Source organism: Mesocricetus auratus, unplaced genomic scaffold (assembly GCF_017639785.1).
Source record: "Mesocricetus auratus isolate SY011 unplaced genomic scaffold, BCM_Maur_2.0 Super-Scaffold_100019, whole genome shotgun sequence".
NCBI classification, from domain to species: Eukaryota; Metazoa; Chordata; class Mammalia; order Rodentia; family Cricetidae; genus Mesocricetus; species Mesocricetus auratus.
Window position 1 is genome coordinate 30,910,899 of NW_024429200.1, and position 247,733 is coordinate 31,158,631.

Here is a 247,733-nt window from a genome sequence, read left to right on the forward strand (position 1 = left end):
GGCAGTCAAATCCAGCCTCACACTGATTCAGAGAAACAAGGACTCTATGATGGATGGAGCTAGAAGTCATTTATGAGATGTTCCAGCAAAGAACCTGGCAGCACTCTGACTTTATTCTGAGAACTTGGGTGAGACTGAATACAGGAGCAACGGGATAATTTGTTTAGGAGAGAAAAATCTCAAGAGAGAGCAGCACTGAGGCTGTGGCTTGGTCATTGCTTAGCAAAGTCTAACAAGTGGGACAGAAAAACGTGTGTGTGGGGTGTGTGTGTGTGTGTGTGTGTGTGTGTGTGTGTGTGTGTGTGTGTGTGTGTGTGTCCCAGGAAAGAGCTCTGGCAACAGTTGCAGCCAAGGAGACTTACTCTGCACTGGGACAATACGAAAGGTGCATTGATGACAAGACCCCACCCACCAAAGCCTCCAGTTTGTGAAATTATAAATTCACTTGAAAGAAGAGAACTTAATCTGAATTTACCTATGAAGACACTGCAAATTTTTGAAAACAATCAATGAGGGAAGTGTTTCCTGGAGTCAATATACAAAGGTTTGAAGATGGCAGGAGGACTTAGCCGTGTTGTTCATGTAGTATTAATTTTGCAGACTTAAACAATAAAAGACTGAAGGGATGGAGTTTTGCATCTTGGTTCCAGAGAGCTGATGAGGCCAGAAAATGTGTATCAAGTTCTTAATCCCTATACAAAGACCATGAAATGCCAATAAGTGAAGTTATACAGGTGAGATCTAAAGGCAGAGACCTGGGTATGTTAGGGAATGTCTGCAGAGGAAAGCTGTCTGCATTAAGTGGAACCTAGGCAAGGCTTGCTACAGGCAGGAGAACTGCCTAAGCCCTTGGGAGTCCAGAAGATTCCATCAGGAGCCCCAAATGCTACACACAGAGTTACAGTATGTGGTGTTTGCCCTGCTGTTTCGGTCTTGCTTTGGTCGAATCATTTGTTATGGTCTCGTTCTTCTCTTTTGGAATGGTAATGTTTATTGTGTATCATTGCATACTAGAAGTACATAATGTTATTGATTTATAGGTACTCTTTGGAGTCTCAGCTAAAACTTGTTCTTCAGGCTTTTAAATAGTGTTGCAGTTATTTACTATGGGGATTTTTGATGTTAGACATAGTTTGAATTATGAGTTAGCTGTGACCCTATGTGAATAGGGGCTAAACAGGTATGGTTTAAAAGCAAAGTGTTTCAGTGTCAAGTTGACAAGGGGTAAAGTGGTGAATGCAATGTGACCAGTTGCTTCAAACTCCCATCTCCATGCCTTCCTTGACTAATTGATTAATCTTTAAACTATGAAACAAAATAAACCATCCTTCCTTACACTGCTATTATTACATAGTTTGTTGCAGCAGCAAAACAAGTAATTAATACAATAACCAATTGAAGACCGGAATTACTAGAAAGGAATTCAAAATAATTTTGAGGTTTACAGACTTGCCAAAATAACAAAGCTACCTAAGTCTAAGGGTAGATAAGCCATTGATGAACAATAAAATGACCACACAGTGATGTCTTCAATTCTGGCAATATGTTTTAAAACTCCAGCTTTATTTGACACTATACACATACACATATATGCATTAAGTAACAATGAAAAAAGAGGCATGATTTGGGTCCCTCAGAAATGAATGAGGTGAGCACGAGGTGGGGGAGTGGTTACTTAACTTACTACCTGAAGAAAGTTTCCAAGCCATGATCAGAGAAAGGCCCAGGCAGAGGCAGCATCTTCCTAAGTAGATGTGGAGCTGGGACTGTGGGCTTACCAAAGGGCAAGGTACTAATGAAGAGTAGCAGAGAATTGATGATGTCTGTAGCATTCCTTCAAAGGCACTCAGGCAGCAATCAGCTCATCCAAGTGAAGACCCACGAGTGTAAAGTCTGCGCCGCATTTGTATTTAAATAGTAGCGTGGCTTAAACATCAGACCTGTGTGTTAGCACTGTGTAACTGTGACAAAAATATCTAGGATTAAGAGTTTATAAGGATGAAAGATTTCTTGTTTCATCATTTCAGCCCAGGTTTATTTGTCTCTGTTACTTTGGGTCCTTTGGAGAAGCAGATCATCATGGGGGAAAGTAAGTGGTGGAGCAAATTCCTTCAGTTTATGGTGACTGAGAAACAAAGACAAGAAAAACAGTCAGCATCCTTCTCAAGGACACCTCCATTGACCCAGCTTCCTTTCACTAGGTCCAACCCTCAAAAGGTTCCATCACTTCCCAACACAAGGCCTTCAAGGAACAATTAAGAGCGCAACCATAACCGTCTTCTCCATAAAGTAGTCCAGGCAAGAGGTCCAAAGCAGTACCAGATTCCTTCTTGTCCAGTCTTGTTCTCACTTGTATGCCCAAAGTTGATGCAGCCAGTAGGAATGGGAAAAAAGATTCATGAGTTTCTTGCAATGGCATGATCCAAGAGTGTGGTCTCTCTCTCTCTCTCTCTCTCTCTCTCTCTCTCTCTCTCTCTCTCTCTCTCTCTCTCTCTCTCTCTCTCTCTGTGTGTGTGTGTGTGTGTGTGATCATAGTCTACTAGCTAAGTGAGGTAACATGGACATACCTTGTTGAAGAGAATCTAAAAATGGTTTTTAACTAGGAAATTGTGTGTTTGCCAAAACATACTAATGTAGATAAAGGAGTGGATAAATATTGGGGAAATAATTAACAGTCTCTCCCAAAGCAAGTTTGTAACTGAGTTAAAAGTAGATGAGAAGGCTTATTAGATTAGGAATTAGGAAATAGGGACACCAGTTCCAAGGCAGCTTCAAGTTCCTGATTAAATCAAATATTCAAACCATACTGTAGCTGGGCGACATGAGTTGTTCCTGTAAACACAAGCATAAAGTGAACGAGATCCCCAAGACCCAAAGAGGCCCATCCTATTCTTTCTGTCAAGGGCTGCTTGGTTTTTATTTTTGTTTTGTTTTTAGTAAAGTGTGGTCCCTAGAGGGGTTGTCAGCCTTCTGCCTACCAAGCTAAGATACAACTGTGAACACTGGACTCACTCAGCTCAGCTTGAAGCAGAACTGTGCCCCATCACACATGACAAATGAAAGTCTCCACCTGCAGTGAAGATTAAGTCCTATTCTGATGACACCTCCATTACTTATTTTCTTTGCAGAAATTCTAACAAGTGGTAAGTAGGGTGGAAAGGTAGAGCCACATTACTTGTGCAGAAACCTAAGTGGGCGCAGCAATGAAAATAATTACCTTTCTCTCCTCGTAAATAAGCCTCTTCTCCTCATTGTAGTCTCGATTTTGAAGTGAAAGCAAGTTAATTTTAATTAATGAAAGTTAATGCTAATTAAACATGTGCTCTATTTTGATATGCACACAGAAATTTGCTTAAAGCTCTCAGCAGCTCTTCAGGGAGCATAACAGAAGCATTGTTCTGCTACATGCACAGCTCAAGTTACCACAGAAATTAAACCAAAATTGACCAAGATGTGAGTAATCACATTATTGAGTATACAGTGTTTTCAAAAGTAAAATATAGTTGGGAAGGGGGCTGAGTGATTTTTCTAATAAACCTTAGCTTAACCTTTATTTCAATTTGGTATGCCAGTAAGAATCAGCAAAAGGTTTTAGTAATATTTTTAAAATACCATTTCCAAGCTTCATCCTTATAGCTTGCTTAATTTTAATCAACCAATTGATTTATTAGTAATTTGGGTCTTGGACACATGGAACTACAAATATTTGGGGGGGCATATCCTGTTCATTTTCCACAAGAAAATACATTTTTCAAAATGGCTTGAGGGTGAGGAAATTTTAAAATATTAAAAATATATAACAATAATTCCTTGAAACAGATAATATAAATTAGTAATACAGATACTATGTATGTTGATATATATGAGAGATCACTCTTAAGGTCCCACTATGTTGAAGTTGACACATGGATGTGAGATGGGACTTGTTGGGAGGTGGTGTGAATGAGAGGGAAATAAGAACGGTGAGGGAGATAGTAATTAGGATGTGCTATCGATATGTGAAACTGTAAAAAAAAAAAGACTAAAAGAAAAAAAGATATCATTAAACTTCCCTCCTGAAAACCTGACTTTTCTGTAGAAATGAGTTATATACAGAGGAGGGAAGGGCATGCACACATGTATATCCATACATGTAGAGGCCAGTGGTCAATTTCAGGTGTCATTGATCATGTGGTGCCTTGTTTTTTGAGACAGGGTGTCACTAATTAGGGTAGGTCCACACGTCCTGGACACCCACCTGCCCGCCACTTCCCTAGCATTGGGTTACCTCACAAGCCTCTACACCTGGCTTTTTCACTTGAACTCTGGGGAGCAAATTTCAGTCCTCAGGCATACATGGTAACTACTTTACCAACTGGCATATCTCCCCAACCTGTATATATATATATATATATATATATATATATATATATATATATATATACTATTCTTATAAACAAACCACTTATTCAAAATGCCTCATATGCCAGTGTCTCTAAGAGAATTAAGTAAAAATTGGAATCTTGGTGCCGGAATCCTTTGTTTGTTTCTCTTTGTAAGGATCAGAGAGGGAACATGGCTACTTGTTTTACCTCCGCACACAAAAGCATCTTGTAGTAGTCCCTGTTGCTACTGAGCCTGATACCATAAATGTGTCATTACATGAGCATGTTCATTATTCAAAAGGACTTGTCTCGGTTGCTGGTTTATTGCTGTGAAGAGACTCCATGATCAAGGTTACTCTTATAAAGGGAAGCATTTAATTGGGGTCTTGCCTACAGTTTCAGGTGTAAACCCCAAAGCCCACCCCTAGTGACACACCACCTCCAACAAGGCCACACCTCCTAATCCTCCCCAGTTCATCAGACTATAATCGAAAACATATGAGTCTATGAAGAGGCAATGCCATCGAACGTCTTAGGACTGTTTGTTCATTTCTTCAATAACTAGGGCTAATTATGCAGTGAGATTGTATGGTTGTTGTTAGTCTAAAACTCTTTCTGAGATATTGGTTGTCCTGTGTGTGTGTGTGTGAGAGAGAGAGAGAGAGAGAGAGAGAGAGAGAGAGAGAGAGAATAAAACTACAAACACAATCTTGTTACATTTTATACACCTTTAATGAAATATAATTCACAAATACCAATTTTCAGTATATTCACAAATTTACAGATATGTGAAATAATTGTCACTTAATGTGAGGAAATTTATCATTCAGAAAAAAAGAAAAGCCCATATGCTTTGGCTTCCCTTCCTATCCACCCTAAATGATCACTAATAAACTTTAGTCTCTGTAGAAGTGTCCCTATCCTAAACTCTAAATGGACTTATAGCATAACCTGTGGCATATTATAACTGACTTCTTTTTTGTCTTTCCTTACTATCTTTTTATAATGTACTTATAGCATAATCTGTGGCATATTATAACTGACTTTTTTGTCTTTCCTTAATATCTTTTTATATTTAAAATTCTTTTCATTTTACATACCAACCTGTTCCCCTCCCTCCTCTTCTCCTGCCCACCCCTGGTTCCCACCATTCCCACCTCCCCATCCACTCTTCAGAGGAGGTTAGGCTTCCCATGGGGAGTCAACAAAGTCTGGTATACAAGGTGGAGGCAGGACCAACCCCCCTCTATCAAAGCTGAGCAAGGTATCCCATCATGGGGAGTGGGAGCCAAAATGGCCAGTTCATGCCCCTGGCATAGGTCATGGTGCCACTTCCAGTCCCCTACCCCGAATAGATCAAGTCATATAACTGTCACCAACATTCAGAGGGTATGATCAACTTTTTATTTTAACACAGAACACTTTCAGATTTCTTCTAAGTTGTAATGTGTATCAATACAATGGTACTTTGTGGCCAAATAGATTTTTATTGTGTGTATATACTACACTTTGCATGTTCTTTTGTTCATTGACAGACAGGCAGTTGGACTGTTTTGGTCTATTATTTTGAAATTACACTCATGTATAAACTTTCATATTTCTATAGGACAGATTTAGGTGTGGAACTGCTGGGTCATGCGACAGATCTATGTTTAATGGTTTGAGAACTGTCAGATTATTTTATCAAATGACTGAAGCATTTTCCTTCCCACTAGCAGCAGGGTTTTGTTGGGGTCTCTGAGTTGTTTGTCAGCTGATAACTACAGGTGCATCCTGCTTTCTAGTCCTGGCTACTGCCCCCACACTGACCCACTGACATCAACATCTAGCACGAGGAAAACACGCTCTCTTCCACCTGGGGTTTTTCTACTGTGTTGTAAGACTATATATAAGACTGCTCCCTCCTACAAGAGAGAGACCTCTTAGCACTTGCAAAATAAAGACACTTCTTAGTACAAACAGCTGGACATTTGGTCTTTCTTTTCCTGATACCTCGGAGTTGCTCGTACGGCAGGCAGAGCAGGTTTGATGGGCAGGCAGAGCAGGTTTGACTTCACATCTCCGGATGGATTTACCTTTACATAGTATCATTTTTGCTAAGGATGCCAAGCTAGTGGAGGGTAACACTGTTGCCACAGTGATATCACATCAGGGCTACATTCTTGTTAGGATTAGTCTTCATTGTCAATTTAACTGCATTCAAAATCTCCAAGAGATGTGCCTCTGGGTGTACTGTGAGGGTGTCTCCAAAGATATTTTACTGAGGAAGGAAGACCCAAGCTAAATGCCGGTGATTCTATCAATCCCATTGACTACAGTCCCAGAATGAAAGAGGAAGGAAGGAAGGGAGGGAGGGAGGGAGGGAGAGAGGAAGGAAGGAAGGAGCTAAGCACCAGCTTTCATCTCTTTGTGAGAGAATTTAAGGACACAGAAGGTAGTCATTTTTTTTCCAAATTATAGTATGAGTGACCTGTGTTTTGGTTTCCAATAGAGTGCTGTTCCATTTTGAAAGCTGACTATGGACCCAATATGATCAGCCAATTCATATTGCTGCCACTATGTGCCATCCTGTAATAAGAAAGTGAACTAACACAGAAAATCGGTGCCAAGGAGGTAAGGTCATTGCTGTCACTGATCTGACCTCAGTGTTTATAAGCTTCAGATCCAGCTTGCAGATGGACGTCAAACAGTTTGGAGTTACAGGCTAGAGACACCCTAGATCTATAAACAGAGGCTAATGGGCCATTCTGGCAGGAGTTTAGAGGACTAGAATGCTTCGGGAAAGGTGGACAGTGGCAGCCCAGTACAAGCGCTTTCAAAATGGAACCGGATTCTATCAGGAACTGAGATAGAGGCTACTCATACTATAATGTGGCAAAGATTATGTCTACTCTCTGTTCTGAAATTCAGTGAGGCTGAAATCAAAAGTACTAGACTAAGTTGTTTGGCAGAGGAAATTTCAAGACAACATAATATCCAAACTGTGGTGTGGTTAGTGTTCACTATGGCTATTTGACCAGGAATGAAGCATAACAGAGTTTAAAGATGTAGACAATGTAGATGCAGATAGATTAAAGAGATTATTGTCATTGAAGAGAAACAGGCCTCTTTACTGGGGTAATAGGACCCAACCCACGGAAAACTCCAATTGCTAAACTGCAATTCCTTTGAAAGCAGAGAGATGAATTGAGAGTATGAGAGTACCAATGAAGAGGTTCCCTATTCAAAAACCTAGAGAAGTGGCCCCAGGTTCAGCCACCAGGGTACACAGAGCCCTCTAACATCTGTGGTAAAGGGGTAAGAGTCAGCTGTATCCTGAGCTGACAGTAGACCTTAGAAACATCATCTGCATGGTGCCGCTTTTGCAAGCGTGAATAATACAAGAGTTAATGAGATCATGGAAGCTTAGACCAAGGTTCCAGGAAGTCATTGAGAACCAGAAATACGGTGCATCACTGGACTCCTTGCAAAGGGCCTTCGAGAGGCCATTGTGTGACTCTGTGAAAGAAAATCTAAGTTGTAGTGGTGACAGCAGACTGGCTGAGGTGACAGAACTTGGGGGAGGGGAGCATCCACAGAGGAAAGAGAAAAGAAGAGTTGACCTGGGTCAAGGGAGAGGCTACATATGCTACAGGTAGCAGACCACAAGAGGCAGAGCTTCCCAAGCATGCTGAATCCCAGATGATGCCACCACAAGCCCCAGATGCTAGACATGGAACCGCTGAGTGTGTCAGTCTTGCTTTGGTACAATGTTTCCTTACTATGTCCCCATTGTTTCCTTTTAGAATGGAAATGCTTATTCTATAACTTGGTGTACTGGAGGTAGGTGACATACTTTGTTTTTAATCTTTCAGGAGCTCAGAGTTAAAAGATTTCCCCAAGTCTCACAACGTTAGGACCGTTAAGACTTTGGGCGGTGGTGGCGCACGCCTTTAATCGTAGCACTTGGGAGGCAGAGGCAGGCGGATCTCTGTGAGTTCGAGGCTGGGCTGGACGAGAGCCTCCAAAACAATACAGAGAAACCCTGTCTCGTAAAAACCAAAAAAAAAAAAAAAAAAAAGAAAGACTTTGGAAACTCTTGATGAAGACGAAATACATTTTTCCATTATGAGATAAACATGAACCTTAGAGGGCCAGGAGCAGAATGTTAGCAAAATGAATGTGTTTGGGCATCAAGTTGACAGAAGTAGACTTACAATGTGTTAGTCACCAAGGAGACATACTCTGGTTGTGTCTGTGAGCGTCAACTGAATGAAGAGGGAAGACTGAGCCTAGGGACTGGGGTCCAAGCCTGAAGAAGAGAAAAGAAAACCCCAAAAGCATGGCGTGGTGATCATCTCTTTCTGCTTCCTGACTGTGATTCCATGTGACAGATGCCCCACACAATCGATGCCATGCCTCCCCCCCTGCTATTATATACTTTACCCCATTAAACCATGAGCGTAGACTAAACCTTCCTTCTTTAACATGCTTTTGTCACCTGTTCTGCCGTAGCAACAAGAAAAGCAATGGTCACTAACATTTTAAGGGAAGAAAACAGATTTTCATCACCAACCCTGTTAGCACTAGCCTAACAAAATCTCTAACCCTATCAGCCTGTCTTGACTCTAGAAAGAGCTTTTTCCTATGAAGAAGTCCGTTGTTCTGTTGAACTCTGCATTGTATTTTAATTCCTTTACTAATTTCAAATCTCATCAGCCAATAACTGTTCTCACTGGTACTTTGTAAATGCTCTGCAAGATGAAACAATGGAATACCTAGAAACCAATGAAAGTATTCTAGAAGAGATTTTTTTTACATTTATTTATGTTGTATGGATGTTTTGCTTGCATGTACATCTGTGTACTATGTCTGTCTGGTGCCACTGGAGGTCAGAAGAGGGTGCTGAACACCCTGGAAGTGGAGTTATGAATGGTTAAACGCTACCATGCTGGTGCTGGGAATTGAACCCAGGTCCTGTGGAAGAACAGGCAGTGTTAGTAACCTCTCTCCAGCCATCTCTCCAGCCAGAAGGAGAAAGTTTAAGTGGAAAGGGAAAGCACACACTGTGATGAAGCAGAACGAGCAGAAATCGTTTCCTTCCTCAAATATTATCCTATATTTTAGAACAAGATTGAAAATGAAGATGGTCACTTGAAGCTACACATGGTAGGACATCCTATAATCCAACCACCCAGCATCCAAGGCACAAGGATCTCTGGTGCCAGTCTATCTTGGGTTACAGAACGAGAGCACACCTCAAAAAATAAATAAGTGAATAAATAGTGAGTCATTAAATTCTCTGGGAGGTAAGGGAATTTTGTGTCACATTAGCCAGTCAGTTCTTTCATCGTGTGTTTTATCATGGTCAGGTACTGTCCTTAAAGACCAAACTTTATCCTCTATGGATGATAGTCAATGCTATAGGAAAACAATATATTTATTTACCAGAGAGAGAGAGAGAGTCGCACAAACCAGGAGTTAGAAGCGTGGCTGGCTTCCAGGAGAAAAGGGAGGTTCCTTTTCCTTTCACTTCCTTTTATATCTACCTGTGTCAGTTTACATGTCCCCGCCCTCATGGGCAGATAGCTTTGTGGGGTTTACTCCTACAATCCTCCACAAGAGGCTCTCAGATTCACACATACTAAAGTTCAACAAACTTAAAACAGTTCTGTAAATCTGCTTCCTTGCTCTCCCCAGTGGCTAAGTTCCAATGAATTATGCTTCCAGGAACACTTTCAACACTCTAGGCAGTCTACTGGCTCTCTTGTAACGTTAGGTGCTTGCCTTCAAAACTTTGTTTTTAAGATTTATTTATGTGTATGAGTACTCTGTCTGCCTGTATGCCTTCACGTCAGAAGGAGGCATCAGATTTCATTACTGATGGTTGTGAGCCTCCATGTGGTTACTGGGAATTGAACTCAGGTCCTCTGGAAGAGCAGCCAGTGCTCTTAACCGCTGAGCCATCTCTCCAGTCCCAAAGCAGCTTTTGATAAATGGGATTTTTTTTCTGTTTTCATATAACAAATTGTTACTGGTATGAAGATAGAGTCAAGGGGACTGTGGGATGCTGTACTCTTTACTGGTGCCTCAGTACTCATTTACCGTGTTAGAACACACCTTTTCATTCTATTGGAAGAACGATAATCTTACATTCTTATCTGCTTTCCTAGGGATCAAACCCAGGGCTTTGTGCATGCTAGGTAAGTGCTCTACCAGTGAGCTTTATACCCGGCCCTAAGCATGCCTTTTAGATCCCACTCTTTCCTGAGGTTAGGTGAGGTCTCTTGGTTCAGGCCACGCCAGAGTCAACCCCTGACTCTTTACCACTGAGCCATGCTCTCAGTTCCACCAGTCTTCCTTAGGGTACTAGAGCAGTATCTTCATCTTCCAAACAGGGATAATATTTTTACCTACAACACTGGGCCAGAGAAAGCTTGGGTGTTAAAGGCTACAGCATTGGTTTGGAAACCAGGAAGCATCCCTTTAGGTTAGCTGTGGATTTCTTTTTTTTTTTTAAGATTTATTTATTTATTACATATACACCAGATTGAATTGTAGATGGTTGTCAGCCACCATGTGGTTGCTGGGAATTGAACTCAAGACCTCTGGAAGAGCAGTCAGTGCTCTTAACCTCTGAGCCATCTCTCCAGCCCCTAGCTGTGGATTTCTGACTCGTTTGCATCATTTTTCGGTAATTTTCCTTTCCACCCAGGGAACTGCTTCCACAGTGACCATCCAACAAACTTACCTATAGACATAAAAGAAGTGAATCCTGAATCACAGTTTCACACTCCTTTCCTGTGATATGCAAGGTACTCCAGAAATGTGACAAAGATCTTGTGGCCAAGGGTAAGGGCTGAAATGCTGTGTCAAAAACAAGTAAAAGACACAGGTGTGGCATACGGATACGAAAAACAGGCGTGTGTACACATACCCAACTGTTTTTCCTTAACACGGCCTTTAAGCACAAATTTGGGTTCCGGAGGCAAACTTCGGATGGGTCTGGCATTGACCTCGTTTATTCTCCTGTCAGTTCAAGCCACCAAACTCTAAAGGAAGTAGCCCGCAATCCTTACACAACACAAGGAGGGGAACTATGGGGCGTTCTCTGCCTTGGCCACCTGTAGACTGGTCATTGTGACGCGAACGCTATGGACACGTGGAACACCTGCCAGAGAGCAGGGGCGGGGTTACCTCCGGCAGCAGGTCCAAACGCGGGATACCCTAGAGATGGGGGTCTCTGGAAGACCCCAGGGAGTAGAGAGAGGGAAGCTCGCTCCTCTCATCCCTGACCCATCCCAAACAAGGTGAGACCACAGACCTCTCCCTACCCGGTTCCCGGGGGTCATGGCGAGAGCGGTCGCCCGTCGCTGTCCCCGTGGGAAGGGAGGCGGCGGGTGCTGGCGCGCGCGGCGGGGGGGTGGGGGTGCCCGCTCGGGCCGCGGTGCTGCGCTGCAGCGCGCACGGGCTCGGCGCTGCTATTCCGGCTGGCGGCAGCCGCTGCAGGAAGGACCGCTTCCTGCGCTCCCCGCCCCTTCCCTCGCCAGAGCTGACGCTGACGTCGGCGCAGGGAGCTGGAGGGAAGCTCCGATCTCCGCCGGGAGGCTCCGAGGGGCCGGGGCTCCGAGGTACCTGCCCTCCGGGGCTGGGGCGTGGGCGAGCCGGGCGGGCTGCATGCTGCAGCGGGAGACACCCGGCAGCCAGGGCGATTGGGGACGCCAAGCCAAGGCTGCCTCCGCTGCCCTTTGGGGGCGGCGGGTAACAGGCGGGGTCACCTCGTCCGCCACGGATTCGGGTGCGGGAGGAGCATCATCCCCCTTCCCTCCTGCGGATCCTCCCTCGGGCCTGGATGTGTGGAGGATGCGCGCGCCGTGGGAGCGTGCGTCAGTCCCCGGGAAGCGGGAGGGAAGCCCCGAGAGCACCTGCTCCCACACCCAAGCCGCATCCCCACAAGTTCCCGGCCTTCCTTTCTCAGCGGGAGGCCCTACCCGCCCCGTCTGGGCCCCTCTGGACAGGGACTTGTGTCTATGGCTGACTTGTTGCCTAGTTCACCTGCAGCGGTATCTGACGTTTGCTTTTGCTGTTCCTCCATTGCTGGTCTTTGGCAGGGGTGGCCAAGAGCCGATGGGTACCTATATTTTTTTTTTATAATGACTGGTGCCAGGAGGCCTGTGCTTGGCCCCTGCGGGTTAGGAAGAGTCACTGAGCTTGCCACGTTCTTGCAAACCCTGGCGCGCGGGTTTCTTCGGGTGCTGCGCTGCTGACTCCGCCTTTCCTGCCCCGAGGTTAACGCAGCTCCTGTTTCCTCTGAAAGTATATCCTGTTATGCCAGTCTTTCTCCCAAGCCACTCCATTAGCCTCCCCAATCTCTTTTGACTTGGAGAGTCCCAGAGCCCTTCAATTTCTCTTTAGGGCCTTTAACTCCCCATGCCCATATGTATGCTGGCAAATGGTATTAGCCGCCTGTTTGGAGGGGTGAGGTGGGATTAAGGTTTAGAAAGAAGAAAATATTCTCCCCCTTTTTAGGTAACTTTGAAAATAGAGAAGAAAAAAATGGTTTGTCCATCAACCTGGGGGGCAGCCTTTGGTGCCTAAGATCTGGTAACTAAAAATTACGTGGACCTGGAAAACACATCGCCACCTGGTTTGAAGGAAGACATAGGATATTTGTTGACTGTTATGGTCCTATAAACGATAACTTAATGGAAGCATGGTTATTTATTTCAGTACTGCCTGGTTTAAATCTGACATCTCAACTACTCTGAAGTTAGGGAGTAAAGTAGGATATGATTATTAGATCAACACTCCAAAATGTTCCTTACCCTGTGTTCAATGTGCGCGCGCGCATACACACACACACACACACACACTTTTATTGTTGTTCTGTGTATATGTCTGTGGATGATATGTGAGCATGCTTAGCATGCCATGCCCCACATGTGAAGGTCAGAGAGTAACTGTGGATTTGGTTGTCTCCTTCCACAATGCATAGGTTCCTAGAGGTTGCCAGATTTGTACCACAGGTACTATTACCTGCCCGGCCATCTCACTGCCTACCTACAATTGCTTCTGTTTTCTTTTTAGGTTTCAACTTTTATTTTTAAAACGTTTTTGTAGAGAATACTGCAGGATCAAAATAAGTTTATGATCTTTGGTGTCTCAAAAACATATTTGGTCATGCCGGGCGGTGGTGGCACATGCCTTTAATCCCAGCACTCGGGAGGCAGAGGCAGGCGGATCTCTGTGAGTTCGAGGCCAGGCTGGACGACAACCTCCAAAACAATACAGAGAAACCCTGTCTCGTAAAAACCAAAACCAAAAAACAAAAAACAAAAAAACAGGAGATGCTATTTTATAATAGCATTTCTTATTACTTAGGAGAATGGTTGCAATGTTATTAAACAATAATCTTGAGAAAATATAGCAGTTAAACTACAGAGTTCTGCTACTTGCAATAAGTAGAGAAACCTGAAATTAGCTAACTGACCCTTAATCTCCAATGAAAGCTGAAGACACGAGCTGGTAATTGCTTGTGATTTTATATCTTTTCCTCTATCTGGTAGAACTGAGTGTCTTTCTAACTGCTGTGTCTTAGCATCTTTATGTCTGTATCAAAGCTGTGAAAAGTACATTAAATCTTGTACACCAGTAGAAAATCTTCAACATGAATATTTTCAATGCATCTAATGATACAAGTATTATTTTTCCAAGTAGAAGTACCTTTATCAGTGGAAGGAAAGTGTCTTGGGGTTTCATATATATACATATATATATACACATATATATAATTTTTAAATTTAAATTAGAAACAAGGTTGCTGGTTGCTTCGCATGTCAATTCCAGGTCCCTCTCCCTTTCCCTCCCCTCCTCCCGTGTCCTCCCACAAACCCCCCCCGTATCCCCTCATTTCCTCAGGGAGGGTGAGGCCTTCCATGGGGGTGTCCATAGTCTGTCATTTCATCCAGGGCAGGGCCTAGACCCTTTCCCAAGAATTCAGGGTGAGAGTGCATCTCTCATTGTTGGATGGGAGCCCAAAGTCCATTTGTATACCCAGGATAAATACTGATCTACTACCCAAGGCCCAATAGATTACCTAGGCTGTGTCTTGGGGTTTCTATTGCAGCGAAGAAACACCATGACCATAACAGCTCTTATCTGTATAACATTTAATTGAGGGTCTCTCTTACAATTTCAGAGGTTCAGTCCATCCTCATCATGGTGGCGAGCATGGCAGCATGCAGGCAGACATGGTGCTGGAAGAGGAGCTGAGAGTCTGGCAGGCAACAGGAAGGAGACTGTGACACTGGGTGGTGTCCTGAGCATAGGAAACCTCAAAGCCCACCCCCATAGTGACTACACTTCCTACAACAAGCCCATGCCCATCCAACAAAGCCACACCTCCTAATAGTTCCACTCTCTAGGAAATTATGGGGGTCAGTTGCATCCAAACTACTACAGGGAGTGGGACAAGACCTAGTAGAGTAAACTAGTGTTGCACATGAGCTCGAAAAGTTACAGGAAACTACAGGAAAAGGTGGAGAACCCAAGAAGAAAAGAGAAAGTAGGTCACCCAGATCAGGAAACATGTGTCTTCTTTACCAGGTGATCCTGACAGCTGGAAACCTAAAGATAGATGGTAATAATAGGGCTGGCCAATGTAGTGTCTCACTGTCGTGAGTTATAAGAGATGTGTAGTCAAAGGAGTAAAGTAGATTACAGTTTATGAGCTTATTACACCCCACACCCATCGAGGCCTCATACATCCTCGCACTCCACGACTGACAGAAGTGAAAGCCTTTTATTTTTCATGGTTTCCAATGGTTTTTCATTCTACAGTCATATCTAGTACCGAGAGAGCATCCAGGCGTTGAGTCTCAGCTTGAGCAGGATTGGAGCCTGTGCAAGGATCTCTCCCCAAGGTTCATGTGCTCTGAAGGCTTAGTCACCAGTGTAGTGCTGAAAGCATGGCCATCAATTTAGTGTTCAAAGATGGGTTTTGGGGGACTGATGGGATCCTGAGAGCTCTAACCATGGGTTAGTTAACTAATGGCTTTATAGTAACAGCTTCATATAATGGCAGTGTGGAAGGTGGTGGATCTCATTGGAAGAAGTGATCCATGGGGGGGCGTACCTCTCAAGACTGTGTCACATATCAGGTCCTGCCTCTTTTCTGTTCCCTCACTCTGTCTGTTTCATGGATATCATGAGGTGGGAAACCCTGCTCTGCCGTGCCCTTTAACCTCCAAGTTGACTTTCTTTAGTATAAAATTTGTGTTCTTTGAGAAATTCATATAATGCATTTTGATCATATTCACCACTTGACTCCTACCCCAACTCCTCCCAGATCCACCTCCCACACTGTTGCACCCTCTGATTTTATTTTTAATTATTAATGTTATATTGGATGGATGGATGGATGGATGGATGGATGGATGGATGGATAGATAGATAGATAGATGTAAGTACTGAATCTGTTTAGTGTTACTTGTGTGTATATGTTTTTATGGCCGGCCACTTGGTATTGGATAACCAATCAAGGGAGTGGGGAAGACTTAAGGTTTCCTCTCTCAGCAGTCATTAGTTGCCTGTAATTTTCCATCCAGAGGTGGGGCCTTGTGAGATTATCCCTGTCCACAATGACTTCTCAACTGATATTGTCATTGTTTGGGGCTTATTTAGACTTCCACCATATTGTTGAGATTTCATAGGTATGGCCTCCCTGCAGTAAAGATATATATCAAGACATAATCTTGCAGCAGATACTTTGGTCCTCTGGCTCTTAAAATCATTCCGTGTTGGGCTGGAGAGATGGCTCAGTGGTTAAGAGTACTGGATGAGAACCAGAATTCAACTCCCAGCACCTACATGGCAGCTCAAGACTGTAACTCCAGTTCCAGGGGTTCTGACACCTTTACACAGATATACATGCAGGCAAAACACCAATGCACAACAAAATAAAAATAAATAACTTTAAAACGTCTTTCTACCTCATCATCCATGTTGTTTTCTGAGCCTTAAGTAGGAGGTTGTGTTATAGATGTGTCATTTGGGGCTGGCATTCCATAGTAAGTTCTCAGTTTTGCCTTTCTGTAAAGCTCTCCATCTGCTGCAAGAAGAAGCTTTCTTGATAAGGTGAAGAGCTGAACTTATCTGGAGGTATAAGGCTAAGTATTTAGGATGCAATTAGGAATTACACTGGTTTAGAATAGTAGCAGCAGTAGGTTCACCTCGAGGTACCAAGACCATGGAGTGGAAGAGAATCTTTTCCAGCTATATATTCGATAGAGAATTAATATCTAAGATATATAAAGAACTCAAAATAAAAAGTCAAGAAAGTAATCCAACAGACATACAGTTCTCAAAAGAAGAAAATTTAAAAAGTTTAAGAAATACCTCAAAAAATGCAACATTCTTGGAGACACGTAAATTAAAACTACTTAGAGATTCCATCTTGCCCCCATCAGAATGGCTAAGATTGAGCTAACAGTTGACAGTACATGCCAGCTGGGGGGGGGGGGGAGACCCTCATTCACTGGTGGTGGATTGCAAACTGGTGCAGGCACTCTGGAAATCAGAGTAAAGAATTGTTAAGAATCTAAAAATAGATTAACTATGGCCCATGCCTAAAGAACTACACATCCAACTCCATAGACACTTGCTCAGCCACGTTCATTGCTGCTCTGTTCACAATAACTAGGAAATGGAAACAATCTAAATATCCTTCAAGTAATGATGGCTAATGAAAATGTGTACATATATACAGTTGGATTTTAATGAGCTATAAAAGAAAATGTAATCATTAAATTTCAGGGAAGTGGATGGAACTAGAAAATATTATACTGAATGCAGTAACTCAGACCCAAAAAGACAAATGCATGTTCTCCCTTATTTGTGGTCCTTGCTCCAGATCATTGCTTGAGAGTATACAACCTGGAGTAGCCACAGAAACTAAGTAGGATAACCTATGAGTTGGGAATACTAAATATGCTAAGCACTGTAAATCCAGAATTAATCTCAGTTATGTGCTGGGTAATTGCAAAGGCATTGGAGGTATCAGTACAAAATAGAAGCTTGATATTTAAAAGGCATTTGTATTTGAGAACCTTGGAATTGTCAATTTTAGGACATAATTAGCCCAAAATACATGAAATTAAAAAGAGTGAAAAAAAACTAAAGGCAATGGAGTACTATGGAGTGAAAAACAAAGTAAGCACATTTTGTGATGGGCCATGGACTATACAAATACCTATTTTTCTGAGTCTCAATTGAAGAGCAGGAAGAATTTTTTTACTTAGAATTTTTTATTTAAATTAGAAACATGAATGCTTCACATGTCAATCCCAGCTCCCCCTCCCACCCCTCCTCTCTTGTCCCTCCACCAGCTGTCTCCCCAGCCCCCCACCCAATCCCCACATCATTCCCCAGGGAGGGTGAGGCCCTCCTTGGGGGGGATCTCCAAAGTCTGTCATTTCATCCAGGGCAGGACCTAGGCCCTTCCCCATGTGTCCAGGCTGAGAGAGCATCCCTCTATTTGGAATGGGCTCCCAAAGATCATTAATAAACCATGATAAACACCGATCTACTACCCCAGGCCCCATTGATTTCTGTGGCCTCCTCACTTACCCTACATTCATGGAGTCTGGATCAGTCCCCTGTTGGCCTCTCAGGCATCAGTCTGGGATTCAACAGCTCCCCCTTATCCGGTCAGCTGTCTTTGTGCGTTTCGCTATCATGGTCTTGACCCCTTTGCTCATCACTCCTCCATCTCTGTCACTAGGTTCCAGGAGTGCAGTTCAGTGTTTAGCTGTGGGTATCTGTCTCTGCTTCCATCAGTCCCTGGATGAAGGTTCTAGGATGGCATATAAGGTAGTCACCAATCTTACCATCAAGGAAGGGCAATTAATGTAGTCTCTCCACTATTGCTTAGTTTGCCAGTTGGTGTTATCCTTGTAGATCTCTGGAGATCTCACTAGTGTCAGCTCTCTCCTCAAGCCTATAATGACTCGATCTATTATGGTATCTCTTATCCTGCTCTCCTCTATTCTTACCTCGACTCAACCTGAGCAGGAAGGATTTCTAGTTCTAGTGGTGAGAGTATTGGAGGAGTCCCTCTAAAGCAGACTAGTCACACACACGTTAAAAATGCATGCTTGCTGTCTTCACTGTTGCTCCCTTCTACTTATCTGTTCCCAGAATAGGGCACACTTAACAGTGCTTGAAACTTGGTAGTGTCTGGACCCTATGTTACTTAGAGAGAAATCCAGGCTTCTATGTGATGTGTCCTGGGTGAGCCTCCTTATCCAGACAGCAAACTGCCAGTTTTGATAAGTAGTGCCTCCTTTGCTTATTGATAGAAGTGAGCCCACCATCCTTCTAAAGTGGTGTTTGCACTGTAGTGGCCACAGACCAACAGAACCTGAGCCAGTGATTATCTGAGAATATTTTTTAGCCTCATTAGCCAGTCTCATTTCAAGCTAGACTGGTGTAGAGTGGTTAAAAACAGGAGGTTAGAAGTTTGAATTTTCCAGTTATTGAACAAAGGGGAAATTATTTTTTCTAAGTTTTTTTTAATTTGTTTTATTTCTTTGCTTGCAAAATGGCAATGGAATGGCCTCCCCTTGATCATGTCCTGCATATGAAGTCACTTTATTGGTGCTTGTCACATGTAAAATGTTCAGTTAGTGACAGCCTACAATCCTAACTTTTGTCCAGCTGTGCTTGGTGCTCATAAGACAAAGATGAAGTTGGGGGCTCCTGCTCTCAAGAGGCCAGGGGGAGATACAAATGGAACTATCTTGTGTAGGAGAATAATGAACAGTGACATTCCCAGCCTGAGACAGCTAATCCCTAAGTGGGAGGACAGGAATGTGGAAATCCCTGGAGAAATTCAGTGGAAGGCATGTGTTGGGTTATGGAGGCTTCCCTGGGGCGGTAACATTTGAGGAGATTCTTTTCAGCAGGCAGAGTATGTGTTCCAGGAAGTTCAGGCCGTCTGAAATGGCCAGGAACACAGTTCTTTGTGACACACACTACACCCTATGGGAAAGGAGTCCTGTGTTTTTGCCAAGAAGTTCGGAGTTCCTCTAATGGCAAGAAATAGTGGTGAAAGCATTTGGAGCTCCATAACAAGCAACCTGATTGAATCTGCATCTTACAGTAATTGTGCAGACAATGGTGTGACAGAATGGAGTGGGCAGGCAAAGGATTAGTGCTGCCCCAGATGGCCTAGGCCGGGTCCTGTCTGTGTAGAAAGAGAAGGGAAAGATGTTCTGAAGGAGAAATGATGGAAAGAACATGGAGGCTAAAACGAGAGAGACGGCAACTTTTGAAATTAGGCCTTTTGGTGGAGTTAGCGCTGGTGCCTAGCATAGAGACTATGTAGAAATGGAAAGAGGGAAGAGGTACTGAATTCCAGGAGCCAATGGAACATCTGTGCGTTGTCTCAGAGAGGAAGGGCGTCGCCCAGTAGTAAAGAGCTCAATGGGGGTGGGGCTGAGGGGCAGGAAGTGGGGGAGATGGCAATGATGGAAGATGTCCATCTCCTACTCTTGGAGAGCTGTTTAATTTCGGAAGTCACTGGAATATAGGTGTTGATTGAAATGTGGAAACCCATGAAGTCACCTAGATTGAGCTAAGTGTGTCCAAAGGCAGCTAAGGCGGAGCTTTGTGCATAGATAGAGACATTGAGATGTGGGCACAGAGGAGGAGGAGCTGCCAGGAAGGTTTATCAAGGAGACGGTTTTCTTGAGGAATCTTCAGAGAAGGAAGAGGACGGTACCTTATGGTGGGAAGAAGTTGAGTGCGAACAGGAAGCAGAGGAAGTGAACTAACATGAAATAGGAGGGACAATAGGCAGCCGAAGGCCACAGCAGGCTGGGGAGCTGAGAGAGAACCACAGTGGTTATGGCCGTGGTGCTGCATAGTTCTAGAGAGGAGAGCAGACACTATGGCAGGTGTCCAGTGCAAGTCCAAGGCCCCGGTTTCCAGATCCCAGGAGCAGAGATCCTGGCCCTCATCCCCCCGGGGAGCTTTCTCCCACTTGCTGTTCCCCTAGGTCAGGAATCTTCTCATCCTGTGCTCTAGGGTCGTCCTGCCCTGAGCAGTATCACAGTGAAGCACGTGTGTTGGCACCAGGCTGTCCTTGCCTTCTGTGTCCGGCTTCTCCTCTGTCCCGCTGACCTGGAGGGTTCATGCAATTTCCTTGTTATTACAACTGGGCCAGCCCTATCAGGTGGATACACGCTGACCTGTCCTTCCAGATTCCCACCAAAACAAGTAGTCTGCCATGTGAGCTCTGGGCTTCGGTTCTACTTAATCTCATAAGCATATTCACTGAGAAAGTAGAAGGAAACTGGCATAGATATCGGGTAGTGGTTCTCAAATGACATTAACTAGATGGCCCAGTTAATACCCAGAAGCACCGTTTTCTCTTGTTTGTCACTGACTCTTAAGCTCTTCATTCCTCGCTCACAAGCCACTCTAAACTCAAAGCAAGACTTAGTTGCCACAGTTGAACCAAGGAAAGTCCTGGAATGTGTGCCATTTCCAGAGAAAGGAGCTGTGGTGTCTTGTTTACCGGGCCTCTGCACAGCATTGACATTTTATAGACCGCATCCTGGTGCGTGTTTACGTCAGCTGTCTTCCTCTAATGAAACAGGCTTACTCTGCCTTGGGAAATTTCCTTCAGCCACGAGCCTCGATTCATTTCTCTGTGAAAACAGAAGGCTGGACTAGATGATTCTGTGCATCCTCTGGAGTTCTTAGCTACAAGAGTCTACAGCCATAGGCACATCCTAATCTCTTTAGGAGGCCTTAAGTGATAAATTGAATTTTAAAGTGAAATGTAGCATCTATGTCACCATCCCCGATGGCTGGCATTAAGCCAGTGTGCAACTTCAAATCAATGTGGACCCTGTGGTCACAGCCTTGTTCTTTCCGCTATGCTAATTAATCTGTTTGTATATGGACTATATCCATGTGTATTTCATCTGCAAGTATCTCTATTTTATATCTAAGTGTATAAAGAGAGAGGTAGACAAATACAGAAAGGGATTCTTCTCGGATATTTTAAAACACAGTACCAGAGATTGAACTTAGAGCCTCTCATATGCAAGGTAAGTACTTAACTGCTACTCTGCATCTCCCAGCCCATTTTGTAACTTTCTTTTTTTTGGAGGTAGAGTCTCACTCTGTAGCCCAGACAACACTTGAACTTGACATCTTCCTGCCTTGGCCTCCCAAATAGCTGTGTTTCCAGGCATACCTTTTCACTTTCGATTGTCTTTTAGTTCTCTGTGTGCCCCATCACTCTTAACAAGTCTTGTGTGAATCAATAAGTGTCATACATAGACTGGGCCTAACTGAAAAACCTTAGGAAAATGTGGTAGATGATGATTTTGTAGGTTAAGTCACTTTAAATTAACATATATGAGTATATGGGGTTTTTTTTTTTTTGGTTTTTTGTTTGTTTGTTTTTGTTTTTACGAGACAGGGTTTCTCGTTTGGAGGCTGTCAGTCCAGCCCGGCCTTGAACTCACAGAGATCCGCCTGCCTCTGCCTCCCAAGTGCTGGGATTAAAGGCGTGCACCACCACGCCCGGGCCAAGTATATGTTTTTTAATGATGTTCTTGACCGGCTTAAAATCACCAGTTCTAGGAAGGAAATGGATTAAAGGTATCATGGATTCAACATAGAATAGTGGTTACCTAAGCTCTTTGCTGATTTGCCTAATGCCTTAGGCCAAGGCTATCCAACAAAAATAGAGTGGTAGCCATACAGATAGGATTTGAAGCAGTCTAGTTGCTCTAAAGTGTTCTTAGTTTAAAACACTAAAAGAAGCAGATGAAATTAACTTTTATGTTGCTCAACACATAAAAATATTTCAGTATGAAATATAAAGCTATATAACATACATAGAATATAATAAAATATAAAGTGTTTGTTTTATTTAAATGTTGTATATTCCATTTAACATTTATTATATAAAGGTAATATAATGTAAAATTTCATACAATTTAAATATATATGGATATGTAAGTGAAATAAAAATTATTTGTATAAACATAAAATATAGATTTATTAATGAGATATTTTGCTGGTTTTGGTTCCTTTTTTGTTTTTATTTTGTTTCTTAAGTCTTTGAAACCACCAGTGGGTTTCACACAGACAGTATATATGAATTCCAATTAGCTATGTTTCCAGTGTTTAGTTGCAACATGTGGCTAGTGGCTGCTACATTGGATAGTCTTACATGATAAGATTAATTTATCATAGATTGTTCATTCATAAAAAGTTTTAGACTTGTTTTCATTCTTTAAAATAAGATTTGTAATAGTCTTCCAAGTGTTATTCTTGCGTCCCAATCAAAATGCAACTTAAGAATAACATTTAGCTCTGTCATTTAATGAGGCGCTGTGCTGATAATTAAAGGGGAGAGGGTTATTTCTTTATCGGTGTTTATCCAGACATTTGTCTGTCTTGTTCTTCATTTGTCACCGTCACACTTCACCTTTTCAGGTTAATGTCTTAGAGAAAACACCACCATAAAGACAGATTAAAATCTGTATGCTGCACTTGAGTTAGCATTTGAAAGTCATGTAAACAGATAAAATCAAAGGTAGTATAACTTATACAGCAAATTCTCTCCTCTTTCTCTCTCATTCTATCTTGCCAGTTACTCTTTTCATAAGCAAAGGCCAACTATTTGCTCTTTTACTGTTGCTAGTGTCAAAATTGACTAATGCACACTTTTATATGATCCATGCTTACATATATCCTTTGCATTTATTATCTGCAAATGCCAGCCTCCTGGTATGACTGATATGTTATTCTGTAATAGAAAAATTTACCTAGGACTGTCCTTTGAAAGCAGGTTTGTAACTAGAGAAAAGGAGAGAGACCTAGATAGACCACAACCCTTTTAAGCAGTTTGAATTTTCTGGTTTATTCTTGCCCCCTTTCCAGTGTTCCTCCTTGTGAATCTGACCTTGGACCTCAACAGACAAGTTATCTCCCAATTTTGGAGCTCACATCTCAATTACCACATCTCAAAACAGACAATGTTGTGTTTGTTATCTCTTGGCTTCTCTTAGTTATCAATATCTCTGAAATTAAAATTGACTGTATAGTTTTTGTGAAAGAGTACATTCTTGTGTCAGCTAGCCTAGTCATTTTTATTGATATGTGAAGCCACATCGGTGAAGAGACACAGATGCACAAGTTTTTGGTGTGGTCATAGATGTGTCAGATCTTACTGATATTCAGGAACACTTTAGCAATCATTAAAATATATTTCTTTGTAGAAGCTTATTTTAATGCTTTTGTGGAATCAATGTTAATTATGTCCTGTGCACTGGCTGGTTTTGTGTGTCAACTTGACACAGGCTAGAGTCATCAGAGAGGAAGGAGCCTCAGCTGAGAGAATGCCACTATGAGCCATGAGATCCAGCTGTAAGCCATTTTTTCAATTATTGATGAATGGGGGAGGGCTCAGCCCCGGTGGGTGGTGCCATTCCTGGGCATGTGGTCCTGGGTTCTATAAGAAAGCAGACTGAGCAAGCCAGGGGAAGCAAGCCAGTTATCAGCACCCATTCATGGCCTCTGCATCAGCTCCTGCCTCCAGGTTCCAGCCCACTTGAGTTCCTGCTCTGACTTCCTCCAATGATGGACTGCAATCTCTGTGTGTAAACCAAATAAACCTTTTCCTCCCCAACTTTCTTTTTGGTCATGGCATTTCATCACAGCAATAGAAGCCCTAACTAAGACAAGTTGGTACCAGGAGTAGGGTATTGCTGTGACAGACTTGAACTTGTTTGGGGATTGTGGAAGGACTTGGAACTTTGGGATAGAAGAACTGGTGAGTGCTAAGAGCTCAGTGGGATGTTCTAGAATAGCCTGGAAGATAAGCATGTTAAGAGCTGTGCAGAAGGTGGAGGCCTGGCTTGTGACGTTTCAGAGGGAAGTTTAAAAATTCTTACTGGGGACATTTGTTATTTTGAGTTAAGATTAGGTGTTTCTGATTAGCTGGGACTGAAGAATCAGTTGTTTATTAACAAGATACCAGAACTGCTAAAGTGAGGCTTTGTTTTGCTGGAATACTTGATGGTGGTCACCTGGAGCTAAGAATTAGTGAGGAGATGGAGAGACCAGCATCACTGAGGTGTGAGGTCTTCTGGGAAGTGTTTCCTGAGAGCACAGAGAAGCTGTGTTCCAGAGGCAGCCAAGGTTGTACCTCTTGCTGACAGGTGGACTTTGGAATGTATAAGAATTACCCAGGTGGTACTGGTTTTGGAGATACAAATGGGGTCATGGTGAGGAGCTGATACTTGGCACTGGGAGAGGCCCAAAAGGCCATTGGTAAAAGTACATCCTTATGGCAGTTGAAGGCCCAGGACTGAGTGGGTCATGCAAATAAGCTGAGGCTTGTCTCCGTGAAGAGAGCTTAGGAGAGGCAGTTGGTGAAAGTGCAGCTCAGTTGCAGCAGAGGACCCCAGTGTTTTGGAGACGTCAGTGGGATGACCACCACGACCAGCAGCAGCGGTGCAGTAGAGCCAGCCAGAGCCTGGGAGGCAGCTGCGTGTGCTGCGGAGGGCAGAGCTGGAGCTGGGACCCAAACCCGATGGAGGAGTCCAGAAGATCGCAAGTGGGTCCCAGCCATTGGGTGGTTGAAATTTGGTTTTGCTTTGATTGTAACTGTGCCCTGATTTGCCCTCTCGATGAGACTATTTTTTTCTGGAGAATTCGATGTTAAAAGAGATTGGCTATTTTAAAGGGACTGAAATTTTAATGTATTTGGATGTGTAAAGACTGTGGGATTTTTAAATTTGTGTTTTTAATGTGAGATATTGGGGCCTAATAATGATGTGTTTGTGTGTCAAGTTGACAAGGGTCAGTTTTACTAGCTGGTTTTGTGTGTCAACTTGACACAAGCTAGAGTCATCAGAGGAAGGAGCCTCAGCTGAGGAAATGCTGTAAGGCATTTTTTTTCACTTAGTGATCAGTGGGGGAGGACCCAGCCCATGGTAGATGGTGCCATCCCTGGGCTCCTGGTCCTGGGTTCTATAAGAAAGCAGGTTGAGCAAACCAAAGGAAGCAAGCCAGGAAGCAGTACCACTTCCATGGCCTCAGCATCAGCTCCTGCATCCAGGTACCAGTCCTGCTTGAGTTCCTGTTCTGACTTCCTCAATGATGGGCTACAGTCTAAAAGTGTAAACCAAGTAAACCCTTTCCTCCTCAACTTGCTTATTAGTCACGGTGTTTCATCGCAGCAATAGAAACCCTAACTAAGACACCCTGTATATTAATGTCTGAGTTGTTTTAACGTGTGAATAAAATGATTTAAAAATATCCTAAAGTAATTAACATAAAATGCAACTGTAGCAGTGACTTGCATCTGTAAAGTTTAATAAAAACTTAGCCATCTTTTAGCTGCTTTGAATAAAGTCAGAATTCTGTTTTCTTCATGTAATATTTTTCTGACTCACAAAATTAAGGCATGATCCTGCATCACATTTACTTGTGAATTTATGAAATGTCAAAAAAATTCAAGAGACCTTAACCTATAAATAAAATCTGTTGAAATGTTCAAGTAATCACAGCCTTATGGAAATCTAGAGAGAAGCCCTGTGATACATCTAAATCCCACTAAATGTAGTCAAAACCATTGTCCTTTGTTTACCCTGTGCAGAGATGGAAGGTTAATTGAGTTTCCTATGCTCCATGGCACTCTCCCCTTCTTGACAACATGAAGACACCATCTGATGAGCCAAGATTTTAAAATAATAAATGCAAATAACTATGCCTGGAGAAATTGTTCCTTTTTTCACTGTTCTTAATGAAACTAGTTTAATATTTATACTCAAAACATACTCTTAGTTATAAGAAATTATAAAGTTCATTATTGACATATAAGAAAGTGACCAGAGATAAACATCTAGAATAAAAGAACTCCAAATACTCAGTTAAGTGTTACCTTAATACCTAGACTGTCTGATACCTTTCTAATGCTTGTCATGAGGCAAGCCCAGGAGCCAGCATTGTTCACCCAAGCTAGTTATGTTTCTCTGGCCCACACATCTCCATGAAAAAAAAAGGGCTTCGTTCCATAATGGCTGTTATGACTGGCATTAAATCTGAAATTACATACCAGAGAAGTAGAAAGACTTAATTCAGATTGTTTGGAAGCAACCGGTGAGTCAACTAACTGAAGACAAGTTAGGTACAGTTGAGCTTTATAAAATGATTGCCTAATGTGTAGGTTTTGGCATATGAAAGAAACTAATTTTAAAAATTGGTCTTTTTTTCAGATGAGATTAAGCTACTAAATAATAGAAAATGGTGCAAGGAAATTACATTAATTATGAACTAGTCAGTGGGAAGCTGAAGCCAAGAGACACACCACAAGCTTAGCCTTTGTGATGGATGCTCAATGACTAACTCACCAGCAGGGGCAGCCTTTAAAAGATACTCACTAAATGTGAAAGAAATACCGGGTGTCAACCCTGTAGTGTCCGCTGACTAAATTTAAGTGATGAGAGGGCCCGGGTGTGTTCTGTGACTAGTACCTGCATCTCTCACGTGTGTTTATGTGATGATAATGCGTAGCAGTTTGTGGCTGATTACACACACCACTGTATAATTCTATGGGGAAAAATGTATTCATTTCTTTCCCTCCATATTCACTCACACCACTAATTCTTGGAGACTTGACCTAGAAGCCATGTAGTAAACCAGCTCTGTTCCTTCTCTTCAAAGTCCCTTTAGCACTGGACACTTGCTCTTGTCCTGCATGCATTTTCTATCACAGACCATGCTGGCAATTCCCTAATACAGGTCTCCTTTGCAGTTATATGCACATGGCCGCAAACATCTGTTGTATATACTGATGTGCAGTTTTTACCATGGCTTAATTGTAAAGAATGATTCTGTATTTCATCAGACGCAAGAAGTCATTACCATGAGGCCTACTATTTATGTTTTCTTGAAAGAAAAGTGACTGCCAAATTTTTGGCAAGATAGTGATGATTGTAACACATATACAGTTTCAGAGATTTTGAAATGTGAACAGATTTGCAACTCAGATTTGATGCTATGTAGTTTGGAGATGCTGATGTTAGGGAGGACTGGCCCTTCCAAAGAGTACTTCCAATATGCTACCTTGTTCCTACATGGCTAAAGTGTATACATATAGGGAGAAAGATGGCCCACTTTCCAAAGAGACCTAAATAGTGATGTATATACGATGGAACTGAACAGTTATAAGATAGTGACATTTTTATCTAGAATAGAGACATTTTGAATAAATTATAGAGGAAAACTTTAAAAATATTCAAGGCAATCTACCATAAGCTCAGTATACACCCAATGAAACAGCATCTGTGTTCGTGTCCTTCATGTAGCAGAAAAACTTTCCATTAACTGGAAGAGAAAATTCTTCCATTGAAACTGGGAGGGTAATTATAAACATGAAAGTTCCTGCAGGAAACATGACACACTTAGAAAATAATCACGAGGAAACTAGCTGCCTATTAAAATATTTTCATGGGTTGACAGTGCCAATGTGGCAGAATAATGATCATTCTTACCTTTTTCATGAGTGTTGGCTCAAGAGCTTTGATTATTTTCATAATTTATATGTAATCAAAGGTGGCACCAGCTAATTTCACTGCTGTGAAGACTCACGGGAAAGTGTTGTAGGCCAGAACAAGTGTTCATTGCAGCTGAAGCCAGCCTGCTTGGAATGAAGATGCCTTCTCATATCATGTTGTCAAGAAGAATCCAGTGTTATGGTTCGAGGCAGCAAGGCTAGACTAACTACTTCACTGTGGAGCAACAAGTTAGACTCTATTTCAGCATTTTTGTGAACCTTAGATTATTGTGAGGAGGAAACCAAGACTTTTGTTTATGTCTATACTGTTTCAAAGTGATGTTTAAAAGACATGTGTATGGATACTTAATATGTTTTATTTATTCATATCAGGGAATCAAATTGAGAGGGCAGTACAGGAAGTGTATCTAAACAAGGAAAATGGGCATAATGATTGCACAGAACCTCAATACAAAATACAAAGAGTGTTCCTTTCCCTGATCCTAGGTTCTCCCCACAGGACAAGATGATCTCCCAGCCTCTAGGGTGGTTAGGATAAACCAGGGTTTTAATGCCTGATCCTGGGCTATGAGACATATTGTAATCCTGTTAAGGTGCAGCTTGGAAAACCCAAGAGGGCTGTTTAGACCTCTTAGAATCATCTAAGTGACAGGATCTAACTTCTGAGCAGAAAGCCATTCCTTCCTTTTACTTGTGTCTTGGACAAAGAACCCACTGCCCAGGAAATCACTGCCATCTTGCTAGGATTGTTTTATAGAAATAAGAACTTACTGTTCATGATTAACTCTTGGAGCCCAATATCTTTGAACAGATTCGTCATCGTCACCATTATCATCTTCATCATCTCATAGTTCTCATTGGTGGACTACTTTGCCTTCCTTGAGAAAAAACCCAGACATCCTTGTGGGCAAGGTGTCCAAACTGATTGAGATATTGGTACCCTTGTCTTCATGGCACTTGAAGTCCATGAACAATTTCATACTATTGAAAACTTCATTCTCTTACAATGGAATGTTTTTACAAGTGAATTTACAAATGTGCCATTATTTGGTTCTACAAATTTCAAATGTCTTCTGAGTCTCCAAAGAATGTTTATATATCTGTCTCTACTACTAATTGTACACTCTCTAATACTGTATACTAATCCCAGGAGACTATGGAATATTTAATGTGGTCAGTATAAATTGAAACTTAATGTGTGGGTAAATATTAAAAAAAACATTTTGGACTTAGTTCAAATGTGAATGAGAAATATAGACTAGAATTTTTTTCTCTTCCTTTTTTTTTTAAATTTAAGTTAGAAACAAGCTTGTTTCCCTGCCTTCCCCACCAGGTCCTCCAGTCCCCCACCCAATCTCCACTCCGATCCCCAGGGAGGGTGAGGTCCTCCATAGTGGATCTCCAGAGTCTGTCATTTCATCCAAGGCAGGGCCTAGGCCCTCCCACAAGAGTCCAGGCTGAGAGAGCATCCCTCATTGTTGGATGGGCACTCAAAGTCTATTTGTATGCCAGGGATAAATACTACCCAAGGCACCATAGATTACCTAGGTAGGCCTCCTCACTGACACCCACATTCAGGGAGTCTAGGTCAGTTCCATGCTTTCCACACAGCCATCAATCTAGGGTGCCCCTTGTTCAGATCAACTGTTTCTGTGGGTTAATTCAGTCCAGTCTTAATTCCTTTGCTCATCAGTTCTCCCTTTCTGTGACTGGATTCCAGGAGTTCAGTTCAGTGTTTAGCGGTAGGTGTCTGCAGATGCTTCCATCAGTCGCTGGATGAAGGTTCTGTTTCCCAGACTCTCTGACAGTGGGATTGTATGCTGGCACTCCCCTGATTCATTTCTAAAATCCATAAACGCGTGAGTACATACCATATTTGTCCTTTTGTGACTGGGTTATATCACTCAGGATGGTTTCTTCTAGTGCCATCCATTTGCCTGCAAATTTCAAGATTCCATTTTTCCCAATGAATAGTACTCCACTGTGTAAATGTACCACATTTTCTCTATCCACCCCAGTTGAGGGTCATCTAGGTTGGTTCCAGGTTCTGGCTATTACTAATATTGCTGCTATGAACATAGTGGAACAGATGTCCTTGTTATATGAATGTGCATTTTTTTGGGTATATGCCTAAGAATCGAATTGCTGGGCCTTGTGGTAGACTGATTCCCATTTTCCTGAGGAATCACCATACTGATTTCCAAAGTGGCTGTATGAGTTGGCACTCCCATCAGCAATGAAGGAGTGTTCCCCTTTCTCCACATCCTCTCCCGCATAAACTGTCATTGGTGTTTTTGATTTTATCCATTCTGACAGGAGTAAGATTGTATATCAGAGTTGTTTTGATTTGCATTTCCTAGATGGCTACGGATGTTGAGCACTTTCTTAAGTGTCTGTCAGCCATTTTAGGCTCCTCTACTGAGAATTCTGTATTTAGTTCCATACCCCACTTTTTGATTGAATCCTTTGATTTTTGGAGACTTGCTTCTTGAGTTCTTTGTAAATTTTTGAGATCAGCCCTCTGTCAGATGTGGGGTTAGTGAATATCTTTTCCCAATCTGTGGGTTGCCTTTTTGTCTTGCTGACTGTGTCCTTCAACAAATGGTTCTGGCATAACTGGATATTGGCATGTAGAAGACTGCAGGTAGATCCTTGTCTATTGCCATGCATAAAACCTAAATCCAAATGGATCCAAGACTTCAACATAAATCCAGCCACACTGAACCTGTTAGAAGAGAAAGTTGGAGGTACCCTTGAATGAATTGGTACAGGAGACTGCTTCCTGAACATAACTCCAGTAGCACAGACACTAAGATCAACAATAAATGGGACCTCCTGAAACTGAGTAGCCTAGAAATTTAATATTGATTACTTTTTCAAATTCTATTTTTAGATGTGTTAGATTAAATAACAAACATTAACTTTCATTATTTTGGTTTTACTATGGCCATCAGATCATTTTAGCTATGCTATAACTATTAGTGTTTTTTTTTATTGGACAGAATTAATTTAGATGACAAGTTGCTTCCTGTCAGAGACAATGCCTATTTTGTATTTAGTGTCCAGTGAAGGTTTGATTAATTAAAATGTCAAACTGAAATGAAAGGGTGAAGATTTGTAATTTTATCTATTATTATTATTATTATTGGTGTGGTAGTATGAGAAAGAGAGGGGGTTGTAAATGTGGAAGTCAGTTGATTTTTTTCCACCTTTGTGTCAGTTCTGGGGTTCACCCTCATGTTGTCAGACTAGTAGGGCACACGTTTCTACCTACTGTGACCTGTCAAGAGCCCCATCATGGTTTTTAACTCATGGCTGTGGTATTGTCAGTTTAGGAAATGATAGAGCAAGTTGGGAATAGGTGGAGTCTAGGAATTCTAAGATATGTGTTAGTTGTCTTTGATGTGTGGTGTTTGAACATGTTTAAAAGGAGATGGAGGCTCTGACTGTAGCTGATTTATCACGAGATACTTAGATATGCCTGCATGGTTTATCTATTTGGTTACCCATGACTTTGTTGCATTTTGCCGTGTTTCTTCAAGAAGGATCCATTTTTCCATGAAGGCTTTCTTTGCATTTAGCCACAGTTCTTAGACTTTAATATTTCTAGAAATTATATTAACATGTAAGTTTTGTTGTAACTGTGAGTTTGAAGACCCTTTCCCCGAAATTCTAGTTCAGTGGGGAAGGAGCCAGGACTCCGGAATTTAACACCCAGAGCAGCATGGAGCAGTGGCTTGGCAACCACACTGGGGGACACTGCCAGGTGGTGTGTAATCTGGTAACATCCGGAGAGTCTGTATAGGAGAGACAGTTTGCTCAGCAATATTTGTTCTTGGTATTAAAAAAAACCAAAGTGGATATAGATTTTAATGATCAAAATTAATCAAAACTGTTACAGCAAAGCAAACAATCAACAGAAGCAAAATCAAAGGCTGTCTATGGAATGGAAAAAAATTGCAAACCATGTAGATGTAATGTCCAAAGAACTCAATAACAAAAATAGTTCAGTTTTAAAATGAGTAAAGGATGGAAGGACCTTTCTCTAATAAAAACAAATTGTCAACAAAACTACAGAAAGATGCTCACATCACTGACTGATAGTCAGGGGAATGCAAACTAAAACCAAATGAGCTGATGCTTAATAGCATGCCTTCTGGAGAAAAGCGACTCTTAATGGCAATGGTGTGGAAGGCTTGGAACTGTGTGTACTGCTACAGGAATGTTCAGTGTAGAAACTAGCCCTGTAGAAGATCAGAAACAAGCAAAAAATAAAAGCTACCATGGCTATCCCACTTCTGATCCTGCACCCTCCCTACATCATTTCTAACAAAATCTTTATATCCAAGAAGCATAGTACTCCACTAGAATATACAAATTTTATGTATCAGTTAAAATAAGTGTAATTTAAAATTATATAAAAGAGGGCGACCAGTGAGATGGCTCAGCAGATTGTGGCTTTTGTCACCAACCTAACCTGAGTTAGATCCACAGAACCCAGATGGTACGAGTAGAAATTTACCCTCAGTATCCTCTGATCTCTATGTAAACAGCATGACATGTGTATTCACACACATAAATGATAAGCAAGTGTATTTTAAAATTGTGATCTAAACATTTTAACGTGCACAGGTGGTGCAAGTCTATATTCTCCACTCTGACTGTACCACAGTTGGATCCATTGTTGCCGTTTCTTTTCAGACAACTGTATGCTTTATAAAAGATGAGCACTAAAGACGTGGAAGAGTGCTTTTCAAAGTAAATTATATGATACTGTATATCTCAGCGGCATGCAGCATTAGTTCATGTATCTTAAGCTTTATATAAATGACAGCATCTGTGATATAGTCTTACAAAAGCTGGGGTTTCTTAAATCATTATTCTACCTGTTCATTTCCTAAAAGCTTCATTTGGGATATTTGCTCCAGTGTTACTCAGGTAATCATTTTTGACACCAATACCTGGCATTATTGTAGAACAGTGTTTGACCCTTATCATGCTAGACTGAAAAATATTATGCATTGAATTAATGTATAGTTATAATGTAGTGAATAACTGTTAAATATATTTGTTTTATTCCAGGTTTAATATAACATATCATATCATGCTTTTTCTCTGCCCCTTCTCAAATCATCAACAGTAGAAAAAGAAGAAGACATGTCAGGACACAAATGGTAAGGAATCTGTTGCCAGTTTTTCCATTGGAGGATGACAAATGGAAGTTGTATAGTTTATGCTTAATGAATGAGGATGAAATGGAACCTATCAAGAGGCTTCAGCAGTAACTAACCACCTATCCACTTTCTGATGCTAGAGAAGCCTGGTTTAGTATCTTTCATCAATGTGGGATAAAAACCAAGCAACAAAAGTGTTGTCAATACTTCCATCACTCTTAGGAGTCTAAGGATAATTTTTCTTACCTCCATTTCATATAATCTGATAACTTGATGCATTATTGCTACTATCTTCTTTATAACTTCCACTATTAGAGGGAAAATGCAAATGTTATGTGGGCTGCCTAAAGAGCAATTATACAGTTAATCAAACATTATTCAGTTTTATTAAAATGGTGAACATTCAGAAGCCAATCATAACTAGACATGGTTCTCATGGTAGCTCTATCATGTATGTGTCTATAACATATCTAAGCAGCATGTAAGCCTCTTAGAAGTTCTTTAATTGGTAATTTCTTAGCATGGTGAAGCTGCCACATACCAAACAACTAGAAGGTTGTCAAGTTATACCCCCTTTAACTTGTGTAATGAAAAAATATACAATAGTTTTATTTTCATACACCAAAATATATGAAATACACATTTTAATCCTTCCCTTCTTACCAAGAAATGTATTAGGCCCAAAGTCCTCTATAATATCAATCTTTAAACTTCAAAAGAATTTCTGCATGTCTTAAAATATAAGTTTCTTTTTAAAAATAAATAAATGACTAAGGTTATCCTTGGGCATTCTCATTGAACATTCATCCAACAGTTTTCAGACTTATTGTAGTTGGTTCCTCTTGCCTCCTTGTGTCCCTGAACTGGCTCCATCTCAGTGCCCTCATGGTGACTGGCATGTCCTGGGATTCTCAGCACTTACTCATAGGAACTGGAACACACCCCCACCCCCCACCCCCACCTCAGGTATAGGTAGACCCGAGCAGAGCTCAACTTTGTGGCTTGCTGGAGATACACTGCAAGGTCTCTCCTTTCATTCTGTGTGACTTCGAGTGACACCCTTAACATTTTGGAACTTCAGGTTCTCGTTTGTTAAATTATGGGCAACTGGTGAGTGCTTACAAGATTTCTAAAGCACTCCCGGTTTGTTTTTTTTCCTCCAAAAGGAACTTTTTTCTGTTGATCAAGAAAAAAAAATCCAATGCAAAATTCATCCAATACTTCAGTTTTTAGAATCCCATTTCCCTGGAATAATCTATTTGGGCTAGACCCTTTCAGTCTTTTAATGTGTACATTATAGAGACATACCTTTTTCGTATATGGTATGCCTATTTTATCTTATTTTCTCTAGTATGAAACCTAAATAAATCTCTTAACTAATAAAGATATAAATAGCACTCCCACATGTCCTACACCAAAGATAAGTATCATCAAGGACATCATCAGACAGATTTTCTGACATTTTAAGACTGAACATGTGAGGTGACCTTGTAAGTAGGCATAATGGACTTAACAAATGAAGACCATGAATCATCATGCCTGAGATACAGCATTTTGCTACAGTATTATAAGGCAGCTCCCACTTTAGAACATCAACTTGGCACATCTAGAGTGGCGATGGACGAGGGTGGGAGGAAGGAGGATTGGTTTGAGGACCCAGATTGGGCTTTTGTAGTGGGAACTGAACCAAGTAGGATGTAGACCGACTAGGAGGAGGGATGGAGCACTAAGAGCAAACCTCTAACGGTATTTGGGATCCTCTGATCACTTTTATGGAATGCAGTGTCATTCTCAGTTGTCTTTCTAATTCTTCTCTACAAATTTTTATTTGCTTCTCAGTACAGTAACTTCCTATATATGTTTAAGCATTTTTGTTGAAGAATTTAGTTTTTAACACCCAGAAATCTAACAGTTTGTAGAATTTATTTTTTTTACTTTATTACTATAAAGACAATTAATGCTGACTCTACACTCTTAATAAATTTAAAGTGCACAATTAGTATTGCTAACTGGTAGGTCCAGTGGTAGGAGGTCTCCGGAACGTACCTTATGGCTTGATTAGCCATTCTCCACGTTTCCCTTCCCCCAGAGCTAGCCACCATTCTTCTCCCTGACCCGGAGTCTGACAGTTTCAGATGCCTCTGTAGCAGATTTTAGACGTGCTATTTTTCAGCCCCTTATCTGCTTTCCTGCTGTCACCCCACTGTGGCATAATGGAGGTGTGGAGAGATGTGCTGCTGTCTGTCCTTATCTCTGACACATGGGGCTGTCCTGAGCTAGTTACTGGCTTCCTTGGCCTCGCTCTTTCCACCCCCAAAAGGAGTAAGTCCAACCTAAGATACACATATACATTCTTTTTGATGTTCAATTTCTTGATTTTCTTTAAAAGATTCAGAACTTTCTCACTTGAAGTTTTAAAATTGTGGAGTAAGTTAGAAAGAATTGATTTTCATGGTATAATAACCCCATAAAAAAGCTTTTGTGTATTTATCAATAATGTAAATGTACATTAGAAAGTCATATCTAGGTAAAATACTTCAGTGTAGTATCTTAATCCTTTTGAAAGCCATGACTAAAATAGTTCTCTACTGTTTTTAGCAGTTATTCCTGGGAGCTGCAGGACCGGTTTGCTCAAGATAAGTCAGTTGTCAATAAGATGCAGCAGAAGTATTGGGAAACGAAGCAGGCCTTTATCAAGGCCACAGGGAAGAAGGAAGATGAGCATGTTGTTGCCTCTGATGCAGACCTAGATGCCAAGCTAGAGGTAAGCTCTTCAGGGCTCTCCGGTCCAGCAAAGCTACCTTGCAAGAGTCAAGACTTTAGAGCAGTCTTACTAGACAGTCTTAGTTTGCTCACATTAGACAGTGAGGAACACCTAGGATCAGATCAATTCTACAATATATTTCAGTCTACAAATTCTGACCCCAACATACCTCTCTTAATGTGTTTTCAAGCAATAGAGTTGGAATGCATGGTGTGTGGTAAATTCAAGGAAGTGTTTGTTGAAATATTAAACACAATAAAAAAGGTCTGCTCATTCTATCTGAGAAGCTAGAACATTAAAACCAGGCATGTGTTTAGTCAGCAACAAACATGACCTGTAAAGTAGAGTCTAGCAAGGTTGTTTACTATACCATGGAAAATTCTAGAATGAATTAACTAAGCCCATATTTAGTGAAAGTATGTAGTGAAAATATCCAGTTATGTTGTGGAATGTTTGTTTACACTGTGAAGATGTGTCTTTGCCAAGGCACCTTCTAATTAATTTAATAAGGAGCTGAATGGCCAGTAGTTTGATGGGACAACGTTGGATGGGACCTCCAGGAACAGAGAGGACTCTGGGAAGGATAAAGGCAGAGACACCAGCCAAACACAGAACATTTGCAACACACAGTATGGGACAGAGGTAAAAGCCACATGGTAGAATGTAGATTAATAAAAAAATAATGCCTTAATTTAGGTTATAAGAGCTAGTGGGACATGCCTAAGCTAAGGCTGAGTTTTGGTAATTAATAATAAGTCTCCATTATCTTTATTTAGGAAAGACTCATTAATCTAATGCATTTATACGAGTAGAAGGCCTGCTACGTCATTGTCTTGCTGAACAATTTTGCCTGTAGCTTTCCTTACATTTTGAAAGCAAACATCAGTTCTGTGAGTGGCAGGTCACTGAGAAATAGCGTGTCCCATGGATGATAGTCAGTGGGATCTCTGAGTTTAATATGGCAGCTAATGAGCTGAACAGTCACGAGACTGCAATAAAAAGCTGAAGATTTCAAAGCCTTTTCTGGAAGGGGCTAAGGAGACACCATGGTAGTTGTCAATTACAGAGGAATGTCTTCTGTGCAGAAGAGGAGTACACTCGTTCTATGAATCTGAGGGAGGAAGCCGACACAGGCCGGACTTGCTAAGGTTTAGGCTAATGAGAGATGGGCTGGCTTTGAGACAGTAGACGCCATGCACAGTGGGATGTGAGCTCTGTTGTCCTAAAAACGAGAATGCTTGCTTGTTCCAGCTGTTATGAGGGCTAAATTGGGAGTAATTCAAGTGATGATATTATTTATTGAGGGCTTATCATCCTGGCAACCGCTTCCTGAATACTCCTGCCATACCTGGCCTCTGCCTCCCTCCCGTGTTTGTTTGGTTTTTCCTCTACCTCTCTACACTATTAACCCTATGTTTCAACCATTATGGCTTTTCTCAGGTCTCTGGGTACAATCAGCTAGTTCAGACTTGTCAAAGCAGTTTCTGTGGTCTGCCTGGACACTTTCCCCCTACATCTTTCCTTGACTGACTCATTCTCGTAGTTCTCACAGCCTAAAAGTCACTTTGAAAAGCTTTACCTCACCGTGCTGTTTAAAATCCCTGGCTATCTACCCACAGAACAGCTGTTCACTAACACATGGCTTAGCTTCAATTTGCTTGGAGTACTCATTTCTGCCACAGAAATCCCTCTGGTGGGCACAACAGTAAGTCTAGGGCTAAAACCTTTGGGTGCACCATCCACAGAAAACCTCAGGTGTAAGTTTGTTTGCCTGTCTTTTCTCTAATAGGAGGTCAAATTCCATGTTAGCATTAATCACCACTGTGTCCGCAGCCTGTCCCAGGCACAGTTTCCAACTGAATGACTGTGTAAATAGTCACTATATATTAGTACAAACAGTATCAGTTCTTAGCCCTTTCTCTCCTGGCATTGGAAATTGTGAAACTGAAGCTGATTGGATGCTGCTTCAGGAGAGATTGTACCATGGAACAGAGTAAAGAGAGGAAGTGCCTTTTGGGATATTTGTATTGTAAACACAGTGTAAGCCATTCTAAGTTGTATATGCTTTTCATATCTCAGAGGTCTTTTTTTAACAAGCTAATAATAGCACTGGCATAGTTGTAGCCCTGTAATCCCAGCACAACAGAGGTCGAAGCAGGAGACTTGCCAGTTTGGGCTCCACAGCCAAACCCTGTTTCAAAGATACAGTGATTTAATATTTAATTTAATTCACTACTGTCTTAAACATTCTGTTTATGTGAAGGTTTTTTGCAGCAGCATTTTTATTGAAGCAACTGTGTTTTCATCTAATAGCCAGTATCGTAGACCAAACCCCCAAAGTGTTTGACCTATGACTTAGTGTTTGTCCACCAGGTGGATTTATTTCTGTTACACAAATGCTAATATAGGAATGTGTGTTTATAGAGACAATGGGTCCCCCAGTAGAACATGAGAATGATACCCAGCTATTATGGAGTGCTCTCACCCTGAATTACCTGCAGAAGGCTAGTTTACTCTGCTGGCCTAAGGAGGTACCCACACAGGCTTTCTTAAGAGACTAAGAGCAGGGGAAATGTTTGCTGTGTAAGCACAAGGACCTGAGTTTGGATCTCCAGCCATGTAGAAGCAGGACATGGTAGTAAGGGGCCAGGAAGAGACAGTTAGATCCTGGGATGTTGCTGTAGGTTCTTAGCCGCCAGCTTGGTCCCGCAGCCACTTCAGACCCAAATAAACACACAAATACTATATTTATTATAAATCTGTTGGTCGGTGACTAGGGCTTCTTATTGGCTAGCTCTTTTTAATTATTAAACCATTTCTATTAATCTATGTATTGCCCTGGCACATTGTTACTTCTCCAGCAGCATGGGGACTCTGGTTGGGCTCCCTTTGCCTACCTTTCCCAGAATTCTCCTTGTCTCCTAGTTCCTGCCTCATTGGCCAAACAGTGTCTAATTTATCAGCCAACAAGAGAAACATATATACAGAGAGACATTCCCATCACTGGGGGCTTGCTAGGCAGCTACTCGGTGAGTGATAAACCTTGCCTCAGACAATAAGGTTGTGAGTCATTGTGATCATAAGTAAGGGGTACTTGATATACAAGCCTGACAACTGAAGTTTGATCCTCATAACCCACTCCAGAAGGGGAGAACTGACTCCTGAAAGTTGTCTTCTGACCTCTGCCTGCACAGTGTGATGTGTACACACACACACACACACACACACACACACACACACACACACACACACTCACTAATATTGACAAACTAAACAAAATTTAAAAATAAGGTGGCTTGCCACAAAGGAAGGTACACAACATTGACCTCTAGCCTTCTACACACATGTGGATATCAAATAAATATAGTCAGGCAGTGGTGGTGCACACCTTTAATGCCAGCACTTGGGAGGCAGAGGTAGGTGGATCTCTGTGAGTTTGAGGCCAGCCTGGTCTACAGAGTAAGTTCTAGGACAGGCCCCAAAGCTACACAGAGAAACCCTGTCTCAAAAACCAAATAAATAAATAGTAAATATAAAAATAAACACATGTAATTTGAGAAGTTAATATATAAATATGTTCAGGTTTGGTCTTTTAATAGCTGCCGGGGCAGAATGGACTATTTTGATGATGGAAATGCTTGTTTTAAGTGTGGTTCACAAGTGAATACAACTGTCAAACTCACAGAACTAAACACTCCACAGCTGGGGATTTTGTTGCACCTAACAGATATCTTGGTTTTAAAAAGTCAACAGCAACAATGGATCATATGGTTACTCCTGTGGAATCTGAATGTGTTTGCTCTTACTCTGGTGGTCTGTGGCCCAGAACACTGCTGTCAGGAGTCTGAAAAGGAAGAAATTCTGATGATTTTCTGATTTTTTTAAATGGGGAAAGACATTTCCCCTCTAAACAAGTTGAGGATGTAATTTAATAAATAAGTAAATTTGTTTCTTCATTAATAGAATAAAACAAGCTTTGTTCTATTAAACATTCTATTAAACATTTTAATCTTTTTAAAACTCATTCACTACTTTCATTAGACAATTTGGTCATATGTATTATGAAGAGATCCTCTGTTTTCACTCAAACATGAAAGTGCTTTCTGAGTCCAAGACGTAGTTTTAAGTTGGTGTGACTGATAGAGTTTTATGGGAGAGGAAAAGCCCTGTCCGGCCTTATTGAGTGGCTCCATAGAGTTAAGACATTTATCGACTTTTGTAATTGATACTTACCATGCATGGTCCCTGAGTCCATGGACAGGGATTTGAGAATTATGAAGTCTGTCATATTAGTCAGCTTTTTGTGACTGCAGCAGCTATTATAGAGTTAAAAGGAGAACCAGTTATTTTGGGCTCAAGGTTACTCAGCCCCATTGCTTTTTTGTGATGGGATAAGACAGTTATAATGACAGAGTGCTTGGCCAAGGAAACGTGTTTACCTTCTAACAGTCTGGAAACAGAGAAGGGTGTGGTCCTAAAACTCCTTCCAGGAGATGTCCTCTGTAACCTCACTTCCTCCCACTAGGGTCTACTTCCTCCAGGCAGATGACCTTTAGCATAGGGCTTTGGGGACACATTTACTCTCCAAAGCACAACATCTCTTACTGAGTGATCTCAGTTTCTGAAGGAAAGACTAAGGCTACCCTATGAGTTGGGGCTCTCTAAAGGAACAAAACTAATAGACTATATATTAAAAGGGGGACTCATTAGAGTAGCTTTCTGTGGTCTAGCTAGTCCAACAAAGGAAAGATCACGAATCCAGTGGTTGTCCAGCCCACAAGGCTGGATGTGTCAGCTCGTCTTCAGTCTACAGTAGGATCTGAAAGTAGGTTCTCCACCAACAAAGGGGTGCCTCAATAGGAGTATAGATGAACTTGCCAATGAGGGTGAGGGCAAGCAGGTAAAAAGCAAAAATTCTCTTCTTCCATGTCCTTTTATGGAGGTTGCCACCAGAAGGTGTGGCCCAGGTGTAGGGTGGTCTTTCCACCTCAAATGAGCCTACCAAGAAAATCCCTCACATGTGTTGCCAGCCATTTGGGTTTTAATTGATTCCAGATGTAGTCAAGTTGACAACCAACATCAGTGGTCACAACTACCATGAATTCAAACCTAGTTATTCTGTTCAATACAGTTCTCCTGCTCCCTAGGTTTCTTCATCATGGCCCTAGTATGGCATGAAGTTATCTCACTGTGTATTTGGTGATATTACTAGGAAATAGGTGTCAATATTTGTTCTTAGATCGACACCATTTTAACAGATGTCTTCTAAATAGACAACATTCTGCCAATTGATTTTTGTTTGCTTACACATGTTGTAAAATACATTAGGATCATAAAATATGATACTTTAGCCTGTAGAACCTCTATTTTTACAAAAGACAGTAAATGTTAAAGATAACAGAGTAGGTTTGGCTAAATACTGTGTTTCTGGTGTACCAAGCTATAATTGGGCCCTACCCTTTTGTTTTTCATCTGTTATTTCAAGAGTCTGGAGAAATAACTGTTCTGTAGAACTTAAATAGTAAAGATGATCAGTGAGGAAAGATTTTTGGGCATTGGTCATTCTCTCTATGTTTCATTATCCAGGACATCAAATAGAATTTTGGGGGTCTTGTTTTTAGCAGAAAAATGGAATATTGTGATTTTCTTTAACATATATTTTACTTGCACTGTTCTCTGTTTCATTGCAGTTATTCCATTCAATTCAAAGAACCTGTTTGGACTTGTCTAAAGCAATTGTACTGTATCAAAAGAGAATATGTTGTAAGTATGACTTAAGTATGATATTGAGCAAATAGTGAGAAAGAGGAGGATATTTTGCCTTAGTGTATCATATAACAAGCTCAGGAACTACTTAAGGGGTATGTCTTTGTTCTTTCAAATATGAGGAAGGTTTCTACTAGTTTTACCTTTGATTTACTTAGGCTCTTCTCAAAGCAAGTATCAGACTAGGAAATTTTTTTGCTGGTTCATCCATGAATGCATATATACTGTTTACTTTCCCAATTATCAATATTCTTTCAGTTTAATATCTTAGACATATTGATTAGTTATTTTCATTTGATTTCCTTGTTAATATATGTCCCTTTTTTAATGACTAGGTAGGCAGAGGAGGCACAGTTAGCTAATTCATTGAATATATTGTGTTGACAGAACTTCCTCACGAACATTTCTTAGGTTATAATGTTCAGGGTTAAAATTATCTCTTAACAGTGGGACTGGAGAGAGGATGCAACAGTGAGAAACACATGTTGTTCTACCATGTGAACCTGAGTTTGGTTCCTAACACGCACATTGAGCATACCATAAACACATGTAACTCCAGTTATAAGAGATACAGTATCCTCTTCTGTCCTCTGTGACCACCTGCAGCCTTATGTTATTCACACATGCTCTCTTGAGCACGTGCACACGTGCATGCGTGCACGCTTGTGCACACACACACACACACACACACACACCACACACACACACACTCCCCATATCCCAACCATGAAGTGGTCTTCTGATTGTGTCAGCAGGGGTTGACTGTTGGTTTATGGGTAAGCCATGTCATCACAGCTTGGAAGGAAAGAAGAGCTCTGCTCTGCTTAGACTGATTAGGATCCCAACTTTGATGGAGGACTGAAAATAGAATCATTAATCTGAGGGTGTTGCTATGTAGCTGCCATAGAAAAAGAAATATAGCAAATCTCTGTGATCTGTCATGGGTTTGTTTTTAAGGTGGCATTTTAAGAAAAATAAAACAAACACAGATACTTATAGCATGCTGCCAGTTTTGCAAGAAAAGGGGGATTAATAAAATATAAATGTGTAAAAAGAAGAACACATACAAATGTACAAAGAGTATGCACAATGCACCAAAGAAATTCAGAGAAGATAACCCTCAAGTGAAAGGAACTAGACCTCATTTGAGCAGGGATGGAGTTCATGAGAAAGAGAGAAGAGAGAGGGATAGAGGCAGGATGCTAGAGGTGGGGGCATAGTTTTACCTCAGCAAGATGAACAGTAATTCGGACTCTTAAAACCACAGTGATATTTTACACGCTTCACAAAATGCCTCCGCCAGGATATGAGGGGGAATATAAAGTGAAGTATAGTCACTGATGGACTGAATTGCACTGCAGATAACATCACTGGACCAGTGGATGAGAAAGAAGAGAATTAACTTCAATAACTCAAAAGACCGTGTTTTTAAGAGGGGGAATAAGGATCAGCACAAAAAGAAATACATACGAAAACTGGAGCAGATAATTAGTTTATTGATCCTAAGTAAATGGACCAGCAATTCTAAAACTATTGTATGTACGTGAGATTAAACAACTTAATGTAGTGTAGTTGAGAGCCTGTGTAAAATGAAGCTACAGGTCAGGGAATAAGGTGCTGTACTGCAAACACAGGAAATGGATGAAGTCACTGCTGTTAACCTGCGCAGGTAAATATGGACAGAAAGAAACCCAGATGAGCATGTGTGCCTGGTTGGTGCATTTGTGTCTTTCCTGCCTCGAAGCATCTGGAAGCACCGAGAGCCCACAGCACTGAGTACTTACTAACATTCAGATCCTGTTTTCTAAACACCCTTTTCCACACCTCTAGGGAAGTGACTGATTTCGGACCCAGTACAGAGAAGTGAAGATGGGCCTGGAATGACCTGTAGTGCTAGATCCTAATTTCCTTGAGAAAGGATAGGAACTTAAAGAATACAGAAGCAAGTCTGTAGTCAAAGCTGGTCCAATTTGAGTAACAGGATAAGTAACGACAGTATTAAAGTATAAATCCTAAGAACTGTAATTACTGATTATGTCTATATGGGGACAGGTGAACAGTTAGATAGATGATTAGTCCCTGTCTTAGTGGAAACTGAAAGATAAAATAAACCCTCTCCCCTCTGGTTTGGTTCCCGTTGCTGTGATAAATGGGGTGACCAAAAGCAACTTGGGGAAGAAAGGGTTTATTTCATCTTACAGCTGACGGCCCATCATGAAGGGGAGCCAGGGTAAAAGACTTGGAGACAGGAACTGAAGCAGAGACCATAGGGAAATTCTTCCTACTGCCTTGCTCTCGTCTGCTTTTACTCACCCAACTTTCTTATTTGACCTAGGAGCACCTACCCAGGGGTGCCGCCATTTCCACACTAACGTAGGCTTGACCCTCCCACACTCACCATTGATCATAGAAATGTCCCCTTAGCCCAACCTGATGGAGGCAACTATTCAGTTGTGGTTCCCTCTTGTAATGCTGGGCTACTCTTTGAAGGTGCCAAAGTCTTAAAATGCAAGAGGATCTGAGGAACTGTCAGGCTACCCAATACCTCATTGCTATGTGGGATCCAGGGCTAAAATCTGGAACAGAAAAAGAAAAATAATGGAAAATCTGGTAAACATCCAAATAAGGATAATAGTTTAGTTGACGGGATTGCATCTATGTTAATTTCCTAGCTTTGAACCTTGTGTCATAATAATATAAGAAAAAATGAGAGGAGAAGCTGGGGAAGGATATATCCCAATTCTGAATACTGTTGTGTTTTTTAAGTCTGCCATTATTTTCAAAGAGTTAACCAATCCCAGGCTAGATCATATTGCCACTTGCTCTAGAATATTGCATATAAACATATCACAGTTTACAAATTAGAAACAGTCTAGTCCCAGCCTATCCCCTGGACTCCATTTCCTTTGCCTCCCAGGCTATAGAGGTCTTTTGCTCTCAATGTGTTGGTCTGCTCAGAGTGTGTGCCCTGATAATACCAAGAATGCCTCCTGTGTCACCCAGAATCCAATTGGGGCTAGATCCTTCCTTCCCTCACTGCCCAGTCTAAAGCAGTCACTGTCTTACACAGTCTCTCTAGCATTTTTCCTTGTGTGTCTTGTGTCTGTGCTTCATTTTTTGTCACCTGTCACTTGAACTCTGGAGGGGTGGTGACATCCTATGTCTCCTTCATCGCTACTGGATTAGCCATAAATCCCGACAGTTGATTAACACTGTTAAGGAAAATGTTTTCATATTTCTTGGGTTGCTTTTTATCTTTAAAGAGGGCATCTGAAAAGTAGAATCAGCAAGTAAGTGTGAGTGGCTTGTATTCGAAATTTTATGACCTAGTCCGTTGAAATTTTTGAACATGTGCAGACTTTGAATTATCTAATATACACATTGCACAAGAATGACCATATCGTCTGGGGACAATCCTGCCTTGACTCTGACAGAGCTCAAGGGTTCTCCGAAGCTCTACCAGTTAATCAGGTCAGCACAGAAAATCAAGCCTGTTTGCCCCCAAGTTTCATCTGATGTTATTCCTGAACTCTTCAGCATATGTAGATTATTTAGAAGAGAATAGTGTCAACAAGTGTGCATTCAGGGATGCTGAATTGGCTTCTTGGGGACTAAAGTTAGATGTGTTCATTTGTACATGACTTGAGTCTCTAAGGTAAAAAAGGTGACAATAGCCTGCTGCTTTTTGAAGCAATTGGGAAATTGTTCTCCATAGGAAGGAAAAGGTTCTTAGTAGAAATGAATGAATCCTCTATTAGTCAATGAAGACAAAATACATAAGGCATTGAAAAAAATCATGTAGACTTTTTTTAAAAAGCTACATAAAACTATGGCATGAATTCAAACAAGAAAATGAAATACAGTGTGTGCAGTGACAAGGCAAAAATAACAGCTCATTCAGTCTCACAAACATTTAATTAGTGCCATGACTATAAAACTCTTCTTAGCCTAGAAATACAAAGTCTAGATATCGTCTGTGTGAAGGCAGAGTCTCAGGATGAAGTCCGATGCAGGTCATCTGTGCCCACACTCTCTGACACTGAGCCAACAGTGGCCAGTGCTGACACAGGAGCCCAAAGGACACTGCTGTCCAGAAGAGTAGGGTCGGCCACTTGTCAGAAGAAGCCTTTAACTGGGTTTGGATCTGTGACATTTATTTATTTACTTTTTTTTTCTCTTTTTGGGACCAGGTCTCCCCTTCTCAGAAGCCCTGACTAACCTCAGTCTCTCTGCCCTCCTGCCTCTACCTCCTGAATGCTGGGATTATAGGCATGCATCACCGCAGCTGGATGTTTGGGTTTTGAGAGTGAAGTGTGAGGAGGGGTATTATTCATCTCATGAAAAATGGGGGGTGTCTAAAAGCCTCCCCTCCTGCCTCAGGACTTCCTTCTGCAGTTCAGAGGACTGCTGGTCAAGAACTGTAGTTACGAGTAGGCGAACAGGAGTGAGTCCTTTGGATATGTGGTTCCCATTCAGCCTTCTGTAGTTGTTACTGGAGAGGTTGGTACTAATAACAGGGTACAATTTGAAGTGTGGGGAGATTGATGCGTTGGTGAAATGAACCAGCCTTCAGACTGCAATAGAAAACCATTTTATTGAGTACACTGTGTATGCATAGTGCTAAGACCTGGCTTCAGGAGACAAGGGTTGTCCTGTAAGAGCTTCATTCTTCTATTAGGGTAGCTGTCATGTAATTTCCACCGCGTCAGTGGAGGCAGTCCTTATGGGTTGATGTGTGTTTTGGTTTTTTGTTTTGGGGTTTTTTTTTTTGTTTGTTTTTTTCCAGACAGGGTTCCTCTGTGGCTTTGGAGCCTGTCCTGGAACTAGCTCTTATAGACCAGACCGGTCTTGAACTCATAGAGATCTGCCTGCCTCTGTCTCTAGAGTGCTGGGAATAAAGGCATGTGCCACCACCGCCCAGCTGCTCTGGCATTATTAAATCAGTCGCTAGAATAGGGAGAGTGCTAGTATTACGAATAATGATGTTGATCATTTTGGAGACCACTTTGTGACCTCCTGAGACTATACCCTGTACTCTTGTGTCATGGCACAAGAACAATATCAAAAGAATCATACAATTCTGTGACTTTTTATGTTTTCTACCAATCAATCTGTAGACAGCATGTGCCAAATCACTGTCTTACTAAATTGCCCCATCTGTACTTGTCTCTAAAAATAAAGCCAAATTTAAGCATAGCCAATTCAGACTTGGTTCTAGCTCTGTATTTTTAAAATTTACCAAATGGTCAACCTGCTGGCCTACCCACCTTCAGCCCCTGCTTCCAACTCCACCCTGCTTCATCATGGATGAGGGGCTTGAGCTGATTTACAAAGGGCGATGTAACTCAGACTGCAGAGATGAAAAAGTCAGCAGGAGAGGATAACAGGAGGCCGCCACAAAAGGTCGCCACTGTCAGCCTTGACAAACCCAACTCCTTCCTTTCACCTCTAAGCTGCACATTATGGGCTCGCTTTCCAGTACAGAGGTCATTTTCTGGTTCTGATTACAGGGCACCAAACTCACTGACAGATGTATTCAGGGGAATCTGATCTCTCCTATTGTAAATGGAGGACCAGCATGGAAGTGAAATGGCTGGGTAGCGGGGCTTACCTTGCAGCCTGCCACTTGGATTTAATTTCCTCTAATCTTCGCCTCTGAAGGGAGAGGGGGGCCTTGGGATTTGTCTCTCTCACTTTCTTTGTCGTAAAAATGCTTCTCAGCTGCTTTCCCTGTTCTCTCCATCAGTCTTGTCTCAAGAAGAAAACGAACTGGGAAAATTTCTCCGATCCCAAGGCTTCCAAGATAAAACCCGAGCAGGAAAAATGATGCAAGCCACAGGCAAGGCCCTCTGCTTTTCCTCCCAGCAAAGGTGTGTGACCTTCTTTGTGGCTGTATTTGGGGGGTCCAAAGAGAATGTAGGGCCCATGTCTTCAATAAAGGGAAATCGCACAGTCTAGAATGCTTTAGCCCAAGCCTGAGGGGTCCTGCTCTGTACTTAGCCCAAGCCTGAGGGGTCCTGCTCTGTACTTAGCCCAAGCCTGAGGGGTCCTGCTCTGTATTTGCTTCTTTCCCCTTCCCTTTTATCTAGCTAGCATGGAGGATTTGTTTTCTTCCTTGCTGTTTAATCTTTGTTTTTTGCCCTGTGGGTGGCAGTATAGATACCAGTCATTGAGAGCCATTGTTTTTGACCTTCGAGTTTATTCATAACAGTCAATCTGACCCACTTTCTGCATTTGATTAAAGCAAGAGCCTAATGAGACCAACTTGAAAGGTTCCCTCTCTGCTCTCTGTGGGCTAATTAATGGCAGAGAGGTGGTGATCGGTTACCTGCACCCCACTCCTCAGACTCATGGCCAGCAGCAGCACCTGAGAGCCTCTTAGAAGCTAACTCTAACTACATTTCAACCAGATCTACAGTTGGTTCTGGTGTATGTGAAAGTTTGATAGTCTCCAGTACAGAGGAAATTCTGACAGAACGGTTGGATTTCAAAACACAACGCCAACCAATGTTTATGGACTATGTTAAACAACCCTGGACTTCTACACCACACAACTGTTCTTTGTGCCAGAGAAAAAGAGACTGGCTCTCTCCTTCCTTACTAACGAACAAGCCCCAGAAAATGTCTCCACTAATACCATGCAGAATTACACCTAAAGAAAGGTTGGCAGGTAGCTTCCAAGATTATTGAAGCTCCAGAAATCCACCTAACGCAAGTTGCCCGCCTCCCTCCTACTTACCCTAACTGCTTTCTCTCCCTGTGATCTAAGAACCGGGTCATTGATTGGCAAGTCACATGACTGTTCCTATGGAAAGATGGAGCTGAAAAAGGGACCAACAATATCTATAGGCTTTTCAGTGACCCCGTTCTTGAACATTTTGGTTCTTGCTAATGACATTTGGACCCTGACTTACAGGCAGTGGCTACAGTCAGAAATGAACATAGCCATTTTCAACAGTTCTCTACTGATTTCATTTTTTAAAAGAGCTTCTTCTTATATCACCTTTAACACTTAAAACAGACAAACCAAAACAAGAAAAATTCTGAAACAGGTAAACTATAACCCTAATAGGTAATTCTTTTGTGTGTATGGCCTTGTCCAGTCTTACAAGGATAATCGATTCCTGGAAAAATAGAGGGTAAATGCTCCTATTTAAGCATGAAGGCCACTGACTTCAGGGAGTAAAAAGTGTGCCCATACACCAAAATTAATACCTACTTCTGAAAGGAAGTGTTCAAACCCAAGCCACCTTGAGAATTACTATTATTAATCACATTGTTAATTATCCTATTCTATGCTATTTGGTTGCAGTCTGAGTAATTATGGACCAAAATGATCCCACAAAGTAAAAATACAGCATCTTAAGTTACTTAACTCCCTATTTCTTGTATACATACATACCCCCCCACACACACACACACATACACACACATAAAAGCAATCAACAAAACCACACAAATGATATTGAAAGTATCTACCGTAGACTAGCAAACGGCAGTCTCCGCTAATTTAATGAGGTGCTACCAGCTGCAGTTTGGAAGGTGGCCTCTTACAGCTTTCCCAGATGCTCACCAGCAACATGATGTCCCACCTGGTTCTCCTAAATGTAAAGGAAGCAGGAAAACTATATGAAATTCTTCTGCACTTGAATTCTTAGTTGAGTGAACATGATTTAGATTATTCCAGAATATGTTTTATTGAGATTTACTTTAACTGAATGTGCATATGAGTGCAGATGACCATAGAGGCCAGCAGAGGGTCTAGATCCTCTGGAGCTAGAGTTACAGGCAGTTGTGAGCCATGTGACAAGGGTCCTGAGAATCAAACTTGAGTCCTCGGCAAGAGCTGTCCATGCTCCTAACAGTTAAACCAACCTTCCAGCCCACAGAATATGTTTCTAGCACAAACAGTACAATAGCAGATAGTTTTTGTACATTATGCTGCATCATGCTAACTTTATATTTCAACATATTCATGTTTTAAAAGAAAAACAAAAAAAGCAAAATTAAACAAAAAGTAGCTCCAGAAAATTCTATTACCTGGGCATGGTCTGATAGACTTGTGCCCTCTGTTGCATTCTTTTCTTTTTAAGGAGGTTTGTTTTGTTTGTTAGTACGTGTGTGTGTGTGTGTGTGTACATGTACATTGTGTGTGTGTGTGTGTGTGTGTGTGTGTGTGTGTGTGTGTACATGTACTTTGTGTGTGGGTGCCCACAGAAGTCTGAAGAGGGCATCCATACCCTGAGAGTTGGAGTTACAGGAAATTCTAAGCTATTCACCCTGGGTGCTAAAAACTGAACTTAGGTCTTCTGCAGGAGTAGTGCTCACTTTTAACCACTTTTATCCAGACCCTCTGTTTTTGTTTTTTACCCTTCCCTGTTAAAGGACAAATATCCTAGAGTAGCCCTTTAGTTATTTTATTATTTCCACTGGGTAGATTTTCATAGATGAAAAGGTGGGCCAGTCTTACACTGGAAGATTTTCAATTAGTAAGAATGATTTTTGTTTTCTTGGTCTAGACTCATTTAGTTATAATCCAGTGAATGGATTTTCATCATCCTGATTTACATGGATCAGCTTATAGCAGTGGTTCTCAGCCTTCACTACAACTCCTCATGTGGTGGTGACCCACAAACATAAAATTATTTTCACTGCTACTTCATAACTGAAATTTTGCTACTGTTACAAATCATAATGTAAATATCCTGTTTGCCAGGTATCTGATAAGTGACCTCCAAAGGGGTCGAGACTCACAGGTTGAGAACCACTGGCTTAAGACATGATGGCAGGGATGAGGGTAGATGAGGTTGTTTTTGTATGCCTTGTTATTTTCTAACATCACGTTATTGTAACTTTAAAAATAACTGTAATTTCTAAGGGATTGAGAGTAGTTTATTCACGATATTCATTTTCAGCAAATGTAGGAAAGTATACGGAATCTATATATGAGAAATGGAGTCAGAAAGTGAGCAGCATCCTTGGGGAGCCATCTGAGGACTGTTTGTGTCTTTAAACAGGAGCCCTCCCTATTATAAACCTACACACTGTGACTTATTTGTTAGGCATTGCTTCTGCTACACATTCTGTTGGATGAAAGGCAAGTAGCAAATTTAAACCACCAGTATAAAATGCAAACTTACTTCATGACACAGTGACGTGACCTTTTGAGAAGACTTATTTTTTTAGATTTATCTATTTATTATGTATACAAGATTCTGCCTGTATGTATGCCTGCATGCCAGAAGAGGGCACCAGATCTCATTATAGGTGGTTGTGAGCCACCATGTGGTTGCTGGGAATTGAACGCAGGACCTCTGGAAGAGCAACCAGTGCTCTTAACCTCTGAGCCATCTCTCCAGACATCTAGTTAGGACAGTGTGGACAAGCTTCTGTCATAGATGGGTTCAACACTTAAAGCAATACATTACAGACAAAAGGAAACATGGAGAAATAGCAAAAGAGATAGGTTTTTTTTCCGTAAGGTTTATTGTGGCATTTATAATTTTAGAGTGCCCCACATGTGTGAGGCATGGTGGACACTGATGGAATGCCAGGAGCTCACTTCAGCTCACCAACACCATCATGCCCTTTGGCTGAGTAACTTGGTATGCAAATAGGAACTTAAATGTTCATCTTCTGTTTAATTTTTTTGCACATTTGCCCTGAAACTTCATAAAGAATATTTTGTGCTGCTGGCAAGAGGGCTTAGTGGCTGAGTATGTGTTGCTCCTGCAGAAGCCCCAAGGTCAATTCCTGGCACTATACCAGGTGGCCTGCAACCACCTACAACTCCAACTTCAGAGTCTGACGTCTCTCACTTCCAAGGGCACCTGCACTCACACATACAGACATACATGTGAATAATTTAAAATAAAAATAAGTCTCTGACAAAAGACAGGATATGCTTTCAAAGTGTGATTCATCTGGCACTGACTGGTTTCAAATATGGAAGAAGCAGTATTTTATACCCCAAATAGCTATTTAACTAAAGTTAGGATATGCCTTCCTTTTTTAATGAATAGCTAACAGTGTGTTATGGTTGTCGGTTACTGTTACAATAATCTTACACTTGTACATTGTACATTCATTTCTGGTGTGATGCTTGTTTGCTCACTGGTAATGTTTGAGATGCAGCCCAGGCCTTTGCCAGTGCTAAGCAAGTGTGTACCACTATGCTGAAGCTCTGTCCCCTCCCTCCCTTCCTTCCTCCTTCCCTCCCCCTCCTTCTCTCCCTTCTCCATCTATCTCCCTTTCCCCATTCTTTCCTTCCTTTCTCTGTCCTCCTTTCTTTCTCTCTCTTTTAAGCCAGGATCTCAGGTAGGCCAGGTCTGCCAACTTGAACTTCTGACCCTCTGGTCTTCTGGATTTAACCCTGTGTACCACCACACCTAGTTTCATATTTATAAGAATTGAATTACATAGCTTACCTGATAATACTGACATACAGGTGACCCTTAGTAACTGTGTTCCTCTCTCCCAAATCATTTAAAAGTGCTTCGGTTCTGTTTCCATTAGAGCAAACTGCAGGTGTTCTGGCCTTTATGCAGTGATCAAAATGGCCTGTCCCATACCTCCACACAGGGCCAGAAGTTCAGGAACAGAAGAGACAGGGAGTAACCAGGATTAGAAGCAGGAATGGTCGTGCCTCAACTGCCCTTCATTGACCTAGGATTGGTTTCAACTTCAAACAAACATTGTACAGGCCTGGGGCCACCCAGGAATGCAGAGTTCTCTTGCCAACAGTCCAGTTCATTAAAAACTAAAGGATCAGAATGTGGGCAATCGCTGGATGGTTCCCAGGTTCACACACATTTTAATTAATGTCTGGCATGTCTCGAGGCATCTGTGTTCTAGACAGTGTTCTTAGTTCATGGGTCTGGATCAGAACTGCTGCTTTCCTTTGTTTCCTGACGGTAGCCATGCCCTCTTGTACACAGGTTGGCTTTGCGAAACCCTTTGTGTCGATTTCACCAAGAAGTGGAGACTTTTAGACATCGGGCCATCTCTGATACCTGGCTGACCGTGAACCGCATGGAGCAGTGCCGGACAGAATACAGAGGGGCGTTATTATGGATGAAGGACGTGTCTCAGGAACTTGATCCAGACCTTTACAAGCAAATGGAGAAGTTCAGGAAGGTAGGGCATTTTCTGGGCGTTGTCGGAAGGGCCACCTGCTTGAAGTGACTTGAGTCCCTGGTAAGGAAGATATAACTCAAGTGCACCCAGGACGCAATTAGTCATTGCTGACATTTTTTTAATGTGACAGAATACCAATTAATGTGATATATAATTCTCTAAGGAGAAGAGTCGAGACGGCTGGAAATTGCTGGGATTTAGTAGCTGGTTTTAATTGAAGTCAGATCTTCATATAATGTGCACTTTTTATAAGGTTGTCACTTGCAAATGCCTCTTCATGCGTAGCTAAAAATCCAGGGTAGCTCACACAAATCTCGTAGGTGAGAACAGACTGTTTGGCAAGTCTTCTTAATTGCTAATTAATGTTATAATTAGTAAAATAACAATAGTCCTTTTGTGACATACCAGAGACACTGGGATCTAGTTTATGGTTGGCTAGAATGGGGTTGACCATTCCTGTTATCGACTGCCTCAGAAATTTCTCTGAGGAAAATGGGAGCTGAAGAGATGAATATTCTCTTAAAATTTCCCTGGATGAACTGATGAGCAACGGAGGGATAATCTTCAATTCCTTTTTAAAAAAACAAAAACAAAACATTTGCAGTCTTTTGTCCCACAGGAATACATCCTGCCACTGGGTGGCAGCAATACACTGAGCATTTAATGAACATGTGGAATGATTTTGTTGTGTACAGTGCTGGTTGTTCTTTGTTTGGGCAACTGGGTGTGCTTTAGGGTGTGAAAGAAAAAAAATCATCTAGATTTTACGCTTGACATGATATAGTATCAACTTTCTTAGTCATTTCAACCGATCCATTTGTAGTTAGAAATATTGCTTTAAAGGCTTAGATTCCTTTTTAGGGACATCACTTTGGAACTATGAGCCTAGAACCTTGGCTGGTATGCGGAGGTTAAGAAGTATGAGAATAGAAGGATGGAAGGAGCTTCTCCTGCTCAAGACAGTGGTCACCGTTTCTTGACCTAGGCATTAGAGCAGCACAAATTCCTCTGCACGTTGTTCTCTCGGTTTGTTATTCAGGCTCCCTCTCTGTAGTAGGAACCAGCATCTCGTTTTCTCTCTGGTCTTTTGCATGTCAGCATCTGCCTTCCAGTAAGGCCGGCTACTGTGCCCAAGCAAAGGTGGGACTGAAAAGCTTTTCATTGATGATGTAGATATCCTAGAACTCATTCATTTTCTGAAAGAGGAAAATCAGGCTTCATGGAAGTAGACAGATGAAATGTTTATGGTTTGGCAACTAGATGCTGGTGAGCCCGGGCTGTTTTGCAAGTTTTCTGACTTTGTAATTATGCCAGTCATCATTTCTTTTGCTCTTACTTTTTATTTGGGGATTGAGGAGCAGGGAATGGAATGGGCGTTTGAGGAAAGAAAGAACGAGAGGAAAACAAAGCTGCCTCCAGGGCACAGTGCTGACACTGTTTTATTTAGTGTCTCCTTAGTGTTCTCCATAGTCAACACACACGTTTTCTTTTGTGGAGGGGAAGGATGTCCATGGTAGGTAACTAACCTAATGTTCAGACAAGGAAGCAGACGCCTGAACCCCTGAAGATGTGTCCAGTCAACCAACTAAGAGACAAAGATAAGAAAGTTCAAGAACATACCTGAGAGTGGCAGTGACACTCAGTTACTGGGTGGCGCCAATGTGCCAGATAATACAAGTAAACAGTTACTTTGGAAGGCAGAAAACGCTTATGTGAATTTGTGTTTATTTGGTTTGTTTGGTAGGGGGTGGTTGCTAGCTGTGGAAGGGTGAACCAGAAACCAAGTCCTTCGTCATTTGGTTTGAACATTGAAGCAATTCCCATCGTTTAATGTCATCAATCTCTTGATTCTGGAAAATATGGGTGGTTTGGGTTTTTTTTTTTTTAATCCTTTGCCGTGCGGTAGTTGCTGAAGCTGTGCCTGGCTCCCTAATCCTCGGTGTGCTGGATTCAATTTAATAGTTGGATGTGGTAGACTTGGACTTGGGGAAACGAATATTTTTTTCAGAAAGACTAGCTTCAAGACTGTATTTAGTTAGCCTGGACCCTCCACAAGGACAGGGGACTACGTTGGTTCTCTACAGAGCCTAACCCCAGGGTCATTTCCTGGCCCTGGCTAACATTTACATGTCAAGTGGCAGTATTCCAGGCAGAGTTCATGGTGCCAGAGCCATGCTGAGTTCAGGTCACTCAGCATTCCCACTGCATGTAGGTGACCTCCTGGTATTTTGGAAATTGATAGATGTGGTTGTACAGGTGAGAAGTCACAGGACCGATGTCTGTGTGACTTGGTGACATCTTTAGGGACACTCTAAAGTGTGAAGTTCCTTTCTGCATGGTATATTTGCAAATTCACTCTACTTAAGCTTCAGAGTCTTGTCCCAGTGGCATTCCACCTTAAACAGTGTCTCTATCTCTGGAGTGTGTTACTTAAGGCCTTTGGGACAGTGATGCAGCTGTGCTCAGGGTGTGTCCTCAAGGAGCTGTCTCCTCAGTGCCATCTCCTCTTCCACACTTCAGCTGACAAAGCCTGGGCTTTATGTTTGGTTGAATTCACATATGCTGAGGGAGAAAAATGTTATATTTTTCCTCATGGGTAAGGCCCCCGTTATGATAAATCTCAAGGGGAACCTTGGCGGATTCCATTTTGGGGAGGTTGACCAAGGCAGATGGACAAACATGCCAGGCAGACAGAGCTTAGTGAGAAGTCTTATTAGAAAGGGGAGGAGGGGGAGGGAAAAGAAAAGAGGTAAAGAGACACAGAGACAGAGAGAGGACAGAAGACAACAGTGGGAAAGAGAAGAGAGGAGGAAGAAAGAGAAGAGAGCAGAGAGAGAGAGAGTGTAAGTGGGCAGAGGTCTTTCTTTTAAAGGGGTCCTTTTCACCTGGGCTGACCAGGGAACTGCCTGAGTGCATTCTGCCAGGTAGCTGGGGCAGACCAGCATAATGAATCCTTACACCCCCCTATTTGGAATTGTTTAGAATGCATTCATTCATCTGTTTGTCCATTCAGCAAATGATATTGAAGCACAGAGGAGCATAGCATAGCACTAGGTCCTGTCCTGCGCAATCAGTTGGGCAGAAAACAAGTAAATACAATGCAGTATTGAATGATTAGCTGAAGTGGAATGGTACCACCAAAAATGTAGACTGACAATCTCAGATGAAGTAGCATCCCCCCCCACAAAAAAAAAAAAAGAAAGAATGAATAGTATGAGAGCTTGTCATCTAGAATCACCTGGGGGCTGGGTCTCTGCACATACCTGTGAGGGATTATCTTAATTACATTAATTGATGTGGGAAGACCCATCTTAATTGTAGACAAAACCATTTCATGGGTCGAGTCCTGGGGTAAATGAAAGAGAGTTGAGTGCGTTCACGAATCCATTGTTCTCTTTTGACTGTGAAGAGGATACGGCCAGCTACTTCATGCTTCCTGTCTTGACCTGCTGCCGTGATAGACTATATCCTGAACAATAAGCTAAAACAAACCCATCCCCTTTGGATTGTTCTTGTCAGAGTATATTATCACGGCAGCAGTAAAACATACAAATAGGAAGGACCTAGGTGGAGGGAGTAGGAAACAACAGAGCAGAGTTTCTAGCTGAGGAGTCAACTTGGCCCGAGGCGGAGCAGCATAGCATCGGGAACCAGGGCCCAAGTGAGGTGAGTGTAGAGATGGAGGTGCCTACGCAGTGGGGGAGGAGAGGGAAGCAGGGCTAGAAGAAGGGACATCTGTAAAGAGGGAATGGAAGACTGTGGAGAAGGGGAGATGTAGAGCACAATGTGTGTTCCCAACAGCTCAGTCGGATTCCATGATAGAACAGAGAGTCCAAAAGTACAAACCAGATGAAACATGGCATGACTGGGTCATGGAGGGTTGCAGACCAGAGAGAAACATACTGTTCTGACCTCTGGCAGACTCAGTGGAGCGTCACTTTAATTACAAAGCTGTTTATTATTTTTAGAAATAAGCAGAATAAACAAATAAATGTCAAATTGGAAGTGAATTTTCACCTCCAACCAAGACTTTTTTTTTCCTAGCATTTCCCAAATGTCAGGAAACTTTTTAAGCAGCGCAGCCGTAGTGAACAAGGCAGACACACATGATGAATGAAAATTTAAAATTAAACAAAACAAATGATCTGGCGCCCTTTGAAGCACAGAGACTGTGGACAGCTCTGCACATCAACCTTGGGAGTCTTTAGAAAGTGTTTGTGTGGGGAGCTAAAGAGGAAATCTTGATCCTAGTCTTCTGGAAGAACCCTGCTAGTCATCTGCTCCTTGTCAAAGTGATTGGGAGGAAGGAGATACCTGGAGAGTGAAACCCCATAGAGCCTCCCTCTCTCCAGGCTGAAGTGTAAGAGCTGACGGGTGAATTCGCATGGGTGGGGCTGGTTGTCTGTGTGCAGTTGGAGGCATCCTGACAACATGATTCACCCTGGTACCACGAGGTATTTTATGAGCAAAGTTAATGTGTGATATATGTGCCCTTTGAAGGCAGAATAAAAGGGTATAATTTAAAAATAGAAGTCAGCTTCTCGCAGCAGATTACATCAGCTGAAGTTGTGAGCCCCAGCAGAGCCTCTGAAGCCTGTGCCCTTGAGAGCTCCTGTGGTCAATTAAGTGTCTTGTTTTTCTTGAAAGGCAGAAATGGGATGGAGGGTAATTATTCTAAATGGAATAAAAGCTGTGTTGGGTGTAAGAAAATAGTTCTGAAGCCTCTAAAGAGATAGCATGGAAATGTATACATGGCATTTGTAGGGCTCGGGCTTTATGGACAAGGGTATGGGAACCAGTGTTTTAACCAGAGCCATTTGCTAAATAGTTTAATGAAATCCTGCAGCGGTTGTCCAGTGCTTCATCATAGTGACTCAAAGGGATATCTAAAAGGCATTTTAGGAACTATAAGTGATATATATGCTGGGATCCATAGGTGTGTCTGTCTCCGTTAGAAATACCATTCGGTTGTAAAGCCCAGTTAATCCATTAGTCACATTATCAAAGGACATGTTACAGTAAGGCTTGTTAACAAACACTGGCAGTTTAAGTAGGTAGGACCTTGCTAGAGCCATCAGTCAGTGGTGACCTTGTGTCCTAGTGGGGAAGGTTTGAATCTAAGAGTTTGGTCATCGACTAATAAATAGCAGTATTGACGATAGACTTTTCCACCCTGTGAACAAAGAGTTGGGTTAATTAATTTGACATTTTTATTAATTACTGCTGAAATCATTGGTTCTTGTCAGAGGTCAGGCTCTCTTAGCAATTGAGGGCAGGTCCCAGAGGAGTTGAAGTCTCTTAGTATCACATACAGGACAGTCACCACTCCCCCTTCTCCCTGCCCTGTGATACAGACCTGCAGTTTCTGCCTTGCATTTCTGCTCTCTGGATTAAACTGGTTCCTGATTTGATTCAATGCCTGACTAGGTCTGGGAGCCACTACCAAGCTGGGCTGAGTGAATTAGGTAATATTTTGTTAGTACAATAGGCCAATGTTAAGTATCTAAGCTGGGTTTTAACCCTCCTGAGCTTTTCTTAGTTCCCATATAAAAAGAGGAAGGGGGCTGGCTCCAAGGTCTCTTCTGGCTCTGCTCATTCTAGAATTCTGTAGATGGGTTGAGCCCTTTTATGAGGTGAGGTGAAAATTCCTTTTATAATGTTAATACTCTTTTAAATGTATCTGTTTCATAGTTCTTCCCATCCATTGGTTAGTTTTCAGTATGTGCCTGGGTTTGTTTTGCTTTGGATGTTTAACTGGAGCACTTGTTATTTGTGGTTCCCGAGCATTTTTGAGTCTTGCTGCCAAAATGCCATAGGAAAAGTCTGCCATTTTCACATGGCACAGCTTGGAAGGGAACTAATAATTATAGCCTTGCCTCCAACTCTGACTTTCATGAGATGAGGCCTTTGGGCCTTTGTGTGTCTTTATTGATTTTTCTCCCACTAAACTTGGTAAATACCAAAAATCTACTTGAGGGCTACCCTGAGACTGTTTAGACTAACACCCTAGGAAGGGAGAACTCTGGCAGAGCTGGTGGCTGCGCCACTGCTGCTGCCCCCACTAAGCATGGGGAGGAGGATGGGGCCTCTGTCCGGAGTCAGGCTCTACTCTGTTCCCAGCTCTGTCTGCTCCATCTGTGGACACTTGGGTCTAAGTCTGAGTCTGCATCTACTAGATGAAATCCCCAGCCTTCCTCCCTCCGTAACATGATTTTTCTCTAGCTCATTAGGCTCTAAGATCTGTGAGCTCATCTGTGAAGAAGTACAGCCCCTGGGAGGGGCGGGCACTTACTCTGTAGCACGTCTGCCTTGCACCTCAAGGACACTCTCAGCTGGCTGAGTCCACTACCTCTGTTGTTGTGGCTTTTCATCTTGGATGCTGGAAAAATCAGAACATCTCACTTCTAATTCTTGGTCACCGGAGTGTGTATAAGCTGATAGATAATACCCATCACATACAGATAATGATATTTTTGCAAGGGTCGGCAAATTGGGAGCACAGCAATGTTACCACCTGTTGTTGAGGTAACATTGGGAGGGGGTGTTGTTGATGCATCCCTTTGCTCCATGGAGTCCTCATGGTGTACAGCTAATTTCCAATACCATGGCAGAGTGGAGTAACCACAACATATGCTGAAGACCTGCAAGCCAGTCACACTCACTTTCTGTTCCTTTCCAGCTGCTGGCAGATGCTTTGCAGTCATGGGAAAGCCATGCCGAGATTAAGACTTGAATGGTAACTTTTAGTTGTGGTAAAAACACATACATTTTAGCGTTTTTACCAGGTCTCTTTGAGCATTATTCCTTTGGGCGGATACCCAGGGATTGCTGGCTCATATGGTAGTACTAATTTCAGTTTTCTTGGAGGGCCTCCTGGGCTGTTCATGGTAAAAAGTTTTGCATTAGTAAGTTGGCATGTTCTGTTTTCTCTTGTGCAATATTCAGATGTCCTTAAAACAATAGTTATTACAAATGCAAAGGTGCATCTGGTTCTTAAATGTGATGCTTTATAACAGTGAAGACTTCACCCCTGAAGTTTCTGATTCCATAAATGGCCCTTCTGTGTTGGAAAGAAATTATTAGAGCATGAGAATAGGTAGGACCAGGGAAATGCTGCTGAATAGCATAAAACTCCCTTAGTTCAGACTCTACTCCATTTTTCTCAGTTTTGAATAGTTCTTTAACTGTCATATATTCATTGTATATGGTACTGAGTTTTATAAGGGCATTTTAATATATAATGTGCTTTGAGCATATCCTCCCCATACCCCCTCCGTTCTCTCTGTCCTCTCCCCTCCCATTGGTGCCCTTGGTAACCCTGTCCAATTCACTTCTACTTTTGTGTCATATCATATAGATTCACAATTTTTTATCTATAGAAAATGTAGGATCTAAAAATGAGAGAAAACATGTTTGCCTGTCTGATGCTGTCTGGTTCATATATACATATACATATACATATACATATATACTCCATGCATAACCAGCATCGATGACACAGGTCCATTTCTGTGTCTGGGACCTTAGGGACACTGAAGCATGCAGAGAAAGCTGAGACTGTGGGAAATAAAAACAGCTCATCTTAGTCCCTCACTCAAGAACAAGAGAAGGAAAATCACAAAAATATGCAATTAAAGTTTTAATTGAACATGCCCACATTTATTAGATGCTTATCTCCTCTAGCCTGACGCTTAGAAATTGTGTCTCAATCACTGTAATTACTAAGGTTTTCTCCAAGTGCAGATGCAGCAACACCATATACGCGTCTTCTAAAACATTCCAGAAACAAAACGTTGCCCTAGATGGTAGAAGTGGGAGTGCAACTCCAGACCTCAGTCTTTCATTTCACCTAATCTTCATGAGATTGCCTGTTATGTAACATGATTTCATGGGAGGGAAAAGTGGATAGTGCTGGGGCAAGCATGGCTGGAAGAAAACAGAGTGAATGTCTTGTTGGATAAGTCTGCGTAGAGGTGTAGACTCTATGTGTGGAGGTGTAGACTCTGTGTAGAGGTGGAGACTCTATGTGTGGAGGTGGAGGTCTGCGTAGAGGTGTAGACTCTGTGTGTGGAGGTGTAGACTCTATATGTGGAGGTGGAGGTCTGCATAGAGGTGTAGACTCTATGTGTGAAGGTGTAGACTCTGTGTGTGGAGGTGTAGACTCTGTGTAGAGGTGTAGACTCTGTGTGTGGAGGTGTAGACTCTATGTGTGGAGGTGGAGGTCTGCATAGAGGTGTAGACTCTGTGTGTGGAGGTGTAGACTCTGTGTGTGGAGGTGTAGACTCTATGTGTGGAGGTGTAGACTCTATGTGTGAAGGTGTAGACTCTATGTGTGGAGGTGTAGACTCTATGTGTGAAGGTGTAGACTCTATATGTGGAGGTGGAGGTCTGCATAGAGGTGTGGGAATGTAAACTGGGAAATGGTCATTCACATTACTTAGTTCTTTGGCTGAAAAATGCTGGTCTTTGTATCATATGACAGAGACAATACTGCACTTGGCTTTTTATTTGGCAAACATGCAGTGCAGTCTTTGTATCTGGTACTATTTCAAGCTACTTGCTCATATAAACTTACTTAAACCTGCTAATAAACAAACCAAGCGGATATAGTTATTATCAATATTTTGTAAGAGGAGACAGGCACACAGAGGAAGGAACCTAGTTAAAGCTATCCAGCTTGCTTCAGAACTCAGGCACACTGTGTGCACTCTGCCTGGCTTGCACAGACTCCATCCCATGATGCCCCACATTTCCATGGGTGTTCCCTTCACTTTGGAAGGAATCCAGATGTCGCCCCAATTCATAGACATAGAAAAGCCCAGGCTTGTGGGGTTAAGAACCTGACTATGGTCCCAAACAGTGTTTAGTCTCTTAATTTACAGAACACAATAACAAATAGAAATCCAGGGGTACCGTGGGTCCTTAGCCACAAGCCAGAAGGGGCCAAGTACTGAGCTCCCTAGCCATGCTAAGCCCCCACACACAGGCTAGTAACCTGTGGCTCCCCACAAAGGGTGAGGGAGTTCCAGAGGATGACTTACAGGAGACGCTTAGCATACTGCACTTCAAGTGTTTTGTGCACAGTAACTATTTTGATAGTCACTGTGTTTATTACTGCCTCTCTAAGAGAAAATAGTGACACCCAGGGAAACACACTAAGTAAACATCCTGTGTAAGGAGGAGTCTGGCTGGAAGGGGCCATGGCCTTGGGTTGTCCCCTTAGCATGATCCAGAAGAACACTGCTCCTTGTTGTAGGCTGTCTCATGAGCTTGTCAGAGAAGAGTTTCTAAGTATGACATGTCACCCCTGTGCTTCCTTCCATGACCCAGTTTCTTCCGTCATAAGGTACAACGGATTCTCAAAGTGCCTACTCCAAGGTTTCTTCCTGCCTGTCCCCTCACTGCTGGTGTTCTTTGTCCACTTCATGTAAAAATTGTCCTTTGCTGGAGTGTGAACATCTTTGTGTTCCTGGGACTGTTTATTCCTTGCTGTAATGAAGTCTTTGGGGGAAAAGTCACAGTTGGGTATAATTCTGCGTTTACAAATGGGTAGGCTGAGAAATTAAACAGTAGTGTCTGCCTTTCTTCCTCCATATACCTTCCCAACCTTCATATTGTCTCTGCTTTTAGTTAGGCTTCTTGGCATGAAGACTTTAAATTTAAGCAAACAAATGTTCACAGTGTGTTTGCATCTTTAAAAAGTTCTAGGATATTTCTGTACAAGTCGAGTAAACATATTTACTCACATCCCCCAAAATAACAAGGCCATTTAAGTACATCTCTGTCACATCCTGTTCTGTGGCCCAGGCTGGAGGTTCTTTTTCAGCGGCTGGCAGCAATTAGCCACTTGCCACACGCAGGAGGTCTTCGGTCTCTAAATATTCTACATCCAAAGTATTCATTGACTCGTTCTGTCCTCTCATCCTCACTGCTGTTGCTTGGGCAGTCTTCCTCAGCGTGGAGATCTGTAATGGACTCCCATCCTCCACAGCAATGATGGTCCTGATTCTGTAGCATAAAGCTGACTGTGGTGGGTTGCAAGTCCAGACTCTACAGCATGCACTAACTTATCCCCTTTCACCTCTTTTGAGCAATGCTCCTGCCAACTGCCTCTGTTACCTGCCTGTGATAGGCATGCATGAAATAGGAAGCCTTGCTAGAAGGCTTCCCCATATTCTTGAATACCCTGCCTGATATAGCCCTTTCTCCCCCTCTCCTTACCCCCAGAGGGTCCCCCTTATTCTTCTGTGACATGTCAGTTAAGCCACAATACCCTAAGGAGCCTTTGTTTATTTTGCAGTGTTCCCATTGTACTCCTCATGACCTGTCATATCCAATGGGTATTTATCAAATGGGTGAGTCAGTAAATACATAGATTTAAGTGTCCTTGAAGGCAGAAGCAGGAACTGCACATCTTGGAATCCCAATTGTATAATAAACAAATATAGCGTATGTCTGATATTTACTGAATGAAGATTATCCTTGCTATTGAATAAAAAAAAAAGGAATGTTAGTGTACAACCAAGGAGTCATTTTATTGGAACAACCTGGAAAGTATGTACACATAGAAACTCACAAAATTCCATTATCTAAGTTCTATAAAAACATTTTGGTATGGGTGGAAAAATAAGAGTATTTTATAAAACTGAGAGAGCTAATATAATAGATACTTAAATGGATTTTTAAAGGTAGAGCAAAGGCCAACTTCCTTACAGAGAAGTATCGAATCTATGTGTAGAATGTTTGTCTGAAAAGCTTACTTCAGTCTCAAGTTTCAGAGTGGACTCTCAACAAAAGTGAATTAAGTATGTAATTATCTGTGAAGATAGTTTTCATTTCACCAAATCATCTGACTTTTCTTCCTAAGACTTCTGTGTATTAGGTAACATCTGCAAACCTAGAGTTCCATAGATGACACTATACAAACCTACAGACTGTACCCATTTGGAACCATCAGATTCTAGGTAAAAATGCTGTCTTTTATTGAGCCCATTTCATCAAAAGGTCATCTCTGGGCCCCTCAGCAGCTGGAAGGTTTTGGAGGAATTCATTATTTCTGTGTTTCCGTCACATTTATGCTTTTGGCCACAGGATCAGGGATGTCTGCTGCCCCTGACAACTACCCCCAACCACAGTCTGTTCCATTGGCCCTTGTCTCTTTTGGAAGCTCCTGAAGGAGGTGTCATCTCAGATTACAGATCATTGGAAAATCACTGTGTTCCCATAGTATGATTTTCTCCTTACTGTCTTTGGCCTGCCTAGTTTGTCTCCAAGTCTGTCACAGCTATACATCCCAGCACACCACCCTCTTCTTGGTTACTAGCTCAGATGTCAGGCGTCCCTTTCATTTTTCATCATGAATTATTTGCAGTTTTTACCATCTTCTAGAATTCAGTGTAAATGAAGACATTTACGTCTTGATAAGTTGCCCTAGCATTTTTATTTTAAACCTGTTATGTTTTAGGGATCTATCACCTACTATTTACTTTTATTATTTTAATGATGATTTATTTTGATACATGAAATAGAATGTGGGTTTTATTTGATTTCAAACAGAAACAGTAAATCTACTATGCCCTTAATACCAATAGCTCTACAGAGCTGTAAGCTCCTTTTATTCAAGCCAAAAAGAATTTTCTCTGGATCCATTCTTCATAGAACTTGCAGTGACAGTAGAAATAACCGTTTCGTGTATATACATTGTCACAGAGTCCAGCTGGGTTTATAAATGACTACTGAGAGTCACTACTCCAGAAAGATCTACAGTATGATTGGTGTGTAAAAAGAAAAACCAAAAACACTATTTTCTCCATTAGTTTGTCATAGAGGAATCATGTGCAGTTTTAAATGGCACTTCTTTTAAATGACTGAATTATTATTTGCTAACTCTCAGCAAAGCGTTCCCACTGAGATTTGTGCAAGAAGCACCAGCCCTGAAATGGAGTTATGAAAGTTTTGCAGTTTTCTTCATCTGCCAGTAACATTTGGAATCCTTGCGTGTCTCACATCCTAAGTCTATCCGAACACTCTCATTTAATCTGTCAAAGAATGGCTGAATAGGAAACTGGGATTTTTCTTCCCACAGACTGGGATTTCTTTTAGAAGGTGCTGTATGATTACTTGGTTCTTAAAGAATTAATATCATCTACATCTTACAGGGAAATGAGAGGGTGGGGGCCCAGACTACCTATTTAGATCCCGACCAGTGCCTTTGAGCATAAAACTTTTAGAGGTTCCCAGTATAATAAAATCATCACAACTGTAGCATTCTGCTTTGCCTTACTCAGTTAGCCGAGACCTGATCATAAAAACAAGATGAGTGAAAGTCGTTGATAGGAAGTCTCCAAATCCAAATGTGCCAATGCCATGTGGTCCTGAGCAACCCTAAACTCGGCAAGCTCTCAGAGCCCTTCATTACAACTTTGAAATAAAATTACCATGTTCATTAATAGAGCTATGTTGTTACCATCCTGTGAAATGTGACTTCGGGGATTGGTAACACTTCACAGTTGATTGGTTCTGTCCATTCAGCCACCATTCTCTCTTTCCATCCATCTTTTAAAGTCCTCACCCCAGCTGTGACTGGGAGACAATCACTGTCATTTAGACACTGGCTCCTGACTGTGTGCTGGTGTCTGCTGACATTGAAATAAGGCATATTTCTCAAGAGATAAATTACACAAGCAGACTTAAGGATAAGGGCTTCTTTGGCTTTGTTCTTTTTATTGAAAATATAATATTCTAATACAGTAGATGGTCTCCCCTCCCTCAAATTCTCCCAAATACCCCTCATCTCTCACTTACCTAAATCTACAGCCCATCTTTCTCTCTCTTAGTAGGATGCAAACAGGCATCTAAGTAATAATAATAATTAGATACAACAGAAACAAACCAGAATAGGACAAAACAAACAGAAGAAAAAGAACAAAATAAAAAGCCCAAGAGACACACACAGAAATCCTAGAAAAACACAAAACCAGAAACCATAATAAATACACAGAAGACTTAAAATGGGGAAAAGGTCCTGACAGAGCGTTATGAGACAGAGAACCTCCAAAAACATTGTTGAGTTTCTTATGTGTGGCCATCCAGTGCTGGCCATAGGGCCTGGCCTCAGAATGGTTTGTATACCCAGGTTGACTTTGTAGTAAGAAAAAACAATTATTCATTTGTGAGCTCCTATCAGTTGGATATAGCTCTGGGTTAGGGATGTGAGCCCATGTCCAATTCCCCTCTCAGTGCAGGGATACCATTAGGCCCAGACCTGTGAAGGCGCTGTACAAGTTACCACAGAATACATGAGTTCTTGGGCCCATTGATTCTGCTGATTTTAGAAGGCCTAGTTTCTTTGGTATCCTCCATCCCCCCAACTCTTAAAATCTTACTGCCTCCTCTTCCACAGGGTTCCTTGAGCCTTGAGGGGAGGGAATTGATGAAGACATCCTATGTAGGACTGAGTTTTCCAATGGTCTCCATTCCCTGAAGACTGTCCAGTTGTAAGTCTCTGTATTAGTTCCCATCTGTTGCAGGAGAAAGCTTCTCTGATGGTGGCTGAGTGACACACTAGTGTATGAATATCGCAGAATAACATTAGGAGTCATTTTATTGCTGTGTTCCTTTAGCAGAATAGTAGTATTTTGGTTTTGGTTTTTCCCCTAGGTCTACCTAGTCTCATGTTCTTGGCTGCCTGAGCAGGAATGGGCTCTATTTCCGATAGTAGGCCTTAAATCCAATCAGATACTGATTGGTTAGGCCCGCTTTGTGCCCACCAGCACATCTTGCGTGCAGGTCACCATTGTAGCTGGGTTGGTAGCATGCAGAGCACCTTCTAGTACTATGAACATTATTCAACACGGTAAAGGCTCCAGGCAGGCACCAGCTTGAATTTTCCGGGTTCATTGAGTTGTACCGCTGTTATTTTCAGTAATAGGGACTTACAATCAGTTTGTGGAGAACAATCAATAGCTTTGACAATAGCCTGGGTAATTTGAAGGTTCCCATGAGGCCCCTTTGGCCAACAACTTGATTAGATGTAACCCCTTCCCAGAATTGGAGGCTTCATTTGGATGGATTACCCTAGAAAAAGGGAAACAAAATAGTTATGGATGGATTGGGGGGAGGGGAGGACTGGAATGGGAGGATCAAGGGAAAGGGGGAATGAAGAGAGGGGGAAGGAAAGGAGTATGGGGAAGGACAGCTAAATCAAAGGGTCACCTTGGGATATGATCATATATATGTACCATATCTACCTATGCAGTAGAAGCTTCCTAAAATATATACATAAATGAATGTGGAATTGCCAAGCAGCAGGAGATAGAACCCACACTGGATGTCTATAGCCACCAAACGCTTTGTCCTTTATAATATTTTTTTTCTTGGACTCTTAGAGTGAAACACCATCGTACTTAAAAGCAAGAATAGTTCATGAATGATTCTTCATTGAGAGAGATCCAGACCAAGAGTCTTGGAAAAAAATCATTGGTGGTATGCTTATAGATTAATAAGGGTGAAATGATGAAGATAATTCTCAACTATAGGTAAACTGAAGAGAGGCTAGCAGAGGAAAATATATTTTATTCAAGTATTTAAGTAGTGGATATTTTCCTTCAAAGCCCTGTCCCGTTTGATTTCTCCAGAGGAACAGATGCAGGAGTGGCTCCCAGCCCTGATGCTCCCAGGGATGGAATCAGGTTGAGGGATGATATAAGAGGAGCAGACACCAACACAAGGCTGACTTGAGGCTCACAACATGCCTTTTAGCTTTTGTGCCGTGTGTTACCCATTAAAGCAATTTATATGAAAAATGACGAGATTTAATAAGATTAGAGTGAAGAACAGATAAGATTTAGTCAAGGAGAGAATAACAGAAACTCACTTAAGTTGGCAAAAATTGGAAATTGTTTCTTTTGTTTGGTTATTAATAACAATAAGGCTGCGGGGGCAGACAGAGAACCTGAGTTGTACAGTGACGTCATGTGGACAGCTGGTTGAAGGAGTGGGGGATGAGGTCATCTGTGAAAGCTATCAGCAGGGAGAGCCATGTGAGGAGGTTAAGTCACAGGGGAAGGAAAGGATCAAAAAAGCACTGCCTGCGGGGAACTCTTGACACTGGCAAGGATGCTGGGAACAGGGCTTCTGAAAGCCTGGTCTGTTTTAGGGGGACCTCAATAAGCTGACTTATGCTTGTTCTGAAAAGGGGAAGGATGAGAAAGTAAGAAGAGGATGTTCCCCACATCGCCCCAGATTATCCTAGAATGAGCAATGTTCTGTGTTTTGTACCAGTGAAGACATAGAGTCAGCCTTGTCCAGGAAAGAGCTGAAGGGGAGGAGTGAGGAGACAGCTGTGCGGCGCAGGAATCTCCACCTCCCAGGAGCTTCCCACAGTCTTTCTCACAGGAGCTCACTGTGTGTGTGCGTGTGTGTGTGTGTGTGTGTGTGTGTGTGTGTGTGTGTGTGTGTGTGTGTGTGTCTGTGTGCACATATGAAGGCTCACGGTTAATGTTGGTTTGTCTTCTCGTCACTCTCCACCTTACATATTGAAGCAAAGTCTGTTTCTGGATGCCACCTCACCAATGCGGCTAGTCTCCTCTGTGCCTCCTCCTCTAGCTCCTGTGACGGGATTACCAGTGGGCCACCCAGCTTTTATGTAGGCTCTGGAGCGCTGAGCTCCTGTCTTCATGACTGCACACTGTCTAGGCCATCGCCTCAGCTTCTTCTCTGTTCTCTAACTCTAACAGTTATCTCTTCTCATTGGTACATAGTGTTCCAGGCCTTGTATCCTAAACCCAGAATATTTGCACACCTGTGAGCTCTAGTTTTGTCATTAACTTTTTTTTTTAAGAAGTGGTGTCAACTTCCATGAATCCAGCCATCTCTCTTCACAGTGTTCATTTATTACTCAGTTAAATTTTAAGATCTTCATTCATTTCTCTTCATGCTCAAGTTTAAAAGAAATTGAAATATTTCAAATATTCCAAACAGGCATCTTTGTGCATGCATGTTCTAGGCATGACTCCCTGTGATAGTATGTACGTGTCAGCAGAAGGCCCAAGAGAACGCATGAGGACGTTCCTCATCACCACCTGGGTTTCCCAAGACAGTGAAGTAGACTTAGGTTTCACTAGAATCTTATCATGGCTGCCACAAATCCAGTGTTGGAGAAGAACGCGCTGGTAGCATCTTGATTTGTAGGATTTCCGTATCTTCTTTGTCCAGGCTCCACATGGCCGCATCCCGAACCTCCTCCTTTAGGTCCTGCCAGGAAAAGCCAATGATTTGTAAATTGAAGCTGTGTCAGCTGAAGCTTTTATTGGTGCTCATTATCCAGGGCTCCGTCTGCTTTTAATTCTCTGCAGAAAAAACTAACTTTGCTCTTTTTCTTTTTTAAAAAACAAGTCTTCTCTTCAAAACTAAAAGGGAACAGCTAAGAGTTGTGATGTGAAGCCAGGGAACGGGCAGCCTTCCTAGGCTACACTCCCTCTTCTTTGTGCTTGGTGCATTGTTAGCTTTTGGCTTCAACATCTTGGTTTCTTCATGGGCTTCTCCTTTGACCCACCGTCTTTGCCCCCGGTTCTTTCATTTCCAGTGGGAAATCATGTAAGTAAAACTGTCGAGTGTTTTTTAAAATAAAGTAAGGATTTGATATACCTCTTCACGTCCTTCAATCTAGAAAATAAGAATAGCATATTAAGAGAACGTTAAACATAGGTGGTTCACTTTTTAAATCTAAAGATACATCTTCATAGCACAAAAGCACAGCAGATATTTAAACTCTACAATGAATAATATGATAGGTTTATGTAATGCAATTAGCATATTTGAGTTTTTTCCCAGCCTAGGGTTTTTCTTAGCATTCTGCCTTATAGATAGTTGTAGCGGCCATTTAAATATGTACATAACACGGAATATTTCTAGCTAAATATTTGTAAAATGCTCTTGAATCTAGCACGGTGTTTCATATTCATCACTTCATCAAGGCTGCATAGTTCAGTAAGGATTGGTTTTTTTCAGGCTCATAGGCAAGAGCACTGGGGCACAGGAGTCTGACTTGTCCACAGCCACGCAGACGCACTTGATTTCCAGTCCAGGTGTTCAGCTTCAAAGCCAGTATTCCTCCCACTCCTCCCTCCCCAATTCCTTCATGATTCAAAGACGGGTCTGTCTGTAGGAGTGTTTCACTGTGAGGGCGAGGCTCGTGGCGTAGAAGACACCTGCTTTGTATCAGAGCAGCAGCCCCGCCTTCCAGTGAAGTCCGTGTTCTCTGAACTCAGTGGCACAGCCCCCACGAGCTGATTTTACCAGCACCCTTAAGGAGTCCTTGGATATTTTTATCTCATGAAGGCATTTGTTAGTCTCTCAGTCTTCTGAACATCTAGTTACATGTCTGAATTGAGCATTTGACAGTTCCCTTCCACTGTGTCTAGCGCCTGCACTTTGAAGGCGAAATGGCTTGTTTTAGAGTATAGATTCCTCAGAGTGAAGTGTCTGTGCCAGTGATATGCTCATCACAAGACATGTGAATGATGGATGCGAGGGTAATGACTGTTAACATTTCCTGGATGCTTACTATGGGCTAGATTCTGGGTGAAGAAGCTCTGCATGTTTTTTTTCTTTTCTGTCTTCCTGTGAACTAAATAGTGTTCAAGCCCCTATTTTACATTCTTAACACTATAGTGGGACGTTTTGTGTGTCTCCTTTTAAAACATCAAGTCAAGAAGGAAAGAGAGTTCTGCATCCTCTCTCCTGAATAGCAGAGGGTAGGGTGAGGACACTTGCCAAGAGTGAGGACAGAGGAGACTGGGTCACTGGGGAGGAAATCCTAAGCAGGGCTGGCAGATAGGAAATAATTGTCTCTTACCCTTGCTGCCCAGAAATTGAGCGCTACAGAGTGAGCACTGTTACCACACAGACAGCCATCTTTTTACCTTTGCCCTTGGCATTTAGCTTCGTGGCATGGAGGCTTTCCCTGGGAAGATGGTCCAGACAGGCATGGGCTGTCCAGACACATGCATGCCTACTTCCAGTGGGGTGAGATGCGCCCAAATTGCCCAGGTGGAGGAGAGAGGACTGGTCCTTGGTACTTCACTCTTCAGTGGAGGCGGCTGAACTTCCTTTCCCCTCCTCTCTTTCTCAAGTTGACTAGGCAGAACGTCCTCAAAGGCTTCGTGATGAGTCTTTGTCAGGTCCTCAGATCTTCGTCATCATCTATGAACCACCCAATCAACTTGCAGAAGACACTTACAGTGTTGACCCTTAAATGTCCCTCTTTCCAGATTCTTAAGGTCTCCTCCTCATCTGCATTCCAGGTAACTCCCCTGTAGTCTCAACTCTGAACAGCCTTAGACACCTTTTTGGTTTTCGTTGTTGTTTGCCACCTAAGTGGCTTCATGGATGCCCCTCCCCCCCCACCCCACCCCCGGCCAGCACTTCAAACTCAAAACCTGCACCTGATGCATGCCTCGCCTTCATCTTTATCCAGTCAGTTGTTCTCTCCTGCTGAGCTGTCCTTCAAAGTACCTGGGGCATTGACCTCTTCCTCCTGGTTCTCAGTACACTCCACCAGCCTTGCTTGTAATCATTAGGGATGGAATGGAAGACCCATAGCGGGCATTTTTTTTTCTCTTCTTGACCCTTCCATCTTTTCATACCCATTTCTTATTCTCTCCTTCCTCTTCCTCTTCTCCTCTTCCTTCCCTCCCCAATACCCTTCTCCTTTCTCACACATATTAATCCTCATACATTTAATAGTAATCTTGCTGTACCATGTCTCCTCTGAAGGATCTACATGTCTGTGAGTCCTTTCCTGAAACCCACCACTCTGTAGCCTTGACAACCTTACCGTCATGCTGCCCACACTCTCCCAGTAAAACTGGAACTTCCGGGTCATGTAATCAGGTAGGTTGCAGCACTGTTTAGCCATCACAATCTTGAAGAAATCAACCCTCAGTGTGGAAAGAGTCTAGGGGAACTGGACGAGTTCTGCAATTCTGTCACGTCTGTAGGTATTTAAGTAGATTGAGACAGAAGTTCGTTTGCAAGTTTTACATGTAGGCACCCATGCCTGGTCCTGTGTCCCCTCCCAATGGGAGTTTGTCTCTGTCCACATATTAGTTTCATTTCTACTAAAAGGTCTAGAAGGGCATTAATTAACCCAAAGGTATCCACCTAATCAGAAGCATACTTCAGTAATGAAATGCTCATGGTTTCTTCGAGGTCAGGGTCTAGTACACTCTGAAGAATTTGAACTAAATGGACTGCACCTCATGACTCCACTCTGCTGCTTGTGTTGCTGTTGTTAGTTTTCTGTTTCAGTCAGAAATGTGTTCCCTTTTCATTTACCCTGTCAAGCATTTTTACGTTGCCTATTTGTACAAGAGTTGAGAAATCCTTGTCTTTTCAAGAATGCTTTGCTTTAAAAGCACATTCCCAATTACCATCATCTAGTAAGCCAGGTCAGCAAGGCCTCTGTTCTTTGCACATCTTCTGCCATTCCTACTCAAGGTAGAGTTTTTCCTTGAAATAGTGGCCATAAGTAGGTTCCTTCGTCTCCTAGAAGAGGTTCTCAGAGGATCAGAACGACTCTTTGCTGAGCAGTAACTGAAGAGGTGGTACAGTAGTGTGGGGACCATTGATCTAAGAAAGGACCATGTGTTCACAAGGATGTTTTAAGACTCATCATAGCTGGACCGACAGCCTCCAAAACAATACAGAGAAACCCTGTCTCGTAAAACAAAAAAAAAAAAAAAAGACTCATCATAGCATGAAGAGCATGCTTATCATGCTTATTCCCCTTCTCTATGGCAAACTTTGTGACTTGACCATTTCATTTTGATACTGTAAGCCACCAGATAAACATCAAGGAATAGAAGTAAGTTTTGAGTTGTCAATGACATAGACAGTCAATTTATCAGTAGAAATAAAACTGCTTGCTCCAGTATGTAGTAGGGCCCTCCATAAGGCAGAAAGCTGAAAGCAGGTCTCTTTCTGTGGGGTCACTATTGTAAAGTATGAAGGACAGCTTGGCCACAGCCAGGATAGCAATGTGACAGTCAGTGCCAATAGACACAGAGTAGCTCTTTAGTCTCACTGAAACTACACCCTAAGAAACACCATGGTTCCTTGCTTCTTCATACCTTCTTCATCCCAGAAACCACCAGATTTGCAGATTTCGACCTTCTAAATATTTTCTTGATCAATGTTTTCTGTAAGTGTCTGTGCAGGCCTTTTGAGTTGCCTGGACTACAAGTCTCTACATTGATTCCTTTAAGTCTGCCTTCTATGTAGCCCAATGCGATCAAAATGAAACTGGAGTCCAACCACATCATGTCTCTACAAAGTACTACTGAAGCCACAAGATCAAGTTCAAACTGCCGTGGTTTTTGTCTTGTCCACATCTCAAGACATGTACCTCACACGCCACTTCCAGCCTCATATTTTATTTTGCAGAAATGACAAGCTGCTCTAAACAATGAGTCTTAGACACGGCACTTGTCACCAGTCAATAGCCTGTGTGTGTTAGCAGACATGCCTTTACCTAGGGCCACCTTGAGCCCGCATGAGTGTCGTCATCCTTTTGATATGCAGTTACATTTTCTTTACTGTACTTGTTTTGTGCTCCATACATCTTTCACATACAGGTCAGTAAACACCAAAAAAATCATAGCAGTGTTAAGTTGGAGGCAAACATATTGGTGAATTAATTCAGCATTTGTAGCTCTATTTATGTTAACTATGCAGCGCTTGAAAACCCATAGAAAGTGTGGCAGTGTAGCAATCTGGATTTAGACTGATTAGGACATTGTCTAAGATGGAACCTTGTTGAGTGGAACAGAAACTGTTGTTAGCTTACTGTCTTAAAATGAAACACTGCCAAGTTGTGGCAGGAGCTGTTGTTCTCTTTAAGGACATTTCTATAAAATGTTCCGCAACATGTAGTGAATTAACGGAAGGCAAAAAAATCAACAGAACAAGGCAAAATGATGCTCTCTTACTCATATGAAGAAATTAATTGACCTTCATTTGAGAGACTAAACTGAGTGAGTCAGGAGCCTCAGGAAATGTCTACTCTGCTGAGAGAAGCAAAAAAAGAAAGAAAGAAGGAAAGAAAGAAAGAAAGAAAGAAAGAAAGAAAGAAGAAAGAGAGAGAGAGAGAAAGAAAGAAAGAAAGAAGAGAGAGAGAGAGAGAGAGAAACTGAAGAGGCAGCACACTGCCAAGAGCCAACTTCTCATTTCTGGTCAGGAAAGAGACCAGGCTTACTCAAGAAGTCAAATAGTGGTGAAAATGCCTCGCTGTCTTGAGTCCATTCCTTCGCAACACCTCGTGGGCAGCGTGCTTTAACATATTTCTCTGTTCATCTACTAATACGGTCTACCATTTTGCACAATTGAAAATAGTAAGGGATTTCAGTAGACTATAAATAGTTCATTACAAAGCCTGATAAAATAAAAGACCTGCTTAGAATGTGTTTGATTCAGTCCTCCAAGTGGACGATGACGGTCTTCCAGCTTTTCAATGTTAAATGCCAGTCAGTTAGCTAGAGCACTCAGACTCAGAGCCATCTTTAGTCATATCTACCCATGGCACTATTTTCATCTGTTCATGTTAATATCTGAAGTGACCTGGTTAAGTTATTATTGTGGGGACTCTTCTGGGATGATGGGGGAAAAAAACCTACTCACCCCTGATAGGGCATCAAGGGCAGACCAAAGATGATTTCACCAAAGTCCATCCTGGTGAACTGATGAATTTATTGTGCTTACTTGAGCTGGGTGGGGTTAATAACAGAAGCATGGGTGACTCCGAAGAAGTTGTGTCACTCCAGTCTCACTCCAGTTTCGATGATGACCTCCAGGAAGCAGGACCATGGGTCCTCCTTCTAGTTAGCCTTCTGTCTTCTGTACACCCTAGTGTCTCCCAAAGTCGCTTGCTGTTGAGAGAGAAGGAGTGGGTAATAGCCTGAACCCAAGGTAGTTTTCTGATTCTCCCTTCTTCATCAACTAGGAAGTGTTCAATAGCTCTGTTACCATAGACCCAGCTACCAACATATTTTACTGATTAGTGGCCATGGCTACTCTCCGAGATGGCATCATGTTGTGCCCTGGAGGAAAAAAAATTACCATACAACAGTTATCAAATATGAAGTTGTATCATCTTTCAGACGACTTTAAATTGTGAAGCAGAATTTTAAAATCTAGAAATAAAGAATATATTATTCTTTCAAGGGTTATAATGAAATATTTGAGAGAATCAACTTCAAAAGAAGAAGGGTTTGAGTTGGGGCTATGGCTCAGTGATAGAATACCTTATCTTAGTAGCTTCTATGTTCTGGCAATTATGAGTAAAACTGCCATAAAGCATTGGTTGTAGATTTAAGTTTTCAATTATTTAGGTAAATACCAAGGAACACAGTTGCTAGACTATATGTTAAGAACTTTATTCTTATTTTATTGTGTGTGTGTTTGTATTGTTTTGTTTGTGTCTGTGTACCACATGCATGCAGTGCTCTCAAAGGTCAGAAGAGGGCGGGAGATTCCCCTGGGAATTGGAGTTAGAGACAGAAGAGAACTTCGGTCAGGTGGCTGTGTTCCCTGTGCTGTTAGGCACAACTCCATTGCTCTAGGCCTTAGAATTTAGTTTTCTATGAAACTGTCCTCCAGAGTGGTCATACCATTTTGTTTGCTCACCAATAGTGAGCATTCCTCTGTGTCCACACCAGAATTTGATGTTATTAATATCTTGAGTTTACATTCCAGTGTATAGTGCACTGTATTTTGGTTTGCATCCCCATTGATGTCTAATTGTGGCCTCTTATTGTGTGCTTGGTTTCTGTGATTGTAGGTCACCGTTTGGTGAAGGGTGTGAGTTTGCCTACTTTTAAAATAAATTGTCCATTTTCTTTTTGTTGATTTTTAAGGTGTGTGTGTGTGTGTGTGTGTGTGTGTGTGTGTGTGTGAACAAACAAGATTCCAGAGCAAGGCAAGACCCAGAGAAATATTGTTTCAGGTATGCAATAGCCAGTAGGTGTCCCTTCAAGGCGGCCTCTATGTCACTTGATATTCTCCCATTATTCTTTAAGCCATCAACCCTGATACCACTTTAAGAAGCATTAAGAAAATATTTTCACTTTGAAAATAATTACATGTGCCAGGCGTTGGTGGTGCACGCCTTTAATCCCAGCAGTGGGGAGGCAGAGGCAGGCAGATCTCTGTGAGTTCGAGACCAGGCTGGTCTATAGAGCGAGTTCCAGGACAGGTTCTAAAACAATACAGAGAAACCCTGTCTCGGAAAACAAAAACAAACAAACAAAATAAGTATATGAATGTAACTGTGTAAACAGAGTGGGCAATGGAAGAAGCAGAGTGCATGTAAAGTGAAACCTGTTGAGGCACCATGTTTGTAGCTACAGACAGACAGACAGACAGACACCCCATCATAGACTTGGCTCCTTCCTGTGTCCTTTGTAAAAAACCATGTTCCAAATAAACTTATCTTTCCTTCTCTCCATGTTGAGTTAATCTCTCTTCTTCTTCTTGTTCTTCTTGTTCTTGTTCTTCTTCTTTTTCTTCTTCTTCTTCCTCTTCTTCTTCTTTCTCCTCCTCCTCCCTCCTCCTCCTTCTTCTGTTTAAATATCTAGTTACTCTCAGGTTTCACATGGAAACAAGTAAAGTAGAACTTAATGCCTGAATAAATAAGGAGTGTTTTTAAAGCCAAATGCTTTTCTTCTTCCATCTGCCTCGACTCTAACTTTGGTAGATTCTCACCTTGCACTAAGATCTACTGATAGGGTTCCCACTAAAGCCATGGTCTTATTGGTTTCCCAAGATAACTTTACTGAGGAAATGGATATATCAGCTCCTTAGACTCCGGTACCGTGGCTACTCCCTGGGAACCTTCAACTCTAATAGCCTCTTTCTACAGATCCTGAAAGTACTCTATACATTCTTGAATTGGAGAAGTAAGTTGTTAATGATGAAAGCTAGGTTCTGTACTTTGAGAGAAGGGAAAGACTATAAAAGAGGGAGATATGAGTGTGAGCTCCAGCCATGAGACATGCACATAGATGCTATGCATGATTAAATGCATCTAGATAATGAATACGTACATATTTATATATATTATATGTGTACATGACTGTAACGTGTAGTCTTCCCACCAGCCGCCTGGGTCCCATCGCCACTTTAGCCCCCAAATAACACACAAGACACTATATTAATTATGAATCTATTGGCCATTTGTTTGTTTCTTATTGGCTAGCTCTGGCTTAATTATTAACCCATAATTGCTAATATATACCTTATAAAATATATATTAGCATGTGTCTTCTCCCTGTGATCACATGGCGACGACTCTCTTCACTACATTTCCCAGAATCCTCTGTGACTCCTATTCCCACCTATCTTGCTTCCCTATTGGCCAACAGTGTTTTATTTATCAACATACACACAGAATGACTTCCCCTATCACATATAATGTGTGTATATCATTTGCTTTAGTATGTGTGTACATGGCCACATGGTTGACGTGTATCTGTGAGCGTCTTCCCAGATGTCCTCTAAGATTACCTTGAAACACTTTGCTCTAGTGATAACTAACATACAGGCGTGCCAGGACTTTTTTTTCCATTAAAATAACATGTGATCTTGGAGGAATGGCTGAGCTCAAGGTTGGAACAACAGGGAATGGATAGGATAGGGCTGGAACATTTGTTATGTGAGAAACTAAGAAAGTACCTAAGGAATAATAGGATATATCAAGGTGACACAAAACCAGCCTGAAAGAACTTTTACTGACCAAATCTGAAATAATTTAAACACTAATTATTCAATGAAATTATGATTGTAAATGTAAAGCCATGAATAGCATGAGCAATTGCTCTAAAATGGAGAAGACAGAAATGCTTCTGTAGAAAAAAAAGGAATGCTGGTATAAGGAATATTAAAGGGTGTTTCAGTCCATGTTCAGTCCTTGAAGAGACCCCATGACCACAGAAACTCTCATAAAAGAAAGTACTTAGTTGGTGCTTGCTTACAAATTCAGAGGTTTAGTTCATTATCTGTATGATGGGGAATATGGTGCTGGAGAGGTATCTGACTGCAGGAAGAGAGACAGAGCCCACTGGGCCTGGCTAGGGCTTTTGAAACCTCAAAGCCCACCCTCAGTGACATAGTTCTTCCCACAAGGCCACATCTCCTAAACCTTTCAAACAGTGCTTCTCCCTGGTGACCAAGCATTCAAATATATGAGCCTATGGGGACCATTCTAGTCAAACCACTATGGGGGGAAATCACCTTTCACAAGTCGCCATAAAACTAGTTGATTTAGGCAAAGATCATTCATAAATATTTAATATTAAATACTTTATAGGTGCTTACATGCCTCGTAAGGTGGCACAGTATATAAAGTACCTGCCAACCTGAGTTTGATTCCTGAAATCCCACAGTGGAAGGAAAGAATCAATTCCTGCAGGTTGTACTCTAACCTCTGTATGTGCCAGAGCAGACATGCAGACACACCCATATGGATACACACACACACACACATGCACACACACACACACACATACACACACACACTGTATATGCATACATGGAGTGGGGGAAAGGAAGGAAGGAATGAGAATAGGAGGAGAAGAAGACAATGAAGAAGAGGAAGAATTGTAGTAGTACATGCCTCATATCTGTACAAAGACAGACCCAGCAGCTGTTCTAGATTACAGTCTGAAGTATAACAACTGAATGCAGTGTGTGAGTTCAGATTTTTCTTTTGCTGTGAAAAATGTTATTGAGATAGTTGGTAAGTCACAACAAGTTGCATAGATTAGATGACATTTCAATGTTAATTTCCTGACTCAACAGTTGTACTGTGTGCATATAAAGGAATGTGTTATTTTTAGGAAATACACAAAAAAATATGTAGAGATGAAGGAACACACAAATTTGTCTTTCTGAAATTTTTAAGTGTGTAAAATAATGGAATCCATGATATTTTCATGTTGTATGTTGCTTATACCCACCCCACCCCCATTATCCTCTCTTGTCCTCCTCCTCCTCCCCAAAATAGTCCTTGCTCTGCTTTCATGCTATCTTAGTTACTTTTCTATTGCTGTGATATGACACCATGACCAAGGCAACTTATGAAAGACAACATTTCATTTGGGGACCCATGGTTCCAGAGAGCTAGAGTCCATGAACATCGTGGCAGATAGCATGGCAGACAGGCATGATACTGGAGTAGGAGCTGAGAACTTGCACACTGCGACAACAACCACAAGCCGGAGAGAAAGGGAAGAGAAGAAAGAACAGGAGAGAGCAAGACAAGAGGGGAGGTGAGAAAAGGAATGGGAGAGGAAGAGGGGAGGAGACAGGAGGGGAAAGGGAGGGAAGAGGAGGGAAGAGGGAGAACCTATTGGGAATGGCATGGACTTTTGAATCCTTAAACCATGCCTCCAATGACACATTTTTCCAGTAAGGCCACACCTCCTAATTCTACCCAAACAGTTCCACCAACTGGGACCCGAGCATTCAAACATAGGAGCCTGTAGGGACCATTCTCATTCAGACCACAACACATGCCTTATAGCTATTATTAAGTCTGGATACAACATTTGGGAGGAAGTACACAGTATATCTTTTTTTTTTCCTTCCATAATTCATTCACCCACTTATTGATTGGATGCTTTGAGGAGAATTGGCATTTAATCATCTAAATTCTTTATGAATTTTAGATATCAAGTCCCTGCCAGGTGTAAAGGAAACAAAGATTCTGTAGGCTGTCTCTTCACTGGGTTATTGTTTCCTTTGTTCTATAGAAACTTTTCAGTTCTATGAAATCCCACTTGTCAGTTCTTGCTCTTATTCTCTGAGTTACTGGAGCCTTGCTTCACCTGTATCTTGAAATGTGTTCCCTGTTTGTGGTGGTTTGAAAGAAAATGGCCCCCAAAGGGAATGGCACTATTAGGAGGTGTGGCCTTGATGGAGGAAGTGTGCCACTGTCGGGAGCAGGCTTTGAGATCTCTTTAGCTCAAGCTTCCCTCCCTGGGACAACAGTCAACTTCCTGTTAACTGCAAAATGTAGACTCTCAGCTGCTCCAGTACCACATCTGCCTACATAACTTCATGTTCCCCACCGTGATGATAATGGACTGAACCTATGAAACTGTAAACCTGCCCCCTCAATTAAATGTTTTTCTTATAAGAGTTGCCATGGTCATAGTGTCTCTCCACAGCAATAAAAACCCTAAGATACTGTTTTTCTCTAGCAGTTTCAAAGTTTCAGGTTTTCCTTAAGGTCTTTGATCCAATTTTTTTTGTATAGAGTTAGAGACAAAACCAGGGATCCAGTTTTATTCTTCTATATGTGGATATCCACACTTTCCCAGCGCTGTTTGTTGTTGTTTGGGCATGTTTGTTGAAATTCAGATGGCTGTAACCGGGTGGGTTTATTTGCGGTGTGTTCATTGGCTGTTCTCGTTTGAAGCACAGTCTTTTTTTTTTTTTTTTTTTTTTTTTTTGGTTTTTCGAGACAGGGTTTCTCTGTGGCTTTGGAGGCTGTCCTGGAACTCACTTTGTAGACCTGGCTGGCCTCGAACTCACAGAGATCTGCCTGCCTCTGCCTCCCGAGTGCTAGGATTAAAGGCGTGTGCCACCAATGCCCGGCTTGAAGCACAGTCTTTAATCTGCGTTTCAATCAGTGTTTCTGAACCACCTCCACCAGAGTGGCCCATTGGGCTCTGCTCACAGTCTTCAAAAGCTTACCTAACGTGCATCTCCAAACTTTTCCACACTCTGAGCCAGCTGCAAAGGCCTGTGGACCGTTTTGTCAGTTATCGTGATGACAAAATAATTGACAGAAACAGCTTGAAGAGAGTTTTATTTTTGTTCACAGATCATAGGGCGTATTCTGTAATGGCAGAAAATGCAAAGCAGCTATGGCAAGAGCCTGCAGCTGCCACTTCTCTGTCTTGGCTGATAGGGAAACAGAGAGCCAAGCCTGCAGCAGAAGTGGTTATCACCTTCAAAACCTGCCCCCAGCAACTCACATCTGTTACCTCGGCTGCAGTCTCAGAGGTTGTCAACCACCCAAAGAGCTGGGAACCAAGGGTTCAAATACGTGAGCCTATGGGGGGTATTTACACTCAACCCGTAAAAGCCTATGTGTCTGTTTTGTGCCATTGCCATGCTAACTGTGGTCCTGTGGCTCTGTGGTATAATTTGAAATGAGGTATTACAATAATTCTGGAATTGCTCTTTCTACTCGCCATGACTTTGGCTGTTACAGAGTTTTGTTTCCATAGGAATGTCAGGATAGTATTTTTTATTTTCAATTTGTTCTTCTTAACTGGCTTTTCATACCTATAAAGAATGTCATTGAGATTTTTATAGGGATAGCATTAAATCTGTAGATCCCTTTTAGTAATGTAGCTATTTTTACAAAATTAGTTGTGTCAATCCATGAGTTTGAAAAGTCTTTTTATCTTCTACTGTCTTCTTCAGTTCTTTGAGGTCTTTAAACTGTGGAAGACTTTCCCGTCTTTGTATGGGTTTACTCTGAGGGACTTTATCTTTGAAGCCATTGTTGAGTAAAAAATTGTTTTTCTCCTTTCTTTATCATTGTGCCCATTACTGTTATGTAGAAAAACTGATTTTTTTTTTTCCATATTGACTTGGTGTCCTGCTAAAAGTTTTCTGTCTTACTCTTTTGGAGTTGTTTAAATGTAGGCTCATGCCATATACAGACAGGGATAATGTGACTTCTTCCTGTTTGTATACCTTGTATTTTTATCTTGCCTTACTGTTCAAAGGCCTTAAGAGGTACACTGAATAAAAACGTTTCTACTTGTCTTCTTCCTGATTCTAGGGGAAATTATGTCAGTGTTTGCAACTTTTAAGTTATTCGAAATTCCTTCCCTTCCCTCCGTGTGTTTAGAAAAGAAAGTGACAAATGTACGAAATGTACCCATTTTAGAAATATGGGAGGGAGGTATCCAAGAACACGGAGAGTTCTTGTACCCCTCTGCTCGACATCTGAAATAGTGCTTGGTGACCTCATGAGGTGAATTTGAAAATATTGCCTTGTAATATTGAATTTAGAAAATAAGCCTTCAGTACTCAAAAGTATAAAAGCAATTATTATTAAAATTACTAGAAGATAGATAGTATATTAAGAAATACAATGTTGGACAGTATTATAAAATATATTGTATTGATAGTGCAAGCATCATGATATAATTTGATTGTTTCACTGACATAATTCTTTGCAAGTTTCATGAGCCCCAGCCCATGCATTTCAGGATCTCAGAGTAGAGGGTGTCAGTCTTACTCTGCACCCATGTAATGATCACATGGTAAGTTGGGGTGGAGGGCAGATGGGCAGCTCTAACCCTGAATGCACGCTGGAGGCCAGACAATGGTTCCTCACATCTGCTGGCTGTTCTGTGACTATGAAATAAACAATGCTGACGGCCATTTAGTCATCGTCATACTGGAGTCATGTCCCTGAGGATTCCCAGAGCAGTAAAAACTTAGAAGCTAAATGTTTAACTTTCCAGAGTGTTTAACTTTCCTGCACTAGACAAAGCAAGACTCACAGAGGCAAACTTCCTTGTTCACTAAACTCTCAGCCCAGAAATTGAGAGATCACACATGCAACTGTGAACTTTGCACTGTTGGATGTATAAACTTCACAAGCCAAAAATAGGCCCTGCTCCTGATCCAAGCAAGAGCCTCCATTTCTAACGACAAACGTATGGTGGTTAAAGCCTTTCAAATGTTAGGTTTCCTTCTTTCTTTGCCCTTCTGTCTGTGGCTGAGCTAGGTTAAGTCTGTGTGAACCAGGGAGGAGAAACACATTGCCTCTTTAGGGTTTTCAGAGGCATCAAGGAAAGGTACTAAATAACCAGTCCAGTTAGGTCTCAGAATCCTCCAGGGGGCACCAGAACATTCCAGTGCAGTTGCACATATTTCATTAAGTCCAGAAGGGCTAACTGTGTTGCCTTATTATAATCGGTTCCCTATGGTAACTTTTTTAGTTTCTGTTGACATTTCTTCTCCTGGGTTCCTTTTTAGAGCATTTGTGAGTCTATGGAATATTTCTGCCTCTGAAGAGGAGGAGGAAGGAAAAAGTTCATCCCTTGGATGAGCTCTAAGACACTGGAGCCATGTCTCCTCTGGGCAAACACAAAGGCATTCAGCCCACTCTGAGGGAAGGATTTTCCAAATGTCCCTAATCTTCCTGGGGAGGAAAAGTTGAGGAAACCGAGAATTCCACTCACATTCCCAGCCTAATACTGCACTTAAGCTACCCTGTTATTATCATTATTAATAATAAACACGGTGACGTCGGACAGGCATTCATGATAGATTTTTAGATGAATTTTGTGTAAAAGTAAGGGGTTGCCAGGCTACTGCATAATATTACTCAGTTCTGGTCCAGGAGTACAGAATTCCAGCAGGCCTCCCAAGCCTGTCCCTCCAATTAGTGGCTACTTCATTACGAATAAAGAGCCCTCATTACTGTGGGCCTTCAAGTGAAATAGGATCCCATACCTCTTGAAATCCGTCTTTCTAAGTACAGACAGTTCCCAACTTACAAACAATCCACTTTAGAACCACCAAGGCATTCAGAGGCTGCTGGAGCCTCCTGCAGCTGCTGCCCGGGCCCCCTGCCCAGCCCCCCTGCCCCGCCCCCGCCTGCTCTCCTGGTCTGCTCAAGGCAGAGCTGCCCACCCCCCTGCAGAGCCTGCTGCCCACCTGCCCTTCTGACTGCAGCTCTAGCTGGGGGTTCAGGGAGGCCTCCGAGCTACCGCTGATTTTATAGTTGAGCTCAGCTCTGGGGTAAATAAGCTTTTGTGGCCTGGCCTGGGAACCGAACCACCATTTAAAAAAGGGGGAGGGGGGGCTTGCATCCATGGGAAAATGTATTTTGCATCCCCAGCACCCAGCTGACAAACACAAGAATGAGTGTGAGAGCTGTGTTCTGGCTCCTCACAGGGACAAGAGAAGGATCCTGCTGTCCTGGGTTCTGGGTCCAGCTCTAGCTCCTCTGGGCATCACCAAACCCTTGAATCCCTGCGGATCTCACATCAACTGTCAAACAATAGCACTGGTGTAAATACATCCTAAGCCTCCTTCTGGTATAATGACTTCAGTTGATCAGGCTCTCCTCTCGTTTCTTTCTCCCTTTCATTCCTTCCTTCATCCATCCATTCAGAGACATTTTACTCAAAGCTCTTGCATTGTGCCAGATTCTGGGCTTAGTGTTGAGGATGCAGTCAAACCAGCCCGATCCCAGCCCTCAATGGGCTCAGTGTTCAGAGGGAGAGACACATGTCTAAGCAAATGCTTATGACCCAAGTGCTGAGCTGGAGATGAGCACTGGCTACTGTGGTTCATTCACACTGGTTTTTATTTTAATCATCTCCTCTCCCCCAGTTAATGAGACGGATTCACTGGGAAGCCAGGCTTCTACATCTGGCCTTATGGCAGCTTGGCTTAGGCCCCTGGCCGCCCTCCCTGTATCACTGAGAAAGCAAATACAGGTGCTCTTTCCACCAAATTACAAGTGCCCCATCTCCTTCCTGTCCTGGGGAAGCACAGCCTCAAGGCCCTTCCTCCCCCAGGGCCTTCCTTTCCCTGAGGAAAGGCAGGATTGTCTTTGAATTGACGTCTGGATTACCAGAAACCTTGATACTCATACTGACCTGGGTATGCTTTTTCATACTTGTAATCCCAACACTTTACAGGGGAGGCAACAGGATTGCAGTGAGTTAGAGGCTGGCTCGGGGGCTATAATTTCTGAAGCCAAATTGGGATCCATTGTGAGACCCTATCTCGAACAATAGCAAAAAAATGTCTGTGTCCCTGAATTTTTTCTAGGTTCATACATATCCCCTGGTCCCCATATTAATCTCTGTCTACCAAAAATTCCTGCTGGTTTCCTATACCTACTCCTCATTCATTGTTAAAAAATAATACACCTATGTGTAATTCTAACAGGTTCATCTATCATTCAGAGGTGACATAACACAGGGAAGAAGGTTTGAATTCTGACCTTGTGCCTTGATGCCTAACATTTGAAATTATATCATTATGAAAGTTCCTGAGCAAGGAAGTAGTCCCAAGGGAGTGGCTTGGGGGAAAGATGGCTTTGGGGGCCCCATGTAGGGTGCTTTAACCAAAGAAGAGGGAAGACAAATAAGAGAGGCTTTATAGGTAGAGATAATAGAAGTGTGGAACCCAATGAAATGTGTCATTAGTGTTACTAAATGATGTAACTTACATGCCCGTCAATACAAGCGGTTTGGTAGTTATAACTAAAGATCATGTCTCAATGGATGGATGGACAAGTAGGTAGATAGATAGATAGGTTGATGGATGGATGGATTGGATGGATAAATCATAGATGGATAAATTTAATGAGACCATTTTGCTTTTAATGTTCTGTTTTAGTCTGTTCTCTGCTTTAATTAACTGTGTGGTATATGGAGGTTTATGCACAAGAGTGCAGGTCCCTCAGAGGCCAGAAGGGGGTGACAGATTCCCTGGAGTCATCATTATTGGTATGTGTAAGCCACCTGATATTGGCGCTGGGCAAACTCAGATCCTCTATAAGAGCAGGAAGTGCTCTTAACCGCTGAGCCATCGCTCCAACCCATCTGTTCAAGTTTGATTCTGGACTAATCCAATTTTAAAAACTAAGACACAAAACTTTTTATATATCCCCTTTTTTCCTGTTCTTTTCCTTTTGTGTCCTAATTATAGTTAATCCAAAATAACGTTAACGTAGGATGCAGATCTCTTTCATCTCCCTTCGTTGTGCCCTGAACTCCTAGGCACATGAGGTTTTAATCCACAATAGGTCATTAGCTCTTATTTCAAGTGTGAATTATTCTTGCAGCACTAAATGTATTCTAGAAGGATTATTTATAAGTGGCCTGGGAAGTGAAAAAGCTATCTTGTGACTTTTAACTGTAACATATTTCCCCAAGGGGTATGGTTAAAGCAACCCCCACCTCTACCCTTTGCTGTTCTGCTTCTTAACAAAATGACTAGTTGCATGAGTTCAACTGTTATTTTGAAATCAAGAGTGGAGCCCGTTCTCTGTTGAATGCACTGTGTCTTATTGGCATAAGGTTCAGCTCAGCTAGTATGCTTGCCCTCTCTCCTAGTCCTCCTGGAGCCTGAAAATATACACATCTGTAACCAAAGGCCCAACGTTACTCTACGGGAATGGAATGAGGCATGCATTTCCCTGGGAAAGCCAGCATTCAAAGTGCACCTGAGCACTCCCCTGTTTGGGCTACACTTGTGCCCACAGAATGTATGTAGTTGCTGACCTTTGTTATAGTAGGTAAACACCCATGGATTTCTGAATGCAGAGAATTCTAGAAAATTAACTAGCTCTTTTTATTTTGTTAATAAAAAGAACATCTTAATAAATACTCCTGAGTAACTTTGTTAATGGTGACATAGCAGATTATGAAAAATGAAGTTTTGTAACTCTTTCGTCGATTCCCTTCAGAAGGTACTTTGCATTATACCCAGGTCTCTAATATTCCCATCAGTTTGGAAGTCTGCTGAGAGCGAGGATCATGTCTTATGCAAATCTCTTACATGCTTTTTACCTTTGTAGCTACCTGTACAGACAAGTTTGACTGCCTTTCATAGTGATGTATACAAGGTCTTGCACATGACTCCATGTAATAGCACCAAACATGCCTTTCTAGGAGAGCTTCTCAAATAGGTTTGTCTCTTAGTTACCTTATGCTTATTTTCTAGTTCCTAATTTTGGAGATTACGAAAAGTTAAAAAATTTGCCAAGGGCTGCAAAGTGTGGGAGCCAATCATCTGGGCATAGGATCCAGGCCTTTTAGCCCCCAAATTCGATGTCTTTCTGCCCTAACATGTTGCCATGGGGGTTAATAACCATTGGTGGCATATTTGAAATTGTATCAACATAGTTCCACAGAAGCCTTCACCTTCTCCTAGCACGCAGCAGACTATTTGTGATAGTTTCCAAGCAGTATTGATGGAGTAAAGCACAGAAGACTTCTGGAGTGTTGAAAATACTCTACACGTGTTTCTACATGGTAGACAAGGGTGTGCATGCATATTTAAAAGTTCATGGAGCTGTAAACACCATAGTTGTTCTTGCATAGAAGTTACACCTCAGTAAGAACAGATTAAAATAGCTGAAGATGTGAAACAGTATAATAAAATGAGTTTAAAGTAGAAATCCTCAGAAAAGGACCCTGTGTCTTTGGTGTTTCCTTCAGCAACATTTTAATTTTCCACTCTTTTACACATATGTCTTCTAGACCTAAGTATTAAAAGGCCATGTCTCTATATAGTGTGTAAAAGACACTCTTACTTTCCAAAGAATATATACTTAGCATTTGGAAGCTAGTTTGCAGAGCCAGAGTAACACCCTAAGAACATCAGAAGTTCACTGGGAGACATCAAGGACTTCTCAGTTGTAAGATTGTGATAAGACAAAATACTGAAGGATTTTCCAGCAGTTTCATTGTTTTGGGTTCCATACTTACACATCCTCCCCAAATAGTTATACAATATTTCTAATTTTCGGGCGCATTAAAATGAGCGTGGAGCCGGGCGGTGGTGGCGCACGCCTTTAATCCCAGCACTCGGGAGGCAGAGGCAGGCGGATCTCTGTGAGTTCGAGGGGCCGGCCTGGACCGACAGCCTCCAAAACAATACAGAGAAACCCTGTCTCATAAAACCAAAAAAAAAAAAAATGAGCGTGGAAAGACCTTGAACACTTTTTTTGATACTTCATTAATCACCAGACACTGTTGATAGCATTCTTGTTGATCAAGCAAAGGGTAATAAAAATCTTTGGCTAGTTGTCTTTTTTTTTAATGGCACTGTTCAACTCTAACCTACTTCCAATGTTATGTCTAGAATCCTAAGTCATTTAATTGCCTCTTAATCCTATCTTTGCATTGTTAGGATAATCTAGGCTTGATTATAATGCAAAGAGATACTCAAAATAGTCCAAGGCAGGTGTCTAGGTTAGCATGATGAGTTTCCATTAAAAATTCAAAGCACTCAGGCAAGCAATAGCTTTGCAGACCTGGACACTCACCTTCCATTATTGACTGGATATAATAGTCCCAATCCTCAGGAAAGGGAAATAACACAGATCTTACAGGGCATACTTGGAAATGATGCTTGCCACTCGGCCCATTCCACTGGAGAAACTCTGTCTCATGGCTACACTTCTTTGTGGGAGAGTCAGAGAGCCGCTAGCTGCCTTAGCCATGAGAGCACTTTCTCATCCCAGTGAGAGGCTGATGTTGTCAAGCCTGGGCTGACAAAGAAGTGATTGCTGATCAAAATGTTACGAGTTGAGCGTGTACAAATGATGCAACCCAAGTGTTCCATGGCTGCTGATCTAGAACGTGCTGTACTGTAACCATTTCCATCAGGACGTGGCCAAGAACTGCTACATACCTAGCCCTCTCCCCTATTCCTCCAAGGAGACATTCTACAGAAAATGAAGCCCCCTCCACCCCCGCCCCCGGCGGAAACATGTTCTGAAGAGCAGTTCATTGGATGACGTGTGTGAGAGTGGCGGTCACTTACAGTGACAGGCCATCAGTAAGCATGGCAAAAGTGTTCTGTAAAGTGCAGGCAGGGTTGGTGTGTGCAGCCAAGACGTACAGCCAAATTATTAACTTTTCACAAGACCCATAGATATGAATAAATAATCGAAACAGAAGAGCAAAGAGGAATAATGTCATCATTTTAGGACTCTCGTCCAAGGCCTATGAAATGACTCAGAAGGTAAAAGTGCTTTTCATGTAAGCCTGGGGACGTGAGGTCCATCCCTAGAACCCACAAAAAGGTAGGAGGAGAGAATAGACTCTGCGGAGCCGACCCCTGGCGTCCACATGTGCACGTGCCACATCCCCCGCCGGTCACACACACTGTGTGACACACATTTTAAAAATGTGGTTACAACTGCAAAAGAGCCCAAGGAATATGGATAGGATAAAAAGGAAGCATTGGTTTCTGCTGCCTGCCGATTTGTATGCTTCTCAGATTGGAGAGAAATTGGTAAAGCTGGTACTCTGTCACCCTTAGTCTTGTGACCCAAGTTAATGCTTCCACTAATGACCCGAAAGAGGAAGTGAGTCCAGCCTATTGAGTTTTCTGATGACAGAATTGGTTTCTTAAGTTAAAAACAGAAAACAGGAAGAGAAAAATGGACGGCTGAGTAAACATGAGCAGCATCAATCAGTCAATCCGAAACGTGTCTGCATATTATGAATTGCATGGTTTGGGACCTGAGAGCTGACTGCATCAATTAATCGGAAGTATACCTGCATATTACGAATCATATGGCTTGGGATGGTTTAACTGCCCTATATTCCAGCTTCCTGTACCTCTACCTCTGATCCTGTATCTGAGGATACAATTGTATAGTGATGGGTGGGAGGGGGGGTAGGGGGACGTCTAAAACAAGAAGTTAGATTGATACACTTTGGATGTTAGACTGTTTCTTAACATAATCAATTACAAACTGACAAGGGAAAACAGTCCCCCAAAGTGCTACCACCATCACTTGGGATCTGAGATTTGGCAAATTTAAGAGGGTCCAGTGATGCAGTGAAATCCACTTGGATTTTCACACGCAGACCCCACCCCAGTTAGTTGAGTAAGCTTAGGCACATTGCCTCATGCTTCTAAACCCCAGTTTCCTTCTTCCTGACTGAAATAGTAACACAATCATATTACAGGGGTGTTCTGCAATTCCACTCGGAGCCCACGAGTGGGTCAGTCAGTGTCACTGGCACTGATGGGGAAGAGTGGCGGTATCAGAAAACCTGAATGGTCTTTCAGCAAACCAAGCATGCTTGCACTTTTAAAAGTAACACTTAGCAGTGGGGAAGCTTGCTGGAGGAGGAACCCGTTCAGTCATTCCGGGAACCTCCCTTTGTTCACTGGGGTTCCGCATGCCTGCAAACTGCAAGGCATATCACTTTCCCTTTTAAAATTGCCAAGTGTAACCTCCACCCTCACAAACCTTATAAGCAGACGGGAGCTGGGCACACATGGAGGTAGCATTTCGGCAGTAACAGTTCCGTGTGTTGGCTGTAGAGAAGGAAAAGCTGTTGTTTTTACTGAGGAGCTGTGCAGGAAGAGGTTCTTCATGTGGACAGGAAACAGGAGTGTAACCAGCCTTTCTCTGTCTGGCCAGCCAGGTCCCAAATAATGACATGGAGACTTATTAATTATGAAAGCTTGGCCTTAGCTTAGGCTTGTTTCTAACTAGCCCTAATAACTTAAATTAACCCATTTCTCTTCATGTCCATGCTGCCACATGGTGCGTGGCTATTACCTCTCCTCCTGCATGCCCTGCTTCCTTTGCATCTGGCTGGTGAGTCCCCTTTCTTTTTTCCCAGAGCTCTCTCTGTCCGGAAGTCCCACCTCTACTCCCTGCCTAGCTATTGGCGTTCAGCTCTTTATTATACCAATCACAAAAATACATCTTCACATGTATACAAATATCCCACAACGTGGGAAGGCATCCCAGGAGGAGGAAATATGGGGAAACAGAGGCAGATCTAGCCCACTGTGGCTGGCAGGCAGTGATGCAGAATGCACAAAGTGCATGGTGTCCAGGTGATGTGGGAAGGAGGTGTTGCATCAGCCTGGGTCTAGTGTGGGGCTTGTGTTTGCATGAGAGGAGAAAGGTTCTAACGGGGCATTCCTCTCTCTGCTGTAAACTAGGCTGACTTTAGGCAAATCAATTTCTGCCTTTCTCTTGTCTACCATGAGTGAAGTTGAATGGTTGTAAAATGGTATACTCCAAGATGGTTCTTCAACCTGTGACCTCCATTTGACTTTTGTAGTCAAAACACACTAGAGCCTGGGCTTTGGAAAGAAGAGTAGAGAAGGAATTGGGTGGATTTGTTTGCTTTATTTTCATTTTTTTGTATCATAAAATGTCCCTGAGTGAAAGTCACATGACATACTTTTACAAACACATGGGTGGGTTGAATCTGTGGGACTTTCTGATGGTCCAGATGGACACAAAACTTTTGTCTAGTGTAAGTAGTTTTCATGTGTATGGAAATTGTGGCTAGAGGGTTCTGTTTATTATCCTACAGATTTAGCACATAACTGGAAACCTGACATTGTCATGGCATAGTCATTATTGCCAAGTTGTTAAAGGTCATAATATGTGACTAGGAGGAAATGAAATGACAGTCACATTTTCTTTATTGTGTCAAAAATACTGTTAACCCTCCCAGCCTCAACATGAGGCATGTACAGGTGACTTAACCGTCTTAGCCACAGCATGAAGCATGTACAGGTCCCTTCTTTTCCTCCTCTTTTCACATCTTAACTTACTTCAGCCTTCCCTTTCTCTCAGATCTGCCTGCACACCAAGCTCCCCTAGTTAAATCAAAAGTCATCTTGACTAGCAGATTCTGTCCAGTTCTTCATGGAGAACAGCCTGTCCCTCCACATCCCCACAAACCCTTCCAGCTCTTTAACTGAGGTCAGGCACACAGCAAGCCCAGATACTGAGCTTTACCACCGTGCAGATTCTGGGCTCCTAATCTCCAACATCAGTGTTACCTACCACACCCCACCTCATCCTTATTCTCCTTCTAAAACCTCTAATTATTGAATTTTTGACATGTGTGTGTTTACTGAAATGGGACACACGTGTGTAGAGGTCAGAGCAAAGCAACTTGCAGAACTTGCCCCTTCCATTGTACGGGTTTGGGTTAGTGAACTCAGGTCATCAAGTGTATAGAAAACCCCTTTGCCAGTTGATTTATATTACCAGTCCCTAAAACACTTTATTCCTCAAAATATTTCCTTGGCATTTAGTTGCAATTTTCTCAAATATAATGCTAGACCACTGCTGTTAAGAATGGATGTGTTCATTCTCTGCATTATGGAGAATATGCTCTTTTCTTTTTCTTGTCTTCTTGGAGAAAATTCTATGCTATAATGTAATGGACAGAAAGTGCATACGTATATCTATGCTATACAAATGTGAGGACCTGAGTTCAAATCCCTAAAACTCATGTAAAGCCAGGCACAGTGACACAGCTGTTATCTCACTGCCCTTGTAGCAAGACTAGGGGTCGAAAAATACAGTCCCCAGCCACTGGAAGACCAGTTAATCTGGAGTATGCAGTGGCAAGATGCTGTCTCAAACAAGGTGGGAGGCAAGGAACAGCACCCAAGGCTTTCCTCTGACCTCCCCACATAGTCATTATTGAGTTTAAGATGCTGTATGTCTGTAGACAAGCCTACACATTAGTAAGAGGGGAAATACACAGAATTGCAGGGGATGATGACAAGTTCCTAAACAAATTCCACCTCTCAGCCTTTGCGTTCACCATTCTTTCTGCTTGGAGTTCTCTTCCTGCTTAATACCTGAGTGGTTCCTTCCTTCCTTCTTCTCCAACGTTATTTTTTCAGGAGGCCTTTCTACAGCTATATCCTAAAACAGCAACAAAAACCCGCTCTTGCCCCCAAAGTCTGCATTGTTGCTGTCTTGCACTGCCACTGCCGTCAAGGAAGCAAACAACTAAATGTATCCCTTCCCTCCCCAGCCACCTGGAACTTGTAAGTGTTCAATAGCATCTCTTGGGAAGAAGAGAAGAAAGAGAAGTAAATAAATGGGAAGGTAGGAAAGCTGATGATTAGCCTCGCAGAAGTTCAAAAGCTCCAAGTAACAAGGCTGCCGTGGGTGTGACTTGGAAAGTCAGGCCCACTGCAGGGAACACGTGACCTAAATGCATTGTGAATTCCTGCTTCATGTGTGTTTGCATGACTCAGGAATGACTAGCTTCCCCTCATAGCCCGGCAAATCCTGGAGTACGCAGTTGGACAGGAAAGGCAAAATAAAACAGTTTTGTTTTGTTTTCAGAGCACGGAATTGGTTTGGGTATTCCCTACAAATTGCCCATAAAGTTGTTTGGCTTTATATTGTTCATAAATCTTACTATGATCTCACAGACAAGTGTACAGGTGTGTTTTCATCATTGCCTGCATTAGCTTCCTTGATGCTCAGATTGGCCCATCGTTGGCTACTGGGAAACTCTTCAGTTGACTCCTGGTCTTTCTGATATAACTCCAGTAATAGGCATCCCTGATTCCTAGTACAGTGTATTTCTCGATCATCTTCTGTGCCCCCCCATAGCCCTGTCATCAGTCACTGGGTCAAGGAGCCTTGCTTACTTGCATAGAGAGGTACAATGCAGTTCATCGCTTGCCCATTAGCCATTCTGCTTAGACGGGTAATGCACAGAGCCAGAAAATCCATTTCAGATGATTTCACCTTCACACGAAAGCCAAGAAAGCAGAACTACTAGACCCCTGTTTTACTTTTATGGCCATCAAGGAAAAAAGTATTTAAGCTGCATGGAGTAGAAACACTGGAGCCCAGTGTGTGAAAGGGCTAATGTGCAGTAGTTGTTTCAAACACATTTAGTCACCAGATGTGTGTGAGCTGTGCCTCAGAACTCATGCCTGTGAGGCCTGAAACACTGCCAATGAGCTTTCAGAGCTCAGAGATGCCAGAAATAGCATGACAAGCAAATATTGTCCTATTTTTACAAACTCAAGTTTGATACAGTAAATCCTACTGCGATGTTCAACCAAGCCTAAAACGGATTGCTGCACACAAAAAGCACCGTATTGCAACAACCATATACAACTTAGGAAGGAAGTGTTGTTCAGAGTTTACTCTGACTCTGGATCAGGCTAACCATTTTTTCTCCATAGTCCCCTCTATCCATAAAGTGGAATAAAATGCAGAAAAGTGTGCTGAAGATGGCGTCTTTTTGGCTAAATGGAGATTTTATTCAATTTTTGGAGAACTTTATTCATGAATATTGCTGGCATTGGCATCACTCCTGCTCTCTCCTCATGACCTCTTTTTTCTTTAAGTTTCATTGCATGTGCACACACACACACACACACACACACACACACACACGTACATGGTACATGTGTCCTTTCTTTGGTTAGAAATAAAAAAGCAAACTCATAAACTATCAGTATGGAGACACTGAGACTTCAGGGATACAAAGAATAGTAAATGTGGACAACTCGTAGCTGACAGATTTGATAACTCACATGAAATGAATCAGTCCCTTGAAATACTGCACGCTACCAAGGCTTACAAAGTCAGACCACTGACAATCTATATAGGAGTTCCTCCCTGTAAGGCAACTGATTCTTCCCCTCTCCACAACCATTGATTAGGTGTAACTCTTCATCTCTGGGTATGACCTTGTGGAATGACCCCATCCACATTGGCTGGTCAGCTGGTGGTGTCATTATGCAGATCTTGTTCGAGTGACCATATTGTCAAGAGCTCAGGGGTGCATTTTCCCTGTCATGTATGGGGAGGAAATCCGGATCTTGTAAAAGCAAGACTTAGCTCTATGCCAGTATTCTACCACTGAGCTTACACCTAGCTCCCAAATAAATTCCTAAAAATTGAAATTGCAAAGAATGTTATCTGAAACTACAACAGAACTAAGCTATAAATCACATGCAAGTATTTAACTGTGTGGTCTCCCAAATAATTAGAAATGAAATAATATCTATCCACATAGCCCATGGGTCCAAAGAACACATCACATGAGAAATCAGAATGTATTCTGAAATAGAAAAAAGTGAGATCACAATGTATCAATCTGAATGGGATATACACAAAGTAATGCTTTATAGGAGGGAGCGTGTACCATTAATGTTAACTTTAGACAATAAGGGTACCCTTGAGACAATAAGGATCCTTCACCAAAAATTAAAATAAATAGATAAATAAACCTAGTCTAGTGGAAGGAAAGGATTAAAGAGCATAGACAACTGATATTATAAATCGAAAACAATATAGAAAGCCAAAAGCTGGCCTCTGAATGAAAATCAGATTGGTTAGTAACAAAACAGAGAAGCCATGGGCTGTCAGTATAGAGACAAGGAGATCCTACAGATGCATGCTGGGAGTCAGCATGGACAGGTTCAGGCCCACAGGGCCAATAATTCACACGAAATGGACCAATTCCTTGAAATACAAAAGCAAAAAAATAGAGTGTCTGTTTACTGGCCTACAATTTCTGATTCTCCTTCCTCTAGTGGGAGGAAATAAGCCCTGAAAAGGCCATTTGAAGAAAAATGAATAGAAATATATCTAATTGATATAGATGATAAATTTATTATTAGAATATTAGCAAAATATTCCTCAAGAGGCTGAAGCAAGATGATTGGGAGTTTGAGTGCAGCCTGAGTTACATAGGAAACTCTGCCTTTTAAAAAGGAACAAGCCGGGCAGTGGTGGCGCACGCCTTTAATCCCAGCACTCGGGAGGCAGAGGCAGGCGGATCTCTGTGAGTTCGAGGCCAGGCTGGACTGATAGCCTCCAAAACAGTACAGAGAAACTCTGTCTCATAAAACCAAAAAAAAAAAAAAAAAAAAAAAAGGAACAAAAGGAAATAGGTGTGGGGTTACTTGGGGGCAACTTAATAGAATGTTCCACAGTTGACTGAGTGATGCTTATGTAACTCTAGGAATATAGTGAAAGTTGCTGAAGTTTACACTTTAAATGGTGGCCTATGTGTCATGTGGATTATAACTCAATAATGATGCAAAAAATATTAGTGGGTAAATTCTAAGAGTAGATAAAAGAGTAAAGGAGCTTGACTGTGAGGGGGTTACTAAGGAGTGGAGATCAGTTTAAAGTCAGTCAACTTAATCTGCTCTGTGAGGAGACCAAAAGCAACAAATCAACAGAGACAGGAAAATCACGTGCAACAATCCAGGTCCATTCTTGGCAAAAGTCCTCATCAAACAAAGGACAGAGAGACATGTACTCAGTGTGATAATGGGGACAGATGAAAACTCTACAATGAACATGCTTGGCTACGAAAGACTGCTCCCTCCATAAAACCGTGACTGAGGCATGTTTGCTCGCTTCAACTTCCTCTAACATTACCATGTCAATAGGGAAAGGCAAAAAATCAGTAATAGAAGTTTATCTGTCTTTGTTTTCAAGCAACAAGATAGTTATAGATATTTATAGACAACTATAAGGAATATTAATGAACATTTCAAACTAATAGTTGAATTTAACAATATCATAAGAAATAAGATAACACCAAAAAAATCAATTATATTTCTAGCAATATGTGTCCATGAAAGTTTGTAGAAATTACAATGCCATCAACAAAGAGAATTAAAGGACTGGAAAGATGGCTGTGGTTAAGAGGACTTGCTGTTGGAGAGGATGTGGTAAAAGGGGAACATTCCTTCATTGCTGGTGGGAGTGCCAACTTGTTCAGCCACTTTGGAAATCAGTATGGAGATTCCTCAGAAAAATGGGAATAAACCTACCACAAGACCCAGCAACTCCACTCTTAGGCAAATATCCCAAAGATGCCCATTCATACAACAAGGATGTCTGTTCCACTATGTTCATAGCAGCATTATTTGTAATAGCCAGAACTTGGAAGCAAACTAGATGTCCCTCACCCGAAGAGTGGATAGAGAAAATGTGGTACATTTACACAATGGAGTACTATTCAGCAGAAAAAAACAATGGAATCCTGAGATTTGCAGGCAAATGGATGACACTAGAAGAAACCATCCTGAGTGAGGTAACCCAGTCACAAAAAGAGAAACATGGCATGTACTCTCTCATATATGGATTTTAGACATAGATCTGGGGAGTGCCAGCCTACAATCCTATGGCCAGAGAGTCTGGGAAACAGAAACTTTATTTAGTGGCTGATCGAAGAAGAGGCAGACTCCCTTGGTTAAGTACTGAGCTGAACTCAAGAAAGCCAGTAACAGAGAGGGAGGACTGATGATCAAAGGGATTAAGACTGGGCTGGTTTAACCCCCAGAAACAGCTGACCAGACAAAGGTTAACTCTTGAATCCCAGGCATCAGCCTGGGAAGCCAGCATGGGACTGATCAAGACCCCCTGAATCTGGGTGTCAGTGAAGAGGCCTAGGGAATCTATTGAGCCTTGGGCAGTAGATCAGTACCCATCCCGAGTATACACACGGACTTTGGACTCCCATCCAACAATGTGAGATGCACTCTTACTCTGAACTCTTGGGGGAGGGTCTAGGCCCTGCCCTGTATGAAATGACAAACTATGGACTCCCCCATGGAGGGCCTCACCCTCCCTGGGAAAATGGGGGGATTGGGGGGGAGGGCACGGGAGGAGGGGAGGGAAAGGGAGAGGGACCTGGAACTGACTTGTGAAGCAACCTTGTTTCTAATCTAAGTTTAAACTGAAAAAAAAAAAAAAAATGTACAAATTAAAAAAAAGAATTAACATCTGTAAGATTCACTATTTGATACATTTCAGTAGATCTATTAATATAATTCATTCCACCAAATTTTTTACTGTATTCATGAACGGGAGCCACTGTTTATTTTATTTTCCTTTTTTAGTAGCAGGTTTAAAAGCATTTTCTTGCATTTACTATTTCATGCATTTTTCTCAGTTAAGGAGCATATGCCTGTAAGATACCTTTAAAAATGAAGTACTTTGTTGCTTATATTAAAATGACTCTGTTAATCTATTTAAAAAAAAAGAGGACTTGCTGTGCAAGAGGACATGGGTTCAGTGCCCAAGCAACCACATAATGGCTCATAACCATCTGCAACTCCAATTCTAGGGAACCGGATGCCCTCTTCTTACCTCTGTAGCAGTACTTTCTCATTGGGACCACCAGCCTGCAAATAATAAGACTTACTCTTAGTTATGAAAGCTTGGCCATTAGCTTAAGCTGGCCCCACTAGCTCTTATAACTTAAATTAACATGCTTTTCTTAACTACATTCTTCTACATGACTTGGTTACCTCTACTCTGCACCATGCGTCTCATCTCTTCAGTGTCTCCCTGGTATCTCCTTCTCTTCCTCACTCACAAGAATCCCACCTATCCTCTCCTTCCTAGCTATTAGTCATTCAGCTCTTTTTTACACCAGTCACAGCAATATATCTTCAGACAGTGTACAAATATCCCACAACAGGCCTTACCGTGTATCGCTAGCTGGCCTGGGACTCATTGTTTAGACCAGACTGTCTTCAAACTTGGAGAGATTCATCTGCCTTTGCCTCCCCTCTGGAATGCTGGGAATACAGGCATATCCTGGCTTGCACAGTTTTTGAAAAAGTGATTGTGTATATGAGCATGATGTTTGTACAGACCATGGCATATGTGTAGACAAAGGACAACCTCATAGAACCCATTCTCTTCTTCTGCCTTTATGTGGGCTCCAGGGATCGAACTGAGATCACAAAGTTGAGGTATCCTACAAACCTCAAAAGGTTTATTGTAGAAATCCATGAGGTTTACATAGAAGGCCCAGAAATAGTCAACATAGTTGTGAAACGAATAAAATCAGGTAGGTCTTGGCATGTAGCTCAACAAGTGAGCATATGCAAGTATGTGAACCCACAGATTCATTCTCCAACACACACACTACCCAGAACAAAACAATGGTATACAGACATCTTAACTGTAAGATTTACTGTCACCGTAGTGTGGTGTTAGTATAAGAATCTTCCCACACAAATAAAAGAAAGGAAATAGAAAATCCAGACTTGAACCCACATGCATATTGCTTGCTGATTTTGCTGTGGATACCAGAGTAGTGTAATAGGTGATTGGATCTTTAAAAAACAAACAAAACATAATTGATTCTGTAACAGTTATATGTCCACATAAAAAATGGGCCTGTACCTACCCCATTGCATCACACACACACACACACACACACACACACACACACACACACACAATGAACTTGAAGCCAGGCAGTGGTAGCACACATCTTTAATTCCAGCACTTGGGAGGCCGAGACAGGTGGATCTCTGTGAGTTCAAGGGCAGCCTTGCCTACAGAGCGAGTTCAAGGACAGCCAGAACTACAGAGAAACCTTGTCTCAGAACAAAAAAAAAAACTTTATGTGAATACAGTTTTTAAAAGAAACATAAAATTTCTGGAAGACAAAGAGTAGGGGGAAAACATCTCTTGTCTTAAGCTAGGAAAGATTTAAGGCTCAAAGAACACAAACCAGAAAAGAAAACTTGGTAAATTGGACTTCATCAAAAGTGAAACCTTGCTTTTCAGAAGACGCTATTAAGAAATGAAAGGCAATTTCAAACTTGAAGAAAGTATTTCCAAAGTTCTATCTGATAATAACTCGTATTCAGAACACATGAAGGACTCTTGTTACTCAGTAATCAGAAGACAAGCTCAATTTTTAAAACTAAGCAAAAGCTCTGAATAGACATGTTACTAAAATTATATAAGATAAGTAAAATTGAAAAGTTCAACGGCATTAGTCATCAGAGAAATGCAAATTAAAGTTGCAATAACTATGACTACCTCTCCAATTGCAAAAAAAAGCAAAAAGATTGTAGTAATCAAAAATAGAAAGGGACATTATCATGAAACTTTTGGAGTCTCTCAGAAGAATTTCCAAAAAAAACAATTGTGAACAACCTAAGTTATTGCCAGCCAGATCCAGGATACAGGGAGCCATCTTGAATTCATTAAGGCAAAGGAGAGTGCTGGTCAGGGAACTCTTCTCCTACCTCCCCTGTTCCCTTTTGGTCTTTAAAAAATGTGTGCGTGTGTGTGTGTGTGTGTGTGTGTGTGTGTGTGTGTGTGTGTGTATCTGTGATGTGGTATGTGTACGTGTGTAAATGTGGATGTGTGTGTATCCCTTTCTTAGGATTTAGAACTTGAAACAAGAGAAAATTAGTCTCAATTTGTCTCTGCTGGCAAAGCTCTACGGGCAGGAAATCCTGACATCTGAGTTTCTGATATGCCGAGAAAAACAGAACAGGAAAAGGAAGGCAGCAGGGAGATGGCTCAGTAGGTGAGAGTGTTCTACAGTCATGAGTTCAAATCCCAGCACCTACACATAAACCATGGCTACATGTAACCCAGCACCGGCGTGTTGTCAGGGTGGTCAGCCAAGCCAAAATGTGAGCTTCAAGTTCAGAGAGAGAGACCCTGCCTCCAGGTAATAGGGTAGAAAGAAACAGAGGATGACATCCGGTGTCTTCTTTGTCTTCCACGAGCGTGGGCCTAACACCCACACCTGTACATGCAAGTGCATTGCGATATATATACTGTACAGTGTGTATGCTTGCACACTCACCCACACTCACCACTGTGGTGATACATTGTTTATGATCTAATGAAGCTTGCCTGGAGAACAGAATGCAAAGCTAGTCACAGCCATAGAGGCTGGCAGTGGTGGCACACACTTTAATCCTAGGACTCAGACAGAGAGGTAGATGGTTCTCTTTGAGTTCAAGGCCACCCTGGGCCACATGAGAGTGAATCAGTCTAAAAGAGAAACAGAGCACACACCTTTGATCCCAGCACTAGAGAGATTATAAGGAGCTCGGTGCTCACCACATCACAGATACACACCCCCCAAACCGAATATACATACACACCACACCACAGATACACAGCCCTCCTCCACACCCACATGCACATACACACACACACACAAATACCATACCACAGATACACACACCATGCCTCAGTTACACACATACATGTATACACACACCCCATATACACATACCGTACCCCACTACAGATATATATACACACACCCAATCACACCAGATACATAAACACACTGTACACAGCCCACCACACTACACACACAACAACACAGCTGCACTCACATACCACACCATAAACACACACATCATACCACAGATACACACACATATACGCATACACACATACCCACCACACCACAGATATATATACACACAGATACACACACATATACAACCCCACTACATATACATACATACACACCATGGTGCATTATGATAGATTTGACTTGGTTTAAAATACTGTGATGTTTAGTGCTAATTGTCAGCAGACAGAATCTAGAAACACTAGGGACCTGGGCTACTGGGCATGCCTGTAGGAGGGTTATCTTTATTATGTTAATTGCTATGGGAAGCCCCATATTCAGCTATGGGTTGAACCATTTCTTGAGCAGGGGATCCCCAACTATATAAAATAGAGACAGCAAGCTGCACACCAGTATATACTTGTCCTTCACTGCTCCTGCATTGTGGGTGTGACATGACTAGCGGCTTCAAATACCCACTACCTTGACTTCTCTGCCATGGACTGTGTCTTGAACCATGAACTGAAATAAACCTTTTCTTCAGTAATAAGCTTTTGTCAGTGTTTTATAACAGCAATGGGAAGAGAAACTCAGACAAAAATTGCAACTGGGAAGTGGGGCTGTTGCTCTGTTTAACCTGGCTGTGTGATTCTTAGACCTGGAAACATCTTTCGTGGCTGAAATGTTAAAAAGGTTGTAACGTTGAGTTAGATAAGTCACTGAATCCGGTAAAGGGAGCTCAGTAGACCATTCTGGTGGGAGCCTAGAAGGATGCCAAAAGAATTACAGACAGCTGAGGCCTGCCTCATGAGGGTTGGGTGGAGAACGAGAAGTCCATCAGAAATTAGTATTGGGATCATAGTGTGTGAAATATTTTGGACAAGAATTTCGCTTTGTTTGTTCTGTCTGTGTATGAGATGTTGAGTGGACTTGAATTTAAAGACGGTGGATTAATTTGTGTGGAGGAGGAAACATGTATGATCAGACTGCAGGTTTCTCGGGAAGAAGAATGTGGCCGGCAAGGCAGCTGTAACAGTCGAAAAGATTAGCACTACCAAAGAGAAACTTGACCTTCTGCACCGGACAGTGAGAAAGACTTTCGAGGCTAAGACCCCCTCCCGCATCAAAGGACCCATCTTGCAAAGACTTGTGTGAAAAGAGAAAGACTGAACTGAACGGGACTAGAATGGGGGAAGGGTTTCCACTCCCTTAAGCCACTGCCTAGGAGAGAGAGAGAGTTTCCCTAGAGTCAGCATACCCAGGCGGATAGGTCTGGGGAAAGGAGTATATCCCCAAGTGGCTGCAGAGCTTGGGTCCCCATGTGGCACTGGCTTTAAAGGCATAAAAGATGAAAGACTGCAGTGACCATGTAGAGCCGCTGAGGTCAGGCAGCTAGGGCAGGGTCAGAGTTCCTGCAAGGAAGCCCTGAAAGGCCACTGTGTGAAGCAGTGAAGGTAAGCGTGAGTTGAAATGAAGACTCGGATATCAGAGATGCTTGAACCACGGTGCATGTACAGAAGAGAGCTGTAGGCGCCGAACAGGACTTCCCACGTATGCTCTCTCCTCAAGGCCTCTTTTGTCTCCTGGATCTCTCTTGGGTCAGCGCATTGTTTTCTATGCCCAGCCTCACCACCCCAGTCTAAAGCTGTGTCATCGTTCCCCTTGACTTTCCATTATCCTTATTGGCCTTCAGCTCTCTCCTCCCATCTGCACGCTGCACCAAGGCATCTTTCCAAACTGAGAACAGAGCCCTGGCTCCTCTCCCTTGATCAAAAGCCTCCAAGGTTTTCCTACCATGTGTAGGTCAAATACTAAAATTCTGAGTGTACAAATAAGTCTGCCAGGGTAAACCTGGCCTTCCTCTGACTCATCTCATAGCACCTTGCTACGTGTTCTCTCGGCAACCCAGTTGTGCTCATCCCCTACCAGTCTATGGCCTGCCCTATTGTGTCATTCAGAGGGTCTTTTCATATGCTACCCCACCCCACCCACACCCACACCTTGCAGCTAGAGCAGTTTTCACACTGGTAGCCATGCTCAGTCCTTTGTGTGTGTGTGTGTGTGTGTGTGTGTAGTATCTCCAGAAATACGATCTAAAAATAAGAGTGCAGTTGTTTTCTTTTGTTCTGAAAGGAAATAAAACCCTTAGAAAACAACAGAAGGAGTCTCTGGTTACTTGGTTGTAGGGTAACACAAAGCCCTTCCCCCACTGGCTAGCAAAACCAGAATGAACTGAGGGTGGATCACTTGGCCTTTACCCCGGGGTAGTTCAAGTTGGGGCTAAAAGGTAGAATTCCATGTAAGGAGGAATGAGTACAGAGATGTGCCTTGTGGTTTTAGGAGTAGAGACATGGCTGCTTTCTTGGGTAAATCGAATTTCTGTGACTGGGGAAGACAAAACCCAGACTAAGGAGGGTCTAATATGCATAATAACTTCCGAAAGTTTTGGAAATAAGAAGAAAAAGGTGGGGTAGCAGAAACGAAATGAAGAAATAAACAAAGAGTGCATTTATTAGAGTGCAAAAAATTAAAGAGCCTTGAAAACCACAGGGGCTCCTCAAGATGCTTATGTAATTGAATTGAATTTATATGGGATGGAGAGGAATGATAATGAAAACATTTGCACTCAAGTGCATCTGAAAGCCTGTGGGATTGCCCTCGCAGTGGTGGTCTGTGCTTTGCTGGGTCCTTGGACTTTTGTCCTCAGCAAGGCTAAAAATATGTTTTAGGAGCACACATAGGACATAGACTATTAAACAAATTGTTCTGGATTCCAAATGCTCAGCAGTGCCACATCCTCCTTGCTTGGCATGGAAAGCGCATAGCATTTGGGAACTCAGCAGTGCATTAAGTGTTTTAATAATCATTGTTGACACACATAGCATATGGCCTCTCAGAACTTACTGGGTCAAGAGCGAAATCCTCTCCCTTTCTAAAATTACCCCTCAAACTCCGAAGGAAATCATCTGAGGCGCACCTAAGTTCTGTGGTATAAGCCAGGGACACAAGCTCTCTCACTGAGTAACTGATCAGCTAAAGGAAAAAGATCAAAATTTGTACCCAAGAAAAAAAGTCTAATTTGCATCTCATTAGAAGAATCTAGAACTCCCATATGAGTAAGTCAGCATGTATTCTGGGAACCTTAGATTTGCTTTAAGAGCCACCTCTAGTATTGGCTTCTTCTAAGAAGCACTCGTTGCCTGTTTTCCTGACTGTTTATATCAATAATCTGTGATTAAATCATGCTGTGAAATAAAACCACCATAGCATTCAAGCGTTTACAACAATAAACATCTCTTTATTGCTCATAAGTCTATGGTTAACAGGGTGTTTCCAGTGGGGGGAGGGGCTACTCAACACACTGGCTGGTAGTCAGCTAAGGGGCAGGGAGTCTTTCCTGTTAGCAATGGCTGAGCCTTCTTCCTTAAGTCCCTTCATGCCATGTGGCTTACACCCCTCCAGCTGGCCAGTCTGAGTGTGACCAGTCTGAGTGTGGCCAGTCTGAGTCTGAGTGTGCCACAGAGAAGGCAGAGGGAAAGTGGAAACATGCTGGCATTGCCTTTTTCATGTTTCCAGTCTCCTTACGTCTGTTAGCCTCTCATTGTCCAACAGTCCCACGGCCAGGCCTGATTTCAGAGTTAGAGGAGGCTGCAAAATATAAGGAGATACAGGAAGGACACTCATTGGGGTTTTAATGCCATCACCCTACAGCGATGCCTCCACCCAGCAGGGATAATGCCAATAGTTGCCAATGTCCCCTACCCCAGCAGCTTCTTCTTTCCCTTGTCTGTGCTCTCTCTGTTCTCAGTTCTGTGTTGTGGAACAAATCATTTTGTGCGCTATGAAGACGCGCCGCTCGGATTGGTTTGATAAGAAACTAAAAGGCCAATAGCTAGGCAGAATTTAGAGAGCAGAGAGGATGCTGGGAAGAAGAAGGGAGAGTGGCCATCAGACATGGGGAAAGCAGCATGGACAGTACAGAGTAAAGGTAATAAAGCCCCAAGGCAGAAAGTAAATTAATACATAAGGATTAATATAAGTCATAACAGCTAGCTAGGAACAAGCCTAAGCTATTGGCTGAGCTTTAGTAATTAATGGTAAGTCTCTGTGTCATTATTGGGGGGAGCCTATGGTCCTGATAAAAAGGCCCAACTACAGTTCTGTTCTTACTCTTCTCTCATTGTGTTATAACTGCGAACTTTTCTTTCCTCCGGAAAGCTCAGGGTGCTTGTAACAATATACACTCTTTCATAAATATCTAGTGTCTATATGTTCTGCTAGGATGCTTATCACAATGTATACTCATTCATAAACATTTAATGACTAAACATGGTATGTGTTATTTCTTTACAATGCCTGCCATGCATAGTATAACACCTGACTCCATTGCTCTACAAACATGTATTGAATGAATGCATGCACAGAAGCTCATGCCCCAGACATGTTCCTTCTAATACTTTTGCCTTCATCTCCAAATTGCTGGAATTACAGTACTGAGCCACGGTGCCCGGTTTAACACCGTGCTGGGAATGGAACTCTGGGCCTTGTAAACATTGCTTAAGCACTTTGCTGACTCAGCTAACAATCCAGCCCTCTCAGTTGGAAAGCTCTACCTTTCTTATAACATAATGTACAGAGTTAACGTATGCAAAAGTTTCCTGGCCATCATACTCCTTCCCTGAGTTACAGTATGGCTCATGGGTAGTTGGAAGTTTGCTGGTGTTCATCAATGAATAATAAAAATTGAAAATTTATTGGTAGGGATGTTTATTTTATATATTTTTCATTAACTTAGAAACAATCTTGTTTTACATGTCAATCCCGGTTCCCTCTCCTTCCCTTCCTCTCCTTCCCATGCCAACGACCCCCTATCTCACCCCCTTTCTGCTTCCCAGAGAGGGTGAGGCCTTCCATGGGGGATCTTCAAAGTCGGTCACATCATTTGGAGCAGGGCCTAGGCCATCCCCTTGTGTCTAGAGAGTATCCCTCTATGAGGAATGGGTTCCCAAAATCCATTTGTACACTAAGGATAAATACTGATCCACTACTAGAAGCCCCTTAGGCTGCCCAGTCCTCCTAACTGACACCCACATTCAGAGGGTCTGGGTCAGTCCTATGCTGGTTTCCCAGCTATCAGTCCGGGGTCCATGAGCTCCCCCTTGTTCAGGTCAGATGTTTCTGTGGGTTTCTCCAGCCTGGTCTTGACCCCTTTGTGCATCACTCTTCCCTCTCTACAAATGGATTCCAGGAGTTTGGCTCAGTGCTTAACTGTGGGTGTCTTCTTTTGCTTTCATCAGCTACTGGATGAAGGCTCTAGGATGGCATATAAGGTAGTCATTGGTCTCATTATGGGAAGGGCATTTAAGGCCACTGTTGCTTAGATTCTATTTATTTATTTGGTTTTTCAACACAGGGTTTCTTTGTATTGCTTTGGAGACTGTAGGCTGGCCTCAAACTCACCGAGATCCGCCTGCCTCTGCCTCCCAAGGGCTGGGATTAAAGGCATGAGCCACCAACGCCCGGCTTATTGCTTAGATTCTTTTAAACCTCTATTATGATACCTCTTTTCTTGCTCTCCTCTATTCCCCACCCCACCCACAACTCTATCTTCCTGCTCCCTCATGTCCTCCTCTCCCCTCCTCTTCTCCCCTTCTCTTTTTCTTAATTCCCTCTCCCCTCCGCCTTTATTCAGGAGACCTTGTCCCTTTCCCCTTCTCTGGGGGACCATGTATGTCTCTCTTAGGGTCCTCCTTGCTTCCGAGCTTCTCTGGTGGTGTGGATTGTAGGCTGGTAATCCTTTGCTCTATATCTAAAATCCATATATGAGTGAGTACATACCATGTTTGTCGTTTTGTGACTGGGTTACCTCACTCAGGATGGTTCCTTCTAGTGCCATCCATTTGCTTGCTAATTTCAAGATTCTTTTTCCCCACTGAGTAATACTCAATTGTGTAAATGTATCACATTTTCTCCATTCATTCTTCAGTTGAGGGGCATCTAGGTTGCTTCCAGGTACTGTGGCAAAATTCTTTGATATAATGCCTCAGTTGGCTTCTGAAACAGTAAAATGGTGTTAATAGAAAAAAAAAACACCAAGGAAGTATAGAAACCAGTAAATGGGATTGTATCAGTGATAGTTTCTGAATTTTAGCAAATGTTACATGAGATTTTAATGTGAGGAAAAGTCCATCGAGGACTGTGTGGTAACTCAGCTTCCAGAGACCAGGAACAGTGTGGAGGCAACAGTATTTCTGTGCATCTGTACATCTCCAAACTTCTCCTTCACTATGACTAGATTGTAGTCGCCCTGAGGAGACAGTTATTAATCTCATTCTGCAAAACATATAATTTATATAGTAAGCCTGTTACAAAATTATGATCATCACAATTCTTATCGAGGTATTTTGAAAGTTAAAGATTGGATGTCCGATCTGCTCATTTGCCCAGAACGTAATGATATTTTCTTCTGTAAGACAGAGAAGCCCTACGCTTGTCTTTCCTCACCTGTAAAGTTTGACTTCATAGAGGCTTGATTGTCTCAGAGACTCGCTTTTACTTTTGTAGGTTCAGACACAAGTACGCCTTGCAAAAAAAAACTTTGACAAGTTGAAGATGGATGTGTGTCAGAAGGTGGATCTCCTTGGAGCAAGCAGATGCAATCTCTTATCTCACATGCTAGCAACATACCAGGTAACAAAGTGATGTCTGTTTTAATGAACAAAGAATTGCCAGAGGCTTGGATGATGGGAAAGTTTGTGTTTGGATGGAAAGAATGACCTGGGCATCACAAATTCTGAGTGCATCCTCTGCTCTGCTCTTTTAGGCCTTCCAGTTTAATCACCGGCACAGTCACTATGTACTGTACACACAGTGGAATTTTCCATTTCCCTGAACTTGTTTTGTAGGTCCTGTCTTCCTGGAATACCTTTCTTCATCTGTGCCTTCTCCAGATCCTGCTCTGGACCCTGTTAGCACAGTACCCTCCATGTCTCATGTTGTGATTACTCAGCACACCTGGCTTTCTCTCTCTTAACACTGAGGTCCTTCCGGGTATCCCTGTGTCCATCCTCAGTGCTGTTGACTCCAAAAGAAAAAAGAAAAAAAAAAAACACCAGATGCTTGGAGTTGCAGAAATGTGAAAATTACTATAGCTCAATTCCTTCTCCTCAAGGAATTCTAAGTTTAGGAAGAAAACTGGAGGCTGTAAGATTTTACTGTATTTCCTAAACCTCTAGAAAAAGGTGTTCTAAGCAGAAAAAAAACTTTTAAGAATGCCAATGAGTGGGCCATCATGGTAATATGCCTTTAATCCTAGCACTCAGGAAGCAGAAGTAGATAGATTTTTGTGAGTTCAAGGCCAACCTGATCTACAGAGCAGGCTCCAGGTCATCCAGGGCCACACCATGAGACTGTCTCACCACTACCACTCCCCTTAAAAAAAGGGAGAAATCAAATCATTATAAAATGAAATGGATGATTAGCCCTGGGTTTTGGAGAATGAACTGAATGGGACAAAGAAGATGGAGAGGAGAGGCTCCCAGGTGTTAGGAGTAACCTAAGCATTGGTAGAAATTCAGTTGGATGACACACCAAGGTCTAAGTGACTTATTGGGACAGAGAGGGGTACAAAGATGAATGCAAATTAGTTCAGCCAACCTAGAAAGTCATAGGCAAGACCACTTTTCTGGGGACCAGGGTCAGAAGTAGGCATTCGAGACATTAATGATTTGACCATCTTTCTTTACAGACTACTCTGCTCCACTTTTGGGAGAAAACTTCTCACACCATGGCAGCCATCCATGAGAGCTTCAAAGGTTATCAACCATATGAATTCACAACTCTAAAGGTAAGAAAGCCAGAGTGTGAAAAGGCAGTTTTGTTTGGATTACAAGGTAAACCCATGACAATATCACTATTCCCAAACCCCCCCTGTCAGGGAGAGCTATGCCTCTGACTGTGCCTCTCAATATAGATCATGATAATGCATACTTATTTGATATTGTTGAAGACAAGATTGCTCAGGAACAAGTAACTAGTAACTTTTTATTTAGATTATCCCATTACCTGGGATGGAATTCAGGCTCTGTACATGTTAGGTACTCTACCACTGAGTTACATCCCTAATTTTTCATTAATAAATCTGAATATATTCATCTAAGAAGTTATATTTCTTTCCTCTCTTATTTCTGAAAATGATTACTTTATTCTGAAGTTACCTCCAACATAGGATTGGAACTTTCCACAACATAGTAGTATTTTCTAATTGAAAGAGCAACATTAAACTCAAGGATTCTTGCCTCAAAGGGGATTTGTGCACAGTGTCTGATTCTCAGTATTGAGACTGATTTGGAATTGCCTTGCCCTAATGGTTACTAAAAATGAATGCACATCAAGATAAGACAGTGATTTTCATTCCAGAAGGATTTGAAGAATGACAGGAGAGAACAGTGATTACTTTGTTGTTGGATTGTGTCTGTGAAAGAAAACTATCAGGCAAGAACTTGCAAAAGCAAACTATGAAATTGCTCGCTTCTGATTTTTAAGGCAGTTTATAAGGGTCCACCTCGCTAATAAAGCATTAAAAAGCTATCTTTTTTGCTTTGCCTTAAAATGCATCTTTGATTTTAAATGTTTGTAAGTCACCTTACAAGCCTATCAAAATACTGAGGTAGAAACTACCAAAGACTTTGTGTGAAAATGCAGGTCTCGAGGGACCCAGGAGTGTGCACTTGCCCTGAGCAGTATCCAAGCTGACTCCACGAAGGATCCCTGGCCTTGGAGTTGTTGCCCACAGTCCCTGTGTTGCTCAGTTGTGGGTGTTCACTGACGTGCCTCATGGCGAATGCACTGTTTCACCCCATCAACTACACACACTTACCAGGAGAGGCTTTTTATTTCTTAGACATCCTGGATGTCTGTCATCCAGCCAGATGTCCTATACACAGTCAGCAAGCAGCCTCTGTCACACCGGCAATGGTACTGTTGGAAGCAGCTGCTTTTCTTCTTTGTGATTTACTGATGCTTTCAGCAGCTTAGGAAGTAGCCCTCCAGACCAAGGCAGATTAAATTTACAATTTAAGCTACCCACAGTTCTTAGCCTGGCCTGAGCAGACCACAGGCTTTGGGCCATCATGATTGTTCTGTTGTTGTTGCTGTTTCATTTTTCTTTTTATAGTATTAAGGATTGAACCTAGGGCCTCATGCGTGCTAGAAAAATATTCTACTGCTTAACCTGTACTCCAAGCCCACATGTGTTTTCATTTGTATCCAGTACCAAAGGTTATCTGTCTTTTGAAACATAGATTTGCCAGCACAGCCTCCAAAGCCACAGAGAAACCCTGTCTCGAAAAAAAAAATGACAGTATGAACTCATGACACTGAAGTTGTGTCACAAACATGGAAGAACACAGTGTATCCCTGGCTTACTGGGCTGAGAAATATGACTCTATGATTTTTGCCATACTGTCCGCCCTACAGAAAGGATCATAATGTTTATGTTCACATATTTCTGAGCAGGGATTTAGGGAGAATTTGACAGTTGTGATTTAGGACATAATTACAAGTATTTTTGGCAGACAGCTTTTATATCCCTTGACCCTCCCTTAAATTATAGTCTAAATAATAGTGCATAACTAATTTATAATATAATCTTGTAGGATAAATACATCTGTTAAAATACAGTGGTATTACAGTCAAATTAATAATAAGCTAAAAGCCCATCAAATAAACTGTTCTTGCATTAGCATGAAAAGAATACAGAATACAGAATGATATTTATCTAGCTTTCGGTATGACACAAGCTGATTGATAATTATGTGGACTCCCACTGGACATAATAGAATCCCGTTATATACAGGTCGTTATTTTTTAAAGATAGACATTCTTGTGTATAAAATTTTATGCCATAAAATGTGAAAAGGAAATGTGTTATTCCCTATGTGTCCTGATCAGGTATGATGATACTGTTTGAATACACAGAACCAATATACTTTTAAAACTTTTGGTCTGCATTTATAAAATTTTTATTTCATCTAATCATTTTTAAAACCTATAGTTTTAGAATGACATGCTATATTGATAATGTATATTTTGAAGTATAAATGAATGTTTTCACAATTGATTTGTCCTCCAGGTTTACATAAGTCAATAGCCCCTTAAATGCCTTTTGGGATTCTGATGGGAAAGAAAACATTGTCTTAGGAGCAGCTTGCCAAGCTCTGTTAATGAAAAGAAGGCCATTTGTTGTCTTTGCTTCGGGGTGTATTCTGAGTGCATTGGTAATTGTGCCATTGCAGCTGTATTTCCTGACTATTAGTTTTATGCTTGATGAGGGATGATAATTAATGTGTTAAACACTTGGTGTGTCCTGTTTGGGAGGATGACTTTTTTACAGTAGAAATATATGCCTGCACCTCATGCCCCTGGAACTTCAAATAGACCTTCCCCTAAGAAATGCATAATAGTTCTCTTGTGAAATAAATTCACTAGAAAAATGAATCTCTACCTCATGTTTAAATATATTTTTTCAAAATATTCCAGTGATGATTTTAACCAATTAATGGAAATGCTTTTTGGAGCAACTATTACTATTTTTGTCCAGGCCTGATGTGATTATGTTTATTCTACCTTGGGAAGGAGTTAGAATCACTCCAATCTCAGGATAAGTTTTTAGCATTTAGTGTTATAGAAAATTTAGCTTTGAAATGTAATCTTACAAAAATGTAAATCTGATCATTGTAATTGGCTCCAACTAAAACAGAAGCAGTCTAATTCCAAGTGACTGCCAGTAAAAGGCAAGTTTTTCCAAGCTTCTGCTTTTAAGCAACAAACACTTATTGATTCATTAAAATGTTACTGAATATGCACATTTTACATGAATTTTCATTATTGTATTAATTTTACACTGATTCTAAACCTGGGACTGTCTTTCACATGGCAGAAATTATCACGTCCTGGGGACAGGCTTAGAATGTTACTTGCTGGATCTGGAAAACGTTGTCCCTTTTCTGGGGGGAGCAACTTGGACTCAGAGCTTAAAGCATTTTAAAGAAACTAAAAGGAATTCTGTCTCATTAGGAAAGAAGTGCCTGTCTTGGGTTGCCAGCCCTTAGATGTGGTTGTTTGCTTCATCCTTCCAGGATATCACTTAGACGTTTCTCCATGCATCCAGGGCAGGCGACAGCCACAGAGGAGTCGAGTGGCTTTTCCCTGCATCATCTACAGTCCATTTGCATCAACTGCCTTTCCTTCTCCATCCAGCATTCTGGCAGTGGGTGGAGTTGGGCATTTTTATAGGGGTGTTAGGGGAAGGACTGGGCCCCTTACAGTAGAGGTTGAGAACTGCGCCCTTTTCATAGTGGACACACACACTTCTGAAGGTTAGCTGAGGGCTGCATGTCCCGTGTGCTTGTGTTACAGGGCTATTGAGGTTCCTGTTCGTTTGTTTAAGACAGAATCTTAACCTGTACTGACTTTAAACTCATGATCCAGCAGCCTTCGAAAGTACTGGATGATGGGTGTGTATGGCTGTGCCACATTTGAGTTTTATCCGAGACACTGTTTCACTGTGTAGTCCAAGCTGGCCTGAAATCTATCCTCCTGTCTCTGCACACCCAAATATTGGGATGCATTTCTATTTTTGAAGCCACCGAAATACTTTGTGTTTAACAGACATGGTCAGTGGCAGAGCATAACCCTGTGGCACACTTCATTTCAGTGGCTTTGGAAGGAACACTGGATTTTTCCACTTTGCTCTTCACATTTTCAGATAATATGATAAAGTACGTTAGAGCACCGCCAGCCAGGCCAACTCCGCCAATGGCCAGCTGTGTCGGTGATGGTGGTGAAGGCAGCATTGATGAGGCTGGAGGAATTGCTGCTGCGGGTGGCAGAAGAGGCTGTGAACGTAAAGACTGTTGGTGTTGCTGTGGGTACGGGGTTATAACGGTAGTGGTTCCGGTGTTGAGGCTGGCGGGAGATGGAGGCAGTGGTGTGTAGTGCTGTTGGTGGTGAGGGTGGCCGCATCAGTGGTTGTGATGGCAGTTGACACGGTGGTGACGATGGTGGTGGCGGTAGAAGTCACAGCAGAGGCCGTGAGCAGCGCTAGTGATGATGCTGGAGATGAAGTCGGCCACTGAGAGTATCTGGGCTTGCTAGGTTCAGCTTCCCAGCTTCAGTTCTTTTCTTACTGTGTTCATACGAGATTGTTGGTTTCACAGCCAGTCTCACAGGCAAGGCTGTCCATGGCAAATCTTACCAGACCTCAGCGAGGGCTAACCTAGTCCACTCCCTCCCTGGTGTCCACTGGATATCTGGCAGTTTCCATTTCCAAACCTGTCCTTCAGGCCCACAGGCCTTTGTCTGCTCTCAAATAATTCCCACCAGAGATGGGAAAGCCAGAAAGGCCGGCAGGCGGGAGGGTGTGCCATCTCTTTAGCCGGCTAACTCTAACCAAGACAGATTGGATTTGCAACTTGCTCTTGACCAGTGCCAAGATTTACCCCTCAGGGAACCTGAACTTGAAAACTTTAACTCCAAGCATGTTCAAGAGTACCGCTGGAACAGCTGTAGCCGGCTGCCCCTCCTCCTCTCTGGGCTGTGGGTCCCAGCACTGGAACATCAGTCTGGAGACCAAAATATTCTTAGCTTTCAAAAGACAAAAACATCCTCTTCTGAATTTTGTTTTTCTCACATTCATATGCCGAGCAGCCTTCCCCCGCCCACCTCCACATTTCTCAGTTAATCATTTGAGCGTTTACCGACAGGCCACATGGCTCTGTAGTTACATGCTTTGAAAATAATGCCATAATAGTTTTTATGAAAATTGGGTAAATATCTCTGCAATGCTATTTTAGTTAACAGTCCCAACAAGGCAATTACTTGTGGCGAGCTTCCAGAATATCTTTTTATACTTTAAACTTTTTCTCTCAGAGTCATTGCTTTACAGGGTTCCTAGCAATGTGTTTTCCTTTCTTTTTTTTTTTTTCCTTCTTCCTTTTTTTCCCCAAGCTGTTCCACACCCGATCATTGGAAAGATCGGGCATTGGGCAGGACGGAGTAGATGAGGTGACCAGGGCCACCACTGAAATCCGAGCTAGGCAAGTCAGAGCTTCGCCTGTCCTTTGCCGTCTCTGCCTTCTGGTGATTGGCATTATTTCTCCCTGGAGCTGGTCACTCGGGCTCTTCTCACAACAGAGTGGCATTTCTCCTGCCCCCACCTTGCTTGTTCCCTAACTTCTCTTTGCAGGAAAGAAAATAATACCCTCAACTGCATAGGTAGTTATTCTGTGCCAGATGGTCTGCTATGAAATAATGTCTACGGGAGTTTTCATATAATGTGTGAGTCTTAAATGTACCTAGGTTGAGGTTGCAATTAATAGCACTGTTAGTTTCAGCATTAATGTATAGAAAATGTCTGTGTTTTAGTTAGCCCTCAAATTATCTTCAGAACACTTGGATATGTTCAGTCTTATTCCCATGTTTCAAATGAAACTGGAGCCCAGAGACAGCTAGTAATGTGCCCAAGGCTCTGTGCGTGTGCGGCAGACCTGGGAACAGAAGAGTGCAGGGTTTTGCCAGCCTGCTCTGACCTGCTTCCCACAGACATTCCTGGCTGGGAAGCAGGTGAACAGGAGAAAGCAGAAATACCACCTTTAAGAGGTTCGGCCGTAACGTCCAATTAAAAGTCATACTTTGAAGTTTTCTCTTGTAGATGAAAACAGTAATTTATGTGGCAGCCCCTCAAATGCCTGGGAACATGTGGCTCCTCTTTAAGAAAGTGGGATGGAGTCCCCTCCATGTCCTCAACACTTCTCATTAAAGCTCAAGAGGAGTAAACGTCCTTGACTTGGTTCCTCAAGACCTTTCCTTACATAGTGCAATTTTAAAGACAAATTCAAGTAAAGCTTCCATTTGTCTGTGGCCAAGTGGACTGAAGCATGTTGCTTCATGTCTCTGAGTCTCTGCCATGCCAGGAAACCAGTGAAACCTGTGAGGCTCTTTGAAGTTTGAGAATGTGGGTGTAGAACCTGCCTCAGGATGACCTCTGAACCCATCAGGCTCCCTCTAGACCCTCCAGAGTCCTGACCAGAATGGTTTGTACTGTTTGGTACTATGCATTCTCTCAGTGTAACTTCTAAAATTGTATCCATGGAGTTATCTCCATGTTCTTCTGGTGGGTAAACTGAGGCCTGAGAGTGGTGAGAACCATATTCATGTCAAGGCACTGCTCGATTTATTTCCCAAGACCACCTCTTTCCAGCACACGGTGATGCCTTCCCACCACCAATTTCCCGTGTTACTTTCAAGTATAAGATTATATGTCTTATGATGATGATTTTCCCCTCTAATTTTACTCTGCTCTGTTGTTCTACAATTCAGTTCCCAATTACCTCTAGTACTAGATTAGTAGTATTCCTTATATGGTGTCATTTGTCCATGGTGGGGGAAGCGTGTGGTGGGGAAGAGGACATATGTTCTAAATGTCCATGAATTGCATCGCTGGTACACACCATGTCCTCTGCTTTTTATTTCTCATGTGTTACTAATTATATAAACACAAACATACACACACCCAACTGAATGCAGCATCTTTTGACCATGCAGAACTATTTTAAGTGCTTTTGTTTCCTCTTTGTTTTTCAATTATTTGGCACCTTCATGTGTGTTCAGTATAATTAATGGAAAGTAACATAAGAAAATAAAGTGTCTAATTAAGGACTACAGGAAATGTTATTCCCTTGTGCAAGTTGGGCTTCAATTTGGGTTATTAGAACTGGCTGCTGGCCTTTTGTCTCAGGAATTTGTTTTGTTGAACAGTTTTGCTTTTTTCAGATGAATGTTGCTGTTGCTTTTATTTTCCTAATACAGGAAGTAGTAATTCCCTTTATTATATTAAGCTGTTTCCTTTTTAAGACACATTTGCAAGCTGGGTCTGCACATTTCCTTTGTCACGCCCATCTTATACATTGTGCATGTGCTTCCTGAAGCCGTTTGTGCGTTGATGGAAACTATTAGCCTGTTGTGGCAGCCTGGCCAGGGAAAGGTTACTTGGTCTGAAAACACCCTTTCATCCACAGAGAACCTTCCAGTGACAGGAATGACACCGCGCAATGCTAATATGCAGTGATCTCCACAGACAGTCTGAGTGAAGGACAGAGCGGTTGAGGTTTAGAAGCAGAAGAATGCTTTGGAGTTTTCAATTCTGGCCATGGATTTAAATGTGGCTCCCATCAGCCAGCAGTTGGAAATAGTTCTGTCTGATGGTTGCCTCTTCACACACAGCCCCTGGAGCTCTTGTGTTCATTTTGCCTGAGCATGTGTTCATGTCATTCAGAAAATGCTGTCGCTCCGGACTTCTGCAGAGGCTAAAGCGTCAAGTGGTTTGTTTTTGTTTTGTTTTGTTTTGTTTTTTTGTTTTTTTGTTTTTGTTTTATTCTAAATTGTGGACTTCAAAATAATCTGAAAAATTCATTTCCAACCTTCCAAACCCCTAACTCCCTTAGCCATTTACCCACTCCCCTTGGTCCCTGGTTGAGGCAAGAGAGTTTTCCTCCATCCTACAGAATGCCGTGCATGGGACAGTCACACCAGAAACTAATTTTCAGGTGAGACTGGGACATGCGTGAACCCGAAAACTTTCTTTTCATCTCTTTCTCTCAGCATACGCCGTCTTTCCTAAGAAACAAGCTTTTTGTGTGGCTCTGCCTTTTGTCTGTTTGATTTCACGTTGTGTGATCTACAAGTCCTACTTTAGACTTGCCCATTTCATTGTTCTAAAACTGACCATGCTGGTGAGTATATAACTCTCTGAATATATTGTAAGTCTTTGACTTACAACTTTAGAAATGTTTGAATTCTGTATCTCAGATAAGCTGATGTGCGTGTGAACACAATATTTTCCTCCATTCAAAATTCTCAAAGCAAATAAATAAGCTGATGTGCATCCTGTTAATTTTTCCTGTGGTTTTATAAATCTTTTCATAGTATTCCCCTGAACCTTTAAATTTCTTAGCTAAATAGATCTATTATTATTGGCATTATATACATAGAAATTTCAACCTACATATTTAGCACTTCCCAAGCTGCAGAAACTAAATTATCATAAGGACAATAGTAATGAAGGAAGAGAAGAGCAATTGTCACAGGAATTATTAATAGTGATTAAAGTAGCAATTGGAGCTGCGGCCATTCTGTTGGGAAAGCACAATAGTGTCTTAAGTGTGACTGTGGTGACAGGGAGCCAACAATTGAGTCCCTGCTAATGGCCCAACAGGGGAAGGGCTTGCAAAGAAGCAGTGAGTGGTTTACATTACAATGGGATTGTCTGAGAGCTGCTCAAGTGTGGTCAGGAGGGGAGGTGGGCTGGAGACAGGAGGGATGATAACCATGGAACTGTCAAGGGCATCTTGGGGCTTTCGACAAGGGCTGTGGCAGCTAGACGCAGCCCACTGAAGCAGACATGTCCACGGGCTGCCCAATGTTGATTGACAAAAAGGAAACACAATGAGAAGATAATTGAGCGAACCAGGAGGCCTGGACAAGTGTCATAGGATCTGAAAGTGAGTCCTGGGAGCCATCAGAACATTGGCTGAAAATACTCCTGCCTTCACTCTGATCAGAGCTGAACCATTCTATGGAGAATAAAGCTTCTCTTAGAGTGTGTGTGTGTGTGTGTGTGTGTGTGTGTGTGTGTGTGTGTGTGTGTGTGTGTGTTGCCTTGATTGGCAAATGTATTGAAAAATAAATTGCCCTTGACATCAGATGAACTTGCACTTTGGGTTGCACATTTCCAACAGACAGCATACCCACACATTTTCACACTGCTTTTACTGCACGTTTGGGTGTATAAGGCAAAACCATCTAGAGCACTGTCCAGATCCATTGTGCCATTTGTTCTAATCCTGTCCCTTGTGGCATTTTCCCCCTCCTAGCCCGGGCTGCAGCCAATGACCATGTATTGTGCGTAGTTGTCATGCATTAGGGAAACAGAGCACAAAAGTTTGAGGGAACAAAGGAAGCGAAATGGCCAGTGTGGACAAGCGAGTAAAGAAATGTCCTCCCTGTGAGGCACTGCTGGCCACATCAGTGCGTCTGCTAAGACTTACACTCTTGCCAATGACATCGCAGCCCCAGTGGTTTCTTCACACAGGACAAGCTGTTCGGACCTTTGGGCCTTGGTATTCAAGCTTCTCTTCTCACCAAGTTGTACATGACTTGGCTTCTTCTTTTCCAAGTTGTTCATGACTGCCATCTCCAAGAGAGGACATCCCATTCACTGAAATAATGATCTGATCATTTTCTGTCTCCTTGTTTAAATGATCTGTCTGGGCACATCACTTGCTGACAATTTTTCTTTTCCCCAGTATCCGAAATATCCCAAACAAAATCTTACACATGGTAGACACTCAAAAACCATTAGTTGAACGAATGTACCGATTTAATGTCCAGAAGCAGGGAGTCATTAAAGATAATGGCAATGCTGCGCAGACAGGCTTTATGCAATAAAATACTTCAGAGCTTAAATCAAGGGACGAAGACTCAGTGAAGAGACCTGGGGTTAGCGGGATGGCTCACAAGTAAAGGCACTGGCTGCCAAGCTTGACAGGGTGAGTTTGATCCCTGGAACCCATGGGGTGGAAAGAGAGAACTGCTTCTTTCAGTTGTCCTCTGCCCTACACAAATGCGCCCAGGCATACCCATACCCCCATGTACAAAAGATATCAATGCATTAAAAAAAAGTTTAAAACCTTGATAGGACATTAGAATATTGGTGAGTGAATGTACACTCATATATTTTAATTTAATATTAAATGTTCACAACATGGAAAATACGTTTTATATTTTTCAGCTCTAACCTACTTTTATACACGATGTTGGTTAAGAAGGTACACATACCATAGTCAGACTGTAAATGCAACTTAGCATAAAAGGATATTCTTAAATCTGGAGTGCCCGGTGAAGTTGTGTGGAAGCAGCAGTAATTGATTGTGGCTTTGAAAGGACTCCAGATTTCTGAGGGTGAACAAGTAGGGAGAACAAAGATTGGACGGGAACAATAAGCGAGCTGGGGACCCCGAGGAGCCAGCTCCAACTGAATAGAAAGTGCATGGTTTGCAGATAAGGAGAAGCAGCCGGAGCGAGGGAAGGAAGCATCGCGTTTTTAGATTACTTAAAATCAAGCAGAGAGGCATGGAGAAAAATAAGGAACTATTATAAATTCTTGACAACAAGGGTAGTATGATGACATGGGTATTTTAGGAAAATTACTCAGCATGGGGAGTGAAACTAGGCTGGCAGTTGGGGATGTAACACCAGTATCCATCTGGTGTCCGGGGCAGACTCCAAAGTCAACCTTAGCTATGCTTTGCCTGGACACAGCCTTAGTGAGTATCTTCTCCCAGGCCTCCAGGCAGCCATCGCTAATCAATCTGCACTGGCCCTGAAGCCGGCCTGCCTCCCTCTGCGTGTCATAGTGGAGAAATGAACACAGGCATGAGGGTAGAAACGCCAGGGAGGCCCAGCAGATAAGAGCCTGGACTTTAATAGTTCTGAGAATGTAAGAAGGATAAAAATCTTGAGATACTCCTGTTGTGTTGGTAGGTTTGTGTTTTAGCTAGGGCCCAAAATAGAAGTCGTTCTGTGTACGTCTTTATTCATTGTTAAAGAAATGTTTGCTTTCTCTTTCTGGATCTCTGCTGTTGGTGTGCAGTTTGTAAGGACTTGCTTCTTTAAAACAAAAACTTCCCTTAAATATTTAATGAACTTTGAAAACAGTAACTCTAGCAAATGATGTGCCAACCAAAACAAACAAAAAAATGGCTATTGCCTGTTTTTAATCTACAAAGACTTGGGGAGGCACCTGCTCTGTCCCTCCGTGGGCGTTAAGCTGTCAAAATAAGTTAAGATGCTATTTTGGTTTTTTTTTTCTAAAAAAAATAGATTTTTGTTATTCACTATTTTTTTTAAACTGGCTTTTACATTGCAAGATAGCAAACACAATTAAAATAAGATGCAGTTGTCTCAGCTCGGGTGGCAGCAGGGAAGCCTTTGCTATATCCGAGTGTGTGCTTCAGGCACAACAGTGTCCGTCTTAGCCACGTGCTGTCCTTGGAAAGTGAAGCTCACAGTGACCAAAAGGCCTTTTCTGAATAACTTATCCCCAAATGGGAAACATAAATCAGTGGCAAATCAACCCTCCCTTGTAGGCTGTAGTTCTGGGGTCTGTGGAGAACATTGTTGCCTTACCCTGGACAATTTCACCTGTGTCCTCTTGAGCTGCACAACCTCCGGCCCCGGGTGTGGTTGTGGCAGGGGGATGTTTTTACTGATGACTTTTCTTTAACATTCTCTTGTGTTCCTATTTCTTTCTTTCTGTCTGTGGCTTATGATGAAGAGCTTACAAGACCCCATGAAAAAGCTAGTTGAGAAGGAAGGGAAAAAGAACACGCCGCGGAGGGAAAACCCGGAGGCTGCGTCGCAGGAGCCGAGGCAGTAAGTTCGGGGGCCCTTCATCTTGATGCATGCGTCCTTCTCACAGGTAAGGGTAGTGCAGTACACATAGCCAAGCCCAGGAGACGCCACCGACACACAGGGGTCACCATGTCCTCACCACCCTCCTGCCTTGTGAGGGGCTTAGAGTCTGGAAAGGCAGGTGTCCTGTGCGCCATGTCCTTTCTGGTTTGTGACCATTGTCATCGACAGTCACATCCTAGACGGGACCCCCCCACACACACCTTTTCTCATCTAGAAGTCTACGGTTTATGCAATTGTTTAGCCATGCGTGTAGTCTAAAAATGAGTGGGATTGTGGCTTTTTCCTCTCACTGCTCTCAGGCTTTCCTTTCCGCTCTCCTCTCTGAAGCAGAGGCTAGCCCAGAGTACAGGAAGTGGCTCCCCTGCCTCCATGTCTCCCCTTCCATCCTTTAGAAACTCGGCGAATTTGCAGTGTGGCATTGTCTACGGAGATGAGCAGCCTGTGGAATGCAGTTGCTCTGGACTGACTGACCCAGGAAAGCACAGGAACCCATTATTCCCCATCCTATTATTCCCTGTCCACACACCTCCAAAATCTAGATGACAGCCTTGTGGCTAGACAAGCCGACATTTTCAATGTAGTTCTAAGACACTTTTGGACGTTTTTAGTGCCATAGAAATATTTGCTCCCAACATTATCCCCTTTTTAATTTTTAAGAAAACCCTAAAACATTTCTCTGGTGCAGAACATAGACAAGTTTTCATAGTTGAACAGACTATAGGCTGCGGTGTGGTTCTGCACAATGGCTTCCTGGCAAGGGCATCTAGTGACTGCCTGCTGCCTGCTGGCCAATATAGGTGCTCTCCATGGAGCCCCTTCACACACTAATCCTCTGTGTAATCGCTTTACCCATGCACACATTGTTAGAGGATGGATTGAGGCTTGGGGAAGGTACAGTACTCTGGGAACCCCATGAGAGGCCGCACCAGAGTAAGTCCCGCAGAACTTTGGATCGTGTAAGTGAATGCAGTCCAAAGAAAGCACTAGAAGATAACTACACAGGACTTTCTTGACGTGTTGACTTTCACAAATTCAGTTTTCTCAAATCTTAACACTTCTTCTTGAGCGCTCACCAGTCACTATTTTAAATTGACAGTGAAAAGAGAAAAATTAGGAGGAATTTTGTTCAGACATAGCAGATATAAGCTAGGAAGCACCAAGTGAGCGTAAGCGTGGTGAAGGATCTGTACAGTCCTGGGACTGGCCTATTCTGATGAGCAGGTATGTCTGTGGGTTTGGGGGTGACCTTGCCCTCAGCCTTCTGTGTAGTTCAGCCTCTCCTTTAGTACCAGCAGTCAGGGTTAAGCATTGCCTAGCCATCCCTTTCGATAGCCTTTCACAGTGGTAGGTAGCTATGTGACTGCATGGCAGTTATCCCTAACTGCCCATCAGGATGTCTGGTGAAGCCATGCTCATGGATGAAGATGCTGTAGAATGTTGCAAAAAGCAAGTGGTGCTGTTTCTTCCTGAGAACATAGATGCCTCTCTGTATCTCCCTCTCTCTTCCCCTACCCCTGTTGTGTGGGGGGAGGGGTGGGTTGTTGAAAGTGAAGGAATAGATGTTGCACCACACACACAGCTATACCATAAATATGAATTTGCAGAAGTGTGTAACTCGGCCTTCCTTTTATTTTAAGGTTAATTTCTTTGGAGGATGAGAACCAGCACAAAGAATCTTCCACTTGTCAGGGTAAGTTTTAATTTCTATTTAAATTGCTTCAGAGACCCTACTGTAATGTACAACCACCAACTTGTTTCTCTTTTTGGTAAATTTACCTCTTGGCTGCTTTCTTTGCCGTCTTAAGAAAAGACTCTATTGACTTGCTTCCTGTAGTCTAGATGTCAGTGATGTCCGCCCTTTAGCAGTGCCAAGAGACTTCGTGTAGTTTGAATCAGAAACTGCCATCTTGCGTGATGTCAGCACCCTCAGATTCCCAAACTGCTCTGAGTAGCCCTAGCTCCGGGTCTTGATGCAATCTTAATATCACATCCTGGGTGAGGCCTGGGGTGATTTGTGGGCGTTCCTCACTGCTGGAGACAGGAGAGCTCAGGCTTTGCCCTTCCAAGTGAATCCAAGGACCACATTAGGGAGTGGTGCCAGTTCCCTCAAGGTAAACTGAAGCCTGCCTTAGGAGGGGGCTCTGCACCTTGGGAGGTGGCACTCTGATGTGGCATTCTGCTGCCTCCAGCTCCTGCCCTGCTGCCAGATTTTTTTGTTGGTTCCTTACCAGAAAGATACAGAGTGTGGGAAATCATGGTAAAATCGATATGTCACAATGCTGAACCCTTCACCAGGAGTTAAAATCTTCATAGACAGAAAGGTGGTTTACATTATATAGGTCACTAAAGATGTTATGTTCATAACAAAAGTCACAGGCCCTCCCTGGGACACACTCGCATCTTCCCTGCCTTGAGTGAGGCTAGGGAAGCCTGCCCAGGAAAGAAGACATGTTAAGCAACTCCTAGAACTTTCCTTCTGCTTCATTCTTCTTCCTTCCTACTTTTCCAACCACTTGACACACCCTCATCCCCCCCTTTACTCCTTCCTTTTCTATTTTCAGTCTGCCTTTCAGTAGAAAATAGGAAATAAAAAACCAGGTAGGTGTGGGTGATACATGCCTCTAAAATACATCTGTGCTTGGGAGGCAGAGGCAAAAAGAGCATTGGAAAGAAATTAAAGGTCATCTTCAGATGATTTTTACTTCTGAGATGTTTAATAGCACTGCTTCTGTGGCAGAGAGCTGCACCAGCTAACACTACCCACCACACACAGCCAGACCTTCCTGGAATGAGGCTCGCAGCCCACAGGAGAAGCAGATGGTGGCAACTGCTCCCATCTCCAGCTGTTACAATGTTGGTGAGAGTTACCCAGGAGAAGGGCCGCACTCTGGGTGTGTGTTACGGGGGCCTCACTTAATTGAGGGAATCAGGGGAACAAGCTAAAGCCAATTGCTCTTGTAAGACTTGTCACAGGAAAAGATAGAGCCTGCACAAAGGAATGAGCCAGGATGAAACAGGTGACATCAGAAAAGCAACATTCTAGAGTCTGAGGAAAAGTTAGTAGTGGAGAGGCGGAGCCTGATTTTGTCACCCTAGAAGAGCTGTCTGGATTGATCTAGAATGCCAGCCTCCATGCCCCTCTGTGAACCTATGGCATTAAACCATCAATGTTGTATGGGAATCAAGGTCACAGAGTAGAACATACTTAGTTCTTCAGAAAAGTGTGAACTCTGATTTATTATATTCATATAAAAGCTTCAAACCTATATGACTTATACAGATTTGTACAGTATGTGACTATAGAAAAGAGAATGCCAGTTTTCCTCTTTCCTTGTATAATTTAACTGGGTGTGATATTTGCATAATATTTTGAGATTGTGAATCCACTATGACGAAGTGGCATCTGTCCTTTATTCTGGAACCTTATAGAAGGTCTGGTGAACATATGACCAAACTGAGGTTGAGGCTGTCCTATCACGTGTGTGCGCATGCATGTCTACCCACGTGTTATTGCTTAGTTATTGCTTATTGTGAGCCACAGTTAGTTCACAGCATAACCGAGTTCAAGGCACAGAGGTTTCCCATGTGCCTTTGCCCCCACGTATGCTACTCGTCACTATCAATGTCCTATACCAGCGCGGCGTTTGTATAACCAATGAGCCTAAACAGAAACACCCTTTACCACCCCAAGTCCACAGCTGACATAGCATTCACTTCTAGTGTTCTATATCCGATGGGTATTATAAATATGAAATGACCTGTTTCTTCCATTAAAGTGTCATGCAAAATATTAGCTGCTTCCAAGCCTCTGTCACCACCTACTCACCTCCTTACCCATGCCCTTAGCATCCACTGGTCTTTTTATTGTCTCTGCAACTTTCCTCGGAATTAGCGAATACAAGGTTTGCAGTCTTTAAAAAAATGATCCTTTATTGAGAATTCAATATTCCGTTTTTCATTTAGCCAGGCCCATATGGTTAAAATTTGTTAGTGATACCAAGTAATAATCGATTACTTCAGTCATTCACTTTTCCATGGGTGGAAAATAGATCAGTATAGTAAAATATTGTGTAAGTTATCTGCCAAACAAGAGATTCATTGGATATTTGGAATTTAAATTTAATTAATTAACTTGCAATTCCAAATTTAAGTTCACTGAGAGCCAGCAGCTGCAGTGAAAGGTAAACTGAGGACCACTGCTTTGTATGAGAGTCTAGATTGTTTATCCTTTCTGACAGTGTACTTTACCTCACACACAGTATATAAAAATGTACTGCTGTGGGCTGGTCATAACTAACTACGTATGTTGTATTTCAGCTGAAGATGGGAAAAGTATCTTGTCTTCTAGAGACAAAAGCTCCGCACCTGATGCATGCTCAGGTAATCTAAAGGCAGACTTCCCACTTTTAATAATTTACTCAAACTCCAAAGGAAATGGAACTAGCTGATAATTTATTTTCTTTCTCCTCTCTTAAGGACCAATAGATGAACTATTAGATATGAAACCTGTAGAAGGTAAGATTTATATATTCTTTGAACTTTATAATTCGATTAAATTTTAAAGTTCTCTCTTTTTTGGTGGAAGAAAATTCAATAGTTACCTTCTTAATAGCTTTCTAGTCATAAACAAAATTTTAGGTAGCATCCATTATAAATTACCTTACTTATGCTCAAGCAATACATAATATATATGTTATTATTGTTTAATTAGACAATGCCTTTAATCTGAAAATTATAACAAAGGTACTATGTTGTTAGAGAAAATGTAACTTTCCAAATGAGTTACATGTGGATTTTGAATTTTGATCCTCCCGTCCATGATCTTGAGTAATTTGCTTCATATACAAACTCTGTAAGCCCCAGGTGTTCTTGCCTATAAAATGGAACCAAACACAGCAGCCTCTCCAGGTAACCATCAGGAATGGAAATAAACTATAAAAGGCTATTTTGTCGTTTCTGGTGCAGGGATTCTCTTGGAATGATGACTCCTAGAGAAAGGAGGAATTAGCAATTTTCTCTAGATGGTATACTATGCCGTATGTTCATTGAAACTTAATAAACCAGACTTGGATATCTTATGCTGACTACTAAATATCCACCTAAAAGAGAGCCCAGAATCCTGTATTTAGACGATACTTATGGTACTGAGTGGCCTAAGAAAACTGAATAGTTTTAGCGTAATCCTAGCCTTTGCTTTTTCATCCAAACAAAGGTTTCCTTTTAATGATTTAAGAAGAGTCCAAAATGCCCCCGAGACTCTGAGCCAAACATCAGACCATCCCTTGACCTGAAGATTGGCATTCTGCCTTGATTATACCAGTTTCTTACAGCAGAGAAGCTGACCCAAGCCACCCTGTGGACCTCAGTTAACCAGGTTCAACTCAGTCTGAACTTAACCTTCTAGACTGTGTGTTGTTGTGACAGATGCTTGAGAGAAGAGTTTGAAGGAAGAAAGATTTATCGTGGCTCATGGGTCCAGTCCATGGTCTGCTGGCTTTTTAACTCTGTGGCAAGTTGGAAACATCACGGAGGAAGGGCAAGGTGGAAAAAAGCTGCTCGCCTCATAGAAGCCCGAAAGCAGATTAACAGGAAGGAACCAGCATCAAGGCACGCCCCCAGCCAGCCACTTCCTCCAACTCAGTCCTTCCATGGTTCCACCACCTCCCAATTGTCTACTTAAAATTTGACTCTATCAGTAGGTCAACTTGGTTAGGCAAAGCCCACATGGTCTAGTTTCCTCTGAAACACAGATACTCCTAGAGGTGTACTTAATCATCTCCTAAGTGTCTCTCAGTCTTGTCAAGTGAAAACTCAATGTTAAGCTGGGCAGGGGTGGTGCACAACTTTAATCCCAGCACTGGGGAGGCAGAGGCAGGTAGATCTCTGTGAGTTTGAGGCAAGCCTGGACTACAGAACAGAGTTCCAAGACAGGCTTCAAAGTTCCACAGAGAAGCCCTGTCTCAAACAAACAAACAAAAAGACCCACAAGCCCCAGCATCAAGGTATGGGCTGAATCCACAAAGTATTAGAGAAAAATAATCTTGTAACAATACAGTCATCACAGTTTTGCCATGAACTTCCCAGGCCTTGGGAATATAGACCCAAAGGCGGGAGTCTCCATGCCTTATTAATGTCTTACTGAGGGCATCATGCTATGCAATATTTCATCAAAGTCATGTGAGATTAATAAACTAGAGACCTGTAGCATGAATAATAAAAGCCCAGAGACAGATATTGGGTTTCAAGCAGAAGATCAGAAAAGCAAAGCAGCCAAGCCACTAGAGACCTCTTACCTATACCAAGGCACAGACCAAAGCAGAAGCAGTCCTATCCTCAGAGTGTCTGCAGACTGCTCTCCACCAAACCTCAGGCTGCACTGCGCTGAGCTCCTGCCTTATATTCTCACTAGTGCTGGGATTAAAGGTGTGTCATCCCCCCCGTGCTGGGATCAAAGGTGTCAGATGTTTCTCTTTTAGACTGATTGAATTTCGTGAAGCCCAGGTTGCCCTTGAACTCACAGAGATCCGTCTGCCTCTGTCTCCCAAGTGCTGGGATTGAAGGTGTGGCCGCCACTGCCTGTCCTCTATGGCTGACTAGTGACTTAGTGTGTGTGTGTGTGTGTGTGTGTGTGTGTGTGTGTGTGAGTGAGTGAGTGTGTGGCTAACTACTGGCTTAGCTCTGCCCTCTGATCTTCAGGCAAGTTTTATTTGTTAGATTACAAATAAAATATCACTTACAAAGCCATACCAAGTAATGAAATGAATAAGTAAAGAGTTAGTATGGGTTGCCATACATAACCCCCATTTTTGTAGGGACTTTCCCCCCTCAGATTTAAGAATAAAACATTTTAATGGAATAGAAAATATCCTTTATAAATTATTTTGGAGTACTGAAGTATTCTAATCTTACCAAAATGACATGAGAATAGCATAACAAGCCCTAAGTATCTACCACCCAGTTTCCACAACTCTTAACGTTTACTGTTTTCATAATTATATGCATGCACCATCCTATTTTAACGTTTACTGTTTTCATAATTATACGCATGCACCATCCTATTTTGATGGATTGATATTCCTTTCAACCCCAGCATCTCGTTTATGTTGTTTCTTTGTTTACAACTCTTAAGTTTATTATTTTAGTAGACGTGATTTTTGAATAGGTAGTACGTTTGCACTAGTATATAAGATAATAAGATATTATATTTTAAGAGCTCACCCCATTTCTGCACACAGGCACACACTCCATTTTGACAACAAAGTGCCCCTCCTCCACCCCCATCCTCCTGAAGCTTTTGTGCTCAGGCACAGAAAATGGGAGTCCATGTGCTTGCTTCCTCTCCCTTTATAAGGGGTAAAAAAGATGCAGGGCTTTATAGAAAGTTTTTTTTTAATTGATAGACTGCTACAACCTTAGCCCCAGAGCCAGAATTTCTTCAGAGAACTGAACCGGGAATGCATCACCTATTATGTCTGCTGGCCTTTGCCGGCTCCCGAGTATGCCAGGGCCCATTGGATGAAGATTGACATTTACGTATTGAGAGCAAGTTTCATGCCCCATTGCTTCTAGGTCTAAAGATGAGGCTGAATGTGCTCTTCCCTAATACAAGTACTAGTTCTCTGTCAGAAAGATGGAGTTGCAGATGTTCCCCATCACCCTGTCCCTTTATCAGTACTGTCCCGTAGAGCCCTTTGGTGGGGGGGGGGGCTGTCCACTCTCTGCCTCTTCCATGTTTTCATTCCACAAGGTGGTGTCAGCTCTAAAACCACAAGTATAAAGAGGCTCTCAACACATGGAGAACTTGTGGTGACTAAAGAAAAAAAATGCCCACTGCTCTGTTCACTTCAAAATGCATGCCATTTAAAAACTGCCTCCTAAGTTCTGGATTAATGCTGGTTATAATACGCAAAACATTAGATGGGAAGAAATAAAAGCACTTAATCCAAGGACGGCTCACTTTATAAGACTTGGGAGTTCTAGCCCCAGCTCTGCCTTCTTCTGATAAATGATAAAGTAATAGAAAACCAATGCTTGACCACAGAGTATAAAACTATTTTAGTAAAAAAACGAGTGACAACCTGAGACGTTGAAAGTCACCATATGCCACACACGATACGTGACCTTCATTCATGAATTACAGCGTGTAGAAATCTTTGTGCCTCAAGTTGGAGCCTCCCCCCAAATAGCATACTACTGAGCGAAAAGATGCCATGGAAAGCAGAGGCCTTTACCAAAAACACAAAACAAAACTATTGTCCTTATTACAAACACGTGTTAGTCTTCTTCCTCTGTTACTGCCTGTGTTTCTAAATTCTGGCCAGATATAATGACGACAGGCCATTCAGCAGCTAACAGAGGTCTAGGTGAGAACCTTTAGCCCATAACAGTCATGTGTTATCCTACGGTGCCTAGCTTTTCCTGGGTCACTGAATTGTCACCTGACTATAAGTCATGCTTATAGTCAAATGAGAGATCTGATTGCTTTGCCTCAGGAGACACAGTGACTAAGTGCTAAATTCCTTATCTGCTCTCATACACTCCTCCTCCCCCTCAGCATTCTGGGAAATGCTGGTGACCTGGGTCACCCCATGAAATCATCATATACTTTTTCTTTACACATGTTAGGCAAGCGCTCTACCACTGAGCCACCCCCCACATACACACAGCCCAACAGTAGTACACTTTTAAAATAAAATACTGAAAGCAGGAGTGTGTCAGCAAACCTGTAATCCCAACACTCTGGAGGTAGAGAATTAAAGTTCAGGTTGTTCAAAGCCAACTTTGGCTGCATAACAAGTTTAAACCAGTGCAGTCCACATGAAACTCTGCTTAACAAAACCAAATAAATGATACATTTTCAGAATCGTGTAGTAGTGTGCTCTACATGGAATTGTTCCTATAGAGATTCTGAAAGACTTGGTCTAACCCTGTTGTGAGAGAGGTTAGTTGTTAATCTCTAATACTAGAGTTTAGCATGGGGTTTTAGCAATCAGGATTTCTGTGTATGCCAACTCAGGTCTGGCATTCTTAGGTTATTCTTTTGTTTTTTCAGAAAGCACATTTGGCTCCTCACCCCCACCCCCAACCCAGCCCCTGTCGGTTGGGATTTTTATTTATTATTATTTTTAAACCTGAAGGGAGTTTTTCAAACAAGGGAGAATTCCAAACAAGAACAATCTGTTAGCAGAGCCCGAAGAAATGTTTTTCTGTTTAGATGGTGTGTCGGGTGGTTTTCTGCCATCCTCCCCCTCTGTCCTTTGGGTGACAGGAGAGTAGTGTTGGTGTTTGGGGTTTTAGAGGCACTGCAGGCCTGTGGCCTTTAAGATTAGTCATTATGTGGGGTATGGGGAACAGGGAGAAACCCAGAGCAGCCCGTCTTCCTGTTTCACACAGGTGAAGGTAAATCAAGTGACATTTCTCTATTTCTTGTTCTGTGCTCTCGTTTTTTCTGTCTGTGTAGTTATTTCCATCTTCTGTGCCCCTAATTTATGCTGAGGTCATGAAACTCCTGTATGACTTCAAAAGCGCTATCTGAACCAGCTGTGGCCAGTTCTCCACGCTCTGCCTAAACTCAAGTTTCCTCCACATTCGAGCTCTTACAAGCTAGAACTCACCAGTTCAGGACCAGTTCCTCTAGGGAATGTTTCCCAGGCCCCAGGCTTCTTATTTCTGAGTGTTGAACAAGGCAGGCATATAGAGTGTTTCGGGTTTCCTTGGCCATTCTGCCTCTCTGTCTGCATGGTATTCGAAGAGCATTCTGCCCATAGAAAAGCCTCACGTGTTCACAAAACCCCTTCTTATATTAGTTTGTGTGTGAGATCTCAATCAATTCTCTGTCAGCATATGTGTGTGTGTGGGGGGGGTCTTCCTAAGTTCTGAAGGAAAGGCAATTGTCTTCTACAGAGAAAACACTGATTTGTGAGTCAAGGCTCCCAGGCCAGACCGTCTGTAACTAATAAATCACATGAATTTGGATGGGTAATCTAACCTGAGTCTATTTTTCCTCATCTGTAAAATGACTTTAAGGAAATAGTTTCTAAGATCTCTTTGGTAAATAAGTAAATAGTGGTTCTTCTCATTGAGATCAAATAACAAATTCCCAGGCAGTAAATCAGTATTAAACAGGGTACCTTGGCTAAATTATGGGCTTCCCAGGAGGCAGCATTGTTAGGTGGCCCAGTGGCACTTCAGTACTGGCAGAGCATGTGGAGATCCCTTGTGCCACCATTGGGAGAGGTACCGCTTTATGCTTGAGCTGTCCCAAGGAGCATGCGCAAGTTTTTGAACAAGGAGTGATCTCACCGTTGGCGTCCGCAAAGGTGCAGGGTAGGAGCCGTCTCCTGGAGCTGCAGCCGCCTTACCAGTGTGCAACCACAAAGGATAAGATAAGAATTTGTGGTCAGGAGTTGGAGAACTTGGATTGGAGACAGCCTTTGGAGACTCTAAGCCAAAGGAAGTTGTGGCCCACAACGCGGTAGCAGTCTTTGTTGGTCTTCGTGGGTGGACATTCTGACCAGGCTTCTCCCAAGGACATTATGGCATCTCCGTGGTTTTCTTTGTCTCTGGTTGAGTGGCACTGTTTTCAAAGAAGATAAGAGGAGCTCAGTTCTCCTGGGCCTACTGACAAGCTCAACTTCTCAAGTCCCAACTTGTCTGGTTATGGACCTAAACCAGTCCATTTGGGCTTGTAATTAAGTTTCTCTGACAAGTTATGCATAGTAATTTCAGGCATCTTAATTATCAGTGTAATAATCGGGAGGTTTCTGTGTTTTATGGTTCAAGTCAGTGCCAATTTCCTTGCTTTTAGCTACATAATAAGTTCTCTTACAAGAGCACGGTTCACTGTGCAGCCTGCTTTAACTATTTAATAGCCAGGGTGTGATGACTTTTTTATTTACAGCTTTTCTTCTCTGCAATTTTGTAATAATAAATTTTAAAACAGAGAAGTAAGCAGAATGCTAAATAATAGACCACATTCAATGGTGAACTTCAGTAGAGGTAAAACCTGAATCCATAACTGACCCCAGAGGACATTTTCTCAGTTCTGTGACTACCATGCCTGAGTTTGGTAGGTAAAGATTCACTTGCTTATAAGGACAGAAGCCTATGTTGAAAAGGGTTAGGTTTGAAATGCACGTGGCCATGTAACTGAGGGTGTTGAGCAGTTCATTGGTTCAAGCGAGACCCAGGGGCTGGCTGAGTGCTGTCAAAATTCCCTTTCTGGCTCTTTAGGTCATTTTCCTCAGGATATTGGCTTTGTTTTCACTAACAGCCTCTGATTTACTTCTTTGGATCAGAGAATCCCAAAGAAAGATGGGTCTTTTTCCATCCACCTTTCTTAGAGCAAATACAGGGAAGTCTGTAGCACGTGTCATTCCCCTGGTCAGTCACTGTGGCCTGAGAGATGGAGAACTTCAACCTGCTCAGACACACACACACACACACACACACACACACACACTCACACAATACACTCACACATACACTCACACACACATACTCACACACACTCACACACTCACACATACACTCACACACACTCACACTCACTCACACACTCATTCACACACACTCACACACATACACTCACACACATACTCACACTCACACACACTCACTCACACTCACTCACACACTCACACACACACTCACTCACACACACTCACACACTCACACACATACACTCACACACATACTCACACTCACACACATACTCACACACTCACACACATACACTCACACTCACACACATACTCACACACACTCACACACACACTCACTCACACACACTCACACACATACACACACACTCACTCACACACACACACACACACACACACTCACCCCGGAGTGGCGGCGGGTGATACGGTCTGCTGAGGGCATCTCACCAGGATCACAGAGGGAAAGTGCTTCTCAAGGAAAAACACCTGAAGGAAAGGAAAGGCTGCCAGTTAGCAGAAGCCACTGACATCTACGCTAAATACCAAGACATGAAACCTGAACGCTAAACATGAAATGGAAGTTTTATAATTGGCTTATGTGTAGAGGACTCCATGTTTATGGTCTGTAGTTCTGATGTCCTCTGTGACCTTTGGGGGATCCCAGCAACACCTCCCCAAGCCTGGCTTCCGAAATAGATCAAAATGAAATGACTGTCAAAGGAACAGGTCTTGCTAAAAGATTCACTTAAGGTCCCACTGAATAGGTGTCACTTAACATGGGTTTGGCTCGGTAATCATATGGCTTCAACCAGGCCCAAAAGAAACCAGGAGAAATGGTTCGGGTACTCCATTGTCACCAGGAAATAGGAAGTACAGAGGCTTGTAACCGCAGGTTAAGAGGACGAGTCTGGGAAAGACTGAAAGAGAGAATTCATCAGTAAATTCCTGTGTTAAGGGCCACACCTGATACTTTGCGGGTGCTGTTCTTCAAGCTTCTTCCTGTAGGCTGGGTACAGGAGAGCAGCTGTAGTGTACTCTCTGCCTGCCTTACCTACCTGCCCAGCCTGGTGGCTCCTCAGAGAAACCTCTTCACAGAACCAAGTTGCTGTCTTTTTCACCTAGTATGCCTACAGGCTATGTCTGTCTAGAAACATATGTCTTTGATAACATAAACAATAAAAATGCTTAAATTAGGCACTTGTCTGATTAAAGTGATGTTTTGCCACTATTTTAAAACCACAGCAATATGAGTTACTAGACTTTCCCCATCCCTGATTTATAGCCAGTCTGCTGAGTTCATAAAAAAATCCCCTTAATCTCTAGATCTTTATGTAATGTGGGTAAAAACAGATCCAGCAAAAGAACAGAAAGAAGCTTTATTTAAAACAATAACCTGATCGTCTCACTTGTCATGGTCATCAGAATTTCAGTGTTGCTCAGAAAAACATAGGAACCATGATGTTTTCCTTTGCTTCATGGCTTATAATAAGAAATGTTTCAGTTTGCAAGTGGCAATTAGATCCCACAAACAAAGCAACACTTAATACATCCCTCAGCCCTTGGTTCTTAAAATAGGGGCTTTCCATGGGATTTATGAGAGTCATGTCCCTATTTTCCTTGTAAATAATGTTCAGTGTTTGGTCAGTGTTCATCTAGGAGAATGGTTCTCTCTTTGTAGCCATCTGGACTGATGACTTGGTGTAGTATTCCCAGGTTCCTGACATTCCAAGCAGGCTATGGTGTCTACTGTAACCTCAGAGATGACTCATTGGAGCCTCAGAGGGTGACGGTCTACTGAAGGTGGGTTGGACCTGGACTCCCCTAGGTCTAGGGCTCATTGACACCTGTCAGTGCTTATGTCTGAGGCGCACGAGGTGAACCCCCTGCATCAGACCTGGACTTCCGACCTCCCTCCCCGTCACTCTCTGACGGCTCCTCTTAGGCAAGCAGACCCACCTTTCCTTACTTCTTGCTGCTGTTGTTGAAGAGACATCTGTCTTGGGTGTTGATGCTCTCCTGACATACTCCCCTGGGCCAGGGCGTGGTGAGGTTTCTCCCCAGCTTGGGTGGCAAGACAGGCTGCCACATGGTTTGCTTGCTGCTCCAGCCCAGGCAGCATGGATTGAGGGTTTGTGTGGGAAGATTTGGGAAGCCTTACAAACAAGGAGCTAAGATCACCAACAGCTTCCAGTCCTGGCTCCGTTTCAGACCTGGGGAATGTTTTGTCAGATCTGCTTTTATGTTGAGGGAAAACACAAGCCCTAGATAGTGCGTGTGTGTGTGTGTGTGTGTGTGTGTGTGTGTGTGTGTGTGTGTGTGTGTAAAATATTTCATTGCAATTCTAATAATGCTCAAAACTGGATTTGCTTTGGAAGAACGGGGACAAGGGAAGATAGAATTCAAAATCTGTTTCTGAAATCTGTTAATGAAGTGTCATGGGATACATTTCTATTCTGATTACCTTTTCTTATGTCTGGCCATCATTCGGTTTGTCCCAGCCTAGCCCCCATGACAGTTGTTCCTGAAACTCAAGCTCTCGGAAGTCATGTACTCTGTGTTCTTTCGCCTCCACCAGCTTGCCTGGGTTCCATGGCAGGGACCCCAGACGCAGAAGGTGTTGACAAGGATGACCTGCTGCTGTTGAATGAGATCTTCAGTGCTTCCTGCCTGGATGAAGGAGAGTTCAGCAGAGAGTGGGCTGCTGTGTTTGGAGAGGACCGGCTAAAGGAGCCAGCCCCTGAGGGGGCCCAGGGAGAGCCAGAACCCAAGCCCCAGCTAGGCTCTGGATTCCTTCCTTCGCAACTTTTAGACCAAAACATGAAAGATCTCCAGGCCTCTCTCCAAGGTATGTACCACAGTGACTAGAAACTTCTGTTGTTTTGCTTGTTTGCTCCCCCTCCCCCTTTAATGCAAAAGTTTATTTGTTCTTTGTGGTTTTGTCTGAGTATGCTTTCTGTATTTTTACTTTATAGCCAATATCTTATTTTTTATTATTAGTGGTAGTATTTTTTTTGCATCAAGTGACTTTTTAGCTGAACTCTCCAAATCACACCCCAACTTTAAGATGTAGTATCAGGCTCAGTGGGTTTCTCATAATTTTTCCCCTCTGTCAGTACTTTCTTAGGAAAGTTAGGAGAGGTCCTCAACCGTGCTTTCTTGCTCGGGTTTAAGGCAGTTTTGTGGCATGCATGATAGGTTCTTGCCCTTGCAGTTACAACCCTGTGGCCTGGCCACCCCTGACTGCCTGTACCTGCATCTCCCATATATCCATGAGATGTATTCCTGTAACCTACCCTCCTGTTAGGTACTAAGTGGCATTTCACTGGACCTTTTAACTTTGTCTCTTCCTGTGCGTTTTCCTTGTTCTTGCTCTCTCTACACCTTGACCTGTCCCTACTCATGTATGCCCCAATTCATCAGTTCCTGTTCTAACTCCAGCACACAAACTAAACCCCCATGGCAGCCTCAGAGCAGACAGAGTTTCCACCCTGATCAAAAGCGCTCTTCAGTCAGAAGGGTGCAGGGTGCACCCGGGCTCGGCAGCAGGCCACACGCTGGTTGAGCATTGCTGGCGTGTCCCCCACAATGATTCAAAGTGCAAAAACAAAGCTCAGTGGTGAAGTCTTGGGTTTCTAAACTGGTCTTGAGAAGGAAAGCATTTTCTTCTCTGGTGAATTTTCTCTCCCTCGTGTTACATAAATCATGAAGATAGGAATTACTCTTGGTAAGAAACGTTGGAATTCTTTTGGTCTTTCTATGAACTTAAGCTATCTCCCTAATAAACAACATGTTTATCTGGCACTTAAGGTGGAGAAGAAATGGCAGAGCAGGAATGATTAAGTAATTACCGGCTCTTGCAAGCGTAGGTCTTGGGAAATGAGATCATTCATACAGAAGCCAGTGGGCAAGACAGAAAAAAAAATCTTCCCCTTTTTAGAACTACCTTTTCCCTTTTATTTTCCCCGTGAATCCTTTTTTGTAGCTGTCTCATGTGTTAGCAGGCATGGCATTGGAGACCGTGGGGCAGAGAGGATGCTACAAGTGTTCCTCTGCTCTCTGAGTTTCACCTCGTCCTGTCCCTCACTGGGTGAAGCCCAGTGAGCAAGTCTGTCAGCTCTCTTGATGTTTACCCTAACACTCTTGTAGGAGAGGACCTGGCAGGCCGGGGGCACTCCAGCGGCCAGTCCCTCAGCCCACCCCTGTGAGGTTCTGTTGTCCCACGGCTGTGCTGCCAAATGATCCTTACAAGGTCCCCAGCTTTGAAGGCCCTGGTGCCCTGCTGCTACAGCGAGCAGTGGTGACTAACAGTTACTGCAAGAGCGAGAAGGCAGGCCTCAAAGCCTCTTCCTGGACAATGTGTGAAGATCTCTGGTCAGACAGAACCCCAGAGCTGTAACACGGGGTGACTGTGGGCTTTGCGCTTACTTCAGCCTGAGAGGAGGCATCAGACCACTTGTGGGACAAAGGAGGGAGGTGTCCCAACAGTAAGAGAGAGGTGCAGGGTGTGACCTGTGTAGGGAAAGAGGTTCCCCAAAGGGAGGCCATTCATTTCCCAGGCCAAGAGTCTCATTTGGTGCTTTGGCAAGGTGTCCACTCATTAATAAGCACCTTCCGGGTCCCCCTTCATGGAAATGCATCTGTGAACAAAGCAGGCAAAGCTCTCTTGCCTCCCTGGAACTCGGTTTCTAATGGGGAAGAAATACGGAATGATGAACAATGAGAAAATCAACGCAGTAGGTCATAGAGTAATCAGTGATGGGCAGGGGAAAATGGAGCTAGGGAGAGCTGGTGTTGTGGGATGGCAGAGTAGCTACACAGGGTCTTGCTGGGAAGATGAGAGCCAACTTGACAGGATGAGAATTAGCCACGCAGACACCTGGGTGGATAACTTTGGTTGACCCCATAAGGTAAGAACATTCATAGCATGACAAGGTCTGCAGGAAGAACGTTTCTTGGGGCTGACTGGACAAGTGTGAGAGATGCTCCAATATGAAGGACAGACACCGTTGTAGGCTGGTCCATATATTCCGACAGAAGTGTTCACAGGGCCTGTACACACAGGGCAAATCTCCGCTTCCTATCAGCAGCCATGTTGAAAGCCACCATGGCGTCTTTAGCCACCAAATGGTATGATCTGCTTTGTAACTTAACAGCATTATTTTGGTTGTGAGAGGCTCCTTCTTCCTGAGGGCTTATAACAAGACCAATGTAACCCAGTGACTGTGGAGTTTCCTTTGCTTTGTAAATGGGTACCAGCAGGATGCCTCAAGGATTCAAAATATCAAGGAAAAAATGCCTACATGGTTAAAAAACACACACACACACATACATTGTCCACCTCAGCTCCAGAATCTCAGTGAGAGAAGCTTATATGCTACCCAGTGCTGCCCTGATTCACGGAACTTTCTAGATGCACGTGATATAGACACAGGAAGGCTGCTTGCAGTAGCCGAGCACTTTGCAGGCTTCTGTCAGGATTCCTCTCATCTCCAAAATAAGAAAGGATGAATATTAGCCTAAGATTTTTTTCACTGCATCCATAGGTGAATAAAAAGTCCATCTAATATGTATGAATAGTTGTACGTATATAATAGTTTAATGATGACTGTTAACCCTTGGCCACATTATATTAAAATGGATTCCTCTGGTTAACCAGATCATGTCATAATCTGAATTCAGTAACTACTGAACCAGTTAGGAAACTAAACTAAACATGGGGACTTGAGGTAGGTTGGCGTATTGGCTCAGTGACCTGTGTGGGAAGGAGTTGAGTCCAGCTTTTCTTTGCAGTTGACCTCTTCCTCCTCACACTGCAGCAGTGGCAAATCTCTCTGCAGCCTCTGGGTTATTACTTCATATTTCAGTAAGTGAGGTGTCGGTCTAGACTTCTTATCCCAGCAGCATCTTATCTGTGGGTTGACTCTGTCTCTGGGAGGCAAAGGTGTAAAATCAAGTAATTCTGTGACTCTGCCAGCTATAGACGTAAGACAACATCAGCCCATGCTCATGACAGCACACGCTGGGTGCCCAGCACTGTGCCCTCTCCTTACCTATGTCAACTTATTCATTTAACCTGCTGCTTCCCGGGCAAATGCTATCGCTGTCTACACTCTAGAGACTAGAAAACGAAGGAAGGAAGCAGTTTGTTAGCCCAAGGTCACTCTCCTGGTAAAGGCAGCCAAACATTGAACCTGCGCAGTCTACCTAAGGAGCCCATGCCCACCACCAGGACTTCTGTGCTCAGTGCAATATCTGATAGCATAGGTAGCTTTCTCCAGACCCTTCAGGCATCAGCCCCCACAGGAGTATGGCTTATAGTGACTGTGGGTCTCCTGGTTTCACACAGGAATTGGACACCAGGACACCGGGCAGACAACAGGATAATGGAGTTATAGAGAGACAGGGCCCTTATCCAACAAAATCTGGATGATGATCCAGAGCAGACTGTTAGAAACTGGGTAGTCATAGGAGTCTTTATAGAGAACACTTGTACTTTGTTTCACCATCATCCTGGAAGGATTGCGACACCTGCAGGTTCAGGAGGTTGGAGGACAGAGGTGGAGGGCTCTGGGTGCCTCCAGTCCTTAGCGATTCCCATGCTTTCATTCTTCACCTGCCCTTCTCCTCCTCTTTCCCTCCCCCCTTCCTTCTCTTCAGTCTTCCTTCTCCTAGAATGGCTCCTGCCTGCCTTCCCTCTGGCCTCTCCTTTATTCTGTCCTCCAGTCCCAGGAGTGGAAGTGATTCAAAGGAAGACAACAAGTGTGCCTCCCCTCCTGCCTAGTCCAAGCCGTAGGAGTTCACAACCAAAATTACATGTCTGATCAAGTCATTTCAAAATTTTGAAGAATTCATCTTAGCTGAGATTTCCAAGTTTCTGGAGTTATTATCCCGATATGGGGTAGCCTAGTTTGTTTTCTATCTCTGTGATAAAGACCATAATGAAAAGCAACTCATGAATGAAAGGGTTCATTTCATTTTACACACCCACTTGACAGTCCATTACTGAGGGAAGTCATGGCAGGAGCTCAAACGGGAACCTAGAGGCAGAACCAGGAAGGACTACAGCTTACTTACTGGCTTTCATGGTTTCTCTCTCTCTCTCTCTCTCTCTCTCTCTCTCTCTCTCTCTCTCTCTCTCTCTCTCTCTCTCTCTCTCTCTCTCTCTCTCTCTCCTTTCTTCTTTCCTTCCTTTCTTCCCTTCAGTTTAATTTAATCATTAATTTTACATCCTGACCTCATTCCCCATTTTCCCCTCCACCTCTCCTCCCATTCTGTCTTCCATTAATCCACTCCTCCTCCATCTCTGTATAGAAAGGTGCAGGCCTCCCGTGGGTATCAGCAAAGCCTGGCATATCACATTTTGGTAAGGCTAAGCACCTCCCCTTGTATTAAGGCTAGGCAAGGCAATCCAGTGTGAGGAATAAATAGGTTCCCAAGAGCCAGCCAAAGCGTTAGGGGTAGCGCCTGCTCCCACTGTCAGGAGTCCCACGAGTAGACCAACTTCCTTATAAAACCCAGGACCCTCTGCCCCAGAGTAGCACCATCCACAGTGGGCTGGTCCCTCCCACATCAGTCATTCCTCAATAAAATATTCCCCTGAGCATACCCACAGGTCACTCAGAAGGTGGCGGTTCCTCAGCTCAGGGACCCTCTTCCTAGGTGACTCTAGTTAGTAGTAAATTGATAAAAACTAAACAGCACATGTGGCTAGGACTTCCTGTACCCATGAAAAGATGAGAAAATTATGCCTTCCTGGGGTTTCTAAATATGAGTAGACAAGCCAGCCAGAGAGTGCTGACCAAGCAGATACTAAGGAAGGTTTGGAGCATTTTCAATGTTAAAAATTTAATTTAAAAGTAGACTTCGACTGCTTCTAGATGGAAAGATTGCCAGCTGCTCAGAATAAATGATCCAGCAGATCTTTCAGCTTTGGATTCTGCAAACCAGGGCTAGAACTCTCGTTATAGTCACAGAACCCCCAAGCCTGCGTGTCTGCAGGGTAGCCTCCATTTTGCCCAATTCTCAGATGCTGCTGCCATCTGGGTGGGCTTTAGGTTTGGGTTATCGAAAGGAAACCTCAGGCTGAGCTCATCTCTTTCCACTCCTGGGTTAGCCTGATGCCAGGTAACTGACGCTTTCAGTACTTGACGGAAAAATGCCAAGGGAAAGAGAGCCAGGTATACGACGTATGGCTTGAACACTGCTTAGGCCAGTGGGATTGTTAACTACATCAGGGCAGCAGAACTTCCTAGGCCTGTTGAGCAACATCTGGAAGGCAGAACCTGGAAAGCTGCTGGATTCTAGTGCCTCTGGTGCTGTATAGAAGGAACATTCAAAACTGACTCCTCCACCCACTCTGTAGAGGAAATCCAGGAGCCTCAAAAGGTCATGTGCCTTGCCAAATTTTTGCACTTTCCACCACTGTAGTGAGGGCTAAATTGTCAACTTGGTTTACAAGCTTCTTTAGTATCTCGCCCAGTTTCATGGTTGCCCACAACTCCCACACCTTTACTTAGCATGGCTCAATGACATAACTGTGCCAAAGACCCAGTATTCTTTTTGAGACGGTGGTGTTGAGATATGGACCAAACTGTCCTGGAACTCACTAGTTAGGCAAGGCTAGCCTCAGACTTTCCGTAATCCTCCTGCCTCAGCCTCTCAAGTGCTAGGATAACAGACACGCACCACCATACTGTGGATTATATTTTCTATACATCCACTGGATCCAGTCACACTGAGCTTTAGTGCATCCAGATCTTTCCACCAGCAGGGCGTTGGCACGTGTTCTCCTTGGAGCATGCCATCCACACCTACGCATACATAGTGCTATACTTGGCCGACTTCCCCAAAGCCTCAGTCTCAGCGTCAGCCCATCCACACCCCAGCAATCTGCACTAGCTCTTTCTGCTCCACACTCCCATTGCACCCTGTGCTTAAATCACCCTCTTACCTCACCTTATGGGAAAACTGATTTCATGTGTCTCGTCCCCAGGTTGTCATAGAAACAGGGTCCACACTTGTGTTATTCAGACCATAGCTCAATGCCTAGAATTCAGTGGATGTTTAAAAGACACTTGTGGGAAGGATGGATGGGTGTGTGGGTGAGTGAGTGGAGGGAGGGATGATGGATGGATGGACGGACGGACAGACGGATGGACGGACGGCAAACAAGAGAGTGAGAGCAACTGGCAAACGACATGATGCTAGGTTAAAAGGTGACAAGCCTAAGATGGGAACTCCTTCAGATAACACTTTAGCCACCACTCCTAGTATGTGCTGAGGTAGACAAAAATCTGAATGCAGCATAGCTTACTGAGAGCCTGTTCTCTAGCTTTGCTGCCACCTAGTTTTACCCACAAGATCCCAACTCACTTGTGAGACAGGAATCTTACAAACACCGTGCAGGTGTGTCATGTACCTGAGGGGTTATGGCTACTATTGCTGTGGTGTTCCTCCTTTGTCCTTCATAGCAGCTCCCCCACCCCGTGAGGCCCCCAGGCCGAGACAGCAACCCTGCCTGAGCCTTTTGCTTTAAGTGGTGTGGCACATTCACAGCAAAGTGTTCTCCGGCCCATGGGCTTCAGCTGTGTTTGCTCCTCTTGCTGGGCAGTGTTAGCTCTGGCTCACTGGTATTTCCCCATGTGTATGCAAAGGGAGCAGGACCACTCGAGCAAGTTTTTATGTGTGTTTCTGAAAATGGGTAACACATTGACATATCAAAGGAACCCAGGGCTGGAAGAGTTTGTTCCTGAGCTTGGAGCTCCTTCCTGTCTCCACCCATCACTACCCTTCTCTTAAAATTTTTTCTCTTGAGGTAGGGAGCGAGACATCTTTGTAGCCACACCTATATGTAAAAAAAAATGCCTCTGCCAAGTCTCACTGACTAGGGAACAGTTGATGGCAATTACGGGAATATTAGCAACACTAAGTTCTCTCTCAATAACAGTTTTTCTGACAGAAGCCAAGACATTTGAAATCTGGTTGTTGTTCCATCCACAATCATCCTGCCCCTAAATAATTCCCAGAGCTATATTGGGATTTGTCCAATAGCTGGTATCACATCAGTGCCATTTTATTCCCCCCCATATCCATATTCAAGCTGCTAGAAGGATGTTAATGCATGAATGTGACTCTGTGTGCTGGCTGTTAATTGTTGCATATCATGGGAAGGAGGAGTCATGATATCCATATGTCTTTAAAATTGCTTAGGAATTCTGTCACACCATCTCAGCTCCCAAAGAGATGGCTTCACGTTCTTCCTCCCACATGGATGTCCTCTGCTGTGATGGAGCCTCCCCTTGTGAGTCCTCAGCATTGCTTGTGTAGCTCCTAACTGTAGCTGAGCAGTCCCCAATAGAACCTAGTCACAGGAGAATTGAGCTGGATGACATTTGTAGGCTGGGGGTGGAGTTTGGTGATAAATCATTTGCCTGGCATATACAATTCCCTGGGTGTAATCCCAGTACCTCCCAAAAGAAAATGCATTTTTCTTTATAAAGAAATCTTGCATCATCATCATCATCATTATCTCTTTATGTGGTACTTGAAAATACAGTTTAGGGTGCCAATAAGATGGTGTAACCATTAAGAGACCTAAGCTTGGTTCCCAGAACCCATGCTAATTACCTCGAAACCACTGCAACTCCAGTTCTAGGGGGATCTGATGCCTCTGGCCTCCATAACATCTACACTTACTCACACATGCCTATATACAGAAACACAGTTGTACATATAATTAAAACAAATCTTTAAAGAGAAAATTCAGTTTATGTTTTTGGTATGTTTCAGATGTAACAATATACAGATTCGTTTGTAAGTTTTCAAGTCGCATGTTCCATAAAGGGAGGCAGACTACTTTAGAGGGCTTCCTACTGCCTTGGGAAACATACCCAATTCCGTACTCTGAAAGACACAGTGAGCCAAATACCCCTCTTTACTCCAGTGTTCTTGATAGCTGTGCTTGGAAATGAATGTCATCCATGGTTTTGAAGTAGGAAGTATTTTCTTGTTAAGCTTCCATTATCAAATAGCACATGGGTGTAAGGGCAGCATCTACTCCTGCACTCCCCACAGAGTTTTTCCCTGACTTGATTCAGGTTCACCTCCATGAACTCAGTCAGAGAACACAGTGATATCCAATAGCCTAATGCCGCAAACTTTCTTGTGGTTGTCTAGGAAGTTGAGGCCCTGAAGTAAGTCCCTCTGCTTCCTAAAAGGGCTCATCTCTTTGCTCTGGCCCCACTGACCTAATAAACATGCTGATCTAGCTAGCCAACAGCCATCCAGGGCACTGTTCTCTAAACTTACATTGGCCTCGAGGACTCCATTTCAGTCAATCAGTGCCTCTGGCCAGCTCACAGGTGACATTGGGGCGTCTCTAACTGACGCACAGATGATATAGGGTAAGCGTCTCTAACTGACTCACAGATGATACTGGGTAAGCAGCCCTACCTGGCTCACAGATGATACTGGGTAAGCATCCCTACCTGGCTCACAGGTGATGTGGGTTAAGCATCTGTAACTGGCTTACAAGTGATGCACAGCCAGAAGCCAGGCTGTAGAGCTGGAGGAAAGGAGGCGCAGGTTGCTGGCGGGCAGACATGATGACCAGGAAGGACTACAGGGAAGAGGGGCACCAGCTACCAAGTTACAGCCTTTCCTGTAGCTGGAACATTGGGCACGCATTTGCCCCACAACTTTCGCTTTTCTCATTTTTTTTACTGCTTTTGTGTGATTTGGGTCTAGAAGGAAAATGGTTAAGGGCCAGTTTTCTAAGAACTGGGAAGATTTTGTTATTTCTGGATCACATCGAATGCTAGTCATTTAAAATTGTTTTATTGGAGTGTAATTTACATGCCATAAAATTCACTAGCTTTAAGAGAACAGGTCAAGGATTTCTTGTAAATTCCTACGGTGAGGTTGGAAGCCCAGCATCCCAGGAGGCGCTGGTGATACCTGAAGCTCCTGACTGTATATGAATCATGCTGACTGTATGTGTTTAAGTACTGTTTCAATGAATAGCAATGCTGTTTAAAATCCTTTCTGCTTTCCATTGTTTTATTCCAAGGAAATAGGTTGCAGGCCATCTGTTTCATTACTTGTCAGTCTTCATTACTAAGTCTGTGTACTTCCTCTCTAAAATGAACTACATCTAGCTAGAATTAGGGATCATATGGGTTGCCATCTCTTCAGATAACACACCAAGAGTGTGCTTCTTGCCAGTTAAAAGGGGGTTTAAATACTTTATCTTAATTCAAGAGTCATATATCTGAACCCCCACTGTGTGCCAGGCAGTGTCCTTAATGAATCAAAAATGAATAAGTGAACCCTGGCTTCAACAGCCCATGACTCCTGAATGTGGCAAAAATACAAAGTAATAATTCTGTAACTGAGTCCACTGGAAAGTGTGGATGTTAGAATAGCAGGATAAACAAACGGTCTTCAATCGTATCATTCTTGTAGCCTATACGGAATGACATTCTTGCACTGAAAACTGTATTCCCTGACCTATCTGAACTCTGCAATCCAAGCACAGTCTCTCTTGAGGACTTGGCAAAGAAATACAAAACGCTGTAAGCTCATCTCAGTCAAAGGACAGCGTTTTAGGAATGATGTCTCCATACTGATACCCTGTTTGATGCTCAACATTTTAATGTGGGCTTAATCAGCAAACAGCTACCTGTTCTGTGTTAAGTATTTTGGGGTGTTAGATGGCATGCCTCTTTCAAGACTTTGAACACAAAGAACTAAAGCACAGGTTCAAAGATGTCTCTGGTAAATTTCTAAATTAAGGATGATTCATGCCAAAATATTCAGGACAAACAGTAAATGTTGTGAGGGATGGGGCTTGCTTCCCTAGTGCAAGAGTGCTGAAGGCCTCCACCCGTGCTCTGCAGGCAGGAAGATATGCCATAGAGTTAATGCTCACGCAAGCTCTCCCCACACATCATTGGAATGGGCTGCTATTTATTTAACTATTAATTTATCTTCCCAAATGTAGAGGAAGCAGATGCATGCAACCTTGGTAGAGATGTGTGGTTAGTAGTTCTGTCCTTCTGCTCATTCAAGTTTAAGCTTTCCCCGTTTGCGACAGGAAACCACGGCTCTTGATTTTCTAATGCTTTTTGGTGTGGTTATGAAATAAATCGTCATACTCGGCATGAAAACTGGGTATAAAGCAAAAAAGGCAAAAGCAGTGCTCTGATGCTAGCAGCTTCTTGGCTGCTGCTCAAAGTCCACGGTCTTCCTTGATTTCCCAGGTATCCCAGTTGAATATGATCCGATGCTTCTCCCATCCCCTCAAATGTTTCCCGGTCTGAGGAAGATGAGAGAAAGGTCTCATCACACCATCCTCTGCCTTCTTGCTGGAGGCCACCATGGGTTAGAACCCATATGTGCCCAGCAACCAATGGGGTGTTGTGGCTGTCCTTGCTAGATCTAATGTCCTTTGGTTTTGAATATTAGGCTGGCCAGAGAGCAATGTCAGTCCTCATGCCCCATGGCCGGCACCAAAGACAAGTAATTCAAATGACAACAGCTCTGCACTGAAAGGTGACAGTCTTAACCCCCTGCCATGACAGCTGCCTCACTTTCCAGCAGCCCTATCACTCTCCCTATAATCCTTTACTACTTTGAATTTGTGCATTAGCACTCGAATGCAGGGCTGTGGGGTGAGGAGTTATGCATGATCCTAGAATCACATTCTGGCTTGGTTTTCCTGGCTCACTGTCCTCACTCATGGGTCCCCTCATCAGACACCTCTAATGAGCTAATGAGCATGCATCCAGTATGCACATCTCTGTGTGATCCTTGAGACAATAAGCTGAAAATAGCAAAGTAGGAAAGCCCGCTGTGGTCTGCCGACTTTAAAAATACCGTTGTTCACCACATAAGGAACAGAGTGAGAGGGCCTCAGGAAGGGCAGGGCTTCTTAGCTGTCAAAAGAGGTCCTTTCAAGCTTGTGAGATCTGTTCTGGTTTGGGGCAGGGCCCTGAAGTGAGCATCTGCTGGACAGAAGATCTCATGTGTACTCACAGCTCTATCTCGGTTCCTTTGGTCATCACCCCCTCTCCCTTTGACCACAGGACATTAGAGGAAACGTCTGCCCCATTATTGTCAGAAATGGTTCCTGTGGTGTTCTTTTAAGTGCTGTGCAAATAATTTGCACCTGGCTTTCCTCGTAGTGGAGACCTGGGGGATCTGAGGGTTGCCTTGAAGTGCAATCACCTGCCTTAACTTCTGACTGCAGGGCTGTGATCACTCTCTGGACTGCAGGGCTGTGATGACACTCTGGGGACCTTCTCAGCCTATGCAAGAGATTAGGAGGAAGGGGAAGTACGTATGGAGCATGTGTATTTTCCCTGGAGATATCTTTATATTCTCTATCAAGAACTGAGATGAACTAATCCATCTGATCAGTCCTGCCCCATACAGTGTCCTCATATGACCTGCAACATGATGATCTGTGATTCTCTCCAGTCCGGGGATTGTGAGGGCTAAACGCGTAGAATCCAATTAAGGTTGCTTGTAGTCACCACCTATTCAGAGGACCATTCTAACTATAGTCTTGCCATTACTTGCTGTTCCTATGTGTACTAGCCTTATCACAACTCTTATGACATAATTGATTCTGTCATTACGAGGTAATGCACCTATTGGGTAGCCGGAGTAGAAACGGAGAGGTGAGCCTCGAGTATGAAGTGCTTCACTAACCGTCATAACAGTTTGGTGTCATTATGAAGACACAAAGATGGTTTATGTGACTCTCATCCCATTCTATCCTTTCACTCTAGCCGTTCTTGAGATTCCTTCCAGCCAGATGGCAAACACATTCCTCGCCGCTGCCCGCTACAAGGGTACCCTACTAGAGAGGCATTCTTTCATGCCTCTGACACCTCCACCTGTTGGAGATGGGCGGGGGCATGGATTATTGAGCCAGTGAGCTAGGTCCTCACATGGAATGGTTTATATGGAGGAGTCCATGCTTGTTTATAAATTGCTTGCAAGCAACCCTTCTTTTGAAAATTCTCTCCTCATCTGGAAGATACTTTGGCTGTCTAACCATGGTATTGGCAGAGTTAGGGCCGGTGCTTTGATGGAACAGCAGCAGAGGGAAGGGCCCCAGTGAGGCCGCAGAAGGGATTCCAAGCCTGCAAAGGGAAGGGAAGGCACTCCCAGGACCGTTTGCCTTTGGCAGGAAAAGGTTAAAAAAAGGCAATCACCGCAATGGCAGAGAGGCTGGGCATGGCATGACCTCCTCCGGGCCTGGTCTTTGAAGGATGAAAAGAGAAACCCCTGATTGCTCCTGACCCAGGGGACTTGATGGATCCCTCTAGCAGACACTGGAAAGCACCTCGCTGCTTCTGCCATTCAGTGTGATTTCTGAAATAGCCATGCCGTTTCCTGGTTGAGGCGAAAGGACAGGGTGTGGAATTTTGAGCAGTTTTGTGAGCTGTGACTGGAGGTGTCCCTACAGGTGGTACTTAGTTACTTAGAACATAGCCCCTTCTTCATGGACCCTCCAGTGACGGTTTGGGAGTATCAGCTGAGGAGACAGAGAATTCCCTAACTGTTAGAGACCAAGGGTCATGGGGTGCCTGAGCCCAGCATGGCAGAGGTGGTCCTTGAAAAGGTGCTTTTGTTCATGTTTCTCCTTCTTTCCCCAGAGCCTGCCAAGGCTGCCTCGGACCTGACTGCCTGGTTCAGCCTCTTTGCTGACCTCGACCCCTTATCAAATCCTGATGCTGTTGGGAAAACCGATAAAGAACATGAATTGCTCAATGCATGAGTCTGCAACCTGCAACAGGGAGCCCTCGGGCCACTCCGCAGCACCTCGTCCGGGGCTTGCAGAAGTCTAACTTGCTCAGTATGCTGTTTTAATATTTACGTGCCATTTTAATAAAATGAGAGGGTCAAGGCCCTGTTTCTATCGGTATAGCTATGTTCTCTTACTTGGTTTGTGTGATTTCTGTGTGCATTGGACAGTAGAGCAGCTAGCAGGCCGCCGCTTGCTCTGGCAGACACCCCGTCAGAAGTATTGCTGTGTCAGCGCACCATGGTGAAATCCAAGTCTAACTTACACACCTAAATGGGAACTTACACAATACATCCTCAGGGGCACCAGGAAACTAACCAAGTTTTGTGCTTGCTTGTGTCCCATCGCCCTCAGAAGGGGCTTCTGGAAGAGACCTCCATCCCGCCATACCACCTTCCGTTGAGCTCTGGGTGAAGCTCCATCCAGACAACCAAAGACACACAAAGTCTCCACCCACCGCGCTTGACTGTGGCCACGCTGGCAGAGGAGATGGATTTTTTTTTTTCTGCTTCGTGGACCTTTCTATGCTGTTTATTTGCACACCCTAATGTCTCCTTTCATCTCCTTCATAGCTGTATTCAAAACATGTATTCCAGTAGCCTCTTGTAGCATTGTTTTAACAGAAAATTTTAAACAGAAAACATTCTCCACACAAAACCCCAGTCATGGATTCTGTGTGGAGACCCAGTTGTACTAGGAGAGGCACTGTGAATGGTGGGGCCCACAGGTAGTTCTGAAGCTATTGACTAGACCCTGTATGTGCCCAGATAAGGCAGCCAGGATGTATGGGCTGCACAGGACTTTTGTAGGGCCAGGGAACAACAGTGGCAGCAGATTTACACGTGGACACATAATCAGCTCAGATACTCTTATCAATATCACAGCCCCTGCGGTTAGCACTCCCCCCACCTACGTCATGGTGACCTGCCAAGTGTCCCATACCATGGCAGTGCACTTAAGGGCCTGTGTGAGGTATGGAATGAGTGATGGATGGTCCAGGGAAAGTTTCTCTGTGCTAGGCCAGGCCAGTGGCCTTTTCTGGCCTCCATTGACCATCTCAGAGAAGGCTTTCTGGGCCACCTTCAGAAACACAGGAGCATCTCATGGAAGGACTTGACCACAGCTCTAAAAAAAATACTCTGAGGGCTGGAGACTGTTAGGGGTGCCTTCTTGGGGTAGCAATGGTAACTTTCTGGGAGCCTGCTGGACCTTAGCTCAGGTATCTTTCCTGACTTTGCTGCCCCATGCAAGCAATCAAGGGTTATCATTACTAGAATCTTCTCTAGCAGATTTCTAAGTTCCGCATCAATTCACTTTGAAGTTGTCAAGATGCACAATCAAAACCCCCACCGCACACTCCTCTAAACATAGGCATGCTTGCCATCTCCACAGTCCACCATCTCAGGGCCTGTTTGCTCTGTGGGACACCATGGTTACCCTACTCGTTCCTCAAGAGCTTCCTTGGAGCCCACCTCCACCACAAGAATGCCTCTAGGTACACCGTCAGCAAACCAAGAACTGAGCCTTACTGTCGTCCCTGACTGTCTGGTCCTGCCCTGCCTCTGCCTCTCTCATGTAGTCACGACAGGATGGTACCCTACCTGGCCCACTCAGGCCTGGGCTTTGGGCACACGCTGCAGCTGTTCGATGCTGCCACCCTAGAGATCAAGAGCCTATTTTCAAAATCTGCCTCCGAGCAACCTGCACCCTAAAGTCACTTTGGGGACAATGGATTAATGATGGCCGGATGAAGTTGCCCTACGTGGAGAGAGGACTAAGGGTCCTACTTTCAACCTGGGTCACACTTATTTGCGGCCACGAGGTCCCAGTGAGGAGCTGAGTCTGGAGGACCTGTGTGGCTCCATCCAGGCAGTGGGAGGGCAAGGGAGGTGGAGTTCTTCTGTTTTGAAACAGTCGGAGGCTGCATCTTCAGACCCACCAGTGAGGAGAGGACAGGGGATCATAGTATCTGGATAAGCTTTGCTACGAGGAAAGGGAAAGGGTCGCTCACGGAGGCATTTTTCTCCCTGAGATTTCTTTGTGAAAAGGAAAGAAAAGAAAGACTCCGTCTCCTTTCCCATCCCATCTGCAGTCCACTTGGGCAGCCTCTTGATCCCTCTTGAGAGGCTTGTTTGGATCCCGCTCACACAAAGGCCCTCAGCCTCCTCTCCCGTTCAAGGAGAAGCAGCTGCTGCTTGCTTGCCTTGTCAGTGGCCGGTGCACCGCCTGGCCAAGGGGGGTTCCTGTGGACCCCACCTCGGGGCCTCCCTAACTGTGACACTAACCCCGTCTCCGACGTGAAGAAGGCGGAGTGTCCTCATCCTCTTAGCCCACAGCCTCACTTCTCCATCTCCAGCCCGAGCCACAGGGAGATTGGAGCATAAGGGAGGGAGCAGCGTCTTCCTCTGGCTTCCTTTGGTTGCCCTCCTGTTGCTGATGGTTTCAGCATGACCCTGTGCATGACCGCTTTCCCCTCCTGGCCCCCCCCCCAGCGAATCGATGAAGAATACTCACACTGGGAGGAGGGGCTGGGAATGACACCATCAGTGCCTGCCTCCTTTCCCCAACTGACACGGAGTCACTCCCCTCAAAATGCAATTTTAGAAATGTCAGCTTGATTTTGAGTTCTGGGAATGTGAGAAAAGCACCCGTCGGCCTCAGAATTAGAAATCACGGATTTAGAAAGAACCAGCTTTTTTTGGGGGGGGGGGAGTTTTTGCCTGAGCAAATGTGTTCTGCTTGTAGCCAGCACCCCTGGGCATGAAGGAAAGGCAAACCCATTGTGTTTTAGCCAGTTTTTAATAGCTGGTGTGGGGCCAGAGCTGAGGGCTCTGAAGGTTCTTTGTGAGGCTGCCCACCTACCAGATGACACCTATCAGGATCCTCTTGCCTTATCCCCCTCCTGCAACCCCAGAAGTCAGTTTGAGTTCCCCTTTTAGGAGATGCTGCACCAAGACCCCACCCCACAGCCCGTCTCTGGCAAGGGCTCATGGTTAAATACTAACACTTTGATTTTTGCCAATATCAGAGCTGCACCTGGCTTTGTGATCAACTAGTGTCCCCCACAAAGGCCACAGTTAGTCCCCTGCTTCCTGCTTTCATCGGAGGCAGCTTCCTGGCCCTCTGACTGGCACTCTAAGTGCAGTGATGTAGGTAGGTCTCTTCAGCTTCGTTGGAACATAGATTCCAGCTTGGAGGCAAATCCAAATGACTGACCGCAGCTGCCAAGAATTCTGCATTGAGAAGGCTTCTAGTAAATGAACAATGTTTATGATAGGCGTGGGACACCCGGCACAACCTCAGACCTTGCCTTTCTTGGAGCTTTTAAAGTTAACTTTCTTTTTATCAAAAGGAACCAGTATTCTGAAACCCTCAGGGAGGGACATGTGTGATAAGAACAACAAAGTTCAGAGCCCAGTCATTACCAAAACCCATCCCAACTCAAACTGACTTAAACATCAAAGCTGTAAAAACAGCATTCAGGAGGTAGATGCAGGAGTTCAAGGTCATCCTTGGCTATATAGTCAGTTTGAGACAAGCCTAGATTAAATAAGGTCCTGTCTCAGTAAATAAATTAATGTTTTAGATATATGACAGGAGGCTTATTGCTCAGGTGAATATCAAATCTCTAAACGTCAGTCATAATTGGATCTGAGGGTTCATAATTGCAATCCCCTCTCTCCCTCTGCTCTGATTCCTCCATTTTTCAATCCGTCAGACATTTCTTAGCAAGAGATAAGATGGCCACCAGTATCTCTAGGCAAAGTTTTAGAATGTAACCTGTGTCCACTCTTGATTCACTGGGATTGAAGAATAGAAAATGGGCTGTTTGATAAGCTCCCCTGTTATGGGAACTCAATCTGCCTATAGCCTTGGGGCACCATCCCTAGGCCATAGTCTTGTCTGCTATGTGACAAGTGGCAACCAGGAGGGAGAGGCTCTTTCATTCTCTTGCTCTTGCTGGAGCTTGACATGGTGGGAGACCAAGCAGTTAAGAGACAGCACGCTTGGTGCTCCTGACCCCTGGGCAGAATGGCTGGACAAAGGCAGCAGGATCAATGGTGGTGTCTGCTTTGCCCTCTGTCTGTGAGTTTCTGTCTTTTCATTGCACCCTTTAATAAATTGGTTATTATACTTTTGTGGGTTCTCACTTCACCTGGTGTAATCGATCTCTCCTGATTTGTACCTCTGTGATCTAAATTTTTGTAGAACTATTTATATCTGAAATAATTAATAGATTCTCCTCTCTGTATTTTTTTTCAGGAGAAATTTGTAATCCCCAGTAAGGCAAAGCTTTCTTACTTCTTCAAATATTTTTTAAAGTGTCTACCATATAATGGTAAATTATAGATTGTGGGAAATGTACACAAATTATTTCCAATGTTTTTTTCTTTCCTTTTTTTTTAAGCAAAATATTGGCACAGGGTGAGGCTATTTAACATTCCCTGCAGGATGACCATCCATTGATATCTCTTAACCAGCTGAGAGCTGTTATAAGTAGGCACTGTGAAGTCAAATTTCCCCTATCTTTTTTCTTGTGAAAGTATAGTGATGAAACAGTCTTTCAAGTCAATAACTATTCAAGTCAATAGGCCATTCTTTAGGTAACAGAGAAGGCAAAGACATTCCAGGCTGTAGAGAACCCATTGGCTGGATTACTTTATTTATGGCACTCAGCATTCTCCATTTTCCAGATTTATTTTTAGTAACAAATACAGGAGAATTCCAGGGCTGGTAAGATTCTGCAATGTGTCCAGTGTCTAGCTGGTCCTGAACCAGATTTTCTAAAGCCTGTAATTTCTTTGATGTCAAAGGCCACTGCCAAACCCAGACAGGTTTGTCAGTTAACCATTTTAAGAGTAGGTCCATTAGTACCTCAGAAAGTTTGACAGTTGTTGTGCCCTGTTTTTGTACAGCCTGAATCGCATAATATTCTTCCAAGAAGCATGAGTTGGTTTATGGTCCATTTCTGAGACTGCAACAGATCATGACCCTTTAATTCACTACGACCTTAGCCATATATAGCCTCAGCCTTCATCTCTGTCCTTCTGGCCCTATGTATTCAGCCAGCCTCATGCTTTGTTTTACCTTAGATAGGGTGCCAATCCCTAGGAAATGAACATCTACCTCCTGCAGAGGCCAGTTTGGATGTCATGATTCTGGAGTACTAATAGTCACATCTGAACCTGTGTCTACTAATCCCTCAATTACAATGTTATTTATTTATTTGTGCTCTCTCAGCTTTGGTCTTTTGTCATTTATAGAAGTCTGGCAAAATATACATTTTATGGTTCCTCCTGGAATTTTTGATTCATCCTCCAAAGCTATACTATCATCCAGAGCAGTATGGTTTTTGGGGTTTTTTTGTTTGTTTTGTTTTGTTTTTTACATTAGGCACTGGATCCTCTATTTGTTCTGGGGAAGAGTTTCTTCTACAGTGACTGGGAATGACTGGACCATGTACAACTTGGGGGCCTGCAAGAGGCTCCCCCAAGGCATTTCCCAGTGGTAAAGTATTGCCTTGTTTGGCTCTTGTTGATTTGCATTCATTGGTCTAATATTGGCCTTTGCTGCATCTTCTGCATAATCCAGAAGTTTGGGGTCATTCCTAGAAAGAACATTCTTTCTAGGAATGCCTTGTCTACAATTCCTCTTCAGATGGCCTATGCTACCACAATTAAAACATTTGGCATTTTAAGGTCCCTTTAGGCCTTTGGAAATCACTTCTCCTATCCAGGCCTCATCTCTATAGTTAAGAGACTCAACATTGACTATGTGTAAGATCCATTTATCTATGAGTGTTTATCTGACCATTAAAGGCCCAGTTTTCTTTTTGCATTCTAAATTAGCATTTTCAAAAGCCAAAGATTCAATGAGTAATTGTCTAGTTTCTTGACCTGATACCCTTATATGTACAGCTTTAGATAATATTTGTAATATGTTACTGGAGTTCTTTTGGGCCCTGTATAACTTTAGTATATGACTCAATTCTTTTTCCTGGTTCGTGAATTCCATCCCAAGCATTCAAGGCTGCTGTGCGGCATAGGGACAAGATGTATCCATTGTATGAAGCCAGATTATTTACATCAACACTCCCCCCAGATAAATTGGGATGCTGCTACTAGAAGCAGACAGAATGGAGGCTGATCAGAGGAATGCACTAGACATTTTTCTCTGGTTTATTTACTGAAATGACTTCAAGGAGACACTGGTCTTCCAGAGTAGAGTGAATGGCAACAGGGCATGTAGAGAAGCCAGCAGCCCCAGTGACTTGTTAAGGCTCCTTGCCTTCAGTGACTGTAAGGTGTTGTGGAAGGATCAGAAACCCTCTGCATCTGACACACTTCTATCCAGATGAGGAAACTAGGGACCAAAGAGCCATCATTAAAATACTCAAAGTCAGTGGCATCCTGGGATTGGAACCTATGTGAGTGGATCCCAAGCCAGGGCTTCTTTTACATCCAAGTGTTTGCTAAAGATAGCAAGCGATAGGAAAGAATGCAAAGACAGTCAAAGTTCCTGTAAGAAACAATACTTACCCCCCTTACACATATTTCTTATTTTTCTTTTCAGAAGCCAGTTATTAAATATGCCCTTTAAGAAAGGATTAGGAAAGTGGTTTAGGGAAATAAACAAGAGTTTAGCTCTGAAACCAGCGCTAGGTTCTAGCCCTCTCTGATGAAAATAACAGTCCCCATCTAGTGGAGTTGCTACAAAGAGTGAAGACCTCCGTTCTAGAACGCTTCTGTGGTGACCTCAGCCCATAACAGTGCAGGACTATGGAAACAGGCCTCATCAAGGCTCTCTCAGTTCATGAGATGCTATTTATTAGTATGGGGGAAAGAGACTGTTCTTTTTTAGTTAACTTCCAGCAGTCTCACCCAGTTCCATTGTCTTTCTGCACTGCTTATCAGCTCATTCCTAAACATCAAAGGAACGGAAGGCAGATATGCCTGGAAAGTCTAGTGAAAATCTCAAGATGTGGCTCCATCAGTAGCAGCTAGTATAGCATGTACAAAGCCTGGAGTTTGATTGGGAGCACCACACTGAGTGTGCTTAGTGGAACATGCCGACAATCCCAAATCGGGGTAGAGACAGAGGATCAAGTTCAAGCTCATCCTCAGCTACACAGCAAGCTCAAAGCCAGCTGGCTAGAGGTCTTCCCCCTCACCACCCGTGTGTGTGTGTGTGTGTGTGTGTGTGTGTGTGTGTGTGTGTGTGTGTGTGTGTAGTGTTTTTAAAGGCAGTCTGATAATCAAGTGTTTGCTTGATTCCATTAATTGGTCAAGACTCTCTGTTGAGGCTAGGAGAAATGAAGAGTGTTCTCTGCTGGACCCAAAGGTATACAATGCTTGCCAATTTTAAAAGGTTCTTTTTAAATTTTTGTTTTTGTTTTTTAACAATGAATCACTCACTAACCAGAACACCAATTAAAATAATTAGGATGTAGAGCAGTTGGGCCCCCTCTAACGTAGTTGATGGGAAGGCAAAATGGAACAGCTATTTGGGGAAACAGTTTGGCAGTTTCACAGAAAGTTAAACACAACGCATGCTGTACAACCTGCCAATCCCACAACTAGGAATTTACCCTGGAGAGAGGGAGAGGGAAAAAAATATATGTATATGTATCCACACAGAAGCCTCTATGTAAATGTATAGCAGCTTTATTCATAATCTCCCCAAACTGGAAACAGCCCAGATGTCTTTCAGCTGCTGTAAGAGTAAAATGGAGAGTGTGTGACATAAGCATAGGGAGGTATTATTTTTCCACCAACAGGAACAAGCTACTGGTATACACAACATGAGATGAACTCAACCAAAAGCAGGTACCCCTGAGATGACGCTGTGCGAAGAAAGGTTCACACCTCTGTATTCCCCCCCAAAAGTTTACAACCCAGTTTAGAAATAAGAGCAACACCAAACAAAGCCAGACCGAGACACTAATCCGTACCAAATCCTAGATCAGTCCTCTTTGAAAGCATCCACATCATGAAGAAGGTCACCTTGGGTGGAAGTGGACCAGTGATTTCCAAACAAAGTTGACAGCTTAGCTAATATTACCATGCTAGTGTAGGTTATTAAAAATTTTAATAACTGTCATACAGTTATATGGGATGTTAATAAGAGGGAAGCCAGCCATGGGGATAAGGAAACTGCATTATGTTGCAACTTTTTGTAAATCTAAAATTATTCCATAGTAAATGCTGTGCTTTTGTTTTATTACCCCAAAGGCTTGGTGTTACATGGTTTCCATATGCATAAATTCTGGAAAAGTCAGACCTTTAGGGACAGACATCAGATCCATTTTTACCAAAGACCGAGAGGAAGGATGGTGGACTACAAAAGGCACAGAGAATTTAGAGGGATGGAACTCGCTGGGGTTCTGTTGATGGTTATATGGCTGCCTGAATTTGTCAAACTCCATTAGGGTCTATACTAAAAGGGATGAACTGTATTGAGTGTAAATTATGCCTTAGTAAGTGTGATAAAAGGGAAGAGATTGCATTCTGGACTCTTGATACACCCGTCCTGATGAAGCAGAAGAGGCCCTAGAAATCTGGAAGAGAAGACTCAGCCTGCAATGCAGGGGACAGCAGCAGATGTGTTTCCTGCTGCAAGAGAACAGTGCTGCTCACAGTCACATCCAACTGTGTGTCAGTGCGGACAGGACAAGCTGAACTTTAAGCAAGCATGATCACTCACACAACTTGAGCTTTTCAGGCACTCCTGCAAGGGAAGGCAAGCTGGGAGCCACACATCATAGACCATCACACTCCCTGCTGCTACCCACCCCACCCCACTCCCTCACCCCCGTTACCTAGAAATGACCACGTGGCCCAGCCCAACTGCAAGGGGCTGGGAAATAACCTGTGGCAGATGGACTACTGCGTGAATGCTATGCTGATATTGAAAAGGGTCATGGTCTTCAAAGCTGGTTTTGTAAAGCACATCAGTTCTATGGCAGAAGGAAATATGCAAGTATTACTAAGAGTTTTTGGTGCTGTTTTAGAATACACACAAAAAAAACATTGAATTATGGATAGCTGTGTCTTCTTACAGAAGATTGGCAAAATTTTTCTGAAAATGCACCGTTATTGATCAAATATTCAAGATACCTTCCATACTCAAACCCCACCTATTAAATACTCCTGGCTCCCATTCTATCTGGAAAGACACAAACCTTCGGCCAGTGACTCATGCTCTGAGCCCCAGGGCTACCCGGTCTCATCAGATGAACTGGAGAATGCTAGTGGAACAGCTGTTACCTGAAGAGTTAGACCTTTTCAAATTCTTCCTCCTGTCATTCTGGGCTGGGGATCACGCAAATGCATCCATTATTAAAGCAATAGCCTAGGTTACCAGAAACGATGCAGAGCTGTTATAAAGCTGCAGGAGCCTTATGCAAGTGCAGAGCATAAGCTGGCAGAACACAGCTATGGGAAGGTGGGACACCAGAACGAGATAAGAAGACCTATAACTGAAGACACCAAACCGGGATAACAAGTTATATACAAAGTAAGGCTAGAACTGAACCTTCATAGTGCTAGAAGATGCTATTCAAACTGTTAAGAGTGAAAAGACATCAGTGGCCTTACCAACGTGTTAAGCAAGATGTACCCACCTGTGCTATATGATGGCACCACTGCGATGGTGGTAGCCATCCACACTCTATAGTTGGACTCAAGGCCATCTCCCCAGGAGGGAATCCATGACTGGCATGCAAACCCAGTCAAAAACCTTGCCTAGAGATGTCACAAACCCTGAAAGGAAGTGACTACTATTGTCTCACTAAATTGATATAGTATCAAACTACCTTCTAAACATCTAAATTTATGCCCATAGACAAATGCTAGTCTGCACCTTACTCAGATAAGAACTCTTTGCTGTGAGTGGTGTTGGATATAAAGACTCATGGCTGCCAGTTTACCCAGAGTAAGTTTAACAGCCGTAAATAAGACATTTATTCCATCTTCTCGAAGCTCAGGAAGCATCATAGAAGAGGTGTCAGAAAGAATGTAAGAGCCAGAAATGCTAGCTTCTGGGCATGCTACAGCAATTGCAAGCAGCAGCTGTGAATACCTGTATTAGCTGTATAATTCAACATTCAGCCATGGGTATAAAAGGTATGTATGGGGCCCTATCCCTTCCTCCTTAGCCATTGGCTACTGACAGATTCTGGGAGTCATTGTCATTAGTTTTAGTTTACCTATTGAGTCCATGAGGCTTCAACAGATAATTTCAAACCCAGGGTCACACAGTTAGCCCCGGTTAAGTGGATCACAAAACAAACAAAAAGACATGAATGTGAGAAAAAGATTTGTAAGGAAGGGGAGGGGGGACACATGTGGGAGGATGGGGGTGAGAGTAATCAGAATGCATTATATACATGTGTGAAAATGTCAGAGAACAAACGTAATTAATAAAAATAAAATGTAAAACGTGGGTGGCTGAGTCACCTTAGGGACTGAGTGTCATTGAACCCCGGATGCTCATCCAAGCCTCTTTGATCAATTGCACTTCTTTGCACTCAACTCTGAAAATAGGATCTTTGCCCTTAATTCAAAATAAACACCTAGGCTTTGTCCTCTTACCGCCCACTGATAGGAAATCACAGACCCAGTGGCCCTGCTGTGTTCAACATACCCTAATGCTTGTTCTAGAGTTCTTAAACATTTAGCCACAGTTACTGAATACTTTGTTCAACCTTCCTGAGAGAGTGGTTCCAATCAATGAAATTTTGGAGTCTCCCCCCTCCCCATGCTCTGAATTAAAATGGTCTCCCTATGTCTGACACTCTTGGAGTAGAATATCCAAGCTCATCAGAATACCTTTTCTCTATAGTAATAGGATGAGCAACTTCCTCTTGACTCACTCTTAGGGTTACATGGGAAATATCCCACACAGGCTTGTATGTTTGAATACTTTGTCCTCAAATGGTAGCACTATTTGGGGGAGTGTAAATTGAGTTCTTACACCAGATAGGCTTTATTTGTACAAGCAAGATATCACCACAGGGGAGGTTGTGGAACATTTAGAGGTGGAATCTCACTAGAGGAAGTGGGTCATTAGGGGAGGGCACTGAGGTTTTATAATCTAGTTCTTCCTGTTCACTCTGTGCTTCCTGACTGTAGATGCAATGTGACCCGCCAGCCTCCTGCTCCTGCTGCTATGCCTTCCCTTCTACAGTGGACTGTATCCTCCTGGAACCATCAGCCAAAAAATAAACCCTCCCTTCATTGACTGGCTTTGATGGAGGTATTTGGTTTCAGCAACGGGGGCAGTAAACCAATATACTCAGCTTGTTAGAAAGCCGACCAAAAGTGCTCAGGTGTATGGAGGTCTCACAGATAAGCACTAGGGAAACCAGGAATGTTAAACACGCAGGGTTATCTCCTTAATGGTGGAGATGCACACCTGTTTTCTACACAGAAAGCTGGGAGAGGATGTAGTTAACAGCCTGGTGATCCATCCTATCTGTAGAGCCAGGCCACACCTGAATCCCACAGACTTTATGGTTATCCCAGACTCTTCCTCCCTGAACCTTTATCTTGAACATTTTTTCTCAGTCAATAGAACCCATCCTTAGGGGAAAAGTTACCCGTACGTTCTAGCTTGGTGACCTCTACAATGACCTAGACCACACCAGATCCTCCCCCTGGCCCCTAATCTGTAGAACTCGTCCTATGGAAGAGATCACATATACTTTGCAAGAGTTTCAACGTAGCCATGTCTTATGCGTTATTGTGATAGTTGTCACCAAGAAGCTTACTGTACTTAAATTCGCCTAAAATAAACTTCCATGTGTCACACTCTAGAAGTCTGAACCAACGTCTGCTACCTAAGTCATGTTGAGCTGGGTTTCCTCCTTTCCTCGTGTGGATTGTCACTCTGCCAGCTGTGGCATTTGCAGGGGCCTCACACAGAAGAACTCTGAAAGCCAGGGGGCTCCTCACTGGCTCAGCCTCCACCAACTGGTGAAGACACCAATCACGCCCTTCTCCAGCTACTGTAAAGAGATTGTACTGATTTTTATTTAAGTGTCTCCTTATTGGTATATCTGCCCCTGAACCATGGTGCTCCAAAGATGAGTTCTATATTCACAGCACCCTTGCCAATCTCCCATTCCCAGTACAAACAGGAGTTCTCCAGATATCAGCACTTGAGCAATCAATACCCTGGCTCCTATTTGCCTCTGCAATTTGTCTTGCCTTCTGCCAGCTGAGTTATAAAGTCTCCTCTGGTTTGGATATATATGGACCTCTTAGCTTCTTCAGTTGCTGCATCCTGGATCCTATGTAAGGATTTGCAAAAATGCACCTATGTATATTTGTAGCAGAGAAAATGGACTGACATCTTTATAAACTCTCCAAAGAGTTGATAAACAACGGAAGTCAGCAACAGACTGGTGCAGAAGATACCAGGGTCCTTGGAACCCCCTGAGCGCTGACAGCCCTTAGCATCTGTGTGCAAATGGGGTGGAGACACCCCAGTGGCCCCCTTATCAGCAGGGAAGCCTGAGCCTTCTGTAACCTCTCCTCTTTCCCTGCCCTTAAAGGTCAGATAGCCAAACTGTGCCTCCATAGTCAACCTGAGGTGTGTTTTTATCCTGCCAATAGGAGCTGCCATCCTACCTGAGCTGCGACTTTGGCTCCTGTTTGAATGGAGAGCAAATCCTCACCACACACTAGCCTAAGCTCCGGCTACCTGCAGTTTGCCACCCATCTGTTACCTGCCGTTGCAAGCAAGCAGCCCTAGCTAGCGTCTCCAATGGTGAGCCTGCTATGAGAAGTCCAGGGCTAAACAAGCTTGTTTTTCTGACCTATAAACCCGCTCTATTGTTAAAGAAAAGGTACCTCAAAAGACAAGGGGTGAACCTGGGTTGAAGCCTCAGTCATCTGAGGTTTCTGGCATTGCTTCCCCGATCTAGGGAGCCAGACACCCAGGATCACAGGTAAGATGATAGCGAGAGACTTCGGAGTAGTCGTGGCAGCTAGAGCAGTTCGGCATTTGACTGCCCCACCCTATGAAACCAAGCAAAGGTGCAAAGGACATAGAGTAGATGCTCTCAGAGGAGGAAGTTCACTGCACATCTGCTGAGTTAATACCCGTTAACTATCAACTGTGTGTGTTTACTCCATTAACTCCTTCTGATATTGCACAGCTGGTGGGGGAAAAAAGCAACCGTTGTCCACAAAATGGCTACTCACGGCCAGACGTTATGCCCATCTCATATATTCTTTAGTATAGGATATTTTGCATGCAAACTGTGGTCATTTGAATAATAATGGTCCCCATAACCTCATAGTTTTGAATGGTTGGTTACCATGGAGTGACACTATTTGAAAGGATTAGGTTAGTGGTTCTCAACCTTCCTAATGCTGCAACTCTTTAATACAGTTCCTCATGTTATGGTGACCCCCAACCATAAACTTATTTCCTTGATACTTCATAGCTGTAATTTGCTACTGTTATTAGTAATAATGTAAATATCTTATATGCAGTATATCTGATATGTGACCCGTGTGAAAGGGTCATTTGAGAACTGTTGGATTAGGAGGTATGGCCTTGTTAGGTTAAGTGTGGTCTTGTTGGAAGCTGTATGTCACTGGGGTGGGCTTTGAAGTTTCAAGGGCTCAAGCCAAGCCCAGAGTTATTCTCTCTTCCCACTGCCTATAAATCCAGATGTAGAACTGGCAGCTGCTTCTCCAGCACCGTGTCTTCCTACATGCCACCATGCTTCCTGCCATTGATGTAAGCCAGCCCCAATTAAATGCTTTCCTTTAAAAGAGCTGAGATGGTTGTGGTGTCTCTTCACAACAATGTAACACTGACTAAGACACATATGCTTTCTTGAATTGTGTCACATGTGAAGTGTATGAATCAATAGCTTCCATATATTTACAGAGTCATGCAACCACAGTCATTCTCTAATCCCAGAACATTTTTATGTCTGTTTACTTATTTTTCACTGATATTTGTTTCATTTGCTTGAAGTTTTCCTGTTTTAACTTTTTATTCTTTGTGTCTTTCCCATCATGCCTCCTGATCCCACCCATCTCACCCCCCCAAAAAAATAAAACAAAATAAAATTTAAGAAGAAAAAAGGAAGGAGAAAATCTTGTCATGGAAGTTGCCGTGTGACACAGTGAGTCACACAGTAATCCCCTTTATCCATACATTTTTACATGCAGGAGTTTTTGACGAAGAATCACTGGACCAGTTCAAGGCCCCTGGTCTCTACTACATCATCCATGCTGGGCCCTCAACTGGGACTCTTCCTGGACATCCTGTTGCTCCAGAACATTTTTATTACTGTGTACCCAGCCTCTCCCCTTCCTCAGACCCCAGCAACATCAATGTCACTTCTGCCTAGGGATTGTTCTGTATGAACATTTCATATTGGTGGGATTGTCTTGTAGCTGGCCTGCTTCACCAGCTTAATGTGCAAAGGCTCATCCCATCTGAATCGTCTCATGAGTTTTATCAGCATCACATTCTTCCAGCTGAGTAATCCTCAGCTGAATGCACAGTACACATGTAATTTATGCAGCCATTTGGACTGTTTTTTGACTTAGGAACTGCTGCGTATAATGCATTTGTATACAAGCTTTTATGCAGGTATGTATTTTCTTTTCTTCAGTGTATTTGCAAAATTGATGAGTCAAATGATAACAGTCCCTGTTACCTACGCCACCACCGCATGCAGGCCAATGCTTTTACTTATGACTAAGCAGAATACCCCTGGACAGCTCACAGGTACTCACTGGGCATCTGTTGAACACAAGAAGCTGCCATAAAGTGTACTACAAGCACGATCTTATTTCAAAGCAATCACTCCATCATCTTCAGGCTTGGGTGAATGCTTTCTAGATGAGGCAGTTGAAGGAGCATAAATGAGAGGGCATTCCCTGAATCCCCACTTAATAAACCCACCTCACCAGAGGAGAAGACGTGTTAGCACAAGCCACACACAACAGGAAATGCTCTACTTTAGCCATAAGCTCAGTTTGTATCCCAAGCTGTCCTCAAACTCACGGTGAGCCTACTGCCTTAGCCTCAAAAAGCACTGGACACGTAGTAGGCATGTGCCCACTCTCAAGACACTTTGATCTGGACACCTGCTGCTCATTTTTATTAAAAGTAATCCATTGTTGCTACTGTCTGTTTCTTCCACTCCCTCCTTTCATATTTAGAAATGATTAAGTTTTGTTCTCTGGATACAGGAATAGTAGGTAATAATAGTCAAAAATTTCAGCAACAGAAAAGCAAATGTTAAGGAAGTATCCGCTTACATATGTCCGTCATTGACTCTTTCTCAATGTCTTCATGTCTTTTTGCTCACAGGTGTATTTTTATAAGAAAAAGTGGTCACATGGGTTTGTACCCTTGCTGAATCAAGTCATATACTGCTGTCCAAAATGAGTGTGCCTGCCTCTTTTTCCTACAGAAGATAAGGGTGACTCCATTAGTCACCTGACACGGTGACAAAATGCCTGAGATTAACATCTTATAAGGAAGAAAGGTTTACTTGCGACTGCGTTTTCAGAAGTTTGAGAACAAGATCTCTTGACCTGTCACTTTAGGCCTGTGGCGACACAATACATCTTGCTAGTCGGGCCTGCTCATTTTGTGGTAGCCTGGAAGCAAAAACAGAAGCAGAGACGGAGGGAATTTAATGTCCTCTTCAATAACAGGGTCCCAATGGTTTACTCCCTCCTGATAGACCCCATATCCTAAAGGTTCTACTGTTTCCCAGAAGCACCACAGGCCAGAGACTAATCCCTTCAACACACATTGAAAATACACACCACACTGAACTTTATCCTTTCATTCTTTGCCAACCGAAAGGCAACAGATTGCTTTAATTTACATCACTTTGACTGCTAGTGTGGTTAACATTTATTTTCACATTAGTCATCTTCTTCATTTTCACCTTGCCCTTACGTATATCTACCCTCTGCCAAAATCCAAACAGATGGATGGTACACAGCGGGGTGGACAGAAGTAGGAGGGCTGTCAGTCATCCTGCAAAACGTCGCTTGCTACTATTCGTTTCAAAAGGAATATATGCTTGTCGTAAGAAAAAAAAAACATCAAATATGAACACTGAAAGTACACCTAACACCACCACCTGCCAGGGTGAGTCACCCGCAGTAACCATTAATGGCTGTCTCTGCCTGCCTCCCTTTTATCCTCCAATAGGACCTGCTACTCAGGCCATGGATTCCAGGGAGCAATTAGGAGATAAGGTTAGGGATCTGCATAGGAATAGCTTCTTCCTATAAAGCTTCCCAGTCTTGCTCCAGGGTGGTGGCTGGGAAGGAAGCAGGAGAGACCACACCAGTTGTCTGTCTGTAATCAGAGGAGCAGGTGAAGGGAAGTCAGCTAAGATTACCCGCCTGCCTTGACTCCAGCCCATATGAAAAATGACAGGCTGCTCATTGCAGCAAGTGAGTGGTGTCCTTTGTTAACTTCTGTCCCTTGAGTGCAATTCTTTTCCCTCACAGGGTGGAATAGAAAACCCAAGAAGAGGCTTGGCTTTCCAGTGTGAACCCTTCTCCCTTTTGGCAGGTCCTTCTGGATCCCTGCATCCACCTTTTATCCATCTTGCTTCCAGACAGTGGTTTGAAATAACATCCATTGCCGGCAGGGCCATAACCAATCCTCGCTAAAGGAATGCCTTCGAAGTCATGCTTCAATCAGATGCCAAGATTCGAGTAGAGCTTATAGCGTGAAAGGGAACCTATTCTTGCTATCACAAAATCTTTTAGCGGAAAACTGATCTGATTGTTTAAATTCTTAGTGCTAAGAAACTGGCTATTGTGAATGAGAGAAATCCTCACCAAACTGATCTGGAACTTCTAAAACAAGCATATTTTTCTTTTGTCTTTGAGAGATGCAAACGCCTGTGGAATGGGATAGCCCACTTCAGAGTCCGTGGGTGACCAGTCTCTTGGCAAGCAAGGGAAGAAAAACCAAAACACCACAAGATGTTCAAGCTGGGTATGGTGGTGGGTAGTGCATAATGTAGCTCCAGTACTCTGGAGGTTGAGGCTGTAGAATCATGAGTTCTAGGCCAACCTGGACTACATAGCCCAATTCTGTTTCAAAAACAAAACAAATAGACAACAACAGCAACAACAAAATGAGGAGTTCGTTAGAAAAATCTTTTTCTGACTTTTATCTTCCTTACTCCTTCCTTCTCACCACTCTTTAAACCTGATCAACTACTCATGTCTTCCAGCATCATTTCCCAAGGAGACCCCTGCTTCCGGAAGTTGAGGTCCTTTTACTTCAGTGTGTTTCTTACCTGGTCTTCTGTTAGGTTACCTTCAGACACACACACACAGTAGAGGCTAAAAATCATGTGATTTTAAAGTTAAAGCTTTCTATGAGAATGTTTTGTGATGGTCAATCTTCATTGTTAACTTGACTGGATTTAAAATTCTCTAGGAGATACATACATCCCTAGGCAAGGCTGGAAGGGTGTTTCCAGAGGAAGACCCACTCTGAGCATGGGCAGCACCATCCAGTCCAGAACTTAGACTGAAAAAGAAAAAAGGAAAGCTGGAGGAAAAGGGAGCTGTGAAGGTGTGAGGGAGTTCCATTTCACAAGTTTCCATTGCCATGGACGGACATCTTCCCCACCATCACACACTGGAGCTCAAGGAATTCCCACCTCCAGTGGCATTTTCTAGGTGTTTGATCACAGTGATGAGAAAAACCAACTAAAGGCAAATTGGTACCAAGAAGTGTGGTCATTAATGCAACAAGCCTGGCCACTGGAACCGGTATAGTTTGGGATGGTGGGTGAGAAAGACCTAAAATACCACAGGCAAGCTTAATAAACAGTTCTGGTAGGGATTTGGAAGACCAGAGGGCCTAAGAGAAAGGCAGATAGTGGAGGCCAGCTCAGGAGGTTTCAGAGGCAAAGAATTCCAGTGAGAACCAGACCATGGGTCATACATGCTACCTTATGTAGAGAAAGGAATCAGTCTACATTCCGCCAATGTCCTGAAACTTTATTTTGGGGTGAGCTAAAAAATGATGAACTAGGCCGGGCAGTGGTGGCGCACGCCTTTAATCCCAGCACTCAGGAGGCAGAGGCAGGCGGATCTCTGTTAGTTCAAGGCCAGGCTGGACCGGCAGCCTCCAAAATAATACAGAGAAACCCTGTCTCGTAAAACCAAAAAAAAAAAAAATGATGAACTAAGTTGTCTGGAAGAGAATATTTCAAGATAGTGTGCCACTGGGGGTGTGGTGTAGTTGGTTCTTACTGTTCTTAGATCTACAGTGAGAGAAGACACACACACACACACACACACACACACACACACACACACACGAGGGAAGGATCATGGGCTTAAAGATGAAGACGCAGTGGGTGGGGTGAAAGCAGCTCTATTTGTGGAGAAGTTAGTGTCATTAAAGAGAAGCTTCCTACTTTGCATGGTGACAACAGTAGGAAAAGTACCTGGTGGGAAAGACACCAGTTATTGTGTGTCTTGCATTCATTTGAAGAGTTTGACTTGAGAATACCATTGCAGGCCTCCACTGTCAGAAGAATAACCAGTCAGGGAAGTGTTATCTCAGCTATACACAGTAAGGAACACAGAGGCCAACACGGCTGTGGTAGAAGAGAGAGAGACTCTGGCGTAAGTGGAGGAACAGAAGTTGGCAGTGTTGTCTACCTGGGGCTTGTTCTCAGGTCATGCAAAATGCAAACTTTCCAGAGACTTGAGCCAAGGTCCAAGAAAGTCATCGGAGTCAGGCAATGTGGTGCAGGGTAGATTCCTTGGAAGGACGCACTGAGAAACCATTACATTAAGTTTTGAAGATGAAGCCTAACCTGTAAAGGAAGCCCCAGTTTGTTGGAGATTCTGGGATATCCACCAACGAAAGCTAAAGCCATGGATTGAAGCTGGCCCCAGAGAGTAGAACTGGAGAGGGGAGGTTACCCAAATCCACTGGAGCTCAGAAGAAATGCTTTCAGAAACCCAGATGCTGGACATGCAGCTGTGGAATATGGTGTTTGCCTTGCTGGATTTCAGTCTTGGTTTGGTCATACCTTTGCTGGCTGTGCCTGCATACTGCCCTTTTAGAAGAGGAATGTTTACTCTGTCATTTATTCTTTTGATTTCTTATGTTTATTTTTTAATTTAATTTTATATCTAAACACAGTTCTCCCTCCCTCCCCTGACCCCTCACCCCAGACTCTTTCTACCTCCTCCCTCCCAACTCCCAGTCCACTCCTCCTTACCAGTAAGGACTCCTATGAAGAGTCAACATAGTCTGCTCTGGGCCATTTTTTTTTAGTGAAAGTATGTAACACATGCTTTGATTGTACAGGGGCTCCGGGTGTAAAGAGATTACATGTCAAATTTGACTTTAGGCTCTCAATGTTGGAAATGTTAGAACATTTGGAGATAAATTCTTACTGTACGATGAGGCAGTCATCAAAGCCTTTTGAGGGGCCAGGGATGGAATACTGTAGAACAAAGTGATACTTATGGTGTCCAGTTGACAAGGGGTGGGTGACTTGTGACAGTTAAACTTGCCAACTTGACTAGATTGAGAATTAGCTCTAAGGCATGCCTCCGGGCCCTTCTGTGAGGATGTCTCCAGAGGTTAACTGGGAAGGGAAGATAAACAAAACCATCTTATGGACTGGGGTCCCAGGCTGGCTAAAAATGGAAAAGAGAGAGAAAGCCAGCAGAGAGCCGGCATTGTCTCTTCTCTGCTTCCTGGCTCACTGAGCTGTGAGGAGTCCCAGCCACAGACTTAGGTTGTGAGGGGTCCCAGCCACACACTTATGTTGCCATGAACTTCACCATGACTTGCCCACCCCGATGAACTGCATTCCTCTGAACTGTGAGCCAAACATCATCCTGCACCTATTATGCTGCCATTCTGGTCACAGAGAGAGGGACAGTAACAAGTGCAGGGCACTTTCTCGGGAGGCAGAGGCAGGTGGATCTCTGTGAGTTCGAGACCAGCCTGGTCTACAGAGCGAGTTCCAGGACAGCCTCCAAAGCCACAGAGAAACCCTGTCTCGAAAAACCAAAAAAAAAAAAAAAAAAAAAAAAAAAAAGAAAGAAAGAAAAAAGAAAAAAGAAAAATCAAAAGTGTCCATTCTAAAACGTAAGCCTTGTTCTCTGGATCTGTATATTACTATATGCAGCAAAATAGGGCAAAGATGGGTCCATGTATGTACAGGGGCAGCAACTGCTTATTAAGTCTATATAACTTATTACCATGAAACAACAAACACATACAATTTTGCACCCCGCCTGAAGGCCAGGCACCCAAGAAGAACAGTCTAGCTCAGAGTTCTGGCCCAAGGTACCGGATGAGAATACAGTCATCTCTAGTCTTATCTGGCCTAGCAGATGTTTCTGTATAGTGGGGGCTGAGACCTCCACTAATTGCCACTAGGTCTCTCATGGAGTTCACAGGTGTCCTCCCCAGATCACACCCCCTCCTTATCTCACCGAGAAAGCTGCAAACCTAGGACACCAGTCTTTTTATAACTGGACTTCAGAATGACCACCTCATCACATCTGCCGCACTCGGCTCGGAAGCAGCCAAGCCTTAGTCCAGCCCACACCGAAAGGGAAGAATATTAAATGTTACTCTTTAAGGAGAAGAGTTCCAAGGAACATTTTAAAGTTTTCGTTATAACTGATATCACAAAGGATACAGATGGGGAGATGTACACGGCGAGGTGTGCAGGAAGAACCCGTGTGCCTCTCGGAATACCACTCTCCACAAACTTCGGCTGCTCAGTCATTTGGCACCACTCCAAATGCTGTCCTTTGAGACTTCATCCTATAGACACAACTTCGGTCTGAGAGGGGAAACTGACTAAGGCTTAGTGAGGATCTAAGTTTTACGTTCTTTTTTGTTTCTCATGCTTTCTCCAAGGTCATGCGATTGGACTCTTCTGGAATGTGGAAGGTCTTATGACCTCCTACAGGGAAAATGTAATGAAGAGAATGTCTGTGGCCTTTATCTACACTTTGTGTGACCTACTTCGAGTAGAAACTCGAGTTTCTATGGCGTGCCTAGAGAGGGAGGTACTAAGGCAGGAACGAGAACCCAACCATACAGCTCACAGGCTACTCCCTGGGTTTTGAACCCAGACCCCCTCACTCCAGGAAATATATAACTCAGAAGATTTTGACACATTGCTAGAATTGAATCTCATTTGATAGAAAAGTCTAGTCTGTCATCACCTTGAAAAATGTCCCAGGAGAAGTCACTCAGGGTCACAGACCTTTCCTGTTAGATACAGTTGGGCTCCAAAAGCTGGAATCTCAGCAAGCAAGTAGTATCCCTCTTCTTGAGCATCTGCTAGAACAGAGCTAAAAGAAAACATCATTCCTTGCTCTGAGCTTCTTCTGAGATGTTAGTTATAACACTGAATTAGACCCAACTCATAACCCATTCATTTATTTATTCATTCATTCGTTCATTCATTTATGTTCTATCCCCAGTGAATCTTTCTTCTTTTTTCCATTAACATGCAAATGTTTTTACATTTGGAAAACACAGCACAGGTCTTGACCACGGGCAGCACTCCCAGTCTAGCAAATGACTCCTTGTCATTTCACTCTATTCATTCAGATAGACATATGAATTTTTAAAATTAAATTATTTGTTTTTATGTGCTTGGGTTTTGTCTGCATATATGTCTGTGAACCATGCTTCTGATCACTGAGGCCAGGGGAGGGCATCGGTTCACCTGGGACTAGATGATTGTGTACTGTCATTTGCTGAGAACCAAATCCAGGTTCTCTGGAAGAGCAAACGTCCAGTGCTCTTAACCACAGAGCCATCTCTCCAGCCCACAGACAGATACAAGGTTTAAAAACATACAGCTTTTGCTGAAAATCCATTCCTACTTAAAGATCTTGTTGACTAAGTTCTTGACCTATTGCCTCTGTAATTGGTAGGGAAAAATGGATTTTCAGACAATTTGGGGACATTTAAAAAGTATTATAATTGGATATCTATAGAACATTTCATCCACATAAAAAAGAATATACCTTCTTCTCACCACCACATGGAACCTTCTCAAAAATCGACCACATACTTGGCAACATATCAAACCTCAGCAGCTACAAAAAAATTGGAATAACTCCATGCATCTTATCAGACCACCATGCTTTAAAATTAGAATTCAACAACAACACAAATTGCAGAAAACCTACAAACTCATGGAAATTGAATAATGCTCAACTGCACCATCCCTGGGTCAAAGAGGAAATAAAAAAAGAAATTAAAGACTTCCTCGAATTCAATGAGAATGAAGACACAACATACCCAAACCTATGGGACACTTTGAAAGCAGTGTTACGGGGAAAGTTCATAGCGCTAAGTGCTCACATGAAGAAACAGGAGAACAGTTATACCAGAGAATTAACATCACAGCTGAAAGCTCTAGAACACAAAGAAGCACACTCCCCCAGGAGGAGTAGACACCAGGAAATAATCAAATTGAGGGCTGAAATCAATAAAGTAGAAACCAGGAAAACAATACAAAGAATCAATGCAACGAAGAGTTGGTTCTTTGAGAAAATCAACAAGATAGACAAACCTTTGTCCAAACTTACCAAACAGCAGAGAGTGAACACGCAAATTAACAAAATTAGAAATGAAAAGGGGGACATAACAACAGACTCTGAGGAAATCCAGAGAATCATTAGGTCATACTTTGAAAACCTGTACTCCACAAAATTCGAAAATTTAAAGGAAATGGATGACTTCCTGGACAGCTATCAATTGCCAAAATTAAATCAAGAACAGATAAGCAATTTAAATAGACCTATAACCCCTATGGAAATAGAAGCTGTCATCAAAATTCTCCCAACCAAAAAAAGCCCAGGTCCAGATGGCCTCACTGCAGAATTCTACCAGAAATTCAAAGAACAGCTTATACCAATTCTTCTCAAAGTGTTCCACACAATAGAAGCAGAAGGGTCTTTGCCAAACTCTTTCTATGAGGCTTCAATAACCTTGATCTCCAAGCCACACAAAGATACAACTAAGAAAGAGAACTTCAGACCAATATCCCTCATGAACATTGATGCAAAAATACTCAATAAAATACTAGCAAATCGGATCCAAGAACACATCAAAACAATCATTCACCACGATCAAGTAGGTTTCATCCCAGGGATGCAGGGATGGTTCAACATACGAAAATCCATCAACGTAATCCACCATATAAACAAGCTGAAAAACAAAAATCACATGATCATCTCACTAGATGCTGAAAAAGCCTTTGACAAAATCCAACACCCCTTCATGATAAAGGTCTTGGAGAGATCTGGGATAACAGGGACATACTTAAACATAATAAAAGCTATATACAGTAAACCAACAGCCAACATCAAACTAAATGGACAGAAACTCAACGCAATTCCTCTAAAATCAGGAACAAAACAAGGCTGTCCACTCTCTCCATACCTTTTCAACATGGTACTTGAAGTTCTAGCTATTGCCATACGACAACAAAGGGGGATCAAGGGGATACAAATTGGGAAGGAAGAGGTCAAACTTTCACTGTTTGCAGACGATATGATAGTTTACATCAATGACCCAAAGAACTCTACCAGGGAACTCTTACAGCTGATTAACGCCTTCAGCAAAGTGGCAGGCTACAAGATCAACTCAAGAAAATCAGTAGCCCTACTATATACAGATGATAAAAGGGCTGAAAGAGAAATCAGAGAAGCATCACCCTTTACAATTGCCACGAACAACATAAAATACCTTGGGGTAACGCTAACCAAACAAGTGAAAGACCTGTATCGTAAGAACTTTGAATCTTTAAAGAAAGAAATTAAAGAAGCCCTCAGAAAATGGAAAGATCTCCCATGCTCTTGGATAGGTAGGATCAATGTAGTAAAAATGGCAATCCTGCCAAAAGCAATCTACAGATTCAATGCAATCCCCATTAAAATCCCAGCACAATTCTTCACAGACCTTGAAAGAACAATAATCAATTTTGTATGGAAAAACAAAAGACCCAGGATAGCCAAAACAACCCTGTTCAACAAGGCAACGTCCGGAGGCATCACCATCCCTGACCTCAAGCTCTATGATAGAGCTATAGTCCTGAAAACAGCTTGGTATTGGCACAAAAATAGACAGGTAGACCAATGGAATCAAATTGAAAATCCGGGTATTAACCCACACACGTACGAACATCTGATCTTTGACAAAGAAGCTAAAAATATACAATGGAATAAAGAAAGCATCTTCAACAAATGGTGCTGGCATAATTGGAGACTGGCATGTAGAAGAATGCAGATCGATCCATGTTTATCGCCATGCACAAAACTTAAGTCCAAATGGATCAAAGACCTCAACATAAATCCAGCCACACTGAACCTCTTAGAAGAGAAAGTGGGTAGTACCCTTGAAGGAATTGGTACAGGAGACAGCTTCCTGAACATAACACCAGCAGCACAGACAGTGAGATCAACAATTAATACATGGGACCTACTGAAACTGAGAAGCTTCTGTAAAGCAAAGGGCACAGTCAGCAAGACAAAAAGGCAGCCCACAGAATGGGAAAAATATTCACTAATCCCACATCTGACAGAGGGTTGATCTCCAAAATTTACAAAGAACTCAAGAAGCAAGTCTCCAAAACACCAAAGGACCCTATTAAAAAGTGGGCTGCAGAACTAAATAGAGAGTTTTCAATAGAGGAGTCTAAAATGGCTGAGAGGCACTTGAGAAAGTGCTCAACATCCTTAGCCATCTGGGAAATGCAAATCAAAACAACTCTGAGATACCATCTCACTCCTGTCAGAATGGCTAAAATCAAAAACACCAATGACAATTTATGCTGGAGAGGATGTGGTGAAAGGGGGACACTCCTCCATTGCTGGTGGGAGTGCCAACTGGTTCAGCCACTTTGGAAATCGGTATGGAGATTCCTCAGAAAAATGGGAATAAACCTACCACAAGACCCAGCAACTCCACTCTTAGGCATATATCCAAAAGATGCCCATTCATACAACAAAGATGTCTGTTCCACTATGTTCATAGCAGCTTTATTTGTAATTGCCAGAACTTGGAAGCAACCTAGATGTCCCTCACCTGAAGAGTGGATAGAGAAAATGTGGTACATCTACACAATGGAGTACTATTCAGCAGAAAAAAATAATGGAATCATGAGATTCGCAGGCAAATGGACGACACTAGAAGAAACCATCCTGAGTGAGGTAACCCAGTCACAAAAAGAGAAACATGGCATGTACTCTCTCATATATGGATTTTAGACATAGATCTGGGGAGTGCCAGCCTTCAATCCTATGGCCAGAGAGTCTGGGAAACAGAAACTTTATTTAGTGGCTGATCGAAGAAGAGGCAGACTGCCTTGGTTAAGTACTGAGCTGAACTCAAGAAAGCCAGTAACAGAGAGGGAGGACTGATGATCAAAGGGATTAAGACTGGGCTGGTTTAACCCCCAGAAACAGCTGACCAGACAAAGGTTAACTCTTGAATCCCAGGCATCAGCCTGGGAAGCCAGCATGGGACTGATCAAGACCCCCCCTGAATCTGGGTGTCAGTGAGGAGGCCTAGGGAATCTATTGAGCCTTGGGCAGCAGATCAGTACCCATCCCAAGTATACACACGGACTTTGGACTCCCATAGAACAATGTGAGGTGCACTCTCACCCTGAACTCTTGGGGAAGGGTCTAGGCCCTGCCCTATATGAAATGACAGACTATGCACACCCCCATGGAGGGCCTCACCCTCCCTGGGGAAATGAGGGGATAAGGGGGGGGGAGGGCTCGGGAAGAAGGGAGGGAATGGGAGAGGGACCTGGAACTGACTTGTGAAGCAACCTTGTTTCTTATCCAAATTTAAACTGGGAAAAAAAAAAAAAAAAAAAGAAGTGGAGCTGGCTTGGCTACAAGTGGTTAAAACTCAACTGTTGAAAGTTTTTGCTGAATTTGCGGAAGACCAGAGTTTGGTTGCTAGCATCTATTCCGGGCTTTTCACAACTGTCTATATTAACTGGTAGCATCTTCTGACCTCCATGGGCACCTGCACTTACATACATTATAATAGACATAAATAAAAAATACGAAAAAAAGTATTATAATTGTGACAGAATTAGGACTAGACAGGCTGCCTGTGCTTGGGGTCTACCACTGTGTCTTCCATCCCAGCGGCAGGAACCAAGGCACCATAGTCTCCTGCTCCATCCACGGGTCCAGGTGAACAAGGGCCATTTCCGGACCGCCTGCCTGGGCCTGGGCTCTGCCACTGAGGCTTCTATCCAGGCTGCGGCAGCAGGAACCAAGGTGCCTTAGTTTCCTGCTCCACCCACAGAACTAGGAATAGACATGCTGTGGTGCTTGGGGACTGCCACAGCGGCTTCCATCCCAGAGGCAGGAGCAAACTCACCCCAGCATCCTAGTCTCCTGCTCCACCCACGTGACTAAGACTATCAGGGCCTGTCTCCAGGCCACACTCCTGTGCCTGGGGTATACCAGTGGGGCTCCCATCCATCCCAGTAGGATACAAAGCACCCAAGCATCCTAGTCCATTTCTCCACCCACAAGACCAGGAAGTGGAGAGCTACCAGACTTGCATACACCCACCAGAAGGGAACCCTGGTCCCACACCCAACAGGAGAAGAAGAGGCACCCTCTGGAACCCACTGCAAGAACGGATGGGAAAGAGACAATATAAAAACACAAGGAGCAACAGAAAAACCAATATGACATCGCCAGAGTCCAGAGACCCTACACCAACAAGACAGGAACACCCCAACACAAATAAATCAGAAGAGAATGACATAAAAAACAATTTCATGGAAATGATAGAGGCCCTCAAAGAGGATATGAGAAAATTCCTTAAAGAAATTGAAGAAAAAACAATCCAAACAATGCAAGAAATGGAGCAAAAGACAAAGCAAAAATTGCAAGAAACAATTCAAACAGTGCAAGGGCTGAAATCTGAAATAGAAACAATAAAAAAAACACACAGTTGGAAGGAATGCTGGAAATAGAAAAGCTGGGAAAACGGTCAGGTACGACAGATGCAAGCATAACCAACAGAATAGAAGAGATGGAAGAGAGAATCTCAGGTGTTGAAGGTACACTAGGAGAATTAGATTCACCGACCAAAGAAAATTTTAAGACCAACAAATCCCTAACACAAAATATCCAGGAAATATGGGACACTGTGAAAAGACCAAACCTAAGAATAATAGGTATAGGAGAAGGTGAAGAAACCCAGCTCAAAGGGTAGAAAACATATTTAACAAAATAATAGAAGAAATTTTTCCCAACCTAAAGAAAGACATGCCAATGAAGGTGCAAGAAGCTTACAGAATACCAAATAGAGTGGACCCCCCCACCAAAAAAAATCCCTTTGACACATAATAATCAAGACCTTAAACATACAGAATAAAGAAAGAATATTAAGAGCAGCTAGGGAAAAAGGCCAAGTTACATATAAAGGCAAACCTGTCAGAATTACACCTGACTTCTCCATAGAAACTATCAAAGCCAGAAGGTCCTGGATAGATATTCTACCAACATTAAGAGACCATGGATGCCAGCCAAGACTGCTATGCCTGGAAAAAGCTTTCAATAAATATAGATGGAGAAAACAAGATATTTCATGACAAAGCCAGATTTAAACAATACATATCCACTAACCCAGCCCTACAGAAAATTCTGGAAGGAAAACTCCAACCTAAGGAAGTTAACTACAACCAGAAAAACAGAGGCAATAGATAATCCCACTTTACCAACAGGCAAAAGAAAACGTGGTGGAAATCCACATACAATTCCACCACCACCAACCATTCCAAAAGAAACAAGAATGAGCTATCAATGGTCATTAATTTCCCTCAATATTAATGGTCTTAACTCGCCCATAAAAAAACACAGGTTAACATAATGGATTCAAAGACAGAATCCATCCTTCTCCTGCATACAAGAAACACACCTCAGCTTCAAAGACAGACATTATTTCAGAGTTAAGGGTTGGGAAAAGATTTTCCAATTAAATGGACCCAAGAAACAAGCGGGGGTAGCAATCCTAATATCTAACAAATTAGACTTTAAGATCAAAAGAGATGAAGGAGGTCACTTCATACTCATCACAGGAAAAACCAACCAAGATGAAGTCTCAATTATGAACATCTATGCCCCAAATACAAAGCCATACACGTTCATAAAAGAAACATTACTAAAACTCAAAGCACATATAAAACCTCACACACTTGTAGTGGGAGACTTCAACACCACACTCTCACCACTAGACAGGACCACGAGACAGAAACTTAACAAGGATACAAAGGACCTAATAGAAGTTATGACCCAATTGGGATTAACAGACATCTATAGAACACTCTATCCAAACACAAAAGAATATGCCTTCTTCTCAGTTCCACACGGAACCTTCTCAAAAATTGACCACATACTTGGCAACATAGCAAACCTCAACAGGTACAAAAAATTGGAATAACTCCATGTATCTTATCAAGCCATCATGTCTTAAAGTTAGAATTCAACAATAACACAAATTGCAGAAACCCTGCAAACTCACAGAAATTGATTAATACATAATTGCACCACTCCTGGGTCAAAGGAAAAATAAAAAAAAGAAATTAAAGACTTCCTAGAATTCAATGAGAATGAAGACACAGCATACACAAACTTATGGGACACTTTGAAAGCAGTGCTACGGGGGAAGTTCATAGCACTAAGTGTCCACATAAAGAAACTGGAGAATAGTCACACTAGCGACTTAACAGCACAGCTGAAAGTTCTAGAACAAAAGGAAGCAAACTCACCCCAGAGGAGCAGATGCAAAGAAATCATTAAATTGAGGGCTGAAATCAATAAAGGAGAAACTAGGAAAATGATATACAAAGAATCAATGTAACAAAGAGTTGGTTCTTTGAGAAAATCAGCAAGATAGACAAACCTTTATCCAAACTTACCAAACGGCAGAGTATGAACATGCAAATTAACAAAATCAGAAATGAAAAGGGAGACGTAACAGCGGACAGTGAGGAAATCCAGAGAATCATCAGGTCATATTTTGAAAAGCTGTAATCTACAAAATTTGAAAATTTACAGGAAATGGACAATTTTCTGGATAAATATACCTTACCAAAATTAAATCAAGAACAGATAAGCAATTTAAATAGTCCTATAACACCTAAGGAAATAGAAGCAATCATCAAAAGTCTCCCAAACAAAAAAAGCCTAGGGCCAGGTGGCTTCAGTGCAGAATTTTACCAGAAATTCAAAGAACATGTTATACCAATTCTCCTCAAAGTATTCCATGCAATAGAAGCAGAAGGGTCTTTGCCAAACTCTTTTTACTAGGCTTCAATAACATTGATACACAAGCCACACAAAGACGCAAGTAAGAAAGAGAACTTCAGACCAATATCCCTCATGAACATTGATGCAAAAATACCCAATAAAATACTGGCAAATCAGATCCAAGAACACATCAGAAAACACACCCACCATGAGTAGGCTTCATTCCAGGGATGCAGGGATGGTTCAACATACGAAAATCCATCAATGTAATCCACCATATAAACAACCTGAGAAACAAAAATCACATGATCATCTCTCTAGATGCTGAAAAAGCCTTTGATAAAATCCAATACCCCTTCATGATAAAGGTCTTGGAGACATCCGGGATAACAGGAACATACCTAAACATAATAAAAGCTATATACAGCAAACCAACAGCCAACATCAAACTGAATGGAGACAAACTCAAGGCAATTCCTCTAAGATCAGGAACAAGACAAGGCTGTCCCCTCTCCCTATACCTCTTCAATATTGTACTGGAAGTTCTAGCTAGAGCAATAAGACATAAAAGGAGATCAAGGGGATACAAATTGGAAAGGAAGAGGTAAAACTTTCACTATTTGCAGATGATATGATATGATAGTTTACATAAGTGACCCAAAAAACTCTACCAGGGAACTTTTACAGCTGATAACCACCTTCAGCAAGGAGGCAGGATACAAGAACAACTCAAGAAAATCAGTAGCCCTACTATATACAGAAGACAAAAGAGCCAAGAAAGAAATCAGTGAAACATCACCTTTTACAATTGCCACAAACAACATAAAATACCTGGGGGTAACACTAACCAAACAAGAGAAAGACCTGTATCAAAAGAACTTTAAGTCTTTAAAGAAAGAAATTAAAGAAGACACCAGGAATTGGAAAGATCTCATATGCTCTTGGATAGGTAGGATCAAAGTAGTAAAAATGGCAATCCTGCCAAAAGCAATCTACAGAATCAATGCAATCCCCATCAATATCCCAGCACTATTTTTTCACAGACCTTGAAAGAACAATTCTCAACTTTATATGGAAAAACAAAAGACCCAGGATAGCCAAAACAACCCTGCTCAACAAAGCAACATCTGGAGGCATCACCATCCCTGACTTCAAGCTCTATTATAGAGCTATAGTCCTGAAAACAGCTTGGTATTGGCACAAAAATAGACGGGTAGACCAATGGAATCTAATTGAAAACCCTGAGATTAATCCACAAACTTATGATCACCTGATTTTTGACAAAGAAGCTAAAATTATACAATGGAAAAAAGGTATCATCTTCAACAAATGGTGCTGGCATTACTGGATATTGACATGTAGAAGACTGCAGATAGATCCATGTCTATCACCATGCACAAAACTTAAGTCTAAATGGATCAAAGACCTCAACATAAATCCAGCCACACTGGACCTGTTAGAACAGAAAGTGGGAAGTGCCCTTGATCGAATTGGTACAGGAGACTTCTTCCTGAACATAACACCAGTAGCACAAACACTGAGGTTGACAATTAATAAATGGGACCTCCTGAATCTGAGAAGCTTCTGTAAGGCAAAGGACACAGTCAGCAAGACAAAAAGGCATTCCACAGATTGGGAACAGATATTCACTAACCCCACATCAGACAGAGGGCTGATCTCCAAAATTTACAAAGAACTCAATAAGCAAGTCCCCAAAATACCAAAGGATCCAATTAAAAAGTTGGGGACTGAACTAAATAGAGAATTCTCAGTAGAGGAGTATAAAATAGCTGAGAGACACTTGAGAAAGTGCTCAACATCACTAGCCATTAGGGAAATGCAAATCAAAACAACTCTGAGATATCATCTTACTCCTGTCAGAATGGTGAAAATCAAAAACACCAAAGATAGTTTGTGCTGGAGAGGATGTGGAGAAGGGGGAACACTCCTCCACTGCTGGTGGGAGTGCCAACTCATACAGCCACTATGGAAATCAGTATGGAGGTTCTTCAGAAAAATGGGAATAAACCCACCACAAGATCCAGCAACTCCACTCTTAGGCATAGACCCAAAAGATGCCCATTCACACAACAAGGATGTCTGTTCCACTATGTTCATAGCAGCATTATATGTAATAGCTAGATCCTGGAAGCAACCTAGATGTCCCACAACTGAAGAGTGAATAGAGAAAATGTGGTACATTTACACAATGGAAAAAAAACAATGAAATCTTGAAATCCGCAGGCAAATGGATGGCACTGGAGGAAATCATCCTGAGTGAGGTAACCCAGACACAAAAAGACAAACATGGTATGTACTCACTCATATATGGATTTTAGACATGGATCAGAGGAGTACCAGCCTATAATCCCAGAGCCATTGAGTGTGGGAAACAGGTTAGTTCCTAAGAGATATGCATGATACCCCAGAGAAGAGGAATGAGGCAAGATCTCCTGAGAAGATTGGGAACATTGGGGGAAGGAAGGGGGAGCCAGGAGAAAGAGAGGGTGATCACAGGAGGGGAGAAGAAGGCATGGGGGAGCAGGAAGTTTGAGTCGAGGTAAGAGTAGAGGAGAGCAGGATGAGAGATACCATAATAGATCGTTATTATAGGCTTTAGGAGAGAGCTGACACTAGTGAGATCTCCTGAGATCTACAAGGACAACACCAACTGGCAAACTAAGCAAGGGTGAAGAGACTATATTAATAGCCTCTCCTTGATGATAAGGTTGATGACTACCTTATATGCTATCCTAGAACCTTCATCCAGTGACTGGTGGAAGTAGAGACAGATACCCACAGCTAAACACTGTACTGAACTCCTGGAACCCAGTGACAGAGATGGAGGAGTGATGAGAAAAGGGATCAAGACCATGATGGTGAAACCCACAAAGACAGCTGACCAGATAAGGGGGAGCCCTTGTATCCCAGACTAATGGCTGAGAGGCCAACAGGTGACTGATCCAGACTCCATGAATGTAGTGCCAGTGAGGAGGTCACAGAAATCACTAGGGCCTTGGGTAGTAGATCAGTGTTTATCATGGTTTATGAATGATCTTTGGGAGCCCATTCCAAATAGAGGGATGCTCTCTCAGCCTGGACACATGCGGAAGGGCCTAGGTCCTGCCCTGGATGAAATTACAGACTTTGGAGATTCCCCCAAGGAGGACCTCACCCTTTCTGGGGAATGATGTGGGGATTGAGTGGGGGTCTGGGGGCTGGTGGAGGGACAAGGGAGGACGGGAGAGGGAGCTGGGATGTGAAACATTCATGTTTCTAATTTAAATAAAACCATATGTTGAGGGGAAAAAAGTATTATAATCGTACCATCATCCCTTTTCATTTCTTCCCCAGAGACACCAGAAAGCAGGAAAATCTAGAGAAGATACTTCATTGATTCCCACCAATGTTAAGTGGAACACACTTGAGAAGGGATTGGAGCCATCCCTTCAGCTCTTGACCTATCTTAAATACCTCGTCTTCTACTTCTCTACGAAACTGTTCCTCTAAGGAAGATCTGCCTTTGCCCACTGTTGGATATTATGAGCTGTATGGAGTGTTCTTTGTTCTGAGAAATGATAGTTGGTTGCCTAAACCCTGACAGCACCTTCTGTTCATGTAAGCATTTGCAAATTTTGCTGGCTAAGAAGTCAACTCCAGAATTGGTTCTCTCTTCCTTTCAGGGCCCATTTGTGCCACCACCACTAGCCCCAGATTATCAGCTTTACTCTTGTCAGCTATAATCAGGTGAATTGCTGTCCATTTGCATTTACAAAAATAGGCTGCAGGCTAGACTTGGCCCATAGTAGAGCTGGCCAGTCATCAGTATCTCTCTCTCTTGTTGGTAGACAGAATGGTTCTTGAAGGCATTTTGTGCCTCAGAAAAGTACAAGAAAGGCATGCCAGAGGAAGAGACACATGCAAGCACCTAGATACAATTCATCTTTATACGGCTACAGCCTTTCCCCGTGTCCACTTAGCTAATGAACCCAGGTGACCACTTTAAGAGAGTTCATGGGGACATATGCTTGTTAATTTTGCTCACTTTCTAAAAGATGGAGTTTTTGATGATCATATTCTACTGAAAGGCAATCCTTAGGTTATAGGGCTGTGCCCTCATGGGTATCTCTTCAATCATCTAGGCTTCCACTGTGTTTCTATCTGGCCACATGGCCAGGTCATTGACCAGTGCTGCTGAATCAGTAAAAACCCAAATATATGTGCCTTTATCTCCTCTTACTCCTTAATGTATAATTCAGTCCACCAGGCTAATCAGTTACTAGTCTTTAAACCAAGTGGCATCCTTCCAAATAGCATGTTGTCTGTGGCATATTCAGTGCTCTGTCTCATTAGCAGAATCTTAGTTCAAAGAAACCCACCTAGATGGCTTGGTTGTCTGCCTAATGGCATTACATCATCATCTTGGAATTTAGTGCTTCGAAAAAGAAATCCAATCTGAGACAAAACATCAGGATTCACAGAAGTGTTAATTCCCCTTGTCGTGAGAAGCAGGGAAAATAGGGAGTATAAGGGAGAACAGCTGACTTGGTATAGGGGCAAAATGATATTTTTATTATATTTAATCACTGAAGCTGAAATAAGCTAGAAGTCTGACAACACATACAAGGTTGGGAAGCCAGACACCAGCATCAAGATTTTGAATGGAGGTATAAATTAAGGAACTCTTTTTCCAAATCAGCCTGCAGGTTCACACGTCCAATGAACCAAGAGCGGAGTGTACTGGTGGATGCAAGAGTTCTGAGTACTAAGAGACAGGAGAGATACATGTAGAAGCCTTTCACAGAGTACTGGGAATACATGGAGAAAATGAACTTCAAACCAGGTGGCACCTTTCAGTGTGGGAGGGGAGGTGACAGGAGGGCTAACCACTTTACAGTTCTCATAAATACAGCTGTTTTAGGTAGATAGGGTTGGAATACCTACATTCCTAGGGTCAATTTCTCTCCCGTGCTTCTAAAGTTTGGTTTATTTCATATAACTACTTGCATTAAGTATACTATATGATTAAGTTAAGCCTGAAGGTGAAAATGTCATTTTCCTCCATATTCAGTTGCAATTAAAATTTAAAAAACTCAGAATAATTTCTGTATGGATAATATACCCTTAAGAGATGGCAAATAGATAAATCTCATCCTCAAAGATTTTCTTAACCAAAAATGTCAATAATAATTCTTTATTTAAATGTCACATTTTATCTAATTATGCTTCAGAAAGGAACAATCCTCTGGGAAAATTATTCTTCACAAAGCACTCCCAAAGTGCTTTGCTATTGTATAATTGTATATTCCTTAATACACGTTTATCCTTTTTTATTCTGCAAAGCTTTTCTCCTTTTTATTCTGAACCTAGTAAGAGCAAAAGAAACTACTATTACGGTTTTGTAGGGAATATGCAACTTCCTTTGAGGTGATTTCACTGAATTTAAACCTACTCTCTATAAATTGCCAGGCATAGGAGTGAAATAGAACAATGTTTCCTCTATCTGAAATGCTCACAGCTGGAAGCAGCACAAGGCTTTGGACTCTAAGACACCCAACTTATTACCTTGGATGGAAAGTGTGCAAATTAAATGTCAAGAAGAAACCAAACTAGAGAAATCTGATCCAGTTAGACGTCTCACAGCTCTAGATCTACAGGGACACAATGTTGCCATTACCCAGGGCAGAATTCACCTCCCCGGGGTAATGTGCCAACAATGAGTCTTTTAAAAAATATATGGAAGCTATTCCAGTTTTACTAATAACTTTATTTAAATAAGACACAGGAACTTCTATACTGAAAAAAATACAAAACAGAAGCCACACATTTCTTGTGTAAAGCCATATTATATAACTTGAATACTGTTCAGCGCAGTGGCTAAAATTAAACAACTATATACAAAATTTAAACAGTTTCTGACAAGTTTCTACAGCTGGATGTAGGATACATTTGAGCTCAACAACTTCTGGGAAATTTACATGGCAAAGCATAAGCTTCAACACATTTGGTTCAAAACTTTAATATATGCTAAAAACAAATGTACAACACAATATTTAGTTTCTCATGAGAAAATAAAAGCACATCACTATAAATATTGTACACAGATTTCATCACCAAAAAAGCATATTCAGTCCATCTTTCTGAAATTGATAATGATACTATTGCATCTTTAGACAAAAGCAGAGCATACGATCAACACATCATGTAATGCTAAACCAGATATCAGAAGTTAAATGGAGCTCATATTTATCTTACTGAACTAATTTTCTCCCTTTAACCATAATCTACAAAATATAGTATTTTCATCAAGGCCTGAGATTATTAGGGTTAAAGGTGTCTGCTGCTGAAGATTGTTTTAAAAGGTTCCCCTGTGAAAATGGCAAAAGTAAACTGAGTCCTTTTCTCCATGACAGTCTCCTATAACACTGACTAAAGGAGCCAGAATGCACCTTTAGGAGAGGATATTACTGCAAACTTTGGTGGAAAGGAGAGAATTGGGGTGACAAAAAAACACACACACAGAATACACGCATACACACAAGCACAGCATTTTGTAATAATTAAAATGGTGCCTCTATCAGCTCATCCTTCTCCAAACTCCTTAGAAGAGTCAAAACAAAGACTCAGGAATGATCTGAGGAGACTGAACATTCCTTTAACTGTAGGCAAAACGAAACAACAAAATGTGCCATACATTTTAGGTGGAGATGAGAGAACCCTAGGCTCTAACTGAGCTGAACGCAAAGGAATAAGATACAAAAGCTTCCCTTCACTTTTGCATAAGCCATGTGCTGCAGACAACAAAGTCTGGAGGTCAGGCTCTCCAACTGACCAGAATCAGGGATCTATCTCTAAGGCTCTCTTCACACTTTGTTGAGAACGTCTGCCAAGTCTGCAAGTTCAAGGCTATTTACTTGGGGTTATGCTCCACTCCACACATTCTAAGTCTTAACAAAATTATTCATGATAGTGTTATCTGAGGCTTAAATGAGACAGCCTGAAGCTATTGCTCTTGTAAGTCAACAAGAAATCTGCTTGCTTTTGCTGCACTGGTTCTGAACATACACACTCTCTCTCCACGAATGCAACTCATTTACCAAATGCTTGAGGAAAACAGTAACCAAATTAGAATTTCCTAAAGTGAAGCTAAACATAAATGTGTCTTTAGATAAAAATAGTAGCAATTATGACCTTGATGGTCTATATAAACAAAAATCCGTAATTATTTATTCCTGTAAAACTTCACTTTGAAATCAAACCCAGCCATTCTTTCATTTAAATTTCATCACACAATATGGAATGTTTATGTACAGTCTACTACTGAAGCTTTATTTGCAACATTGTAACAGTCATTAACTGAGCAACACCTACCTTTTTTTTTTTAAAGCCACATTTACACATGTTGAAACAGTGAATGCAACAGTTGTTCTATTGGTAGCCACATGACAAAAAAAAAAAAAAAAAAAACGATGTCACACACCACAGATTTGCTGGTTCTCCTCATGTTCCCCATGTCTAGGATTACCATTACCTCGGGCTGAATGCACTTCTTTTTCTAATGTGGAATGGAATGAAGAAAGGGAAATGCATAAAATAAGGAAAGGCAAAAGAGTGATGTTCCCTCTTTAGCTTTGTAGCTGTGAAATATTTAATATCCCAATATGACATACATTCCAAGTTACCTGAGTTTAGACTTCAACTGAAGTACCTGAAGCTAGGCCATAGGGTGGGCACTGTGCAACTGTTGTGGCCATTTTTTTTTTTTTGCATTGTATGTATTATAGAAGTTAGAAACAAACACCTGGATCAATTGTAAACATAATCCTGAAGTACAGTATTTTCCATAGGACAAAACACAGCAAGACATTTTCTATTTAGACAGGCAACTTTTTGAAATAGAGCTTATTCATACTGAAAATTTTGGAACAAAACACAGGACACAGTTCTAATCTGTCAGACATACTATGAAATGCATAGTCTCCACTTAAATGCTGAATGACACACAATTTGCGAGCATTACTGCTTTCCACAAAAACTGCTGAATAGGAGTCGGTCCCTGCCAAGATCAGTGTTAAGAGCTATTTTATGACGCTAAGTATTTTGCTGTTGGTGGTGTTCAGAAAGTTTGTCACTCCATGCAGATAGGTGTCTGAGCTCTCATTCACAATCCATGGAACACGGTGGAGGCCAGCGGCCCCTCCGCCACTTTAGATCATCACATAGCTTTGAGTGGAGATGTGTTCCTCCGCCTGCAGATCCTGTAGGAGCTGCTGCTGCTGAGACGGCTGCTGGACAGAGGGCTCCATGGAGTCTGCTGTGCTGGTGTCATCAGAAAGAGACGTGAAGGAAACCCGGGAAGAGAGCTGCTCTACGGTTAGTGTTGCCAGAGCTGAGCTCTGGCCAGAGTTAGGAGAGTTCTTGAGCATCAGATCAGAGGCAGGTAGGAGAGGACCTAGAAGTTTTACAGGACAGAAAGCTGATCCGGTTGGGATGAAATTAACCTTGTTTTTGTCAGGACATGAAAAGAGAGGGGCCGAGATAGGCTGCCGGGACCTAAAACCATAAAACAACAGGACAAAATTAGTTTGGGGAGCACTAGGAAGTTAATTACTTTGTGGATAAATTGGTGTTCTCTAAAACAGCTAGAATGTGAATGACAGGGATGGTTTATGTAAACACATAGGGGAAACATCTTCCATAGCACAGGTCAGCTGAGAAACTAGCCATATACAGGACATTGAAATGACATTTTAAGAAAAAAAATTTACAAAAATGTCAAGAAAATCTTTAGAGATCTTTAGTTTGCTTCCAATCATTGAATATGAAAGAAATGCTACACTGTTCTTGAATATTATACACAAGAGGAACTTTACTGTTAAGAAGTATAAAGAGGGATGTTATTTGTCAATTATTTGATAACAAATTCATTCAACTTTTTCTGGATCTTCAGATATTTCTATCAGTACATATGGAGGAAAAGTTTTTTGGGACCTCTCAATCAAAAGAATAGAGCCATATCCCCAGTTCTACTCTTGAAGCTAAGCCAACAACTAACTCCTGCACAGTGTCTGTTCCCTTCTAGACTGCAAGAAGAGAAGTCTGCATCTCGTACCCCACTGGAAGAGACGAATGGGTTACACCAGGAGCACACACTCATCTTCTGAGTGATGCTAGAAGCCCAAGATTTACAGCATAAAACTCTTTTCTAATTTCATTTCTAACTTGAATATTTACAATAAAGGACAGAACACATGAATTCATGAGTACACATGCTAGACTCAGCTACAGAGGAGACCATTTTCTCTTTGATTTGAAGAATCGAAGACTATCTGTAAGTTACTTGTGCATGGACACTAACCTTGCTTCTAAATGTACTTCTGTCAGTCAGCAAAACCAAGTTTTTAAAGAAAACTTCTTAAAATTTTAAAGATTAGAAATTTCTTCTCAAAAGAGAAAATGAAGAGAAAAAGTGAGGATGGAAAGAGAAAGCAAGGAGAAGGAGGAAATAAAACAAGGAGAGAGAGGGATGGGAGAGAGGGAGGAGAGAGAGAAGAGAGAGAAGAGAGAGAGGGAGGAGAGGGAGGAGAGAGACAGAGAGAGACAGAGAGAGACAGAGACAGAGAGTGACAGAGACAGAGACAGAGAGGGGGGGAGAAAAGGGGGAGGAAAAGGAGCAGTAGAGAAAAAGTGAAGACATTTCAGCAGCAAGGGTGAGTTTCTACATCTTCCTGACTGGCTTATAGATGTCTAGCAATCCTCATCGCAGGGGCTTCTGTCTATTCAATTCTTTTTTCTTAATTTGCTTTTGAGACAAACATCAGCTGGACAGAGTAGTTGATTCATCTGTAATCAACATCTCAGTGAAAAGCTTCAGATCCCAGCTGATAGAAAAGACATTACTTACGCCATTTCCTCAAAGACCTTCACTCGCTCACATCCCTCTGGGGGCTCCCGTTTGAACATGTAGCTGTTGTTTGGTTTGGGAGATGAAGCATACTTGGGTAACGGTGAGCTACTCCCACTGTCTGTAAATTTAAAGCAGTTAAGTTAACTAGGAGTTAAACTTGATTTCTGAACAGCCGATTTAATTCACTACGCAGCCAACCTTTTGTCACTGCAAGGTGATTTCTAATAGCCTTGTATAGTACATTAAAAAAAAAACATAAATACAACAGTAATGTGCCATACAAAAGAATATAAAATGATATTTTAGCCCTGAAAACTTCATTCTGAAGATTGTAAATGAATGCAGTAATATGAATTAATCATATAGAAGAATTACAAGATGTATAATAATGGAGGTGATTCTTTATGATTTTATTGTCCAACTAATTTAATTGAATATTTTTGTATGTGAAAAATTTTTATTACAAAAGTTTATAACAGAAATGATAGTTTTAAAAGCCCAGGTATAATAAGCATGCAGGGCAAAACAAGTTTGCAACCTGTCTTTCATTTACCCATAACAATTTTTAAAAAGATGATTTGTCCATAATTTTGCCTTTAAAGCCTATAAAAGTTCTGTTTCAGCACAGCTTGCATTTTAGCCACTAATGGCATGAAAAATCCAAAAATATCTCTACCAAACATGTTTTCCTCATATTTTTTAACCCAAAACAAAATGGTCTATTCATGAAAGGCTATAAAACCTATGTGCAACTTCTTTTTCCTATCTGGCAAAAGTGCTTGGAAATCCAAGTCCACTAAGATGTGCCATTGTCTTTGTAATATGCCAAGTTGTAAATTCAGTAACATACCTGTATAATATAATAGTTCTATTTACCTAAGTTCTGACTTAAAGCAAACCAATGTTCACTGCTAAAATACTAAGTACATGATAAACTGAGATGTATCATTTCCACCTATTTTGAAAATTGTATTAACAACAAATTACATGACTTGCTTTAGTTTACTGAAAATAGTACAGCAATGAGAAACAGAGTAACATGAACACTTATCACCAACAAGGTACACAATATATGCTTGGCAATATAGACACTAATACTTTATTTTGTAAATATTTCAAATGTTGGTCTTAGGAATGCTGATCTATGTTTATATTTGAAAGTGGCCATCTCCCTGGTTTGAAATAGCAAGACCATACACTACTAGAAAAATAACAAATGCACATAGTTATCATCACTATTAAACATATCATTACAGAATATGCATAGAATAACTTGGAAGGAATTAAATCATAGTATGAGGTTTAGTTTTTTAATAAACGATTCAGATTTAATGATTTTCTTAGACTTACTATTTCTTACTTAGACACAAGAAAACGGGGAAAACAATCTCTTGCCTAGGTTGACAGAATGCACTCAGGAGCCTGAGTCTTAGTGCTGTCCGAGTAAAGTTAAACTACTAATAATTGTCAACTACTAAGCCAGTGTGAATGAGGCTTTGGAATTACCCTCTCAACTTCAACCCCTCTTTACTATTCAAATAACACATGCTACATGAAAAAAAAATGCATGACGTCAAGAATACAAATGGCTGAATATGGATGGCATCTCACACACACACACACACACACACACAAATGCATGTAAGACTGTATTGTTTCAAGTGCATCTGAGTACATGTGCCCACAGAAGTCAGAGGAAAACCCGAGGTTGTGTGTGGAGCCAGAGTAGGCTAGCTGGCCAGCGATGCTCAAGGACCTACTTACCTACCTGTTTCTACCTCCCCAGTGCTGAGATTGTAAGCATACACAACTATGCTAAGGCTTTTGTTTTGCTTTGTTTGATGTCTATGGGTTTTGGAATCAAACTCAGGTCTTCATGTTTGCATGGCAAGCACTCTATAGGCTGCCATCTCACAGTACCCATAATCTTTAGAATACCAGATTCTCCAGGAATTCAACTTTTTGCACCAACTTTTTCAGTGAATGACAGAGAGGACTAGATTGGGGAATCCAATCTGACATTTTGAAATTAAAAACAATGCCTAAACCATTAAGATTCTTCAGACTACTCTGCAAAAGAAATTGTTTTAAGGCTATGTCAAAGCAGTAACCAAACATAAGAATATAATTCTTATTCTTTCCCAAGTAGGTAGTTCACTGGGAAAATGAATGCACTGTTTTGAACACTATATTCAATGATTGAGAATACAATAAAAAGCCTTAAAGTTAGCCAGTGAGTTAGGTTAGAAATAAGATTGACTGAAATAAATGAATCTATACAGAATTGCTAATTTGGTGTTAAAATTACTTCTTTTGCTCAGGAAATTAAGTTAGCAACTAGAGCATGGCTGATGGCCAAAGGAAATTAGGGAAACCACATAATCATGCAGCATTTTTGGCAATTAACCTTAAGAACTAGATAGCATTAACTGTATCAAAGAACCTGCACCTTTGAACTAAAAAACTACCCTGAGGAATTTACAAAACCATCAAATTTCAACAGGGTGTAAACTTTAGTTGGGAATATATACATACATACAAACAAGTATTTTACAAAAGGAAAAAAATGACTTCACTACCTTTTTGCTACTTATATTTATTTCTTGAATAAGAGATCTAACAATGATTGTGAATGTTTATCTCCTTAGTTAAATGTTTGTCATATGTAAGTACACTATTTTAAATGCTGATCATTTATCTTTTGGGTAATAACTGAATGGGTACCCATTTACAGATTAAACTATAGATAGCTCCTGTTTTGTGTACTCCCAATAAGTATACTGCTTTTACTAAAACAATCCTAACAAACAAGATTCAGTTTCTGACATGCTACTCTGAAATGATAATTGAAGATGAACACAAGTCCTATGATTCAATATAGTCTTCAAATCAATCTATGGACTAAAATAATACTTTTATTACTATATGTCATAATAGTGAAACTAAACAGAAATTATAGATTAAACAAAATATTTTATAACCTGAAATTAATTTAAGAATCTTTGGAAATCTTTGCAATATAACTTTGATTTTTACATCCTCAGGTTTTAAAATGATTTAAAAAAAAATTCTAGGGGTAACAGTTTGCAAAACAGCTCAAATGTTCATACAGCCAGTATGTGTGTGTATGAAAAATGCTCAATTCATACTTAAAATGCCACTGCAATTTTAAGTATTCATTTCAACATGTATTTTGTGTGAAACAGAAGACAAAACAGAATGCTATCAACATATTGATGAAACCTTAATACAATGAACTCAAAAGGATGACAAAAGATTATGTGGGCCAGGCGGTGGTGGCGCACGCCTTTAATCCCAGCACTCAGGAGGCAGAGGCAAGCGGATGTCTGTGAGTTTGAGGCTGGGCTGGACCGACAGCCTCCAAAACAATACAGAGAAACCCTGTCTCGTTAAAAACCAAAAAAAAAAAAAAAAAAAAAAAGATTATGTGGAAAAACCCAACAAGAGTCACTTTTTTTTCCTCTGTCCCTATTGATAACCTACAGTTTTCTCTTCAGTCATGATCAAAATTTACCAATTATCAACAGTAGTATTTAATATAAAAAGTGAAAGATGGCACATGTCTTAATGACATCAGTATTTTCAGTATAGTAATAAAGATACTACCTTTTTAATACGGACATATTATAAAGAAAGTTCTTATAAGACTACTTTAGAAAATCCCTCGTAGCACTACACCTGCCAGGAATGACTAAATTTGGTAAGGACAATACAATGACAAAACTAGGTTGCCTAACCATGCTGAAACTTACAAGTCAGTAAACAGGTATCAGCAGATGAAGTAAAATACGTATGTAGGAATGTTCAAAACTTTCATTTGCTTATATTCCAGATTGAACTATAACAGCCATAACTGAGTTATACTTCTAAGTACTTATGAATAAGATAACATTTATATATAGCTGTCACATTATCTGCTATTGGTATGACTGTAAAATATTTATAAAGAATATGGCAGTTTTTAGGTTCTTATTATATGTTTCCAGACACTTGTAATATATAAAATGTTTCATGTGGTCTTGAAAAGGACAAATGGGGCAATGACCTTAGACACATAATTCTACAGTAAGGAGATTTTAACATGTCATATAAAGTTCTTTCTTAGAATAGGACTTTCAATCTATAGATTTACTATTAAGTTCTTCTAACACAACAGGGCAGTTTTAATGTGTCCTTTGTAGGAAGTGTTTTTAAACTGTAGTTTTATGATTAAGAAGTTCCTCTAAAACCATAAAAAACATTAAAAAATCTTTTGATAAGACATATTTTTTGTTCAAAAATCAATGACTTTCAAGGTAAAGTGCTTAAGATATATATTCAACATCTGTTTTCATAGTATAAACCACAAAAAGCCACAAATTTAGCTGATTAGGCTATGTAAGAAGGAAGAGAGCTAAAGCATTTGTCTGAAAGACAAAAAATGAAGTTGTAGAACCCTAGTGAGAAATAAAAATATGGTTATATAAAAAATAGGAATAAGAAAATGTCTAAACAGGCTATTTTAATATCCTGCTTGGTATCAGCTCTAGACCATAAAAAGACAAGCTAATTCTTTTCATTTGCTTTCTGGGGATGAAGGATTGCTTTTGCTTAAAACCCACAGTTTAGTAACATTATTTGAGTCAAACTCCAGAGTGAGTTAAATGGTTAAATGGGCTTATGTGCCCTAGCTTAGGAGACTATCCACATAGCGTAGTTCTTTCAAGAAAATAAAGCTTCAACCACAAGCAATCAACTTATGCACTCTTGGAATATAACTCTTAATAGTTGGCTTCAACAAAATGATCCCATTTACTTCATAATTATAACAATCAATGTTTCTACAATATCTTTTAAAATTACAGAATTTTCTAACTGCCTAGGTAACTTGTGCCAAAGATCCATAACAAGCAGCAAACTCAAGTCTAGGTTTTATGGTTTACCCAGCGCTGGTTTGGCTGCCATTAAGGAACACTGGCAGAATGCTAAAAGAGCTAATATTTTGATGCTGCCATCTGTACTATATATTTTTCCCCTTGCAACTTGGACATGATGAGGTAGAAGGCCTTGGGCCAGTTCTTTGGTTTGTATTCTGAATTTGAGTTCTCCAATGAGGCTTAGTGACTTTTTTCTATTACATTATCGAGCTGGACAACTCTACATATGTGATCAGGCTGCTTTTAATCTTTATGTTACTGGAAAAACCCTAACAAAATAACAGAACTCAAACAAACCAACACTTATAATGAAAATCTCCACCTGGAATAAGTTCTCAAAAAACTTTCCCTTTTTCAACAGAGTATTTTTGCTCTGGCATTACAACTGATATAGTCAAAGAAAAAAAATGTGCTAACTAAAATTCTTTAGTTGAATAGTATACATGATTCATGGAGAACAAATTAAACAGGGAGAGATAACATTAGGAAAGTCAGAAAAAGGATAACTACATAACAGATGAATACTAAAAAAAAAACCCCAGCTCACCAGCACACCTTTCAGTAGAACATACATATTCCCTGCATCATTTCACTTCATCTCCTAAGAACGGTTTAGGCTATTTGACCAAAGAAATTTCTTAGAGCAACTATAGACTGCATAGGTAGACTAGAAAGATCCTAGGAGATTAGAAAACTGTAGTACTTTATTCCCATTTTCATAGTTGATGAAAACCAACAAGAACTATATAGCTTTTACTTTTTTCTTTACTGGAAATAAAAACACCCATACATAGTGTAGAATAAAAACATTAACTACCAGGTAAAATTAATATTAAAAACTACAAACCACTCCAAAGTCTATATTTTGACAGAGAAGCCACAGGTCAAAGACTACACTCTACAGTGGGAATGATTTAATGTACAAGCTCCACAACTGATAAACCACATTTTTTCCTTTTAGTATTCAAAACATTGTTTGAAATACTAAATATTTATAAAAGAAAATTATCTTTTTACATTCATAGCTATTAACCCTAAGATTCCAACTTCCTTAAAGAAAAAGTACATTTTATTGTCTCTTTCTTCACTTTCTAGTAGTACAGAGCCTGATATACAATAAAGGCTTAGTAAGTATTTCTTAGGTAGACCATAAAAAAAAAAAAACACACTGTGTGTGTGTGGGTACCACCATTTTAATGTTCTCTACATAATGACAAGTGTTTGATTTGCTTGAGAACTGGAAATTTTACATGTAGGCCGTACAGTTTTACACGGAAAAATATTGTCTACTTTATTGTAATCATAAAACAGTATCTCTAAACTAAATATAGTAGATATTTTAAGAAATTAATAAGATTGCCTTATAGAAAGCAGAAAGCAGAAAAAAGAAACCTTAAATGATCATTCCTGAGTCCTACACTTCTCTCAGAATCTCACGTTATAACCAAAGCTGGCATAGCCTAGAATTTAATATACAGTTCTTGCTAGCCTTACACACAGATATCCTCTACCTCTGCTTCTACACTACTAGGATTATAGGCATGAGCAAGAGCTCTAACTCCATAATTTGAAAAAGATTCTACAGCAAAATATTTTTATTTTTTTAAACAAAATATTTTAGTTGTATTCTTTCCTCCCCCAACTCCTCCTAGATCCTACCACTCATCCAACTTCACCTGGTCCTGCCAGCCCTTTCACTGCTAGTACATTTTCTACTCCTTTTGTGACAGTATTTTACCTTGTAGCCCCGAATGATCAGAACTTGTATGTCAACTGAACTAGCCTCAATTTCATGGAGTTCTGCCTGTTTCTACCTCACAAGTGTTGGGATGAAAGGCATGTGACAATATGCCTAGTTCTCTAGCAGTTTCTTAGTGAAATAAAGGTTGTTTTTTTTCCAGTCTGACACTTTAAGTTTGACTCTCTTCAACATGCTCTTAGTGTATTGTGTCCACAAAGCCTGCAATAAGGAAAGGGATCAAAAGGGAAAGCTATTTAAGATATAAAATAAGGAATAAAAATCCAAAATAGCTTTCATTTAATTTCTCTTAAGAAATAAAGTATGTAGAGTAAACCAGACACAGGCACATACAGAATACACCAACATCATCTTATTACTGTGAAATTCCTTTAACAGGTAAAATTAAATTGTGGTGGAGGAAGACAGAATAGTGGTCCCTTTCAAGTATAGAGGAAGCATACTACCGGGAAGACTGAGAGCACCTAAGAGACAACAAACTTGTTCTGTATGTGTACCTTGAGTCTCCCTTCACAAATACCTACATATATAAAAACTAACCAGGCTGCACACTTAGGGCCAACACATTTTACATATAATACCAAAGAATAAATCATATAGAGCAGTGGTAATATTGGTAAAAAGACCACAAAACAAGGAGGTTTTAAAATTTTTGTTATTATTGGCTTCTATCTAAAAAACATAAGTTCAGTTTCTCCAAAAGTAGCCAAGGACCATGGAAGGTAGGCAATCCACACATACTAGTCTTTGGGACTAGAATGTGAAAATTCATGTACATTGTGGCATGCAAGCACTTGACCCAAAGACAGCAGGAACACAGAAAAACTATTTGGACCGGATAGGCAGCGAGAAATACCAGTTTTCCAACAGTTAACAAGAATTGATCTATAACCCTTATGGTGATGTTCGGTAGATACTCTCTGAACCTTCTTTGATTGCTTAAAAGTATAGTCATGGGGCCAGGGAGATGGCTCAGACACCAAAGCGCTTGCCACACAAGCACAAGGACCTGGACCTGAGGTCAGATTCTCATCATGCACTAAAGTAAAGAATTAACTAATTAATTAATTGACTGATTAATTTTAAAAAGTTACAAAACTGGCATGGTGGTGCATATCTGTAACTCCAGTACTGGAAAGGCAAAGACAGGTAAATCTTTGGAGCTCAATAACCACTCACCCTAGCTTAATTTGTGAGCTCCAGGTTTAGTGAGTGATTCTATCTAGAAGCAATAAGGTGGAGTGGCTGGGAAGACAACTCAGTGGGTAAAGTGCTGGCTGCACAAGCATGAGGACCCAGGTAAATGCTGGGCATGCTGGTGTGCATCTGTAACCTGGTTCTGGAAAGCAATGACAGGCAAATCCTACGGGTTCCCTGGCCATCTAATCTAACCAAAATGGTGGACTCCAGGTTCTCTGAGAAATCCTGTTTCACATAAAAAGATGGATAGCCTAGGGAGATGACTCAATAGGCAGGAGAACCTGCTATTCAAGCCTGGGAACCCAAGTCTAATCTCCAGCACCCACATTTTAACTGGGCAGGACCATGTTTCTATAAGTACCAGTGTTGGTGGGCAAAGAGGCAGGGGTCTGAGAACTCATTGGCCAGTCATTCTCATCTAAAAGGCATGCCTTGTTCAGTAAGAGACCTTGTCTTCAGGCAAGTAGAGAACAACAGAAGAAGGCACCTCGTGTCTTACTTTAGCATTCACATATACACTGTGCACGTGTGCGCCTTCATACCACACACTCACTCTCTCAAGACACTTTGAAAATATTCCTCCAAAGTCACTGATTATAAAAACTAGCTTTATGCATAAGGAATATAAACTGCACCATAACTATCATCAGCTTTGAACAAAATAAAGGAAAATACTGGCATGTAGTTATATGCACTCCACTTTGTAGATTTTGTTAGCCATTACAATGAGGCACTGTGCTTATCTGACACATTTATGGAAGATGTTTAAGAGTTACAAAGGGGAAAGTAAAACCAATGAACAAACAAACCTGTAATAACTCATCTTTTACAATCTCACAATTCAACAAAGGGGAAAAGTGGTGTAATGGTCTAAGACACAGACTACAATGAGCAAAAGCAAGCCTTGTATATAAATGGATGACTTCATTCTCACCTTTATCACGATCATAGAGCAAATCTTCTGTTGAACAAGGGCTTCCATCCTGGGATTCCGGGGGACAAAATGGGGACACACAGGGGGAGTGGCTGCTACAGCTACTGCTGCGCTCTTGCACAGAAGGAGTTTGGGTATCTATGCTGCGAGTACTACTGCTCCGGTAGTGAGCAGGGAGTGGAGCTCTTCGACCATCTGGTATATCCAAAGGCTGCAAGAGGAATACTAGTAAATATGTAGGTGACAACAAGTACATCTAGTCATCAGAAAGCATCTCTTCAGATACCATATTCTACCCATGTCACTGCCATAATTTATTCTTCAGTGAAAAAATACACTACTGTCTATCTTAATTTCTGGGCATGTTGCCTTTATAGAAGCAAAAGAAAAGTTTCAAACTGTTTCCCTTTAATAAAATTACAAGGTTCTTGTATATCCTCCCAGGCAGTTTCCATGATACTCTTTAGGATACTCCAAATACTTAGCACCATGAAAGGCACACACACACATTGGGGATAAACTGAATATTCTAAGAAATAATTTTCACTTGCTATTAAGGCAAAACAGATCCTCATATTGGTGAGTATAAATTTTTGATTTATTAATTACTTATGAATTAGAGCTCAAGAACTTCTATTGTCTTTGAAATCACCTATAATTTCTAATAAAATTGCACTAGCATTCATGGAGAATAACAAATCTCAACAGTTATGTTAACTTGGCATACAACTAAGCATGACTATTCATAATCTTGCTTAGATCTAATGTACTGCTTGAATGTGTCAAAAATAGTAAACAGGAAACTATGATCACAATCACATGCTTTGAACTAGGGGACTCATTAAAGCTCATCTGTCCAATTATTTTGCTTCCATAAATAAAGAACCTAGAGGTTAGAGTTGATGGTAACACTGCCAGAACCTGCTGAGTAGATTCTTTCTAGGCTACTTAGCTCTTGTCCCATTGTTCTTATTTATCTGCAGTCAACAAGTAAAATTCTGTATGCTAATTTTTTCATAAATAATGTAAAATATTATCATTGTATAGAAAGGATTACAATGCTAGTAAAATGAATCAATATAATGAATTAGAATTCATTTTCACTGGTGTGCCTACTGCACTTGCTTTGAGCTTTGACATTATAAAGATTCAGAAACACTGTTAGAGAAGAAACAGGAAGAAATATTAGGTAAGAGTAAAGTATCACTATTTTTTATAATGTTGACTGAAATAGAAACTTTGTTTATGCGATGCTGCTGGAGCAGAAACCAACTTTACAACTTGATAATGACTATTTATAAAGAGAATATTCAACTATGTAAGTATCTAGCCCTTTGTTACTAAAAAGTTTCTAGTTAAAGAATGTAATAGAAGAAAGAATTCACTAAACCAAACCCTGACAAAGAAAACACTGGTTCAAAAAATTGGCAGTGTTGGGAAACAATAAAATGATGCACTACTTTGAAACAAAATGTCTAAGAATATGAGTTATGTTTTATGTCCTACTTGATACTTAAAATTCTTCTTTATTTCTATTATTATATATATATATATGTTTTGTTTTGTTTTTTCGAGACCGGGTTTCTCTGTATTGTTTTGGAGGCTGTCTTGGAACTGGAACTTGGAACCTCCAGAGATCCGCCTGCCTCTGCCTCTGGAGTGCTGGGATTAAAGGTGTGCACCACCAACGCCCGGTTTATTTCTATGTTTAATCTACAAGCAGATCATATATATTTAACTATTTTTGAAGGTAGCATTACAAACGCAAAACAAATTTTACAAACCTACTATTTACAAAAACTAATTATGGAAAACAGATCTAGTTATGAACTACAAAGAAGAATAGCAATAGCCTATATTGTCTTGAGTGCCTCTAAGGCATCCTTGACCAATAATCACAGAGTAATCTGTGCCTGGAATTAAGATTTCCATTTAATAACCCATGTTTTCTGTGGACAGTATTGTTCACTCATTTGGGACATCTCTGTTCAACTACTTGAAAAAGAAGTATACTTTAGCTTATTAACTAGTAGGGTTTCATTAAATATTTTCATACATCCTGATATGCTTAAGTTTTGGTTAATCACACCTGGTACTGTAAACATGGTCAAAAACCATGGAAGCCACAGGCCCTAGGAGACACCTTATTGATGCTCTTTTGCTAAATAGTCATGTTGTCTACCTTCCTTCTAAATATTTATGCTTATGCCCATAAAGTTGTGCTGCCTTCAACCTTGGTCAGAGCAACTTTGTATTGCACAGGATAAAGGTTAATGCAGAGACTCAAAACTGTTCAAAGTGCTGAGAATAAGCAAAGATTTGTGTCTAGCCATCAATGGGCCATTTTTCATAGACCTCCTCTCCCCAAAGGATCAGGAAGGTGACAGAGAATGTAAACGTCAAAGGATCAGGAAGGAGTGCTTTGAAAGGCTGGCCTCCTCACACATTAGCGGTAGTTACCTGCATAAATCTCCACAAAGTTCAGAGTTAAAAATTCTAGATTGGAGCCAGGCATTGTTGGCACATGCCTTTAATCCCAGCACAGGCAGAGGCAAGGCAGATCTCTAGCTCCAGGACAACCTCCAAAGCCACAGAGCCATCTCTCCAGCCCCTATAAGGCACTTTTTAAATTAAAGATTGATTGATTGATGGAGAGGGCTCATCCCATTATGATTGATGCCATCCCTGGGCTGGTGGCTTTGGGTTCGATAACAAAGCAAGCTGAGAAAGCCATGAAGAGCAAGGCAGCAAGCAGAACCCCTCCTTGGCCTTTACGTCAGCTCCTGCCTCCTGGTTCCAGCCCTGTTTGAGTTCCTGTCCTGAGTTCCTTTGATGATAAACAACAATATAGAAGTGTAAGCCAAATAAACCCTCTTCTCTTCAACCTGGTCTTTTGGTCATGGTTCATTGCAGCTATAGAAACCCTAACTAAGACAGTAACAGAGAGCCAAAACTATGAAATTCACAGAAAAAAAAAATCAGGAGTAAATCATAGGACCATGGACTAAGGAAATATACAAGGAAAATATAAACTAGACTTCATCAAAAATGTTCTTCAAAGAAATCAAGAAAATGAAAAAACAGCTCTGATTCCACATGAGGTACTTGATAAGGAATTGACATCTAGAAAACAAAGAACTTTGTAAAGAACATTTATAGCTCAGTAATAAAAAGACAGACTAACTGAAAATGGAACAAGAGATTTAAATAAAAATTCCTCTAAAGAAAATTATCAAGAAGTAATGAAAAGATGTCTAGTATCATTAGCTGCTAGGAACGTAAAGCAACATCATGATGAAATGCCACTAGAGATTGGTTATAATGAAAAAAGAAGATTCCTGGAAGTTTTGGAGAAATCAGAACCATCCTAAATTACTGGTATGAATGTCAAATGGTATAGATGCTTTGAAAACAGCCTGGCAGTTCCTTCACATCTAAACACAGAGTTACAACACTGGCAATTCCAATCCTAGATCCATACACGAAATGAAAAACTAAGTTTACATGAAAATTTGTGCAAATGTTCAAGGAAGCATAGATAAAACTAGAAACCATAAATACAATCAATTGTTAATGGGACAAAATACATACAAAGAAGTATCACCTGTCAAGTAAAAGTACTGTTATACGCTGCAATATAGATGAATCTTACACATGCTATGTTAAGTGAAAAGAAGCCAGCTACCAAAGGTCATACATGATGCTACTTATTTGAAAGTCTGGAACAGAAATATCCAAAGATCCAGAAAGTAGATCAATGGTGTCATACAGCCAAATATATTAGAGGGACAGGAGAGAAAACTACCAAAGAGAATGAACCTTATGATATGTGAATTTTATCTTCATAAAACTGCCCCTCACCCAACTGCCTTTAAGAAATTCTGTCACATTAAAGAAAAAATATTTAAATATCCCAAGTAATCTTACCCTGGACACTTCTTCCTTTCCATTGTTCTCTTTGATGAATACCTTCTCCAGTTCAGGACTTATTCCTTCCACATTGCAGGGCACACGTGAAACAGATGATTTTGGCACGGATATGTTTGACAGAGGCATAGGGACTGACCTTGATCCAATAGCCTTTGAGGCAGAAGATAAAATGGAGTCAAATTATTTACTGTCAAATAAATCAAGACTTGGAGCATGACACATCTTAAATACTGAAAAGCTAGGGATGAAGTTCAGTGGCAGACCTTTGTTTAGCATATGTGGTGACATGACCTCTGCATGCCTTTCACCATAAAAACAAAAAGCAAACAAAAATGCCTTAAAATGTGAAACTTCAGTTATTTCTAATATTTAAAATATAGCAAAAATTCAAATAAGTATACCGAAATTTAATTTCCAAAAGAATGTAAAAATAATTCAGAATCAAAACAATCCTTCAAAATCCTTTTAGGTGCAAAGATATGACTATATAATGTATACACTTGGTCAAGAAATAACAGATAGTATTTTCAGCACTTTTAAATGTCTCCTTTTTATGTTTTTTTGGGAAGTAGGGTGAAATTCCTATACTTGTTTCCATTTTGTTGACTGTTTAAGACAATCACTGGATTATTAAGCAATATAAAAACAATGCTCTGTTAAATTCAGCACTCACTTAATAGTTTTAAGGTTGTTCTCAAGTGTCCTTTGCATTGGGTTTTAAGACTTAGCCATCTCTAGCAACTATATTAGAACTTACCAAAAAAAATGTTAATGGACATTTTTGCAGCTCAAGGATGTTACACAACAGGAAGGAAATAAGGAGAAAAAAAGGACCAAGTTGGCTAAGGTAATAATAAAAATGATTTTATCAATGGTAACTAGAATTTATTTACACATATGATTTGCAGCAGTCAGCATGCTAATAGTTTCCATCCTTGTATCTCATTAACAAATGAATAAACACGATGAATCTTTATCATACATTTTCCATTTTCGGAATTACCAAGTGTTTAGTTATTTTATGGTTTTCACAATAAAATATTATACCTATCATGATTCACTTCTGGGTATAGTATAAGACAGTTTTAGTAGCACCTGATATTAATTCAATTGACCTCACATTTCTGCATGAATTCTTTACATGATTTCTTTAAGCTACTGAGATAATGTGATAACATTATTGACAGTGCTTGGGAAAAAAACTTGCAAATACATTAATTCTACCAGATTAAGAAGAAAAAGGAGGGCGCACACAACTTCCATTTTGGCTGTCTAGGGCATACCAGTTTGTTATATAATACTGATCAGGTCTGATCAGGGTACCACAAATCACCCAATTTTAAATATGCAGTTAGTTGAGTTTTGCTAAATCCAATTACTAGTATTGTCACATTCAGAGCCTTCCATTACTCACAATATATTCTTTAGTGCCTCTCTGCATTCAGTTCCTACACCTAATGCTTAGTTTATATAATTAGACCTTGAGAATTTAGTGCTACAAACCATATATTATACATATTTTTCTCATAACTTCTTCACTTAGTAAAATGGTTTTGAAATTCAATTCTGCTACCATATCTATTAGCTACTTTGCATTGTACTGTTGAATAGCATCACTCTGTATAGTTATGTAAAATATCTGCCCAATCACCAGCAAAAGAATATCTGTTTTCATTTCATTATTATGAATGCTTCCCCAGCCATTCATGTAGATATGTTTTAATTTCTGTGGCTACTTGAAGGGAAAAATACTGGAATGTTCAGTATGTGCTTGCCAAAGTGGTTATATTACTCTGTTCTAACAGCAATGCACAGCTGCTCTTTTGTTTTACAATCTCATTACCACTTGGTATTGTTAGTATTTTCCATTTATTAATGATCTTATAACTAGTTTTAATAATCTAGCTAATTCACTTTTATTTTCTAAGTATCAATATTATATACAATTAGTGATGTCTTTCTTAGTTCCTTATGAAGCATATCAATAAATGTAGACCTTTGTGATAATCTTTATCTTTACATTAATGCAGCCAACGTTTAAGCATGGGATCTTAAGAGATGTATAATTAATCACAATAGGAAGTTTTACTATTTTCAGTTTAATAAAAGCTTTTATATCCACAAATGGATACTATATTTTATCAAGTGTTATTCAAATATCAAGAAAATCCAATGCTTCCTCTCAGCTTTAACTTGCTGAGGTAGTGAGTAATAATGACATGTACTAATGTTGAATTATCTTCATCTTTATGAACTATCAACATACTACTTGGTCATGATAATCAGATTTAACTTATTAAAATTCATCATGCCATAGCAGTACTTTTCAGATCTGTTCAGTAAGGTATGTTAGTACAAATTTCTTGGGGGGAAATTAAAAACTATAGTTTTAAATTTCTTCAGATGAAAAAATGATGCATAATATCTGGAATACAAAGAAGATAGTTTAAGGTACTAGTAGAAGAATTAAATAAGATACTCTTCAGTTTTTCAGTAAGCAAATTACTTGTGATTTTAGTTCACTTAAATATATTCTTAGGTCACTATACCCTGCTATGTTACCAAAACCATGTAAAAACTAGTTTTGAAATGATTTCACAAGAATTTATCAAAGTAATTTAGTAAAGGTAAAGCTTTTGTTAAAGTACAGGTTAGAAATGCACTAAGAGGAATTACTAGCATCTGAACAACAATTTAGCTTACCTGAGTATGACTGATTGTTATGTGGTTGCCATGGAGAGGTGACTGTCGATCTTTCTCTTTACTGTGACGACTACTTTGTTTGCTACGTTGTAGCTGTTGCCTCAGTTTGGCAATCTGCTTTGGGAAGAGAATAGAGAAGAAGAAAACAAAAGTGAATACCAGCTGTTTTTTCCCTTTGTTTTCTTTCTCAAAAGATTTAATGAAAGATGTTTTAGCACAATGATTTATTCTTCAGATTGAGATGACTGAAAATGTACAGCACAAATGTACAGCAACTATATTTGGTGTGGCTGGTAAACAGGTACACTAAATTTTCTCAGATTGCTTCAGATTTTACCTTTACAATGCTGGAAATCTCTTCCTTTAAAATATATTTCAGATATCTACTGATTAACTTATAAAACCTGAAAACTGCTTTTTTTCCTGTTTTTCCTTTTAGACAGGATCTTACTATGAATAGTATCAAACGCAGAGGCAGGCAGGTCTCTGAGTTTGATACTATTCATAGTAAGACCTGCCTGCCTCTGCCTTCTGAGTACTGAGACTAAAAGCATGCACCACCATATCTTAAGTAGAGGCTACATTAATTTCTATATTGCTATCTTTTATAAACGAAAGAAACCAAGCTTACCTATTACTAAATATTCTAAATTATATGTTGCAATGGTAGTAAAAACAAACAAATATTTAGTACCTTATTAGTATTTTTAATTTGAATTTACTCACCGTGTATAATATTAGATTTCCTAAGGACATTTTTTTCATTTACTCTTATTATGTGTTATCTTTTATTCATTTAAACATAAATGTACATTTGTATATATCATCCTAAATTAATCACACTGCAGATTTAATTACAAAGCCTTCACAATAGTATCATCTAGAACTTACTAAACTGCTAATGTATTTTAGGTTATGTATAATGTACTTTAAAACTTCCCAAGTTTTAAAAGGATATGGATATTGTTCAAATGTGTGGATAAGAATAGTGGTCACATGTATCCCTAAATGACTGATGTGCTATAAATGTGGTCCTTAGTGCAGCATTATTAAGTAGTAGTAGATATAGGTGCTGGAGAGATGGTTCACCATGAACACTTGCACCAGAGTTCTGGTCCCAGGACCCAAATAATGGCTCACGACTATCTATAATATCAGTTCCAGGGAACCCAATGACTTATTCTGGTTCCCGGGGAGCCAGGCATACACATAGTGCACATAAAATTTAAGTATTTTTTAAAAGAGACAGCAGAAAGTGCCCAAGAGGCAGAGCTTAGTGGGAGATGATATGAAATCATTCTTTAAAAGGTAGAGGATATGGAATATGACTGCCTTATTGGGCTGTTAACCTGCCCTTAGAAAATAATGTGCTTGCCGGGCGGTGGTGGCGCATGCCTTTAATCCCAGCACTTGGGAGGCAGAGGCAGGCGGATCTCTGTGAGTTCGAGGCCGGGCTGGACTGATAGCCTCCGAAACAATACAGAGAAACCCTGTCTCGTAAAAACCAAAAAAAAAAAAAAAAAAAAAAAAAAAAAAGAAAAGAAAAGAAAAGAAAAGAAAAGAAAAGAAAATAATGTGCTTCATGTGGAACCTTAATTCTCAGGAAGACTCCAGTTCCTTATGTGACTTCTCTTTCCAGACAGCCTCCTAGTTGTTATTTGATTTTCCATTGTATGTCTCACCAAAGGCCAAACAAGATGGAGCTGTCTACTTTTAAGACTTGACTTTCTCACGGTTATAATGAATCACTCTTTATGTTTTATGGATTACCCAGTCTCAAATTAAGGGACAGATTAACAAAAAACAATTAACAGATTGGGAAGAGTCTTTAATACTAACATTAATTTTGTCATAGAGAAGACGGAAACATTAATCAATCAATAATTATTCCTTGAACATCTAGAATGAGCTCAGTTGTATGTTGTATAGTAGATAAAATATAAACACAAAGTGTAAAATATATTAATTTTCTCAAGAACAGTAAAATACAATGTTCTATGAAATTACATAAATATGTACTGCAAATTATAGGAATCAGAGAGCATGATGATTACATTAGAACCTATATATGCTCAAGGTAAAAAGATATGACTTGTTGGAAAAAATAATTTTTACCTGTAGTAAATAATAGGGAAACAGTACAACCACTAAAAGAGATAATTGAAGTGCTTTCTATAAAGAGTTTACATTTTTTTCACTTTTGTGACTTATGGGTCTCTCTCATACAATACACTTGCAAAAGATGTACAAGTAAGATTATGGTTATATTTCTGTTCCTCACTCTACTTTGAAATGATTTAATTTTCTTCTGGAGATCATTAGTTTTCATGAGAAAAGAAATCAAAAGTAGTAGACAATCATAAATCAAGACAAATTATCCTCTATAATAGAAAATAAGATCTCAAATTGTACAAGATATTTTATTAGTATATAAGTATAAAATTAAGTGTTTTTGAACATTAATGATGTCTTAGGGTGTTTCAAAACTGGAAGTGTAATATATAAAATAGTTTGGTATGCATGCCGATTAAAGCAATTTGTAATTATTCATTTAAAAAACATATCTTTAAAGCTAATTAATCATAATTAATTGTTTGTTCTATATGAATTTTAAGAGCCCTAGGGGAAAAAAGCTTAATTAAGCAATATAGACTCATAGCTTCCAAAACTGTTATTTTTCTCATAATACAGTTATGTTCTTGTTTACAACCAGTGGGCATCAAAATAAAAGGAAAGCTTATCTCCCCAAATATATGTACTTAAAACACTGCAAATTCCATTTTAGACATAGGTGGCAGCGAGACTGCTGTCCCATAATGTCCTCCTTTCCTTCAAAATGCAGGAGGCTCTTATATTTATCTACCCTACAAAGACAAGCTGTGATACTTACATAACATGGCAACTGAAACACCCTAGCTTTGTACTGCCTATGTTTAAAATGCCCTTTCCTTGAATGGAAAAGAACCTCCAGGGTATCTGAAGACACCTCCTTTCCAACCCCAGTACCCATAACAAAGGTGTCCCTTGGAGGAAAGGCAAAAGAAATTGTATATCTTCTCTCAGCGCTCATCTGTAAGTGCTTAATTTCTATCTAAATCAGTCCTTTTATGCTCATATTCCACTACATCATAAAGAAGTGGCAACTCTCCTCAGCAGGTCTACTCTCTCCTCAGCAGGTCAGGTCTGCTCTCTCCTCAGCAGGTCAGGTCTGCTCTCTCCTCAGCAGGTCTACTCTCTCCTCAGCAGGTCAGGTCTGCTCTCTCCTCAGCAGGTCAGGTCTACTCTCTCCTCAGCAGGTCTACTCTCTCCTCAACAGGTCTACTCTCTCTCCTCAGCAGGTCTGCTCTCTCTCCTCAGCAGGTCTACTCTCTCTCCTCAGCAGGTCTACTCTCTCTCCTCAGCAGGTCTGCTCTCTCAGCAGGTCTGCTCTCTCCTCAGCAGGTCTACTCTCTCTCCTCAGCAGGTCTACAATCTCTCCTCAGCAGGTCTACTCTCTCTCCTCAGCAGGTCTACTCTCTCTCTTCAGCAGGTCTACTCTCTCTCTTCAGCAGGTCTACTCTCTCCTCCGCAGGTCTGCTCTCTCTCCTCAGCAGGTCTACTCTCTCTTCTCAGCAGGTCTACTCTCTCCTCAGCAGGTCTGCTCTCTCCTCAGCAGGTCTGCTCTCTCCTCAGCAGGTCTGCTCTCTCCTCAGCAGGTCTACTCTCTCTCTTCAGCAGGTCTACTCTCTCCTCAGCAGGTCTACCTGGGCTACTGTGATGAAATGCCCAATACAACCTTCTATTCAAAATAGAAAAAGTAGTTACATAAGGTATGAGTTTTTAAAAACTAGATAGTTATTTTTACTCTAAAAACTCATTTTCTACTTTATGGCCTTGAGAAAAACCAGAGACAAACTTTCTCAGAATCTGACTGGCATCTTAAAGTATACAAACCCTGGTGTTCAAAAACATCAGGAATTTGTAATCTTGGGTCACTAATTAGATAATGAGACAGAGAACTATAAAAATCCTTGAAACACTGGGTGAGCATGTTCGTATCAGGGACTAGGAAGGGTCTTATTTCTCAGAATTAATTCAAATTCACAGCAGCTCTGGGAAATGAAACATAGCAATTCAAAAGGTAGCAGTGGGACTTTTGGAAGAGAAGAATAAAAAGGAAGTTAATCCAAAATCAGGAAAACTACGTAATTTTCATCAGCAAGAAATTTATTGTTGCCAGAGTCCTTGCCCACAGGTATCACTGCACTAAGATGAAAACAACCATCAGAAGACTCTGAGAACTCTAGGGTTCTTATTTCTGAAGTTAAAACAAACTCGGAAATATGCATGTCACTGCTATCCTGAAAGTTCTCAATAGTATTTGCTACAAAAATTTACCCACAGTGGCTAGAGTATAATCAATCCTTTTAGCACGGTTCAGAGTTGATATTCCATAGTAAAACTGGGACTTTAACATCTGACACCAACTCTGCTGACTTGAATTCTACCCACAGGACCTACATACTGAAGGAAAGAACTAACTCTTGCAAGTTGTCCTCTGAGCTTCACCAGCCTGTAACAGGATACACATACACACATGTTGATATACATGGATGTGCATGCACAGATGCAGGTGCACGCACGTATGCACACACACACACGTGCACACATGCATGTGGGAATAAATAAATAATGTATTAAATTTGAAAGGCAATAATCCTGTTAAGAAAGTAAAAAGGCAAACTATACCCTAGGAAGAAACAACATATATTCAGCAAGTTTAAAGAAATCGAAATCACTCAGTCTAAGACTCAATGAAGCACATGGGCAAAGCCAATATCCAAATGGTCAATGTGTGAAGAAGAGATGTTCAACATTACCGTCTTGAGAAAAATGGAAGTAAACATCCAACACAATAGGAACCACCAAATTCTGGCCAAGTTACAAAGCAACCGTAACTCTCCATGTACTACTGAGATTGGGGGCGGGAGTGTCTTTTATTTTAACATGATAGACTTGAGATTTTCTTCTGCAAAAACTCACTTTTATCCTCACCACCGGATGTGAACCTAATAGTTCAACAGTAGGAAGCAATGACCTATCTGTTTTACAGAAGGAGAAAATGGCAGTCCAAGGCTAACATTATGCTCTAACAAACCTAAAGGAAAATGGTATTAAATGAAGAGGAATCTTGATACTACATTAAGAGAACTAGGAGCTATGGTTCCCAGAATTGAGTTACCAGAAAAAAAGAGCTCAAAAATATGTAGCCAAATATCCAATTTTTGCTAATGACATTTGTAACAAGTGACTCACTAGAACATACCTTCTTTGTATAAAGAAACTGTTATATTGCCAGCATATCCTTTGTCAAACAGGTGACAAAATTTTAAACATACTATAATTAGCTTTGCTAATACGTTCTAATGATGCATACTCTGACTGGTAGCATATCCTCTCTAACCATTGTTCAGAGTACCTTGTAGGTCAGTTTGATGACTGTGTTAACCACTAATAAAAAGTATCATTGAAACCAAATAACTACTTATTAGGCAGTAAAGCACCATAGAAGCACCACTTGTTAAGGCAGTAACTGTTGCATTCAATTTTCAACAACGAATATGAGATAGGTACTATTACTATTGCCACTTATAGGTATGGACATGGGGTAAAAAAGGTTTTGAAAGTGTAATACATTTACATTAAGTTGTGAAACTCAAATGTGAAACAAGAAATGGAATACTGTAGCCCATTGTTTTAATCCACTATAGCTAGGACCTAGAATGTCTTCCCAAAAGCCTATGTGTTTACTAAGGCTTGTCCTCAGCTTGAGGCACTATTCAAAGGTTGTGGAACCTTTAAGAAGTAGGCCTCATGGAAAAGTTAGGTCACTAGGTGTGTCCTGGGAGGATACAGGTACCAAAATCCTCCCTGTCCTTTTCTTTACTTCCCATCCACCATGAGATGACAAAGCCTCCTCTATCACACGTTTCAATATGATGAGTTGCATCACTATAGGTCCAAACCAAAAGAGGCTAGTTATCTTAGACTGAAAAATTTGAAACCATGTGCCAAAATAAACCTTCCTTCTTTTTAAGTTGATTTATGTATTTTGGTATAGTAATGGAATGCTAACTACCAATCTACATTAGCTAAAGAATCAAGATAAAAAGTAAAAGATAAAACTTATGAAGTGAACAAATCAGAATAAAACATTTAACAAAAGTTGATTTAAATTACACCTTTCCCTAAATAATTACTAGACAGAATTTCATTGAAAACGAAATTGGTCGTAAATCTCAGGCTGTTACTAGTTTTGAAATTTAACAGGGAATATATAACAAGATCAAGTATCTTCACAGAAAAGTTCTACAGCTTAGGCAAAACCAAATTGTTCCCTACACATCCACATGCCTGCCTATGTACAGTCTCACATAAATGGCCCAGGGATGGACAGACAGCTCACATATAGACATCTCACGCACAGCTTGCTTTGGGTTCATAGGCAGTAAGTTTTCATACAGAAGTGTATTTATAACTATCAATGCAAAATTAATAACTATAGCAGACTTCTGATTAGTTTTTATTGCCAGCTTGGAATAACCTAAGTCACCTGGAATGAGGAAATCTCAACTGAAGAACTGCCCAAGTCAGACTGGTCTATGGCCAAGGCTGGGACAAACGGCTGTGACTGATGTGGGAAGGCCCAGCCTGTGGTGGGCAGCAACATCCTAGACAAGTGGACTACAGATGTATAACAAGCTAGCTTATCATGAGCCAGGGAGCAAGCAAGAAGGCAGTCTAGTAAGCAGTGCCCTGCTACGGTTCATTCTTGTGTTCCTGCCCTGACTCCCCTCAACAATGATCTGTGACTTCCTGTAAGGTGCTTTTGTTCACAGTGTTTACCACAACAGAAAAGTAAACTAGATCAAAGGCTAACTTTTCAAAACATTCACAAATCCACTGGATCTCTTAATTATATCCATTTTACAGATGGGGAAAGAGTTGAAAACACAGTACCTTTCATAGGTGAGAAACCTAAAAAAAAAGTGGTAAATCTAGTCTTGGATCTTCATTTGTAAACCTTTTTAGTACTTCAGAATGCTGTGCAAGTAATCCTGTATTAATGTTTAACTACAATATGTACCAGTTAGGATCTTAACCACTTCACTCAGTAACACCCTTAATGTCAGAGATATTATGAGCATACACACAGGCCTGCCTTTTAAGTTCTAGTCTTTTACAATCCTAACTGGGTTTTATTTCCACTGGCATCTTCAATCTCCTTTGCAATTATTATTTCATTTTTAACAAGAATACCACAACTTACACTATTCTAGCCTCAAGTTTTCACAAATAAAACTGCTCAATTATTTTGACTACATCTAGAGTAATCAAACAGTTACTCTGACAAGTGTTTGGCTTTATGATTGTTTTCTAAGAGCACCAGTTCTTCTGATTCAACTGTCCCCTTTTAGAAGCATACGTCATATGTTACTATACACACTTGGTTCTAGAAAACTATGTAGAATATCAGCAACATGTCTAAAACTGTACTAAACTGAGATAAAACTGCATGTTGATTTTTTTCATTATTTATATTCTATAAGTTTGTATCCCTATTTCAGTCTAGATGTATTTGTTTCTCTAGGGAAATCTACTTTTACTTATTATTTGAGGAAGAGGCAGGCCAGAATTATAGCTTTTCTACATTCACAACATAAAGAAGAGGCTAAAAATAATGTAAAATCATATGCTACTAGATCATTTGGTTTAGACATCACAGTACATGAGTCATCTGGAAACCTAAAGTATATAATCAATACTGCTAGGTCTGGAACTCCGCATAAGAAAAACATTCAAGAGGAATGCTGAGCATTAAGACTACTTGCTATTTCTGCGGAAGACTCAGGTATGATTCCTAGTAAGTCCAGTTCCAGGGCATCTAAGGGCCTTTCTGGCTGCCATGGGCATCTCAAGCATGTGGAGCACACACAGACAAGCCGGCATACTAAAATACACAAAAATAAAATTTGAGAGAAATGTTTATGCTAACCTACAGCAAAACTGGTTTATTGCCAACCTTTCAGAATTTTAAGGTGACAATAGTGACCCAAGTGTTAAGAGTCAAAACTAAGTGATATAATTCTGAATTCAAAATGTAAAAGAACTGTGCAGGTTAGTATTTTGTCAACTTGACACAAGCTAGAGTTGCCTGGGAAAAGGAAGCTCAACTGAGACAATGCCTCCATCAGATTGGCCTGTAGGCAAGTTTATAGGACATTGTCTTGACTAACGACTGATATGAGAAGGCCCAACTCACTATGAATGGTGAATGGTGAGGTGGTCCTGGGTTATACAAGAAAGGAAACTAGGCAATCCATGTGTAACAAGCAAGCAAGCAGCACTCCTACGTGGTTTCTGCTTCAGTTCTTGCTTCCAGGTTCCTGTCTTGGTTCCTCCAATGATAGATTGTATTCTGTAAACTGTAAGATGAAATAAACCCTTTCTTCCCCAAGTTGCTTCCAGCCATATTCTGTTTATCACAGTACTAGGAAGCAAGCCAGACAAAAACATACTTACCGACCTCAGCTAAAACCACTACACTAGTTCTTACAAGCAATGAACTGTCCAGACTGAAAAGATGGCAGCAGAGTAGCATGATGATCATCGTTATAAGAAGTGCTCACCTAAGAGATGGACTATATATTTTAACTCTAGGATTCTATAGCTTGGAAAGAACAAATAGATAAAAATTTATGATTTGTATGGATAAAACTATCAGGAAAAATAATATATATATTTTTTTGGAGTATTCATAATAAATCAAGGAATAGATAGATCGTTTCTATGAGATTTGGCTTCCACTGTAGTACTGGGTCCCAAAGGGTCATAATAAGCTGGATATCATAAAAAAAGCTATCAGAAAACAAAAAGTACTATCTTATTATTGTACAAAGCTATGATCTATGGCTCTTGTTGTGACTTAAAAAAACAAGCAAACTAAGGAGGAAATAAAGATAGCTAAAACAAAGATGATTACTAAAACAGATAATTACATAAAATCAGGGTTGATTCTAGAAATTACAACTCATGGGGCACATAAATATTTATTGAGAATATAAAGGTTATAGAAACAAGGAAAACTCACTTTTTACCAAAATATAAGATTCAACTCTGTGAATGGAAAAAGTAGGCTATAACAAATAGAAGTCTCACTATGTTGAAAAATAGTAAAAACAACCCATTAACATCAAAAGAATGAAATAAAAAATAACTTACCTCCTTGAGTTGATCAGCACTTCCCCATGATGCAGAGCGCTGATGTGATCGTTTTTCTGCTCCCTCCTCTGCCCAACAACTAGGTGTCTTTAAAACCAACAAATCAAAATGTAAGAAACAGAAATGCTGCTACAACCTAATTACAAATAACTGAAACAATTCCTAGCACTACTACATTTTTTAAAATGTTGATTAGACCAGATAAATCTAGGAAGTTATTTAGCTTGAAAAATCATTTGATACTTTCACATCAGTATTAATAACATAGTAAATTCAAATAAAACTGTGACTATTTTACATACTGAGCTTTTAAAAAGAACAAACTAAATACAAAATACAATTTCTATTAAAAACAGACAGAAGACAAATTTCAAAACATTTATATTGCAGTCTTACATAACAAATGTCTAACCAGAGGGTCAATTTTACTAGAAGAGTATCCTTGTGACAAAGATCAGGCATCTTCATTTAAAAAGTTATTTAAAATTTTAATAGAAAAGGATTAAAAACAAATGTAAACATATTGACTTATAAAAGTAATGAAGTAATGTAGGTTAGAAACTAACCTACATAGCAAAATTCATGTTAAGATTCTAACACGGTTATCTAGAGCATAAGATACTGATAAATACTAGCTATCATAGTTTTTTGTTTTTAATCATATGTATGTATGTATGTATGTATGTATGTATGTATGTATGTATGTGTTTGAGTGCCTTTGCCTGCACTTTTATGTCTGGGCACCATGGGTGTATAGTGCCCACAGAGATCAGAAAAGGGCATAGAATCCTCTGGAACTAGACGTAAGTTCTTCATTTCCATGATTGTTAGCCACCATCTTGGTGCTGGTACCTGAACCAAGGTCCTCTGTAAAAGCAATACTTAGCTGTCTGTCCAGGCCCATTAACCGCTTTTGTGGTAGAATATAATATTTCACTGTCATCAAGGTTCAATACAATGATGTTAAAGAAAATGTTATTATTAGGATCAACAGTTGATTATGTAATTTTACAATTATGAACAGTAAGTCTGATCTAGTAGGACATGACTTAAAGATGACAGATTTTCTCAGAGCATGAAAGGGCTCTGAAATTTTACATTTAATGCAAGATTAAAGTCTGTGGAGAATTTTTATTGTGAAAATTTCTCCTGTGGCTGTTAATTCTGTCATTATCTAGGCATGATTAGTTTTTATGACTTCTGTGGGAGTTTTTGGAATGGTGTGAAAAATATTTGGCAGTATATAGTAGTTATCTGTGTTACTCATTATCAGGCATATTAAAAGCATTATTTATTAAAATCTGGCATTGTAAATGAATAGTTTGTATGGTCAATGTGGCAGATTTTAAGTAAGTACTTTTTAAAATCAGTAGTCTTACAGATAGTTTCTTTCAGACTTGTTTGTTTAGATGCATAAAAGGTTGCTTTTCTCATCCTTGATAGTGGAGGTAGTTTGGATAGAAAGAGGAACCTGCTAAAATATAGTGACCAAAGAACATGGTATTATATACAATAATAAAAATATTGAGGACTGTGTTTCCAAAATATCTGTGAAATAATGTCCTGCATGTTGTTAGCAAGTAGACTTGTAAGTATCTAGTAATCATGTAAGTAGGAATTTTATAAGAAGATTTTAAAAAACTGTATGTATTTGAATTTTTAGAATGTTAAATTGTATTTATTGTATTGTGTGAGGTTTTATTCAGTTTGTTTGGCCATGGACTCTTTTATTAAACATTTTTACTGATATGTAGAAGCAAAGCTACAAGTAGCACTTTAAAAAAGAAATTCTAGTCCAGACAGCAGATAGAATTATGGCAGTTGGACCTTGTGTCTTGCTGATGCTAAAAGAAAGAGCCTTTGTTAATTTTGTTCAATTATTTTCCTGTTTACAATTTTTAAACATTTCTGAAATATTCAGGCGCTAACAAAAGTATTAGGTCATGGAAAACCTCAGAGCTATTAAAGATACTGTTATTTGGAAGACTAAATTATTTTCAAGTTACCCTATCTAAGATTGAACATTGGCAATTTTAATAACTTTTGATATACTGTTAAATGTATTATTTCTTACCCTTACACTTGCCAGTTGAATAAAATGTTCTATCAGTTGACTAAATAAGTTCCTTAATTTTTATAACTCCAAAATTTGTTAAAACTTAATGGCAATATGTGAAGTTAAATGCATAATGTTATACTTTAGTTGATATCTAATAATACTTAAGTAATTAAAAATATGTTGCAAATTGATTTCCATGGTGCCTACACTAATTCACATTGCCACCATCCCCATGTTCACTGGCATGTTGACTTCTTAATGATAGTAACTGGGGTTAAAAAAAGGAATCCTAGCCGGGCGTTGGTGGCACACTCCTTTAGTCCCAGCACTCGGGAGGCAGAGGCAGGCGGATCTCTGTGAGTTCGAGGCCAGCCTGGTCTACAGAGTGAGTTCCAGGACAGCCTCCAAAGCCGCAGAGAAACCCTGTCTTGAAAAACCAAAAAAAAAAAAAAAAAAAAGAATCCTAATGTTTTCATTTGATTTGATCTATTCCTGATGATTAAGAATATTGATTTTTTTTGCATTTATTGATTCTTTGTACTTCATCTTTTGCAAACTGCCTATTCACTTAATTTGCCCATTTATTAACTGGGCTGTATGATTGGCCACGTCAGCAAACCGTGCTCAGAAACCTAGATGGTCACACATAGAAGAACACGAATACCGTATTTCTCATCTTATCAAAAACCAACTAAAAATGGATTGAAGACCTTAATTTAAGACCTGAAACTATGCAACCACTTGAAGAAAACAAAGGGAAAATACTTGAAAACATAGGACTAGGCAAAGCCTTTTTTGACAAGACCCCTTACTAGTACAGGAAATAATTCAAGAATTGACAAATGTGGAGGGAGGTGGTGAAGAGACAGTTTAGTCAGCAAAACATTGTCACGCAAGCATGATGATCCGAGTTCAACTCCTAGAACCCGTGTAAAAAGCTGAGCATGATAGTATGTTTGTAACCCCAGGGCTGGGGAGGAAGAGGTCAACCCTAGAATTCCTTGGCCAGGTGACTTAGTGTATTTGGTAAATTCCAGTTCAATGAGAGAGGCTGTCTCAATAAAAAAGGTAGACAGTGCCTGAGGAACAAGACTTGGCGCTAGCCTCCAAACATATACACACTTTCATGTTCACACACACCCACATGCACAAACACATGAGCAAATGCAGGATTAACAAAAGAAATTACATAAAATGAAGAACCTTCTACATAGCAAAAAGAACAACAGTGTGAAAAGACATCCACAAAATGAGAGCAGTATCTGTGCCAACTATATAACTGATGAATTATGTAGAAAATATAAAACACTCAAAAAGTTAAATACCAAAACCAAGAGACTGCTGTTACTTAAGGACATTTCAACAGAAAGCCCTTGAGAAAGGGCACAGGAAACCCAACTGGCTCTATCAGTTGTGACTTTGGGCCAAAAATGAATTTCTGACCTAAGTGGTAAGCTGAAGGCTACTTTTAATTATTATTATTAAGGTATAATCTCCTATTACTTTGATTTTCTAAACAAGCTCTTTTTAGATAACGGGGGAAGAGACTAGATATTTTATGTATATATTTTAATTCAGGGTAGTATTTATACTGTATGATGGTTACAGTCAACTGTGAAATACTTATTCTCAAAGACAGACTCCTAAAAAAAGGCTGTTGTTGGAAAATCATGAAGCTCCCTATACAAAAGATTAACGAGATTAAAAAATAAACTGTTACTTTATGTACCTTTTAGCATGTTAATGTTTTGTTGTTTTAACTAAAAAAACAATTAAATAACTTAAATAGTGAAATTCTACTTAAGAAGAACATCACCTAGAAAAAGAGCACAGATTCACAAGAATTGCATTCAAAATTTTCTTTTATGAGGTTTTTTTGTTTTGTTTTTTTGAGACAGGGTTTCTTTATGTAGCCCTGGCTGTCCTGGAACTCTCTTTGTAGACCAGGCTGGTCTTAAAGTCAGAGATCCACTTGGCTCTGTCTCCTGAGTGCTAGGATTAAAGGCACACACCACTATACCCAGGATCATTCAAGGTCAGACAACCCATTTCGTATTCTTGAAAGGCACAGGCTGTGGAGGGTTGTTTGAGATAGGGCTTTACTATACTGCCAAGACTGTTCTCAAATTCCAGGCTCAAAGGATCCTCCTGCCAGTGCCTGATTTAAAGAATACATGCACATAACCAACAAAGATAAAGAGTTGTGACAAAAATTGAGATTTTTTTCCTAAAGAATTATAATCTATAAACATACTAACCTAGCAAATTTCATAGATTGAAATTATTTCAAACTCAATAGTATTTATACCACGATAAAGCACAAAGAAAGGAAATCTTGAAAGTATAAAAAAACTTTAGGCCTGAATGATGAACTTCTGAATATTTAATATCATAAATAATTCATGTGCTATTGTATATTTATTTAAAGTCTATGTAAACAAATCATTTTTCTGAAAAGGTTAATGAACAACCAAATAATAACTAAATAATAGTCTAATGAAACTCTCTACAGCTGGGACATCGCATAGGTGGATATTTTTGTCTTCCATGCTTAAGATAATGGGTTCAATTTCCAGCACGGAATAAAAAATTTTGAAGGTATATTTATATTATAGAATGCTATAATCTATAACAATGAAATGGCATTTCTTATATAAGAAATCCTTTGCCATATGAGCAATCCCTCTTGAATAAATAAGAAACAAAATTAGTAAAATTAGAATATAAACACTGGAAGTATACACACAAAGCATACTTATGTGACAGCAAAATAATGCCCACTGATAAATTTGCTTAGAGACAAGAACAATATTTGCTAGCATAATCAACAGCATGAATGGTTAAAAGTATTAACACAACATGAAGTTTCAAGAGAAGATGTAAAACAAGGAATAGGTAAAAAGAAGACATAATTATTGTTTACATGATCATGTCTAGAAAATCAAAGAAAAGTATCTAAAAACTTATCAGAAACAACCACATTCTAATTTAAACACAGTCCAAATAAATTAGAAGATAATCAAAGGCCTGAATTATAATAGCAGACCATAAGAGATAATACTAAGCTATATGAGCTTAACAAAAAAATCAGTTGATTTTATAAGACTTCAGATTTTTGTTCTAAAGGACAGCGATAACAACTGAATAAACAGTTGTTAAACAGTGGTAAACAGTGGTTAAACAGTGGTAAAGTTGATAGTTTCACAGAAATATTATAGCAGAAAATAGTCTAAGATGAATTTAATAAAGCTAACATCAGCTACAGAACAATAACATAGAGGGCCTGAGTCTGTATTTGGATGGGTTAGTTATACAGAGAAATTTACCTCTACTGAATGAGAAAGAAGATCAAAGTAAAGCTCAAAGGTGAACAGGACAGTACATTATTGACTTTTTTTTAATGTAAAAAAGTAAATTTAAGTTACTAACAAAACTGGAGGGGTATGACTTCTAGTACTTTATTTTGTTTATTCATTCTTTTTTTATACTGATTTTATGTTCAAACTGAAATTTTTGCAAGTTTTTTATTAAAATAAGTAACACCATGTTGCAATAAGCCTATAAAATTGTATGAAGTGGTAATATACTGCATATCAGTACAATGGATTATGAGACAGTAATTATTAAAACTTTCACACACAAATAGCTTAGAACTATAAAGTATTTCCCTGCTCATACCACAAGGATAAGGTTAGTAAGAGGTTTATGCTTGTCATTGTCACTCAGTGACCCAGAAGGATGAAAGAGAAATGGACAACGGCACTTTCATTTGTCAGAAAAATATATACCAGCTATTTAAAGCAAACAGCCATAATCATTACTATACTTGTGAAATCATAGGAAACATCTTTGATTATTGCTGCCGACTATTGTCATTGTTTGTCTACGAATATATACACATACACCTGTGCCCCACAGTTTCAAACACATATTTAAAATAAGGAAGGAAATTATACATACTATGGGGCAAAGGCTGAGAAACTGCTCCTATTGCTTGAATACAGTAACCTTGAACTACAAGTTAATCTTTAGATTTATTTTTTTATTTTATGTGTATGAGTATTATGTCTACATGTATATCTGTGAACATGTTTGTGCCTGGTGCCTGCAGATGTTAGAAAAGAGTGTCAGGTCCCCTGAAACTGGAGTTACAAATGGTGTGAGCCACTGAGTGAGTAATGGGAACTGAACCTGCGCCCTCTGCAAGAACAAGTGCTCTTAACTGCTGAATCATCTTTCTAGCTCCCAAGTTAAATTTAAAAAGCTATAGTTTTTCTTTAAAAAGCATTATGCTTCCAAGGTTAATGAAAAAAGCTTCATAAAATTTTATGAATTTTTTTAGTTCTTCTTTCCACTAAGCTAAGCAGATTAAACTAATAAACTAGAGCCAACCCATCTCATCAGTGACTTTCAAAATTAGTAAGCCTTACTTCTAATACTCAGAGTAATAGATGATCATGTCAATCAGATTATGAACTTTACAGAAAAGGATACAGATGTGTGGATTACATAGTAGTTCAATGAGCTGTGTTTTTTTGTTTTTTTTCTTTTAGTAAGGGTCTCGCTATGTAACCCAGATTGGCCTCAAATCTGCAGTCTTCCTGCCCCAGGATTACACGCACATACTACCCAAAATAGCTGAGGGGATGACAATTTTTTCCTTCTGAAAAAATCTAAGATATTTTTCAAATAGAATAGTTAAAAACTGCTGGTGTGGTTCAGGGCTAGTACTTCCTTCCCAAGCAGAATACTATGGGTTCAATCTCAACCACAGCAACCCCACACACACACACACATACAGAACGGGGAGTTCAACGACTCAACGCTCATAGATTCCTATACTTTTCTCTATATTTGCTTTATCACATATGTATCCACCTATCTAACAAATTTTAGTTTTAATTCATTTCAAAGTAGACAGTATTATACTTTACCTAGAAACAGTAAAGTGTGTATTTTTTAAGGTTAGCAATCATACGTTAAAATACACATGCACATTAGAATAAACTTTGACAAATGTATTCACATCTGAACCTAAATTATCTACGCAGATGTACAATATTCAATTCATATGAGCAGAATAATATTGTGTATGTGAGAGGTTAGAGGCAGAGACTGGAACAAAGCCGGTCCAAAGGGCATCAAATCTCAATAAAGAAAAATGACTTCAAGAAATAAGTCATTTCGCCTGGACTCTTAGGGGAGTGCCTGGACCCTACCCAGAGTAAAATGACAGACTCTAGATATCCCCTATGTGGAAGGATTTGGCAATAGGGTGGGGGGGGGGGAGGGAAGTGCGGGAGGAGGGGAAGGAGAGGGAACTGGGATTGACATGTAAAACAAGCTATTTAAAATTAAAATAAAAAATGATAAAAAAGAAATAAGTCATTTCATAGTGACTATGGTTAATAACATATTGCTTATAGTCATGACTGCAAAATGGTATTTCAGTAAATACAGAAGGACCCATACAACAGGGATCCCATAAAATTATTAATGAGATTGAAAACATTCCCATTGCCTAGTCATATAGCTTTTAACATGATCACATAATACATTTCACATTTATGGTGATGTTAAGTGAAAAACAAATACTGCATTATCCACAACTGAACAAACATACAGTATATATAATTATGTTCCATATGTAATAACTGATATTGACAATTACTTAAATACTTAAAAATACTATGCTTTATCATCAGGTCATACACCCCCACATTAAAAAGTCTACTGTAAAACAGCATCCCATTCTCTCAGTCTGAGCTTCAAGCACCTCTTCACCAAGATGTGAAGGGCCAGCAACTGACTAACACCATTTAGGTTTGCGTTCACTCTAAACACTCTAAACACACGAAATTGCTTAATAACACATTTCTTAGAATGTGTCTCCATTGTTTGTTGAGTGATGTATGGATACAATTGAAAAATGCAAACACTAAATTATAAGTGTTGTTAGTATACAAAGAAGTTATGAGAATGTATGTATTTAAAGGCCTACACATTTTTTTGAAGAATTTCTCTCTAGTCATTAATTATCAGATAATTTTAAAACATAGCAATATAAAAGGAAGAAATTATTACAAATGCTCTTTTACAAAGGGAAGGTAAATATTTAATATCTATAGCAAAATGAGTATATTCTATCTACCCAACTGACATTCATAAAATTAAAAAAATTATTCCCACAGAGTGCAAGAATAAATCCATTAAGAATAGATACAGCAATAAAAGTAATTTTGTAAATGTTCCTCTGCTTCAATTAAACTTGCTTTAGGGGCAAGAACATTCTTGGGCATGTGAAGCAATCACTAGATTAAATGCTATATAAACTCATGACTGAGAAGAAGTGAAGAAAGACCAAAAGCTTAAGAATCTGCCCAATCTGGGCTCGAATCTCTTCATAACTAACCAGTTATGTAACCACGTATTCATTAGTTAACGCCTCTACGCCTTAAATTCATCATCTAAGAATTAAGGCTTATATTTAATTCCCTTTCAAAGTGAAATTTCAAATAAATGACCTATGTCCAGACCCAGGCATGGAAAGCTCCCCCTTTGCACCCCAAGACTTATAGGAAATTATTCTGACCCTATTCTAGATATACACAGGGTAAAAGGACCCTCAGGGACAAAGCACATGCATACCACAAACCCATCCCTGTTGTAGGGAGATATATATGGATCTATTTAGAACTAAACAACAGGCAGCCTAACCTCCATAGTCTGAAAGGACCTACTTCCTGGGTCTCATTTCCTGAGAATATGGATAGAATCTAATTATGAGTATAGTGTGTGTGTGGGGAGGGGCGTGTATCCAAAATATCTATAAATGTACAAAGGCATTTCCGATACGGAATATGGTATGGGATAAGAAGAGAATAGTTCAGACTTTGGATAGGTTTGCCCACATGAACATATCCTGCCATGCAACTCTGAGGAATCTAAGAACTCCCAGTTCAAACTCAACTTTCTGATCCCTATGAAAATTTATTTGTCAAAGTTGGAAGATGAGCCATAATTTATGTGACTATATGATGTATATACATGTGATGAATGGGGGCTCACATTTGCTAAAGACTCCACAAACATTAAAGTGGCTTTTTCTACAGTTAGTGCCAACAATCTAGTGTATTTATAGCATTTGCTACATGGTAAGTATCTTATTTAATCATGTAACAATGCATTAGGTTTCATATACCAACTTGCAGATAAGGAGACATGTAAGAAACGTAGCAAGAACTTTTTTCTTTACCTCTACACTATTTATTCTCCACTTTCAAATATCTTGGCATTCTACCCAACCATAACATAAATTCTATACTCTCTAAGACAACGTGCCCTTCATTCCTAGATCCTTATATTTTCATTTTCCTCTCTTTAGCATTAGTCACTAATCTTTCTTAGAAATGTTTTCTCTTTTGGCTTCTAAGACTGTAGGATCCAGTTCTTCTCTCTGCTTTTTGTTCTTAAGACTCTTGTTTCTCAGAGTTGTTTTAAAAGATAAATAAGGTATTGTTTCTGGGTAGCATCAGCACAAAGTATATGTTTAATACATGTGAGATTTTCTTGCCTTGGCAGAGTCACAATCTAAAGAGAACAGCAACTATTTTCAGTACCATGCCAGCTATAACACTAGGGAAGCCAGAGATAATCTGCATAAGAAACCTAGTTTTAATATGACTTAGTTGTCTGATTATAGGCAAGTCATTTTGCTTCTCTGAGTTCCTGCTTCCCATCTGAATTATACTGCAATGTTCTTGTGAAAATTAAACAAGATACAGGTAATAAAACAAACAGCACAGGGTATATAGTTAGTAAATGTTCGCTCCCTCTGCTTGTTTCCAAATGAACAAAACTTGTTCTTTCATCCTTTTGTGTGACTTCCCAAAACTATGTTCTGAGTCATTCAACTTGTTTTCTTTTATCCCTTATACCTACGCTCTTTCACACTGTGAACCCAACTCTTCTAGAATACAGTTCTCAGTTGTCTCTGTCTCCGTCTAAATGTCTAAGCCCAAATCTGTATGATGTGCAAATTATTTCTTCTGAGAATCCCACGGCTTGCCATATCCTTTTCCTTGATAAAATAGAAAGTGAAAGATTGCAGCATAAAAAAATTATGAAGTAGTGGTGAGGGAATGGACAATAAAAAAGCAATTCAATTTATTTTCAGTTTTCAAGCTTGCCTAACATATGACAACAAAACTGATTAGGGTTTTCAAAGATGGTGTCCAAAATGCTCTCTTCTTCATTCTGCAAACAAAAAACTAATTATTTTTAAAACTATAAACCCCAAATGTTCTCACTCTAAATGCCCTTACATTTACATATTTCCCTAATCTAGCATTTACTTACTATCTTTTATCCCTACCTGTATGATGTGTTCTTTATGTCCAATAACAATCACATATTTTTAATATACTTGTGACTTTCAAAAAACATTTGATGAAGATATAGCCAAAACTCAGATCATAATAAGTAAAGATGTTTAGATAATTTTTTCTGGATATGAGAGGAAATATTCTTCAAATCAAAAGGCTAGGGATTCTTTTAAAATAAGGAAAAATATGAAAATGGAAAATTTTCTATTTCACCGGTCTTGCCTTTAAAATGGAAAATAACCTTTCAACAAAATTCATGTTGCTAATACTTTAGAAGCTATTTTTTAATGCCTTGCAAACTTCTTTTCAAAAAATAAACTTTTTCTAAAACATTTCCTAGTCATTATCTTCATTTTATTAGAGAACAATCATTTTATTTAAAACAGCTCCTAAAATGAGACAGCATGTCTCTAAAATCATGTAATATAGGCTGAATTTACTTACTAAATATTATATAACTTAAAAGCTTCTATATCTAAGTGGCAAAAATTATTATAATGCAGCATATTTAAAACAAGGGATTCTGCTTTGGTTGGTTTTATTTCATGTCCAGGATAATTTAATTGCATTCTAGTTTCACAAATCAAAGAACTGGTTTTATGTGCTCATCTTACCTGAGTTGCTTTATCTTTCATGCATAAAGGGTAGTGAACATGTGGGTCCCGTGGCCACTGTCCTGTGAGGTAAGGTCCTGTTATCGCATCCAAAGAAGAGGTTCGCCTTATTGTACTAGAGGTTCGAATTTGCTGAGATTTTGGTTTGTCCACTAAAAAGGTGAAAAAAAAAAACTAGATTAGGTAGGTGTTAGGGTATATTTTTAAATTAATAAATTTCAGAGCTTGTAAATGTCATTTTATCACCTTTTGTACTAACATATAAACTCTAATAGCTCTCTTGCATGTGTTGATGAAATTATGGACCCTTTTTCCAAGGAAATATAAGAAATACACCTTTAGGGATTTCACAGACCCTGGAAAGCCCAATCATTTTAGGGATCTGTTAGGAAATCTACATATCATCTCTACTGTAACTTTAGATTCCATCTTGCCTCACAAACTGCCACTTTTATTTGTAAATGCCATTCAGAATTCATTTCAACTAAATCTTACAGTGGCTCCCAGGTACCACTGTTGAAACTATTTCCATGGTTATCATCTATTTTATGACATAAAAGATTCCCACAATTTGGTTCTCATTTATTTGTTATCTTGCCACTCTTCCACATGTCTGTTCTAGTGTCAAACGAATAATCTATATTTTTCCAAAAGTACAATGTCTCTGAACCCTCTATTTTCTCAGCCTATAATTCTGTCCTTCCATGACAAACTCTTACTGATCTCTAACACCAGTTCATATGTCAGTGCTGTGAACTTGCTCAGCATCTTTTTATCTCGTTCTGTCTCTAGTTAAGAAAGTCTCAATCCCTTCTGCTTTCATGGTACCCTAAGTTTATCTTTCCCACCAGAATGTAGTTTCAGATACTACAGACTGTAGGGAAGCTGATGTTTAATAGTTAATGAACTGATTCATGACCACACAAATAGCATTCACAAAGAACTTCGTATTTTAGTTCAACATCCTTATTTGTAGATGAAAAAGTCAAAGCTAGGTGAAAGAGGAAAACAGAACATTTTATATCAATCTGCTCCAACAATTTAATTCTCTTCCCCGTTCAGGTACCGTAAGTATCTGTTGAAAATGAACATTATCAGATGGAACACCTAAAATATAAAGCAATTAGAAGATTTTCAATGTATGCACCCAAGTAACTTACTATCAATATGTACCTATTAATAAAGTCCACAGGAACCAGAAACAAAATGCCAAGATTCAGCTTTTTACAGTCCTGTTTTAAATCAGGCCATGTACTGTCCATATTAGTAAAGATCAGGAAAAGTATGTTAATTTGTCACTGTCAATTAGGTATCTTCTTGAAACCAGAATGCACTATTAGTTTATCAAAATAGAGAGAGGAAAACTACTATGCACACTGATGTTATTAGGCACTATCATAGAAATGTAGCTTTTGTTTGACCTAAGCATTAAAGAAAATCTAAAAATTACCAAATTCCCTCTTTATTTGTATTACTTAATGAAAGTTTACTGTGCACAAAAAGCATAAAATCTAATGTTGTCTATTTCTACTGTTTTGAATCACCTGTAATTTTCTTTGTGAACAAAAAAGGCATGATTAATTTTCCTGAGTAATAAAGAAGACACATTTTGGTTTTAGAAGACAACTTGTCAACTGAATTAAATAAAAATCTAGAGTGAAGAGTTACCCACTTGATCTGTTACTTAGAAAGCTAGTCTAATACATCTATAACTGATTTCAGAAAATTTTCTTTTGGAAAAAAATTCACATTCTATTTTTGTCCTTTACAATTTGATACACGTCATCTTGTAGCATCATCATTACTCATACGCACTATAATTAAAATCTGCCTCATTTACTACTTTTTATTATTAAATACCACCAAGCTTGACATTATGGGGGTTCCGAACAGCTTTCTGTATAATTTGTCTTGTATGTTTATTCTCAAGATCATCTATCAAATTTAATGTGCATGTTCTGTACAAAATGTCTAATCCTAATTTTATTGTAAAAAGTGAGTTTATCGCACTTGTCATAGCTTGTACTGTAGTTTTTCCTATTTTGTAATGCTTCCTTCCTCCTTGATTCTGTTTTACTATTTTTCTCCTTGTCCCTCTCTCTCTCACCAATTCTTTTAATTCTTTCCAATATTTCCCCAGTTTATAAAATCAGTTTTTACTAATTTTATAAACCGTGAAAAACAAAATTAATGTATACCCTATAATTTGATTTGTCATGCCTTTAAGGTTTTTGAAAGTTACTTCATACTCGTTGCACCAAAAAGAAACAGGATATAAACAATTACTCCTTGAATGACAGAGCGAATACAGCAGTTGCCCACTAATAAAAAGGACATAAAAAATGAAAAGCCATTATTAGTGAAATAAGTAACATCCACTTAATCTATTCTAAGCTATTTGAAAGTTGTATGTAGTCTGCATGTTTTAAAATTCTTTTTAAGTTGAGTATGTAGACATTAGATCAGTACAAGATCCTGGGGTTCAGTACCTACCACTAAAAACTAAAAATTGAAAAAAATCCTCCTAGCCAGGAATGGTGGCACATACCTTTGATCCTAGAATGCAAGAGGAAGAGACAGGTGAGTTCAAGACCAGACTGCTTTATACATGAATTCCAAGACTACATAGTGAGACTCTGTCTCAAACAAATAAACAGAAAAAACAGCAAGAACCACAACAAAAAATCCTAATCTTAAGGCAAATAAATACAGATTTAAAAAAATTTATTGTGTATGTGAACATGTGCTCAAATGTGTACGTGCACAAGTGTGCTGTCATGCATGAAAAGATCACAGGTTGGTATAAAGTATCTTCCTCAGCTAACAATGACAGTATTCTTTCATGAAATGATTAGCCATAATAATCCCATTTATCAAACACAATTAAGATCTTCGATTTATTAGAGAATTTATCTTAAGTAGTATATCTATTCCAACAAACTCAACTGTTCATATTATTTAAACTGCCAATGAATTTGGGTTTTGACTGCTTCAAAATCTAAGCCAAAGCTTTCCACTTACAATGACACAAGCAAAGCATAAACTTATATCATTTCTATTTAAATCTTTAAGTAAAGCTATCATTCCTCAAAGTATTTCACACAGTAATTCTATGAAACAACTGTCACAACAGCACCAGTAAGAATCAACTACTTTCTCCTTAATTCAAGAACCTCATTATTACAATTGCAAAGAATCCTAACAGAAAAGTATTCAGCAACATGCTTAAGAAAACTAAGCACTAGCCGGTGGTGGTGGCGCACGCCTTTAATCCCAGCACTCGGGAGGCAGAGGCAGGCGGATCTCTGTGAGTTCGAGGCCACCTAGTCTACCAAGTGAGTTCCAGGACAGGCTCCAAAACAATATAGAGAAACCCTGTCTCGAAAAACCAAAACCAAAACCAAAACAAAACAAAACAAAAAACAAAAAAAAAAAAAGGAAAATTAAGCACTAACCTTATTTCTTCTACTTTCTATACAGAAATTATATTAGCATTTTAATACAAACATTGAACTAATCAAAACTAGCCAATACAAGTAGTAGTGCATCATCTGTCATGCCAGCAACATACTTCAGAAGCTCTCGTGCCAGTTAGCATAGCATATGCAACAAATAAGTGACCCGTTTTCTTCTTTTTTTTTTGTTTTTGTTTTTGTTTGTTTGTTTGTTTTTCCAGACAGGTTTTCTCTGTGGCTTTGGAGCCTGTCCTGGAACTCGCTCTTAGAGTAGACCAGGCTGGTCTCGAACTCAACAGAGATCCACCTGCCTCTGCCTCCTGAGTGTTGGGATTAAAGGTGTATGCCACCACCATGCAGCTATAAGTGATCTTTTTCAAAAAAGATGGAAAAGGAAAAGCAAACTAACATTCAAGTTGTCCTAAGACCTTCACAGACAATGCCTTGGCCCACACCACACACATATCCAAACACAAAATCTGTTTTTGTTTTTCATCAAGCATGATTTGCCTATCAATATTAACACTCAGAGGCTGAGGCAGCAGGATCCTGAAGTCAACACATAGCAAAACTCCGTCTAGGAAAATTTGGTAGAAGAAATCTGAACATTTCAAATGCACCTTTCAGGATACCAGGTCACCTAGATTCTACAAAAGCTCAAGAGCCAATGGCTGGAAAATTGGAACTAACTCTGTGGGATCCAGATGCTTAAACACAGACACACACTATATTCATGTATATTATACACAGAAGCTTGACTCAGGAAAACATCCTGCTATATAAAGGGCAACCAGTTCTTCGAATTTGCAATGATAAGCTAAACTTCCAGATATAATTAATTTTAATGACCAGTCTGCTCCTTCTAAAAAGTCATTTTCCAAACTCAGCACTAGCCATATAGCAAACTTTCAATTTTAAATAAAGACCTCAGGTAAATGCTTATGAACATTAAGAAGATAAAAGCTGAATAAAGATATGGATAACACTAAAGATGTTGTGGAAGGCATATAGAAACATGTTTTATATACCTCATACATATTTATTTATATACAGGAGTTTAATTGGAGTTTCTCTAAGCAAGGGATAATGCTCCTCGCAGAAACTTTATGTTGCCAAATGCAAAGGTACAGATACATCCTGTTGTTGGTCATGGGCAACTCAAAGACACCCTTCCAAATATAGGCTACTATCTCTGCTCTTGGTTTAACATGAGAACCTGATAAGACACTATTGTTGAAGACATCACATATTTTGCTCACAGGACATGTAGAAATCAAGTGGGTACTGACCAAGAAGCTTGTTCCTTGCCAGAGAACTATCAGAAAGAGCTGATGTAGGCTTCTGGGAGGAAGTTAGCAACAGCTTTACCCAACTGCGAACCTTGTGAACCACAATGACAGTGCTACAAGATATGCCCATGGGTGCAATAGTAGCATGAAATGTTACAAGGAGATGGAGTGCTCAGTCACAAATAGGACATCTTTATCACCACCACCACCACCCCACCAAGATTCAAAGACCATAAGAGAAGAGAAGGCAGAAAGATTTTTAAGAGCAAGACGTTAGAGAGAACCAGAGTGAAAACAGTGTGTTGTAAACATGACAAGGTAACTGCATTCATGAACTGACATTGTTGTCTGCACAAGAGTAAGCAAGTCAGCCAGGCAGTGGTTGCTTATGCCTTTAATTCCAGCACCAGGGTGGTAGAAGCAGAGGCAGGTGGATCTGAGCTCGAGGCTAGCCTGGCCTATAGAGTGAGTTCTAGGACAGTCAGGTCTACTAAGAGAAACCTTGTCTCAAGAAACGATGATGAAGAAGGAGGAGGAGAAGGAAGAGGAGGAGGAGGAAGAGGAGGAGGAGCAGAAGAAGAAGGGGAAGAAGAAGGAGGAGGAGGAGGAGGAGGAAGAGGAGGGGGAGGGAGGGAAGGGAACAGAAGGAAAGAAGGAAGGGAAGAAGGAGGAGGAGGGGGGCTAGAAGGTAGTCAATGTTCTAGCATAGGAGACACAGGAGCTCATGACACCCCACCACCACCACCAAACCAAGAGCTACTGACAGTCAATGGGTTCTTGGCAAGGATAATTACATTTTCTTTAAGAAATGGTCCCTGATTGGTCAACCATACTCCAGTCGGGGGCCTCACACCCATGAGACTATCAACAGAAGAAACTGACTCAGTGGGTTATTAAAAAAAAAAAAAAAAGATGAGATACAAAGTTGAGAGCATGGGAAAATGAGGGTAGATCTGAGAACAGTTATCAAAAAGGAGTGGGACAGGAAGGCGATTAAAACACTGTGGGAACGATAGAGAAAAAAGTTGGGGTAAAGATTCAAGCACTTAAAGTATTTGGAGTGCAACAAAAGTTCACTGAAATAAAAGTCATTTACTGAAAAATAAAAGGCAGTCTCAAAAACTCTATTAAATAGATTCTGTAGAACCAAAGTGCAAAGGGAAAATTAAAGTCTTTAAATATAAGGAGACTAGAACTCAGATGTGTAAGTGGAGTGAAATCAACTATAACAGCTTAATTTTATTGAAGGATTTAATCCTGACCCTAAAATTACAACACTGTATTTTCATCTTATAAAACAACTTTTACCCTTTCAATACAGTGTTTTGTAATGTTTAACCTAGTTTAATCTTCACACAACTCAAGACAGCAAATGCACTGAGACTACAAGACATTAGGTGGCTTTTCTCCAATTTCAAAATATTCAAAATAATACTTTTTAATCCAAGATTTGAAAATTAGCCATAAGTATATACAAGTAGCAAACATACCTGCCATTGGTTCACTACAGTTAAATACAAAATTAATAAAATTCCATTTATAAAAATATGAACTTTAAATATCTAAATAGTATCACTACCAAATTATATTTTCTCTTGCTTCATCAAAACAAATTAAAACTGAATAACTGAAAATAAGAAAAAATGTGGGGCCATGCACAGTGGTGCACACCTTTAAAATAAGCATTTCAGAAGCAAGAAAAGGCAGATTTCTACCAGTTTGAGTCCACCCTAGTCTACATAATGAGTTCCATGCCAGCTAAGACTACATCATGAGACCCTGTCTCAAAAAAAAAAAAATGTAGGAAAGGGATATGCATCTCTTCTTTATCCAATCTAATATATAATAATATTGACTTTCTAACATAATGACTAGTTTAGTTTTCTAGTCAGTATGTTTTAGGCATTTTATCAGCATCCTTTGTTGGTCTGTCTTCCTTGGCACAAGATGATAGATTAGATCAATACATGAGCCACTGTCACAGTCCACTTTTGTTGCAACAACAGAATATTAGAAAACAGGATAATTTGTAAATAAAAGAGGTTCATATGTGTTCACAGTCCATCAAGCTAGGAAATCCAAAGGCATGGTGCCAGTATTTTTGCTTGAGCCACAGATTAAAAATTACAATTGAGGGAACACTACAAAAGAAGACACAAGAATTAATGTAAGAGCTGGAAAACTGGGCAGAGCGCTGTGAAATGCTTTCTTCAGAATATGACACACTACACAGCTGGTATGATTATCTTCTCAAGACCTGTACAAGATCAAGTCAGCCGAAATTTCGGGATGGAGGGGAGGGAGGGAGCGAGGGAAGGAGGAAAGGAGGGAGCGAGGGAGGGAGGGAGCGAGGGAGGGAGGGAGCAAGGGAGGGAGGGAGCAAGGGAGGGAGGGAGCGAGGGAGGGAGGGAGCGAGGGACGGAAAGAAAGAAAGAGAAAGAGAGAGGGGAGGACAAAGAAGAAGAAGACGAGGACAAGATGATGACAGGGAGGTGGGAGCAATGGGAGGGGTGGATACAATATTTCTTTGTAAAAAGTATGAAATTGTCAAGAATAAAAGAAAACTATATTAATGAAAACTACATCTGAGTTCTTGCTACGCAAATCAGCAAAAGGTAAAACAATAATCTTCTTGGGTCTTTTTTGAAAGAATCTACCTGAGAAGAAATTGAACTTAAAGTATGTAGAGCAATTAAGGACAGCTGGTATGTAGGAACCATTAAGTTAGAATCATTGAAAAAGGAGAGCAAGAGCATGTTCAAATAAACTAAATAAAATACTGAACTACAGTACAGCAAAATCAGTGACTACAGTATAGTAAAATTAGTGTTCTTCCTAACTATTTAAGCCTGAATTTCTGGATGTGATTGTGTGATGCCAAATTTTTTCTAAAGCCAGACATAGAGATAATAGATTTATATATGTTTAGTATGTGTGTTTATGTGTATACAATTCTCATATTAAATTACACTTTCATTGTGCAGGCTAGGTTTAGAAATGTTTTTTCTTAATAATATAAAGACAAAAATTAGTTTCTTCTCAACCTACAAAAGAAAGTAACTGAAATCTAAGCATCCAAACCAGGAATTCCTTTAAGGGAAATGGCTGATCAGAGGACTCACAGAAAAAGACACCATAGAGTGAAGCCTTAAAAAGGACCTTCTCCTTGCCATGGAGGAGGCTAAATGGAACTCTGAAGTGACAACAAGAATAATCCACTAGACATGTCAAAAAAGAAGAGTCTCTTTAAAATATTGTTTACATTTTATTCAGTGTGTGTGTGCGCTAGTGTGTGTGGGGTGTGTACAGAGGTTAGAGTTACAGTGTAAGCTTTCCAACACATGGTTTCAGGGACTGAACTCAAGTTTTCTGGCTTGATAGCAAGCAGCTGTACTCACAGAACCATTTCATCTGCACCTCAAAAATTTTAAAGCAAGAAAAGAATTAACTATATTAATATTATGGAAACTCTACTAAAGAACAATCAAATTATATCAACTTTAGGATACAGTATGAATGAATAGAACATGAAAATGTAAAATGAGATATGTAGCTATCTGCATTCCTATAGCTCCTGTAATTTTCTAAAACAATATACAAAACAACACTTGGGGAAAACCATACACTTTCTCTCCTATTTTAACTGCAACAAAATGACTTTATATATTGCAGAAAACATCAGTCTGGCTAAACAAGTAAAAAGGTTTTCTCAAGTCAAAATGAAAATCTGTAGAATTACAAGCCCAAGTATATTTTAGCATGCAACTTACAAATGAAAAGGTTCAATTACTTAAAGTACTTTAAGATTGGCCAATAACAGCCTCATAATTGAGTGAACAGTAAAATCCACAGTAAGCTATAGATTAGATGAAGGGAGAAAGGTTTAGGAAGAGAATATAACTGCTTAAAACCTTAGGTAATGAACCGGTCGTTGATGGTGCATGCTCTTAAGCCCAGCACTTGGGAGGCAGAGGCAAGCAGGTATCTGTGAGTTCAAGGCCAGCCTGGTCTACAGAGCAAGTTCCAGGACAACCTCCAAAACAATAGAGAAACCCTGTCTCGAAAAACCAAAAAACAAAACAAAACAAAAGGGACTGTATGACTGTGATTAATGTCTTTCAATGAAGTGTTGAGATAGGATAAGAACTGAACAAAGTATAAGATCATTTATCAAATACACTAAGATCTTTGTGCTTCCCAGAAACTCTGGTAGAGTCTGGTCTTATTTCTCTGTGGCTGCCATTACTTAAGACAACTCTAAATATTTTAAAGAATATTTTCCAATATTTTAATCAGAAAGTAGCTACAGGTGCTATGACTATTCAAAAAGGTCTATATGCATCCTACCCTCCTGCTTTGAAGAGAATGTCCATCCTCTTAGTACTGTTTGTTCTCATCTAAGTAGCACAAGGGGAATAATGTAATTGAATAAAGTCACACAAATATTACAAGTCTCAATATCCTTTCAGAAGCACCTGCACTTTAGAAAAAAAGTAGCTGTCAACTCAAAAGAATCTTTAGTAAAATTTCAAACGAGCTGGTATAGTAACATTAAAACATTCAAGTAGAGGAATATATTTGGTGGGCCAATTGACATCCAAAAGTGACTAGATTCCTACTTTAAAAAAAAACTGACTTTTTAAGTAAGACCACATGTTCCTTCAGTAGCTGCAACACAACAGAAAGATGTGTACATAGTGCTTCAAAAATGCAGAGGAATAACAATTACCTCCATCTGAAAAAGCTGAGACTATCTAAAGGACTACTTGCAAAGAATTCAAGAGTTGTCAGCAAAAAAGAAATACACATGTGCGCGCGCACTCACACATGCACACACACACCCACAACTAGAAGAAGGGACATTCCTGACACAGATCATGAATTCAAAGCAAAGAATTACAAAAGAATACTAACATATCCTTAAGAAAACAAAACATTTTCTTATATCAGTGAATTCAATATAGCAGGAACACAGGTACAAAATAGATATATTAAAATGAGTGTGTCTCTTATGTCAAGCTAAACATAGTGGACTTAATTTCTTGCTAGCCTTAACTAAGAAACCAAAAGAAGTATTTTTATTTTAAACTGTATTTTTTTCTTCTTAAGTATAGATAGACTATATTTAACTGTAGTGAAACAGCAAAATAAAAGCCTAACGGTAGAGTAAGACCTAAGAGGTATCAATTCCCAAGAGTACTAAGCAGTCTATAGTCTAACAGGAAATAGTTAGGACAAGAGAGGTAAGGGAGAAAAAAAAAACTGATAGACTGCAGAGAATTCTGAGACAGAATAATATATATAGTAATCAGAGGTAGAAATAAGATAGAGGGAAAAGTCAAACTTTATGTTGGCACAAAGTAAAATAATAAAAATAATAATGATCATCCGATGCTCTAGATCTGAGAATGTCTACCAAGACTGTGTTCCACAGTGCCAACAAAGAAACCATCCATCTTGGTTTCCACAAAGTTCCTGACTTTAAACTTAATCATTCAATATTCTGATCTCAATAACCAAATTCTATAAACTGCTCTCTGTACAACTGAATCTCTAAAGCATAATTCAAATATGCAACTATAAAGTTAACTCTTTATTAAATTATTTTCTTAGTAGCATAAAAAATACTAGTCCACTTTTTCAAAGCATCTAGATTGAATATTAATTTCCATACTAAAATAATGTGGTATATTCTACCCCGTGGAAACAGGTCTAAGAAAAAAAAATCCTAACAAACCTTCAAAGACAGTTATGTTTAAAAATATTTAGATTTTTAAGTTTGTAGAATACAAATGTCAGTTTTAATATTTTGTTTAACAAGCTCTACTTGTAAGAATGATCACTTTAGTCTACAAAAATGCCACACATACTTTCTAAAGATTTATTTGTGTGTGGTGTGCTTATCTACTTATAGCTGCCTTCAGAGGTCAGAAGAGAGGGTCAGAATATCTGAAACTGGAGTTACACATGGTTGTGAGCCCCTTGACCCCGGTGCTAGAAATGGAACCTCAGTCCACTGCAAGGGCAGCAGGCACTCAACTTCTGAGTCATCTCTTCAACCCCTACACTTTTTGCTTTAAATTCAGATAGGGTCTCTTGCTCAGACTGGCTTTAAGGTCTCTATCCTCTTGCCTCAGTCTCTGAATACTAATATTACAGGCATAGACCACCATGCTGAGTTTATAAGTACACCTCTCAAATTTTCAATTTTTAATGTAAAAACAAACACAATTCTGAAGTCACTAATTATGAAGCCTATTACAGTAAAGTGTGATACATTTGTTAAGAATAATAAACAGGCTAGAAAGATGGCTCAGTGATCAAGAACACCTGAGTTTGATTCCCAACATCCACATGCCAGCTTACAACAGTCTGGAACTCCAGTCCCAGGGGATCAGACACCCTCTTCCGGTCTCCATGGGCACCAGGCAATTGTGTGGTGCAGAGATATATACATGCAGGGCAAAACACATAAAAAATATAATTTAAAAACTGGATACAACTGTAAATTCAAATTATGTTTAATGATTCTCAAAAGGTAACATGTTGAAACTAATTTTCTCTCCAAAGAAAATCAACAAACCTATTTCTATTTTTTTTTTTTTTTTGGTTTTTTTTTTTACGAGACAGGTTTCTCTGTATTGTTTTTGAGGCTGTCAGTCCAGCCTGGCCTCAACCTCGAACTCACAGAGATCCGCCTGCCTCTGCCTCCCGAGTGCTGGGGTTAAAGGTGTGTGCCACCACCGCCCGGCAACAAGCCTATTTCTTATCAAACAACTTTAAAGTAATAGTTTAGTCCACAAGCTCAACATTTAAAGCATTCCTTTAGGAAAGAAACATAATTGTAATGACATAAGTAGTAAATTACCCCATAATCACAGGAAAGAAGTTCAAAACTGTGTCTAGTTGGGTCTCCATTGATTCTATCTTATGTGAGTGGGCACAATGTAAGACACTACCACTTGTATACTAAAAATTAAAGTAGTACAAAAAAGAAAACCATGAGCCTGTATTCTGCATGGAGAGAATATCAGGAACTTCTCATTATCTGGTGATTGCTGAGAAAGGAGTGTGTTCCTCAAAGCACACGGACACCTGTGTACATTCTCCACCCTCAACCTGGAAGCTTCATGCTAAAACCAAAGCCAAAAACCAAAACCAAAACCACCCCTAGGAATATATATATAATCATGGATAAAAGCATGCATTCCTACAAAGAAATGACTAGTCTTACGATGTTTACTCATTGTCTTGTCTTCCTGATAGTGATAGAAATACAAGTGTTTCTAAAAGCTTTTCCCAAGGAAAGAAGATTAGTTCCTAAAACTGCTTATAGTGCTAGGAAATTATAAAAGGAGTAATACCTCTTTGTTTTTGTTTGTTTGTTTAGGACACAATATTTTAGAACAGACCCTGGAATATTTATCTAAAATAAACACATCTTTTCACAGAAAGGACAGAAAAAAAAAAAACAGTACAGAGTTCTTTCCTTTTTAGGAGTTATCTGAATACCAAATTTCTACGAACTTTAAAACTCACACTTGGGAAGTAATGGAAATGATATATTCATATTCATTTAGAACAGCTTCTTGGGCATTAGTTAATTTTGCTAAATGTCAGAACATTTATTCAGCAAAGAGGAATCACATTATTTGGTAATATGTTTTAACAACCTCAGATGAACCTTGTCTGACTTCTTAAACAATACTACACACACAAAAAAAAAAAAAACACATTCAACAACAATTCAGACTTTTACAACAAAGTGTATGTGTGTTTGGGGTGCATAAAGGCCAGTGGCATCACTCGAAGTCAAACTACAGAAGAACATTATGTATATGCAATGATTTGCAGTAGATCCAGACATTACAGAAGTCATTGAATGAAGGTATTCTCAGTTTTAAAAATGAAAGAAAGAACATATAAACAGAGTGGTGACTGTAAAGTAACCCCTGGCCACTTTACTGTTCAGACATTTGAAAGAATGCTTTGTAAATTTGCAAATACAGACAAATAGTAAAGACTCTTAAGAAGAGCAGAGACTGGGTCTGGTACAGCATCCTGTAATCCAATAACTCTGGAACTTGAGGCAGGAAAATAGCCAGCTTGAACTACCCTAAATTATACAAGGTGGCCCTGTCAATTCTCTTGAGAAGTGTATTAACTTGTGATTTTTCTAATAGTGGAAAACACAGAAATCAGTTAATGAACTCTTCAAAAAGTTTTCCCATGACCATACTGGATAAATGAGGAAATATTATTTATTACTATTAGCTGTTGGCAGTTATTTTTGACCTTCAGCAGTAGTAGGCAGCAAGTAGCAGTACTTTTTAGTTTTTTGTTATGAAATACTGCTAGATGGCTGGTGAATTACCTAATTCCAATAACTTGGCAGACAATCTTGTACACTAACCTTGCCACACTCCTATGGATTTCACTAGCTTCAACTCATTCTTAATTTTGGCAAATCATAATTAAGGTACAACATGGTGGCACTCTGTTAAATTATATATATGGAATTCAAACTCACATTTCAAGCACAGCTGTTGGCTCCTAGGAAGGCTGAATCAAGCTATGGAGATAAGCTTGAGACCAGTACCTGCTCAGTAATTCCTTAGCCATTAGTCAAATCAGTTTACCACCATCTATAACTAATTCTAAGCACTTATGAAAGAAGTAAACATTCTGCATAGTATAGTGTAATTCAAGAGACAGTATAAATACTTGTTACATGTAAATGGGATCAGCTACAATAACCCTGAGCCCCAGGAGCAAGGTACAATCTCCATCTCCCTCTGCTACTTCCATGTGCATGTGTGAGCGCCCATGCCCCCTCCCCTGTAAGAAGCAAGCAGAGAAAATGGTCATCCTTCCATATTCTATTTTTGGTTCATTCCTAAACTGTCTTAACAATTTTAGACATCCTGAAAGTATCAGAGCATGCCCCAGCACTATAGAAGAGTGCCATGGAAACACAAAAGAAAACCCATTTCTTTGTCATTCTTTTAGCTCAAAAATCCCAACAGTTCATCAACTGTGGAATCAACACTTAATCTAGAATTAAAAGAACAGAATTTCTACAGCCATTTTCTTGTTGAATTTTAAAGTGTGCATAGCTTGGCAAATAGTCACCCTCAAACGTTTTCTTCCTTTCTATCTACAGCAACTAGAAAGACAGGATAATACAAAGGAAGTCACCAAGTACTCATGGACTTGCTCCTGTTATTTGCCTCAACAACATTCAATTAAAATAAACCACAGTGATAATAAAGATATCAGTCATATCTGTTTCTAAAAAAATGATATTTGGGGTAAGTATTTTTCTATAATTTGTTCATAAATAATATCCTTAGATATTTCAGACTTACTCCTAACCTATTAAAATTGATTTTGCAGAATAACCACAGATTTTTCTAAATTATCAGAAGAACTGTTTAGGTTCTGGTCATTTCTAGGGGTCCAGATAAAGGGTAAGGGAAAAGTTTGTTGGCGCTGGCCATTCTATCAGTTCCCCAGACTTTTATCAGTAAATGAGTAGTATTCTCTTTCTTCAGCTTAATTTTAGCAGACCAGTTAAAAAACCATGCATTAGATCAGCTCAACTTCTTTTTTAAAAAATAATATTTAGGACACAAAGAAAGACTGTCAAAGACTTGGTTTCTCAGACATTTGATAGGGGAAAAAATATATATACTGAAGACAAACTACAACAGCGCCAGGCACAGATCTAGGACAGGTGCTATGGGAAAGTCTATTTGGGTGGTGTCTAAGAATTCTAAGCTCTAGAAAAAAGACAACTAAAATTAAGACCCAGAGTCACTGGTAATATACACTTGATATATAGTATTAGCTGCAAGTGAACGCTTTGGTAAAATTGACTTTTTTTTCTAGATTTCACACTTAATTTGAATGCTGTCTTTTATTTACATTTGATTTGTCGCATGGATCTGAGTTTTGTTCTCTTAGTTCAATCGTGGCACATTATCTCAAGTAAAATAATCAAAGGAATGCCATTACCTTTCAATATTTCTCCAGTGTAAAATTCTTCCAAAAATGTAAACCAAAGTCAATTAACTATCCTTTTGTAAAAACTATTCCAATTACTAAAATGATTTTCAATTCAATAACAACACATAGAACTATGTATAGTTAAAAATTCATTAATCTACTTTATACACCTTCGGTATTCAATGTTCTGTATGCTCAGGGTAATAGTAATTTGGGAAGGATATAATCTTTGAACATAAAGTAGATTGATTAAATAACTTTCAATACTCATACAATTGATTTTGAGATCTTATGCACCATAAGGTAACTGATGGAGGGGATCAGAACCATTAATTAACACTATTTAGTCCAATTCTAAGAGATTAAAAATCTTTCCCCCAATCAGAATTTAAAGATTATTCTGGAAACCTAGAGCTTAATATATTTTCATTCTATTCAGGAAAGTTTAGAAACTAGTTTCTATGAGGACTCTAAGTAAAATAAAATTTAAATGGAGGTAAATAAGGGTGCAAAGAACCTCAATCTCTAAGAATATTAGCCAGATAATAAACTTTCAAAACAGGAAATTGAAGACTATTTCTAACAGAGAAAAAAAATTACCAAGATATTTGCATTTCACAACTAAGGACAGCATTAAAATAACGAAAAAAGGGGAAATTAATGAAGAGCTAAAAAACTTAAAGCAAATGAACTGGTTATGCACACACATATACATTAATACAGTACCTGCAGTTAAACATTCTATGCTTGCTGGCTTTGTATTATCTTTTAATAACAGGCATAATTTCTTTATATATAAAACAAGAGGTTTTCAAGATACCTGAGGGGAAAAAATGCAAAAAAAATTCACTCTAGGGTTGCCAATCTCTTAGAGGAGTATGAGGCCTAAATAAATCTGGTAGGTTAAATAAAAGTCTAACACACTGTTTTCATAAAAGGAACTAGGTTACAGGATCTTCAGAATTTTTGTTACTAGATTTGGTAAAATAAACACAAGCAGGATTCCCCAACTAGAGTACTCTAATGCAATTATTTTTATGACCTATAATTCTTTAATGTTGGATACTTCACACACACACACACACACACACACATACACGGAGACAGATTTCTATTTGCTACCTACTGTCTTTATAGCATTGTATTCGTTTAGTGGTTAAACCCATGGGTTCTGTTCAACTGGATTTTCAGAAAACAGCCACTTTATATTTTCTTTGGATCATTCCTGAAGATCATTAATTTTAACTCTAACACTCTGTTTTAATCTCATTTGAATTGCTCTACTTCTCTCAAAGGTAGTTCATTATTACCATCACAAAAATAACTATTTGCATAATACTTTATGATTTTACATCTATTACAAACACATCACAGGGAGCCAGAGGATGCTTTCACCACTTCAAGACCCTTCAGAACCGAACAAGGGAAAGGATGACATTTTCTAATAGCAGAAGAGCAGACATGAACATAAATAATAAACCTTGAAGTTTTGAAATACAAAGGAAAGAAAAATACAAAAAGCATGACCGAGACAAACCAACAAAACACAACTTTCAATTTGTAAATGTCCATATTTTTTTAATAAAGCATGATGCTATCAGGTCTACGTGCCCTCTGTTGTGGTAACCATTTAAATTACCTAAAGCTATGGTCCAGAAATAAAGGGAATTATCTTTCTAATGGATCTTCTATATTACTATAATAAATTTTAAAACTGACTGTTCCTATTTACAGAATTCCAGTTTTCCCCAGTTTTCTGATTTAAGTATCAACACTCTATTACTCTAGCCTTAACGCCATAAACATGCATGCTAAGAGTGTTTATGAGAAAAATACTGACATTACATGTTCAAAAAAATCTGTTTACATTTCTTCTTGATAAAAGAATCAGAAAACTTAAGTTTCCCTGTTTTGTTCCATCATCAGAAAAAATATGAGTAAAATTCTGAATGCTTAGTTGTCATCTACAATCCAAATGCCCGTAGCTCTTAAAGCTTTCTGTAAACAACATACATCTACAGGAAATACATAACCCTTTGATCACCATCTACTTAAATATTTTTATGTGTAGTTCCAAAGTATAGTATAACACCTATCCCCACACCATGAGACATGCAGAACAAGGAAGGAGAAGGAGAGCAGAGGAAGACATGGAGCACGTTGTTTTTCACTCATGCAGCAGAGTGATGTCAGTGTCTGCAGCAGCAGTCACAGCAGCAGGCGCTCTGGTCACTGCAACTAAAACCCACTCAAGTCAGAACCTGAGTGAATTCAAAAGAAACTAACCAAAATTTAAGTCACAGGATAGATTTTTAAGCAGCTAAGTAGAGAGAACATACTAGTTAGATGTTGTAGGTTCACTAGGGAGGAACAAGGCAGAGTGTGGACAAGTAACATAGGGTAATATAATCAAGGAGCTAGGAGCACAAGAGCCTGCATTCAAAAATCACTTCAATGCAAGAAACTGACAAAAACACCTGATGTTACAAACAGCAGAACCACACCAGAGATCCTTCAATTCCCAGCACAAGCTTTGACCCTGGAAATCTACCTACTGCACAACCAGACTCAGAACTAAGCGTTTTCATCATGATTGCATTAAAATTGCATTAAACTCTGATGTGCCATCCTACAACAAAGAGTAGAATTTAAGCCTGATCACAAATTTCATGAAAACTACTTCATGATGGGGCATGTAATTCTTAAGCAATTAGGGCTTTTGAGGGATGTACTACTACCTATGGTAAGATGTTACTGTTTATCAACAGAAGGAGGTACTAGGTGGCCACTAAATTGTTGCAGCAATTGCTAAACCTCTCTAACTGCCCACAAAAATCCTCTGGACACAATCTACAACTCTTGTTTTTTCACATTGTTCCCTGAAAGACAATCCCCAAACTCTATTAACGAACCATTAAAGCTGAATCATTCAAAAATGTCTATGACCGCTGCCTCCTTTTCTTCCTGTTACCTCTCATTTAACACAGCCCCAGAAAATGTGCAAAGGAGTTGCATATGGCATTAATCTGCTAGAAAATGGTGGACTTTTCTGTAAAATCCAGGCAAAGATGTGTGTTCGGTTGTGGTCATTATTAGGGCGATCACGTTGTTTTCATTCATTCATTCAGATTTGCTGGAGGATGTCAGTTTCTGCAGCAGCTGGCTTGACCTGGGGGAGTCGTGGGGGAGCACATTCCTCCTGGCGCATACAGATTATAGGATGTATGTCTTGGTGCTCATGCACTTACTCCACTGCACAACATCGTACAGGGCTTACCATCTAGTGGTCTGAAAATAAGTGCTTTAGCAACATGCTAATTACAGGTCTAAATTAAAGCAAAAAACACCTAAACTTTGATCTATCATATTGCAACCACTTTCTCCAACGCTAACACCTTAGGACGTGCATCTTAAACAAAAATCCCACATACCATATAAACATTGTATGGAACTCGGTAATATTCACTTCTGCGTAGGTTTTGTTGTTTTTCTTTCCCTACTCCGCATGATTCCTTCCTTCCACAATGCAGCCGCAGCAACTGTAGCTCTAGGCTGGTATCTAAGAATATTAGGTACTGGCTCTCCCTTATGGCCTTTACGTCCCTATTTTGTCTAATTTTCTTTTTCTCCCCCGGGAGTCAACTAGATCATGCACTATATCCCTAGGCATAAACAAAACCAAACCCAAACAGAAAACATTAAGGGGGAGCCCACAACACCCACCCACACTCACCATTGCCTTTGACACCTAACAAAAAAAAAAAAAGAAACTTGAGAACCCTACACAGCTCAGCTGAACTGCTAAAGCATACTTAGAGATGGAAGGAAAAAGTAAACACACTTCACAAACAGGCTTTCAGAAATTCATCGTGAAAATCACCTTTCGGGCATAAGCCATTTGTGGTGTAGTAGTGATCTGATGCATTGCTATATTAAGTGGAGAGGGTGAATAAAGCCTATACCCTTCAAATGCACACTCAAAACTGTCTCCTCTTCACACGCAAGGGACAGCCTAACATCGTAGCTAAGGCCATCAATCCTCCAAAACACAGAACAAGCCAAACAGACTACAGACAAGTCAAGAGCTTTGTGGAAAAGCACAAAGGCTGCAGAGATTCCTACTGCCACTTTATCCGCCGCTGGAGAGTTTGTGTGCGTGTCTAAGGGTTTCACCCAGCAACTCCTCCTCGGGCGCCGAACACAGAAAGCTAAGAAGCTATTAAACCGAAACACTTCCTCGCAGGCGAGGGATGCAAGATAAAATCTGAGGGGTGGCGTGAGGGTCAGATAAAAGTTGATTTTCAGGTAGCTCCTCCAAGCCCTGCAGCGACCTCGGGAGGGGGGTTGGGGGGTGGGAGGGGGGATGAGATTCCCAAAGCCACTTTCACACCTTCGGTAATGCACTAGCAAACAGAAGCCCGGAGAGGCTGAAGTTTCCACGCAGGGCACCGTCGGGGAGACGCAGCCCGGGAGGACGGGAGGGTTGGGCTCGCTACCTCTGCACACGGGCGAGCCGGGACTCCGTCTCTCAGGTGAGCTGCTCCTCCGCTGGCTCTCGGGGGACCGTCTCGGGCGACCCTTGGCGCGAGGCGGCTGCTCGGCCGGGACGGCGACCGCCGGTGGCGGAGTCGGGCTAGACGGGCTGGGGCCGCGGGCCGCGCCGGACCCGGGGAGACTGGCGAGCGCGGCGGCGGCGGCGGCGGCGGCCGGGCGCGTGGGGCTGTGCTGGCTGCCCCGCAGGAGCTGGTAGGGCACGGTGGCGCGGATGGGTTGCAACAGCCGGCCGGCTCCCGCAGCGGGTGCGCAGCTCCCGGCCGGCCCCGTCCCGCAGCCGGCAGCGGCGGGCGGGGAGCCGGCGGCGCTGCGCCGCATCCTCTGCGGCGCGGGGTGAGGGATCTGTGAGGAACTGGAGGACGCGGTGGACATGCTGGCTCCGCGGGCGGGCGGACGGGCGGACGGACGGGCGGGCGGGCGGGCGGGCGGGCGGGCGCGCGAGCGTGTGGGAGCCGGCGCGGCGGTGCGTGCGATGTGTACGGGGGAGGGGCGGCGAGGGGCGGAGCCGCGGGGCTCCCCCTTCCGACGCGCACCCCGCCGCCCGCCGAGGGGGAGGGGACGCCGCGACAGCCAACGTCCAACGGCCCCAACCGCCCCGCGGTGCTCGGCGGGGCTGCTCACGGCCCGGCCCGCGGCGAGCCCACGGCCGCCGCCGCCAACGCCGCCGCCGCCGCCCCGGGCATCGCGCTGACAGGGCACTCGCCCGGTTCCCGCGGTTCCTCGGCCGCCTCCTCAGCCCTCGCGGGAAGGGGCCCGCGCGAGAGGAGCCGGCGGCCGCGGTTCTGGCCTCAGAGGAGAGAAAGGGGCCTCGAGGCGCCGCGCGCAGCCCGCGCCACCGCAAACGCCGCCGCCGCACACGCCGCCGCCGCCACCTCGACCCGCTTCTCACTCGGAATGGCAACTAATCCTGGGTCGGCGCCCCGCCCCCGGCCCCGCCTCTGGGCGTTTCGGACCCGGCTCCCGCCGCCGAGAGCGCTCCGATTGGTCGCGCCACCTAATTCCCCGCCCTGAGTTCAGGGATTGGTTGTGCGGTCCGAGTGAGAGGCGATTTGGCCAATTACAGTACGGTGTTTCCGCTTTAGGGGCGGGGCGTGGGGGGGAGGCGGGGCTGTGCGCCGGGGAGGGCCCTGAGAGTTGACAGCCTTTGAGGTGAGGTTGGGACTAGAAAAGTGGGTCCCCGAGTGTCCTGCGCGTGCTCCGACGCCCACAGACACGCGCGCGCTGCGATAAGCAGGTTGCACGGGCTCCGGCTCCCCGTGCCGTCTACCACCCGAGGCTGAGGACGCTGAAGGCCAAACTAACTTGGCAAACACACCTGCATCCGGTGTGAGGTTTTTAGTTGCCGCCGAATAAATGATTCCCTAGTCTTAGTAATGTCTTCCAGTGCCTTAGTAGCCTTGTGAATCAAAACAAAATGCACCTGCCGGGACAGCCATTTGTAGTTACAAAGTGGGGTGGAGAACATCAAATTCAGAATTGTAGATGGCAACAAGAAACTTTACGTCGTCACATCAGATTCATTGATGCAGGGCACCTAGGAGCAGATGGTCTCTTGGAAGGAAAAAAGTACCCGGGATAATGCGACAATTCATTGTGCTAATTTCCATGTTGGGGGAGTGTTTTTATTCTCATACAAGGAAAGTGAGAAGTACAAAGATTTTTTTTTTAACATGGGCATAAGGAAGTGTATAAAACCCTAGTCAGGAATAATTGAGGGTCTGCATCAGATACCTACTATTAATTCCCACGAGAAAAAAAAGATTTAAAAAAAATAAAGAAGAGGGAGGTCTGATTGGTCTGCTCCTAGTGTCTGCCCACACTGACAGATTTCCTCTGATTCCAGGCACTAAATGGTCAGTTTCACTCACAGGAGCCAATTTTCTCTGCTTCCTGTGTGCTCAAACACACAAACAAACAGAAAGCACACTAAATTCTCCTTTGGAAAAAAAATCGGTGATGCCTAATCAAGTACTAAAATAGCATCTAGTACTATATCCCAATAGATTAGTCATGGCCCCATGCTTTATGACATATTAAAATAATGGCTAACATTTACTAAACATTCACCACATGCCAGCCACTGTTCTAAGGACATTACTATGTGTTAACTCATTCATTCTTCTTACAGTCCGCAAGGTATGTACTATTATTATCCCACTGTTTTCCCAGCTGGGGCACGAAGACACTAAATGTCTTGTCTGAGATTACTCAGCCAGTATGTGGGAAGCTGAGAGTTGAGACCAGAGGGACAGACTCGCCCTGTGATTTAGTGTCTCACAACGTAAAATGTATGGTGTGGGCACACACATGATCAAGAGAATTTACAGGAGACCACAAATGTCACCTGTTAGATAATTTCCCATCAGTTCAAAAAAGATATTTGTTTTGCAAGACAGGGTTTCTCTGTGTAGCTGTGACTGTCCTGGATCCTGCTCTGTAGACCAGGCTGGCCTCCTCAAACTCAGATTCTCTCTCTCTCTCTCTCTCTCTCTCTCTCTCTCTCTCTCTCTCTCTCTCTCTCTCTCTCTCTGCCTCTCTCTGCCTCCCTCCAGGGTGCTTGGACTAAAGGTGTGCACCACCATCATCTGGCTCTAAAGAGATTTTATAAATGAAACCAACTCCCAGTTTTGGCTTTCTAGAACAGCATATATTATAATTATATATAGAACAAAATGACTTTTTGAAATTTGTCACAATTGACCTATTATATAGTTTTTCCATCTAAAAGTTAATGCTTTCATATTAAGAAGTTATAATCCTTCATGAATAAAAACAATAAATGGCTTCTTTTGGTGTTTTCTTTTTCAGAATATCAAGAATAAGCTATTATACCAAGTTTATAATAAAATGTTTTAAAAATACTGCCAAATGTCTAAGTTGAATTGATTACAGCATAGTTTCAATATAGAAATGGTATCTCTGATTCCCTCTTAAGTCTGAGCATAGAACAACCCCAACACCTTAGGTTACTATAATTCTAAATTCATACTAAGCCACAGTTTGCAATGATAATACTTCATTTGGATCTAAAACAATATAGCTGACCATAATTTTAGGTGTCCTGCCCATCTAACATAACAAATTTACATTGGATCTAAAATATAAATGAACTACAGTGTGACTTTCTAAATGCTGTTTTGTTGGCATTTGGTGCTGAAAATTGACCCCTAAGCTTTGCATAGGCTGGGCAAGCGCTCTGTCACTGAACTAAGTCCCCAGATACTATCTGGTCTTACACTACTATTTTCAGTTGCTGGTAATTCATCATGACCTATTTGGAATTCTAGTCACTTTCTCTTTATTCAAGAAACCATGGTTTCCTCTAAGAGTTTTATTCTCATGAAATCAGGAGTGTGGGTCATACCTATGGAATTCAAGGGAGCTAGAGTGAATGTAACAACCACTTTCAGAGGTCTGTTAGTTAAATTCTTGATACTTTATTCCTGTAGAAGATGGCAATGAGATCCAGGAGAACATAGAAGCATAAGGAAAGTATTCGTCTTAATAAACTTAAGCCTGTAGCCACAATGTGGGCCACAGGGTTTGAAGTCCACTGCTGTACTACTATACTAGCTGTGGCATAGAAGGGCCCAGTTCAGTGTCCCTATTTGTTGAATGCTAGAGTGGTTTTACATAAGGCTTAATGTTAGTTATGCAGCTGTTACTATAGTGCATTGTTTTAAAGGAGGGAAAGCACAAGTTGGTAACATTAGAAACACCTGTTGGGTAAAAGCACTTGCGTCCAACCTGACCAGGTGAGTGTGATTTCCCAGGACCCACACGGTAGAAGAAGAGATTCAATTTGCCATAGTTCTCTTCTGCCCTACACACACACCACCACCACCACCACCATCACCACCACACACTGAGGCACATACACAACCCTCCATTCAAATGAAAGTGTCATAATAATATTAGTAATAAACACCTCTTTTCTCAGGTCTCATGCTTTGGATGTCTCTGGAACAACAGTTTGCAAATCTCAGGGCCATACATAGACTAACTTAATGCAGAAGAAAGCAGGGCACCTCTGACTACCTGAGATGAACAATATACTGCGATTCATAGAGATAGAACAAGATGAAAAACTGTGCAGCAAATGGAATACCAAAACCACCTTCTTGGTTCTTCTACCCATGTTTTTCAGGCTCAGCATCTTCCATAGTCTGAATAGATTTGTTCTCTAGAAACCATGTTAAAATTTATCCCTGCTAGGAGGTATTAAGAAGGTGGGAACTCTTGAGTTGGGCAGATGGTCCAGCTGTTAAGAGCACTTGGTGGTTTTCTAGAGGACCCACATTCAATTCCCAGCACCCACATGCTAGCTCACAATTATCTGTAACCGTCACCCTATTCTGGCCTCTGAGGGTACCAGGCACACACATATTACACAGATATACATGCAGGCAAAGCACTTATAAAATTAAATATTTAGAAGTGGGGGGTTTTGCTGTTGTTGTTTTTTTTTAAGCATGTGGAAACGTGATCTAGTGAGATAACTCCCTGGATAAAGGAGCTTGCGCATCAGGCCTCACAGTTAGAATTGGGTCTCAGGAACCCACCTGATGAAAGAGAGAACCAACTCCCAAAAATTGTCTTCTGGCCTCCTCATGTGCACCACAACACATATACTGGAAACACACACACACACACACACACATGAAATAAGAAATTAGAGTGTGGAAATTTAATCCGACTCTTGGCTTAAGAGATGTGGCCTTTAGAAGGTGACTGTCATTAGTGTGGAGGCCCCATGACTCAATCTGCTCGGCATATAAGAAGAGGAAGAGAGACTAGACATACATAAACACGGGCTTCCTGTCTCTCGGTCTATGGTGCTCTGCATCCCCAAAGGACACTGCCAACAAGAAGACTATCAGCAGAAGACACACCCGCCCCAACTTTACACATCCGGAACAACGAGTCAGCTGGGACAGTTTGCCAAATAAGTAGCTTTGGGAATTTTGTTATAGCAATGGAAAACAGACTGATACAGCAGTGAAGACTCACCCCATTCCGAGTGGCAGTCCCCGCTGTGGGGATTAACAATGAGGTCATGGGGGGAGAGGACACCGAACATTATCTGCACTGATGTTCACCTTAAGCTGATTATCTTCTCTTGTAGTGGATTACTAAAAACAGCAACAAAGCCTTGCCTGGTTTGTAGCCCCGGCAGATGCTTAAAGTAAAACTCTGCATTGCTTGTGATAGCCTAGCTTTATATTGGGTGTTGCCTTCCAATAAAGGCTCTTGCTCCACACCTGTCATGGCTTCCTCCCCTCATTTCTATCAGTTTCTCCTCAGATATCACAACCTTCCTGGTTACCCTCTCTAAAATTGCAAGCACTCCTTAAGCTTTCCCTGCTCTCTTATACTTTCTGAATGTACCTATCACCGTCCAATCCATTATATAATAAGTTCTGTTGTGTCTAGAATAAAAGAGTCATGAAGATTTATCAGATTTATAAGTGCTGTCTCTCCAATGCTCAGGATGTGACAGATGACAATAAATACTTGTTCAATGGTGAGGAGAAAGTGGCAAATTTTACTCACTGTTTGTCTCATGAACTAAAAATTGTACCTTTCAAAAGGTAGTTGAAATTTACAAGAAAAATAAAGGACGACAGAATTGACAGAGAACTGCTGAGAGAAGATTAGTTAATGCATGACATCTGCTGACTGGTAGACGGCTCTATCTTGTTTTATAATAGCTATTCCCAAGAGCCAGTATAAAGGAACTGAAAAACATTTAACTCTGTAGCATAGACTATCACCTGTAGGTTAGGAAAATTTTTGCTTTGTTTTTAAGGGAAACTCAGAAGAAATAATAGAAACCAAAATACATTTTATTTCTATCTGGCAGTGTGACAAAATTTACGAGTATACAATGATCCCTACAAGAAACCACAGGTTTTCTTAGCTTTCAACTCCAGTAGCATCTCTGGTTGCCAAGTAAGAAGTTAATGGCACATCCCAAAGGCAATACACAACTAGACTTTTACCATTAAGCAAAAAGACGGTATTACAGAAAGCTACAAAGTAAAATAACCCAAGGTGGGACAAAGAAGTCAATATTCTCTTTCTGCACTGTAACATTACTTTTGTTTAATTCGCAAATGCAGGATTTGTAATATATTAAAGTAATGGTAGTCATA

General features: G+C 41.1%; 2 protein-coding genes and 1 long non-coding RNA gene across 8 annotated transcripts; 1 reads left to right on the top strand and 2 right to left on the bottom strand.

Annotated features, from left to right (window-relative positions):
• Nucleotides 1-1,542: 1,542 nt before the first annotated feature.
• LOC121132992 lies at nt 1,543-11,416 on the bottom strand. Its single transcript, XR_005869707.1, has 2 exons — nt 11,095-11,416; nt 1,543-2,349 (listed from the first exon to the last, which is right to left on the bottom strand). It is a non-coding gene; the product is annotated as an uncharacterized LOC121132992 (long non-coding RNA).
• Nucleotides 11,417-11,523: 107 nt separating this feature from the next.
• Ica1 (islet cell autoantigen 1) lies at nt 11,524-147,386 on the top strand. Of its 4 annotated transcripts, none has more exons than XM_013122683.3 (14): nt 11,524-11,653; nt 33,034-33,125; nt 35,724-35,889; nt 41,580-41,652; nt 47,402-47,525; nt 52,593-52,791; nt 107,043-107,168; nt 108,226-108,324; nt 119,872-119,969; nt 121,649-121,701; nt 124,329-124,391; nt 124,488-124,526; nt 134,028-134,297; nt 147,118-147,386. In XM_013122683.3, exons 2-14 carry the CDS (start codon nt 33,109-33,111, stop codon nt 147,237-147,239), a joined length of 1,449 nt encoding a protein of 482 aa, XP_012978137.1. In that variant the 5' UTR covers nt 11,524-11,653; nt 33,034-33,108; the 3' UTR covers nt 147,240-147,386. The 4 variants fall into 4 exon arrangements, with proteins under 4 accessions (XP_012978137.1, XP_040584486.1, XP_012978136.1 ...); XM_040728552.1 differs by having other exon boundaries at nt 35,727-35,889; XM_013122682.3 differs by lacking the exon at nt 11,524-11,653 and adding an exon at nt 11,842-11,974.
• A 34,944-nt stretch (nt 147,387-182,330) lies between these two features.
• Glcci1 (glucocorticoid induced 1) lies at nt 182,331-246,695 on the bottom strand. 3 transcript variants are annotated; one of them, XM_021234601.2, is made up of 8 exons: nt 246,589-246,695; nt 222,273-222,424; nt 211,216-211,302; nt 201,955-202,071; nt 199,249-199,401; nt 195,322-195,532; nt 186,489-186,609; nt 182,331-185,137 (listed from the first exon to the last, which is right to left on the bottom strand). In XM_021234601.2, the coding sequence occupies exons 1-8, from the start codon at nt 246,656-246,658 to the stop codon at nt 184,792-184,794; spliced, it is 1,257 nt and encodes a 418-aa protein (XP_021090260.1). In that variant the 5' UTR covers nt 246,659-246,695; the 3' UTR covers nt 182,331-184,791. The 3 variants fall into 3 exon arrangements, with proteins under 3 accessions (XP_021090260.1, XP_040584601.1, XP_040584600.1); XM_040728667.1 differs by lacking the exon at nt 246,589-246,695 and adding an exon at nt 241,521-241,965 and having other exon boundaries at nt 201,955-202,068; XM_040728666.1 differs by lacking the exon at nt 246,589-246,695 and adding an exon at nt 241,521-241,965.
• Between the last annotated feature and the right edge of the window lie 1,038 nt (nt 246,696-247,733).

Bases quoted from the DNA above. Each gene is read 5' to 3' on its own strand.
- Ica1 (XM_013122683.3), top strand. The intron at 47,526-52,592 runs GTGTGTGACCTT...TCTTGTACACAG, and splicing joins TGCTTTTCCTCCCAGCAAAG to GTTGGCTTTGCGAAACCCTT. The intron at 107,169-108,225 runs GTAACAAAGTGA...CTTTCTTTACAG, and splicing joins ACATGCTAGCAACATACCAG to ACTACTCTGCTCCACTTTTG.
- Glcci1 (XM_040728666.1), bottom strand. From the start codon at position 241,950: ATGTCCACCGCGTCCTCCAGTTCCTCACAGATCCCTCACCCCGCGCCG. The intron at 222,425-241,520 runs GTAGCGAGCCCA...TCACCTTTTTAG, and splicing joins CGGCTCGCCCGTGTGCAGAG to TGGACAAACCAAAATCTCAG. The intron at 211,303-222,272 runs GTAAGATGAGCA...TTGGTTTTAAAG, and splicing joins TGAAAGATAAAGCAACTCAG to ACACCTAGTTGTTGGGCAGA.